Source organism: Aotus nancymaae, unplaced genomic scaffold (assembly GCF_030222135.1).
Source record: "Aotus nancymaae isolate 86718 unplaced genomic scaffold, 86718_ANA_hifiasm-v0.15.2.pri h1tg000011l, whole genome shotgun sequence".
In the NCBI taxonomy this organism is placed as follows: domain Eukaryota; kingdom Metazoa; phylum Chordata; class Mammalia; order Primates; family Aotidae; genus Aotus; species Aotus nancymaae.
The window spans coordinates 52,644,615-52,888,121 of NW_026988422.1; the positions used below are offsets into that span (position 1 = coordinate 52,644,615).

Below are 243,507 nucleotides of genomic sequence, written 5' to 3' on the forward strand. Positions count from 1 at the left end.
GAGAAGAGAGGAGGTGGATTTTGCTGGAAACTAAAAGGAGAAATCCAGGAAGGCTTCCTGGTGGAGCTGATCTTTAAGCTGAACCTTGAAGGGCTGACATGATGAACGGATGTTCTGGAACCTGAGAAATAACCAAGTGCCAGAGAGACAGCATCCATGTATGAACTGAGCTAGACAGAGGCAACAGTGGGGCCTGGGGCTCCTCAGAATGGCATCTCAAGTCCCCATGGTGGACAGGGACTGGAATGCTTCGGCCGCCTGGAGCCAGCTCCGTGGTGCCAGTCCCTGACCTCTGGCTTGGAGACTGGTGTGCCTCTTGAGCAAGCAAATACTATGCCTGGTCTTGAACCCTGTCACTTGCCTGCCCCACAAAAACCTGCTGACCGCTGTGACCTACTTTAACGGCCTCTGACTTTCCGCTCTTCGATATGGGGCAAAAAGGAGGGCGACTGAGGCCACTCAGTCCATTTGAGGCTCAGAGGCTCAGGCCTGCCTTCGCAGCGGCTACTGGAGTGGCGTTTCCCAGCACTCCGGGGTAGCTGCCAGGGTCCAGGGCGCTGCTGGGCTTCTGCGATGCCCCCGCACTCCCGCGGAAGAGCTTCGCGGTCGGGCTCTCACGTCGCCTCCCCGTCGCCCGCTCCGCCGCGAGCCAGCACCTAGCTCGGCCGGGCGCGGGGCCGGGGCGAGGCCGCCAAGATGGCCGACGCGCTCCGCAGCGCGCGGATCACGCGGGAGGGCTGCCCTTGGCCTCCCGGGAAGCAGCCAAGGTTCCACCGCCCTCCCTGGCGCTCTGCCCCGGCCGGCCTGCTGAGATCTCCTTCCCAGCGCGCCCTTCGGCTCCCGGGGCCTCGCGAACCTTCCAGGCCCGAGGCCATCCAGACGCGCGCACCAGGCCCGACCCGGGAGCGGAAGGCGCGACGCAGCCCGGAGGAGAGACAGGGGCCGGGGCTCCTCGGCGGCTCGGAACGCGCGGGGCCCGTGAACTGAGGCTGCTGCAGGAGGCTGCGGCGTGAGGCGAGATCCTCGCTACGGCTTAGGGGCTGGCCTCCCGTGGCCGCTCTCTCCCGGAAACCCTCGGAAGCCGCGCGATGGACGTGGCCACACTGCCCTCCAGTGGCCAGTCCGCCGAACGACACGCCTGGGCCCCGTTTGGGAGTCAGGGTGACGTGTCCACGCTCTGCCCTTCGCTACATTTGAAGGTGGGGTTTGCTCATCCGTGGTTCCTCTTACAGGCCGCCAAAGCTGCCCTCTGCCACAGTGCACACTGACCCAACAGCAGGTTTGCCGCCTTCGGTGGTTCTCAAACTTCAGTGTGCACGGAATCCCCTCCCCCGGCCCCCGTCCTCCCCTTGACAGTTCTTTCAGACCCGGATTGCTGGGTTCCCCAACTAAATCAGAGAATTTGCATTTCTAGCAAGTCCTCAGGTGATGCTGAGCTGCTGGCCCGCTGGAGCCACATTCCGAGAACCGCTGGCTCGGCTCACTCTTTCTGTCCTGGGGTTTCTGTCATCCACTCTTTCAATGCAGAACATGACCTGACGAGTGGGCGGAACAACTTTCCCGCCCTCTTGGAGCTTAGTCTAACTGAGGAGACAGACTTTTCAACAACTCACCTGTAAAGAAATATAGGATTCCATTTGAAAAGGCTTTCAAATTCCTGTGAAGGAAAAGAATAAGGTGCTCAGAGAACATATATAAATGGTGCACCAATTTAGATTTGGAATGGGAAGGTTCTCAGGGAAGACCTCCCTGAGGAAATCCTCAAGCTCAGGGAGGAGGGATGAGGTCCTGAGGGGAATGGGGAGGGGCTGGAGCTGGCAGGCTGGGCAGGTGAGGTGCAGACCCTGGCTGTTGAAGCAGAGACTGGCAGAGGCAGGCAGGGGGTCAGAGCCTCCTAGGCCCATGCCTCTGGTCCCCACAGAGCTGCCTCCACAGAAGGGCAGCATCCTGGGGAGAAGAGGGCCTGGCTGCTCAGACTGTAGCCGCCCCCTCAGCACCAAGAAGGGTGCTCCACCTTCAGGAACCCCAGCCAGGTGCCCACAGCCCACAAACTTCTCTTTGCCTGAACAGATTTACATAGGTCCCTTTCGTAAGGCCTGAAGGACAGTCCCATTTGATGGAACCAGGTCTGCTGAGTAATGATGAGTGGACATGATGTTACCATCTACCCATCAATGCCCTCAGTGTGCCATCTCCTCCCTCCTGCAGGTCCAGGATCCAGTGAGCATTTATAAGCACCTACCATGTGCTCTGCACCAGGATCACTGCAGTGCTGTGTGAGACATGGCACAACGGGGCCAGCCGGCCCTCAGAGGCTCCAAGCACCCTGGAGGGCAGGTAGGTGGAGTCCACCCTCCCGGCCCCAGTCTCAGCTCCAGCCTGCTGTGTGTGCTCCTACCCTGCCCAAATGTCTCGGGGGTCGCTCTTTGCAGGTGGGCCAGGCTGACAAATGGCAGCCGGGAACTCTAGTATGCAAATGCTTCTTACTTGGTATCAACATCAGCTTGATGGCAGGGGGTGGGATGAGCACCAACCACTGCTCTTTATCCCTCGTGCTCCAACAAGGAGGTATCATCCCATTAATCCTGTCCCCCTGCTCAGTCCCTCCTGTCCCCAGTTTTCACATCTGAGAAGTGTGGAGCGGGGATGAGTTGTGTTAGATGATCTCCAAGGGTTTTTGGTCCATGCCTAGCCCACCAGTGCTCTGTGGGAGAGATGGACGAGAACAGCCCTGCCCACTGACCCCATGACCCTAGCATTATGCAAAGCAAGGCCTTTGGCATTAACAGACTCCAGGTTGGTGGACGGGAGAGGGGAGCAGCTGAAAAACAATGTGCAACTTTAGAATTAAATCAGTTCAGCTCTGCTCCTGACTCTGTGATCACCGGCAAGTGGTTTTTAATCTTTCTGAGCCTCAGTTTCCTCATCTGAGAAACGGGAATTGCATGATACCTACCTCATGGGGCTGTTCTGAAGATTACTGATACAGCTACCACTTAACAAGTGCTTGATCTGTGCCAGGCACCACATTGAGGGCTTCCCGTCCACTCCATGAGGGCATGTGCAGAAGCGCTGGCCCTGTGCCAGGACGAAGTAGGGCTCCACATGGTTGTTATTCTGTGACAGCCCTACTGCTCTGAACAAATATATTTAACAGGCAAAGGCTTCGTAAGCCCTTGGCACATAATAAGCACTCAGTTAACAGTGGGCTTTATTACTAGCCAGAGAGAAGGGACTCTTGTAAGGAGGTCCTACAGAAGGAGAAATATGGAGGAGTGGCTGACCCAAGATGATGGCTCACACACCTCTCCCAGGAGGGTCAGCCCCAAGCCTAGCTAGGCAGTTCCCCAGCTAGGACTAGGACGGCAGCTCTTACTCACTCTTCCCAGAGTAGCTAATTAGCCTCCCAGCAGCCAGGAGCTCCCCAGATGAAAGGCGCTTAATACAAGCTCAAGGCGTAACCCCCATATTTATAACTAAGGTTCCCTGGGGTGAGGAAGGCCCCAGGGCAGAGAGACAGGCCAGATCAGGGCCTAGCCTTGTTTGCCTTGTTTATGACGGAGGTTCCCAGGGAAGAGAGCAGGCTAGGGTGGCTGTGAGCCTGAGAAAGGGCTCTGGGTGGTGGGTGTGGGGCTGCAGAGGGAGCCCCTCCCTAGGAGTGGGCGGCGCCCAGTGGCAGAGGAGGCAGAGTGAATGCTTCAGGGCCTAAGCTGTCTCCCAGAGTGGGAGCTCCAAGGTCAGGAGACAGCCTAGGATAGGGTAGATCAATGTGAGGCTCTGCTGCTAGGCTGCCAGGTCAGAATCCCAGTTTTGCTATGGCTATTCCATGTCCCAGAGCCTCAGTTTCCTCATCTGTAAAATGGGGATAATGATAACATTGACCTAACAGCTATTTACTGACAGCACTTAGTACAGACAGGACCTGGCATCCCCTATGGAAAGAATGAGGATTCATGCATTTGTTCATTCAACAGATATTTATTGAGCACCTGCTGTGTGCCAGGCACTGGGTGTTAGAAATACAGTCATGAGCGAAACAGATCCAGTATCCCCTTGATTCTATAGGAAAGAGAGACAACAGACACAAGAACCAAGAGCTAGGAGATACACTGCCTGGCAGTGACCTGCGCCTTGGGAATCGGGTATGAGGATGGGGTCAGGTGTCCGATACAGTGGCGGAAGAGCAGGTACCCAGGCAGCTATGGGGAGATTCAGAAACAGTGGGGTTGAAGGGCCAACCCAAAGTGTGCAGCAAACCAGAGGCAGGAGCCTGGGCCTGAAGCACAGGACTCTTCACCCACACCTGCCACAGCAGCCCCTGCAGCTCCCTCTGCCTCTCACTAAGGAGTGTGCCCAACAAAGCCACCTGCCCTCACCTCCCCCTTGGCTCCGGCACCTGACTCCTGCAGTCTGGAGTCCAGCAAGGCAAGTAACCGACACAGCTCACGCGTCCTGACGGCTTCCGTTCTTTGACATTCACCAGCGTCACTGGCTGACCTCTGGCTACACGGCCATCTTGTCTCTGAATCCTCCCAGCCAACTGGTGAGGTCCATAGCAACCCTGTGTTTTTGTTTGTTTTGTTTTGTTTTGTTTTGTTTTTGAGACGGAGTCTCACTCTTCTCGCCCAGGCTGGAGTACAGTGGTGTGATCTTGGCTCACTGCAACCTCTGCCTCTCAGGTTCAATTGATTCTCCTGCCTCAGCCTCCTGAATAGCTGGGACTACAGGCGCTTGCCACCACGCCCGGCTAATCTTTTGTATTTTTAGTAGAGATGGGGTTTCACTGTGTTAGCCAGGGTGGTCTCGATCTCCTGACTTTGTGATCCACTGTCTTGGCCTCCCAAAGTGCTGGGATTACAGGCATGTGCCACCGAGCCTGGCCAACCCTGGTTTTTTTTTTGTCAAGGTGAGGTTCACATAACATAAAATGAAGTATTGTAAAGTGGGCACTTCAGTGGAATTTAGTGCGTTTGCAGTGTTGTGGAACCTCCACCTCTGTCTAGTTCCAAAACATTTTTATCACCCCAAAAGGAAACCCATACCCACTAAGCGGTTGCTCTCCTTTCCCTCCTCCCTCAGCCCCTGGAAACCACCTTCTACTTCCTGTCGCTATGGGGTTGCCTGTTCTGGATACTTCACCTATCCAGAGCTTTGGGTCTGACCTCTGTCACTTAACATCATGTTTTCAAGGTTTATCCGCATTGTAACATGTGTTGGTATTGCATCTCCGTCTATGGCTAAATAATGTTCCATTGTCTGTAAGCACCCCCATCTTACAGATGAGGAGATAGGCCCGAGGTGCTGAGACTCCCAGCCCAAGTCCACACTGGAGAGACATGGTCTGTGCAAGCCTGCTGCCCGGATGGCCCCATCCTGGCACTGCCATCTGGGAGGAGGCTGCCACTGGGGGGTGATGCTGGTCCCGGAGTGGTGACCTGACTCCATCTGAGGTTCACTTCTCAGTGCAGGTTCATAGGTGTGGGTGCTCTGGCCTCCCAGTCACCCTGCTCCTGGCAAGACCACAGCATGGCCACAGGAGCCACCTCCTTGGGGGAATTCTAGCCCCTGGCCAACTACAGACCATAGCACTCCCAGGGGTTCTCACAGCTAGGTTGTGACAGCTGGGAGGTGTTCAGCTCCCTCAAAGGGCCAGATGCTCTAAGCCAGTTCCCACCCCCTGCTGCTGTCACAAAGAACTTCCTTGCAGAGAGGGGAGAGAGCAAGCTAGATCTTCCTCCAGGTGTCTTGGCTGACCTGAAAACCCCAGGGTGCCCTGAAAGAAAGAAGGCCAGGGAAGGGATGCGTGGGAAGGTGGGTGATTGTTGCCCTCCATTCCAGGGTTGGGTGTGGGGGCCACCTGCCCAGGGAGCATAGCCTAGCTGAGGGGCAGGAATGGGCCCCTGTCTGTCCCAGGGGCAGCCCAGGTCCAGATGGGACCAACTACAGTCCCTACGGCCAGGACATGGCTACTGAGAGGCCCAGTGACCACAGCTGTGTTCTCTGGGCTCTGGTTGAAGCACTTTGCATGCATTAATCCTAAAGCCAATCTTTACAACCTCCCTTAAAGGAAGGTGCACGAGGCCCCCGTTTTACACACGAAGAAACTAAGGCTCAGAGACTGGAGAAATGTGCCCATAGCCAGATGGCCAGGAAACAGTAGTCAGGATTCGCATCCTTCTGATTCCAAAGGCTTTGCCCTTGACAACTGCTTAGAGCTTTTCTGCTGGCTGTGCCCCGCACCAGGCTGGCACCTAAGATGTTCAGGTATTCACTGGGATGAGGAGGGAGTAGACAGGTAGGGGGATATGTGAGAGGAGGGCAAGTGAGTGCCTAAGTGAGTGGGCAAGTGAGTGTTTGGGCAGTGAACAAGTCAGTGGACAAGCAGACTAGTGAATGAATGGTGCGGTGATTAAAGGGCTGAGTGAGAGAGAGGAGCAATCGCTGCTCTGTCAAATGACCTCTGGCAGTGAAGAGGAAATGTGGCTTCTGAGAAACTGGGTGGCCCACTGGAATCTGGCTTACCATGAAGAATAGCTCCCAGGTGGTCTCCCTCCCTGGAAAGAAGCTCACCTACAAAGGGACTCTGGAGGCCGCAGGGCTTCTGCCTGCCAGACACACACACATTCCATGACCAAGTAATGGGCTGGCCAGGTCAATCATCTCTAGGGCTTTGGGAGCCCCATTGCTTAAGAGGAACCTGGGCCAGGTATCGATTGGTCCACCCCTGCTGGGAGGAAAAGAGGAAAAAGAGATCCATTGGTTCTGCCCAAGGTGGAGGTAGGGATGGGTGGCCAAGAGGCCCCAACTGCTGTCCTGAGAGGGCAGGTAGGCTTGGCCGGGACAGAGCTCCTTTGCTCTGGCTGTTGGGCCCTAGGGGTCAGTGCCCGGGCCCTGTTTGCCTAAGGGGGTGGATGCAAGGTGGTGCAGATGTGCCTCAGCAAGGGGTCACTGCCATGGACAGGGAAGGCCAGTGGGGTAAGGGCAGGCTGGACTGGACCCAGGAGTCAGGATAACATGGCATAAAGGGGCCGTGGATCTTAGGGCCGGAGGCAGGGAAACTTAGGGTCTATAGCCCACCGACACCTTTCATGAGGCTCAAGGGGAAGGTAACTGGACTGAGTCAAGGGCACCTCCATGAGTTAAAGGGCACACAGAGGAACTCTCCCATTCAGCCCTCAGCCAGCTCTCCAAGGAAGACTAGAGCAAGCCAGGGGCAGGTGCTGGCCAATGTGCTTCTGGAGAACAGGTCCCAGATGCTGCTCAACTTGGGGTCAGAGGAATCCAAGAGGGGACCCCAGAGCCATGCCTGGTCAGGCACAGCCCCTCCTCAGTCGTGAGTTTTTACCCACTGCTCACTTCAGGACTGGGGGCTTGTCGTGACATACAATGAGCTGACAGAGGGTATGAGGGCCTCTTGGAGTGGGTGGGGTGCACAGAAAACTGCTCAGCACCTTGGTGTCCTCCCCTGTGCACTCAGGCCTTGCATGAGCTGCCTGTCCTGGAGGAAACCCTGAAGAGGACAGACAGCACTGCAGCTCCCTCACCTTTCTGCGTAGGGTTCCAGGAACCTGAGCAGGGCAAATGCTTTCACCACCCTGTTTTGAGAAAGAACTGAGTAGGCCTGTTAGCCCATATCTCCACATGGGGTCCTGGGGACTATACTCCATCCTGGAAAATGCCATAGAGGTCACTTTGGGCACAGGCACAGCGGCCGTCTGAGGGGATGTGTTTAGGGCTGGATACCTTCCGGTCCAGCACAGGCTGTGAGGAGCAGGCAAGTGCCCTCTAGTGGCCTCTCCCAACACAAGTTGCATAGAGTCCCAAAAGACAACTTGCCTAGGAGCACAGGGGCAACCCCAGCCTCCTATAGGGTCTGGAAGTGCTGTGCAACTAACACTCAATTTTTCAAAAGAAAAAAAGAAAGTGATAGCTGTACATCAGAAGGTCATTGCAAGATGGCAGAACAACATATATAGCCCTTTAGCATGGCTTTCTGCAAATATTAGTGATAATCGTAAGGTTTGTTCTCGCCGAGTTTAAAGCGAAGAAACTGAGGCCAGCACAAGAAGATCCAATGCGAAGGAATTTATTCAGGCCCCCGGGTGAGGTTCTGTGGTCCGACAGGAGGGACCAGAGAAGTTGCACAGACTCCTCTCAGACATGGGGTTTTTATAGGGAATGGAGGTGTTCGATTGGTTGTGGGAGAGCAGGACTGCTATTGGGTAAGTTACAAGCCTTTATCTAGGACTTGGCTTGTTGTTGGTTGGAATTACTTGGCTGCTATTGGTTGTTAAGACTCGGCTGCTATTAGTTGCTCAGCTGCTATTGGTTGTTAAGACTCAACTGTTATTGGTCGTTAAGACTTGACTGCTATTGGTTGGCAAGAGGCTAGGGTTATTAGACCTTGTTTGCATACTGGGTTCTTTAAGGGAAGGCCAGGTTGTGCCAGCATGGGAGAAGGGAACATGCCTGAGCATGTCTGAGCTTGCCCAAGCTTGTCTGGGCTTGTCCGAGCTTTTGAAAAAGAAGGGGCGGGAGTGTGTGTTCGAGCTCCCAGCGAGGCAGCCGGCCTTACAATAATGACAACACCAACAAGAGTAAAAGTTATCTTAATCCTCACAATGACCCATGAGGTAGGCGTCATTATTTCTAGTTTACAAATGAAAAAGGGGCTGCCAGGCATGGTGGCTCATGCCAGTAATCCCCGCACTTTGGGAGGCCGAGGCGGAAGCATCACTTGATCACAGGAATTTGAAACCAGCCTGGTCAAAATGGTGAAACCTCGTTTCTACTAAAAATACAAAAATTAACCAGGCATGGTGGCGGGTACCTGTAATTCCAGCTACTCGGGAGGCTGAGGCATGAAAATAACTTGAACCCACAAGCCAGAGGTTGCAGTGAGCCGAGATCACGCCACTGCACTCCAGCCTGGGCAACAGAGCAAGACTCTGTCTCAAATAAAAACAAAACAAAAAACACAAATGAAAAAGATACAGAACTTGGGTTTCAACTCAGCTGTGATGGCAAAGTTGTGCTGGTGTTTAGGCACTCCACTTTAACTCTTCAGATTTTAACAAGAGGCTATTTCCAACCAAAAGCGTAGCCTTTTCTCTCCTGTCTCCTGCTCCCAAGAGAGACTGCCCTGTTGAGGAGAAAGCAGGGAAATGGCTCTTTCTCCTCTCTGTGGTAAAAAGGATCAATGATAAACTTTTCCTTCTCTTGTTATACTTTACAAAGGACTTTCACCTGTGTTATCTCATTTGCACGTCACACCAGCCCTGTGAGGGAGGAAATATTAACCCCATCCCACATGTAACTACAAAGATAGCTGTCCACTCAACTTCCAGCCCTGCATCTGTATAAGCCCCATGGGGCCAAACTCAGATGAAGTCTCAATAAATTTAAAAAGATAACTGTCATATAAAATATCTCCTCGGACCACAACAGGATGAAGTTAAAAATCAATAACAGAAATATAACTGGAGGCTAGTCATGGTGGCTCACACCTGTAATCCCAGCAACTTGGGAGGTTGAGGTGGGCAGATCACTTGAGCCCAGGGTTTGAGACCAGCCTGGGCAACATGCTGAAACCATGTCTCCACAAAAAAAAAAAAAAAAAGCCAGGCATAGTGGCACACACCTGTAGTCCAGCTACTCTTGGGGGCTGAGGTGGGAGGATCACCTGAGCCTGGGAAGGTCAGGGCTACAGTGAGCTGTGATCACACCGTGGTACTCCAGCCTGGGTGACAGAGTGAGACCCTGTCTACAAAAAAACAGAAAGAAAAGAAAAGAAAAAGAAATTTAACTGGATAATTCACAAATTTGTGAAAGTTAAACAATGCACTCTTAACCAATGGCTCAAAGAAGAAATCACAAAGGAAACTAGAAAATACCTAGAAATAAAAGGAAATTAAATCACAACATAGCAAAACTTATGAGATACAATAAAAGCCGTGCTAAGTTTGAAATTTATAGCTACAAGTGTTTACATTAAAAAACAAGAAAGATCAATAAATCAACAACCTAACTTTACAACTTAAGAAGGTATAAAGAGAAGAACAAAAAACCTAATGCTAGCAAGAAGTAAGGAAATAACTATTAGAGCAGCAGTAAATGAAACTGAGAAGAGAGAAACAATAGAGAAGCCTGGGCGCAGTGGTTCATGCCTATAATCCCAGCACTCTGGGAGGCCAAGGCAGGCAGATCACTTGAGCTCAGGAGTCCAAGACCAGCATGAGCAACATGGTGAAACCCACCTCTACCAAAAATACAAAAAATTCTCTGGGCAGGGTGGTGTGTGTAGCTGTAGTCCCAGCTACTCAGAGGCTAAGATGGGAGGATCCCTTGAGCATAGGAAGCAGAAGTTGCAGTGAGCCTAGATCATGCCACTGCACTCCAGCCTGGGTGACAGAGCAAGACCTTGTCTAAAAAAAAAACAAAAACAAACAAAGAGAACGAAAGAAAAAGAAAAATAGAGAAAAACCAGCAAAACCAAAAGTTGGTTTTTTGAAATGATCGATAAAATTGAAAAACCTTTAGCTAGAGGGACTAATAAAAGAGAGAGAAAGAAGCCTTAAATTACTGAAATCAGAAATGAAAGTGGGAACATTTATTTCCGATCTGATGGAAATAAAAAGGATTATAAGAGAGTACTGTGGACAACTGTACACCAACAAATTGGATAGCTTAGATGAAATAGACATATTCATAAAACCTACCAAGACTAAATCAAGAAGAAATTGAAAATCTGAATAAACCTATAACTAGTAAGGGGATTGACTCAGTAATCAAAAACCTTCCACCAAAAAAATGATCTAGACTTGATGGATTCACTGGTGAAACCTATCAAATATCTAAAGAACTAACACCCATCTTTTCAAACGTTTTTAAAAATTGAAAAGGAGGGGTTGAGAACAGTGGTTCATACCTGTAATCTCAGCACTTTGGGAGGCTGAGACAGGCAGATCGCTTGAGAGTTTGAGACCAGCCTGGGAAACATAGTGAGACCTTGTCTCTACAAGAAATACAAAAATTAGTTGGGCATCATGGTGCACACTTGTGATCTCAGCTACTCTGGAGGCTGAAGTGAGAGAATCACTTGAGCTCAGGAGGTTGAGGCTGCAGTTAGCCACGATCATGCTACTGCATTCCAGCCTGGGCAACAGAGCAAGATCCTATCTGAAAAAAAAAAGGAGAAAACACTTCCTAATTCATTCTATGAGGCCAGTATTACCCTGAAGGCAATGCCAGACAGATTCTATGAGGCCAGCATTACCCTGAAGGCAATGCCAGACAGACATGCCAAGAAAACAATAGACCAATATCCCTTAAGAACATTGATGCAAAAACCTCAACAAAATGTTGGCAAACCAAATTCAGCAGCATAGTAAAAGGATTACACACATGACCAAGTGAGATTTATTCCTGGAATACAAGGATGATTCAACATAGAAAAAATGATCACTATAATGTACCACATTAACAGGCAAAAAGGAAAAATGATAATCTCAATTGATGCAGCAAAAGCATTTGTCAAAAATTCAATACCATTGCATGATAAAAACACTCAACAAATTAGGAATACAATTCTAGATGTTCAACAACAGATGAGTGGATAAAGAAAATGTGGTATGCATACACAATGTCATACTCTTTAGCTATTTAAAAAAGAATGAAATTGCTCCGACCCAGGAAGCAGAGGTTGCAGTGAGCCAAGATTGCGCCGCTGCACTCCAGCCTGGGCAACAGAGTGAGACTCTGTCTCAAAAAAAAAAATTGATTCCTAGGTATTTTATATTATTTGTAGCTATTATAAATGGGGTTGCTTTCTTGATTTCTTTTTCAGATGGTTTGCTGTTGATGTATGTAAATGCTACTAATTTTTGTATGTTGATTTTGCAACTTTACTGAATTTGTTTATCAGTTCTAAGTTTTTTTTTGTGTGTGGAATCTATAGCTTTTTCTAAGTATAAAATTATGTGATCTGTGAACAAAGCTAATTTGATTTCTTTCATTCCAATTTGAATGCTCTTTATTTCTTTCTCTTGACTGCTTGCTCTGGCCAGTACTTCCAATATTATGTTGAATAAAAGGTTGAGAGTGGGCATTCTCATCATGTTCCACATCTTAGAGAAAAGGCTTTCCATTTTTCCTTATTCAGTATGATGTTAGCTGACAGTTTGTCAGATATGGCCTATATTATTTTGAGATATGTTCCTTCTCAACCCAATTTGTTGAGACTTTTTATCATAAAGGGATGTTGAATTTATTGAATGCTTTCTCAGCTTCTGTTCAAATGGTCATATGGTTCTATTAATGTGATGTATCACATTTATTGATTTGCAAATGTTGAAACATGCTTAAATCTCTAGGATGAATCCCACTTGGTCATGGCAAATGGTCTTTTTAATGTGTTACTGAATTCAGTTTGCTAGTATTTTGTTGAGGGGTTTTGCATCTACTTTTATCAGTAATAGTATCCTGTTGTTTCTTTTCTTGTCATATCCTTGTCTAGTTTTGGTATCAGGGTAATGACGGGCTTATGGAACAAGTTTGGAAGTATTCCCTCTTCTTCAGTTTTTTTGAAGAGTTTGCATGGAATTGGTATTAGTTCTTCTTTAAATGTTTGGTAGAATTCAGCAGTGAAGCTATCATGTCCTAGGCTTTTCTTGATGGGAGACTCTTTGTTACAGCTTCAGTTTCATTAGTCATTATTGACTTGTTCAGGTTTTCTGTTTTCTTCATGGTTCAGCCTTGATAGGTGTGTATGTTCAGGAATTTATCCATTTCTTCTAGGTTTTCTAATTTGTTGGCACATAGTTGTTTGTAATGGTCTCTAATGATTCTTTGAACTTCTGTAGTCTCACTTACGTCTCCTTTTCAGTTTCTGATCTTGTTTATTTGGGTTTTTTCTCTTTTTTCTTAGTCTAGTTAAATATTTGTTGATTTTATTTTTTTCAAAAGAACCAACTTTTTGTTTTATGGATCTTCTGCATTATTTTAAATCTCAATTTCATTTACTTCTGCTCTAATCTTTATTATTTATTTCCTTCTACTAATTTCGGGTTTGGTTTGTTCTTGCTTTTCTAGTTTCTTGAGGTACATCACTAGGTTATTTATTTGAGGTCTTTCTACTGTTTTGATATGGCTGTTTATTGCTATAAGCTTCTTTCTTACTATTGCCTTTGCTCCCTCCCACAAATTCTGGTATATTTCCTTTTCATTTGTTTTGAGAGACTTTTTACATGTCTTTCTTAATTTATTCATTGACCCATTCATCATTCAGGAGCATGTTGCTTAGTTTCTATGTATTTGTGTAGTTTCTGAGGTTCTTCTTGTTATTGATTTCTAGTTTTATTCCACTGTAGCCAGAAAAGATACTTGATATTATTTCTTCTTTTCTGAATTTGTTGAGACTTGTTTTGCAGCCTAAGACTTGGTCTACTCTGGAGAATATTTCATATGCTGATGAAAAGAACGAGTATTCCACAGCAGTTGGGTGAAATACTATGTAAATATTAGTTAGGTCTACTTGGTCTAGTGTGTGGTTTAACTTGAATGTTTCTTTGTTGATATTCTGTGTGGATGTTCTGTGCATTACTGAGAGTGGAGTACTGACATTCCTACTATTGTTATATTGTAGTCTATCTCTCCCTTTAGATCAATTGATGTTTGATTTATATATTTGGCAGCTCTGGTAGTTAGTGTATAGATATTTATAATTGTTGTATCATCTTGCTGAATTGACCCCTTTATCATCATATAGTGACCTTGTCTCTTTTTATAGTCTTTGACTTATAGTCTATTTTATCTGATATAAGCATATCTACTTCTCTTTTGGTTTCTAGTTGCACAGAATATCTTATTTTCACTCAACACACTTCCAGTCTATGTGTATCTTTAAAAAAAAAAAAGTATCATTTTGTCTTCTAAGCTGGAGTGCAGTGGTACGATCATAGCTCAGAGCAGCCTCAATATTCTGGGCTCTATGTGTGTCTTTATAGGTGAAATGGGTTTCTTTTTGTAGGTAGCATATAGTTGAGTATTGTTTCTTTATCCATTTAGCCATTCTATGCCTTTTAATTGGAGAATATAATCCATTTATATTCAGTGTTATTTTGATAAGTAAAATACTATGCCATTTTGTTTCTTGTTTTTTGGTTGTTTTGTAACTCCTCTTTTCCTTTCTCTCTCTCTCTTACTGTCTTCCTTTGTGGTTAAGTGATTTACTCTGGCAGTATGTTTTAATTCATTGCTTTTTATTTTCAGTAAATCTATTATAGGTTTTTGCATTGTGGTTACTATGAGGCTTACAGAAAACATCTTGTAAATATAACAAGTCATTTTACAGAGGTGGCAATTTATCACAGTTCTAGATCACAAAAAAAATAATAGAAACAAAAACTGAAAAAATCTCTACACTTGAAATCCATGCTCCCCCCACATTTGTTTTTTTTATTGTCTCAATTTACATACTTGTATACTGCCTATCTCTTAATAGACTGCTGTAGCTATTATTGTTTTTGATAGATTTGCTCTTTAGGTTTCATACTAGAGTTATGCATGGATTGCACACCACATTTACGATGTTAGAGTATTCTGGGTTTGTCCATGTATTTAATTTTACCAGTGGATTTTATACCTTCAAATGTTTTCTTTTTGCGTGTTAGTGGGGTGTTTTTTTTTCCTTCTGGTTGAAGATCTCTCTTTAGCATTTCTTGTAAGATGAGTCTGGTGGTGGTGAATTCTCTCTGTTTTTGTTTGAGAAAGATTCTATCTCTCCTTAATATTTGAAGGACAACTTTGCTGGATACAGTATTCTTGGATAGCAGGGTTGTTTTGTTTTGTTTTCCAGCACTTTGAAAATGTCATCCTACTCCCTCCTGGCCAGTGTGGTTTTCATTGAACAGTCTATTGCCAGACAAATTGGTGCTCCTTTTTATGTTATTTGCTTTTATCCTGCTGCTTTTAGGATCCTTTCTTTATCTTAGACTTTTGAGAGAAAATTATTATATGCCTTGGGGTGCTCTTATTTGGATAGAATCTATTCGGTGTTCTCTGACCTTCCTGCACTGGATATTTATATCTTTCTCAAATTTTGGAAAGTTTTCTGTTATTATTTCTTTGAATAGGGTTTCTGCCCCTTGCTCTTGCATATATCCCTCTTGAATACCAATAATTCTTAGATTAGGTGTTTAGAGGTAATTTTCTATATCTTGTAAACAATCTTCATTCCTTTTCATTCTTCTTTTTTCTCCTATGGCTATATTTTCGATTAGCCTGTCTTCAAGCTCATTAATTATTTCCTCTACTTAATCCATTCTCCTGTTAAGCACCTCTAATGCATTTTTCCATTTGGCAAATGTATTTGTCAGTTCCAAGATTTCTGTTTGTTTGATTTTTTAAAAAATTATTTCAATCTCTTTGTTAAATTTTCTCGGCTGGGCACAGTGGCTCATGCCTGTAATCTCAGCACTTTGGGAGGCCAAGACGGGTGGATTGTCTGAGGTCAGGAGTTCAAGACCAGCCTGACCAACATGGTGAAACCCTGTCTGTACTAAAAATACAGAAATTAGCTGCGCATGGTTGTGGGTGCATGTAATCCTATCTACTTGGGAGGCTGAGGCAGAAGAATCGCTTGAACCTGGGAGGTGGATTTTGCAGTGAGCCAAGATCGCACCATTGCACTCTAGCCTGGACAACAAGATCAAAACTCCATCTCAAAAAAAAAAAATTCTCACAAATTTCTGAATTGATTTTATGTATCTTGGAGATCAATGAGTTTTCTTAAAACTGCTATTTTAAGCTACTGGTCAAAGGGCTCATGTATCACTGTCCCATTAGAGACAGTCTCTGGTTCCTTGCTTTATCCATTACAGGAGGTCATGGTTCCCTGTTTGCTGTTGTTTCTTGTGGATGTCTCCTTTGTCTTTGCATTGAAGGATCAGTTATTTATTCTAGTCTTCTAAGTTGGAAGGGTTTGGAAAGCTCAGAAGAAGATAGGAAGATGAGGGAAAATTTGGAACTTTTTAGATACTGGTTAAATGGTTGTGACCAAAATACTGATAGAGATATATCCAATGAAGGCCAGGCTGATGAAGTCTCAGATGGAAATGAGTAAGTTATTGAGAACTGGATTAAAGTCACTTGTGTTATCCCCTAGCATAGAACTTGGCTGCATTGTTTTCACGTCCTCAGAATCTGTGGAAGTTTGAACATAAGAGTGATGACCTAGGGTATCATATGGAAGGAATTTTTAAGTAACAAAGCATTCAAGAAGTGACATGTAGCCAGGCATGGCAGCTCAAACCTGTAATCCCAGCATTTTGGGAGGCCAAAGCTGAAGGATTGCTTGAGCCCAGGAGTTCAGCCTGGGTAAATAGTGAGACCCCCATCTCTACAAAAGATTAAAAAACTAGCCAGACATGGCAGTGCATTCCTGTGGTCCCAGCCACTCAGGAGACTGAGACAGAAGAATCACTTGAGCCTGGGAGGTCAAGGCTGAATGAGCCCTGATCATTCTACTGCTCTCCAGACTGGGTGACAGAGAAAGACCCTGTCTCAAAAAAAAAATTTATTTTTAGGAAAAAATAAATATAGGAGTGATGTGGCTGCTTCTAACAGTCTACAATCAGATGCAGGAAAAAAGAAATGACTTAAAGTTGAAACTCATATTTAAAAGGGGAGCAAAGCATAGAAGCTTGGAAAATTTGCAGCCTGGCCCTGTGGCAGAGAAAGAAAAATCATTTTCAGGGAAAAAATACCAGCAGGCTGCAGAACAACCACTTGCTAGACAGAGTGGCACAACTAAAAGGGAGCCAAGTGCTAATATCGAAGACATCGGGGAAAAGGCCTTGAAGGTATTTCAGAAATCTTGGAGACAGCCCCTCCCATTTTAGACCCAGAGGCATTGGAGGGAAGAATGGTTTTAGGGGCCAGGCCCATAATGCAGCTGCCCTGCTCAGCCTCACGAGGCTGCCCCCTACATTCCAGCCACTTCAGCTCCAGCCTCAACTCAGAGGAGCCCAGGTACAGCTTGGGCTACCACTCCAGAGAGTGCAAGCTGCAAGCCTTGGTGGCTTCCATGTGGTGTTAAACCTGCAGGCTCACAGAGTGCAAAAGTAAAGGAAGCTGCCGGCTTCCTGCTTGATTTCAAAGGATGTATCAGAAAGCCTGAGTGTCCAGGCAAAAGCCTCTTGCAGGGGTAGAGCCCTTATGGAGAACCTCTACTAGGACAGCACCAAGGGGAAAGGTAGGGTTGGAGCCCCACATAGAGTCCCTACCAGGGAACTGGCTAGTGGAGCTGTGGGAAGGGGTCTACTGCCCTGCAGAACCCAGGATGGTAGAGCCATGGGCAGCTTGCATCCTGAGTCTGGGAAAGCCACAGGCACTCAACCTCAATCTGTGAGAGCAGACACAGAGGCTGCACCCTGCGAAGTCACAGAGGCAAGGCTGCTTGAGGCCTTGGGAGCCCACCCCTTGCACCAGTGTGTTCTGGATACAGGACATGGAGTTAAGGATTATTTGGGAGCTTTGAGGTTTAATGTCTGCCCTATTGAGTTTCAGACATGCATGGAGTCTTTAGTCTCTTTTGACCAATTTCTCCCTTTTGGAATGACAATATTTACCCAATGCCTGTACTGCCATTTTATCTTGGGAGTAAATAACTTGATTTGATTGTATGGGCAGAGAGATGGAAGGAGATGACACTCAATGAGAAAGGACTTTGGGCTTGAAGCTGGAATGAGTTAAGACTTTTGGAGACTACTGGCAGGGAATGATTGTATTTTGCAATGTGAGAAGGACATGATATTTAGGGGGCCGGGGGTGGAATAATATGGCTTAGATGTCTGTTTCCTCCAAATCTCATGTGGAAATTTAATCCCCAGTGTTGGAGGTGGGCCTGGTGGGAGGTCGCACCACTGGGTGGGGGCAGATCCCTCCTAAGTGGCTTAGTGCCATCTCCTTGGTGATGAGTGAGTTCTTGCTCTGAGTTCATGAGAGAGTTGGTTGTTTGAAAGTGTGTGACACCTCCACCCTCTCTCTCTTGCTCCACTTTCACCATGTAACATGCCTGCTGCCCCTTTACCTTCCACCATGGTTGAAAGCTTCCTGAGGCCTCACTAGAAGCTGAGCAGATGCCAGTTCCATGCTTCCTGTATGGCCTGCAGAACAGTGAGCCAATTAAACCTCTTTCCTTTACAAATTGCCCAGGCTCAGGGATTCCTTTATAGCAATGCAAGAACAGATGAACACACTAATTAGGGACATGCAAATCAAAACTATAATGAGATACCACTCACACACATTAGGATGGTCACTATTAAAAAAACAGAAAATAACAAATGTTGCTGAAAATGTGGAGAGATTGGAACCTTTGTGCAATGTTGGTGGGAATGCAAAATGATGTATCTACTGTTTCTCAAAAAATTAAAAGTAGAATTATTATATGATCCAGCAACTTCATTTCTGGGTATATACCCAAAAGAATTGAAAGAAGCATCATTATTCACAATAGCTAAAATGTGAAGGCACCCTGAGTGTCCATCAATGAATGAATGGAGAAGCATAATGTGGTATATACATGTAATAGAATATTATATAGCCTTTAAAAAACCCTCTGACATATGCCACAACATGAATGAGCCTTGAGGACATTTTGCTATGTGAAATAGGCCAGTCACAGAAGGACAAATGATGTATGAGTCCACTTACATGAAGTAGCTGCAGTAGTCAAAACCATGGAGACAGAAAGTAGAATGTTGGTTTCCAGGGCTAGGACAGGGAGGTATGGGGAATTACTGTTTAGGGAGTATAGCGTTTGTTTTATGAGATAAAAAGTGTTATAGAGACAGATGGTGGTGATTGGTTGCCCGACATTATGAATGCCCTTAATACCACTAATTGTACACTTAAAATGGTTAAGATGAAGCTGGGCATGATGGCCTCAACTTAACCTATGATCCCAACACTTTGAGAGCCTGAGGCATGAGGATCATTTGAGCTGGGAGTTCAAGACCAGCCTGGGCAACACAGGGAGACCCTGCATCTACAAAAATAAAAATAAAAATAATTAGCCACAATAAATTGTGTCTACCATAATAAATTGTGTTAGTGTGCAGCTGTGTCCCAGCTGCTCAGCTATTTGGGAGGCTGGGCAGGAGGACTGCTTGAGCCCTGGAGGTCGAGGCTGCAGTGAGTCATGATCATCCCACTGCACTCCAGCCTGGGCAACAGAGTGAGATCCTGTTTAAAAAAAAAATAGTTAAGTTGGTAAATTTTATGTTATGTGTATATTACCACAATTTTTAAAATGGAAAAAATAAGATCATCAGTATTATTAGTCATTAGGGAACTGTAAAATAAAACCACAATGAAATATCCTGTACACCCACAGGAATGGCTAAAATTAAAATACCTGACAAAACGGGAACTTTCACACGTTGTTGGTGTTACAGACTGATTGTGTCCCTCCAGATCTCAGATGTCGGAACCTGCAGTGTGACTGTATATGGTGATAGGACCATTAAGGTTAACATTAAGGTTACATAAAGTCACAAAGGCTGGGGGCCCTGATTCAACAGGATTAATGTCCGTATAAGAAAAGGCACTGAAGAGCACTCTCTCTCTCTCTCTGTCTCTCTGTCTCTCTCTCTCTCTCTCTGTCTCTCTCTCCCTCTCTCCCTCTCTCTCTCTCTCTCTCTCCCTCTCTCTCTTCTCCCTCCTCTCCCTCTCTCTCTCTGTCTCTCTCCCCACACTCACACACTAAAAAAAGGTCATGTAAGCACACAGCAAGATGGCAGCAACCTTCTTGGCTGGAAGAAAGCCCTCACCCTGGCACCCTACCTGGGGCTTCCTGCCTCCAGAACTGTGAGAAAGTAAACGTCTGTTGTTGGAGCCATCCTGCCTATGGTATTTTGTTATGGCAGCTTGAGCTCATTAATACAGTTGGTAAAAGCATGAAGTAGCACAGCCACTCTGTAATAGGGCTGGTGGTTTCTTATAAAACTAAACATAACCTACCCTATGACCTAGCAATCCCATTTCTAGGTATTTATCCAAGAGAAATGTAAATGTGTGTTCACAAAAAAACATACAGGAGTTTTCCTAGCAGCCTAATTTGCAATAACCAAAAATCAGAAACGGCGTAGTGGATGAACAAACTGCGACGCACCTATACAACGGAATACCACACAGCAATACAAAGGGCCAGATGACTGATACACACAGTGACACAGCTGTGTCTAAAAACATTATGCTGCATAAATGAAGGGTTGCACAAGAGTACCTATCATATGATTCCATGGATACAGAGTTCTAAAACTGGCAAAAGTAATTTATGTTGTGGAAAATAAGTCAAAACAACTGCTGCCTCTAGGGACTGGAGCAGGGATCGATTAGGAAGAGGTATGAGGAAACTTTCTGGGTGGCTGGTTAGGCTTTATATCTGAGACTGGAGTCCAAGTTTACATTGGTAGATGTGCACTTGTTAAAACTCGGACAGTTCATATACATATTTCATTGTATGTATTTTACCTCAAAGGGAAAAAAATTGTAATAAATATTGAATCCTGGGCAGTAACTTGCATATGGAACTATGTCAGGGACATGTACCGACTGGTTCCCATCCCTCTCTAGCCTTCTCTCTGCTCCTCCGTCTGTGGCACCAGCATGGTTTACTCCCATGAGTTACGGCTGAGATGGCTGCAAGCTGTGCTTCTTAAACTCCCCCATGCAAACAAATCACCTGAACAGCTTGAAAAGATGCAGATTCTGAGCGGGTAGACCTGGGCGGGGGCCTGAGGTTCTGCACTTGTAACAAGTGCCCAGGTGCTGCTGCTGCTGGTGGTAAGTCTTTGGACCACGCTCTGAGTAGCAAGGACTTAGAGTCTCACCCTTCTACTCTTCACCTTTGTTCCCACGAGTTCCTTCTTCTCCAGCTTGGATTGCTTTCCCCATCCGTGCACTTGCCTTGGCTGTGCCCATCCATATCCCACCTTTTCTTATCCCTCCTTTTCCAGTAGATGACAACTGATAGTAATGGTCATGATGAGTAACAACAATGACAGTCACTCATGAGGCCTTACTACTGCCAGGGACTACGCTGCATGCTTCACAAGCATTACGTGCTTCATCATCTTAACAGCCCTCTGAGGTCAATACTAGTATTGCTCCCAGTTTACAGATGAAGAAACCTTAGGGAGGTTAAGTATTTGCCCAAAGTCACATAGGCTTAGCCATCTGGATGCTTCCCTTTGCTCCAGTTGCTGACAACCTTATGGTAATTGTGTGTGTATGTGTGTGTGTGCACTTGTACACTGGCATGTTTTCACTTTCCACCGAGATGACACTGTTCCTGAGGGTAGAGACCAAATAATTCTCTTTATCTCTTCCCTTTCTATATCCCTTCTTCTTTCTCTCTCTCTCTTCCCAATTATAGCCTTTGCCAAAGCAAGGCTTCTTCTTCAAAATAGGACACACCCCTCCCAGCCTCATCTGTGACCGTGGCACAGGGAGCCACTCTCTTCTCCCACAGGTTCAGGGCATCCCCCATCTCGGAACTCCCTGCTCTTGCCCCGTGACCCCCAGCAGCCGCTCCCTCCCCCTGCCCTGGTTCAGCTTATCCCTACTCCGATGACTCCTTCCAGTCTAGTCTCCCCATCCCAGGGGATCTAGAGTCTGGGCAGTGGCCTGGCCCCTTTGACTTGGAGGAGACCCCTGAAAGCTGCCCAACCCCCACCCCAAACACACCTCAACAACCCCCTTAGATCCCGGTCGCTGCTATTCCCCGCTCACTGCAGGCTCTGCAGGTCAGGGACCAGGCCCGTCTTGTCACGGCTGTGTCACCAATGCCTGGCATATAGCCACAGTAGGTAGGCGGGGGAGGGGCTCTCCCAGCCTGGCCTGGGCTGGGCGGAGCATCTTCAGCACACCCAAGTAATCTTGCACCCATTCGGTCTCTCTGTTACCCTCCAGCCTAAGCCCGGAAGCCCACTGGCTCAGGCTGTCCTCAGACCTAGGATATTTCCCACCCCAAACCCCAAATCCTACGCTGCAGTTCCCAGCCCTTCCTTCTCCAGCACCCCTTCCTCTTCCCAGAGGCTGCTCCGCGGTTTCTCTCTGCCCTCCCCAAGACTGCTCTTGGGAGGGTATGTTACTTTCCCAGACAAGCTCAGAGATGCAATTTCTCCTTCTAAGAGGTTAGGCTAATTGCTCTTCCCAGAAGAAAATCCTCGGAGGTTTTCCTTGTGGTGGACTGGAAGGTTTGAAAATTATATGTTCAGAGCAACATCGGGTTACTATATTAAATCCAGTTTCACGGATCGCGGCCACGGGGAGCACAAGCGCCACCTGCTGGCCCACCGCGGAATTCCAAGAGAGGAGGAGACCTGAACACAACCGGCTCAGGATGCGCAATCCCCGGTCACTATCCAAGTGTACCGTCCTCCATTTCGCTTTGGTTTTTCTCATTGTTGGAGTATTTTTTTATTGATACATCATAGCTGTATATATATTGGGGGTACATGTGTTTTCTTTAATTCATTTTTTATTCTCTTTCTCCCGTCCCCACCCCCGCCCCTCCCCGACCGCTCTTCTTTTGGGACAGGATCTCCCTCTGTGGCCCAAGCTGGTGTCAAACTCCCAGCCTCAAGGTCTCCTTCCACTTCCGCCTCCCAGCGTGCTGGGATCACAGGCGTGAGCCCCACGCCCAGCCTCAGGTGATATTTTTATTGCATGTATACAACATGTAAAGAGAAAATCAGGGCCATTAGAATACACATCACCCCAACCATTTATCTTATAATGTTGGGAACATTATAAGTCTTGTAGCTATTTTGAAATATGCAATAAGTTATTGTTAATTATAATTCCCCTGCAGTATTATCAACTACTAGATATTCCCTCTGTGTAGCTGTATGTTTGTACCCATTAGCCAACCTCTCTCATCTTCCCCAGCCTCTGTTAACTATCATTTTACCCTCTAGCTCCATGAGATCCACTTTTGTTTTTAGCTTCCACATGACTGAAGTTATGTGGCATTTGTCTTTCTGTGCCTGGCTTATTTCACGTAACATGTTGATCTCCATTCCATCCATGTTGCTGCAAATGACAGAATTTTATCATTTTTTATAGCTGAATAATATTCCATTGCATGTATATGTCACATTTTCTTTCTTTATTCATCCATTGATGGCACTTAAATTGATTCTATATCTTGGCCATCATGAATAGTGCTGCAATAAATAGGAGTGCAAATATCTCTTCAATTTACTGATTTCCTTTCTTTTGGATAGGTATATCCATATAAACGATGGTCCTTCCATGTGATGGAAAAACCAGCAAACCACTGAAAACAGTGAGAGAGATCCATACCCACTTATGCAGAGCCATCTTCAAGAAGCAATGTTGGGTGAGAAAGCACCATGGTGAGCATCTGGACTGTGGTGATGGTTGTACAACTCTATAAATTTACCTTAAAAATCGCTGAGCTTAACTGGGCATGGTGGCTCACACCTATAATCCCAGCACTTTGGGAGGCCGAGGCAGGCAGATTGCTTGAGCCCAAGAGTTTGAGACCAGCCTGGGAAACATGGTGAAACTCATCTCTACAAAAAATACAAAAATTAGCCAGGCATGGTGGCGCATGGCTGTAGTCCCAGCTACTAGGGAGGCTGAGGTGGGAGGATTGCTTGAACTTGGGAGGTCGAGGCTGCAGTGAGCTGAGGTCATGCCACTACATTTGAGCCTGGGCAACAGAGTGAGACCTCTGTGACCATCTCACACACACATGAAAAGAAAAACAAAAGTCACTGAACTGTACTCTTTAAATGAGAAATCACTGAACTGTACTCTTTAAATGAGGGAATTGTATCGTATGTGAATTATACATTAATAAAATGTTTTTTACAGATTATAAAAGATATAACTTATTCTCTTCTATAAAACTAAATAAAAATACACATATAGGTTGGCGTATGCATGGTAACCTTCTGGAAGAATATGTAAGAAACTTAATAGTGATTATTTCTTGGGGAGGGGAGAGGTTTATTACATACACTGTACAATATATGTTTTTTTACCATAGCATGTACATTCAGTAATTTTTAATAGTTGCATTTATCCCTTTATAGATTATCCATTACAATAGTTTCCACAGCAGCAATTGACCCAGGAATTTAAATAGAATAAAAAATGCCTTTAATATTTTAACAGCTTGAAGAAACGAGGAATTTTTTTCTTCACCAAAGGGCATAGGTTTTATACACAAGGAATTTACCTCCTTATAAATAGAATTTAAAGAAAACATTTCTTCCATGATGATAAGACCTGGAATAAACACACACACAGTGGGTTTTTTTTACTGCTGATAAAAATAATAACTGTTTGTTATAGAAATTTTAAAATAGAGAAAAACATTAAAAAGAAGAAAACAACAATCACCTGTAACCTCACCCAATTACAGCAACTGCTAACATGTTGGTGTATTTTCAGCCAGTTCCTATGTGTACACAGTTTTCTGGTTTACAGTGTTATGAACCCACTATAAATAATTGCATATTCTCTTTTTTCCCCATCAATTCCCGTATCATGCAAACTTTCCCATGTCCTTAAAATATTATTCAAGAACATGGTAGTACATCCTATAGTCATTTTCTAATTTATTTAACCAATCTCTCTTGTTGGTTGCTTCCTGAGATTTACCTTATAAATAGTGCTACAGACACCCTGAAACATGTCTTTGTGCACATCTCTGACAGCTTTCCTGGAGTTGCTTCTTGAGCTGGACTATCTTTAATACCAAAGGACAGATATATCTCAACACTCTGGAAGCAGGTTGCCAATACTATCTCCATAAAGGTCGTACCAGTTAGACGGATTGTGGCCCAAGCTGGTCTCAAACTCCCATACCTCAGGTATAAGAGGTACGGCCAATACTCGTGCAAAGGAGGCGACATTCTTGGCGTCATAGAAGCAGCAGCCTCTGTAGTCATATTTATTTATTTTTATTTTTTGAGACATATTCGCACTCTGTCACCCAGGCTGGAGTGCAGTGGCACAATCTCAGCTCACTACAACCTCCGTCTCTTGGGCTCAAGCAATTCTCCTGCCTCAGCCTCCCAAGTAGCTGGGATTACAGACACCCGCCACCACAACCAGCTAATTTTTATATTTTTAGTAGAGACAGGGTTTCGTCATGTTGGCCAGGCTGGTCTCGAACTCCTGACCTCAGGTGATCTGCCTGCCTCGGCGTCCCAAAGTGCTGGGATTACAGGTGTGAGCCACCACACCTGGCCTGTGTCACGTTTATTGAATACGATACCTGCTAAGCACAAAGCATGCTGCTAGGCACTTTATACATATTATTTCACTTCATGCTCACAATGAGACAGATACTTTCTCCCTTTTACCTATAGGAAACTGAGGCTAGGACACTTGTTCATTGACTGTCTCCCAGAGAGTCAGTTCCGAAGCCAGAGCTGAAAATCAGGTCTGTTTCATTCCAAAACCCATACTCTTCCATTAACAGGGAGAAAAGAAGGGCTATGGTACATTTGCCAAAGAAAACCACTTTTCTAGTTGTCCAGGTGCCAAGGCCACAGTCAGGGTTTCAGAATAAACTGGGAGTCCTTGAATGGATCAATAGGTTTTGAAATGCAAATATAACTCTTTAAACTTTTTATTTTTTAGAGACAGGGCCTCACTCTGTCACTCAGGCTGGAGTGCAGTGTGCAGTTATGGCTTACTGTAGTCTTGACCTCCTGGGCTCCAGGGATCCTCTCACCTCAGCCTCCCAAGTAGCTGGGGCTACAGGTGCTGCCACCATACCAGGCTAATTTTTATTTTTGGTAGAGATAAGGTCTCACTATGTTGACCAGACTGGTCTCAAACTCCTGGCTTCAAGCTGTCCTCTTACTTCTGCCTCCCAAAGTGCTGAGATTGCAGGCATGAGCCACTGCACCCAATCTGAAGTGTAAATATAACTTTCATACAGAAAAAAAAAAAACCCACAACTATCAACCATTTAGCCAGGATATCTCAAAACAACAGCAACAACAAATTTTTGGAAACAAATTTCTGATTCATAGCCATCAGCCTTACTTTAAAAGTGTGGCAAAAAGTAAGTACATTCATGTGTTGTATATTAAAGGAAAATACAGCTAGGCATGGTGGCTCATGCCTAAAATCCCAGCACTTTGGGAAGCTGAGGTAGGAGGGCCACTTGAGGCCAGAAGTTTGAGACCAGCCTGGGAAACATACGAAGATCCCCATCTCTACAGAAATTTTTTTATAGTGATGACTTGCATCTGTAGTCCCAGCTATTGGAGAGGCTGAGGCAAGAGGCTCTTTTGAGCCCAAGAGGTCAAAGCTGCAGTGAGCTGTGATCATCACTGCATTCTAGCCTAGGCAACAGAGTGAGACCCTGTCTCAAAACAACACACAAACAAAATAAAATAAAGGAAAACATTGGATAGGACAAAACTGATGGGAAAGCCCAAGCACAGACTGTAGCTGGGTGGACAAAAAGCTCAGAGACCGCCCCCCGCCCCACCATTCCTTAACTAGTGCCTGGGGGCACACATGATCAGGACTGCAGCTCTACCACGGCGGAGGGAGCCCGATTCACTCTATCCTGATCTCTACAGGCAGTAGCCAGGGGAAGTCAAATAGGCCCACAGGCCTCTGGAGAGCTGGGAGACTCGGGGAGGCCAATAGCCATGGCCCAGAGCTCCCAGAAGCACTCGGGCACCCGAGTTACTGCAGATCCAGACTTTCCCAGGGCCCCACAGCCACAGTGGAAAGCAGCCAACAGGCTGTCACTCCACTGTTTAGGGACAGGGAGGTCTCAGAAAGACTGAGGCTGGAGAAAAGCAGGGGATGGGGTGGTGGGGGACATTGTGGGGGCAGAAATTTATATGCTGCAAGGTACATATATAGTTTGAAATTATCTAGTAACATCAAATGAGGAAAAAGAAACAAGTGAAAAAAAAATTTTTTTTTTGAGGCAGGGTCTCACTCTGTCTGGAGTGCAGACAGAGTGCTGAACTGCAGAGGTGCCGTTTTGGCTCACTACAACCTCCACCTCCTGGGTTCAAGTGATTCTCCTGCCTCAGCCTCCCTAGTAGCTGGGATTACAGGCACACACCACCATGCCTGGCTAATTTTTGTATTTTTAGTAGAGATGGGGGTTTTGCTGTGTTGGCTTGCCTGGTCTCAAACTCTTGACCTCAAACGATCCACCTGCCTTGGCCTCCCAAAGTGCTGAGATTGCAGGCGTGAGCTACCACACCTAGCCAGGTGAAATTGTTTGAAATATGTTATTCAACATAATATATCAAAGATTTAATTTATTTTACAAATTTATATATATATATATATTTAAATATATATACTAGTGCAGGTCTAGGCTTTGGCCCAACCTGTCAGCATCCCTGGAACATGCCCAGCACTGTGTTCCAGTCCCTGCCTCACCTGCACAGCATCACCATGTCTTTCTTACATCCATCAACTGCTCACTAAACAGGAAAAGCAGCTCCTAAGATACACCTGGGATCTCACCAGGCACTTACGAGGCAGGCGATGCTCTCAAATCACTTAGCCTCTGCTAACTCTGTTTCCTCATCTGCAGCAGAGGGAGCCCAAGGGTTGCCCTGCTTCCCTCCCAGTTCCTGGGGTGGAGAGAATTCACTTGGAAAGCTGCCAGCATGTAACAAACAGGCCTCATAGCAAGGTAAGGAATGGGCACATTTGTCCTCATGCATGGCCTGTTCACTTTCACTTCCTCCCTTCTAAGAGCAGAGGGCTAGTGGCAGACTCTGCACATCTATTGTTGCTCAGCTCTGCCTGCAGGAACTGCAGAGAAATCGAAAATGGCTTTCCTGGGCCGGGTGCAGTGGCTCAGGCCTATAATCCCAGCACTTTGGGAGGTTGAGGCAGGCAGATCACTTGAGGTCAGGAGTTTGAGACCAGCCTGGGCAACATGGCGAAATCACATCTCTACTAAAAATACAAAAATTAGCCAGGTATGGTGGTGTGTGCCTGTAGTCCCAGCTACTGGGGATGCTGAGGCAGGAGAATTGCTTGAACCCAGGAGGTGGAGGTTGCAGTGAGCTGAGATCACACCACTACACTCCAGCCTGGGCGACAAAGCAAGACTCCATCTCAAACAAAACAAAACAAAACAAAACACGAGAGAAAGAAAATGGCTTCCCTGGCCTCAGAAAGGCTTGTGGACTCAAACAGACCTTGAGAGAAGCTGGAAACCACAGGCAAAGCTGAGACCCTCAAGCACAAGCCACCCAGGGGCAGCAGCATGTGCCAAAGGACCAAGCGGCAGTGCCAGGGCAGAGGCGACTTCTGGAGTGGGGCTGCCTCAGCCAGTCATTGTACCCTGCTATCTTCCAGAGGCAGAAGCCCCAGAAGCATAAAAACCACGAATCAGAAAAAAAGAGAATTACTGCATTTCATCTATCCTAAGATGTACTTCTTTTGGCAATACATTTTGTTATCTCTGAAATCTGGGTGCATCTTACAACTGATGGCGGGTCCATTTATTTGGCAGCCGTTTTCCTTTCTTAGAGGAGCTAAAGTAAAGGTGCCTCTTCACTTGAGTGGCATGTCAGATTCAATGAAATATAGATGACTTATGGAGTCCTAATTATGCTGCAGGCATCATTTTGGCCAGTTAGCACACACCGTCACGCCCCTCCAAGAGGGAAGCAGCTCAGAGGGGTTCAGAGACCTTCCCAGAGTCACACAGCTAGTAAACAGCAGAGGCAGCCTTCAAACCCAAGTGTGCTGGGGCCCAGCGCGTCTGTCCTTCTCACTATATTGTCCGAGTCTCCTTTCCTTCTAGGTGAAGTGAGAGGGACGAGGCCAAAGTTAGTTTGTCGTTTGTCATTTCGGTCCTCAGGTCAGTGGGTCCTGGATAATTCTCCAGGGTAGGTCACTCCTCTGCCACCTCTATTTGGGCCCTTATTACAATAGACCAAATGTGTGTGTCCCCCCAAAACTCATATGTGGAAACCTAATCCCCAGTGTGATGGTATTGGAGATGGAGCCTTTAGGGGTGATTCGGTGACGGGATTTGTGTCCTTTATTTATTTGCTTGTTAATTGATACATATATATTTTTTGAGATAGGATTTCACTCCATCGCCCAGGCTGGAGTGCAGTGGCCTGATCTCGGCTCATTGCAGCCTCTGCCTCCTGGGCTCAAGTGATCCTCCCATCTCAGCCTTCTGAGTTGCTGGGGACTGCAGGTGCATGCCACCACATCTAGCTCCTTTTTGTATTTTTTGTAGAGATGGGGTTGGTCTCAAACTCCTGGGCTCAATCTTCCACCTGCCTTGGCCTCCCCAAATTCTGGGATTATAGGCGTGAGCTACTGCGCCCCACCCAAGTGTCCTTTTAAAAGAGAGCTTAGAGAACTCCCTTATCCCTTCCACCCTATGAGGGCACAGTGAGAAAGCAGCCCTCTATGGACCAGGAAGTGAGCCTTCATCACACCACATCTGCCAGTGCCCTGACCTTCAACTTTCCAGGCTCTGGCACTGGGAAAAATAAATGTGTGTTGTTTGAGCCACGTGGTCTACAGTATTCTGTTGCAGTTGCCTGAACAGTCTAAGGCACTTACTGTTCAGCTCCACACTCAGAAGCTTCCAGGGAGCCCTGGCTCTCTGCTCACATCTCACCTGTGTCTGGGCAGCCTGTAAACCTGGCCTCCCGCGCCTGCCTCCACCCCCGACACTGCCCGGCTCTAGCTGTGGGTTTCCTGTGGCCTTCCCAGGCCCACTGGGCTCCTTACTGGCCAAACTGGCTCCTCCATCCACACCCGGCCCTGGGTAAAGAGGCCGAAGTTTCTCCTCCAGGTGGCAGCTTTGGAAGGACACTAATTGCAAGCTCTCCAGTCAGGCTGGAACTGGCAGGCTCCGTGGCCAGCCCAGGGCTCCCACTTTCACTCCAGCACTGACATAAGGGACCACTGGGAAGGCCTGCCTGGGTTCTGGTCTCAGGAGCACCAGGGGACAGCAGGCCAAACCAGGGTCACTGTCCCCCACAGAGGCAGAGAGTCACCTTTCTCTTCCTCTATGCTGCAGCCCTCTCAACCCCGAGGACCCAATATTCTCCATGTGCACCCTCCCTGGCTCTGGTTTGCCCTTGCAGACCCCTGCATGTTCAGTTTCTCCCTGCCAGGGCTGGAAGACCCCCAAGTTGATGCTTCCAGTCTCAGCTGGAAGGTGGCCTCCGTGCAGCCCTCCGTGCCCCTAGGCCCTCCCCACCTCTCCCCCAGCCCGGGACACGCTTCGGACAGGGTCTTTCCAACCACCACTGTGGCTTTAGTTACTCCTGGCTCCATGAGTATTTGTACCCATGATGAGTGGACACTGGGACAGTGCTAAAGTCTCCTTATAGAGGGGACATAGGAGAGTACTAGACAGATAGTTACATTAGAGGGTGGCAGGCGTTATAGTAGTGCCCCGAGCTGGAGCCAGCCCACACCACTCTGTGAGACCAACAGTATGCACTGCTCCTCACCTCTGTGGTCAGTGACGTCAACTCCATAGATGGAAACCAGCCATGCGGGGAGCATTTACACCACGGAAATCAGCAAACTGCAAACTGGAGCTTCTTCCCCATTCGGCACGTTGTTCACCATTTCCTAGCACCCCACTGCAGAAGCAGCATTACCAGGGACTGTGAGCCCCGAGAAGGCTGCTGGCTTCATTTAGGTTCTCCCTAAAAACAGACCCTGAGACAAGGACTTAAGAGAAAGTAGTTTTTTTGGAAGGCGACATAGGGGAGAGAAAGCGATGTCTTTTCCTCACCCATTGCAAGGCTCATGGGTGGTCAGCCATGAACCCCACAACAAAAGACAGATTTACAAAAGAAAATCATACACATTGAATTAATATAAGTTTTACATGACACAGGAGGCTTTAGAAAATTAAGACCCAAAGAAACAGGAAATTTATACATTTTTTTTTTTTTTTTTTTTTTGAGATAGAGTCTTGCACTGTTGCCTGGGCTGGAGTGCAATGGTGCAATCTCAGCTCACTACAACCTCTGCCTTCCTGGTTCAAGCAATTCTCCTGCCTCAGCCTCCTGAGTAGCTGGAACTACAGGCATGTGGCGCCACACCCGGCTAATTTTTTGTATTATTAGTAGAGATGGGGTTTCACTATATTGGCCAGGCTGGTTCGAACTTCTGACCTCATGATCCACCCACGTTGGCCTCTCTGAGTGCTGGGATTACAGGCGTGAGCCACCTCGGCTGGCTGAAATTTGTACATTCTTAAGGACAGTCATGAAAAAGTATGCTTGGACCAAGGGTGTATGATCTAATGGTGAAAATCTGGGGGAACTTAGCAAACAGAACAACAAACTGAACAAACGAAAGTCCTGTTTGCTCAGGTTCTTCCTGGCCTCTCTGTACTTCAGAGATAAGGACGTTCATGACGATGACCTACTTCGGGGTAGAAGAGAATGAGGTCAGAAAGTGACCCTCTTGCTTCTGTGGTTTTCTCAGTTTCCTGCATCTTCAAATACTGTGCCAAGGTGCCTTATCTGGGGATATCTGAGCCCCATCAGTGACCACAGAGAGCAACAACAGTGAGGCAGGGGAGGGAAGGGGCTTATTTAGACAGGGATTATTAAGCCATTTGCCAGTGTGGCCAGTCGGAACTCCATCCTACCAGGCATGGCAGACGGTAGAGCAGACCTCAGCAGCCACACGGCGCCATGAGCAAATTTACTCACCAACCCCATCACCATTTGGTCTTCATTGACTTCCTGGCGCTTCCAGTGGGCTCTGTGCTTGGACCCAGCTTGCTCCTGCTTCCAGGAAAAATGCTGCACCTGAGGCGCTCAGTGCAGGCAGCCGCCCTCAGACAGAGGTGACCTGGGTGGGGCACCACCATGTCTGGTAAGGGAGCCCACTAGACTGGAGGCTCGGCACCCCTAGACTATACATTTCCTGCCTGCAGAGACTCTGCTGTTCTGCCCCTGGGCTTCCTTGAGACGGGTCAGGAAAGTCATAAGATTGTTGTGGCTTAGAAACGCTACCCAAGCCAGACGAGGTGGCTCACACCTGCAATCCCAGCACTTTGGGAGGCTGAAGCAGGTGGATCACTTGAGGTCAGGAGTTCGAGACCAGTCTGGCCAATGTGGCAAAACTGCATCTCTACTAAAAATACAAAAATAAAAAAACTAGCTGGGTGTGGTTGTGTGCCGTCGTAATCCCAGCTACTTGGGAGGCTGAGGCAGGAGGATCGCTTGAACCCGGGAGGCAGAGGTTGCAGTGAACTGAGATCATGCCATCACACTCCAGCCTGGGCCACAGAGCAAGACTCCATCTTGAAAAAAAGAAAGAAAGAAAGAAAAAGAAATGCTACCCCAAAATATGGCACTTGGGCATTTGAGAAAACAGCAAAACCTAGAAAGGGTCATTCTCTGACCTTCTCCCTCCCTTCTCCCTGAAGACTCTCATGTGAGAGGCATCCTGCGCCATACACAGAGAAAAGAAATGTCACATGGGAACGTCAAGAACAATCTGAGCAAACAGGCCTTGCTGAGTTCCCCGGTTTTTAAATTTTAGATCCTCTCTTCCTGTGCTCCGATCCTACTTCTGCACAACTGTCCATAAAAACACAGGTTACCTGAGGTCTGTGAATCTTCATTTTCCGAAGGCTCCCGAGTCACGTAAAACTGACATTGAATACATTTGTTACACTTTCCTCTTATTAATCTGTCTTTTGTTATAGGGGTGTCAGTGATGAACCTTGCGCCGGGTGAGGAAAAGATACTACTTTTTTCCCCCACGAGATCAAAACTATTTTTATAACAATACTAAGACATTAGTATTTTGCCCTCTCATTCTCTTGTAAGGGTACAGAATTTTCCAGAGGCTGCATGACATGTGATATTGCAGTAGATTGAATACAGAAGCAAATATGAATGTCCAGCTGGTTTCTGTTAAGCCAGACATTAAAAAGTTTTGAAAAAAATGTATTAAAAAGACTGGTTTGGGGCCAGGCGCAGCAGTGGCTCATGCCTGTAATCCCAGCACTTTGGGAGGTGGAGATAGGTGGATCGCCTGAGGTCAGGAGTTTGAGACTAGCCTGGCCAACATGGTGAAACCCCATGTCTACTGAAAATACAAAAATTAGCCAGGTGTGGTGGCACCAAAAAAAAAAAAAAAAAAAAAAAACCAACAACTGAGGCTGGGGAGGGTAGTAAGAGGGTGGGAGGAGGTGGGGGCCGCCAATGGGTACAAAAAATAAATAGAAATAATGGATAAGATGACCATCATCAATAATTTAATTGTACATTCTAAATTAATTATAAGAGTAGAATTAGATTCTTTGTAATACAAAGGGTAAATGCCTGAGGGGCTGCATGCCCCATTCTCCATGGTGTGATTCTTATGCATTGCATGCCTACACCAAAACATCTTACACCCACTGTGTACCCACAAAAATTAAAAATTATTTAAAAAATAATACTGATTTTCTCACTTATTTTTTGTTTTGGAAGATATAATTTAAAAAATTATTATAAATATAACAATATTTACATTCATTATTTTTAATTAATAAATACTACTTTAACTTTTTCTTAATTTTCATTTCTAACATGGTAAATTGACAGTGTCGGCTCAGAAAACGATACCCTGAAGTCTGGAGCTTGGGCAGGCTGAGTGCTTTGAACTAAACGAGATCAGAAGGCCTCAGAAGCAAAGTCTCTCTCTGACATTCTCCTACCCTCATTTCTCCTTTTCCCGTTTCTCCCCCAAGCAGGTCATAGCAGGTCATAGAAACAAGAATTTCTCTTCCCCAAGGCATGTCATTAAAACTAGAACTCCTCTCCTGCAAAGCAAGCCATAAAACCTAGAGAGATCCCTCTGACATGCCTCTCCCCTCAAGGCCGCCATAAGGCCCTCATTCCAGAAGGATCCCACCCCATACCTGGGGTGAGGACGTGCCTCACAGAGAGGCCAAGAAGAACCTGAACAAACAGGCCTTGCCAAGATCCCCCCAGTTCATTACCACTGGGTCATTCTCCCGGCTCTTTGCGTCTTCATTTCTGAGGCCTCCCGTGTCGTGTAAAACTTACACTGAATACCCTTGTTAAGCTTCTCTCTGGTTAATCTGTCTTTTGTAATAAGGGCATCAGGGTGGACCTTGCGATGGGTGAGGACAAGGTGTGTTACAGAAGGCTTGCTACAGGTGGAGGTGCCAGTATTCTAGAAAAATGCTTTGCCATTTTCCCCCTCATTCAACCCTCCAAAAGGCTTAAAACAGAGGTCGTTTTGAACTCCGTGAGGAAATCAAGGTTTAGAGAATTAAGTTGCTTAAGGACACAAAGTTGGCAAGGGACAGAGCTAGGATTTGAATACAAGCAATCAGACCCTGGGGCCTGAACCTTCAAGCCCACAATTTCCTTTATATCCTACTGTGGCCTTCATTTCTCAGCGCCCCTCCACACCATCACACACGCTTCAGCTGCGCCTGCGTGGTAGTACATGGGGGTCATGGGGGAGTCTTAGTGTCAACTTGACATCTGTATGTGTCGCACTTAAGTGTATCTCAAGTTAGAGCACTGAGACCCGCCTGTGTTCAGGAACTAAAATTCTATGAGCATTTTTTAAGTTTTGTGTTTATTTTAATAAATAATCAGGATTTTTTACAAGTTTTTTTTTCAGCAATCTGCACATTTTATTTTTTAATTTGAGACAGTGTCTCCCTCTGTCCTCAGGCTGGAGTGCAGTGGCACATTCTCTGCTCACTGTAGCCTCAACCTCCTGGGCTCAAGCAAGCCTCCTCTTCTCAGAGCAGCTAGGACCACAGGCACATGCCACCATGCCCCGTTCATTTTTTTTTTTTTTTTTTTTTTTTGAGACGGAGTTTCGCTCTTGTTACCCAGGCTGGAGTGCAATGGCGCGATCTCGGCTCACCGCAACCTCCGCTTCCTGGGTTCAGGCAATTCTCCTGCCTCAGCCTCCTGAGTAGCTGGGATCATTTTATTATTATTATTATTTGTAGAGATGGGGTCTCTGTATTTTGCCCAGGCTAGTCTTGAACTTCTGGGCTCAACTGATCCTCCTACATTGGCCTCCCAAGGTGATGAGCTTACAGTGGGATTACAGGTATGACCCACTGTGCCTGGCCAGTCTGCATTTGTTTTGTTTTGTTTTGTTTTTTGAGACAGGGTTTTGCTCTGTCACCCCGGTTAGAGTGCATGGTGCAATCTCAGTTCACTGCAACCTCCCAGGCTCAAGCGATCCATCCACCCCAGCCACCTGAGCAGGTGGGACTCCAGGCATGTAGAGACAGGTTTTGCCACGTTTCCCAGGCTGGTCTTGCACTCCTGAGCTCAAGTGATTCACCTGCCTCTGCTTAAAGTGCTGGGATTACAGGTGTGAGCCACCTCACCTGGCCTGCATTTTAAACAAGCAGCTCAGCTGCTGTGCAGATGAGGCAGAACCTCAGATCACAGTCAGAAAACCTGGCTCCTGGATAGTGGTTCTCAAAATACAGCCCCTAGACCAGCAATACCGCATCACCTGGAAACTTGTTAGAAATGTTAATATTCTTGGACTCCCCCAAGACCTATAGAACCAGAACCCCCGAGGCGAGATCTGGCAATCTGATTGGATGAGCCCTCCAGGTGATTCTGATTCACGTTAAAGTCTGAGAATCACGGGCCTGAGAAAAGGTTCAATTTAAAATCCGCACTAAAGGGCGAAAGTTCCTCCAGCTCCTACGGACTAGTCTCCAGTTCCCATCCATACAACGGCGCTGGATCCAGCTCTTGCTGAGGGCAGTGCATGTTGGCACTGCAGGGAGGAGAAGGCCCCAGAGACCGGGAAGGAAGGTAGGGACCATGGCTTCCTCTTTCTTTATTGGGCGCTTTGTAGAAGTCACACAGGTCTAAAAGTTACACTGCTAAATAAATATTTAAAAACTGACCAGGATAAAGGTCCTGGTCCAGAGCTCCAAACCAGAAGCAAAAGGGAATGGGGGTGGTGGGCTGGAGGATATTCCTCTAACATCACCAAAACCCAGAAAACGAAGATCCTAAGCTCCTCTGTGGGCCAAATCCAGGGCTTGGGCCCTCAGGCTAACCGGCAGGTGGGCCTGACGCCATCACAGAGTAAGGTAACCAGCGAGGGCTGGAGGGAATGGCCAGTGGAGTCCAGACGGGACGGACATAACTGGAAGGAGGACAGGAAATGGACAGGTACTGTCCTGTTAGACGTGTCACTCGAGTGAAGAGACCACCAGGCAGGCTTTGTGTGGTCAACGAGGCCGTTTTATTTCGCGCTTGGGTGCAAGTGGGCCAAGTCCGGGAAAAGAGTTAGGCGAGAGGCGTAGGAATGAGGACTGGTTATATAGGTTGGGGCAACTAGTCAGTTAAAGGTGGTAATTTACTTTAGGGAGGGAAGGGCGTCAAGGGATGCCTGGTCACAAGGGTAGGGGTTATCTATTACAAACAGGCATGGTCATAAGGGTGGGGGTTATCAGTTGCAAGCAGAGGGGAGGATGCAGTAAATTACGTAGTTACAGGGGTGGGGGTTCTTGAGACACCTAATGTCGAGAGGGGAAGCTTCGCACGGCTGAGCAGGAGCAATGGTTGAACGTTGTAGGGGGAGAGCAAGGGGCGGAGGCAGGAGCTAGTTGTTTCACTTCTGTTTGTGGCCTTCCGGTTACCTCAGACTTTCTGGCTCCTGGAAACCATTAGGAGGTGTATGGGCTTCACCAAGGCTATAATGGCCAGCCTTGGACTTGGAGGCCTGACGTTCCCATCTTATATATGTATAAAGAAAAAAGTTAGAGAAGGGAGTAGGTGATATTTCTAAGGTCTCTTCAAGCGTGATGGGGCTGCACGGACACCTACAAGAAAAGTCTGTGAAACAGGACTGGGGATAAGACAGACAAATGAACGGGAAGGGTTGGCAAGGCGTCTTGTCTTAAGCTGCTGAGAGGTCCTGGGACAGGGGTGATATTGTGAGGTTGTTAAAAGTAGCATTTGCCATATAGAGTGACTAGTGATGGCCTGGATACGGTTTTGTAGGAATTGAGAGACTAATCGTAAAATGCAAGGTCCGAATAAGAGAAGGAGGAAGACGGGTGTTAGGGGAGTAAGGATTGGAAAAAGCCATGTCATCCAGCTAGAAAACAGCCAGGTGGATTCGGCGTAGTTATTTGCCTGGTTAGCAGATTTCTGGGCCCTGTCTTTGAGCCTTTTGATATGATCATAAACTAGACTGGACTGATTTAAGTAAAAGCAGCATTCCTCATTTAGAAATATACAGAGTCCTCCCTTTTCTGCAGCTAGTAAGTCGAGGCCACGATGGTTCTGAAGGACAACTTCAGCTGAAGAGTCGATTTGAGCCTGAAGGACGGACAAGGTATCGTATATGTCTGTGATGCTAGCAGAGAAATCAGTAGACAGACTAAGGGAAAAGAAAAATACTGCCCGCTGATGGGAATATTGGTACGTTTGCTGCCTCCTTGGCCGTCTCATTGGCAGAAGCATTTCCTTGGGCAATGGGATTTAAAGTTTTTTGATGCCCTTTACAGTGGACGACTCCAGCCTTGGCTGGGAGAAGGGCAGCTTTAAGGAGATCTTTTATTAAAGAAGCATTGATAATGGAGGATCCTTGTGTAGTGAGAAAGCCCCTTTTTTCCAGATGACAGCGTGGTGATGGAGGATGTGGAAAGCATATTTGGAGTTGGTGTAGATGTTGACTTTTAGCCCTTTTGCCAGGTGAGAGCATGTGTGGTGCTATCAATCAGCTTGTTGAGAGTAGTAGATGCAGGGAGGGTGGCAGCTTCTATGATAGGAGTGTGGGAGACAACAGCATAGCCAGCCTTTCCTGGAGAGGACTGGTTAGGTTTTGAAGAGCTGCCATCAATAAACCACGTGTGATCAGAGTCTGGAAGACGGCAAAGAGAGGTGGGGAAAGGGGAGACACAGCCGTGCGGTGCGGGACTTGCATTTGTTTGGTATTAGGTGGGAGGCAGGATTAAAATCGGGGCCGTGTGCAATAGCCACAGTGGGAGTTTCAACAAAGAGCAAATAGAGGTGGATAAGACGTGGGGCAGATGACAGATGTGGAAGATGCAAAGAGGACACTGAAGCCTGAAGACTGTGAGAGCTGTGTAGAGTGAACGGGGCATAGCCTGTGGTTTTGAAAGCCTCGAGAAGGAGTAGAGCAGCGGCGGCTGCCACACATAGGCGTGAGGACCAACGTAGGACAGTGAGGTCAAGTTGTTTAGAGAGGAAGGCAACATGATGCGGACCTGGCTCTTCTGTCAGAACTCCAGCTGCACGACCCTGAATTTCAGCAGTGTATAAGGAAAAGGGTTGGGTTGAATTGGTATCGCAAAGAATGGGTTAAGGGTTTTGTACAGGTAGTTGGAAATAATAGATGCAATTATGTGGGGCGGCCAAGGGAGCAGGAGGAATAGGCAGAGAAGTTACACGGGGTACCTTGGAAAAGAAGGTTATTTATTTACTTTAGAAGACAGTTAAGGGTGACAGCTGGGGGTGGAACCAGCAACTCTCTTGTCACACGGAATGGAGGAAGAGGGTGAAGCGGCAAGATGGACAGGCACAGGGCATTTAAGTTTCCTTAGGAATTCGGGTGAGCTTTAGAGAAATCGGGGAGAGTACAGGGGTTTGGCACTACAGGATGGATGGGGAGGTGGTGTTCCACACCCTGGGGTTAAGGTAGCGGGACATAAGGGGAGCTATTGAGGGAGGTACGGGTTGGGGAGCAAGGCGGCAGTGAAGCGTGGCTGTAGCCCGGGAATAGCGAAGGAGGCAGATGATTTTGTTAGGATATCTTGGCCTAATGGGAACTGGACAAGTGGGGAAGATTAGGAAAGGAATGCTGGCCTAATTGACACTAGACTTGGGGAATTTTGAGAGGACTGGAGGCCTTGTGTTCAATTTCATCAACAGTTATGGAGGCCAAGGAGACAAGTTAGTGTGGAGTGATTAAGAAGGGGATGGACTTAGCTCCACCGTAAGAGTTACCTGAAGCTTGGTGTCTGTGATAGTCCAGGGGGCCTCCAAGATGTTTGGGCAGCATCAGGCTTTAGCCGCCAAATCGAGGGTCAGCGATGTGAGTCGGACAGCCGGACTTCCAGTGGGGTCCTGCACAGGCGGGGCAGGGCTTACGAGGAATCCTGGGCTGCAGGCATTCCTTGGCCCAGTGGCCAGGTTTCCCACACTTGAAGTAAGGTCTGGGAGGGGCGGCTGGATGCTGCAGTCTGGGCACTTTGAAGCCTTTGTGAGCCAGTAGTGTGGCTGGGGTTTGTCTTACGGCAGAGGCAAGCATTTGTAATTCTGAGATGCACTGCCGCCAGGCAGCTTCTTCCCTATTATTGAACACCTTTAAGGTGAGGTTGATTAATTCCTGTTGTGGGGTTTGAGGGCCAGATTTTTATTTCTGTAGCTTTTTTAATGTTAGGGGATGATTGGGTGATAAGTGTTTTACAGGGGTGAGAGTAGAAGTAAGGATGACATTTAAGTCACTCCAGGTGAGATTACAGGACTGGGTTAAGTATTGGAGGATCTGATGAAAAGGAGCCTAACCGTTGGCCAATTTGGGAAAGGTTGGATAAAGAGAAAGGAACGTGCACCCTAACTGTGCCTTAGGCTCTGGCCACCTCTTGAAGCGGGAATTGTTGGGCAAGGGCAGAGGAGGTAGCTGCGGGACTACACTGTAAGCTGGGCCGCGTATGAGGTGGGGAGGTGAAATGGTGGGGGACGGCATAAGGAGGTGGGTTGTGGGCAGGGGAAGAGGAGGAAGTCTCTGGGGCGTGGGATTAGGTCCTGGATTAGGGCCTGGTTCGGACAGGTGGGGAGAAGAAAGGGCGGAACAGTCAATGGACAGGAGGGTTCTGAATCACTGGTGGAGTAGGAGGAGCGGATGGAAGGGAGAGAAGGAAAATTTGGGATGGGTGGCATCAAAAGCAGAGATTAGGGAGGGATTGGAGTGTAAAACAAAATGTCTGGACATGTGACACCTCAGACCATTTGCCCATTTGTTGACAAAAATTGTCTAGGTCTCACAGAATAGAAGAATGCTTTCTCCTTGATCTCTGGTAGCACTTCATTAGGTACTCCAAAGGCGGGAGATCTAAGTCCAGCTGCTCTTGGAAATGCTGATGGTAACGGCCTGTCTTGACATGAGAGTGTTTTCGGATCACGCCATCTGTGGGTAGCAGCTCTCCAGTTAGCAGCTTCGGAATAGTGGACGTCTCTGCTCCATTGGGTCCTACCAGAGCCACTCGTGTGCCAAGGGCAATTCCAAATTCTAGATTACCGTAGGCGCAAGGCCCACCTTCTGTATACTTGAAGCTGGCCTGCTAGGCCAGGTTAGCAATCCATGACCAAGCCTCGCGAGGTAGTTCTTCATGTGTGCAATCTGATCTTGCTCCCAGTGACACCTTTTCATCTGGTTCTCCTCCAGCTCTAACCGTTCTCACAGTCTTCAGGCTTCAGTGTCCTCTGCACATCTTCCACATCTGTCATCTGCCCCACGTCTTATCCACCTCTATTCGCTCTTTGTTGAAACTCCCACTGTGGCTATTGCACACGGCCCCGATTTTAATCCTGCCTCCCACCTAATACCAAACAAATGCAAGTCCCGCACCGCACGGCTGTGTCTCCCTAACCCACACTGCTGTCTCCCCTTTCCCCACCTCTCTTTGCCCTCTTCCAGACTCTGATCACACGTGGTTTATTGATGGCAGCTCTTCAAAACCTAAACAGTCCTCTCCAGGAAAGGCTGGCTATGCTGTTGTCTCCCACACTCCTATCATAGAAGCTGCCACCCTCCCTGCATCTACTACTCTCAACAAGCTGAATTGCAAGTAGCTGGGATTATAGGCTCCTGCCACCACGCCCAGCTTATTTTTGTGTTTTAGTAGAGACAGGGTTTTACCATGTTGGTCACGCTGGTCTCACAGGTGATCTGCTTGCTTTGGGGTCCCAAAGTCCTGGGATTACAGGCATGAGCCATCTCGCCCTGCCCCAACCCTCTTTCCAGCAGGGAGAACAAGGTTAGCCACTTAAGACAGCTTTAGACCCTGTCAGCCTGGAGATGGTACCAGAGGAATCTACATTAACAAGCATTACTGACTAGCCTTTGACTGCCATTTTCTGCCTTCCCCACAAGCTGCTGCTCCTAGAGACTCAAAGCCCTTTTCCTTTGTCTTGTCACCACTCTAAAAATGGACTGTTCTTTCTTGAAGACGCTACATAAGCTAGAATTCAAAGCCACCTCTTTAAAAACTATTCATTCTCTGAGTGTTTCCCATGCGTACATAAAATATACATTTAACAAACTTCTGTTATTCTCTTGTTAATCTGGGGCTCTTTCTAACTACAAACCCATGGGGGCTATTATTTTCCCCTGCAATACCCCAAAGCATGGTGCCTTGGCATGCCAGGGATTTTTTTTTTTTTTTTTTTTTTTTGAGATAGGGCCTCACTCTGTTGCTTAGGCTGGGGTGCAGTGGTGCGATCCTAGCTCACAGCAGCCTTGAACTCCTGGGCTCAAGGGCAGCCTTGAACTCCTGGGCTCAAGCGATCCTCCTACCTTGGCCTCCTGAGTTTCTGAGATTACAGGCATGAGCCACCACCCCCACCAGCTGAGGATTTTGAGCTGTAGGGTATTGGGAGGGCCACAGAAACAAAGATGTCTCTGATGTTTTTTCCTCCAAAGCAGGTCATGGAAACTAGAATTTCTCTCCTCCAAAGCAAGCCATAAAACTTAGGAAGGTCACTCTTTGACCTCCTCCCTTTTCCTCTGAAGACCCTTATGTGACAGGTGTCCTGTCCCATATCTGGAGGCCAAGGAGAGTCTGAAGAAAAAGGTCTCTCTAAGCTTCCCCCAGTTTATTACCATTAGGTCATACCCTCTTTTTGTCCAACCGCAATTCTGCACAACTGTCCATTCTTCATCAGACCTAAGTACGCAAATGCTGTTTCCCTGGGTCTTTATTTCTAAAGGCTCCCATGTGACATAAAACTGGTTAAATATATTTGTTAAGCTTTCCTCTTGTCAATCTGTCTTTCGTTATACGGTGCCTGCCATGAACCTCTCAATGGGTGAGGGAAAGATCCTACTTTTTCTCCCCTACAGCCTGCTTTCCTAGAGATCATTCCATTTGTAGTTTTCTCCAAATTAAACTTTTTAATATATGATTATAAAAGTGATACTTGATTCATGGAAAAAAAAAAATCAGCCAATACAACATGGTATAGAGAGGAAAGCGTGAGGGGCAGAACGCGAGGAGAGGAGCACCTTCAGGGGTGGAAGCGAAGGCCACCCTACTGATCCTGGGGAGGAACTGGGAGCGACAGGGCCCAAACTGTGAAATCGCTGGCCTCACCCTGCTCCCAACCTTTCCCAGAGCTTTCGTGCTGCCCTGGTTCCTGGGACCCTGTGACAACCCTGGGCTTGTCTTCATGGGATCTTTTGCCTGTGGAGGACGTGTTCTGATTTAATAGCATTTGGCAGGTTCCCCTGAGAAGCAGCCCCAAGGTGACCAGGACTCAGCTCCCAAATGTCCAGTTAGAGCACTTTCTGTCCCCCACAGGACCTTTCCCTAGGGATTAACAGCTCCAGACACCAGGATTGACGTCACTTTAGTGACAGCTGGGGCAGCTGCTCCATAGGTCCCCTGGTTTCTCATCGCACAAGCCTGCTCCCAGCAGATAGGGCATTTCAGCTCGACAGATATGATCTGTGACCTTCGCCAGACGACACTCAAAGGCCCTCAACGACATCAAGGTGCACAATTTCCATGGGGAGACCCATGGTAAGCACATAATGGAATGCCAAATGAAGCAGGTGCAGGGCCGCAAATCAGAAAAAAGCAGCGAGAGGTTAGTTCTCTCTCGAAGGTGTCAGAGCCTGGTATCCTCATCTGCAAACTGGAGGTGCCTACTCAAAGAGCCACCAAGAGGAGATGAGATTGTGGATATGAAAGCATTGATCCAAATGCTGGCATGCAGCGTAAGTTGGATCATAATACAGATAGGACCGTTAGAAAGTTCTCTCTGTGCATACAAAATCTCCCTCTTGGTAATGATGAGGTTTTAATCTAGCACTTCTCAAATGTGCTTCATGAACTTGTTTCCATTACTGAACCCCACTCAGAATGTCCTAGGGACAAATTCCCAGTTGTCTTTGCTCTTCTTAGAAATAATCAGAATCGGGCCAGGTGTGGTGGCTCACACTTGCAATCCCAGCACTTTGGGAGGCCAAGGTGGGCAGATCACGAGGTCAGGAGATCAAGACCATCCTGGCCAACATGGTGAAATCTTCATCTCTACTAAAAATACAAAAATTGCTGGGTGTGGTGGTGTGTGCCTGTAATCCCAGCTGCTCAGGAGGCTGAGGCAGAAGAATCGCTTGAACCCAAGAGGTGGAGGTTGCAGTGAGCCAAGATCGCGCCACTGTACTCCAGCTTGGCAACAGAGCAAGTCTCCATCTTTAAAAAAAAAAAAAAAAATCAGAATATCTGGGGACAGAGTCCTACATGCTACCTCTTTACCAATCTCCCTAAACAATTCTTGGGTATTGCAAAGTTTGAGAACCGCTGGTGAAGTGGTTAAAACATTGCTTCTGGGGATGAGAGAAATAGTTTCAAGTCCTAGCTCTGTCTTTCACTGGTGATCTCAGGCCATGGCTTCCTGTTTTTGTTTTTTGAGACAGGGTCTCTCTCTGTGACCCAGGCAGGAATACAGTGGTGTGATCATAGCTCACTGCAGCCTCAACCTCCTGGGCTCAGGGGATCTCCCCTCTCAGCCTCCCAAGTAGCAACTGGGACTACAGACATGTGTCACCATGTCTGGCTAATTTTTTTTTTTTTTTTTTTGTAGAGATAGGGGTCTCACTATGTTGCCCAGGCTGGTCTTGAACTCCTAGACTCAAGCAATCTGCCCACCTCAGCCTCCCAAAGTGTTAGGATTACAGGCATGAGCCACGTAACCTGGACTTATTTTTTTAAGTTGGGATAATAATGGTATGTGTGATGATTAAAGGGATGTCAATTGCTTGAGATTTAGGCCAATCTAAATTAAGTGCTCGGTAAATGTTATTGTTTTTCTCCTGCTAAATGCACCTGGTTGCTTCTGCTGTCCCTTTGTGGCACAGATCCAAGCCCCTTCAGCCCCCCAGGAATACCCCAGCCGTATTCCCACTAGGAGCAGTCCCAGGAGCCCTGGGAGGAAGCCGGGAGAAGGGTTTGACTTTGCTTCCTGGTCCTCTTCTGACATGCTTTACTGGCACACTTGGCCACTGGAGGGCAGCATCCACTCACTCTTTTTTTAGGAAGGTCCTTCTAAACAAGCATTTTCCAGCTGTAGAGGCGCAGAAGATAGAAGGAAGCCTTCATGGGGGCTTACTGGACACTGGGGTTAGTTGCTTTATCCTAGTGGTTCATTTTATGCATCCTATTCCAGGCAGCCCTTAGTAAACAGATACAACCTATCACAGAATATAGGTTCTATAATTTATTTTTATTTTTATTTTTGAGACGGAGCATCACTCTGTTACCCAGGCTGGAGTGCAGTGGTGCAATCTCAGCTCACTGCAACCTCTGCCTCCTGGGTTCAAGCAGTTATCCTGTCTCAGCCTCCTGAGGACCTGGGACTTCAGGTGCCTGCCACCACTCCCGGCTAATTTTTATATTTTTAGTAGAGACAGGGTTTCACCATATTGATCAGGCTGGTCTCAAACTCCTGACCTCAGGTGATCCACCCGTCTCAGCCTCCCAAAGTGCTGGGATTACGGGCATGAGTCACTGCGCACCTGACCTAAGTTCTATAAAATATTAATGCAAACTATGAAATATAACCTATAGAGAGACGTTTTCCTTAAACTATTCTTTTCTCATTGTCTTGAATCATAAAATGAGAATTTTGTTTCTAAACCTGGGGTCTCCTACAGGCACCCAGGCCTCCACAGGTAACCCCTGCTGTGCCACATGCCTGCATGCCTGGACCCCCACTCCTCCTGCAGGCACACAGGACCTTCCTATTCTCCCACCCTGTCCATGAGGGCTGCCCATGAAGAACATGGGGGCAGCTGAAGGAGAGGTGGTGGCTCCTTCCCAAGTCTTTGGTGCCCCTCCTTTTCCAAAGCAGCAGGGATGGTTTCTCCACCTGTCTAAGTGTTCCACTGCTGTTTGAAGACCTGCTGTGGGGCTCCTTCCCAGCCCATCTGAAGGGCCTAGAGCGGGTCTTCCAGGTGAAGTTGCTGTCCCCAAGCAGGTCCCAGAGAGTAGCTGTGTCCTAGTTGGGTCACCCCCAAAGCATTCACTAGACGAGGGTTCTAGCACCAATGGTTTATGTGGGAGGTGCAGGAGATGGAAATGAGGAAGAGACTCAGGGAAGGGAGGCCGCCAGTGAGGCTGTGCTATGAGCTCAGAACCGCGTGGGCATCTGCACTGAATCCCGTGGGGGAAAAAAGCCCCGCGAAACAGTCTAAAACACGTGCCTCAGAATCATCCCATCCAAGCGGCGAGGAAGCTGCAGACACTCACCCTGAGGGCTGAGGGCTGCTCTTGGTGGCTGCTTCCTCAGTAGCCTGCTCCATCCACAGGCTGAGTGGCCTTCTGCAGTTCTGGTGGGGAAGCCCCAGGCACACAGGTGCAGGCACCCACAGGTCGAAGTTTGCTGGTGCATACTGAAAGGCGGGACAGGCACGGGCGGGGTGGTGACAGCAGCTGTGAGAGGCTGCCTTCCGCTCTGACTCGGGTGCTGGCTGCCCAGTGTCCCAACAGCGCTTCTCCTGGATCCAGGCTGGGAGCCCACTCCTCCCCATGCTCACGGGTGTCGGTCCTGCCTGTTGGCCGGCACCTGCGTCTAGAGAAGCCCTCGCCCTCTGTGAGTCTTGGGGGCAGGCAGAATGGGTTTCTGTTGCTGTGATAAGGAGCCCTGATGCCCATTCTGAATCCGGGTGGCCTGGGTGGGGCTGCACCCTCCACCCTAGGGTGAACAATAACCCGAGCTAGGCCTCAAACAATAAGAAAATCCCACTGTCCTGGCTGGGGCCACCATGTCGCCTACCTCCAGCTGAGGCCACTCTTTTTTCAAGAGTGTCTCTCTGCTAGACTCACAGTCACAAGGTGGGGAAGCTGGAGCTGCTGGAAGTCATTTTGCTACCTCAGAGAGAGACACTTTTGAGAAGGGGGTCCAGACAGAGAAGCCAGGGCCTGCTGGCATTTGAGCCTCTGCCTCAGACACCTGGAAAGCCAGCATTACCCCTGGAAACTTCAGTTATTTGAGCCAGTAACTTATCCTGTTGTTTTTTTTTTTTTTTTTGAGACAGTCTTACTCTGTTGCCCAGGCTGGAGTGCAGTGGTGGGATTTCAGCTCACTGCAACCTCTACCTCCCAGCTCAAGCAATTCTCCTGCCTCAGCCTCCCTGGGTAGCTGGGACTACAGGCATGCACCACCATGGCCAGCTAATGTTTTGTATTTTAGTAGAGATGAGGTTGCCCAGGCTGGTCTCGAACTCCTGAGCTCAGGCAAGCCGCCCACCTTGGCCTCTCAAAGTGCTGGGATTACAGACATGAGCCACGGAGCCTGGCTTATCCTTCTGCCTTTACCAGCTTAGATTGGGTTTTGTGTTTCCTGCACCCAGAAGTGTCCTAACCACTACACAATCTAATGATTACTGTCACCCACAAATGACACTGGGTTGGGTACATTGATGAGTTATTACATTTATTATCTCATGCTGACTGTACGTGAAACCAAATTATTCCCACCTCCTTTCTCTCTTTCCTCCCACCCATCACGGCCCCAAACTTTGCTGTCCTGTACAGGACAGTGGGTTACGAGGCAGGAGACAGAGACCTTAGCTCTGCCTCAGCACCTGTGACCTACAGCAAGGCAACCCATGCTCCCAGGCCTTGGTTTTCTCCTACAATGAATGGGAAGGTTGGACTCCATGACCTCAAAGGTGTTTCCAACACTAACATTCTATGCACGTTCTTCTCCTTCTTCAACCGTATTTAGCCAGTCACTGAGGACCACAGACATTCCCTTGGAGATCTCTAACCCATTCCTTCTGCATTCAGCACTTCCATTATCTATATAGTGAGAATGGGTTAATTTTTTTTTTTAGATGGAGTCTCACTCTGTTGCCCAGGCTGGAGTGCAGTGGCACAATCTTGGCTCATTGCAACCTCCACCTCCCGGGTTCAAGCAAGTCTCCTGCCTCAGCCTCCCGAGTAGCTGGGGGTACAGGTGCATGCCATCACGCCCAGCTAGTTTTTGTATCTTTAGTAGAGATGGGGTTTCACCATGTTGGCCAGGCTGGTCTCAATCTCTTGACCTTGTGATCTGCCTGCCTCGGCCTCCCAAAGTGCTGGGATTACAGGCATGAGCCACATGCCTGACCCTTTCTTTTTTAAATACTGCTTTCACCATGAGGTGAAAATTTAGAACTAAAAAGAATCTTGGAGTGAGTAGAGCCCCAGAGGTCCCCTCACTCCCCCGGCATCCCCTCCACCAGAAGATTCTGGAAGAGCAAGAGGAGATCTCCATTCATTCTGATCCTCAACCACTTGGCCTTACTAGACCACTCACTGTTAGCGGTCCTGTCCTGCCCATCTCTCACAGTCCTTACAACATGTGCTTTGAGTAGGACTTGGGTTATGAATCCAATCCCAAATCCACCTGAGCTAACTCGAATTAGAGAAGGGAAATAAAGGCACCTGTAGTCCCAGCTATTCAGGAGGCTGAGTCTGGAAGATCTCTTGAGCCCAGGAGGTCAAGGCTACAGTGAGCTATGATTGCACCACTGCACTCCAGCCTGGGTGACAAAGTGACACCCTATCTCTTAAAAAAAATTAAGTTTTGCTTAAAAAGAAAAGGAAAATGTGACATGAGGTACCAGGATACAATTCATGTCACTCACCCGCAGTCTCAGGCTGACACGTGGCAGGGTCCCTTCTCCACCGTGGGCATTGCTTCATTCTTCTCTCATCAGGGACCAGCTCTCTGTGCTTCACAGCCACATTGGGAGAAAACAGGCACCACCAGCTTCTGAGCTCCTAAGTTACCACTCCTGCCCGAGATTGAAGTAACTCTTTTCAACTGCTTAACCACACTGTCGACTCATATTTAAAGTCTTCTCGGCCTCTTTTCCATGTGATCCTGCCATATCTTCCCACCTTGGAGATAGGTTTTGTTTTTCTAGATTGAATTTCAGGGTTTTATGTTTATTACTATCAAACGTAGCCTTATAAGATTGCTCCCATCATTACTGCCTATTAAGGTCTTTTTGAACCCCAAATCTCCCGTTTATATTATTGGCTTCATAATGACTATAGGTTTGATGAGTCCAAGTTATTAGGAAAAATGACTGCCTGGGAATAACCACTGGTCCTTACGGCATGCAGAAATATCCCTGCAAGTTGTCAGCTGCAGAAGCCAGCACATTCTGCGCATATTCCTTTCCACAGCCACTTAGTCCTCTAGTGGGACTCTCCATCCACTCCCCTTTCCCCATCATTCCCAAGATTAGAGGAGATGCTGCTTCTCTGAATTTCAGCAAGGACAGAGATATCTTTTATTTTTTGCAATACTTTAAGTTCTGGGGTACATGTGCAGAGCGTGCAGGTTTGTTACAGTCATACACGTGCCATGGTGATTTGCTGCATCCATCACCCCATCATCTACATTAGGTATTTCTCCTAATGCTGTCCCTCCCCTAGCCTCCCACCCTGGTGGGTGATGTTCCCCTCCCTGTGTCCATGTATTCTCATTGTTCAACTCCCACTTATGAGTGAGAACATGCGGTGTTTGGTTTTCTGTTCTTGTGTCAGTTTGCTGAGAATGATGGTTTCCAGCTTCATCCATGTCCCTGCAAAGGACATGAACTCATCATTTTTTGAGGCTGCATAGTATTCCATGATGTATATGTGCCACATTTTCTTTATCCTGTCTATCATTGATGGGCATTTGGGTTGGTTCCAAGTCTTTGCTATTGTGAACAGTGCTGCAGTAAACATACATGTACATGTGTCTTTATAACAGAATGATTTATAATCCTTTGGGTATATAGCCAGTAATGGGATGATGGGTCAAATAGTATTTCTAGTTCTAGATCTTGAGGAATCACCACACTGTCTTCTACAATGATTAAACTAGTTTACACCCCCACCAACAGTGTAAAAGCATTCCTATTACTCCACATCCTCTCCAGCACCTTTTGTCTCCTGATTTTTTAATGATCACCATTCTAACTGATGTGAGATGGTATCTCAATGTGATTTTGATGGTCATTTCTCTAATGACCAGTGATGATGAGCTTTTTTTCATGTTTGTTGGCTGCATAAATGTCTTATTTTGAGAAGTGTTTGTTCATATCCTTCACCCACTTTTTGATAAGGTTGTTTGATTTTTTCTTGTAAATTTGTTTAAGTTCCTTGTAGATTCTGAATATTAGCCCTTTGTCAGATGGGTAGATTGCAAGAATTTTCTCCCATTCCTTAGGTTGCCAGTTCACTCTAATGATAGTTTCTTTTGCTGTGCAGAAGCTCTTTAGTTTAATTAGATCCCATTTGTCTATTTTGGCTTTTGTTGCCATTGTTTTTGGTGCTTTAGTCATGAAGTCCTTGCCCATGCCTATGTCCTGAACGGTATTGCCTAGGTTTTCTTCTAGGGTTTTTATGGTTTTAGATCTTACATGTAAATCTTTAACCCATCTTGAGTTAATTTTTGTATAAAGTGTAAGGAAGGGATCCAGTTTCAGCTTTCTGCATATGGCTAGCCAGTTTCCCAACACCATTTATTAAATAGGGAATCCTTTCCCCATTGCTTTTGTCAGGTTTGTCAAATATCAGATAGTTATAGATGTATGGCATTATTTCTGAGGCCTCTGTTCTGTTCCATTGGTCTATATCTCTGTTTTGGTGCCAGTACCATGCTGTTTTGATTACTGTAGACTTGTAGTATAGTTTGAAGTCAGGTAGCATGATGACTCCAGCTTTATTTATTTATTTATCTTTTCCTTAAGATCGTCTTGGTTATGTGGGCTCTTTTTTGGTTCCGTATGAAATTTAAGGTTTTTTTGTTTGTTTGTTTCGTTTTTTTGTTTTTTTTTTTTCCAATTCTGTGAAGAAAGTCAATGCTAACTTGATGGGATCGCACCGAATCTATAAATTACTTTGGGCAGTATGGCCATTTTCACGATATTGATTCTTCCTAACCATGAGCATGGCACGTTCTTCCATTTGTTTGTGTACTCTCTGATTTCCTTGAGCAGTGGTTTGTAGTTCTCCTTGAAGAGGTCCTTCATATCCCTTGTTAGTTGTATTCCTAGGTATTTTATCCTCTTTGTAGCAATTGTGAATGAGAGTTCACTCATGATTTGACTGTTTGTCTGTTATTGGTGTATAGGAATGCTTGTAATTTTTGCACATTGATTTTGTATGCTGAGACTTTGCTGAAGTTGCTTATCAGCTTAAGGAAATTTTGGGCTGAGACAATGGGGTCTTCTAAATATATAATTATGTCATCTGCAAATAGAGACAATTTGACTTCCTCTTTTCCTAATTGAATACTCTTTATTTCTTTTTCTTGCCTGATTGTCCTGGCCAGAACTTCCCATATTATGTTAAATAGGAGTGGTGAGAGAGGGCATCCTTGTCTTGTGCCGGTTTTCAAAGGGAATGTGTCCAGTTTTTGCCCATTCAGTATGATACTGGCTGTGGGTTTGTCATAAGTAGCTCTTATTATTTTGAGATACATTCCATCAATACCTGGTTTATTGAGAGTTTTTAGCATAAAGGGCTGTTGGATTTTGTCAATCAGGCTCACGCCTGCCTCCCAAAGCACTGGCATTACAGGTGTGAGCCACTGCACCTGGCCCCCCTGTATCCCTTTACAAGTGTTCACAAGCCATCTTTTAAATAGCTTGTTTCCAGAAGCCAGCTTGCACAGGTATTGGAGTTTGCAAAATCTCCCTTGCATTGTTGACTGGAAAAGTAGGACTCAAAGATATTTCTAGACAAGAAAGCATGATTAGAAATGGACACTAAAGAGTGTAATTGGGAAGTATATGTTAAGGTAATCTGCAATAAGAGGGGATGTTTTACATTGCCTTTGTTTTTTCTAAGTTGACATTAAAATATATTATTATTTGACCGGATTTGTCTTTTGAAGACTTCTGTCCTGATAGGCAGTTCAGCAACAAATTTGTATAATTTGACAGAAATATTTTGTGATTATTCTTAAAGGCCAATGAATGGGCATTTATGATGGCTCATCATAAATATACAATAGTATATTTATATATTAATAGATGGGTTGCATTTTTTTCTTTGAGCTTATACAATGTTTTAGAAACAGTCTACCTTTTATAAATATCAAGTCGGATATGATGTGTTGCATTTGCTAAAAAGAGTCAATAGTTAAGAATCTGTTTCTTTTATATACGACAGATTGTATCCATACAGGATACAGAATCCCTTGCATAAAACTAATATGTTTTGCTGAAGTACTTGTTAACTTGGCTCTAAAATATTTATTCTTTTCCTAATATATAGCATTTATTTTAAAAAGATTAATCCCTTCACCTATTTCTGCAAGGCTCTTTATGTAGCTCAAAAAATTACCATAAAGGGAAAGATAGCCCTCCGGCCCTCTACTACAATTACTTTAGAGTGGGGGTCAGAAAACTTTTTCTGTAATGGCTCAAACAGTAAATACTGTAGGCTTTGCAAGTCATACAAGCCCTGCTGCATCTACTCAGCTCTATAGCTACAGTGCAAAAACAACCTAGACAATAGTGAACGAATGGGTGTGGCCATATTTGACTCATGGTTGTAGTTTGCCTACCCTTGCTTTAGTGTACCTAAATTAACACTGTTCATATGAAATATCCAGTAAGATAAACAATACTTTAGTGCTTAAAAGAAAGTTATAGAATTTTTTCTTTCAGTCCTTTAGGAAAAGCATCATGTATTTCTTGGAAAGTATTCTCTATTTTAAATATATCTATGCAGTTTCATTGTTTTCTTACCCTGAGATATTTATTAAGAAGGTGTATTGCTGGGCGCGGTGGCTCACGCCTGTAATCCCAGCACTTTGGGATGCCGATGCAGGTGGATCACAAGGTCAGGAGATCGAGATCATCCTGGCCATGGTGAAACCCCATCTCTACTAAAATACAAAAAATTAGCTGGGTGTGATAGCACGCACTCAGAGTCTCAGCTACTCAGGAGGCTGAGGCAGGGGAACTGCTTGAACCCAGGAGACAGCAGTTGCAGTGAGCCGAGATCGCACCACTGTACTGCAGCCTGGTGACAGAGCAAGACTCTTCATTAAAAAAAAAAAAAAAAAAAAAAAAAAAAAAAAAAGTTGTATTCTGGAGTCTAGTACATAAAAGATCTTTGGGTATATACGTTATGTAAATAGGAAGTGATATTACTTCTAGCATTGTAAGAACCCCAGCTCCCAAATTATAATGACTCTTGGGTAATAAGCAAGTACCTGTAGCACGCCTCCAATATATTGACTGCTAAAGGGCAATGAGTTCTCCCTGGCAGTGACTGCAGCAATTGAAAGTTATATTTTCATATCTACCATAGGGATGAAATCATCCAAATTTTTTCTTTGTAGCAAGTAAGATGGGTGGTGAAAACTCAAAACATGGATTATCAGGGGAGCTCTCTGTACAGGTAATTGGATCTAAAACTCATAGAACAGTTTCAGCCATTTTCTCAGCTTCAGTGCTGCAGAATTCAACTGTGGATGGAATCTTTTTTTAATTGTTTATGCCAGCATAAACAGAAGATGAGAATTTACTGCTTTTGCCAACTTGTGATTTGTTAACGCCAGCTCTGCTGTGCCATGGGGTTGTCCACTAGGGGAGTAAGGTTGCCCTCTTCCCCACTGCAAGGAGACTAAGAGCTCCTCCAGTAATTTCTGGGTAGCTATTATTTCCTGATGAAACTGTTCCTGTTCACTTAGGGGATCTTGTATGGCTCTGCATGCATCATGTTTTTGATGCTGTAAAAGTGCTCTTGAGGCTGGGCACGGTGGCTCACGCCTGTCATCCCCGTACTTTGGGAGGCTGAAGCAGGATCACTTGAGGCCGGGAGTTTGAGACTAGCCTGGCCAATGTTGCAAAACCCCGACTCTACTAAAAATACAAAAATTAGCCAGGTGTGATGATGGGTGCCTGTAATCCCAGGTACTTGGGAGTCTGAGGCACAAGAATCACTTGAACCTGGGAGGTGGAGGTTGCAGTGAGCCAAGATCACACCACTGCATTCCAGCCTGGGCAACAGAGCGAGACTCTGCCTCAAAAAACAAACTAACTAAACTGCTACTAATGCTCTTGAGTTGGTTAACTCATCTGCCATTACCCTGCTTGCAAGGAATTTACTTGGCCATACATCACACCGTATTGACGTACATTCTATTCTGTTAGGAAAGCTGAGCTGTGTTTCAACCTAGGGCTTCATTTTCTAAAATAAGCCGATTTTTCTCACGGGATAGACATTCAGAGTGATACTGAAGATCACCTCCAACAGAAGCAACTTTTTAAACTCATGATTTACCTCTGTCTGTACACAGAGCTGGTTTGAAAGACCTTCTTTGTCCTGTAATAACCTTCTTTCACAATGCTTGAGCCTTTCCAATATAATTTTTTTTTTTTTTTTTTTTTTTTTTTTTTGAGGTAGAGTCTCACTCTGTCACCCAGGCTGGAGTGCAGTGGTGTGATCTTGGCTCACTGCAACCTCCACCTCCTGGGTTCAAGCGATTCTTCTGCCTCAGCCTCCGAGTAGCTGGGACTACAGGCATGCACTACCATGCCCAGCTCATTTTTTTGTTGTTGTTTTTTGGAGATAGCATCTTGCTCTGTCACCCAGGCTGGAGTGCAGTGGCGTGATCTCGGCTCACTGCAACCTCCACCTCCCAGGTTAGCGATTCTCCTGCCTCAGACTTCTGAGTAGTTGATATTACAGATGCGTGCCACCATGCCAGACTAATTTTTTATATTTTTAGTAGAGACGGGGTTTCACTGTGTTAGCCAGGTGACCTCGTAATCCTCCTGCCTTGGCCTCCCAACGTGCTGGGATTATAGGTGTGAGCCACCGTGTCCAGTTAATTTTTGTATTTTTAGTAGAGATGGGATTTCATCATATTGACCAGGCTAGTCTCGAACTCCTGACCTCAGGTGGTCCACCTGCTTCAGCCTCTCAAAGTGCTGAGATTCTAGGCGTGAACCACTGCGCGCAGCCTCCAGTATATTCTTTACCTCTGAGAGTTCCTTATGAGATTCTACAACTCGCTCTGACACCAAGGAATTCTCCTTTATGATGTCCCAGAGACTTAACCTTTGTATTTTTGTTGGAGCTACCATGAGTCATAGCAGCTTTGGGACCTAAGATGATGTTGATTATTTGAAATGAAAGGCCTCACATATTTATTACTGAAACCAGCCAACCAACGCGTTCATAACAGACCCAGACAGGAAACTGTTCAAAATTCTCCAGATAGTGGTGCCATATTCAGCTTGATTTGGTAACATGATTGTGACCTTCAGAGAGCAGGTCTGTGCCGTCTCATGTGCAATTCCTTATAGACCCAGTTTGGTTCTTCTCCAATGTCTCCTTCTGGAGTTGTACTTGATTTTATTACCAATTTTCATCCGAATCCACTGGGGAATGGGACGATTTTGCTTTTGTTTCTTGGCCGGGAATCACTTAATCCTGAAAGTCTTATAAGAAGACATGGCACAAAGTGGAGTAAAGCACACACCACGATGGCGGAGAAAGGAAGATGGGGGCAGGACCTAATATCCTTACAGTTTCGACTTCCATTGCTCTTCAGTGAGCATTTTCCCTGGGTGAACTCCTGGGCTCTCTGTGATGAAACTGCTTTCTTCCATGGACTCTGAAGGCTATGATGCCTTCTGGATTGGACCCTAGGGGGAACTTCAACAGATTTAGGTGACTCCCCAGTTTCCATTCCATCTCCTGCTCCTCAGATTGAGGATGAAGTAAGGGTGACTTTGGTTTCTAAACTTTTAAGAGTGGTCATTTTTTCCCTTACTTACCACTGAAAATGCACTCCAAGACTTCTACTGAACAACCGCTAACATTCCTATTCTCCCCATTTCACGGGGCTTCACTTGACAGGCTCTTGGAATCAGTATCACCAGATTAACTTCTCGCAGACCTCTTCCATTCTAAAGCCGACCTGCCATGGCCCTCCAGACATCCCTTACATTGCCTTTGGATTAAGTTTAGGATGTAGCTTTCTTTTCTTCTTCCATCAAAAATAGAATTCAGATTTGGGGAATCTGACAGGCAATAGGGCCATAAGTCATATTTCACTCAGTCTAAGATAGGATCAGATTTATACATGCTCCATTATTTTATGAGCTATCAAGAAAAAGTATAACCAATTACACCATAACACGCTTTCCTTATAATTTTATTATGTGCTTTATGTACTCAGGTATGTACATTATTATATACTTACTGAAAGAGCTCAGACATTTTTAGACACATATCACGTAAAATATGAAGAAAACAAATTTGCTAAAACTTTACCAACTCTTCTGAATCCTCGTCAGAGTCTTTAAGTGCCTGTTTCTCACACACCATTTTCTGCTGTGCCATCAGTAGAACTGAAAATGCAGCATTTTCCCTTCCTCCCTCCCTCCCGCCCCTTCTTCTGCACAATCTCACCTCACTGCAACCTCCATCTCCCAGGTTCAAGTGATTCTTCTGCCTCAGCCACCCAAGTAGCTGGGATTACAGGCGTGTACCACCATACCCGGCTAGTTTTTGTGTTTTTAGTAAAGGTAGAGTTTCACCATGTTGCTCAGACTGGTCTTGAACTTCTGGGCTTGAGCGATCCAAACACCTCAGCCTGCCAAAGTGCTAGGATTAGAGGTGTGAGCCACTGCGCCCTGCCTAGCATTTCCTAAGCCACTACTACACCATAATTATCAGCATTTTCTTTCTGGGTGCCCATTCTCTAAGTTTTGATACTGGAGTTGATCTTACCAGGTGTTAATGGAAGTTTCTGAGGCAATAGACAGGACTCACATTCCTGTCTCAAATAGGCAGGAAATGACACTAAGTCATGACTGCTACCTGGCCAACAGCAATTCTAAGACACCATTCATCCCAAAGTGAGATTGATTGTATGTTCTATCTCAATATCAGAGATGCTAGAATGTGAAAATTGATGAATTAAGGCAGTCCTTACGAGGCTACCTTTTGGGTTATCCTGAAGGTAATACCCAATTTAGCCCATAAGCAATGGCCCCACCTCATCCACCAGGCATTGCTGTATCAGACCAGGCCAGACTGGGCCAAGTGGATCCTGGACATTTGGAACTGGGACTAGTCTCTTGTGTCAAGAAAATGTCAACACCAGGCACTGTGGAATTGGCCTCTGCCACCGCAGGGAGGTTAGCACCCAAAGATGGGCTGCAGGGAGAGGAGGGAGGCTGACACATAGACAGGGGCCAAGAGAAGCTGGAGAAGGCAGGACCTCAGCCTCCCAAGGGCTTTCCAGTTCTGTGGCTGGTGCCTACCTGGAGCTGGGCTGCTCTCTGGCTCCTGCATCTGAGGCAACTGGAAGCCTTACAATCATTTCCCCTGTGTCTTTAAGCTGGCTAGTTGACCCATGGTGCTGCCAAAGGGCCCCGCCGCATCACCTCCACTGTGCTTGCTCAGGTCTCACCTGCACTTCAGACAGCAGCTTCTCCACCCTTCTAGGGGCTGTGAAAGCTGCGACAGTCACAGAACAACTCACAAAGCAATTTCTAGAGCTACTGCTCAACTGAGGATCCTATCAGGCAGTGTTTGAGTGTCCTGTAAAGCCGAGGCCCAGCTACTGCCCAGTTACCTATGTTCTGTCCCCCTAAACTTGGCTTCATTTGTAGAGGGGTGAGGGAGGGGCAGCCTATAACCTTGGACACCTCCAAATGAGGTCACTTGCCCCATTCAGGGATTAAGCCCACAGCTGTCCATCTCAGCCCTTTGCCACTAACCAGTTGAGCTAAGCAGCTCACCCATCTCCTGCTGGACCCAGCTATTCTGGCTTTTTTGGGGTCTCAGAGCTTGGAAGCTTCCTTCTCCCCTCTCTGTGAATGGCGCTTTTAAGGCTAGGAGCTCAGGTCCAGCAGCTAAGGCAGCCTCCCAAGGGCCAATATTGCACACTCAGGCCTTTGAAGCTAGGGCAGTTTCTCCAGCAAGTCATGCCTATGCCACAGGTCAGTGACGTCAGGGAGGCAGCCAGCTTCCCAGGGCATGAACAGTGGAGCACACATTAGCTTCCTATGGCTGCTGTAACAAATTATCACAAATGAAGTGGCTTAAAATAACACAAACTTGTATCTCACAGTTCTGGAGAAGAGAGACCCAAAATGAGTCTATAGGCTTGCATTCTATCTGGAGGCTCTCAGGAAGAATCTGTTTCCTTATCTTTTCTGGCTTCTAGAAGCTGCCCACATTTGTTGGCTTGTGGCCTCACATCATTCCAACTTCTGCTTCTTCTTGTCACATGCTGACATGCCTGCTCCCTAAGAACCCACCCAGATAATCCAGAACAATTTCCTCATCTCAAGATTCTTAATCACATCTGCAAAGTCTTATCTGTCATAGAAATTAACAATCATGGGTTCCAGGGATTAGGACATGGACATCTTGGGGGACCATTACTCAGCCTACTACAGAGCACAGAGATTGAAAGAGGGTTCCCCTTTTTTTTTCTGTAATCAGGCCTTTTTCTTTAAGAATATTTTAAACAGTATTACAAAGCACAACTGATATTCCCACCTTGCCCCCTCTTTTACAGACAGGGTCTTGCTACTTTGTTCAGGCTGAACTTAAAAACTCCTGGGCTCAAGTGATCCTCATCTCAGCCTCCCAAGTAGCTGGCACTACAGACATGTACCACCATGTTCTGCTATAGCTGTTTTTTTATACAACTCTAGGGATGATACCCATTGCCACTTATCAAATGTCTACTGTGTGCCAAGGAGATAAGGAAACAGCATTATCGACCCCATTTAAGGAGGTCACTTGCCCAGAGTAACCCAACTGGCCTGTGGCAGGCAGGCTTGAGCTCACATCTGCCTCCCTTGCCAGGCACTGATGTTGAGGTTGTATTTCTTACCTTGGCGTCTATAATGCAGACCCTGGTCTAAAGTCTTGTTTGCGCTGGAGAGCTTTGGAGCCTTACATTCAGGGGTGCTATGGCTCATGCCACCTGCAGAAGTATGAGAGGCCCTGGCATAGGCCAAAGAATTAGCAAAGCCTTCAGTCTCTCCTCACCACCTCAGAAAATCAAATCTGTTCTCCATCCTAGTAACTCACTCAGCCCAATGACCACACTTGTTGGGCACTGACCCCATGTCCAAGGGACAGCTATGGGCTGGTCCAGTGATGGAGGAGGTAGGTGGCAGCTAGGTTACACTCTTGCCACAGGCTTGGTGCCCAGAACAGTCATTAGGGTTTTGTTAAGGGATGGCCAGGCCAGAGAGAGGAGAGACTGGCCTTCATGAGGCTATCAGCAAAGTCCCTACAAAAGTCAGAGGTAGATAAAAAGGTAAGAGCTGCACATCCACATAGGCAGGAAAGGGATGCGATGGATTCATCCCACTGACACACGAAGAATCAGCTGCCACCTGTCAGCTGTCAATGGGGAGAATACCATCCACCCATTTAAAGCAAGCTGGAACAGGTTACAATGAAAACTGGCCAGGGATGAAATTCAAAGGATGCACTGGGGGCAAGTGATGTGGTGGGTTGCAAAACAAATGTCAAATAAAAGGCATGGGCTCAGGGGCCCTGGTGCCAGAGCAGATGACGTCCTATAGAGACTATCTATCTTTTACTCTGGAGAAGCTAGAGTGGTACACACAGTATTCAGAATTCAGGGATGGGGCCTAAGATGCTGTATTTCCAATGAGCTCCCAGGTGATGCGGAACAGCTGCTATCTGTGGGGCATCTTGAATAACAAGGGATGAGATGACTCTTAGAGACAACTCAAGCTGTTCCCTGCAGTAAAAATAAAATGAGAGGAGGCATGCAGATGTCACAGAGCTGTTTGATGCTGTGGAAAAATGAAGGTAGGGTTTATCACCAAGAAGTCCTTTACACATCCATGACTTTTCTGTCCAACTCGTAGGAGACTATGAAGAAATAACCTTTTCCTTTTTAAAATGAAGAAACCAAAGTGTAAGAAGATTGATCACAGCAGGGTCAAAAACATTATTGGGGTAGATACAGGCGCCCCACACCATCCTTGACCCCACACACGTTTCCAGAAAACATCAAGCAAGGAGCAGGCAAAGAGCTGTCATGGGAGTGTGGTTTTAATACCGTCTGTGTCAAGCAATATCAAAGTTGTCCATACTCTCCCAAGTTTGTCCTAGTTTGAATAGACAATATTAAAATTTTTTAAGTGTGTGCTGATAAAGAGACTAGTCAAACCTCAGAGGATTTAAAAATGAGAAGCCACATAAATTCTGTTCTTTCTTTAAAAACAGCCATTTCAAAAGATTTTTTTTTAATATCATAAAATATTTTCATGGACAAGTGAGCTAGCAAACACACATGCACCAATGTGCCTTTTGACAAGAGAACCCCCTACCCCGACTCCCACACCAAAGTGGACATGAGATTGGAGAAATGAATACAGCAGATGGAACAGATAGAAGAAAAAAAAATCAGTAAAAAGGATGGAATATAACTTTGTGCTTGGTTATTTTCCTATGCCACAACAAAAGAAGACATTTCGGTGCAAACAGTTAATCTTTCCTCTTTTTTTCCTTGTCTGGTGGAGAAAAAAATACTTTTTCTATAATAAAATATGTAGTTTTTTTTTGGTTTTTAACATAACTTTTTTTTTTCTTTTTTGCAGAAAATAATTTTGTAAACTGTCACTTCGCGGGCAGGGAGGCTCGATGCCACGTGGACCCCAGCTCGCCATGGTGGAGGCTGAGAGCTGAAACCGAACACGGGCAGGAGATGGGCGACGGCAGAGGTGCAAGGTAGGGCATGGCGCACAGGACGAGGGCGGCCGGGCGGGGCGGATTAGAGGTCACTCTCGCCATACAGTGCCGTGGAGAAGGACATGTAGTCCAGGGCACCTGGCACGGAGTCGGGGCCAGTGTAGGGGGCCATCCGTGCGATGCAGTACTCGGCCTGGTCGGGTGGCAGCTCGCGGCGCAGCTCCTCTACGGTAATATAGTTCTGCAGGGAGAGAATGGTCAGGGTGACTGCAAAGTCTGGCGGCCATAAAGCGGCACGGCTGGGCACAGCCGCAAAGCCTGGTGGCGTGAAGGCAGCGTGTGCCGGCTGCATTTTGCCTCCCTCCTGAAACTACAGGAGGTATGCATACAAATATACATGTACATAGCACATACACAGCATGTATTTTTAAAATTGTTTCAGGTTTTCCACTTCAGCACCTACTTTTTAAGCCTCTTTCCAATCTAATTCCATGTGCCAGTTACATCTATAATCATCTCCTGAATCACACTAGTCTGCAATAATTGCGTGCTGGAGCAGTATCTGCAGATACTCTGGTGGAGCGTATAGGTTCCTGGGGGGGACCCCACACGCACTCAGCTGAGCTTTCTGGAGGCCTCAGACAGAGAGTCTAATTTTAATGAGCCCTCTGGCAGATTAAGAACACCATGTTTGGGCATTACTGCTTCTTAAATATAGCCAGGCTATCTTAAGCTCCTTTGCAGAAATGTGGGCCTTGCCCCATGCAAGCAGCTCCAGCCTGGGTCTATGCCTTCTCCCAGGTTTGCCCATGATAGGTCTACTTGGAAGCTGCTGCTTTTAGGAGCTTGAAGATTGAGGAGATCTCATTTGGGGGCAGTGACCCACAAGGTAGTCTCCCTGCACCATGCCCTACCTCTGCCCCTGGGAACCAGTTTAAGGGAGGGTGGAGCTGCCCCTGTCAATCCAAAAGTTGGGAGACCAGGCCCCTATCTGGGCCCCAGTTTTCCTCCTCTACAAAATTAGTCACTACAACTAGATGGTTTGACGATCCTTCTTCTATAATATTCAAGGGACCTGTGGCTTCTACGGTCCCTTGGAGATGGCTGTGGTTCTGAGTGACATCCAGGTCCACCAATGACCATCTCAGAACAGCAGAGACTTGGACTGGGCCTCTGGCATCCATGGAGGCAGCTCCTCCACTGCCAAGTGGAGTGCTGTAGGGTATTTGGGAGATTTGGAAACCTAGAGTGGATCACTGCTCAGGGTAGAAAACACCAGAGACATGCTTCCTTCCTGCGTCCTGCAGTCCCTCTTCCTGCTCCCACTACAGTTCATGCCGATGCTCAGGATGATACCAAGGGTGAAGTCCCAGGGGTTGTCGGATGGACTCCAAGAGTCCAATCACACATCCATACCACTCTACTCCCCTCTGCCACCTGTCATTTCTTCACAGCTATGGAGTCCCACACTGGCATGCAGTGATCTTGGGAGGGTCACTTATGCTAATCCTGTGTCCTGACACCTTAGCTGAGCCCAAGGCATTACAACAAACAAGAAGGGATGGTTGAGGAGTTCACGTTCCAGCTCTCGCCCCTCTAGATCACAGTCCAGCCCGTGCCTGCCACCCCAGCACAGTGCCCGTGCCACAGGACACCCACCTTGTCCCCAGCCAGGATCTTGAAGGAAGCCATGACTTGGTCTGCTGTATCTGTATCAGCTGTCTCACGGGACATGAAGTCGATGAAGGCCTGGAACGTCACTACCCCCAGGCGGTTGGGGTCCACAATGCTCATGATGCGGGCAAATTCTGCTTCTCCCTAGAGGGAACAGCCAGCCCCAGGCCTGTCAGCCCATGGTCTGCTGGGAATATCTCACATGGACTGAAGACCCTGGGGGCTCAGAGCAGCCTGTGGCTGGAAGAGGAGGGCACAGCAGCCCCCTGACCTAACCTGGGTTGTCCTGAAGGCATGATGGGGACATAACACTCAAGAGTAGAGACCCAGCTCAGGGTTTCCCATGCCCTGCAGATGCCTGGGTTCCCCTTAGAGCAAATAATCACGCTGATAATAACTACAATGACAACAATGATTAATAATGGCTGACACCTTCGTAGCATATATTATATGCCCAATATTAACCTAAAAGCTTTATTTCAATTCATTTAATCATCACTACAGCCATAAAGGTAGGTATTGTATTATCTTCATTGTACAGATGAGAAATCTGAAGCCCAGACAAGCTAAGTGACTTGCCCAGGGTCACACAGCCAGGAGGCAGCAGAACTGGGATTTGAACTCATGTAGTCTGGTTCTAAAATCTGTTCTTTCCTTACCACACTGTATTTTTACATGCCAGATACATGTACAGACTTAAATTCCTTCATTTAACCCTTACAATAGTCCTGTAGGGTTCCCCACTTCACCTGAGGCTACACGCTAATGATGGCAGGGCTGGGATTTACCCCCAGGTTCACTGCTCCTAGCCCCATGCCCATACCCTGTGCTGGGCAGCCTGTGGGTTCTGTATTTGGCACCAGGGCCCAGAAGTCACCTGACTGCCTTGCTCAGAATATCTGCATGATGGAGGACAGACTAAGAAGGCTGGGGGCATCCTAAGAAGGACGGCTTGGGACAATCCAAAGGGGTGGCAGGACTGACGGGAGCCACCGCCAGGATGGAGGTGGAAGTCTGTCTGTATGCTCTGTGTGAGGCAACGCTGAGCCAACCCCAAACCTGGGATGTCCCACACCCCCAGTCCTTCCTGCCAGCCTCAGGGTCAGCCCAGCCATCCACAGTGGGAGTGAGGAAGTACCAGAAGATAAAGTAGCACAGAGACGGAGGCAAGGAGGCCAGACCTCTTGGATACACAAGGCCCAGGGCCGGGCGGGCTTTCAGGGAGCCATCTTCCCCAAGGACATGGACAGCCCCTAGCCTGAGGGCCTCCAGCCTGCCATGGCTGGGACCTGGCTGCCGCCTCACCAGGGCAGACAGGGTGGGGTTTACGTTACCATGTTGTAACCCATGGAGATCAGGCAGGCGCGGAAATCATCCGTGTCCATCATGCCTGTCTTCTTCTGTGGGGGGTAGTAGTACCGAGACACAAGGAGGGTCAGGAAGGCAGGAAGAGGAAGGGCCGGCCGGAGCCAGGAGGACAGATGGCCAGAGCGGGGATGAGGTTTATGGTTTCGAGAGTCAGGACAGGGAAAGGAACATAGGAGGAGAAGATGCAAACACATACAGGTGGAAATGTCCACAGACAGGAGGAAGGCAACAGGGAGATGCCAAAATCCACCCATGGGATGAAGAGTGGCGAGGATGAAAGACAGCGGGCACCCGCAGGTTGCCACGAAAGACAGAGGGGACAATGGAGCAGTGACAGGGCAGGCAGAGACGGGAGGAGAGAACGAGCCCCACGGCCCACAGGAGGGGACAGGAGATCCAGACAGAGAGAAGAGAAAAAGGAAAAACGCATTATTTCTCGCCCCAGATGCCACCCCTGAGCGTGCTCCATGCAGGAGGCGAGTACCTGGGGGTCGTTGCCAATATCATAACCCAAGCTGATGAGGCAGGCTTTGAACTCCTCGGGACCCAGTGTGCCGGAGTGATCCTGGGGCCGCGGTGCGCCAGGCAGCGAGCCATGCGGTGTCAGGGAGGTGGAGCCGTGAGGGGGGCATGCCCCGGGGGAGGGTGGCGTGTGTGGGGAGACACAGGGACAGGCATGCGGAGGGAGGGTGGGGGAGGAGGGGAAATAAAAGTGCACACGGTTAGACACACGAACGAGGTTCCAGGGGGTGCCCTCCCCCAACACACGCAGCCCTGCTCCAGGGAGCAGGACCAGAGTGGGGTGTGATGAGCCACAAGGGTGAGAAGCTCCCCCAGAAGTGACCTGGCCCTCTGGCTTCCCCAGGGGCTTCCCCTCAGGTGCCTAGAGAGCCATGAAGCAGGCAGGGGTGGTGGGCAGCACCCAAGCCCCTCCCACCCCTTTAAATCGCCCTCAAGCCCCAGGGCACTGGGAAAGGGCAGCCCACTAAAACCCGGACTGACCCAGAGCTGGGATAGGAACTCTGGACCAAGGCCTCTGACATCCCCGGCAGAGTCCCAGAGGCTGTGCTAGGGGCGGGGGCCAGCGAGGGCAGGAGCAGTCTCTCTTCTGCTCCTCTGTCTCCAAAGCCCAAGAGCAGCAAACCTTCTCTGAGGGTGACTCCTCAAGGTAGGAGAGCAAGGGTTAGGGGTTAAAGGTCCTCTTTCTACACACAGTGTGAACACTCTCCCGAAAGCAGGGAAGCTTATAGGGCACCAAGACAAGCTTTCTAAGGCTGGTTTGGTGGGATGCACTGAGTGAGGGCAGGCTGACAGTTTCCCCTTTCTCTCCCTCCTTACTTGCATGGCAGCCCCTACCTCGGGCAGCACCCTCCAGGGCCCTGGGGCAGGGGCTGCACTAACAAAGCACAAGGGTGGGGCTCTCACCCGGTCAAAGTGGTTGAAGGAGGCCCGGAACTCATTCATCTGCTCCTGGCTGATGCCTTTGGCATCCCGGGTCAGGATCTGATTCTCCACCTCGTTGATGGTCCTGGCAATGGTGGTGAGCAGCTGCTCCCAGCCCACACGGATGTGCTAGAGGCAGGTGAGGGGCCTGTCAGCAAAGGAGTCCCAGGCCTGGGCTCCTGGCAGTCCCTGCCCACCCTACTCCCCGACCATGAAAATAGCCAAAGCCATCAAACTTGGCCTTCCATGTGGCTGAGTGTCACCAGAGGGAGGAGAACCAGGATAAGGACAACCTACCAGGACAGGGATACTAGATGACCAAGGGGGCAGAGTGGTGGCCTCTGCCTGGGAGAGCAAAGAAACCAGGACTTGCCAAGGGGGGTCAGGTCAGGAAGGAGGGCAGATTTGGGGGTAGGAGAGATTGACACAAAAAAATACTTGATTCCCTGAACCCTCCGTGCCCCGCCCCCCGCCACAGTCTTTCACAGTTAAAACAAGTAATTTTAAAAGCAGGTGCCTGAGCTGGTTTAGAGCCCAGCAGCACCCAGAACCACCGGAAGTGCTTATTCTGAACTCCACCCCAGCACTAGTGAAGCAAACTTCAGAGATGAGGCCTAGAAATGTGCATTCTCAACACATTCCTTGGGAAAGCAGAAGGTACTAAAAATTGAAGATGTGAAGCTTCAGGGGTAAAGTGAGCTCATCCTCCAACTATGACCTGTTTCCTTGGAAACTTCCCCACCCAGGAGGAAGAGCAAAAGGGGAAACAGGCTCCCCAAGAAGAACAAGGCCAGCCCCACCCACCTCCATGGTGTAGTTGGTGTGCTTGTTGTCAAAGATGAGCGCCTCCTGGATGAGCTGGTGGTCGCCCTCCAGCTGATCAATCTTTGGCTTGTAGTTGACGATGCTCTTCTCATACTGCCGCAGGTGGCTGAGCTGGTCCTCCAGAGTCCCGTGCATCTCAATGGAGATTCTCCCGATCTCCTGCTCACCGGGAAGGAGGAACCTTGTCAGACCACCTCACTCTGCTCCCATAGGGTGGGGACTGGAGCCTCCAAAATCCCTTGTTAAGCCCTCAGATGATGCTCAGTTCCCATCCCAGCCCGAAGGAGGCCATCATTGGCAATTAGTAAGAGACTTTTAGCATGGGTGCTCCTAGGTATGGAAGCAGCACCACAGAGGTGTATAACAAGTGCTGTTAGCATTGGATGAAATAGCGACCAGCTCTCAGGTACCTGTCAGCCTCAGGAGAGGGATACAGGGTCAGTTCTAACCTAAACGTTCACTCCTCTGCTTGCCATTCAAATCCCCCTTCCCAAGTCTTGTCCATCTCAGGGACCCACTGAGCCAGGATCCTCGTAGCCTTGGTACAGCTCACTCACCTCAGTGCCCATGCTCATGCTGTTCTACTTCCACCTTGCTGCCCTGGCCCACCTGAATCCCATCCATCCCTGCAGGCCAGGTCTAATGCCCATTTCTGTTATTCATCCATGTAAACAACTCTTGTTTGTGAAAACACTTTCTCTCCACTCAATTCAATCCAGTAGATATTTCCTGCCTGTCTACTAAGAACAATGTGCTGGCTGGCAGGGGTGCGGGGGGGCGACACACACAAATGTTAACTCGACATGGTCTCTGCCCTTAAACTTGGAGGCCATACTCAAGCCCAGTGGGGCCCTTTCCTGATCTGCTAAAAGCACCCACTATCTACCCCACACAATTCAGCAAAAAAAATTCTGTCCTCCACTGGGGTTCAGTTCTCTTCCTGGGACAACCTTCCAGGACAGATCATCTTTGGCCAAGCCCATTGCTCAGGAGGAGGAGGAAAGGAAGGGGAGGCCTGGTCAATAAGAGACACCAAAGGGATTAAGCTGGATCGGGCACTCTGGAGCTGACCTTCCTATGGGACTTCCATAGGCAGCAGCCTTTTTTTTTTTTAGATGAAGTCTAGCTCTGTCACCCAGGCTGGAGTGCAGTGGTACAATCTTGGCTCACTGTAACTTCCACCTCCTGGGTTCAAACGATTCTCCTGCCTCAGCCTCCCAAATAGCTTGGATTACAGGCACACGCCACCACACCCAGCTGATTTTTGTATTTTTAATAGAGACGAGGTTTCGCCATATTGGCCAGGCTGGTCTTGAACTCCTGACCTCAGGTGATCCACCCTCCTCAGCCTCCCACAGTACTGGGATTACAGGCATGGGCCTTATATATACATGGTGTCCTCATATACCTTTGCTCTCAAATTGGATATTGCCATCAGGGTTTCCTCACACAGGTCCCCACAGCCTTCCACAGGACAGCAGACCCCTGGTGGGCTCAGGGCCTCAGTCCTCCATGGGTCCCACCCAGGAAGACAGGCAGCCTGGCTGGCTGGGATAGTGTGGGGAGGGGTGGGAGCCCCAGCACTGCTTCCCAGCACGGGACCCACCTCCATCTTGGTCTGGATCCAGGGCCCGATGACATTGGCCTGGGCCCCAAACTGCTTGCGTAGCCTCTCATTGTGCTGCTGGCGGGCGTGCTCCTCCGTCAGAGCCTGGTCCCTCCGAGGCACCAGCTGCCGCACCTGGGGCAGGAACAACAAGGCGACTCTGGGGATGGGTCAGCCATCTGGCCATGTGCCAGATGAGGAAATGGAGGACCCAGGAGGGGAAGGGCCGGTCAGTAACAACAGGAGTGAAGGTGTTAACCTGTTCTGGAAATCCAGTCATTGGCCAAACAATGAGTATTTACTATATGAGGATTTTAAATGAAATTGATGAAAATCAATTAAAATGGACAAAACTCCCTGCCTTTATGAAACTTACAATGGCTCGGCCCATGCCCTTCAACTCACGTGGTCCCATTTGCCATTGATCTCCTGAGGCGTGATGGTTGTGTAGGGGTTGGTGCCCGCCATATTGACATGGTAGGTCTGGACAATCTTGGACACCTCGTTGTGGATGCCCAGGATGGCCAGGCGTTCCTTGTCGGCATCGGGGAGGGTAGCCTTGAATTGCTCATGGGCTGTGGTCAGTCCCTGGATAGAGATGGGGATATATGAGCAAGAAGAACAAAGGAGGAAGCCCTAGAAGTGGGTGGAAGGGCCTCGGAGATTGGGTTCCACACCAGCTGGGAGACCAGGAGGCATCAATTCAAAGAGTCTTGTGGCTGAGAACTGGGATGGCAGGTATGGCCACAGGAAGCTGAAGCCACAGTCATCAAAAGCAACAGCTTCATCCATGGAGGTGGTGAAATTGGCAGCAACCCCTCTGGCCTGTTCACCACCTCACAGATCAGGGAGAAGGGCTGCTCCAGAGGCTCACTTTCCAGATGATCCCCCGAAACATGGGCTTCCTTAGCTTCTGGAAAAATCTTTTAAATCCAGTACTCTGCAACTGCATGAAAGGTTGAGGAAGCTGCTAACTGATATGAAATGAGCTCCAAATAGACATTACATTAAAAATCAAAGTTCACGGCTGAGCACCGTGACTCATGCCTATAATCCCAGCATGTTGGGAGGCTGAAGGAGGAGGATCTCTTGAAGCCAGGAGTTTGAGACCAGTCTGGGCAACAAGGGAAAACCCCCATTTCCACGAAAATAAAAATTAAAAAACTAGCCAGGTATGATGATGTGAGCCTCTAGTCCCAGCTACTAGGGAGGCTGCAGCAGGAGGATCCCTTGAGCCCAGGAGCTGGAGGCTGTAGTGAGCCATGAGCCCACCACTGCACTCCAGCCTTGGTGACAAAGCGAGACCCTGTCTCTAAATAAAATAAATAAGAATCAAAGTTCAGAATAGGGTATACAGTAAAAGCTACTTTTCGTTTTATACAAAAAGGGTACAAAGCATGGAAACAATCATATTTGCTTGTGTGCAGAGACTGTAATCAAATTCTTACCTTTGGGGAGGGAACTAGGGGCTGGAGGATAAGGAGTCAGAGGGAGACCCTATTGTACAACCTTTTTAAATTTTTTGATTTTAGACCATGCACATATATTATCTTGTCTAAATAAGTCAAATGCAAAGGTTTTGGGTCTATAAAATCCTTGGGATGCTCTTCCTAAGTCCCCTACCTTACAGGGGCAGTCCTGCAAATGTGACCTGTAGAGCGTGGGCCAGATGCCCTGGGGTAGCCAGCCTCTGGGGAGTCGGGTGGGGCTTACCTGGATCTCCTCGATGGTGTGCACAATGAAGGTGTCCTGCAGGTCCTCCATGGCCCCCTCCATCCAGTTGTTGAAGGGTGCAGCCCGCTTGGCATACTCCAAGTACAGCTGGTCAATGGTCTCCAGCAGCTTCTCGGTTCGCTGGGAGTGCCAATAGAGTGGGGTTTAGTAGAGTGATGTCCAGAATCATCCCCCACTCCTATCAAGATCCTCCTGGTGAGCCCCAGGTCTAGAAGCACTGACTGAATCAGGCAGAAAGAATAGGCTCTTCCTGCCAAGTGTATGGACCATCTCACACTGCAGCCTCCGGGCCTGGCTCCCAGAGTGTCTGGTGTATAGTATAGGAGGATTCTCAAATGGCTGGGGTTGGGCTGTGAAGCACAGTGAACTGGGAGGATGAGACATGTGAGGGCAAGAGAGGAGGCATCGCCATCACGGCAAAGTCCAAGGCCTGTGCCAAGGTGCGTCTTCCACATTTGGGCCAGGACTGGGGGAGGTCTGGGGAACCCATACAGTCTTTTAGCCCAAAGCAAAGAGAGTCAAGAAGCAGGAAGGGGCACCACAGGGCTGCTGGATGTGGGCCTAGATCTCCCTCCAGGACCCCTCACCTCCAGAGCTTCCCTTCGCTTCTGAGTTAGGGCCCCCAGATTGTCCCACTGGTCACAGATCTTTTGGCAACGGGCGTTGACACTGGGTGAGTCATAATAGTCCAGCTCACTGGGGAGGGAAGAGACAAGGAAGTCGGGGACCCAGGTTAATTTCATGGCCCATCTCCCTCTCCCTGGGGCTGCCAGTGGGTGACATTATACGGTGGTGCTGGGAAGAGCCAGGGGCACTCCCTTCAGGAGACCTTCCAGGCACTCCTTCCACCCCTCCCCTCTTTCAGGATACTGGCAGGGAAGAGATTAAAGAAGTCCCCTTCCCCAGTCATGGCTGAAGTGACCAGCCTTCACCCCAATGGCCAATGGCAGGGAGCCCTCGAAGCCCAGTGAGAAAGCTCAGAACCAAGGCTTGCTCACCCTCTGCTCCTGTACTGGCTACAGGCGAGAACTGGTGGCCTTTAACAGGACAGCAGTGTCCTGGGCTCGTTCCTCACCAGAAGAGATGTTCTTTGTTTCTGCATTGACTCCCTTCCCACCTGGGCACCCACCTGTGCCCACCCTCCCCATCCTTCAGGCCACACCCCGAGGTCCCCCAGCATTTGAGAAAGCCCAGCCTTGGCCCCTCACCAGGGCGCCACCGGGTGGGGGTGTCTGGGGCCACCTACTTGAGCTCCTGTGCGATGGCGGCGATCTGCTCCACGCGGTCCTGGTGGGCAGCCAGGTCACTCTCGAAGGCCTCGTGCTTCTTGAGCAGGGCCTTGATCTCCGAGAGCGTGGCCGTCTCATAGTCCTTCTGTCGCAGCATGGCCTCTTTGCCTGGGTTGAGAGAGGGCCACACGGCTGAGTAACAGTGAGAAGCATCTCCTTGGTCCCAACTGCCTACCCCTCAGGGCCCCAGGAGATGCCCACTGTGCAGGGGTCTGCAGTGTGCAAAAGCAGATGTGCCGCTGGAACATCCAATTACGGCATGATGGGGAGAAGCGCTGCTCCCCTCAGAGCACCTCCAAGGCCATGAAAGTGGCAACACAGGATGGTTATGCAGGATCTGTGGGAACGCTCAGGGCATGGTGCTACATACACAGCGGGAAACACAGCCATCCACACCCTCTGGTACAATCAGGAAAAAAGCAACCCAAGCACCTCAGGGGTTCCCAGCCTTTCGAATGTCCCCAGTTATTGTCGCTGGCTGCCAGCAGCCCTGCAGGGGCCCCTTCCCCCAGTCAGTGTGTCCAGTGCACTCTGCATCGAATCTGATGGTGGCTAGAGCCTTCTCTGACCCTCAGACACACTGCCCTCTCTCTGCAGGGCATGAGCGGGTCCTGCTTTTCTTAAATTTGTTTCCACAGGAGGAAAGCAGGAACAAGAAATGACCTCCCAGGGCCGTTGTTAGATGACGCTCACCAGCTGCCTTGTGAAGTTAACAGGCACAGGACCGGGGCTGGCCCGGCCTCCCTCACTCACACACCCAACCCTCTGCTGCTGGGATGCTCAGCCCATCTCAGTAAATAAGGCTGGGCTGGGAGCCAAGGCTGTGTCCCCATGATTTCTTTCCTTCCCCCTACTCTATCAAGTTTAGAAAAAAGTTACAGCTAAGCCTACTTATCCACTCCTATTCAGTCTTTCCTTATGTGGTTGTTCTGTGAAAGCTTTAGACATATATAAATTATGTTTCCTACTTTTAAAATATTTAGCAGCACATTATTGGAATTTCTACCTTGGTTCCATAGTCTTCTCATGTAGATGTCTGCTGAGAGGCTGCATACCCACTGCCCTAACCCTTCACTGGCCTACTGTGGGGTGCTGGCTCCTCGGCTTGCCCTCCTGTGCATGTCTCCATGTTCAGAGTGGATTCTTTTTCTTTCTTTTTGGGAGGGAGCCTCACCCTGTTGCCCAGGTTGAAGTACAATGGCATGATCTCGGCTCACTGCAACCTCTGCCTTCTGAGTTCAAGTGATTCTCCTGCCTCAGCCTCCCAAGTAGTTGGGATTACAGGTGCGTGCCACCACACCCGACTAAATTTTTGTATCTTTAGTAGAGACGAGGTTTCACCATGTTGGCCAGGCTGGTCTCAAACTCCTGACCTTGTGATCTGCCTGCCTTGGCCTCCCAAAGTGCTGGGATTATAGACGTGAGCCACCGCACCCAGCCCACGGTGGATTCTTTAGATAGTCTCAAGAAATGGTTAGAGTATGGTAAAATTGTTAGGTGTGAATACATGTGGCCAAACTGCTTTCCCCAGAGGCTGTGCCGGCATGCCAGCACTTCTCATGCCCCAGCTGGTGACTGGCAAGCTGATGAGGTCAATCTTCTCTGTACTTTGGCTGTGAGCTGGACCCAATAGAAGCATGTGATGAATCAGTGCAATCCCCATGCTCCCTCTTCCACTCCATCCCATCCACACCTGGATAAATAACTCCACATACTCACTGTGAAAGCGGGGGCAGCAACCTCGTACCATCGTGTGCAAAGCCCAGCATTTGTACTTACAAAGGGGAACTAGACCTAACCCCCCTTAGCCAGGCTAGCACACTCCCATCCCCTACACCAGAGGTCCCCAACCCTGGGCCATAGACTGGGCCAAACAGCAGGAGGTGAGCCAGCAGGTGAGTGGGCATTACCACCTGAGCTCCGCCTCCTGTTGGGTCAGTGGCGGTGTTAGATTCTCACAGGAGCTCAAACCCTGTTGTGAACTGCACATGAGAGGGATCTAGATGGTGTGCTTCTTATGAGAATCTAACTAATGCCTGATGATCTGAGGTGGAACAGTCATCCTGAAACCATCTGCCTCCTCCCCTCTCCACGGAAAAATTATCTTCCACAAAACTGGTCCCTGGTGCCAAAGAGGCTGGGGACTGCTGTCCTACACCAAGCCACTCCCAAGTTGCCTTGGGGTACGGCTCTTCCTTCTCATCTCCAGCCTAAGGTCTGAGGAGTACAAAATGGCTGAATGGGGGTATTTTAGGGCACTGAGCCCTGCTGGCCAATAGGTCTGCCCCAGACTCCAGCTGAAACGGCCAGAAGGGCCCCAGCAGATGGGCAGCCTATTCCCCACCTCCAGCCCTGGCCGAGGTTCTGGGGAAAGTACTATCCTAGGTATGATCCTCTCTCTTCAGAGTTAAACTTAGCTGCCAATAAGACCACACCAGATGTGGCCCCAAGAGCCTCAAGGTGGGAGTAACAGGGACACACATATGCCAAGGCAAAGGCTCTGGTTCACTGTAATTGGAGAATAGGAAATAGAGGAAAGAGAACTGAACAGATAAAAAACATAAGCATGCAATCTACTAGAATATAAGCCTCACAACAACCCTATGAGGAGGGTGAATTATGTTGAATGGGGACCCCATAAAACTCATGTCAACCCAGAACCTCAAAATGGGACCTTATTTGGAAATAGGGTCTTTGCAGACTTAATTCCTAAAGATGACATTATACGGCTGGGCGCAATGACTCACACCTGGAATCCCAGCACTTTGGGAGGCCAAGGCGGGTAGATCACCTGAGGTTAGGAATTCGAGACCAGCCTGACCAACACGGTGAAACTAAAAATACAAAAATTAGCTAGGCATGGTGGTGGGCGCCTGTAATTCCAGCTACTCGGGAGGCTGAGGTAGGAGAATCACTTGAACATGGGAGATGGAGGTTGCAATGAGCTGAGATCGTGCCACTGCACTCCAGCCTGGGGGACAGAGTGAGACTGTGAGACTCTGCCTCAAAAAACAAAAATCTGACATTATACTGGATAGGGGGCACCCTAAATTCAATGATCAAGAAAAGGAGATTCAGTTACAGAGACACAGAGAGAAGCAGCCATGTGAGGAAGAGGAAGAGACTGGAGAGGTGCAGCTACCAGTCACCGAACACCAGGGGCTGCTAGGAGGCTGCACGGAACCGTCCCTCCCTCAGTGCCAGGGGAGCCAATCCTGCCAACACCTCAGTTCAGCACTTCTGGCCTCCTGAACTGTGAAGAATACACTTCCGTTGTTTTAAGCCACCATGTTTGTGGTAACTTGTTTCAGAAGCCCTGGAAACACAGGAGGGCATAGCATCCTCCGCACTTCACAGATGAGGAGACCAAGGCCTGGGGTGAGGTCATCCGTCCACGTCACACTGCTCCTAAGGGGCACAGTCAGGACTCCAACCCAACCTAACTCACTCCAGGAGGAAGACTCAATTATGGTGAAAAGAACAATTAACGTGAACACCCAGGGCCACAGTGGCTCATGTCTGTAATCCTAGCACTTTGGGAGGCCGAGGTGGGCGGATCACCTAAGGTCAGGAGTTTGAGACCAGCCTGACCAACGTGGTGAAACCCTGTCTCTAAAGGCATAATGGCATGTATCTGTAGTCCCAGCTACTAGGGAGGCTGGGGCAGAAGAATCTCTTGAACCCAGGAAGCGGAGGTTGCAGTGAGCTGAGATCCCACCATTGCACTCTAGCCTGGGCAGTAAGAGCAAAACTCTGTCTCAAAACCACCCCCGCAAAAAAACAAAGTGACAGTCTGGGGGTATAGCTCGGGGGTAGAGCATTTGACTGCAATGTGAACACTCACAGCACTGCGCTGTGCAGGAACTCTCCTCAGAACTTCGTATGTGTTCACTGATTCAATTCTTATAAGCCTGTGAGGTTGGTACTATTGTTATCCCCACTTTACAGATGAGGAAGCTGAGGCGACCAGAAGGCTAATTAATTTGTCTAATGCCACAGAACTAGTAAGAGACCAAATGAAACAAACAAAAAGCAAAGAAGAATGGTGTAGCAGCTGCTGGCTGGGCTGGGGAGTAGGAAAGTGAAGCCCTGGGGAGGCAGGAGGCTGGGCTGGCCTCACCGTCCGTCCAGGCCTCGTGGATGGAGGCCTTCTGCCTGAACTTCTCTGCCAGGTGGTCCAGTCGCTCCAGCCTCCGGATCTCATTCAGCAGCCACTCCTCGTAGCCCTTCTCCACCTGCTCCAGGCAGCCCCAGGCATTGTTGATATCCTGTGGGGACGGGAGGTACAGGGTCAGGGGCTGGCTCGGGCCTAGCTTCAGCTCCCCTGACCCCCTAGACCCCTGAAGGTGCTCCATACCTTCCAGGAAGAGCCTCTTCCCTATCTCTGCCCCATGTCCACCCCAGCCAGGCTGCCCCACTCTCCCTCCCATCTCCCACTGGTATTTTCTGGGCTCCCAGGAGGCAGGCCTCTTGGCAATGCATGGGACTTGCATCTACACTGGTCACCTAGCTATGGGACTTTGAGAATTGAGCCCTGTGGGGAAAGAGCCCCAGGCTCTCCCTGACTAGGACTGGCTTCCGACAGGACTCTTAACCGATCACAGGGGTCACACATGTGCCAAGGCAATGGCCCCCCAGGTAAACAGAGCAACAATGAATGAGGCAAGCAGGCACTGGAGCTGCCCAGCCTTCCCGGGGTCCTGTATCCATTCATGGACTCAGGCCTCTGGGCAGTAGCCTGGAGCCTGCAGGGACCCTGGCCTGGGCGAGCCGGCCAGAATTCTGGGAGGACAAATGCTGAGTGCAAACCCACACACCCCTTCAGACAGGGCCACGCCTCCAGTTTGTGCAAGGGTGCTCGGCTGGGCAGTCGCTGGGGCTGCACCCTGCAAGCCACCGTCTCCACCACATGCCCCCAGGCCAAGCCACATCTCCAGGAAGGGCACTTTGTTCGATTCTCATAGCGCACCGTTAGGCTAGCAGTGGCTCTGGCCACCTAAAAGCTACTTATTCAGCCTTTGAGTCCAAAAGTGACTGCAATTTTCCAAACTGTATACACACTTGCAATGTTTTCTCCCTCGACCCCCTGGGCTGCTCTCTCCCCGCAGTGCTGTCTGGCTTTCGCCCTCCCTTCTAGACCTGCCGTGTGCCCAGGACAATCATATTACTCTTCACTTAAGGTCAAATGCTCTGTCATGGCAAATGCGTTACATTTTCTTCTGTGTGTTTCTCTGGCTTATGCAATTTTTTCCTAAGTTGTGGGGACAGGGTAAAGGGGGATAACATTTTTAAAATAACCTAAAAGAAGAGTATTGGCTGGGTGCAGTGGCTCACGTCTGTAATCCCAGCACTTTGGGAGGCTGAGGTGGGCGGATCACAAGGTCAGGAGATCGAGACCATCCTGACCAATATGGTGAAACCCCGTCTCTACTAAAAATACAAAAATTAGCTGGGCGTGGTGGTGTGCACCTGTAGTCCCAGCTACTTGGGAGGCTGAGGCAGGAGAATCACTTGAACCCAAGAGGTGGAGGTTGCAGTGAGCGGAGATTGCACCACTGTGCTCCAGCCTGGCATCAGAGTGAGACTCCATCTTAAAAAAAGAAAAAAAAAAAAAGGAAGGGTATTTTATGACATGGAAAGCTGGTCATAATATAATATTAGGTTGGGTTTTTTTTTAAGTAGCTTATTATACATAAAACATGAGTTAGTTATATTTAACAGATGAGTACAAAAAGGGGAAAAAATGTTTAATTTCAAATATATATGCTTTAGGATTCCTTCAAATATTTACACACGAAAACCAAAAAGATTAAAATCGTTTTTTTAAAGTTGATACTGGGTAAGATTTTCAGTAATTTCCATGTTTTGTATTTTACTTATTTGTATCTTTGAAATACACTACCCCCCAAAACCCACAAAACTATTACTTCAGTAATAATTTTTTTAACTACTTAAGATTCCATGAAAGTAGAAATCACCTTTTCTGTGATTCAATTATGCCCTGTTTGGTTCAGGATGTCAAAAAGCATTGTGTTTACAGGGATGATTTTTTGTGAGAGGGGGTCTGGTGGTGCTGGGGTGGTCTAGGGTAGATGCTCAGGGGTCTGGAAGGGCCAGCCTGGCCCAGAGCAATCTGGTCAGAGGGGGCTGCCCCATATGGCCAAGTTTGGGCTTGAGCCTGAGTGGTAACTGGAAGGGGGAAGTGACTTCTGGAGCAGTGTTATGTAGGTGGAAGCAAACACGCCCATCCCCGCCCCCATGATGCTGAATTTGACCACGACTAGGAGCAGCTCAGAGGTGGAGGCCGTCCAGTCTGGGGGCCCAGGATCACCCCCAGTGCTCACCGAGACCATCCTGCCCTCGGAGGGCATGAAGGCCGGCCGGTTGCTGAGCCGCAACTTGGTCTGCAGTGTGTTGAAGTTGATCTCCAGCTGGCACTTCTCTTGCACCTTGGGAGGCTTGTGCAGGCGCCGGTAGTCCCGGAAGTCCTCCAGCTTTTGCTGCATGGCGTGCATGGTGTTCTCGGGCACCCGGTTCTCCAGCCACGGGATGGTGCGGCGGATCCACTCCAACAGCTAGGGCAGGAAGGCGGTGGGGGCCGGGGGTGAGGATGCAGGGAGGGAGTGTGCTCAGGCCAGCTTCCCTCTCCTCCCAGCAGCCCTTCCCATATGGAGAAGGGGTCTCTCCTGATGGCACACTCCTTCCCAACTACCGTTCTACAGCATTCCCAGGCCATGAAGCCAGGCTGCAGGGTGTTCCCTCTGAGAATCACAGGCTTTGTGAAGCCTGGCTACTAGGGTACATCAACTCGCAGTCACGTCCCTCAACCTCCCTGCTTTGCTAAGGGAAGACCCATAGACCTGCAGGGAAGACAGTGCATCTGAAAGCTGGGAAGGAGACCTGGATTTTGGTACCAGGTCCTAAATGGCTGGGCCTCAGTTTCTTCATCTATACCAGGGAGGGGGTTAACAGCTGTTTCCGGAGGTCCTTGCCATCTGAATTCCTAGGAATCTAGAACGTGGGTCTCTGACTTAAAAGGGAAGAGGCTGGCTTCTGGGCAGAGAGCTAGCCTGAAGCACGAGCAGGCATGGCCTGGACTGTTTTCCTTGAGCCAAGATGATGGTGGTGGAGAAGGTGGAGGAGTACACATGGCAATAGGAAATACACTGAACACCTGTGGGGGCCAGCACACCGCACACATGGACTCCTCTGAATAATCACAGAAACGCTATGGGGCTAAGGGCTGTGATCACCCGCATGTTCAGAGGAGGCAACCAAGGCACTACCAGGTCCTGTAACTTACCAAGGCGACCCAGCTGTAATGGCAAAGCAGAAATTTAAACCCAGGCACTTGGGCTCCAGAACCTGGGTTCTTACTATGCTGGGAAGCAGATCCACCAACAGGCTGGGCAGAGCAGCTCAAAGGGCTGAATTCTTTCAAGAGGAGGAGGCTTCGCCCAAATGTAGCCAATGGCAGAACAGGAAACCCAGAACTGTGCGATCCTGTCCCCTGAGAAGCAGGGGACAGCCACTACCTTTTGGTAGCTGCTATGCTAGCCTGAGCTGACACTAATTTACCACAAACCCTTCCGTCTCAGAACCAGATGTGCTCCTTTTCTTACTGAAGCAAAACTCACAGACTAAGAGTACACCAGGCTGGAGAGAGTTTTAACATCCCCTGGCTCAACTCTCACTTGACAAGTGAAAAAAAAAAAAAAAGAAGACCCTGAGAGGCAAAGGGATATCCTAGGCTCACTGTAGCCCAGGGACTGGCTTCTGCCCCCACCTCACTACTTTCTGAGAGCACCACAACAGAGCTCAGGCTGCCCTGGACGAGCTATATTGGGATCACAGACTGTGCCAGCCTGGGACTATGCTCCAAGGAAAGAATTGGAGGTACACGTTCTGGAGGACTGACTCTTGCTAGAGTCAGGCCAGGTGAACCCAGGGGTACCCACATCACTGGCCAGCTTCTCGTAGTCTTCCATAAGCTGCTCGTTCTCCTGGTTGACGGCCAACACCTTGCAGATGCGATTGGCTGCTGTCTCCGCCTGGCAATGAGACAGACAGAGTTACGACCAGCCAGTGCCAGCAGCAGGGGATCTGGTGCACACCTATGCTGACAAAGCCCCTCCCGCCCCTGCAGCTCCTGGTGTTTGGGAGTTCCGGAGGCTGTGAGGTCACATTCCTCCTCTCTCCTTACCATTTTCCTTGCCAGCCCATGGCCAGGTCCCACATGTCAGGTGAGCCTGGTCAGAGGTCTTGGTGGCTGAACTGGGCCCCTGGAGAACAGCCTGAGTTTAAGGCCCATCGTGCATGTTGAGAAGAAACTAATCCAATGATTGATATGATCAAAACACTCAGGTCAGGTGGAAAGGTGAGGAAATTCATGCCCATCCTGGAATTCCAAGTGGAGGCACTGGAATTGCAAGGCTTAGGACCTCAGTCTGGATTTTCCAGAATCTTAGAGATGTGGGAATTCAAATCTAGGAGTCCTGGGATAAAGTGCCGACTCAGAAGTCGTGGGGCCTCTCAGGATCCCTGCAGAATATCCCAAGGGTCTTGGCCCAAAGCCTGAAGCACTTTAGAGAAAACTGACAGACCCTCTACTGCACCAAAGTCCAGACTTCAGGATCAACCAAGTATGGGCACAATGCCCAGCGCCCAGCACAGGCCCCTCCGGGACAGCTAAGCACACATCATGCACTGTGTTCTGGGCTAGCAGGAACCCACGATGGGCCTCAGCAGCAAAGGAACAAATGAGGACTGAATGGCAATCCAAGGCCAAGACCAAGAAACCCTAGGGGAGAGCGCCTTCTGCAGCTGTGGGGGCCACTGTACCCCTAACACCAGCAGGGACCCAGCACTCCTAAGTCCACTTCAAACGGGCGGTTTTCGAATCCAGCTGTGTTCTTGCACACATTCCAACCCTACACCAAGGGAAGTGAACTCAAAGCCTTTTGGGGCTGTGGGGTAGAACGGAAGAAAGCCTGGGGGTTGGAGAAGATGGTATCTGTGAGAAGACAGACTGGCATCCTGGGACCCTGGAGAAGAAAAATGATCCCTGGATTAAGGGGTCGAAAGACCCCTTAACAACTGGTTGATGAACAAGACAAACCAGGTTTCAGCTGCAGCACAGTGAACTGAGGCTGGTCATAAGGAAGAGCTTCCTGAGAATGAACGTGCTTAGAATTGGAAGGAATGACTAAGATGGGAGATGTAAATGTTTTTTCCTTGAAGAACTTCTCAAATAAGACATACGCCCACCAAATCATGCGCTTTGTGGATGACTGTGCTGGGTGTGTGGGGGCAGGGGGCAAGGGGCAGAATGAGATCATCCCAAGGGCCCTGTCATAAACATAGTCAAGGTCAAGGGAGGCATGCCCTGCGGAGCGAGGTGTCAGAGTGGGTGGAGAGAACCAATAAGGAGAAGGTGGGAATGGCTAGAGGGTGGTCTAAGAGTCCCCTGACGTGGGGACTTTGAGTCCCCAGTCAAGAAACTGAGACATCCTGGCAGGGCACAGTGGCTCACGCTTGTAATCCCAGCACTTTGGGAGGCCGAGGTGAGCGAATTACAAGGTCAGGAGTTCAAGACCAACCTGACCAACATGGTGAAACCCCATCTCTACTAAAAATACAAAAATTAGCCAGCATGGTAGCGCGCGCGCCTATAATCCCAGCTACTCAGGAGGCGGAGGCAGGAAAATTGCTTGATCCTGGGAGGCAGAGATTGCAGTGAGCCAAGATCATGCCACTGCATTCCAGACTGGTAGATAGACCGAGACTCTGTCTCAAAAAAAAAGAAAAAAGAAACTGAGACATCTTTAGGCCCTCATCCCCTGCCCCCAACTCAACTCTGTCCTAGAGATCTCATGGCTGCTTCTCACCCACAAGTCCTGACTGATTGCCATTTCTCTCGAGAACCAACAGGCACCCACGGGGAATCCCAAGAAGCAATGACAAGGGAAATGCTTTTCCTGGAGCCTGTCCAGGAGACGTGGAGCCCCAGAAAGCCAGGAGGGCCATGGGAACCGCGGGGCCATGGGAACCGGGCCAGCAGCCTCATGGGGCTGGCTGGGGAGCAACTTGCCGGAAGCCCCAGCCTACTTCCCTTGAGGGCTGGGGCAGGGGGCTGCAGAGAGACCACGTGTCCTCTTCCAGGCTGATGTTTTTGTGAGGATGTGCCATCTCTGCAGACTATGCCAGAGATGTGCCACTCAAACAGCTGAAACTCCTTGGCAGCTACTCATCATGGCACGAAGCAGCTGCAGCTGTGATTTCCATGGATGAATCCCCCTTCACCTTGTTACCCTCTGGATCCATCAGCTCGGTGATCATAAACTCTGATGTTGCCAATTTATCAAACTGGCAGACTGAGGTCTGCGTTGGTGGGATTTTACATGTGTCCTGTGGGACCTCGAGAGCCTCGCCCATCCCCAAAAGCCTGCTGACTACTTCAGGGTCAAAAAGGCTCCTTTCTGGATGAAGTCTGGGGGAGATTCCGGGTGGTTTTCCTGGGGACTTTCCGTAAAGATCCAACTGCCTTCCCAAGCTTGAGTCTCAACCACCTGCTCCCAGGCTGGCCTCCCCAAAAGGAGAATGACTGAGAATACCATCTATATACAGTCGACCAGCCTTCAGAAATCACACACAAGTACCATGGGAGGCCCTAGAGCACTTTCTGTATGGCAGGCCAACCTGCAGATGCCACTGGGGCTCCCTTGAGGGACAGCCCAGCTCCCACAGTACCTCTAGCAAGCAGGTTCCTGGAGTCCAGATTTGAGTTTTCTAAAACAAACCACAGCAGAATCCTCAGAACCTCGTCTCCCCTCTTTCTCTCGCAGCCTGACTTCCCCCAACAGGCAGGCTGCGCACTGGAAGAAGCCCATTGGGTGGTGGGGTTGGACCTGCTTCCACAGCGGTCCCTTGATGAAGGTGGCTTCATCACCCATCAGCCTCAGCCTGAGAAGTAAGATGAGGTCAGGTGGGAAGGCCAGGCTTAGTCAGGCCCACGGGACGTAATCCCAGGAGCAGAAGGAAAGACTGTTGGGGGTGACAGACAGGCCTTCCCCATCACCCCAAATTCCTGTTTTTCTAGCCTTTTCCTCTCATGGCTACAAGAACCCCATGAATTCTGAGGCATCTAGGAGAGAGGCACCCAGAACCGCCGAGTACATAAAGAATCTCAAAGACACCGCTTTAGTCCAGAAGTTTAAAGGAGAGATTTGTTCTAGAGGAGGAGATATTCCTTCCCTGAGAACCTCAGGAACTGAAGCAGCTTCAGAAGCCACTTCAGAAGAGAACCCTGGGAGAGCCCTGGCTTCAGGCTATTCCTGAAGAGGAGATGGGCCGCTCTGGACCCCAGCAAGAAGAATCAGATGCCCTGACATGAGATAATGTGACAGGTGCAACAGATAATTGATGGGTGGAGAAAATATTCTCTGGAAATGAGCAAAATGTTGCTTCCAAGGACAAAGGAGAAGACTACTAGAAATCTGTGTTTCCTGTCCCTTTGTATTTTCATGGTTTTTGTTTCTTTCTTTTTTGAGACGGAGTCTTGTTCTGTCATCCAGGCTGGAATGCGATGGTGCGATCTCGGCTCACTGCAACCTCCACCTCCCAGGTTCAAGCGATTCTCCTGCCTCAGCCTCCCAAGTAGCTGGGATTACAGGTGCACACCACAGCTGGCTAATTTCTGTATTTTTAGTAGCGACGATGTTTCACTGTGTTGGCCAGCTGGTCTCCTGACCTCAGGTGATCCACCAGCCTCGGCCTCCCAAAGTGCTGGGATTATAGGCATAGCCACTGCACCCAGCGCAAATTTTCATGTTTTTTATGACCTACTTTAAGCTGCGCTATGATACAACATACAATACACTTTGTTGTATATTCAAGAGTTATTTTAAGATATGAACTATTATTATCCCTGGAGTTCTTAGCTATCCCAAGTCAAACTGTTACCCTGATAATCAGCATCCAATTACCTGGTACAGGCACCATCTAGAGAGGAACTGTCCCCAAGGTAACATCAAAACACTCAAATGTGGCCAGATGACATGCTGTGGCTCCACCACCCACAACCCACAGATTCACGTGAATGCCACAAGGACCTCCTCTAGGTCCTCTTTAGCCAAAAACGTTCCCAAATCTAGCTGGACCTGCTCGTTTTCTTCTTCCCACAGCTGTCCACTGCCCAGTCTTCCCCTTTGTCCTGAGTCAGCCACCAAGCCCAGCGTTCCTGCTAAGAGAGCCTCAAATCAGCAGGGATCTCAGACCAGGCATCCGAGCTTTCTCATGGTGGGTGGGCAGGGGTGGGTGACCAGGCAGAGGGAAACTGGTCCCTCTCCTCGGACAGCTCACACCTCGCCAACTTCCTCTCCTACCGCAGGCTCCACCTGCACACCCCGAAGCTTCTGCACAAGCTGCGGCCGCCTCCCTCCGCAGCACTGTCTGCCCCTTCCCAAGCCCTTGCTAAGCCTTCCGCCCATGGAGCCTCTTGTCAGGTTTCCGCTGCTCGAGAAAACCTTGGTGGCCTGTAGTCCTGTGGCTGCACCCGCCCTGCTCAGGTCTAGGGCAGGGCAGAGCAGCGCACAGGTCAGACCGCAGCCACTGCCGGCTCCTTGATTTAGGGTTTGCCCAGATGGCTCATGAATTTCTCTCAGATCGAGTCCATGCCTTCAAGCATTATTTCTCAGAAACAGCAGACCATGAACTGTAAAACACAAGCTACATACACAAAGTCTTCACGCTCTCCACCCATTCTAAGTCCCTGTAAGAGAAGAGGAAGGGAGAGGAAAGCAGAGGAAGAATTAGGACCAAAACCCACCTGTCAAACGTGGTTGGTCCTCATCCAATGAGGGAAATCAGTACACAGACTCACACAGCGTGTGCCTGCACAGGCCCACGAGCTGTGCACCACGTGCTCACACGCATTAGGCGCTGTGGCCTTTCCGTTCCACTGTACGAGGTTGGGTGACAGTGGAGAGGATGGAGGGCACTGTGCATGGGTTTTGGAAGATTTCCCCCATCAGTGCCAGCCCGGAGACAGACAAGACAGGAGTGTGTGAGTCAGGAGGAGTCCTCCTCCTCCATCAGTCCCACCACACAAGGCGAGGTGGGGGCTCCCCCCGTCCTGCTCAGCTCCAAGCAGTTGCCTTAGACATGGTGGGGGCAACTCTGGGTCAGACCCCTGACCAGGACATGAGAGGATGACCACCACCACCACCAACCCAGCTGTGACCTTGCCCTCAGGTGTGGACAAAAGCGGCGTGAAATGGTTGCAACAGGGATGAGTGAAAGGGAGGAGGGCATGGGAAGGAGGGGCATGAGATTTGGGAGGGGAGCAGGCTGTCACCCACACGCCACATACAACCCTCATACATGCCACACACACACCACTCCCCTTCACACCACACACACACCACACCTCACACCACACACACCTCACTCTACACCTCACACCCATAGCACACCGCACACACACCGCACACTCTACACCTCACACCCACAGCACACCACACCCCTCATACTCCACATACCCCTCACACATGCCACACCCACAGCACTCCCCCTCACACCACACACACACCTCACTCTACACCTCACACCCACAGCACACCACACACACATTCCACACTCTACACCTCACACCCACAGCACACACCCACCCCACTCTACAGCTCACACCCACAGCACTCCACACCACACACACGTGCCACACCTCATACCACACCACTCCATCTCACACCCAGAGCACACCCCTCCACACCACATACACAACTCACCACACTCATGACACACCAGTCCCCAGACCCCACATACCTCATATACACATACCTCACACACAATACCCTTCCACACCATTCCCAAACCTCATGCATGCACACCTCCTACACAACAACACAACAGAGTCCCCACACCCATGCACTCCTCACACACACACACCTCACACACAACATCCAACCATACACACACCACACCTCACACATCCACCCCATACGCACACCCCCCATACCAGGCATCTCACCCACCACACCCCCCACTTACCTCAAACCACACATGCCTCAGAACCCCATACCCATACACACCACACACACCCTCACACCCACTTCACCCACACGCATCTCACACTCCCTTCCAAGCTTTGTCACCAGCCAGGACACAGAGAAGGCTTCAGAGACAAGGAAGACCAGCGTGGGTGGGCATGAAGCCCAGGACAGATCCCTGAAGGAGAAGGAGAGAGGGTGGAAGAGGAGGAAGGGGCTTTGGGAAGAGGGAAAGCCCACAGCAGAGCTCAGCCTCGCCGTGGACACGGGCAGGTGCTTGCCCGAGGCTATCAGGCTGGGAGGCCAATCAAGGCAAGGGAGAGAAGCTGCTCACGCTCAGCTGCGAGGGGCCAGGGAGGCCACAGGAAGAGCAGCCGGAGAGGTAGGAAGGACAAAGAGGACTGGAAGGAAGGCCAGAGGAAGGGCTGAGAGGGGCTGGCAGGCTGCGGGACACCTATGAGAAGGAGCCTCCAGACGGGGCTGCTCTCCTGTCTCTGGTCCGCACCAGTGAGCCCTGGAAGGAAGGTCAGGAGGGTTCTTGGGCGCCCAACCAGGCAGGGAACAGAGCTGCTGCCAGCCCATATGGTGTCTCTGGATCATTTTTAACCTCTTCCCCAGGGCACTTCTACTGGGAAAATGTCCTACTGATTTTGTTAGAAGACATTTTCACTGCCATCTACAGGATCAATTAGTAATCAATATTCAAATCTCCATCGACCACCACACACACATGGCACTCGTGTGCAGTCTGCAACCTGCACAACTATCCATGGCAGCCTGGTTGGGAAGCATCAGGCAGGGCTCTGGCTTGGACACCCTGGAGAAGGCAGGAAGACTTCTCCCTGCTCTGGCTGCTGGCTAAATTTGCGAGGATGGCCTTGCTCAAGCAGGAAGGAGGGAGAGGGCGGGAAGAGATCCTGGATTTTTAAGGAAATAGCACCGCCAAGATCTGTGCTGCCTGGAATAAGGACTCTGGATGCGGGGTGCAGGGAAGAAGCTGAGACCACAAGCTTCCTTCCCGCTTGTGGTATCTGCTATGCCCAGGGCATAGGGACAGAGACATGGGAGGTCATTCAGAGGCTGGGGTTCTCTGGCATCTTCAAGTGTCCTGTCCAAGGTTCAGAGTCCTGTCCCCCTGCAAGAGGAGGAGGGGCTTCTCTAGTCCCTCCTTCCATCCCAGGGCCTGCTGCTGGGGTGTTCAGGGAGGACGGAAGAGGTGGGCAAGAGGGGAGAGTGGAGGAGGCCGAGGGAGAGCTCACCTTCTGCGCACCCGAGAAGGCGTGGCCGTGACATGAAACATTAGGTCACACGGCCTTCCCATCCGGCCTTAGCGTGCCTACACATCTGCACAGAGAAGGAGAAGAGGTTGAGAGGAGAAAGTAGGCAGCGGCAGCAGCACAGAATAAACCCAAACAGCCATGGTAGACGGACAGGACATAGACAGACAGAAAAGGAGGGAATGAGTGGAAAGAGAAAAAATGAGACAGACGGGGAGGAAGGGAAGGGGTGGGAGGTGAGCAGAGTCTGAGGCAGGGATGGCACAGGGGAGGTAGGAGAGGGCGGGGCTCCCATCATGCATTTGTTTTGTTTTGTTTTGTTTTTGAGACAGAGTCTCATTCTGTCACCCAGGCTGGAGTGCAGTGATACAATTTCAGCTCACTGCAACCTCCACCTCCTGGGTTCAAGTGATTCTCCAGCCTCAGCCTCCCGAGTAGCTGGGATTACAGGCGTGTACCACCATGCCCAGCTAATTTTTGTATTTTTAGTAGAGACAGGTTTTCACCATGTTGGCCAGGCTGGTCTCAAACTCCTGGCCTCAAGTGATCTGCCCGCCTCAGCCTCCCAAAGTGCTGAGATTATAGACGTGAGGCACCGCGCTCGGCCCCATCATGTATCTTAAGACAGTCACTCAGACGCTATGCGGAGGGCAGGAGACCTGCATGAGACGTGAAGGTTCTGTGTTCATGGCGATGTTGTGCTGCTTATGGGGTCCTGCCTGCCAGGGAGGTCTCGGGAAGGGGTATCTGCTGCCTAAGGCTGGTGATGAAAATGTTCAAATCTTCAATGTCCACAGCATCAACAGTGCCCTCTAGTCGTGGTACCCTTGTGTGGTGCAGAACCTGCACGACCGGACTTTAACCTCAGGCCTCCCAGAGCAAAACTGGGCCAGGACACTTGAAGGGGCTCCCAGCTGCCCACCCCCTCTCCCTTCCAGAGGTGCTGCTTATGTCTGAGAAGAGAGCGCAGCATGACTGCAGGTGAGTCCCAGGCAGGATACAGGAGAAGGCACTGGAGCCCAAAGGGGCTGAGGACAGATCTAAGTCATGTCCATGAGCAGGAGAAAGGTGGGGCTTTGTGATGCCTTTGCCAAGTGGGTAAGTGAAGACAGGAGGTGGCCCCCAGCATTGGCTCTCTAAGGGAACCCCAGCTGCTCTGTCGAGCCAGGGGCTTCAACAGAGGTGGGCACAGAAAGGCTCCTCCCGCTCACCTTCCAGTAGCCCAGAACCACCCGGGCTGCTACATGCACACAGCCCTTCCTGCTTAAGCCAGTCATCTGGATCCTAGAAGGGGAGCTGCTGCCCAATTTTCTTGATCACAGTAGAAGATGAGAGAGGCAGACGGGTGGGAGAGGAGCCGGGTAAGAACAACACGCCACTTTAGAACCAGGGGCTGCCTCTGTCCAAGAGACCAGACCATCCAGGTACCTGTCACCAGGAGAGGCGGGGCGGGCAGGAGGGCATGGTTTGGGGTCCAGCAGGAAGTGTGCTGGGCATGGAAGGGGCAGGGGGCCCCAGGTACCTTCTGGGCTCCAGAGAAGGCGTGGTAGAAGCTAGACACGTAAGTCATGATGGCTTTCTCATCCGGTCGGGCAGTTCCAACGATGTCTGTCAAGAAAAATGTGGAGTTAATGCCAGCTGGTTCCAAGAACACCACACACCCCCGATGTGATGCAGAAAGCAGCTCACAGCACCACCAAGTCTTCTTGCCAAAATGCTCAGCCCAAATCTAACCAGCCTTTGGTGTCAACTTCCGCTTATGGAAATGTAAGTAAAGGAACACGTGCGTGAAATGAAGCCCCAGTGAGGCAGACAAACCGAGGATAAGGCATTTTCTACAGGACAGCAGGAATAAAAGGGGTCGAAGGGAGGAGAGAAGTGCCACGGACGGTAAAAGATGTCGGAACACAGCTGAACGGACGGGAAAAGACGTCGGAACACAGCTGAACGGACGGGAAAAGACGTCGGAACACAGCTGAACGGACGGGAAAAGACGTGGGAACACAGCTGAACGGACGGGAAAAGACGTGGGAACACAGCTGAACGGACGGGAAAAGACGTGGGAACACAGCTGAACGGACGGGAAAAGACGTGGGAACACAGCTGAACGGACGGGAAAAGACGTGGGAACACAGCTGAACGGACGGGAAAAGACGTCGGAACACAGCTGAACGGACGGGAAAAGACGTCGGAACACAGCTGAACGGACGGGAAAAGATGTCGGAACACAGCTGAATGCCAGTACGGAGCTGGTTTGGATTCTGATGAAAACAAACCAACCCTCCAAGAAATGTCTTAGGGAATTAGGGAAATTTGATTATGAACTGAGTATCAAAAGGAATTACCAATTTGCTAAAAGTGAAAACTTTGTCGTTGCCTAAGAAAACAACTCTATTTTTAAGGTATGTATTCAGAAGTATGCAGTGGTAAAATGACGTGAGATCTCAGAATTGCTTTAAGATACTTCAACATGGGAGGCCGAGGCAGGTGGATCACGAGGTCAAGAGATCAAGACAATCCTGGTCAACATGGTGAAACTCCGTCTCTACTAAAAATACAAAAAAATTAGCTGGGCATGGTGGCGCGTGCCTGTAATCCCAGCTACTCAGGAGGCTGAGGCAGGAGAATTGCCTGAACCCAGGAGGCGGAGGTTGCGGTGAGCCGAGATCGCGCCATTGCACTCCAGCCTGGGTAACAAGAGCGAAAACTCCGTCTTAAAAAAAAAAAAAAAAGATACTTCAACATAGAAAACAAAATAAAGGGTGACAAGACTTCCATACCATTTTATCTGGGTGATGGAAATAGGAAAGCTCGTTATGCTATTCTTTTTTGCTTTTGCCTGGATTTTTAGTGTGTGAAAATTTTCCTAATGACATTTTGAAATTTTAAAAGCCACTGGTGGCTTTGGGAGGCCCAGGCAGATCACCTGAGATCAGGAGTTCGATACCAGCCTGGCCAACATGGCATAACCCTATCTCTACTAAAAATACAAAAATTAGCCAGGCGTGGTGGTGGGCACCTGTAATCCCAGCTACTCAGGAGGCTGAGGCAGGAGAATCGCTTGAACCAAGGAGGCGGAGGTTGCGGTGAGCCGAGATCACATCACTGAACTTTAGCCTGGGTGACAGAGTGAGACCCCGTCTCAAAAAAAAAAAAAAAAAAAAAAAACCACTGGTAGGGCAGAGGGACAGGGAGCAATTCTGGACCCCACCATTGTCTTTTCCTGTCCCCAAACCTCTTTCTAGGCCCTCAACACTGAGCAGCTGGGACCAAGGAGAACACACGGGGGAGCCACTGTGGAGAGTCAGGCTCCTCCCAAGGGGCAAGCGCAGAGGTAGGACAAGAAGACCCAGCCTGACCCCAGCCTGGAGCTGCCAGCCCTGGCTTCATGAGCCCACAGGCCCCTATGTGCTCAGATGCTTCCCTTCCCGCTACAGCCCCTCTCACCCCATCAGAACTCCTCTGCACGGCCATGGCGGGGTTAGTAGCCAGGAAGAGCTGGGTTTCCAGCCCCAGGCCCAGTCTTTGGTGAGGATGTTCTAGCATCAAACCCCGAACCTGTACCCATCCAGGTGTCCTGGCTAGCAGCATCTGGGACATCAAGGCCTCAGTGAGGAACAGAAAAGTCAATACTCAACTTGGGCCCCCTCCTTCCCTACATGGAAGCCACTTCCTCTGGCTAGGATCTGCCCAACAAGGTCAGAACTGGACACTTCCACCACTGAGAAAGTCCAGGCCATGGCTCTTTAGCACCCTCCTCAGAAGGCGCTAGAAGGTTACAGACATGAGCAAGCACCATGCCCAGCCAGCCCTAGTCAGAGCTGGGGCAAAGAGGAGATGCTAAGCTCAGCGTCCGGAGACTACCCAGGGCTCAGAGGGTTAGGACAGTGTACCTCTCAGCTAGAGGAACTTCTCATCCCAAACTGTGCTGGACAACAAGGACACACTCTCCCGCATCCCAACACCCACTACCCCGACTCCAAGGCACAGATGAGAACCATCCTCAGGCAATCGATGCAAGAACAGCCCCTAAGCCCTTTGTAGGATCAGCTGACACCTCTCCCTCCGATGGAAGAATCCCCAAGAGGCTGTGATCCTCATGCTCCTCAAATGTGGTCCCAGAAGACTAGGCCTCCTCCCGTCCAGCCCTGGACTGCTCGGGTCCACCCCTTCTTAGCCACTAGGCATAGGCAAGAGACACAGAAGAAGAGTGCCTTTCACCTTCGGCATCCAGCATCTTGGGGATGTCCAGGTATTTCTCTGCCACATCAAAAGCCGTGTTCAGATTTGTGAGTGGATCATCCTAGAGGGAGAAAGGAGGGAGGGATGTTAAAGTGAGAGCCATGACAAGTCACTGGCTACTCTCAATTGTGTGGTCACCCAAACTGGAGAGCAGAGAGGACTTTCTCCCAGCCCCAGCTCAGTCCTCAGGGGGCAGCTCCAGATGTAGAAGGCTGGTCTCACTAATGGGGCTCACTAGTTGGGGGTTTAAAGCATTCTCTTTCCCCCTTCAAGCTTCAGATTGTCAGGAAAATGGGGCAAAGGATATTAGTCTGCAGCCTGAGTCAAGGGTAGGAAAAAGCTGCTAAGAAAGGCGTGCTAGGGGCCGGGCGTGGTGGCTCTCAATTGTAATCCCAGCAATTTGGGAAGATAAGGCGGGCAAATCACCAGAGGTCGGGAGTTCAAGACCAGCCTGACCAACATGGAGAAACCCCGTCTCTACTAAAAATACAAAATTAGCTGGGCATGGTGGTGCATGCCTCTAATCCCAGCTACTTGGGAGGCTGAGACAGGAGAATCGCTTGAAGCTGGGAGGCAGAGGTTGCAGTGAGCTGAGATGGTGCCACTGCACTCCAGCCTGGGCAACAAGAGTGAAACTCCATTTCAAAAGCATGCTAGGAGCAGGGCACTGGCCTAGTCACCAAACATCCTGGCTTCTGGTTTCAGCTCTGCCTCCAGCCAGTGGGACTCATAGGCAGGTAACCTGACCTCAGCTTCTATATCCATAACTCAAGAGTTGGACTAGGGAGCTCTAAACTCTGAACTAGTCAAGGTTTGGAGCAGGAGCCCCTTTGGTGCTCACATTCCATGAAATTTGGGGGCTCCTTTAAATAGCCACAGCGTTGGACTGTTCTGGCTTCTGCTACCTTCTCAAGAACACTTAGCGGGGATTGGCAAGGATGTGGAGAAGCTGCAATCGTTGTGCAATGAACGCAACATAAACGTAGGTGGAATGTCAAATGGTACAGCTGCTGTGAGAACAGGATAGCGGTTCCTCAAAAAATTAAACATGGGATTACGTGGTCCCACAATTCCACTTGTGAGGGGATACTCAAAATAATTGAAAGCAAGTTCTCAAAGAGACAGTCATACGTCCATTGTTCACGGCAGCCAAGAGGTGAAAGCAACGCAAATGGCCATCAGTGGATGGACAGGCAGGAGATGCAGTGACACGTACAATGGAATTTTTTCAGCCTTAACAAGGTGGGAAATTCTGACACATGCTGCAACGTGGATGAACTTTGAAAATGTTATGTTAAGTGAAATAAGCTTGACACAAGGGGATACAGGCCGGGCACGGTGGCTGACGCCTGTAATCCCAGTACTTTGGGAGGCCGAGGCAGGTGGATTACCTGAGGTCAGGAGTTCGAGACCAGCCTGGCCAACACGATGACACCCCGTCTCTACTAAAAATACAAAAATTAGCTGGGTGTGGTGGCGTGTCCCAGCTACTCAGGAGGCTGAGTGGGAGAACTGCCTGAACCTGGGAGGCGGAGGTTGCAGTGAGCTGAGATTGTGCCATTGCACTACAGCCTGGGTGACAGAGCAAGACCCCATCTCAAAAAAAAAAAAAAAAAAAAACAAACAATTATATATCCTATTCTGTGATAGTTATACCTGTTTACGAAGGGCTGCTGGAAGCAATATTAAAAGTCTCCTGGCCACCGAGAAGCAAGAAGCCCTTCCTGGAGGCCAAGGCAAGGCAGGAGCTGCACTGGACACTGTGCTCTCCAGTGTCAAGGTCAAGTACACACACACAAGGCCAGCCGCTCCTTGAAGTCCCCGTGCCAAGAGGTTTGAGCAAAGACAAGCAACATTCCAACCCCAACTCCAGGTCACCAACTGGGGACATGGGAAGGGCCTTTCCCTGGATGGCCATGCCACATGGCCTCTTGGCACCAAGATGGACCAAGAGGAAACCTGGAGAGTGTGGTCAGAGGGTCCAGGAGGGAACCTGGAGAGTGTGGTCAGAGAGTCCAGGAGGGAACCTGGAGAGTGTGGTCAGAGGGAACCTGGAGAGGATGGTCAGAAGGTCCAGGACAGGCTTCTCCAAGGTCCAGGGCAGTGTGTTCCAACCACCTCAGACACCGAGAACCACCATGAGGCTAGAAACACAGCTCCCACCTCCTCATCTGTCCCCGCTCCACACACCCGCTCAAGAAAATCACTAGCTTCACGCTGAAGGCGGGAGTGAAACCAAAAGAAAATCTCCAGCCAAACTTGAGCAATAAAGGAAAGCAACCCACGGCGGGGACAAGCTGCCCAGGACTTGTCCAGGACTGCACAGCAGCTCAAGGACAAGGCGAGGATGAAACGTCTCTTAGAATATGCGATGCTTTAAATTATGAAAATAGTGTCTCCCCCTTACAAATCCCAGAAAAACAGAAGGGAGAAACACCACATATCATTCCATCCCTCTGACAAAGCTGCTGCCACAGCTGTGCTATTTTTCCTGGTGGGCTGTGTATGTGTTCAAGTACACACACACCACGCACAAGGGTACGGTAGCTGCCCTAATGGGGAAGGTGCTTTTCTCGTCACTTTGAGTTGGGGCTCTGTAGTAGTCTGAGAGGCCAACGCCGCTCAGGTTGGACCATGGACTGTCACAAAAGGATCCTAGTCCTGCTCTTTTCCCACCCTACCCACCAAGGACCAGAAGCAGGAGGTCAGGTTGGCACACATACCTTCCGCAGCTTCCCGTAGTCAATCAGCTCAGGCCGGTGTCGGTGGATCAAGGCACAGAAGCCAAGGCCATCCTTCCAGCTGCCCGGGGAGAGAAAAGGGGCAGGCTGGTTAATGGGGCGAACAAATGGGCAGCCAAGCACTAACCAGGGCAAAGCAGGAGTCTCCTGGACTCCAGAGAGATGGACACACAGAGCTCTTTGGGGCAGGAGTTAGAAGACAGGACGGGAAGGGCCATTTCTTCCTGCCGCAATCCCAGGCACTGGGCTCAGGACTTTGTGGGGAGGTTGCCAAGTTGAGATAAACCTGCCACATCCAACCCTCCCCCACCACCAAGGCCTATGGCTGTTCCAGAGCCCTGGGCTGGGACTTCCTGGAATTTTCCTTGGGGACGCTCCCAGGAGCAAAAGCGTCAACCAAAGGTGTATCAGGCAACAGCTCTGTCTTAGACACTGCAGGGAGAGAGACGGGGGATTCAGAGGAACAGCCACATCCCCTTCCCAAAGAAAGCTGCTTCTTCCCCCAACGCGCTCCACTTTGTTCTAAGCTGAGACTGACCCAGCCAAGGGGGTTTGGGAGCTGCTGGGGGAGGCGGCCAGGTTCTGCGAGAGCCCCTCGGCCCCCAGCACTCACCTTATGTGGAAGTTCTGGATGTTGACGTTTTTGTAAGGAGCTGTCTTTCTCTGACACCACAAGAGCAGCCCTTCCTTGGCTGAAGTCTCTGTGGGGAAGGGGATGGGCAGTGAGGTCAGAGGGCTGACTCAGTGGGGGGAGGGAAGGGCGCCAGCTCATGGGAGGCCCCACGGTGACCCCTAGATGCCAACCCCGAAGCCACTGAAGGAGGACCCCTGGCCATCAAGTCTTTCCTTTGACAAAGTTTGAGAAGTTCTTTGAGAAACAGAAAAAGCAAGCTGAGAAGCTTTTCAGAGCTAGTCTTGTGACACATGTAAATTTTGAGGTAACAGCTTTTCAAACTTCGAGAATTATCTCCCCCTACTTTCTACTTTCTTTTATTCGAAGAAATGGTAATGATACAAAATAAGTCGGCAACCTCTATCAGGTTGAGGAGGAAGGTTTGAGTGGTCCGGAAAAGCTACACATCCGGGGTCTCCAGACAGGGGATCCCACAGCCTAAGGGATGCACACAGCTGAGTGAGAAGAAAGCACTGGGACTCCTATATAGATTCTGTTTTGATCTAAAAAATGAGGTTTCCTTATATTTCCTACATGGATCAATACTGCTGCCGTCTGTGTGTGAAGCAGCCATGTGTCTGTGAGGTTAGGCAGGCAACTGAGGGGGCTCACGGAGCTCCCAACACAGAAGAGAGATTGTAGACCACACTACCCACTGATATGCTTTGGCTGTGTCCCCATCCAAATCTTGAACTGTAGCTCCCATAATTCCCACATGTTGTGGGAGGGAGTTGGTGGGAGATGATTGAATCATGGGGGCTGTTTCCCCCACACTGTTCTCATGGCAGTGGATAAGTCTCACAAGATCTGATGGCTTTATAAGGGGTTTCCTTGTGCTCTTGGCTCTCATTTTCTCTTTGCCTGCCATCATGTAAGAGATCGCTTCGCTCTCTCTTGCTCTTTCACCATGACTGTGAGGCCTCTCCAGCCACGTGGAACTGTGAGTCCATTAAACCTCCTTTTCTTTATAAATTACCCAGGCTTGGGTATGTCTTTACCAGCAGCATGAAAATGGACTAACACACCCCTGCATTCATGCCTGTGAACTGGAGGTTAAGGTACCCAGTGGACTGGATTCATGAATGATCTCAATTATTTTCAATGCACAAAACGGACTTAAAAATGACATTCAAGGGTTCCTACAAAGACCGTAACTACCTAAGCAAAAGCAGACAATGTAAAAATTGCCAAAGCTAATGCTTCTACTTAGCTTAAGCTCTCCGTCAGCTAAATCACAAGATTAACACAATGATGACTTCAGAGCTGACAAGAAGTCCACCCAAAAGAATCAAAATCATCAAGAAGACTATTTGAGAAATGGATTTACATCCATTATCATTAACAAGAACCACACTCCAGTTGACTACTATGGCCCTCTTTCAACCCTAAATACCAAGTACCTATAACCCAAACTTGGACCTCCGCATTGCTGTATCACAGTGTCAAACCAAGATCTCCATCACAAAGCAGCTGAATTGAATCCAGGTGGTTTTCATTAAGAAATTCATTTGATTAAAAACGTTTATAATTTCTATGACATTGAAACATAATATTTTAAAAATATCTCCATCTCATCTTGTAAAAGTTTGTTTCAGTATGTGTATTTTATCACATGCACAGAAATACACAAATATTATTATGCAAGATAAATACATGCATAGCAGACGTAAAGCTCAAAAACTACCCTAAGTGTGGGATCAAGTTTAGAGATCACTTCTCCAGACCATGACAGACCTTGCAGATCTGGGAAGTGACCACTAGAGGGTGCTATGGAAGCAAAGTAGAGGATGGGGTTAGCACCCCTCCTGGCACTTCCTCCCAGCAGCTGGCAGCTACCCAAGAGCCAGGTGGGTTTTCCAATATACTTCCCCATGGCAGCCTTGGGCTTTCCCAAAGTGGGGAGTTTCCCTGGGGCCAACATGCCTATGACAATCAGAATGGCAAATACTTCTTTTTTCTACATTGACTGGAAGAGAGGGCTGATGCCCAATACATGAGCAAGAAGCCCAGGACATGGCCCCTGATCAACATCCATTGCGCTGGGTGCGGGAGTTCTCCGGGCTAACCCCAGGGAGGAAGATGAGATGGTGATGGCAGAATGGAACAAAGCAGAAACCTACCTTCCACAGAGATGTCCTGGATGGCAAAGCGCAGGATGATGGTCCAGATCATGCCCAGGGTCATCTTCACATTCCCATCCACGATTTCTACAGAAACAGCAGCAGCATGCATCAGGAATGGCCTCGGCGGGGACGGAATTGACACTCCCTCAGCACCCACAGCACCCCATGCCCCATGCTAGGAATCCAAGACTCCAGAGCTCTACTTCTAGAGGGTACACCAGGGTTTTGGCTTGTTTTTGAGACAGGGTTTCGCTCTGTCACCCAAGCTAGAGTAGAGTGGTAAAATCGTGTCTTGCCACAGCCTCCAAATCCTGGGTTCAAGAGATCCTCCTGTCTCACCTTCTTGGGTAGCTGGGACTACAGATAGGCCATCACACCCAGCTAATTTTTTTAAATTTTTTGTAGAGACAGGGTCTTACTATATTGCCCAGGCTGGTCTCAAACTCCTGGGTTCAAATGATCCTCCTACCTTGGCCTCCCAAAGGGCTGGAATGACAGGCATGAGCTACCATGCCTGGCCTGGATGTTTCTTAAAGTTAATGCAAGAACTGTGACAGGTGCCAGAAGAGAAGTCTATTTGGGGCACAAAAAAGGTGTGATCAATCCTACTTGGAGACAGTGGGCAGATCAGGAAAGGCCACAGAGAAGCAGGTATTTGAAATCTTGATCAGTGTCCCCAGCCTGATAAAGAAAAGGGGGGGGATTTTTTTTTTTTTTTTTTTTTTTTTTTTTTGAGACAGTCTTGCTCTGTCGCCAGGTGCCAGGCTGGAGTGCAGTGGTGCGATCTTGGCTCACTGCAACCTCCAACTCCCAGGTTCAAGAAATCCCCCTGCCTCAGTCTCCCGAAGTAGCTGGGACTACAGGCACATGCTACCACGCCCAGCTAATTTTTGTATTTTAGTAGAGATGGGGTTTCACCATGTTGGCCAGGATGGTCTCGATCTCTTGACCTTTTGATCCGCCTGCCTTGGCCTCCCAAAGTGCTAGGATTACAGGCGTGAGCCGTTGTGCCCAGCCAGAAAAGGGGGAGAATTTTGTAGGGCTGAAGGCCCCACAGAGTTGTGAGGTGTCCCTTATGCTGTGCTGAGGCGCAGGATCCGAGAAATAAAGAGATAGGACACAGAAGTGCAAGGAAAATGCAGCTGGGCTTGAGGGGATTTCTAAGCAATCACAAATGTTCTGGCAATTCCGTGAGCTGGGGCTCTCTGGGCAATCACAGCTCTCAAAATAGCCACCCACACGTGAACAAACAGTGGAAGCAAGAGAAAGTCACAAACTTCAAGTTTTGTAAATTGCCATCTTGAACCATCCACTGACTCAACCTCACAATGCCATTAGTTTGGGTATTAAAACAGATTATTTTTTAAAAAATCAAACAACAGCTTCAAGATCAAACTAAGAGATAACTCACTATATTTAGTCTAAGCAGTACTTTTTAGACTTTCAGGTGCTACAAGTTCTATGAAGTAGATTTTTCTCTTTTTTTCCTTTTTTTCTGTACGAGGCCTAAAAACAGGGAATGAAACATAAATAAGCCCTATTTTAAGGAGCCCAATACATGGAGCAATTTATGGTCTTGTGGTTGAACAAGTGATACTCAAATGTAGATTCTTATCCCTTCATCACCTGCCTCCAGACCAGGAGATGGTAATCTGGTCCATGGTAAGACACATTTAGTTAACAGTAAGGTACCCAAAGAACATCTTATTTTTTCCTACCTGCAACATTAATTTTAGGGGAGACCCAACAGAACCATGAGAAGGATCAATTTCTAGGGAGTCCTGACTCTAGTAGGATTTGCATCCCACAAACCCTGAAACTAGAGTGGATTTCCATTAAGGACATTATACTAACATCTTAGCCCCTTTCCCAAAATTGAGGGCAACACTGTATGCTGTTCCACAACCAGCAGGGTGTAGTCCGTGGAGCAGTGTTTGGCCATAGCCACCTTCCATGGGGGCAGGTAACCCACTGAGTCTGCATGGGATGCTGAGCAAAGGAAGAAGTGTCCACTTTGGACATGGAATAGGATGTAACTCTTCTTGCAAACAGGGAAGTAAAAATGCCCCTCTCAGAGCCCCAGACACCAGGGGGCACAGTCCTACATCCAAGGGCTTGGATGGGAGAGAAACAGAGAGCTGTAGCAGCATGCAACCCCTTTTGCAACCAAGCAACACAGCCAGCCAGCATTTTGCAGTGCACACTGTGGGGAGGTAGAGCTACTTGTTAAGAATCAACTCATAGACCTGGCACAGTGGCTCAAGCCTGTATTCCCAACACTTTGAGAGGCCAAGACAGGTGTACTGCTTGAACCCAGGCATTCAAGACCAGCCTGGGCAACATGACAAAACCCCATCTCTACAAAAATACAAAAAGTAAACGACTGTGGTAGTGTGTGCCTATAGTCCCAGCTACTCAGGAGGCTGAAGTGGGAGGACTGCTTGAGACAAGGCAAAGGCTGCAGTGAGCTGTGATTGTGGCACTGTACTCCACCCTGGGCAACAAAGTGAGACCCTCTCTCTCAAAAAAAAAAAAAAAAGTAATCAGCTCATAAAGCTTTAATATTTTTAAAAATGTATTTTCATTTGTGACTTCCAGTGGTTTACAGAGTTCACCTAAATTGAAAAGACAAAAAGACTAAACTCTCAATAAATAGGCAAAAGAGTAAAATAAAACATGAAATACAAATCACCAATTCATAAGAATGTTCAATCTCACTTGTAGTCAAAGAAATAAGATCATCTTCCCAGCTATTAGTAAAGTTAAAAAGCAAAGTTAAGCTGGGTGCAGCAGCTCATGCCTATAACCCTAGCACTTTGGTGGGCCAAGGTTGGAGGATCGCTTGAGCCCTGGAGTTCAAGACCAGCCTGGAGACCTTGTCTCTACAAAAAAAAATGAAAAATTAGCCAGGTGCAGTGGTGCACACCTGTAGTCCTAGCTTCTCGGGAGGCTGAGGCAGGAGAGCTGGGGACTGAGCTCAGGAGTTCAAGGTTGCAGTGAGCTGTGAAAGCACCGCTGCACTCCAACCTACGAAAAAGAGCGAGACCCTATCTCTTAAAAACAACAACAAAAAAAACCCAGAGTTGAACAACCGCACACCTTGATGCCAGCAAGCCTACCACACTAGAAGTATAAATTGGTTTAAAAAACAATAATAATAATTTCTGGGAAATTAATCAATTAATCTTCTGGGAAAGAATTTGGCCACAAGGAGCACACATTTTAAAGTTGCTCAACTTTTTGGCAGCAGAATTCTACCTCTAGGAATCTATCCCTAGCCAATGAAAGGAAATGCAGAGTAACGTTCCTGTATGAATGCACTTGCTGCGAGGCTATTTATCACAGCCCGCACTGGAAACCAAGCAAATGTACCCAGTACACAGAATGATCGAGTAAATCCCCAGACCCATCGCCCTCTGAGGAGACTTCCCCGGCTTCCCACCTCACTGAGAGTCAAAGCTGGGGGCCAGCAAGGCCCTCATGGTCTGGGGCCTGAACCTCTGATCCTCTCCTTCTCCTTCTCCACCTCCTCCCGCCTGCTCGGGCCTCCCTGAAGCTGCCCCTCCCTAGATACCGACGTGGCTTGTCCTTGCTTCCCGCCAGTTTCACTCACACACCCCCTTCTCATGGACTCCTCCCTTGACCACCCAAGTTCCTCCCTGCTTTGGTTTTATCCATCTGACAGGTGTACACATGTATTTTCTCTCTTTCCCCTCTAGAATGTAAGCCCGTTGAGAGTAAGAATATTTCCTGTTTTGCATCACTGCTTCAGAGTCCAGTATAAAGCCTGGCACAGGGAATGCCCTCCATCAGCAGCTGCTGAGTGAATGAATGAGTGAACGAACACTAACCACAAGCAGGGAAATGGGCAGAGCTAACACAGGCCTGCCATTGGGCCCCTGAGAACATGATCGCCCTCAGTTTCTTCCAGGCCAGGGCCCAGACGAAGTACGACAAGCAGATGATGAGGCCAGACGCGGTGGCTCAAGCCTGTAATCCCGGCACTTTGGGAAGCCAAAAGTACAGCGGATCACTTAAGGTCAGGAGTTGAAGACCAGCCTGGCCAACATGGCGAAACCCTGTCTCTACTAAAAATACGAAAATCAGGCAGATGTGGTAGTATGTGCCTGTAATCCCAACTACTCAGGAGGCTGAGGCAGGAGAATCGCTTGAATCTGGGAGGCAGAGGTTTCAGTGAGCTGAGATTGTGCCACTGCACTCCAGCCTGGGCAACAGAGTGAGACTTGTCTCAAAAACAAAACAAAAAAGACAATGAATGTGGCCATTAACAATTACATCATGAGTGTTTAATGACTTAGAAAAATGTTTTAACATGGAAAGTGGGAAAAGCAGGTAAAAAAATTCATAAACAGTGTTTCAAATATAAGGGAAAATTTTATTAAGCCTAGAAAAATGCTCCAAGTAGTAATCCCATGGCTTGGCCTTCCTAGGGGTGGGGCTGCAATGCTAGCCCTCCCCTGGTCCCCACATGCTGCCCCACTCTGTGACTGCCAAACTCCAGGGCCTCCCACTAGCTCTGAGCTCAGTGCCTGCAGACCTGCCCTCCTGGAGCCCTTCCAGGACTGGGAGAGGCAGGTGGCTTCTTTTTGGGGTCTTGCCTACTTATTCCTCTTCTCCTTCCCCAGAAACCCCCCAGAGAATTTTGCTTATTGTATTCTCATTCACACCAAAGGCATAGTTTCACTCTAGAAAACAGAGGCACCAAGCAGGAGCAGAGAGAGTAGGGTGTGCTTAACTAGCAGCTCAGGCATGCCCAGCCCCAGTTCCCACCTGACTCCCATCCCATCCACTCTCCTTCCCATTCCCTGGCATGGCAGGTCTTGTATTCAGGGCCTCCGGCTTCTCACTGTTTGCAGCAGGGACGCCCTGTCTCACAGGCAGTTTTATGTCAGGGGCTGCTTGGAAGACTGGGCCCAAAGGGAGGGTTCCAAGGCCTCAACTGGGCTTCATGGGAAAAATCTTGATGACGGATTAACACTGTCTGCCCTTCCTGATCGACAGCAAGCTATGAAGCTGCTCGCATCCCATTTACTGAGAACCTGTTTCTCCCTCCTCCTCCCTCCAGGGACACCGTCATCTGCTCAGTGTTCAGATGGCAGAATGAATACTGCAGAAATTCCATGCGACAGAAACTAGAACCCCAGGCGCCACCACCTCCCAGACCAATGCTGTGGTACAGCACCCACTGCCTCCCATCCTAAGGATACATGCTATCTCACTGAGACCACCTCCACGCGCACAGCACCCAAACCCTCGGGCTCTACCTGCCCAAAGATCTTAAATACAAAATCTTTTCGAGTTCTCTCCCCTAGTTAACTAAATTGCAACCACTCAACCAGGCCACGTCCCAATTCCATGGAGTCCAGGCATTCTAGAACCGAATATTGTAGGGGAGGCCCTCAGGAGCTGCTCTAACCTCCCCCTGATGTGTGGAAGTTCCTTGCCTCCAGCGCCCATGTGCACACCTTCAGGGAAAGGGAACTCATGACCTTCCCAGAGCCCTGTTTCCATTTCCCAAGGCTCTGCATGTTACCCAGAGCCAACCTACCCATGGGGTATCTCTTCTGGGCCTGGTTCTGCCCTTCAGAGTCAGCCAGAGGTCTTAGTCTTTGCACTGCATGATAATCCTTCAAAGACCTTGGCAGGGGGTGAGGGGGTGTGCCCTGCTGGGCCTGGTCTCCATGGCCACAGCCCTCAGCAGCCCAGGAGAGACCACCTGCAATGTGCCCCGGCTCGCTTCCAGGAGAGCTCATTTCAGGCGATCCGCCCATTGCCTTTTATTTTATAACCTACATCAAGAAACTCCATTTCAATTTTAAAAGCTGGCAAAACACCATTTTCAGCCTCATCTAGTTTCTTGGCTCAACAGAGCAGCCATCGTGGCATGATCTAGGTGCTCAGCCTGATGGGGGTGGATGATTTCAGACCTGAAAGCCGCAGCTGAAAACACTGGCTCCTCAGGGCAGGGAGAAGGTAAAGAATATCTCATTTTAAAGGAGGCTTTTCGGCCAGGCACAGTGGCTAATGCCTGTAATCCCAGCACTTTGGAAGGCCGAAGTAGGCGGATCACTTGAGGTCAGGAGTTCAAGACCAGCCTGGCCAACATGAGGAAAACCCATCTCTACTAAAAATATAAAAATAAGCCAGGCGTGGTGGTGCACACCTATAATCCCAGCTACTTGGGAGGCTGAAGCAGAAGAATCGCTTGAGCCTGGGAGGTGGAGGTTACAGTGAGCCGAGATCACGCCACTGTACTCTAGTCTGGGCGACAAAGTGAAACCCTGTCTCAAAAAATAAAAAATCAAGGAGTCTTTGCAAATCTTTAGAGAAGCTAGGCCTGTGTCAAAGGAAACAGGAAAACTGAGGCTGCCAGGTGAACGGCCTTCCCAGCACAGCAGCGGCAGTGAGATGAGCGTTCCCGCTCCTCACTCCGGAGGCCAGCACAGCAGGGGCAGGCTTGATCTGCCATCTCATTACTGAAGACAATTTGACGTGAAAGGTCTATCCTGGGTCCCCACCCGGGAGGCAGCGCTGCCGACAGTGACAGGAAGAGGGAGACCTCAGCCCTGGAGCCTGAACACCTGGGTTTAACCCTGGCTTTGCCCCATAGAAGCAATCTGGTTCAGAGCCTGGGCTCTGCTGACGACACTCTTCCACTCTAGCAACTTTCCCAAGCCTGAGTTTCGTTAAGTGTAAAATGTGGCTAGTGATACCCATCCTATGAGCCCATCGTGAGGGTAGAAGGAGACGGCCCGTGTAAAGCATCCTGTCTAGCCAACATAGAGCTGGTACTGGGTGAGTGCTACTCTCTCCCGCCTTCCCCTTCCCTGCCCTCCTTCCCTTTGGTAGAGGCTTAAAAAAAAAAAAGAAAGTTGTTTTAATTTAGTTGCCAAATATTTCTTTTCAAAAAATCTGGATTTTCTGGCTTCTTTAGAAAAACTGGTAGATCTAGCAGCAGTGGACCCACACAGCAACTTGTGACGTCCACAAGGACCCATCCCGCCAAGGACACGATTCTCCAGTTCACCACAGTCCCTACCCACCCCTGCCACTCATCCCTGAGCCACTTCACAAATTCTCTACACTTCCCTGCCCTAGTGGGCATCTGAGCCTGCACCAACCACCTGGGTGACTCTCTTTGGCTTCCCACACCTGCTTAGTTATAATTTTTTCTGCCAAGTCTTGATTGCTCCCTAATAAAACAAATTGTTCTTTTCTTATTATAAGGCAGAGAACATCCTCCTAATCACAAAGCAGAGTATACTGCTATAGGTAAGTCCTCTGAACATTTATTGAGCACCTAGTGTGTGCATCACACTGCTGGGAGCTGGGGCCACAGGATGTAGAAACCATGGTTTCTGCCTTTGAGAAGCTCACAGCCAGTGGGGGAGATGCTAGAATCCACAAGGTGCCTCCCATGACCACCTTGGGCACTGGCCTGAGTTCCAGATTAGGCAGAGGTGAGTGAAGTTTTTTGTAGAGAGCCTGGTAAGAAATGTTTCTGGCTCTGTGGGCCATATAAGCTCTGTAGCAACTACTCAACTCTGCCATTGCAGCACAAAAGCCACTGATGATACGTTGACACAGTGTGCTGTGTTCTAGTATTTCCAAAAATCCGAGTCAGCTGGACTTAACACCCAGGCACTGCAGTTTGCCGAGCCTGTGTTAAAGTCCTCAATTTGCTGTATCAACATAATACCCCTCCATTTCTAGAAGAGAGGGGACTGTGAGCTTCAACCAGAGAGGAGACCTGCTCCCGTGGACTTACCAGGAGCAAGACCCCTGCCCCTCCAAGGAAAGGCCACTCTCTGGGGGCATTTCTCTGGTGTCACGAAGACCTCCATTTGAGTTTTGGCTTTGCCACTTACGGCGGAACTTTGCGCAAGTAATGTAATCTCTTTAAGCATCTTTTTTCTTATTACAAAATGGGGAAAATTAATTATTAGAGCTACCTCACAGGGTTATCGTGAGGATTAAGCATACGCCATGGCGTGAGCAATCCATTCTCACAGCCGCCATGTGTCTTGAATGAATGAAAGACATTTGTTCATCTTTAGGTCTGTGGCATCATGCAGCAGGTGCCCCATAAATACTTGCTAAATCCATGGTCACAGGACTGAAGGGGCCCAGATACAAGATTTTCTGCCCACTCTAAATGACCCACTCTCAATTTCTCAGAGCCGCCACCATGCACACAAGAAATTGCACTACCTTCTTTTAATCATTAAGAACATGCTAATATAGCTTTCTTTGGGAGTGTTTCTAAGTAAAAGTTAAAGAGTTAGGAAGCCACACTGCAGGGAAATGCTACTAAAAATGCGCCTAGAGACTTCTGGACTTGAGTCTTGGCAGGGCCCCAGGGAGCCTCGGGGTGGCCTCCAGCCTCCACCAGCCTGCATCTGCACACCCTTTCCAGCCCACACACAAATCCTCCGCTCCAGGCAGCACCGTGCGGTCAGCTCTCCGGATGGGAGAGGTGGCACGCCACACACACAGGACTCCACAGAGCAAGGACGTGGCTAAGCGGGTGCAGGCACAGGAACAGGGGTCTGAGTCCTTGGTGTTGGGCAGGGCTGAGACTAGAAGAAAAGTGCTGTTGCAATATGAGGCATCCACAGGTGACCAGATGGAGGTGTTGGGGGCCCCACTGCCCAATGCCCCCAAGCGATGCATGGGCCCAGGAGGCGGTGCAAAAAAAGGCCAAGAGAACCAGGAGGGCAGAGAAAATCAGACTCCTGGGGCCACCAGAGGCAGGCTTCACTCACCTTCAGCTCCAATGGACACCAGTTTGACGCCTTTGCTTGCTATGAAATCCAGGGCCTTGTTGACGTTGGAGATCTTGTGCACCCTCATCTTGCCTCGCTCTGGCTTGGCCAAGCGTTCGCCTGTTCAGATCAAGAGGGAGGAAAAGGAAAGTGAGAGGCTGCGACCCAGGGGCCAGGTCTCCTCTCACTACACCCTCATCCAAGGCACAGCTTAGCTAGGCAGGAGTGTGTGCACGTGTGCACGTGTGTGTGCGCCCACATGCCGCTCAGGTGCTGGAGAATGCCACCCTGGCAGGGGATGAGAGGGAGACTCTATGCTGCCTCTTCTTTCTTCCACTTCTCAGATCCAAATCTGCTTGCATCCACTCCACATTTATTTACCAAGCCCCTAGTGCATGCCAGGGATTTGGCTGGGTGCTAGGAATAGGGGGGTGAACAAAACAGTTTCTTGCCTTTATGTAATTATAGTCCAGTAGGAGAGACAGACCTTAAATAGAGAAACACAAATAAATATAGACAATGAACAAACACAAACAAAGATCCATGCTCTTCAACAGAGGAGGAAGAGGAAGGAGGAACTGAGGTGTGGTCAGGAGAGGTCTGAGTCTCTGAGGCCAGGCAAAGACTGCAGGGAATGGTGATCAAGGCAGAAGGAAAAGTAAATGCAAAGGCCCTGAACTCTTTCCAGTCTTCCCTTTGCCCTGGGAGGAGGGTATCGGTCACTCAAGTATTGAGGATGTCCCTGGTGTTTAAATGGAGTCGCCTATAGCAGCCTGTCCTCAGTTGAGAACCACAGTTCTTGTCCTGTTAGGCCACCTCCTGTGGGCACCCAGGGCTCAGCTCCGGGTCAACCCTCCACCCCTACCTCCAGATTCCACATGAGAGCTTCCGCTGCTCAGGTTTCAAGCTCAGAACCTTCGAGAAAATAGAAGTAGAGGGCCAGGCATGGCTCACGCCTGTAATCCCAGCATTTTGGGAGGCTGAGGCAGGGGGATCACGAGGTCAGGAGTTCGAGATCAGTCTGGCCAATATGGTGAAACCCAGTCTCTACTAAAAATACAAAAATTATCCAGGCATGGTGGTGTGTACCTGTAATCCCAGCTACTAGGGAGGCTGAGGCAGGAGAATCGTTTGAACCCAAGGGGTGGAGTTTGCAGTGAGCCAAGATTGTGCCACTGCACTCCAGTCTGGGCAACAGAGAAAGACTGTTTCAAAAAAAATAAATAAATAAATAAATAAATAGAAAATAGAGGTAGAGGAGCTGGCTCTCCAAATACCCCATTTTATCCCAGAACAAAGAGCATCCAGGGACCTCCTGAAATGATCTAGAATTTTCTAAGTGCAACATGTGGCCATACCTAGGGAAGGGGTACATAGCTTTCAGGGTCTCTAAGGAGCCAAGGACCACAAAAGGCTGAGAACCACCATCGCAGAGACTGGAACTCAGGCCCCTTGTGCCTGCCCTGATCTCCCAACCAGTCCCTCTGTCTCTACAGCAGGCTAACAGTCTGACTGTGAGGGCTCCAGGGACCAGCCACTGGGATTCTGGGCCAGGCCCACCCTGTCAGAGCAGCACCTCTCCAGGTGGCCTCCCAGCAGCCCGCTAGCTTCTGGAAGACAGCAGACTTCCTGCCACAGATGGGATCTGGCTGTCAGCTCCTAGGGAAGCACAGCTGTTTTTTAAATTAAATCAAGACTTTCCCCTCGGGGCCCACCCAAGGCTCTGGCTGCAGTCTAGCAAGGTACACCAGCATTTCCTGTCCAGGGGAGATGGCACAGGGGCTCCCTCCCCACAGAATGGATGCAGGCAGCACCACGCCCCTCCCTGGAAGGCTGCTCCTGCTACAGCCCCAGCCCTTGGGGCCTGACTGGCTAAGCGGAGCTCCCCAGCCATTCAGCTGCTGTGCACACTGGCTGGAACGGGACTTCTGCAAAAGACAGTGGAGGAGGCAAGGGTTAAACATGGGAAAATGGGAAAAGCTTCCCAGGCCTGGGCCAGTGGCTCTTAAACATCGGTCAGCACAAAATCACCTGGAGAACTTGCTAAACTGTGGCCGTCCAGTTCCTTTCCCCTCTAAGTTTGTGACTAGGAGGTCTGGGGTACAGTTTGGAAATCTGCATTTTGAAAAGCAATCCTGCTGATTCTGGTGTGGGTGGTCCAGGGACCACACTTCAAGAACCTCTGTAGGCAGCGTCCCCTCCTTCTCCTCATCCTGGGGCACACTACGCATCTCCAAAGATGATCAGGAGAAAAAGGTAACATTTCACAGAACAGATCTTCCAGCCCTGGGAAAGAGACATATGACTTACAGAAGTGCACAGGCTCCCCTAGGCATAGGTCAGACCCATGCAGCAGGAACACACTGAGTATCGTGTGGACAAGCCCAGCTCTGGGCACTCAGTCGTTCTAATGTTCCCGGAGCACCACCTATGGGCCTGGTGCCGTTCTAAGCACCTGGCACACAGAGAAGATGGCCTGCCCCAAGAGCTCAGTGTGGAGCGGAGAGGAAAACAAGCGAACCAAAAATGATTACGCTTTGTGGTAAAAGACACAGCGAGGAATTAATGGGGTATTACAGGTGCTGGGGAGCGGGGCGGGGAGAGGAGGCAGGGCACAGTCCACTCAGATTAGGCGAGAGGGGAGGGGTGAAGCCTTCTTGAAGGACACCCTCAAGCTGAGTTTTGAAGAATGATAAACAGTAAGGCCAGACTTGTTTACAATTGGGGAAGGCTGGCGGGGGAGGTAGGAAGCAGGGACATTCTAAAAGGCAGTTAGAGGCCAGGTGCAGTGGTTCACGCCTGTAATCCCAGCACTTTGGGGGACTGAGGCCTGACCTGAGGCCAGGAGTTCAAAATCAGTCTGGACAACATGGTGGAACCTCATCTCAAAGAAAAAAAGGAAAAAGAAAAGAAATAAAAATAAATAGAGGCCGTTAGAGGAAAATAGTATGGTGGCTCCTCAAAAAATTAAACAGGGAATATACAAAAAAAAAGAACTGAAAGAGGGATTTTAAAAATATTTATTTGTACACCCATGTCCCAGCATTATTCACAGGAGCCAAAAGGTAGAAACAACCCAAGTGTCCACCCTCAGATGAATGAACAAAATGTGGGGAGCCATTAAATATTTGTAACTCATACGTACAATGGAATATGATTCAGCCCTACAAATGAAAGGGATAACAGGCCGGGTGAGGTGGGTCACGCCTATAATCCCAATATTTTGGGAGGCCGAGGTGGGCAGATCACCTGAGGTCAGGAGTTTGAGACCAGCCTGACCAACATGGTGAAACCCCATCTCTACTAAAAATAGAAAAAAAAAAATTATCTGGGAGTGGTGGCACATTAACATGCCTGTAATCCCAGCTATTTGGGAGGCTGAGGCAGGGAGGCAGAGGCTGCAGTGAGCTGAGATCGCGCCATTGCACTCCAGCCTGGGCAACAAGAGCGAAACTTCATCTCAAAAAAATAAAATAATTAAAAAACAAAAATAAGGGCAGTTAGAGTTTGTGCAAAGGCACAGGGAACTAAAACAGCATGTCATCTGGGGAGAACCGCACGTCTCCCCTGGCAGAGGATCTGAGGTCTGATACCTTTTTGGGAATAGTTAGTTAAAAACAAAGCAGGTGCCAGCTCATGCAGGATCCCTCAAGCTATGCTAAGGAATGTGGACTGCAGGCTCAAAGCCCTGGAGAGGCGCCGGGGGCTGAGGGCTGTGAGCAGGGAACAGCATGACCATATTTGGACTGACTGTCGGGTGAGCCCTCTGGCTACAGCGATGGGGGTGGACTGCCAGGAGGAGCTGGGTCGAAGGCTTTGTGGCATCATCTAGGTGAGAGTTCACACAGGCCACACTGACACCACAGCAGCAGGGGTTGAAAGAAGGATCGGGAAGAAGGAATCAGAATGAACAGAACATCAGTAACAAGTTACAAAGAAGAGCTGTCTATGATCCCAGCTTGGGTGCAGAAGAACAAGACTCTGGGAGGGAAAAGAGGTTTGCTAGGGCAGGAGTGACAGAAGCACAGAGTTTTGGACATGCTGAGAGGATCGTGTGGGACATCGGGGTGGAGACGCCCAGCAAGGTTCGGTATTTGAGAGGCAGCTCGATAGGTCTAGGGCTCACTGGCATCAAGGCGAAGAGAAAGTGAAGAGAGTAGCTACGATGGCCCAGTATATCAACCAAGGCTAGACTCACGGGACTCCCACCCTTTAAGGGCTGGTGGCAGAAAGGCACTCATAAGCAGGCTGAGATGTGCGTGCCTGGAGAGCTGTACCTCTAGACATCTGGACAACCCAGGGGCTAAGGAACGGCCTGGGTCACCTGGATACAGGTAGATAAGTAGTAATGGAGCCAAGGTTTGGAGACAGTCACCCACAGTTAACATTATTGGCCACAGAATCCTGGTACTGGGGAGAAGGAACCTCAGTTCCTTCAAACCACCCCTGACCTTTTTTTTTTTTTTTTTTTTTTTTTAGCAAATGAGGATGCTGAAACAGAAAAGGCAAAGCAACTTGTCCAGAGCAACTGGATGGCTGGCAGCAGAACCAGGACTCAGACCAGATCCAGGCTCCTAGTATGAATTCAAACATATCATCTCCAACTTGTTTCAAACAGACCCAGAACCAGCTGTGCCCATGGGCAGAGCAGACGTCAAGGTGTCAGGTAGAGCCCACAGGCAGCACCTCGTCCTGGGCCAGGGTCTGCCTCACCTGAGATGACCTCCAGCAGCAGCATGAGCTTCAGGCCATCCCGGAAGTCCTCTTCGATGTTCTCGATTTGTGTCCCTGCCTTCCGGAGGTGGGAGTTACACCATGCCGTGAATGTCTGGGCAGAGAGAAGAAAGGCAAGTCATCAGGGGGCTGGTGTTGTCATCCTCATTGGACAAGCCATTTAACGGGGTCGGAGGGTTGGCAGTGGACAGCCACTCAGCAGAGCCTCTCGACACAGTTGTCCCACCATGGTCTCACTCACTGCATCAACCAAGTGCTGAGCTCTCCACAGGGCAGCAGCCTAGGGGCTCTATACAGAGCCCACTGCATGGGTGGGAGCCGGCAGGAGAGATGAAGCAGTAAATTCCCTTAACATCCACCTCCCAGCCCTCCCTCAAAGACATTATGCCCACCCGTATTTGAAAATGCCACAATTCCATTCTTACAAGTTACCTCTTAGATTATAACATTTGGTTTCAATCTTCACAGTTTTAAGACAGAGTACCCAGAAGTAACATATTAAGCCCTGTTGATACCTTAGGGTAAATTAGTATATTAAATCCTTTCTCACTTGGCAGCCAACTAAGAGAAAGGAGTAATAAGTTTCACTAGGGCAGAATTCAGACACAGGGTGTCAGGATAAGGGGGAAGAAGAGTAAGCACCCCAATGTCAATCTGTGTGTATTTTAGGTGGGGATAGGGGCACCTTAAGCTGCAAAAGCATGAGGAGTTCCAGAAAGGGAATGTAAGAAGGTTAAATCAAAGACGATCAGCTTCATAGTTACTTCTCTATTAAGCAGATCATGATCAGGTGAGGCGGCAACCAAGCCATCCTGTGCCAACAGCACCACCTGGTGGCTCAAACAGGAACAGGGTGTCTCAGCAGACATGAGAAACAAAAGCATGCATCTCAATTTCACACGTCCATCTAAAACAGTGTCTCTCCCCAGCTGTCACAGTCTGTGGCAATCAGAGAGAAGGGCTCCCTTGCTTTAGATCTAAACCATTCATTGGCAACTCCAGACTTCTCTGCACCAAATGGCACTACCAATTACATGGAGCTCACCCAACACCAGAGCCATTCAGCTCTCTTCCCACCTGCCCTGAAAAGTTCAAAGGGTGGGCGGTGTGTCATTCATGTGATAGTAGGAGCCACACTAGAAATACTCTTCCTCCTAGGGAAGGTCACAGCCTCATGATCCACACCACCCCTTCCTCCTGCCTTGGGGAACTCCAAAGTGAAGTGGCAATGAGTGGTCAGGAAGAGGGAAGAACATTACACCATTGAGTATGGGGGAAAAGAAATGCCTGCTTAGATTTAGAAGCAAAGGTTGTAGAGCCTGGGAGCAAGAAAGGGAGCAGGGGGATGGAAGCTATCACTCCACACAGGTGGGGAGAAAGGGACAGCATTATGACAGCCCCTGACTTTGGGCTTAATCTTTCAATCATGTCTCATTAGTAACTTACCAATACAGAATATCTCTCTCCCTGCAAACATATCTCCACTCTGCAGGCCAGCCTACTCCCATGATGAAGAGAAAAGTGATATTGTGCTACCTCGGAGCTTTGGGAAGACTGGCACACAGATCGGGGGTGGACGGGGGAATACAATGACTTCCAACATCCTCTCTATCTTGTTTGGCTAACTCGCTCATCTTTCAAGATTGGGTAGAGATACCACCTCCTCCAGGGAGCCTTCCTGATGAACACACCCACAGCACCCTGCATTCACCCATTATTGCCTAGCCACTTGTCAGCTCCACACCTGGGAGCTCCAGGAGGTAGAAACTCAATGTTCACCTTTATATCCCAGAGACCCAGGGCACAGAGTCAGGGACATAGCAGTGAGCTACAGAGCAAAAGTCCCTGCCTCTGAGCAGCAGACATTCTAGTGGGTGTTAAGAATTGGGCAGCCGGGTGAAGGCAAAGGGGGAGACCGGATGCAAAGCTGAGAGAGTCCTGGGATTTCCAACTGCACCTTGCGGGTGGGGCTGAATGCTCTCCAGGCAGGGGGTGATGGGACAAACAGTGCTCTTAGGGACCCTCTGGACCCAGAAGACAGCTCAGAGGAAAGCGGACGCAGCAGGGGAGGGAAGCATATGTACGGGGCATCCTTCCTCCGGCACTGGCACTGCAGGAGGTGAGAGGGCCTTTAGCCTTTACCCTTATTTTCTTTTAACTTCTTTTTTATTGGTAGAAAAAATATTAAAGGATTTTTAACTCTTTAAAACAAATATAATTCATTTTGGTTTTGCACATTCTCTCCTAGCTATCATCTGTCCACACTGTGGGTCTGCCTGGCATCTTCACGTCGCGCATTCACCCTGGGGTGGGCGGTCTTTTCTCATTCATCACCATCTTGGCCCTCCCCAGCACCCACTCCCGGGCCCACAGCGCTGAACCTTCAGCCTAAGGTTTTCTACTCCCTTGAGGGGAACCACGTCAGCCCCAGCAACTCGAAGGGATGCTTTCAGGTCCCCATGTGGCCTGAAACACCCAGGGTCCTGGCAGCCACTGCCCTGTGCCCGCCCAGCTGAGGGCTGTAAATTCTCACTATTTACTACCCAGTTGTGGAGGGGGTTGGGGTGAGATAAAGGAGGAAGAGGCTGCTGTTGTAAAAAGACACTGCTTTTGAAAGAGGAAAAGCGCTGTTGAAAGCAGCCAGCCCCCTTTCCTGGGGAAGCCAGGCTTAGCCCTGGGAAACAAAACACACCTGTGTTTGCTGGGAACTCCTGGACAAAGCCCCGGAACACAGCTTTACTAAAACCGCCAGTTCCCAGAGGCCCCATGAGATTACTGCCTTGAAGGGGGCTCTGAGCACCTCTCAAACTGGGAAGTTTCCCCAACAAGCAGCACCCACCGGAAAGTTTAGGCAAGAGGAGGAAATGGTGGCAGTAAGTCAGTGATTAACAACACGCACTTCGGGACGTCTCAGAGCTGGGTTCGGTTCTCTGCTCCACCATTTACTGCCTGTGTGACCTTCAGATTAACCTTCCTAAACTTCAGCTCCCTTCTCAGTAAAACAGGGAGAGTAACAGCACTTCATCAAAGTTAAAAAGATTAACTCAAAAATATCATAAAGAACTTGCCATTTAGTGAATGCTCAGTGAACAGTGGGGAGGAGGAAGAGGACTAGCTCCCCGAATTGTTCCCAGGGCCAGGTATCAGAGGACTCACTCCTCTGCGCTCCCACCCCACGTCCTCTCCCTGCCCCCAGCCACCAAACTCTCCGGTCGTGGGTCCCACCCCTCCACGCGATGTACTGTTTCCAAGATGACAACATGCAAGCTCTTTTTTTATTTTTTTGAGACAGAGTCTCTGTCACCCAGGATGGAGTGCAGTGGCATAATCTCAGCTCACTGCAACCTCCACCTCCTGGATTCAGGCTATTCTCCTGCCTCAGCCTCCAGAGTAGCTGGGATTACAGATGCATGCCACCACACTCAGCTATTTTTTTTGTACCTTTAGTAGAGATGAGGTTTCATCATGTTAGCCAGGATGGTCTTGATCTTCTGACCTCGTGATCTGCCCACCTGGGCCTCCCAAAGTGCTGGGATTACAGGCATGAGCCACTGCACCTAGCCCCAAGCTCTTTTTTGAACCAGTGCTAGTACATTCATGGGAGAGGGCTAAAACTGTGGCATGGGTACAGAAAACCAGGGATTTCCACAGTGACCTCATGCACCCCTGCAGAGGAGGTCTGATGGCTGAACGCACACCATACAACTATATCCTCTCCTCCAGCCCCGGGCTGCCTTGGTCTTGAGGCTCAAGCTCCAGTATGAGAGGGCGGCATCTGCTCCTTAGCAGTGCTCCACAGGTCCAGCAAGGAAGAAAAGGCCAAAGCCACAGGAGAGGCCCACACTAGAGACCCACAGCCCCAAGACCTCCAGCCTGGACGCCTAGTGAGGTGGACAGTGCTTCCCCAGCAAGTTTATGGCCCAGCCCACATTTAAACAAAGGGTACAGGCCATTTTCCTGCCTCAGCCCCACCAGGCCCTGCCCTACCTGACCTTCCCTCACCCCAAGAGCCATCTTCAAGTCACCTCCTTGGGCCATGCCCAGGCTCACAGCCTGCAAAGGAGAGCTGGGACGGCAATCTTCAGTGGAGCCGCTCCATTCCAGAAATGGCTTCAGGGATGCCGAGAGGTCCCAGGAAAAGTCTTGGGACCAAGGACCACATTGGGACGTTCCTGCAGAGCAGCAGCAACAGCCTGCTCCCCTCTCTCGGCAGCCCTGTCTGCATTCCACCTGCCCCCGCCCTGCACAGCCTCGCAGAGCCCGGAACAGAGGGAGGGGCCACAAAACAGCCTGGACCCCTGCTCAGCCTCTCATGGACCTTGAAGCCACTACCCATGTCTAACGCAGTTTAAAGGTGGTTTCAGGAGGTGGAGAGTGTCCAGCCCTGTAGTTCAGGGTTGTAAAGAGGGCCCTGGCCAGGCTCCAACACAGGGGCCCCAGGCCAGGCCAGCGGCCATGGAGCTGGCCGTGGAAACCTGCAGCACAGGACTCACAGCCCTGCTCTCACAGATTCCACTAACATTTTTCCAGCATATCTTTCCCAAATATCAAGTTGATATGCTTCCTTTAAAATGTGTTGGAAAGGAATATGGCTTTTGAGAATGTGCCTTCCCTGCCCCCCAGCTCAGACACACTGCAATGTGACGTTAGCCACACAGGCCTCTTTGAGCCTCAGTTTTCACATCTGTAAAACGGGGGAAAATAGCATCTCCCAGGCATGACTGAGAGGAAGTTCCCTTATTCAGTAAATGATATTAACATAGGAATGTTGGTAATTTACTTGGATAACAATACAGTATCAAGGTGTCTGAAATATGGTAAGTGTGCACAAAGTGGTGGTGCCTACCATCATCATCACTGCCTAAATTTTAGATTCTAAAAAGATGTCTAGATTATCACACTCGGCAGGGATCTGCAGTACAGAAGATTACCCCAGAAGCATGAATTAGGGGATGAGCTTTTACAGTCAAGAATTCTTCATCCCCTTGGTCATGGTGGGAGGGAGGCATAAAACACGAGACCCTGAAGCAGGAGGGTCATGGGATTTGCTGGGATCACTCCACAGACAAGTATCCACGGGAATGCAAGGATTTAGTCCCTCTAAAGAAGACATTGCAAATCCAGGCCTATCAACTTCTAGCAAGTGGTCAACCCTGGACAAGTGACCTGACGTGCCTCTGCCTTAAGGCACCATCTGTGAAACGGGGGTAGTAACAGCACTTATCCAGGGGATTATTGGAGGAGTCAATGAGACAGTCCACTTAAAACACTGAAAATATTATAGCACCTGCAATAATTATCCATTGCTACTACTGCCGCCACAATTAAGGGTATAATTATTATAAGTTTATGCTGTTAACACACCTCATAAAGGACTGTTAGAACTACAAGAGGTGTTAGGCACCACCCAACTCAAACCTTGACTTTACAACTAAGGACACACACCAGAGAGGGTGAGTGGCTTTCCCCAGGCCACACAGCTGGGTATATTCACAACCCAACCTCCCAACTCCTCCACCCCCTCAGGCTTTCTGCTCCACCCGAATGACATGGATTTCAGGTGCAGGTGTCGGTGGGTGCTGGAAGGGAGCAGCAGAACCAAGGCTGAGATTCTCAACAGCCAAACAGGTGAGCTGAATCTCATGAGGTGTCACTGAAAATGGGTCACTGTGAAGTGAAAATACCAACCAGATGAAATCCAGGGTACTGCAGCCAGCATAGGCACAGAGAGTCCGAGTTGATGGAACATCAGCAGAGTTGGCAGAAGATGGGCAGCCTCTCTGGGGCAGCCTGACAGAGGGAGGCTGAGAGAGGCAGAGCCCAGCAACAGGCAGGTGGCTGTCAAGAGGCAAGAATTATCATTCTAGATGGTAAGCAGACCAGACAGCCCTGTGAGGGAAACTTCAGGAACTGGGGCTCTTTGACCAGCAGGAGAGACGAGATGGCTGAGGGATTCACTTCAAATATCTAAAGACTCCCATGAATGAGTGAAGAAACTTGCTGGATACAGACCGGGCAGAACAGGCCAGCGGTGCAGAATGGTGAGGAATGTGGATCCTAGGGCAAGACGGACCTAGATCCAGTGAGTGACCTTGTGCAGGTGACTTGGCTTCTCCAAGCCTCCATCTCCACGTCTGTAGAATGGGGATAATAATAGAACCTACCTCAGAGTGGGGAAGATCTTTGCAGCAATGCGTGGAAAATGCTAAACACCATCACCCACACATAAGGCTCCATAAATGGGAGCTACTATTATTAGAATGAAGGACAGAAAGTTTCAGGGAACATTAGAGTTCAACGTAATAAAGAACAGACCACAAGCTGGCTGTACAGCGTGCTACCTGCGGCTGCAGGCAGGGCTCGGCAAGGGCACTGGGAAGGGATTCCAGCAGCTCCTCTGGCTGAGCTAAGGAAGGTCCCTTATCATTCTGACTCTATCAGAGCTCGAGGCAGCCCTTGAAAGGCAGCCCTTGAAAATGTTGGTTTAGAGGACATTTGTTTTTCAGCCTCCCGAGTAGCCGGGACTAAAGGTGCACACAACCATGCCCAGTGTGACGGTTAACACTGAGTGTCAACTTGATTGGATTGGAGGATGCAAAGTATTGTTCCTGGATGTGTCTATGAGAGTGATGCCAAAGGAGATTAACATTTGAGTCAGTGGGCTGGGAAAGGCAGGCCCACACTCAATCTGGGTGGGCACCATCTAATCAGCTGCCAGCGAGGCCAGAGTAAGGGCAAGCAGAAGAACGTGGAAGGACTAGACTGGCTGAGCCTCCCAGCCTCCATCTTTCTCCCATGCTAGATGCCTCCTGCCCTCAAACATCAGACTCCAAGTTCCTCAGCTCTGGGACTCAGACTGGCTTCCTTGCTCCTCAGCTTGCAGACAGCTGAGTGTGGGACCACACCTTGGGATCCTGTGAGTCAACGCTCCTTAACAAACTCCCCTTTATATATACGTATATCCTATTCGTTCTGTCCCTCTAGTGAGCCCTAATACACCCGGCTATTTTATTATTTTTAATTTTTCATAGAGACTGGGTCTCCCTATGTTGCCCAGGTTGATCTCAATCTTCTGGCTTCAAGCGATCCTCTCACCTCATCCTCGCAAAGTGCTGGTTACCAGTGTGAGCCACTGCCCCCAGCCTATACATGTTTAGAGAGTTCAGTCAGACCAAGGCTCACACATGCCAAGGTCTAAGCAAGGTTTCTCAACCTCAGTACTACTGATATTTGGAGTCTGAAAATGTTTTGGTGGGGACAGGAAGCTGCTGGATGTATCATAGGATGCTCAGCAGCACCCCTGAACCCCACCTTAGCTGCTGGAAACATCCCCCAACCCCAAGCTATAACAACCAATATTCACCCCTCAGCTCCTCATCTGGAGGAGACAAACACATATGCCACAGATCACAACAGCAGCAGCAGCTAATACGTATTGAGCATGTGCTACATGCTAGACCCTGTCCTGAGTGCTCTACCTCCTTTAACTCATTTCATCATCACAATGACACTATGAGACAAGCGCTATTCTCCCCACTTTAGAGATGAGGAAACTAAGGCACCAGGAGGGCCAAGTGTAGGAAAAGCAGGGCAAGTTAGTCCCCACCTCTCTGTATTTTTTTTTTTTTTTTGTGAGACAAATCTTGCTCTATCGCCCAGACTGGAGTACAGTGGCGCAATCTCAGCTCACTGCAACCTCTGCCTCCCGAGTTCAAATGATTCTCCTGCCTAAGCCTCCTAAGTAGCTGGCATTCCAGGTGCACGTCACCACACCCAGCTAATTTTTGTATTTTTAGTAGAGATAGGGTTTCATCATGTTGGCCAGGCTGGTCTCAAACTCCTGACCTCAAGTGATCTGCCTGCCTCAGCCTCCCAAAGTGCTGGGATTACAGGCATGAGCCACCGTGCCCGGCCATCTCCCTGTATTCTTATGCATTTTTGTTGAAACGGTGGCCCTCTTGGGCTATCCTTTGTTTTTCTACCCAGAAGAAAACATCATTATCCTGAAATACAAGTGTACCAGGATGCATGTGCGCTGCTCCATGGCAACTAAAATGCGGCCTCTGTATTATCACGGCAGGAGTGGCCCAGGGTAGAAGCAGCTCCTCTGTGCTCATATGGGAACATGGGCCCTTGGTTGCCACACTTCCAATGAAGAGGAGACAGAAATCCGAACTTTTGCTGGGTGTAGTGGCTTATGCCTGTAATCCCAACACTTTGGGAAGCCAAGGTGGAAGGATCACTTGTGTCCAGGAGTTCAACACAGTGAGACCTCATCTCTACAAAAAAATCAAACAAAATATAGTCAAGTGTTGGGGTGTGCACCTGTAGTCCCAGCTCCTCAGGAGGCTGAGGCAGGAAGATTGCTTGAGGCTGGGAGGTGGTGGCTACAGACAGCCACGATTGTGCCACTACAGTCCAAACTGGGTGACAGAGTGAGACCCTGTCTCAAAAAAAAAAAAAAAAAAGTCTGGATTTTTATGTGACCTCCCCCAGTTTTGAAATTTTACCACAATGTGAAAATAAGATATATTACAGCCCCCCGCCAAAAATGTCAGCAGGCTAAATCTGAATGAAGACCCATTGGGTCTTTGGTTTCACAATGGGAAAACATGAAAGCTTTCTAAGTCTCCTAACAAAGTTACACACGTAATAATGTATGACACGTTCAAACAAGCACGCAGCAGACAGCTGTGCCTACCACAGTTAACACTCCTGACAGAGCCTGGGGACATCAGCCATCTGGGGAGTCAGCAAAAGCCGGCAAGAATTCCTGTGAAGGGCAGTGGGCGCGCCTCTCCTAGGGCTGGATCAATGAGCAATACGTGTCAATACCTGTCACAAGGGCCTGCGGTTAGACACGCCATGCACATGCCGCCGTGCCTTGTAAATATAAAAAAGGTACACTTGTCATTTACTACATGTGCAGAGTATGTTTCTGATCATTGCCACTGTTGGTGGGTACAATGACAAAGGCACGTCACTGTGGGCAGGCGATTGGTACAACTCTGATGGAAAGCAACTCACCAAGGTGAACTAAAATGGGCACCAGCCCTTAGCCCAATTCTGGACCACCATCCGGAATCAAGATTAATAATTCTAAATAAAGCAAAGGCCGTAAGCATACAAATGTTCTTGCCAGCATTCCTGGAGAGAGAAAAATGAGAAAGAGCCAGAAATTATATTAATAAGGTATTAGGTTAAGTATACCATGCTTCATCATCCACTTAATGAAATATTACGTAGCCAAAATGATGGGTTCTGAAATTATGTTACTATGAAAAAAACAACTGCTTATAGAAAATTAACCGAAAAAAGCAGGATGCAAGCTTGTATGTACTGCAAGTTTAAAACTATGTGAGCAATCACACAAACGTGAAAAAAAATGACTAAAAACAAAACACATCAAAATGCTAACATGGCTGGCGCTCCAGTAAGGATTTTTTGCCGTTTTACAGCTGTTTGTAAATGCAGTTGGTTTTTTATGATGATCTGCTCCTTCTCCCGTCTCCTGTCAGAGAGCTCTCTGTTTTTTGTTCTATGTTTTTTTGAGATGGAGTCTCCTTCTGTCGCCCAGGCTGGAGTGCCGTGGTGCAATCTCGACTCACTGCAACCTCCACCTCTCGGGTTCCAGCAATTCTCCTGCCTTAGCGTCCCAAGTAGCTGAGACTACAGGTGTGTGCCACCAGACCCAGTTAATTTTTGTATTTCTAGTAGAGACTGGGTGGTTTCACCATGTTGGCCAGGCTGCTCTCAAACTCCTGACCTCAAGTGATCTGCCCATCTCGGCCTCCCAAAGTGCTGAGATTACAGGTATGAGCCACTGCGTCCGGCCAGAGCCCTCTGTTCTGATGTTTCAGCCTCAACACACACCCAGGCCATCCACTCTGGCTGACCTCTCCAGAGAAGCGTCCACTGACAAAGGTGCTTTTTCCATTTGTTGCACAGTGCGATAAACAAGATAACCCACCTGCAGCCAAACAAGACCGGCTGGGCAACCTCACGTGCTGGCCCCACCTCTTCCAAGCACATCCTCCCACTCTCCCGGAATCGAAAATACCAGCCACCATTCGGGCCAGGGAAGGTCAGCGTTCAGAGGATGGGGTCAGGAAGCCTGGGTCCTGCCCTGGTTCGGCCAGGCGTGTGACCTCAGAGAAGTCACTTCAGTCCCTTCCAGCTCTGTAACCCCAAACAAGTCCCTCCTACCTTGCAGGCTAGAGCCCAGCAACTTTTCCCATCATAACATGCCCAATGAAAAGACACAACCGAAAAGCACCCAGCAACAATCTTTCGTTCCTGTGTAAGGGTTTATTCCGATTAGTGGGCTCTCCCCTTTGCCAAAGAAAGCCAAAAAATTCCCCAGGGACGATTTCATCTCAATGAACCCAAAGCATGTTCAGCATTTGTCTCAGGACTGCCAGCTTCTAACCCTCCTCACCAAGCAGACCCCTGATATTAGTTTCCTGGACAGCATCTAAAAGCTTCAAGCTAGAATGTCGCTAGCAGGACACAGAAGGACCGGGATCATTACTGCCTCCAGGGAGGGAAATGGGAAGGCAGGGGGTGGGGGATACTTGCTTTTCACAGAATATGCTTTTGTTTCTTTTGAGTTTTCTACCAAAATGTGGTGTCATTTCCTATCTTTAAAAAAAAAAAAAAACTATGCAAATATAAGGAAAGTCTGTCTGGGGGGTGGCGGGGTGAACCGTTATGGGAACTTAAGCCTGATCAAGATGTCAACCTCCCAAAAGCACCAAGACTCCGTGGCAGAGCCCATGGTGGAAAAGCCAGTGGGGAGACTGGCCAGGATTGGTGAAGTGCTGGGCAAGAAGCTGGAGGAAAGGGGCTTTGACAAGGCTTATGTCGTCCTTGGCCAGTTTCTGGTGCTAAAGAAAAATGAAGATGGCCAGGCACGGTGGCTCACAGTGCCTCCCGGCACTTTGGGAGGCCAAGGCAGGAGGATCAAGATCGAGGCCATCCTGGCCAACATGGTGAAACTCCATCTCCACTAAAAATACAAAAATTAGCTGGGTGTGGTGGCGTGTGCCTGTAATCCCAGCTACTCAGGAGGCTGAAGCAGGAAAATTGCTGGAACCAGGGAGTCAGGAGGTTACAGTGAGCAGAGATTGTGCCACTGCACTCCAGCCTGGCAACAAAGCAAGACTCCGTCTCACAAAAAGAAAAAAAAAAAAAAAAAAAAAGATGAAGACCTCTTCCAGGAACGGCTGAAGGACACTTGTGTCACCAACGCCAAGCAGTCCCAGGTCTGCGAGAGTGGTACGATGCCTTCCCGTGCTGCTCTCTGGAAGTCCCCAATCCTAGCCTTCATTCAGAGTTTGCAGCCAAGCAGGGAGTCCTCCCCTGTCTTCTACAAAAGAAAAGACTGCCATTGTGGTACTCACCTCGGATGTACGCCAGGGTCTTTTGGGAGTTTTCTACCCTGACCATTGCAACTTTTTTGGCTTCTGTGCTCTGACATGCCTCTCCCTTCCTTTTTCCCTTGCCAATTCCCTGGGGACAGTTACCAGCTTTCCTGAATGGATTTCTGGCCCCGTCCCTCACCCCCACTCTCACTTTCAGTCCATTTGACACCATTTGGCTTTTTGGCAGAACAGTCACTGTCTTTGTAAAGTTTTTTAGATCAACAGTCAGTGGCTTTCCAAAAAAAAAAAAAAAAGTCTATCTGGGAACATATACATTTAATTGTGACGTCAGACGTCTAGGATAGGGTAGAAGGGACTTCCCATTTCTCTGGGATTATTTGGCAAGGGTGAGACAACTCAGATATTATCGAGGAGGAAAAAGGATGTTTCCAAAATAAAGATAACAAATGAAAACATTATCCCATCTGTTTCAAAGAATGAGTTTGAGAATCAAATAAGATACAATATAGGGAAAAGGCTCTGAAGAACTTTAAAGTGTCCTATCAGTGGAAAATCTTAAAGTCATAATTCGGGAGCAAGTCATGAGGATAAACCAGCCATCGCACACACACATCTCTCCAAGAGTGAAGATGGCGAACTGTTAACTGTGGGTAAGATGAGGGGCTGTGCTCTGGCCAAGTGACCCCAGGAAATCACCCAAATGAGCTTCTGCGCCTCCTGAAAATGGGGCACAGCTTCCTATACCAGCCAGCTTCTCCTCCGATAGTCCTTCTTCTCCCTGACTAGAGCAGCCAGGACCCTGCTCTAGGCTCATCAAGTCAAAAACCAACTCACCAGCCTCCCACAGCCCCTAGGCCTCCGGAGGGAAGCACCCTGCCAGCCTAAGCCAGCCCCCTGCTGTGTGGGGTGGGGTGGGGGGTGTATGAACTGCCCAGGGTCCTTTGAGAGGGCCAGGCCAGCACCTGTGCTCAGGGTTACTCTCCTGCAGCATCCACTGATGCTGAGAGGTCACTGAGGTGCAGCCAGGGGGCGTGCTGGAATCCCTCTGACCCCCATACAAGCGCAGCCAGTCTGGCCAGGGCGTAGGCCCTGGGTGTTTTGTCTAAGCAAAGAGCTGCCCAGAAGTGATCTCAGATGCCCAGTGTTCTCACAAAGTAAATAGGAGTATCTGGCTAACTTATCAGGGGCTGACTGCCAGCCCTTCAAAGCCAGCCATCAGCTGGTTCACGTGCTGAGGAAAGCAGAGTGTTCGGGAACATCTCCACCCAGATCTGTCTACTTTCCACCCACCTGGGAGTGGCTGCTGAAAAAGCTGACAATCTCCAGGCCTCTGCTGGGACGGGGCACTGCTCTAACAGCCTGTCCCCAAGACATGTGAGCGCTGGGGTCCTAGAGACTCAGAGTACAGGGGACTGGGGGTGCACTAGGACCTGGACTCTGGAACGAGACAGACCTAGGCTCCAGTCCCAGCCCTCACCTCTCACTAGATCTGCCTGCTTGGACAGGACTCTTAATCTCAGCCTCAAGATCCCCACCTGTAAAATGGGGATAACAAGGTCTACAATGGCACAGAATGAAAGAGGACTAAATTACATCCTATGTCCTGAAAGACTTAGCCTGGTGCTGTGTTCACAACAGACACTTAACATTAACCCAGCAGGTCCTTGCCACTCACTGGCTGTGTGGCTTTAGTTCAACTGTCTAGGCCTCAATTGCCTCACCTTATGAATGGGGACAAAGGACATCATCACTCTGTGAAGATTATGACAATGGAAGCAAAACAGCCAGCAAGATACCCTAGACACAGTCAAAGTCTGCGGCCAGCATGCTCTCTTCCCTCTTCCCATCTGCTGTCTATTTAATCAAAGTTAATCATTCACAGAGCAAGAAAGAAGTCCTGTTGTTTTTCCCCCATTGATGAGAGAATTCTGAAACTGGCCTCTAGCCAGACCGGGATGGGGAGTGGAGGCTGCATTTCCTGGTTTACACCCATCTACAGCCCATTTCAAAAGACATAGCACCAGACATCCAGAGGGTCACCAGGGTCAAGAAGCAGGGGGCCCGCAGCTTTTTCTGAGAGGCTGTTTGACCTAACAAAGGCACCCTGCTTGATAGGGCTCCCAGGCCACCATGAGACACCACTGTGGCCTTCCTGCCATCCAAGGCCCCCCAGAAGGCAGAATGCCCAGCTCCTTTTTGCCTGGTACAGGTGGAACCTATGGGCCCCCATGAGAAATCAGAGCCACTTTAAAACAGGTGGACGCATGATCCTAGTAAAGAAACAGGTCTGTCCTCTTAGCTCCTAGCCAATGAGAGTCAACTGCCTCTGCCAATCTGTCACCATCCACATCCTCACCTCTCCCAGGGACCCAAGAGCCTGCCACAACTGCCAGCCATCAGCAAGCTCTGTCCAGTATGGGCTTTATCATCCTGGATTTGAGACTAGGCCTCCCACAGCCTTGGTTCTCACATCAATAAAGACTTCTGTAGGCCAGAATGATGATGGTAAGATAGTAATAATAAAATAAGGAAGAAAATGAGCCTGTAGTCCATAAGGTAGCCATGAGGGAGGGTTATGTGAGCTAGTGCAAAGGGCTTAGTCCACTGCTAGATGCAGACCAAGCGCCCACTAGATGCTAAGACACAAAAGCATCCATGAAGACAGAAAGCGGCTTGATTAGTTTCTCAGGGCTGGGAACGGAGGAGCTGGGGGGAGGTGATAGCTAAGGGGTACAGAATACCTTTCTAAGGTGACAAAAACATTCAAAACTGATGGCAAAAATAGCCACTCAGTTATGCGACTGTCCTAAAAACCATGAAAGTTGTATAAATGGGTGAATTGTATGGGTATGTGAATTACATCTCAATAAAGCTGTTATTTCTCTTTTAAACTAAAATGTTCCAGGACTCCACTAAGTCTTTTACATCAAGATGTGGTTTTGTTTTTAACCCATTTAGCCCACTGGCAAGAAACCAGGCTCAAAGGCAGGCCCTGGACCAGAGCCCTCTCCGGGGACTGATGTAATTGAGCTGGTTCAGCTACTGAACAGTGGCTGGTAAGCCTGCTGAGATGAGGATTACTAAGTGGGAGGAGCTGGTCTTCTCGAAGCAGAGTGGCACCCACTCTGGGAGGCCGGTGTGAGAACAGCCTCCTCCCCTGCTCGCTCAGGGGTTACAGTGTGGTCCTGCCTGTAACCTCTCCCCCACATCTGGAGTCTGATTCTGGCCCTTGCAGGTCTGACAGCACACAGGCCTCAGCAGGCCAGCACATTCCTTCCCCAAAGAAGGAAAAGCCACCAAAAGTGAGGTCATTTGGTTTTTCTGACACAAATGCCGAGAGCTATGGGTCACTCAATTCCATAGAGAATTCCCCCAGCTGACAAAGATTCGGCCCAGCCTGCTATTCATACAATACGGGAACCTGGGGTCTGGCAGACTCTGGCCCCTAATTTGACCCCTCCATGTAGTTGAGGTGTGACTCTCAACTTTACAGTCGAAACGTCCATGGTCTTATCTGTGAAATGGGATGACTGAATCCACCCCTCCTGAGGTTGGGCTAAGAATTAAACCACAAAACTAGACTTATGTGGGAGCTCAAAAATAAAATAAGGCTGGCTCTGGTATCTCACGCCTGCAATCCCAGCACTTTGGGAGGCCGAGGCAGGAGATCAAGACCAGTCTGGGCAATATAGCAAGACCCTGTCTCCACTAAAAATAAAATAAATAAATAAATTAGCTTCTGTCCTCTCTCCAGGGTCATTTCTCCTGAGTGTGCCTTGCTGTCCAGAAACAAGGAGCCTGCTGAGCACCTGTGTGGGAAGCTCCTCTCCAAAGATCAAACCACTTACTATTACAAATTTGCAAGAAAGAAAGAGATCCTACTTGGACAAGGAAGTTTTCCAAGTCTCCTTTCTGTGCCCCTAAAATAACCTCCAAACTGGAGCCTCTGTCCTGGTCTGTCCCACAGTCCACCCCTGGTCGCCTGGACCCCTCAAGGTGCCTCCTTTGGCACAGTGCCTGGGAACTGACCCCCATGGTGGTCCCTGTCACCAGGCTGCCGGATGGAGGCAGCTGGGGCATCAGCTCTGTCAACTGCTTTTGGGAACTTGGGAGGGGTTCCTGGAGGTCCCAGAGGACAGATTACTGCACCTTTTTAAACGGGGCATGAAGCCCCTGAAGAGCAGCCAGGGCCCGAAGTCTGGGCTCACAGTGATGGGCCCAATGACAAGGGGAGAAGCGAGGCAGAAAAAATATAAAAAAGAACAGCAGAATAATTCAATGCAATGCTTCTCCAACTTGAACATGTACACTTGAACATGTACCAGCATCACCTGGAGGGCTTCTTAAAAGGCAGATAGCTGGGTCCCACCACCAGAGTTTGATTCCAAAGTTCTGGGCAGGCAGAGAAACTGCATTTCTAACAAGTATCCAGGTGATGCTGATGCTGCCAGTCCAGAGACCACACTCTGGGGAACAAGGTTGAGTGGCTAAGAATGGGTTTGGGCATGGAATTGCTGGGTTCAGTATGGGTCTGCCACTTACTAACCTTGGAACCTGAGCAAGTTCTTGACCTTTCTGGTCCTCAGTTTCCTCATCTGTAAAACAGGGATAATACCTTTCTCAACTGGGTTGGTAAGGAGTTTCAATGAGATAATCTATGCAAAAAGCCCAGCATACAATAAGTAGTTTTAATAGTGTCTAGAGTTCATTACTAAAGTACAAGACAGATAAGAGAAAGGGTGCTCATGCAAAGGTGTAAGACAAAAAGAACGCCTCCAGGACACATAGAATTGCCCTTGTCTACTAAATGGTCCCAGGTAGCATCAAGGGACCATGGGGGACGCCTTGATGCCCAGTGAGTTCCTGCATCTGGACCAGCAGGATCCAGCAGGCACTGTGCCCCAACCTCCCTGACTCAGTCAAGATGTGATCAGTAGGACCTCAGTTGAGAGACTGAGGTCTCCAAGCCAATGCCACAGTGCCACCCATCTCCTCCCTGAGGGACAACCACGCAGCAGCAGCCACATGATTTCGCAAAGGAATTCTCAAGGCTCCAGGGCACCTGAGCCCTCAGGATGCCGGAGATACCAGTGGATGAGGGAACAAGTTCAGCAACTGTGGAAGCATCACAAGCCACCACAAGTCACACCAGTGATTTGCACCCTGGGGGTGGGACTGGAGCAGGTAGCCCCAGGGAGCAGAACTTCCTGCAGGAACCTACGCAACAGGCAAAACTGTCTCTACAAACAATTAAGAAACGTTAGCCAGGCATAATGGTACACCCTATAGTCCCAGCTTCCCAGGAGGCTGAGGTGGGAGGATCACCCAAGCCCAGGGAAGTCGAAGCTGCAGTGAGCTGTCATCACACCACTAGGATGACCTCACACCTGGGAGACAAAAAAAAAAAAAAAAAAAAGAACTTTCCTTTTAAAAAAAGAACTTTTTCAAAAAAAAAAAAGGTCAGGTTTCCTGACCCCATCCTCTGAACGCTGAACTTCCCTGGCCCGAATGGTGGCTGGTATTTTCGATTCCGGGAGAGTGGGAGGATGTGCTTGGAAGAGGTGGGGCCAGCACGTGAGGTTGCCCAGCCGGTCTTGTTTGGCTGCAGGTGGGTTATCTTGTTTATCGCACTGTGCAACAAATGGAAAAAGCACCTTTGTCAGTGGACGCTTCTCTGGAGAGGTCAGCCAGAGTGGATGGCCTGGGTGTGTGTTGAGGCTGAAACATCAGAACAGAGGGCTCTGGCCAGGCTCTGTGGCTCACGCCTGTAATCCCAGCACTTTGGGAGGCCGAGGCAGGCGGATCACTTGAAGTCAGGAGTTTGAGACCAGCCTGACCAACATGGCGAAACCCCATCTCTACTAAAAATACAAAAATTAGCTGGGTGTGGTGGTGGGCGCCTGTAGTCCCAGCTATTCGGGAGGCTGAGGCAGGAGAATCACTTGAACCCCTTTTTTTAAAATAATAATAATAACTTTCTGCAGGGACTGAGGCATTAGCGGGTTGTATCTATAAACTGCCACTCCCTACAGAGGAGAGGCTTTCTGTATCACCATGCTTCTCAACACCACCAGGAGGAAGTTTCTGGTTTTAAGAGAGCTGACTGGAGGAGGGGAACAGTCTTGGCACTTGAAGAGTTCCTCTTCAGCTGCAGCTCAAAAACCAAAATGCGTCTCTTTACACTAATAGACTGGCAACCAATTAGAAAGGTGATCATGCCAAATGTTAGTGGGGTTGAGGGATCCGGAAGATCCTCCTGCCTGGTTGGTGGAGAGTAGACTGCACAGCCATTCTAGAGAGCAACCCAGCCCCGTATCAGGACATTCCCTACAACCCGGCAATTCCCTGCTCAATGCAATCCTCAGGCAGCTGCACTGGGAAGTATGGGAGAATGTTCACTGTGGCCTCATTTGTGTCAGCAGGAGAGCAGCTGGGGACAATCTGCACGTCCATCATGGGAGATTGTAGGATAAGATGTGACGGGTGCACAGTGGCCTTGCATGGACCAAGATGACACTGGGTCGTGACTGAGGAGCCTAACTACCTCAATTCTTTTCACCTGAGGGTCAGCAACGTTAAATTTCTTCTCCCAAAACAACGCACAGATCAGCACATGACAAAGCAGCACAGAGGCTGGCCGAGGTGGCTCACACCTGTAGTCCCAACACTTTGGGAGGCTGAGATGGGTGGATCACAAGGTCAAGACATCGAGACTAGCCTGGTCAACACAGTAAAACCTCGTCTCTACTAAAAATACAAAAATTAGCTGGGCATGGTAGCATGCGCCTGTAGTCCCAGCTACTCGGGAGGCTGAGGCAGGAGAATCACTTGAACCTGGAAGGTGGAGGTTTCAGTGAGCCAAGATCCCGCAACTGCACTCCAGCCCGGGGACAGATTGAGACTCCGTCTCAAAAAAAAAAAAAAAAGCAGCCCAGAAACCCTCTCCCAGGCCCACGACAATATGGTCCAATGCCATCCCTGCCCTCCTGGCTTGTTCACTAGGCCGGTGGTGGTCTGGGGTGTCAGCAGCCCAGCAGGCCGAGCAGCTCGCCAACACCTTAGCATGGCCAGCCCAGCTCGAGGGACAGAGTGGCAAGGTATCAGCAGCAGGGAGCAGCAGGCTGAGGAACAGGAATGTGTCTGTGGAAACTTCCCCATTTCCAGAAGGGTGGGAAGAAGCACAGCTGCAGGCAGCTGTCCACCTCTGCTGAGAAGCCCAGGGAACTGTGGATGGGGCAGGATGGGACGAGGGGCTTCCGCCTGTTTTCAGTGTATTCGCAGTCCTCCTCACAGATCAAAGAGATCTACCCCTGCTGTTCCCCACCAGCACTAGGGCTCCTGGGCTTCACCTCGGACACTGCAGCAAGGGCAGCCCCAGGCATGCTTCCCACTCCCCAGCCTCCCCCAGACATTGAGAGGAAAGTTCAGTGTTACACCCTCAATTTCAAGATGGGGATGCTGATGGCAATGTGGACTTCTGGGAGTCCCAAGGGGAGGTGAGGGAAGGAGATGGAATCCTATCTTAGGGTTGCTCAAAGATGTTGGCTGTCATATCATAACCACTCGGTGAGTGCCCACTCACAGTTGTCATTACCCATGAGGCATGTGCCATCTCAGCAAATCCACTCAACAATCTGAGGTTAAAGGAACAAACGAACAGGACGCCAAGGACCAGTTCCCCACAGTCACACAGCTAGTAAGAGGCAGAACTGAGGTGTGAACTGGGTCTCTAGGACGTCAAAGCCTGCATCTGCTCCACTCTGCTGGGAGGCTAAGCTCTTCCAGGCCAGCCTTCGGCCTCTGCTCAGGCTGGGGAATGATGGGGACTCATCCAGCTCTGCCCACCAGCCTGCACCAGTCCCGGCTCAGTCTCGAGCCACATGGGCACCTGCTCAGCTGTGCACAGGCAGTCCCTGGGCCTGGACTGGGAAGGAGAGCCACAGGGCAGCCCAGGACGCTTTAACGCTCAAATCCAGCCATGAGAGGAGGCCGTGGACCTGCTGGTCTTTTGGGGATGCAGAATGGGCCAGGCAGGTTTTTCTTCTAGGTCTGTTTTAGGGAGATGGAAAGGGGGTCTGAATTCTTCTCTCTGAACACAAAGGCCATTGAGAGAGACCAGGAATAATTAAAGGGGCAGCCAAGCCAGCGGTGTGCGCCAGAGTGTGGGCAACTGGCCTGCTAGGGCTTGAACTGGGCTGATGTTGGCAGCCTCCCTCCCACAGGCCACTGCAGATTCTACAGACTCGCCCAGGCTCCAGGCTTCCCCTGCCAGACAGCTGCAGCCAGATTCATTACTTCCTTCCATAAATTCTCACTGAGCACTGATTCTGCATCAGGCACTCGGGTTACATCATGGGCAAATACAGGCACTGTCCTAAGTCATGGAGCCTGCAGTCTAATGGAGGAGGCAAACAGTAAGCAAAGATTATATCAATGAGTGTATTTTTGTACACTAAGTTCCAGTGCCTGTAGGAAAAGTCCTGGAAGACATGAGGCTAAAACAGGACCCTGAACTGGTTACTGGGGGGCTGTAGCGGGGGGCAGTGTGTCTGATCACTGCCCCAAGGAAGTCAGTGGATTTATAAGGCTAGGAAGTATTAGATGAAAAGTTTGTAAATGTGAAGCGGGCCCACATAACCTGTCATCTAAACCAGGGCACCAGGGGATCTACTAATAATTACACCAGCACAACAGGTATAGGCAAAGCTGTAGGTCACCCTATGCATATGTGGGGCAGGCAGCAGCGTGTTCAGGAGGGTGATGCCGCCCAAGCCAAGGAAACAAAATAACAAAGGCCCAGGCCAGGCACAGTGGCTCACGCCAGTAATCCCAGCACTTAGGGAGGCCGAGGCGGGTAGATCACCTGAGGTCAGGGGTTCAAGACCAGCCTGGGCAACATGGTGAAACCCCATCTCTACTAAAAATACAAAATTAGCTGGGCATGGTGGCACATGCCTGTAATCCCAGCTACTCAGAAGACTAAGGCAGGAGAATCGCTTGAACCCAGGAGGCGGAGGTTGCAGTGAGCTGACTGCACCATTGCCCTCCTGCCTGGGCAACACAGCAAGACTCCAGCTCAAAATAATACAATACAATACAATATAAACAGCAAAGGCTCCAGAGAAAAGAGTAAGGTCTGTTCAAAAAAACTGGAAAAAAAAAAAAATGGTCACAGGAGCTACTGCAGGAGGGAAGGAGTGGGTGCCAGAGACTGGAGATCAGCCAGTCACAGAGGTGTTCAGGTGCCTGCAGCTGTTATTTCTCCTGAGAGCAGTGGAAGTGACCAAAGACATGTTATTTTAGCTAAAATGAATGAGGCTGGGGCGGACTGAGCTGGGGGTGCAAATCAGACAGTGGTTACATAATTCCACCTGCATCTTGGAAAGAGACCTCTAAATGCCATGGGAAGAGGAGATCAGAGATAGACAACAGTGGCTGAAAAGAGACCAACCATGGGATCACGAAAATGTCCCAGCCAGAGACAAAGGTAGCCAGACCAGGGTGGCAGTGGAGGAGACGGAGAAGCAGGCGGATGCAAGATACCCAGGAGAGACGGGGCAGAGGCCACACCAGATTTTCAGACCTGAGCCAACAGAAGAAGGAATAGGCAGAGGCCACAGCTTTCCACCCATAGCCCCTGCCTGCCCAGACACCTAGAGCAGCTCGCTCAGGGCAGTCCCCAAAGGTCCAAAGTCCTCAGGCCGCAGATCTGATTGAAAGGTCAGAGCGGAAGAGCTTTGGAGATGAAATCCTTCCCAACTCACTGCCCCGTGAACTCTACCAGCATCAACTCTGAATCCTCCTAAGCACCCCAGAAGCCATCTCATTTTACAGATGAGAAAACCAAGACAGCACACAGTAGATGAGGAGCCACAGTTCCACCCGCGGTGGCAGTCGCACACTTTCAGCCACAGGCTCAGTCAGCCTGACTCTCCCCAGGGCCTGGCAGCAGGTCACCAAGCTCCGGCCACACTCCCACAACCTGTATGTAGCAGGGCCCCTCCCCTCCACAGCCCACCAGCCCACCTCACCCCCATCAGTCACCCTCTGGGGGTGGGGCCCAGCAGAGGCTGAAATCCTCCTTAAGGGTCTTTTAAGGGTAAAATGGAAAGGAGAATGGCACAGTGAGGACCCGAAAGGGGTTTTTCTTGACGGGACCAGGCCAACCTCAAGAAGCAGGAAGCAGACAAGGTAGTGGGACCCCAGTGCTGGCATCATCAACTGACCCTGGAAATACCTATTCCTCAATTCCCCTTTCTCAACAAGGGAGCCAGCCCTGCCTGTGCTTCTAGAAAACTTCCCGGCCCAACAAAAAAGGCAGAGGGGGAAGGGAGAGAGATCCAAGATGGCTGATGATTAGCAGCTCGGGCACATACCTCCCAGTGAAAGCGCAAAGAACGAGAGGACGCCACACTTTCAGACGAATATTTGTTGCTCACGGACCAGGAGATTCCCAGTGGAGGAGCCCCACGGGTCGCCAGGGCGACTCTTGTGGCCGGCGTGGTGGTTTTGCTGGTGCCTTAGCACGCCAGTTCTTGGTGCAGAGTCCGGAGATTCCCGGGCAGAAAAGCACCATCAATCTTAACACCACTGTTTTGGCCGGCTCAGTGGATTGCTCAGATCTCGGCGCAGGGAATCAACAAGTTGGACGTCAGAGACCCAGTTAGAAAGCCGGTAATTATAAAGACGACAGACGGACAAATATATAATGAAGGGAAGAAACCAGCGTAAAAAGGTAGAGAATACTCAAAATCAGAATGCCTCTCCCTCTACAGGGGATTGCAATTCCTCATCAGTAACGGAACAAGGCTTAATAGATTACACGTGTGTTCCAATAACAGAAGCAGGTTTCAAAACGTGGGTGATAAGAAACTTCTGTGAATTAAAAGAACTTGTTCTAACCCAATGCAAAGAAACTAAGAACCTTGAAAAAAGGTTTGACGAACTGTTAACGAGAATGGACAATTTAGAGAAGAATATAAGTGAATTGATGGAGCTGAAAAACACAACACGAGAACTTCGCGAAGCATGCACAAGTTTAAACAGTCGAATTGATCAAGCAGAAGGAAGGATATCAGAAGTCGAGGATCAGCTCAGTGAAATGAAACGAGACGACAAGAATGCAGAAAAAAGGATGAAAAGGAATGAGCAAAGTCTCCAGGAAATATGGGACTATGTGAAAAGACCTAATTTACGTTTGATAGGTGTACCTGAATGTGATGAAGAGAATGAATCCAAGTTGGAAAATACTCTTCAGGATATCATTCAGGAAAATTTTCCCAACCTGGCAAGGCAGGGTAATATTCAACTCCAGGTAATACAGAGAACACCACAAAGATATTCTTCAAGAAGACCAACCCCAAGGCACATAATCGCCAGATTTATTAGGGTTGAAATGAAGGAGAAAATACTAAGGGCAGCCAGAGAGAAAGGTCAGGTTACCCATAAAGGGAAACCTATCAGACTTACAGCAGATCTCTCAGCAGAAACCCTACAAGCCAGAAAAGAGTGGGGACCAATATTTAACATCCTTAAAGAAAAGAACTTTCAACCCAGAATTTCCTATCCAGCCAAACTAAACTTTATGAGCGAAGGAAAAATTAAATCTTTTGCGAACAAACAAGTACTTAGAGAGTTCACCACCACCAGGCCTGCTTTACAAGAGCTTCTGAAAGAAGCACTATACATATAAAGGAACAACCAATATCAGCCTTTCCAAAAATATATCAAAAAGCAAAGAACTTTAACACAATAAAAAATTTACATCAACTAATGGGCAAAACAGCCAGCTAGCATCAAACGCCGGTATTAAACCTATATATATTTTAATTGGATAAAAAGCCAAAACCCATCGGTATGCTGCATCCGGGCCCATCTTACATGCAACAATACACAAAGACTCAGAGAGAAGGAGGAAGATTTACCAATCAAACAGAGAGTAAAAATAAACTAATAAACAAAAAGCAGGAGATGCAATTCTCACCTCTGATAAAGTAGACTTTAAAGCAACAAAGATCAAAAGAGGCGAGGAATGACATTACATAATGGCAAAAGGATCAATGTAACAAGAAGAGCTAACGATTCTATAGATCAACGAGATAGAAAATTAACAAGGATATTCAGAACTTGAACTCAGACCCGGAACAAGTAAACTTAATAAACATTTATAGAACTCTCCACTTCAAATACACAAAACATACATTACCACCTCACACCTATTCCAAAGGTGACTATATAATTGGAAGTAAATCACTCCTCAGTAATCGCATAGCATTTCATAGGTTTAAATTAAATATTGGTTGGCTGTTTGTTTGTTATCTTCTTCCCTTATTCCTTCCTGACTACATCATTAAGTATAATTATCAGTATAAAAGAGGTTTTCAATACCCATTACTAAATTGCATTCTAGCCTGGGCAAGAAAGCAATACTCCCATTCTCTCTCCCTCTTTCTTTTCCTTCTCCCTCCTCCCCATTCTCTCTCTCTCTTTCTCTTCCTTTTTCCTCCTTCCTATTCTCTCTCTCTTTCAAAAAAAAAAAAAAAAAAAAAGGCAGAGGGAAAGGGGAAAAGTGGGAAAAGTCCTACCCACAGGATCTGAGGGCTGCACTAGCAGCCCTGCCCGCCGGGTCCGCGCTGCCCGAGACCGCGCCTTCCTAACTTCCTTATACTCTGACACCTGTGGATTCCCAGCGGCTCTGAGAAGCCCAAGGCCCCACACGCTCACTGGGGCCCTAGTTTTCAGAAGGCACACCTGGGAAAGAGTCCAGCGGGGTTCAGGGCTCCGTCTCACCATCCAACCCCCACTTAGTCTCTGCAGGTCCCCAAGGCCGTCATGGAGGCCCTCAGTCCTTGCCTCCTTCCTGTCGCTCCATCTCTGTCCATCCCCATCTTCACCTTTTCCATGCTTTAGTGGAACGTTTGCAGGTACGAGGGACACACAGCTCTGGGAGATCTCAATTCTAAATCTGCTTCCACCACAATGAGCTCGTGGCCTCGAGCCGGCCTTCAAGCTTCAGTCTCACCTGCAAAGTCTCTCACTTTCCAAGGGGCCATACCTGCCTCATTCCAATGGGACCCCGTGAAGATGGAAGGACACAGCCGCTGGCAGAGCAATCTGAGGGAAGCAGCATTTCCCAAACAGGCCCGATTATAAAAAAGGTTAAAAGCTGAGACCCCACCCCCATCCCAACAACCAGCATTCTGGTTCAGGAGTTCTGGGATGGGACTCACAATTGGTATTTTAACAAGTAACAAGTACTCCAGGTGAATCCTATAATCAGGCAAGTTTGGGCAACTGTGGGCTAGAGAAAGGTACAGGAGGTCTGTATCTCCTGACCTCTGTGTGGAAGAGAATGGTTCGCTCAAAGCACTCCTTGGTCCATCCACACACAAAATCAGACACCTGCCCACACTTAGGTACCAGGTACCAGATGCCAACCTGGATGGTTTACATCCATCATCTCATTTAGTCTCAGCAACAACTGTGCAAGACAGATTGTCTTTTTACAGAGGAAGAAAATGAGGCTCAGAATAAGGACCAGCTCCAGGATACAGCAAGTGAGATAGCAGGACTCGCCTCCACGCCAGTGCTGCTGGTTCCAAAGCTGGGTTCTCCCCAACACCCTGCAGCCTCTGCAAGGTGAACTGTTCTGCAGGGAGGGGCTGAAAACACAATGCAGCTCCAAGCAGGGGTCCCATTCCGATTCCCTCCCCCAAGCCTGGACAAGGTGGTCCCAATCATCCCACAGGAGAGAGGGGCACCCTACTGTATGGAAAGAGAAGTCCCTATTTTCTGTCCCCAAGTATGAGGAATACAGGGGTCCTGGTGCCTGTAATCTAGAAAGGGAAGTAGGACCCACCTATAAAACAGTCAAATAGCAATCCAGAGCAGTGGGAGTTCTGAGCCAAAATGCCTGGTGCTGGAGTAAGGGGCTCCGAGAGGGTCTGGCAAGGAGGGAGGCCGAGGTTAGAGAACGCGGTGCATCTGGAATGAAACCCAAGGCACCGCCCTCCCCACACAAGTACATAATCCCTGCTTAGAGCACACGGCCAGCCCAAGCCAGAGTTTAGCAACTTCCATCTCCCTGGGGAGGAAGCAGTTTCCTTCTGCAGGGGAAGCTGCTGCCACCCAACCAGACAACCCCACACGCAGCCTCTCCTGGGGGAGCAGGGCGTGGACGGAGAGAAAGCACACGGAAGTCCTAGGAAGCTGGCCTTGTGCAGGGAGTCCTCCCAGGCCCTTCCACTCAGGAGAGGCACAACGGTGACAAAAGCCGACATTCACTGACACTTATTTACCATGCACTTCATAACAACGACCCCATTTACTCTTCACAACAAGCTTATTAAGAAGTAGGGTTTTCTGGCTGGGTGCAGTGGCTCATGCCTATAATGCCAGCACTTTGGGAGACTAAGGTGGGTGGATCACCTGAGGTCAGGAGTTCAAGACCAGCCTGGCCAACATGGTGGAACCCCTGTCTCTACTAAAAATACAAAAACTAGCCGGACATGGTGGCATGCACCTGTAATCCCAGCTACTTGGGAGGCTGAGGCACAAGAATGGCTTGAACCCAGGGGGCAGAGGTTGCAGTGAGCCGAGATTGTACCACTGAACTCCAGCCACTTACAGAGTAAGACTCTTACCACTTACACTTACAAAGTAAGATTCCGTCTAAAAAAAAAAAAAAAAAAAAAAGTAGGATTTTCTGATCACCATTTTAGAGATGGAAAAACAGGCTCGAGAGGGTTAAGTAAGCCGGCTAGCAAAGAGCAGGCCCTAAACCAAAAGCCAGGAGTTCTCCAACACCGAATGCCAAATTTTTTTCATGGCCTCTCTTTCTAATAGAGCATCCAGGAAGTACAGGCTACCAAATCAGCCACTACCAGGCCACAGAGAAAAATAACCAGCACACACTGCCTCCTGAGGAGCACAGGCACCAAGAGACTGCCGTGTACAGATCTCTGCTAGGGGTCGGGGCAGCTCATAACGAAGCTCACACCAGTGAGCACACAGAGACCAGTTGGCTGTGCACAGGGCTCTGGAGAGGGCCGCTCTGGGGGCTCAAAGCAGCAATCAGAGCAGCAGATCCTGCTCTGTTAACAAGAAATAGAATTTTCCTCCAAAGGAAGCTAGGAAGTTTTGCATTAATCTCTGTAACTCACTGGCCAAAAATCTTTTACACATTAACCCTCTGGGAGAGCCTCGGAGAGGAAAAACAGCCTAGGACAGCAAGAACTGGGGGCAGGGGGAGGGGAAGATCATAGGGAGAATGGGGCTCTGGGTCCCACAGTAAGCTCGGGGTCCCCGTGCCTCCCCAGGGCTCCCAGAAGGCTGCATCCTCCTTCCCTGAATCCAAAGCAGGAGGAGGTCGAGAGGAAGGAAGGGTGGGGACCTGGCCCAAAAAGGCCCTTCTGCACCACAAGATTCCAGAACTTTTCATTAGCTCTGCACTCCACAGCGTGCTCTAGAGAACCCAAATGGCCAGGCCAGCCCAGCCTCTGCAGACAGCTAGTGTGGCAGGCCTGGCGCTGGCAGGGAGGAGAGGTGGTGGCCAAAGCCTTCTGCTGACCTGCTGACACGGCCCCAGGGGCCCAAGGTGCCTGAGAGGCACAACCAGTCAGTGCATAAAACATAGCGATACTACTTCTGAGCCTATACACAAAAAATCAAATGCGGGGACTAGAACAGGTATTTGTACACCCACATTCACACAGCACTGTTCACAATGGCCAAAAGGTGGAAACAACCCAAATGTCCATCAACAGATGAACAGATCAACAAAATGTGGTCGTACATACCATGGAATATGATTCAGCCTTAAAAAGGGAGGAAATTCTGCCACATGCTACAACATGGACCAGCCTTCAAGACATTCTGCTAAGCAAAATAAGCCAGACACAGAAGAGCAAATACTGTATGATTCTGCTTCCATGGGGCCCCGACGGTAGTCACATTCAGAGAGACAGAAAGGAGAATGTGGTTGTCAGGGCTGGGGGTCGGGGGGACTGTTGATGGACACAGAGTTTCAGTTTTACAAGATGAAAAGCGTTCAGGAGATGGACGATGGTGATGGGGGCACAACAGCGTACACGTACTTAATGTGCTGAACTGTGTGTATGCTTATAAGTGGTAAAAATGGTAAATTTCATATTACGTATCTTTTACCATTATATGTATGGAATGTATATGTATATTATATGTAATAAATATATAAATTTCATATTATGTATCTTTTACCATAATATATATGTAATATTTGTTTGATTATATATATATAATATATATAATATAATATATATGATATTTTATATATATATATATATAATCAAACATAAAATCTTATCTGTGGCATAGAAAAATAACAGTGTCACCTGGTTTTTTATTTTACCATAGCATGTCAAACTTTATCATCAAACAAAACAGATACTGAAGACTTGTAAATCAAAAACATTTCAAATCGTGATTCAGGAGGGTGTTTAAGACCTCCAGGTAGAGTGGGGCAATGTTATCACCTGCCTGCTCTCCTTGCCACCAGCACCAGCCTGCCTGCAGAAGGCCAAGAAACCCTCCCAGCGGGGCAGCTGTATGGCACAGGCCTTCCCTGCCCACCCCACCAACCGGCCTTTGAGAAACAGTGGGAGGGAAGTGTCCCCCATGGCCACAGACAACAGTGTGATGTGCAGGCTCCTCCTCCCTGCGCCCTGACTTCAGGGTGACTCAGGCGCTGGTTTCCCCGGAAGGAAGTGAGCCAGCCGACTCTCTTTTTCCCTTTCTAGGAAGACACAAGGGAATGACTTGGCCCAATCCCAGGGGCCCAGCCTTTTTACTCAGACTGTTACGGAGAAACCACCCCACCACTCTCCACTGCAGGAGAGGAAGCCAGAGTGAAGAGGGAGAAAAAGAGGAAAGCCAACGGAGGAAGATACAGAAAGGGGGAGACACAGTGGACAAGACGGGACCTCCCTCTTTCTAACCTCAACTCCCAACATGAACGCCCAGGGAGGGAGGCATGGAACTCTGCAACCCCGCAGACTTGAGCTGTGGTCCTGATGCTCCCGCTGACTGGCTGTGTGCCCTTGACTCAGTTTCCCCATCTCTAACATGAAGGGGATGGAACATTGGATATTCAAGGCCCCTTTCAACTCTGAAATGCCAGGCTTCTGTAACAGCTGGGTGATGGGCTGGGGTTGAGGAAGGTCTGAAGAAGAACTGGGCACAGTCTTGGAACAGGGAGAGCTTTGGGTATGGAGACTCATGCCCGGTAGCCCTCCCAGAAGTAATGGCTCTAAGTGGAGCACCAGCGTCCCCACCCTCAGGCCAAGCAACCCCATCGTTCATTCATTCATTCATTCATTCACTAAAGATTTTCTAAACTCTTACCCTGGCCAGGTACTATACTAATGCTGGCAAACAGCAGTGAACAAGCGCAGCCTTGTGAACTTCCCATTGGGTTTGAAGATCTTTGACCCTACTCCCTGTCCCCAGGGCAGGCGCTTTGAGGGAGCAGAGCATAGAAGAGCAACACAAATAGTGGCCAAAAGTGAGCCACGTGGAGTCGGGAAAAGAGCGGTGAACTAGGCTGAGAGCTGGGGAGGTCTGGTTCAGTCTCCAGCTCTGTGGGCCTCAGTTTATCTGACAGAGGGGGAGGCTGGATCTGGTTTCTGAGGGAGCTTCCAGCGCTAGCAGTCTAGACATCCTAGGGACTGACTCAACTTCTCAATCCTGGGATCACCAGAGGGAGGCCTGCTGGAGCTGAGCCCGGGGCAGCTTCTGACAGGCCCCAGCTTGGACTCAGCAGCAGCACTGACCCACCCAGGACCCTGCGAGCTGCAGACAGACCGAGGTGACAGGCGGCCAACAGCGGACAGTGCTGGGGCAGAAAGGATACACCTTCAGTCTGGCCAAGTCCAGCTGCTGAAGGCTGCTTGAAAGCAAACATCTGGCTTTAACTGCAGAGATAAAATGGATCTTACACGCAGTTTAATCCAAGTTGTAACTGTCAGGCTTGGAATGGGGTCAAAGAAGGAGAGGGAAGGTAGGTGTGTGCCCTGTCCCTGTGCCGCAATGCCTAGTAGGGGAAAGCGGCATCCCGCCCACCCCCCATCCCTGCTGGGTTTTAACTATAAACACAGCCCTTTTCTGAAGGCACGGGCTTAACACAAACCAGATGCAGTTGGGACTTTCCCCCACCCCCTACCTTGGCCCTAAAATTAAACGTTCAGTATCTCCTCTGCCAAACCTCACTTGAAGGCCGAGCCTTAAAGAGCCAGAGCCTCCGGTTCTCACCCTCACACACTCTCAATCACATCCCTGCTTAAACAAAATGTCAAAGTCCCCCAAATGGAAAGTGTTGATGAGGCGGCCCCCAGGAGGGCCTGACACCCAAGCAACAGGTCACGGGCAGATTTGAAAGGAGAGGTCTGGAGAAGGAATGCTGATGCTCCAGTACCAGTGATGCCTCCAGAAGGGACCGAAAGGGTTTCCTGAGGGGGTAGGGGGGATGATTTCCCATCCCTAGGGGGATTTGCCACTGGAACGAAGCCAACCCACAGGAAGCCAGCCTGTGTACCCACCCCTGTCCCCAGGGGCTTCTGGAGATTCCTGGAAGAGCTTATTTCCTGGACTTCAGTTTCCAATCTCTAGAAAACAGGGTGAGTAACAGACATCTTATTTAACTCTGATCTCACTCACAGCTGTGACGATCTAAAAATCCCTCTTAGGCAAACTCAACTCTGCTTGTCTTCCTAGGTTTCCCCAATGCTGGGTTGGTTGCCTCTCTGTCCTGAAAGTTTTCCTGGTCCTCCTTCCAACCCCAGCTAAAGGCCCAAACCACTCCAACCACTCCCCACCCTCAGCCTCCATGTCCCCGAGGCGGTGCCTGAGCGATGCCTCAGTCTCAGCACTGATCAGCGTGGCCAGCATAGGGACATCTTATCTCCCCGGCAGACACACATCCTCTGCCCTTAAGCTCAGAGGACCACATCTTACGCTGTGTGTACTCCACAGAGCCCAGCAGTGCACATCACACACTAAGGGTGCTCAAAGTGGGTGACTAAATCTCACCCAGTTGCCATGACTCCTTAAGGGACAAGTGATAGTAGAAAAATATTTGAAGAGGAATGATGCTTCAGATAGAAATTCCCTGACTTGTCCTAAATTTTACATACTAATTCTTTAAAATAATGAATCCTCTAGCCTTCATATAGCATTTGTATTTTTGCATATTATCTTCCTTGTTTACACTACTTACTACACTATCTTCCTTATTTACAGTGCAATGAATTATAATGTATTACTCTTTAGTGTTCTCCGACTTTCAACAGTCTGTTGAATATTTTGTTCCTGTATAATCTTCCTAATTATCTTTTTAAAGGCTGCAAAAATATTACACCATCATGATGTATCAGGATGGATAGTTTGTTAAATTCCTTCCCCAGGGTTAGTTAGATGTGGAAGCACTTTTTTCCCCAGTTTTGCTCTTACACACAAGTATTTTTTTTTTTGAAGGCAGAGTTTTTGCTCTGTCGCCCAAGCTGGAGTACAGTGGCGAGATCTCGGTTCCTTGCAACCTCCGTGTCCTGGGTTCAAGTGACTCTCCTGCATCAGCCTCACGAGTAGCTGGGATTACAGATGTGCACCAACACGCCCGGCTAATTTTTGTATTTTTAGTAGACACAGGGTTTCACCATGTTGGGCAGGCTGGTCTTGAACTCCTGACCTCGTGATCTGCCCGCCTCAGCCTCCCAAAGTGTTGGGATTACAGGCGTGAGCCACTGCACCTGGCCCATACAAAGAATATTTGTAAGCATGTCTTTCTTTCAGTTGGACAGTTTCCTTAGGACACATCCTGGGGGGTGAAATTACAGGGCTAAAGGGTCTGATCATTTTCATAGCTTTTGCTGCATCAAGAGCCATGATGCTAACCCGAAGGCTGTGCCAACGTGCAACACTTTAGAAATGAACATATCACTCGCTCTATTAGAACCTTGCCCTGGTCACACTCTTTCTTTTTAAAAATTGTTGCTCAGCTAAGTCGCTTTGACCAAAAGATTTCACCTTCTCTGGGCCTCCAGATGAAGTGTCCCAGAGATCCCTTTTCTTAAATGTTAGCTTCAAGTCCCAGCTTTACTAATCCTTCTTGTACTCCTAGTCCACTCTGATGCCAGCAGACCTGTAACCGCTCCCCTGGTGCCCTCCATGTCGCACTCAATTCCGCTCCCCCATCGTCAGCCTCCCTCTGTTTCTGAGCTTCCTGGTCCCCGTATGTACTGTGGCCTCCACATCTCCCCTGTGACGCCCCCACAGGGAAAAGGAGGGAAGCAGAGAAGCAGCCAGAGAGCTTCTTGACCTAGAGCCTCCAAAATGAACCCCAGGGTATGGAGTCATTAGGGGGTCACCTGGAAACTGAGTCCTGCTGGCCTCCCAGGCTTCCCATTGCCCGGGAATGTCTCAAGGGAGCTGTCTGAGTCTATCCCAGCAAAACACAACTGCTGGCAGACCCCCAGGCTGAAATGCTCCAGTCTCATGACAATGACGAGGCACTCACGGTGTCTAGGGCCAACCCAAACCCCTACAGTCATGTGGTTTGGAAGAAAGCTAGAACCCAGACAACAGTCCACAGTCAGAATTTGGCTCAACTGAAATTAGAGAATCAGAGGTCACTCCGGTGGGCAACCAGGGAAGCAGGGCGAGGCAGGAAGCAGAAAGTTAAAAAGCCTCTCTCCACAGGAAACCAAACAACAGAGCTGGGCAGGTCACTGAAGGACGCAGATGTTTGCGCTTGGTGGCAGGGGAGGACCTGCTGAGCAGGGTGAGAGGGATCAGTGGGCAGGGTGGGCCACCTGCCTGATATGGACGGCCCCTCAGAATCCCTGGGATGCATTACTCATCAGCAGCGCCTCCACTGCTAGCACTGAAGTGTTGCTTTAAAGCAGCGTTACAGAGAGCCAACTGGACCATGTGCTCCAAATCCAAAAGCCATTTACAACAGGAAAGCAGTAACAGATTTCCTCTCCTTTCTCCACTTTTGCTCTAAGTCATGGGGGTTTGGTATCCAGAAGAAATACTCGATTCACATTTGGGGGTGGCAAGTGAATGTATGGTCTAAGTCACAAGGAGACAAAGCTTCATTAAGAACATTCTGGAGGAAGAGTAAATCAGAGTGAAGGAGTTGAAGCCAGGCACCGTGGCACCCACTGTAGTCCCAGCTACTCGAGAGTCTGAAGCAGGAAAACTGCTTGAGACGAGGGGTCCAAGGCTGTAGTGAGCTGTGATCATGCCACTGCACTCCAGCATGGGTGACAGAACAACGAAGACCCCGTCTCAAAAAAAAAAACAAAAAGGGGGGGGGGGCGCCTGCACAGTGGGTTACTTCTGTATTCCTGGCACTCTGGGAAGCAGAGGTAGGGGGATTGCTTGAGCCCAGGAGTTTGAGACCTGCCTGGGCAACATGGTGACACCCTGTCCCCATTTTCATAAAAGCTGAAAAACATTAAAGAGAAAAAAAAAGTAAAGGAATTGAGTTTGTTTCGCTAAACTCTTTCCCTTCAGTCTGAAGCAATAATATTCCTCCACATAATCCTTCATAGAGTTCTCTAGCTTTATCTAAAAATTAAGTAGGGCGCCTGCTGGAAATGCAGATTTCTGGGCTCTAACTAGAGTATTTGGTTCAGGAGGCCTAGACAAGGCCCATGAAGCCACGAAGCCACAGTTTGTTTTTTTTTTTTTTTGAGATGGAGTCTTACTCTGTAGCCAGGCTGGAGTGCAGTGGCGCAATCTCGGCTCACTGCAACCTCTGCCTCTTGGGTTCAAGCAATTCTTCCACTTCAGCCTCCCAAGTAGCTGGGATCACAGGCACATGCCAACAGGCCTGGCTAACTTTTGTATTTTCAGTAGAGACTGGGTTTCACCATGTTGGCCAGGATGGTCTCGATCTCTTGACTTCATGATCCGCCTGCCTCGGCCTCCCAAAGTGCTGGGATCACAAGAGTGAGCCACTGAGCCTGACCAAAGCTACAGTTCTTACACAAACCCAAGTGGTCCACACACCACCCTATAAGGAATACAGCCTTGGAGTGAACCTCTCCATTTGGGTAGCAGAGGGTGGACATACCCATGGGAGCTAGAATACCTACGAGGAAGTTGTGGCCGCCTGCAGTGGGTGATTACTGAATACAGCTTAGGCAGGAGGCCCCTCATTTCATGACCCGCCTCCAATCCTCATCAATTTGTGAAGGAACCTCTCCTTCACAGACCAAAGAATAAGTCAGTCTTATCTCCTCAAGGCCCTCTCTCTCTCCCCCAATTACCATGAATCTTAATTGGACCAGCCTTTAGAGTTCATTGTGCTTTTCTGGGTGGAGGGGAGACAAAGCGGGTAGAATGTCTAACAAACCAGACAGAACAAATCAATCCCAGCCCATCCACATGGCCACAAGCTGGAGTCATCATGAGATCCCAACAGGGAGCTCTTTACCCAAACAACATAAACAGCAGCTAAGACATTCCAGTGGCTTCCCCCTTTTCTGCCCCGAAGGAAACGTCCCAAAACCAAGATTCTCTCTGGTGAATCCCATGGTTCCAACATTCTAATCATCCACAGCCCCTGGAAATTGGAAAACTGAAAACTGTTTGCCACTGTGTATCAGATGGGCTGGTTGGAGGATACACAGCTCTAGAAACATCAAGCATCTTCAAGGCACATCTGCAACAGAGTCTGCCTGAGAGTTCCATGAGGGTAAGAGGGGTTCGGATAAGATGCCATCATTTAAGCATTCATCCCCTCTTCCCCCAAGAGACACCTGTGACCTCCACCTGTGGTCCCTGCCCAGAAACCACCCAACTCAATGAAACCGCCAGAGTGGCAGGAGAGGGGGCCTTCTGTGCATCAGCTCCTACATACTAACGGTGACTCCAGAGTGGCAGGAGAGGGGGCCTTCTGTGCATCAGCTCCTACATACTAACGGTGACTCCAGAGTGGCAGGAGAGGGGGCCTTCTGTGCATCAGCTCCTACATACTAACGGTGACTCCAGAGAGGCAGGAGAGGGGGCCTTCTGTGCATCAGCTCCTACATACTAACGGTGACTCCAGAGTGGCAGGAGAGGGGGCCTTCTGTGCATCAGTTCCTATATACTAATGGTGACTCGGCCATCCAGGTGTGCCACTGCTGTGTGCACCATGCCCAGCACACCCACCATGCCCATTCTGGCATTTAAGGCCACCCAGGAACTCTTTGGTCAGTTCTTACAGTTCCTAAGGACTGAAGCCTTACTCTCTGTTTGAGGTCAAGTAATTCCATGAATGGACCATCTTCTTCCTGCCCCACATTCTGGGAAATTCAGTCTGACACGTAACTGCTTGGGTGATGGTGGAGTTACCCAGTAACAGAAGCAACTCTGTGGGTTGCAGGGGATCAGGAACCCTCAACCCACAACCAGCACCCTGGTCAAGAGTTCAGCAAGGCATCTGGCCAGCATGGGAAGGGGTCTTCCTGCCCTGGAAGCTTCCTCCTAATGACTGGAGAGTAGAGGGGCGTGTCTACCTGGCCCAGAGAATGTCTGGTTCAGAGAAGTGAAGAGAGGGAAGTGAGAGACGGCAGGTTTAGGTTCTCATTTATGACGCTCCCACTTCCCTTCTGCTTTACCAAACACCCTGGCTCTCTAGACAAGCCTCAGTCAGACAGGAACTTGAGGAACGTGGTCAGAAGTCAGGTCTGGGCAACATTTTTCTAGGCGATCCCACCACTTCTCACACCAAGGCCCATCAGCCCGGAGCCCCGACCTCTTAGGTGTCATGCCTGGCAGGTGGTAGCTGCTGAGGAATCCACTAAGAAGCTAGTCCCTGAACACTTAACATTTCCTCCCAAACATTCAAATATTTAAGAGGTTTCTAAACCACTTTCTATGATTGATAGATTAATAGGTTAACAGGGCCTTCAAAACCTCAGAAATGTAGGCTCAGAGCCAGACAGATTAGTGACTGAGAAGATCGTTTGGGGCAGACGAAAATCAGGTGCCCCACGCACCGAGGCAGACTACTAGCAGGGCACTGTCCAAGCTCAAACCCCTGCCTGCCAAGAGATGAGCTGACTGCAGCAGTGAGCCAGGCCACGCACCTCCGTGCTCTTGGGGTGGTAGAATTTCTGCTCATTCTTATTTTCTTCTTTGTACTTTGTGTAGTTTCCAAATTTTCCACAATAAATACCACTTTTTTTTTTAATTAAGAGAAACACAGGTGGCACATTAAGCTGGTCAGTCTTTTCAAAGCAACTGATTCACATGGAAAAGGACTCATAGAAATGATCCTCTCCGAGTATGGTCAAAACCCCAGCTCTGGATATTATCCTAAAATACAGGAAAAGGTCCATATGAAAGGAATATTTATAGAGGCATTATCTATGATAGGCCAAAACTGGAAACCACGAACGTGTTCAATAATGGGAGAATGATTAGGAGACGACATGTCAGCAGCTGAGACGGGAGGCAGCTGGGAAGGGGGACGGCCCAGGCCCAGCCCCAAGTGACCACATTGTTTCCTTCCTGAAGGGAAGTGGGCAGATCCCAAACTGCTTCTAGAAGGCAGTTTTGGCCTCAACAGCCACCCTTCTGGAAAGGGACAGTGGGCCAGGCTCTCATTTGCCTAATAAAGTAGGAACTTTGCCCTTCACATGCTGAGCACCCAAAGCAAATATTCAGGTCGGTACAAAATTGCCATTACTTTTGCACCAACCTCACAGTTCCCTTTGCTGTGAAGACCTGAGAAAACCTCTGAACCCGGAGCCAGGAGTCCACACAGCCTGCTCTCCAGCCCCTGTCAAACTACTGCCACGAGAGAGTCTCCAAGACGAGCTCAAGGGCATCTCAAAGGACCTGTGCCTCTCTGAGGTTAAACCTCTGGGAACAGTGGAGCACGAGTTCATTACCTCAGCTCCCCACAGAAATGACTTCCTACAAGTGTGATTTAACACCATATCTGTGGCATTCACTGGGAGTTGACTTAAGAGACAAGTATACAAAAAGTGTCTGTGTGTTCCATGAAACTAACACAGCACTGTCTACTGAACCACTCTCCTATTAGTGCTTACCAAAAGTGCCCCTTTCTCGTGAACTGGCATACTTTCTTTTACTAAGAAATAAACACTCTGGTACTTCCAAGTTATCTTTTTGCTTTGGCTGCCAGGAAGCTCATAACCAGAGTCAGTGCTGCCTTACAAAAAGTAACCCTCTTTTAATATTAGGCTATGCGAAATAAGCCAGACATAGCAAATGCTGCATAATCTGACTTGTACGTGGAATCTAAAAAAATATCAAACTCAGAAGCAGAGAGTAGAATGGTGGTTACTAGAGCTGGGGGGTTGGGGAGAAATGGGAAGATGTTGGTCAAAGGGTACAAACTTTCAGTCAGGATGGTTACTATTGCCAATAATACTACAGTTGAGCCACCAGAATAACACGTGGGTAAGAGGCAACGACCCCCACACTCCCACCATGCAGTAGAAAATCCACGTATAATCGACTCTCTAAAAACTTAACTGTTGTAGCCTACTGTTGACCAGAAGCCTTACCTATAACATAAACAGCTGATTATAAATACATCGACATCCATGTTGTATGTTATATACTGTATTCTTACAATAAAGTGACCTAAAGAAAAAAAGTGTTAAGAAAATCATAAGAAAGAGAAACTATATTTGCTATTCATTAAGTAGAAGTGGATCATCAGGAAGGTCTTCATCCTGGTTGTCTTCACATTGAGTAGGCTGAAGAGGAGGAGGAAGAGGAGGAGGAGGAAGAGGAGGAGGAAGAGGAGGAGGAAGAGGAAGAGGAGGAGGAAGAGGAAGAGGAGGAGGAGGAAGAGGAGGAGGAGGAGGAAGAGAAGGAGGAGGAGGTGTTGGTCTCGCTGTCTCAGGGGTGGTAGAGGCAGAAGAGGTGGAGGAGGTGGAAGGGGAGGCAGGAGAGGCAGGCATACTCAGTATAACTTTTACGAAAAATAAATCTGCTTCTAAGTGAACCTGCACAGTTCAAACCTGGGATGTTCAAGGGTCAGTTGTATATTGTTTATTTGAAATTTGCTAAGACAGCAGATCTTAATGTCCTTATCTCTCTCTCTCTCTCTCTCTCTCTCTCTCTCACACACACACACACAATGACAACTATGTGAGGTGATGGATGTGTTCATTAACTTAATTGTGATAATCATCTCACAGTGTACATGTCTATCAAATCATCACATTGTATAACTGAAATACGTATAATTTTAAATTTTCAATTATAACTCAATAAAGCTGGGGGATTACATTAAATTTTTTTAAAAACTAACCTCTTTTAACATTGTTTCCTTAACAATTGTCTTCTTAACAATTGTCTCATCCCCACTATGACATAGCTCTGGATCTTATAACTTTAATTTTAAACTCTGGCCCAGGCACAGTGGCTCACGCCTGTAATCCCAGCATTCTGGGAAGCCAAGGTGAAAGGATCACTTAAGGCCAGGAGTTTGAAAGCAGCTTTAGCGACTTGACAAGACCCCACCTCTATTAAAAAAATAAATAAATAAACAACAAAAAACTTCTGAAGGCTGGGTGTCGTGGCTCACACTGGTAATCACGGTACTTTAGAAGGCCGAGGCAGGATGATCTCTTGAGACCAGGAGTTTGAGACCAGCCTGGTAAACATAGCCAGACCTTGTCTCTACAAAAAAATATAAAAATTAGCCAGGCATGGTGGCATGCACCTGTAGTCCCAGCTACTCAGAGGAGGCTTCGGTGCGAGGATCCCTTGAGGCCAGGAGTTTGAGGCTGCAAAGAGCTCTGATGACACCACTGCACACCAGCCTGAGTGACAGAGTGAGACCCTGTCTCTCAAACAAAATAACAAAAAAACTCTCTGTTATACACAAGCCTTTTAATATATCCACCTCAAATGCTTTTTGGAAAGAGGCAGGAAAGTACAAATAAACAGCTATTTATGAAACAATCTCTGTACTTGGATCTCACTTTCTCCAGGGAAGGAACATAAAGGCTGTGTAGCTACATAAGAAAAAGTGTTTTTGATAAAATGCCAAGTGGGGAAATAAAAAAGCAGAGCTAAATATTATATACACTATGATTACTGCTATCAGAATAACGCAGGCATGAAGATTAAAAATAAAAATAGGTTTCTGAAAATATAAATGGTTGTGTTTAAGAGAAAGGGTCTAAGATGGTCATTTTTCTCCCCTAACTTATTTATCTTCTCAAATGGAAACAGAGGCTCATATGAGTGAAGCAAGTAAGGCAGGCAGAGGCTAGAAACACAGCGTTCCCCTGGGTGTTCTGATGCATCTCACAGGCTGCCGCACGGGACAAGGGGGTGGGCTACAGGCCCTATGTGAATCCTGAGGGACCAGCCCCCAGTGGGTGGTGCCATGGATTTCAGGGTCTTGGATAAAAATGGCTTGTTCACTCAAGTCACAGCTGTTTGAGATCCTTGCAATACCCCTGACATGTTCTGATCCCTCCCTCACAACTGGGCATCTGGGGAGGGGCACAGAAGGAGGAGCCAGGAGCCATGACCCCAGACCCAGATGCCTAGGACTTGGTGGGCAAACTACTGCTCCTCATCCCTCCAGTGCCAGATCAGAAGCCACTCCCTGCAGGAAGCATTCCTCATCCACCTCCAGAAAATACCCCCACGCCCAACCGACAGGCATTCGCACCCACTCAGACTGTACTTCTCCTTCACAAAGCACCCCGAAAGCTTACCCTTGACACCCTTCTACCCCCTGGACCACAAGCTCTGGCCCAGTACGGCTCTGGCTAGTGTGCAGCCCACATCAGCGGAGTGGCCGCCAGAGAGAATGGTTCACCCTCTGCACATGGCCAAGGTTTGGCCAACTGGGCTAGCAGCTTCCCCGAGTCGGGATCCCGTGATGCCAGAATGGCTGGCAGCTGCCTTTATTGCCCTACATCTCTTACGATAACAGCCCACATCCAGGGCAGGGGCACCCAGGTGGTCTGAGGAGAGGGCAGAGGCAGGGTCTGCTGCTCAAATTCCCACCTAGAGTGAGCTGGAGAGGCAGGGCTGACTCACCAGCTCGCAGGTGGAGTGAGCTCATTCCCTTCCAGGGCACCCTTGGAATTGAAAACGCACAGCAGTGATGGTTCCCATGGCAACGGGCCAGCACCTCCTCCACAGCCGCCTTCCCTGGAGCACCATTTGCCTGTGCCCACGGGTCACTTACCCTCCCTCCACAGCCTAAATCTCAGAATGCAGAGTAAGGCAAGGCCCTGAAGGCTGGGCAATGCACAGCCCCTTCCCTCCACACCCCAGCCCTGCCTGCTTCCAACCTGAGACCACTTCAATGCATTCAAGACCATGAAACCCTCGCCCAGCCGTGCATCCCTTCTTTGGAAGGCTGTTAGGAATTCTATTCTGAGCTAGATTCCAACTCCACACAATGCTCACCAAGTCCTACTTCTCCCCATTGGCTCTACCCAACACATCCCCTCTTCCAAATGACAGCCTGGAGCCTGCTCTAAGCAGCCCAGGTCAATCAAATAGTCCCAACACGGTTTCCTCCCTTCTGCACCCGCTGTGTGGGTTTCTCTGCCTGGGATTACATTGGTCTATAATCCTCTCAATGTGTGGAGTCTAATTCAGACAGCCACGCACTGAACAAGTCTCAGGACATGCCTGGTACCTGCTACTACCCCCAAGATGCCCGGAGCCTGTCCCTCACTGACTCACCAGGCCTCACTGCTGCCCACGCCCAAGTATCTTTCACTCCAGATGCACCCAGCCCACTCCTCACTCGCCTCCTCCCCCTTCCTCTACAGAACTTTGCACTCCCTTTTTCTTGCCTTTGGTCACACTCTTTGCAGGCCCACCTTCCCTTGACCCGGCCCCGCCACCAGCTTGGCCTGACTCACATAGCCCAGATTTGATTTTTAGTTCACATGATCACCTCTCCTCCAGGAAGTCCTATCTGTCTCCTCCAGGATGGGCTGGAGTCTTCCTTGAAACTCCATTCGCTATACCAGATGTGGTATCTTTGTATATGATGAGGAAATTGCCCATCCCTCGGTCTCTCACCCATGGGCCCCCTTAGAGAAAAGAGACCATGTCTCTGCTGCTTATCTGGAAAGAATGTCTGCTTTATGTTTGTTAAGTCTGGGTGGCAAGCAGATAGATACTCATTTTATTATTCTCAATGCTTTTTCTTATGTTTGAAATGACAACTTTAAACAAAGATGATCCACAAAAACTTGAGTCGAGTAGATGAGCTGGGGCTGGCTGCAGTGCCCTCTGCCCCAGTGTGTGTTTGAGAATCTCATGTATCCAGCTGAACTCACCCTTCAGAAACTTTCCTCCCACCTGGGGCTGGAACCCAACACCACCTGGCCAGTTATCCAGAGCAATTAGTTCACACCCTCAGGTGAGCACCTGCGGCTTGCCTAGCATGGCAGCACCATAAAGATGAGTTTTTATTCACACTATATCATTTCTTCTCCGCTTGTTCTTCCTCACTGAGAAGTTCCCAGTAGTTCACACTAGCACACTAATCTCAGTGCCAATAAAATAGCCCAGATAGTTAAATATTACAGGCAATTCTGTTACTAATTGCTGAAGCTGAGTAATGGGTACACAGGAGATCACTATACTATTCTCTCTACTCCTGTGTGTGAATTCTCCATAATAAATTTTTAACAATTCATTCATTTATTCATACAACTAACATGCATCGTGGATAAAGAGAGAAATAAGAATCACCTCCCGATGGACTGGTAATTTATTAAATTCTAAATTGCGTGCTACCTTATCCCACCCCAGGAATTAAATATCGATCAGCATTTGTAACATAAAGGTTATGCTGACCTACCTAAGGATGAACAGCAAATAAGGAGCTCCAGCACTGCCTCTCCTGGACTGTAGGGAGCAAGGAACCTTTCCAGCCCTGCCTACTCCACCTACACTTGAAGGCTCCCATGCACACGGGTGTCATCGAAAGGCAGTAAGGGGCTGCAGGAAGCCAACAGCATCCCTCCAACTTAAAGGCAACTTTCCCTCAAAGGACAGGATTCAAGCACCCTCCATTCTACCATTACGACTTTTCCACAAAACCCCTGCCCAACCCTGAGCCACCCCCACCTCTACCGTTCAACACAGCACTGGGCCTTCAGTCTCCATGACCAGAGAGGGGCCACTTCCTTGGTGCACAGGAATGCTCGGGTCAGGATAGAAGCGTATGGGGCCCGGGGAGGGTGGAGACTCAGCTCCATCTATCATGAGGTGCGTCCCTTCTCCAGTCAGGGCTGACGGCTGGTGCTCGCCACCAGAAGGAATGTCCTGGCAGAGAGGAAGCAACCAGGACAGTGATTAGCAGTGTGAGCTCTGGCCAGGCAGCCCTGAAATCAAAGCCCAGCTGCCCCACTAAACGCTGTGAGTTGGGGGAAATCATTTAAACTCTCTAAGCCTCAGTTCCTTCTGTAAAGTGGGACTAAAAATGTTAAAGTACCTTTTCTTCATAGGGCGGCTATGATGATTCCTTGGCATAAAGCACGTAATGGACTTAGCTCAGGGCTGGACATGTGGTATTAAGTGCTGGCTGTTAATACCAAGATTGCCACCGCCACCAGGCTGCCTCTGTCCTGCAGGTTCATTTCTCCATTCTCCTCAACTGCAAACTCAGGAGCCAGTCCCAGGAACATCGGAGTATAAGGGCCTGTATGTGGATCACTACCTCCAACTTGGCAGGGTACAGCTGCCTGCATGTGTGAAATTCATCTGAAATTGACCACCCACACACTAGCCAGAACCCCAGCAGCTTCATCTGCCTTCAGAATACAGAGTCCTGCCCCATGTGCATTTATCCGCAGGTGTTCTGGAGCCCACCTGCAAGGATGACTTCAGAAGATGGCGTACGTGTACCCAGAATAAAGAATCCTTACAAAATCTAGCCCCACAAGGAATGAACTCATGGCAGAGTGTCCTTGAACAAATCAGATCACCACTATGGACCTCGTTCCTTTATCTGAGGGAGGAGAGGGGTAGGTAACAGTGCAGGTCCCTTCTGGCTTAGGCATGCTATTGATTTCTTCAAACTGCTGCAAACGAGAGAAGGGCAATAGCTAGGCTCTGGAAATAAACAAGTGAAAGACAAGGCCACCTATTGACACCAGTCCCTTGGGCAGATTCCAGGCTGAAAGCCTTGCTCTCTGGCTCCAGTCAGTGTTTCAGACCCACTGAGCCCACAGGCAAGCAGCCTCCTCTCACCAGGCCTGTGGGTCAGCCACGCCTACAAAAAGGACCAATTATCATCAGTCCACCTTGCAGTCCTTCTGAGCCACCTCCAGCATCCCCACCCCCAGACACACCTGGAGCACCCAGGCTAGAAGGCAGAGCTAAGGTACCCTTTACCAATCCCAAACAAGGGAGAATGCCTCCCCAACTCTCACCTCCCCAGGCACCTGGCCTCCCACTCAGGACCACACCCTAAGCAGGTATTTCCAGAGCCAGAACCCAGGACACACAGAGCACTGGCTTCTGGGTCTGTCTCTAAAGGAAATACATTCACCTGGCCCCACTTGTGCCCTCCCTAGAGGGTGAGAACAAATTCCTCAAAGCTGAGGACACAGAGGGCTCCTAAAGAAGCTGTGTTCGCAGAATAGTTAATTTCAGGGCCAGGTTAAGAAGTCCAGGAGTCAACTGCAAGGTCACCTTTAGAAGTGCCTGACTTGGATGAGAATGGTGGCTCATGTCTGTAATCCCAGCACTTTGGGAGGCTGAGGCAGGAGATGGGTTAAGCCCAGAAGTTTGAGACCAGCCTGGGTAACACAGCAAGACCTGTCCCTACAAAAAATAAACAAAATTATCGGGGCATGATGACACACTCCTGTGGTCCCTTGCTACTTGGGAGACTGAGGTGGGAGACTCACTTGAGCCCGGGAGGTAGAGGCTGCAGTGAGCTGAGATTATGCCATAGTACTCCAGCCTAGGCAACAGAGTGAGACCCTGTCTCATAAAATAAAAACATAATAATTTTGTTTTAAAAAGAAAAAAGAAGTGCTTGACTCTGCTGAGTGTCCCCCAAGAGGGCAGAAACACAGAATGTTGGCATCACCCCAGACCCTAAAGATCATCTGCCATGAGATAATCCAAGCACAGCCTTTACAACAGTGTCCCACCACCATCCTACCATCCAATTTCTTTATTTATAGGTGGGTTCCAGGTGTGACTTACCAGCATCACAAAGTAACCACAGGCAACACTAAGACGACCTCGGGTCTCCTGAGGCCCTGGTACTTAATACACAACCATTCTTCCTGTTCCTGAGGGACAAGGTAGGTTTCTGCCAAGCAGCTCTCTGGCCTAATAAGTCAAAAAAGACAGTCTTTTCACAACTATCCCCTCTCCCAAAGTCCCAACAGAAAGGGAGCAGGAGGCAGGTGAAAGCTTTGCTGAACCCCACATCCTGTCCAGCTGGAGGCCCCACAGTTATCTCGATCCACATCCCTTGGGATACTTGGCTAAAGACAGCAGGCTGGTGACATCCAACACTCAAGAGAGAACCCTCAGTGGAAGGGCTGAAAGGAGAAGGAAAACCAAGGCCTAGGTTTTACTTCCTTTAAGGTCCTCAAACTCACACAAAAGGACCAGAAATTCCCTGTGATTTTCTGAAGCACGGCCCAGCCAAATGCAATAACCCCACCCTCCAGAGAGGAAGGGGCAGGGTGCAGAGGGACGTGTCAGCATGGCCAGTACCTTGGGAGAGGAATCTGATGGGTAGCTGGCCAAAGGAAAAATGCAGCTGGGCTGGCTGGTAGGGAGCTGGGAGGTCTGTGCCAGCTCCAACCAGCCCACCATTGGAGGCACCAGCTCAGAGAGGGGTGCTGAGCAGCATGGCAGGGGCTGAGGTCATCCTAGGCTATGACCCCATCCCAATGACAAGACCAGCTTCTCTGGCTTCCTTTGATTCCAGGACATACCTCTGAGTATCGAGGAGCCAAGTGGGCCTCTGCCCTGGTCCCAGGAATCAACCTCATCTCTGGGGTGCTCCTTGGTGACTCGGAGCACCGCCACCCAGACCCTCAGCATCTGTCAGTTGTCTCCTGCTGGACTACAGCTGCCACACTCCAGTCCAGAGGCCCTCACCATCACCGTTCATCAACACTGGATACTCGGTGCATACCTAATATGTGCAAGCGTGGCTCTTGCTTACCTGCTCTTTCGGGAGCTGGAATGACTGATCAGGGAGCTCCTGAGAATCAGTTCCTAGGGGACCCCAGGAGACTCACAAACCCACCTTTGATCATACAAGGTGCCTCAGATCAGTCACAGATCAGTGACATCCCCTGGGGATCCTCTAAATGTCTTTAGAGAGGAGAGTTTCACAACAGTGCCCAAAGAAAGTGTAATGAAGAAAAGCAGGCTGCCACACATCTGTCCTTTCTGACTTTCTCTAGCCCAGGTACTAACTGGGCAAGGCAATGGCTGAGTGGTTGAGAGCAAGGAGATAAGGAGAAGGCAAGAGCAGGGAAGTCAGGCAGGGACAAGGGCCTCTCAACTGGGACCCCACTCACCGTGCTTGGAGCCTAGGAATGAGCCTGACGGACTGGGGCTCCCCACATCTAGCCTCTTCCAAAACTCTACATGCAGCCCAAGGCTCATGTCCACAGCACAGTCTCTTGTCTTGCAGAGAACAACCAGCTTCCAAATGGTGCAAGATGCTGCTGTGAGCCATAAAACATAAACTCATTTAGAAGCATTCCCAAATTCACTATAGCTTTTCTTTAGGACACATTTGCTTCATCAAGAAGTAATAAAAGCACAACTGCTACCCTGGGAGGAGGAAAAAAAAGGTAATGTGGTGCAGGTCCCTAAGAGCCTGAATCTCAAGCCCAGGAAAAGAGGGCAGCAGGCAAGGGACCAGGGACCCATAGGGACGGGTACCAGATGCCACACACAGACACATGGGTGGAAAGAGAGTAAGACACTGAGAATGACATGTCATGCCATCCCTCATCAAACATCAGCAAGTCTTTGAACTCTGGCAGGGTGCAGGGCGGCAGGTGTAACATAAGAAAGCCACCACAGAGGCAGGAAGCCGGGTTCCAGTCCCACCTGCTGCCTACAAGGAGCTATGCGACCTGGGTAAGTGCTTTGGAACTCAGCAGTCTCAGCCACAAAACAGGGATGGTAGAGCTCCCCCCAAGTCTACCTTTACAGCTCCAGGGCACAGGAGAGGTGGGAGCGAAAGGAGCAATGAACAGAGTGATGCTTTGGGTATGACCCCATCTACACAAAGTTTTAAAACAGGCACAAAGATACAGACAGCAACATAGGCAAGAAATGTATAGGAACTAAAATACCAAACTTGGAACAGTGGTTAACTCCGGTGAGGGAAGGTTAGGAGATCAGGGAGAAGAACACTGGGGCTGCAACTCTACAAGGTACCCTTTCCTGAAAACAAAAATCTGAAGCCAACATGGTCTTTGTGAGCTGGCCTCAAGAGCAGAAAATCTAGAAATACTTGCTGTAACCACCTGAGCCTTTCAGGTCTTTCCAAATACCCTCAAATCTCTTTTACCTCCCTCTAAGTCATCTCATATAGGTATTGTAAGGATTACATTAATATTTGTAAAACACTTAGAAATGTGCCTGACCCAAAGCACAGTACCAGGGCTAGCTGATGCTGGGGGCGGGGCAGGGGGATGCACGGATGCTCAGCTCCATATTCCCAGAACAGTCCCTGGGCTAGCAAGGGGTCCTACGCTGAGCTTGCTTCTGAACCAGTTCTGGGGAAAAGGCATCAGGTACAGATCCCCCAGCCAGGCACCTCTGGGTGCTACTGTGGCCTCCTTGCCTGTACCAAGCAGGCTCACAGAGAGGGTGGCCCACAGGCCCACCGGATACATGAACTTCTATAAGAAAAGAGAGCAAAAAGGAGAGAGAAAATAAAAAGAGAAAAAGGAAACTACAAAGCAAAGCTTCATTTGGAGCTAAAGTTTGGAAAAATATTCAGATTTCTAATAAGAGGCCTCAGGGCTTCGTGCATGCAAAGACACCTCCACGCAGCCCCAGCCACCAGTATCTAAGATGAAGAGCAGGAAACCAGGGGTCTGGCCCCATTTCCCTGCCTCCAGGAAAACACAGTTCATAAGCCACCTCCTGCGTCTCTCAGCTCCCAGGGGCGAGTCTGGAAAAGCACTTTGGGTTCCTGGAAAGAAAGGCCCTTCCAAAATGTCGGGAACTCAACTGGAGAGTGCCATTATCTATCATCTGGAGGATGTCTGCGGTGTTTAAAAGGGAGCCACTCCTCTGCCAAGGTCAAGGAGGTGGCCAAAAACAACAGAGGGGCTTCTTGGAGCCAGAGAGACACACACTCCATGCTCACAGACCCGACAGACACAAGCGTCAAGACAGAGGACCTTGGTGGAGGCTGCCCTCCTTTTCCTGGACCAAGCCCTCGTATTGGGGGTGTCGAGACTTGACTCAGAAGAATTAAAAGCTCCACTTCTCTCTCTAGCCCCAAACCACAGACTGTTATGCATGAACACCTCCATATCAGACATAAGGAGGAAAGATAGAGTCTGATTTCAACAACCCCCTGCCGCCCACATGCAAGGCTTGGTGCCTTCTCCAGCCTGGAAAGCCAGGTTCCATTAGGGGACGGGCCTGAAGGAGCCCACCCACCTTGAAGTTGCCTCTCCTCCTGTCATTTCACCTACAGATGATTTGAAAATAGCGCTCAGATGCCATCTCACTCCCATCAATTATAATCAGCTTTGCAGAGGGCTTTTAAAAAATAAATCTTCAGGCCCATAAGAATGCTCCCCTACAAGCCCTGGCCTGGCCTCAAATCACAGGCCTTGTGACCACACTCGCAACAGCCCACGATCACCCACCACCGAGAAACAGGAAGAACAAGGTAATGGAGAGGCAGCTCACTTCCCACAGCCGACTGCTCTTCTGCCTCGAGTTGAACATTTAGGGCCTCTGATTTAGGCCTGGAAGGTTCAAAGCTGGGGGTCAGGAAACGGCGCTGCCCCCCTCAACCGACTGGGTGCTGTCCTCTGGACTGGCTCAAACACTCCCCAACCCTGCAGTGCCAAAAGCTAACCCAAGCCCCCAACTCCACTCCCTCATCAACTTTCTAAATCATCTCAAGGCTTAAACAAGAACCTCAAACGTTATGGGTTTCACGTGCACAGGCTTTTCGTATCAAAATAAACCTGAGCCTCAGCTGCCTGGTTCAAAGCCTGTTTGGTTCCTGTGGTGACCACAAAGGAAGACTCTCTCAACAAAGAGGACAGACAGAACAGGTGAAACTGAAGGAACCAAAACAAGAGAGAAGGGCAGGGTGCTGCTGAATGTGAAAGCAGGGAGGCTTCCCTGCTGGGGTCGGCACCAGAACTGGGGAGGCCTCCAGGTTCAGGGGACTTAAATCTATTCCTGACAGTTACTGCTTCAACTGAAAAACGCAGAGAAATACAACTTGCATCCTTCACTACCTTTAAAACCAAGAAAAGTACCCACTGAGACCTATGTCCATCCTCTTAACCTCACAGACCCTTCTGTCAAAGACCTGGATTGAAAACCAGCTCTACTTCCAGGCTTCAGAAGGCCTGGTAAAGTCGCTTCACCTCTCTGAGCCTTACTTTCCCTGTATGTAAAATGGGGACAAGACCTCATAAATTTGCTCACAACAATTACTGGAGAGAAAGCCACACATGAAAGCACAAATGTTAAAAAATACGCCATGTTGTGTTGTTCTCTTATTTCAATTCTATATAAGCCTTGCCTCCCAATTAAAACATAAACTTCTTAATAGCAAAGAGTGTGTCTGTACTTCTGGTTAAGAACTGAGTTCTGAGGTCAATCTGCCTAATCTCGGGCAAGTTACTTAACCTCCCTTAGCTTCAATTTCTCTGTCTGTACCAAGAAAATTAACAGTCCCTTCCCCAAAGAGTTGTTTGACATATGGAGGTAATCCAAACCATTCAACCTTCAATCAGTGTGAACTATTAGTCTGTGTGCTTATCTGGAAAACCAAGACCTAGTTAACAAATCCTGGTAGGTTGGTTGGTTGGCTGATATAAAACAGATAACACACCTTTCCAGCCTTCCTTCTCTCATCTTCTCTTCTTTCCTTCCCAGGAGGTGGACAATGTTTACATTTACCTCCCAGTACCCTGGGCTTGTGAAATGCTTTGAACCAAAACGAATGGTTCCCTTTAAAGGCCAAGGGTACCAGCACCTTCATTTACAGGCCTCTCTCGCTGTCTGGCTGTGAGCATGTCATTCTCTATCTTTAACCTCAGGATCTTCATCTATGAAGTGTGATCATCCCACATACCTTACAAGGCTGTTGTCAACGTTAAATGAAGCCACCAACAGAATGCGTCTGACATACACTCCATGTGCAAGAAGGGTTTCCCTAGACCCCCCAGCCCCGACCTGCGGGTGACAGGCCTAGGGAAAACCCCACTCTCTTTCAGTGGAGAACAGATCCCCACCCCAGAAGTAGCCTGCTATAGCCAAGGACCAAGGAGGCAGTCTCCAGGGGAACAGCATCCTCTGCATCTACGCCCGATTTCCATCCTTGGCTGCCTTTTATTCTCCTCCCGCCTCTATAGTGGGCTAAGTCACCTTTCCCCACCATTGCTAGGCAACCTCCAAGAGTGGTGCAGATGCCTTGGGGGCACCCTGGCCCTGCCCTCCCCTTCCCCTGCCTAGGACCCTAAGGAAAGCTTCCCCACTTGGACTCCCACCCTGCCAACCCTGGGGAGAGCAGACAGAGAGAAGCAATCCCAGGCCAACAGAGTTTATAGACAGAGGTCGGGGAGGAATTTTCCCCAAAGACTGAGACTTGGAATAATGAAGGCCACCCTCTCCCCACCCCACCAGTCTTCTGTTTGCCTGTGCTTATGTGTGATGTATTCCTGGTCAGTTTCCAAGGAAAGAGCCACATCCTTCATCCCGCTTTCTACAAAAGCTCCCGCCCTTATCTTTCTCTTCTAGACTCCTCTCATTAGTCATGAACCTGGACCCCAATTCCAAACAGTGGGCATGACAGAGAAGGGGACACAGAAACGAGGGAGGAGGGACAAGGATGGCAGGAGCCATCAGAAATCCTGTGAGTGTTTGTTTACCTCTGGGAGGTAGGACGACAGCAAATTGTCATTTTCTTCTTTATATTAGTTAATTTCTTAGGTTTTTGAAAATTGAGATAAAATTCCAAGCCATAAAAGTCACCATTTTAAAACATACAATCCAGTGGTTTGGGGTATATTCGTGAGGCTGTGAAACCACCACTAACGATCCAGTTCCAGAGCATTTCCATCACCGGGGTTTTGTTTGTATACGTTTATCTTGGGTTAAGTGTTCTACCCACGCAAGCATTTGTTGTATAAGCAGCAGAGCAAAGTTGAGAAGGAGTGCAAATGCTGGAGCCTGACTGCCCGGCTTCAGATCCCAGCTCCACCACTTGCTGGCAGCATGAGCCTAGAAGAGTTCTGTAGCTGCTCAGAGCCAGTTCTCTCATCTGTAAAATGGGATAATAGGAGGACCTGGCTCACAGGGTTAGATGTGCTCATGCATGTAGAGTCCTTAGGACTGTTGCTGATAATTAGCATGTGCTCAGAAACAGAGAGCCGCTATAATTATTATAAGAAGATAAACTTTGTTAACTTTTATGGCAGAATGGTGCATGCAGAAAGGGCAAGTTGGGGTCATGAATGTTGCCCCACACAGCTTTGAGGCCTGCCCATCACTAGACCAGACTCACCGTGCCCAGATAACCAGACTCACCCATCATATAACCCCCCAGGATGACATGACACAGGGGAAAGCAGGCGAGGCAGGGATCGGGGAGCCTGAGTGACCCTCTCCATGCATTCCCCCCACCTGCTGAGAAGGAAGGATTCCAGGGAGCTTGGACTTGATAAACAGCCTGGGGATAGGTGAGAAACTGATATGGTTTGGCTGTGTCCCCATCCAAATCTCATCTTTGAATTGTAGTTCCCATAATCTCCATGTGTTGTAGGAGGGCCCGGTGGGAGGTGATTTAATCACGGGGGTGGTTACCCCTTTACTGTTCTTGCGATAGTGAGTTCTCACAAGAGATGATGGTTTTCACATGGGGCTCTTCCCCATCTTCACTCTTCTACACTCCTTCCTGCAGCCATGTGAAGAAGGACAGGGTTTGCTTCCCCTTCCACCATGATTGTAAGTTTCCTGAGGCCTCCCCAGCCAGCTGAACTGAGTCAATTAAACATCTTTGCTTTATAAATTACCCAGTCTTGGGTATGTCTTTATTAGAAGTGTGAGAATGGACAAATACAGACACCTTGCTCATGTTTGAAGAGAGAGGAAGGAGGGGTCCCAGGGTGGCTCTAAGCCCTGGTTTGCTGTGTCTCCTGCCCCCACCACTCCTAAGACTCCTTGCCTCAGTCAGATCCAAGTTTGAGCAAACAGTACTTAGGAGACCACTAGCACTGGCACTTCAGGAGATGGAGCCAGAACCCTGGGCTGAATTGAGTCCTGAGTCCAGTGAGGGCTGACCCGTCTGCCAGAACTAAGGAAGCAGACTCAGGGGATTTCCTCTGCCCGTGGCCTCTCCGCCATGACCTCTGTGGGGAGGTGCAGACTAGAACTGCCCAAACCATCTCAGCTGGTGGGCTCCAGGACCCCACCAGTGTCCGTGGTGAGTAACTCAGCCCAACCCATGGGCACCCCTTGCAGAGACATGGGCCTCTATGCACTCTAAAGAGGGCATGAAAGCAGGGCTGGTGAGAAAGGTGCCCTTTGGCTCCATACCAGGTCCAGGAAAACCACAGGTGAGTTACACATAGGGGCAGCTCAGGCAGGGTTAACTGTCTGGGATGATCCCAACAATATCTATACAGAGGTGTGGCCTTAAGAGTCCGGTCTGTGACCTGTCCAGACGGTCTGGCCAACTCTCACAGAAAGGTAAGAGGTCAGCTCTGGGAGGGGCAAAACAGATGGAAAAGAACAATGAAGCTGGGCATAGTGGCTCACGCCTGTAATCACAGCACTTTGGAAGGCTGAGGCAGGAGGATCACTTGAGGCCAAGAACTCAAGATCAGCCTGGGCAATATAGTGAGCCCCCCCCCATCTCCATAAAACATAAATTTAAACATTTAAAACTATAATAGAAGAATGATAAAGGAGAATAATGGGAGGGGGTGTTCCCCAGCATGGATACTCACTGTGCTCTGCTCTGCCCTTTCAGCATCTCCCCTCTCCCCACCTCTGTCCTACAACATCACACACACACACACACACACACACACACACACACACACACAGCCTAAGGCTCCCTAGAAGAACAGCCTTCCTTTAAGATGCAGCTCCAATTCCACCAGCTCCTGCCAATGGCCATTATTGGCAGAGCCTGTTGTGATTCTGCCTCTTTCTGGTTCCCTCTCTACCTAAACCACCATTTCTACATGTCACACAGCAAGCAGAGCATCTGACACCTAGCAGGGGTTTAATGAACATGTACTGACTCCCTCCATGAGGAGGAAACATCTACATTCTCACCCTATTAAGGGCTGGGCTTTTTCCTAGAGACCCACCATGCATATCTGTGATGAGGCCACATCTCAGGCTCCAGCTGCCCCACCCTAGCTCCAGGCCCCCAGGTCTTGTGTGACAAGTCTTCCAGCCAGATTGATGGTTTGTGGCCCCCAGCCAGGCGCCCAGCCCCAGGCCTCCCTCAAGAAGATGAAAAGGGGGGTCCAAGTCCAACACAGCCTGCACAGCCTTGCAGTACCTCCCCAGAAAGTCGGACTAGAGGAAAGGGGGATCCTCCTCTTCCTCTCGAGAAGGTGGTAGACACGCATCCTGCAGGAGCCTACTGGCCTCATTCTCCTGCAAACCAAACTCCAGTGTCCAGTGACTCCAATGGCCCTTGAGGTCCTACCATTTCTCAAAACTGGAAAATCTGGTTCTCAAGCCTGACCAAGCTGCAGCTGCTCAGAGCCAGTTCTCTCCTCACACCTGCCTGTCTTAAGGCAGCCTGAATGGCAGCCAGAAGCAGCCCCCACCTGCTTGGTCTGAGGCCAACTGGCCTCTGCAACCCTCCTCCCCAGTCCACCTCTCCTCAGGCTTTGTCAATCACTTCGCCAACCAGTGGGGCAAGGTTTGGAGAAGAAGGAGCCACATCAGATGCTCGGATAAAGCAGGGCTGGATTTGCTGCTTGGAGGGATGGGTGGACCCAAAGAATGCCTCAGCCTGGGCCAGGAGCAGTGGCTCACACCTGTAATCCCAGCACTTTGGGAGGCTGAGGCGGGCGGATCACCTGAGCTCAGGAGTTTGAGACCATCCTGGCCAACATGGTGAAACCCTGTCTCTACTAAAAATACAAAATTTAGCTGGATGGGGCAGTGCACGCCTGCAATCCCAGCTACTAGGGAGGTTGAGGCCGGAGAATTGCTTGAACCTGGGAGGCAGAGGTTGCAGTGATCCAAGATCACACCACTGCATCCAGCCTGGGTGACAGCGAGACTCCATCTCAAAAAAAAAAGAATGCCTCAGCCTGAAGACATCCAGGGTTAAATTGCTTACAGAGAATTCCTACTGTGTGGCCATTTTCCCTGTAGAAGCTGACATGGTGTTTTTGTTTTGTTTTAAGTAATTTAACATCCACCCTTCATTGCCATACCCAGGGAGTATGGTAGGCGAGGAAGGCTACCTCATTCCACAGGTGAAGAGACTGAGCAATCAGAGACGTTAAGGTCAGACATCAAGGATAACACAACTCCCCCACACCCATAGACAACCTTGGCTCTTCCTGCAAAGATGGGTTTATATACTATGTCTTATCTCAAAGCCTATCGGGTAAAGACCATGGAAATTCTGGTTCTTCCAAATAGTTAACATTTACTGAGCACTCACTATATGCTAGGTGCTAAGCTAGATCCTTACATGGATCGCTTCATTTAAACCTCCACACAACTCTATCAGGCAAGAACCATTATTATCATCATTTCCCCATTGATACCATCAGGCACACAGCAGGTAAGCTGACTCATCAAGATCTCAACAGTAAACAGAGGGACCAAGATTTGGACTCATGGTGCACCCAGCACACATTTATCTGCAGAGGCTGGACCAGGTACAACCCCAGGATAAGTGGTAATCTGAACATAAAGCATTTCATCACCTTCCCCACCCCCAAGCCTGAAGTTGGGAGCCATGCATGATGCCATTTAGCCCATTTTTCAGACAGTTCTAGATCAGGCCACCTACAACAGGCCTGTCCCTGTGCTCTGCACTGGAATTCAGCAGAGAACAGGACAGGCCGGGTCCCTGCCTCCACGGACACTGGCATGGGGCAAAGCTGGAAGGAGTGCAGAACAGCGAGGAGTCTGAGAATGAGGAGGAGAGCCAATCCTCTCCCCTTTCCAGTTTTATTTCTACCAGGCATCACCCTGGCTTTGGATGTCCCATCCCTCCCCAGGTAAACTCTTCTACAGCAGGGCCTTCCCTCTCTATAGTCCTCCACGCTGAGTGGTGGCCTTGGCTAGCTCCTGCAATGGCCTCGCTGTCCAGAAGCAAGTGCAAACCACGTAGCCCCTCTTCCTGTGACCTAGCCTCACCTGCCTGCAGAATCGGGATGTGGGCCTTATTCACAACCACCTCTATTCACCTGCCAACGCTGCCGCTCTGTTTCAACATCCATTCGCTCAACAAATATTAAGTTCCTACATGTAAAAGGCCCCAGGCTGGCACCTGTGGACACACACACTAAACCAGAATCTCCAGGACTTCAGAGGGAAGAGAGAAAATAAAATTTAACAGCAGATGCTATGATTTTACATATCCGCTCACATCAAGCCAGCAAGGTGGGTATTAGCTCTTTTTTATAAGTCAGGAATTGGAGACTCAGAGAGGAACTTGCCCAAGGTCACAAGCCTGAAAATGCAGAGCCAGGATCCCGCTCCAAGTTGATGCTCTCTCTGGCTTGACCTATACTAGGCACACACATACACCTAAGAACATGAGTGAAATCACATAAAGGAGAAAACTGGGGGCCATGGTCACCCTGAAAATAACAGCAACCCCTAGGAAAAGTGACTTCAGAGCCCAGCGTTGAAGATCAGGAAGATTACGAAGGCTGGAAAAGTATAGGAAATACCTCTAACCCACAAGCTCCATCTGGAAGATAACTGCATTTTGTGTCTGGAGGCATGGCGACCAGCCCATGAACTCCGTACCGAAGCATTCTTTGAAAGAGGGACAAGACTTGGCCAAGCCAGAGCAGCTTCTTGAGTCATGCCTCCTGCCTGCACAGACTTCTCCCTACATCCACATCAGGCCATACCTTCACCAAGGAAGCATTTCTCAATGCGTCATTTAATCCGATTCCCTGGAAGAGTCCTGAGGGCTCTGAGGGGCAGAAATGTGTCCCATTTACAGAGGAGGAAACCTAATGGAAGCCGCACGAGAACGGGAACTTGGTCTGTCTTGCTCAGTGCCTGACCCCTAATACCTGGAATCGTGTCTGGCCCAGAATGAGCGCTCACAAAGTATTTGCTGAATGATCTAATAAAAGTTCGATGAAATGGAAAGACCTGCCCAAAGTCTCACAAATAGCCATGGCTGCACCAAAACTAAAAAGGGGGTCTTCTCCCTCCTACCTAGTGACCTTTGTATCCCTCTGCACTGTGTCCTCCTCTTCCCCTCCTCACTCACTCCCCTGCCTCCCTTTGGAACCATCAGCCTCTGTCCACTTGTGGGCTCTGGTCCCACACAAACTCCACCTCCCACTGTCAGTAGAGAGCGTGTCAAAAGCAACACGTTTACCTTAAGTCTTATCCCTCATCTGTGATACCACCTCCTTAATACCACCCTGTTGAGAACTAGACAAAACAGAAATTCTGCAGACTGAGGCCCACAAAAGATAATCTAGAGAATTAACAGGAAAAAAAATGTGGATCTGAATCTTCAAAGTCAGGCCCAGAGCTCCTTCTGCCGTGGTCCCTCCATCATTCCTCACCCAAAGCACGTGTTGGCTCTCCTGGTTCTGACATTCTCTGGCTCTGGATGCCAGGCTCGGCTTTCCTGCCTCCCTCGCCAAGGAGGGACAACTGAGAGGAAGCTGCCAGTCCCAAACATGGCTGCACCTCAGCCCCACCAAACACCAGCCTGGACTTGGAGCTGGTTACTTCCATTCTCTGGCCCTGATTTCCTCGTCCTCGTGCGTGCCTGGCACACATCGGCAAATGCCAGCTCTTGGCACTGTTGAGTTTGCCTCCAGGATAACCCAGTTTCCCAGATCACCTCTTCCTACCTGGCTACCCAAAGGCCTGGGGCACACCCACTGCCACCCAGGTCAGAGTCCCGGGAATCTATATTCTTCTCCCCAACTGTGTAACATATTCATTCATTCAGAAATAGTAAGTACTACGTGCAGGCTGGTGCTCAGTGCCTGTCCCCAGGAACTTGGTCTCACAGTCCTATCAGGTGTCCAGTTAGTTCCCGGGCAGCTCTGTTACTCCTGCCCCTCCCAGGCACAAAGCAGGTGCTCCCCAAACAGGGATTTCTTTTTTGCTTCTAACCTTCATGGAAGACCTCAAGGCATCTATCGCCTTAATCTCACTTCTGTCTAATTTAAAATCCATTCTCAAGAAGGCTTCACCCTGAAATTATTAAAGCGCCTTCTGCCTGGTGCCCCATAGGGATCTCCAAATTACCCACTCACTTTTCAGCTCCACCCACAGCACCCATGGTCCCAGGAAATAAGCCAAGTGAGTAGGGGTCTGTCTGCAGCCCCCCCCCAGTCCTCAGTTCTTACTAGGAAGATGACAGGAAGAGGGGGAGTTTAAGCAACTAGCACATTACAAAGAAGTCAGTTCCAAGTCAGGGGACCTTCCCATGTCCGATGTAGATGACCAATGTCGCCGTATAGGGCCCGGCCCTCCACAGACCTTGGTCAGCGGGACCCAGGTCGTCCCGCTTTGAGGAAGCCCATTGTGTGTGTTTTAGATTACTTCTGCCTGTCTCATGAAGTGAGTAAAAGGGCTCCGTTTCAGGGCCTAGGATTCCTGAGTGAGCTAATACAGGATGCCTTTGGCTGAAAAAAAACTTCAGTCGGCTCTATAAACTACCCCCCTTTTAAGTTTAAAAAAGGGAATGAATGTTACCATTTTTGGACATGAGCGTTCTCCCTCAAGCCCAGCCCTAACCGCACTATCCAGAGGGACGCGCCATCCTGTCCCCCCCACCAACCCCACTCCCAGATCAGCCTGGGGGTGGGGAGGGTATGAAACGGGGAGGGACCGGATGGAAACGGGCAGCCGAGAGAAGGGGGAGGGAAGGGGTATTCAGGGTACGTGGCCGCCTGGGGGCAAGGGCTCACCGCGCAGGCAGGAAGCAGCGGTAGGGTAGAGGCGCCCTCCCCCCACCACAACGAGTGGTTTCTGACCTCTTCCTGCCACTGGCCACGGTGCCCGGGTCCCATCGCCAGCTCCGAGCCCAGCTCCCGCGGCGGGGCGCGCACCCGCACAACGCGCCTGCCTGGGATGCAGCTCCGTGGCTAAGTAGGGATCCCCAGTGACTGGCCCCAAATATCCCCTAAGACAGACCCTCGTTCTAGAGCCCCTCAACTCGAACCGAGCTGCCCACCTTTGCTGGGGGTCGGAGGGGCAAGACGTAGACGCAAGCCCATGTGGGACTTACAGCTACCAACCCACTGAGTTAAGCAATAAAACGGTCTGCCGTCCTGACCCCGCCCCCACTGGGCCCGCGGGGGAGCCCGCGTACGGCCCCCGTTTTCTCGGCCACAGCCGCACTCCAGCTGGTCCTTCTCTAGGCAGATCCGGAGGCGGCCGCCAATCTCCCCGGCGATCTCCCCTCGGCCTGGGGGACCGCAGGGTCCCGGGCGGCCCACCGCTCAGGTACTGAACCCAGGGCGGCCCAGGAAGCGGCGCTGCCACCGCACGCCATATGGAGAGGTGGCCAGGGGCGGAAGGAAAGGGAAAATCGATCCGGAGCAAGCAGCCCGGAGCCGGGGTCTCAGCCCCAGCCTGCTGAGCACCGCCCCCGCGCACAGCCCACGCGGGGATGGCTGCGGCTGCCGCAGGGTGGCCTGGACCACCGACCCCAAGGAGACCTGCCCGCCGACGGCACCACCTCCCCGCGCTCCGGCCCGGCGTTCGCGGGCTCCGGGGCAGGGGCGCTCCCGCTTCCGCCAGGCGCCTGTAACCCAACACCCCACCTCGCAGCGGCCGCGCCGCCCCCGCCCCCTCCTGTTCGCGTCCGGAACCGGTTCAGAGCCCGGGGCCGAAAGCCCGGTGGACAGAAGGGGTCGCGGTTGGGGGCGGCGGCGGGCGGGGGCGGCTGCTACCTTTCTCTGCTGCTTCTCCCAGGCCGGGTCCAGGAGCAGGTCCCGGTCCCAGTCCTCTTCGGGCTGCATGTAGTCGTTGGTTTGCTGAGAATCATAATGGTCCATGATGGTGCGCGCGTGCTAGGGGCTGGATTTCTTCCTCCACCTTCTCTCCGAGCTACGGCGGCTGCCCTGGCGTGGGAAGGGAGTAGGGCTGGGCTGGGCTGGGCTGGCGGGGCCGGGCTCACTCCTCTGCGCCCGGTTCCGCCGCGGCGCTGCTGGCGAAGGCTGCTAGTGGCGGCGACAGCAGCGGCTGGGCTCGCGGACTGCCTACCTCTGGGCGGGCGCTCGGACCTAATCTCCACGCACACTAAGCGAGGCGGACACACTCGCGCTGCGGGAACCGAGGCGGGCGGGGGCGGGGGGAAGGGGCAGAGCCCTCCCGAGGCTCTCCATTGGCCAGGCCGAGTTGCCCAAACTTCCCCCCATCGCCTCTCATTGGGAATTCCTGGCATCCGTCAGCCTGGCTGCGGCGCATATAGGTGGACTGGGCGGCCCCCTCCCAGCATGCACACCCCCGCCCACTCCCGCGGTGCCCACTCCCCCGCGGCTCATGTGACGCCAGCTTAAGCTGAACGGGACCGAAGCCGGGAGACGCCTCCCGAGCTCGGGGACCGAGTGGCAGCGCGCTCGGGAGCCCCAGGAGCCACCGGGATTGGACCCGTTCCCCGCCACCGTTATTGCGCTCCCACGCGCGCTCCAAACCCTGGGGTGGGCGGAGGCTGGAGAAAGGACGCGAGGAAACCCAAAGAACATTCGTTTTCTCTTTCCCAGGAAACCTGGGTCTAGGCAGGTCAGCACCCTAGGAAAGGGGGCGGGGTGGGGCAATGGAAAGGAATTTCTTGGGAATTTCATGACTTCACCGTCTCCCCCAACCCCGGCCAGCCCCACCCCACCCCACCCCACCCCACCCTACCCTACAAAGCAAGACCTGGCTGATCCCTGCCCTGCAGAAGCCCGATTTCTCGCCAGCAAACTGCTCTCCGAGGCTACCGAGCGTTCCCGCCACGCCACAGGAACCCTTCCAGCTCGCCCTCGAGCTCTGGGGACCCCTCCACAGCGGGACCTCCTGGAATTCCCTGCCGGTCCCCGCGAGCACACTCGGCGGGCTGGTGCAGCCAAAACTACCTTCACCTGGCGGTGTCCTCCCTCTCCCTCAGAGACATCCCGACATCACTCTCAAAACTGGAAGGGAGGACCCTGAGTGATCTAGGTAAATCGACTCCGTGCCCCCCTCCCACATGCACACACCTGACAGATGAGGAAACTGAGGCTCAAAGAGCCGAGCGCGGAAAAGAGCTTGACTCCGCAGGCCAATCCTGTAACCTTATGCCTGACAAACAAAACCTTATTGTCTTTGGAGGAGGACGGAGGGCGGGAGTGACTAAACAGCTCTAACTTCTGCCTGCCACCTGCCAGGACTCCCCTCCCCGGGCTTGGTAAGAGGAGAGTCAAACGCGCTGATGCCCGGGAAGGAGCAGGCCTCGCGTTCTGGTGGGCTCCTCTATGGGACCCCGGGGTCCGAAGAACAATGGCAAATAACCCTCTCCTAGGTTATGCACTCTATTGTGAACAACAGATGAGCCAGTCTTGCACGCCAGCACCCAGCACATAGTAGAGCTTAATTTATGCATTTGAGGCTGGCTGCAGTGGCGGTGGCTCAGGCCTGTAATCCCAGCACTTTGAGAGGCTGAGCGGGGTGGCTCGCTTGAGCCCAGGAGTTGGAGACCACCCTGGCCAACTTGGCAAAACCCCGTCTTTACTAAACATACAAAAATTAGCTGGGTGTGGTGGCACACACCTGTAGTCCCAGCTACTTGGGAGGCTGAGGTGGGAGAATCCCTTAAACCTGGGAGCTGGAGGTTGCAGTGAGGCTATTTTCATCAGTGCACTCCAGCCTGGACAACAGAACAAGACTCTCAAAATATATACATACATATATGCCTTTGGCCCTTTATAGCCACAGGTTTCAGAACCTGCAGATACCTGGGCTGACTCTGAGGGGCTTGAGCATCCTCAGATTTTGGTATCCGTGGGGATACTGAAACCAATACCCTGCCAATATCAAGGGAGGACTGTATTTGTAGAAGGAATGGCTGCATCAACTGCAAAAATTAAAATTAAAAATTAAAAATGCAAATATGTCAATTCAGAGGTGAGTGAAGGATTTGAAGGAAGATCACTGACAGGAAGGGCCCTGAATTAGGGACTGGACTTTGTCCTCTACCTTCTCTCCAGGCGATGAGGGATACCTGAAAGGCCACCCATGGAAAAGGGGAAGAAAGTGTCTCCTGATTCTCAGAAGAGCCACCGCTGCTGTTGTAAGCAGATATCAGGTGGTGTCGCTGGCCGCATCATTCATCAACCACACACATTTGTGTGAGGGTTACCCTTCAGTACTGTGCCTTCCAGAAGCCCCTGGCTGAGGAAGCACTGCTTCTGAGCCACAGAGACAGCTGATTTATGGACTATTTTATCACTGCTTCTAAACTGTAGTACTAAACCTAACACAGAGGGTAATGGTAGTGCTGTATCCATTCATTCACTCAATAAATATTTGCTGAGCACCATCTGTGTGTCAGGGAATGTACTAGATGTTATGTATATAGAGATGAAAAAGCCATAGTCCCTGTCCCACACAGCCCATCAGACAGGCACAGAAACAAAAATATGATGTCATGAGTTAGATGGAAGGAGAGAGATCTGACAAGGGTATTGTTGGAACACAGAGGAGAAGCACTGAACCCCGTGAGAAAGGAGGCTCCAGGCTTAACTTTTTGGAGGAGGTGAAACTTAAGTGAACCTTAAAGAATGAGAGTCAGCCAGATAGAGTGTGGGAAGTTATTCCAGGCAGAAGGACCAGCCTGAGCTAACGCACAGGGACAGGAAACTGCATGGTATACAAAGGAATGTCTAGCATCTCAATGTGGCTGGACTAGAAATCCAAGGCTGGGAGGGGCAAGAGACGGGGCTAGAGAGGTGCACAGCAGCCAGACCATGAAGGCCTCATGTGGATCTAAGGGGAGCAAGGCTGGCTGGAAGCTTTGACACCAGTTGCAAAGCTGTTGCAATAATCCAGGTCAAAATGGAGAAGCATGGATAGACCAGAAATACTTAGATGATAAAACTGAGAGACCTAGGAGTTTGACTGAGGAGACAGAAGTGTTTTTGTTGAGAGATCCCATGTACTTTACCTGTATTAAGTTCCTCCTGTGAGGTGAGAGTTGTGTCTGTCTTACAGAGAAAACAAACTGAAGCTCGGAGAGGTAGTAACTAGTCCAAAATGGACCAGTATATGTGACTTCCAGACCCATGCCTTTAACTCCAGTGGTTCTCAACCCTAGGATATTTTAACAGCTCCCCCTCACAAGGGATATTTGTTGATGTCTGGAGTCATTTTGGGTTATGACAACTGGTGGGTTCCTACTGGCATCCAGTGGATCCAGGCTGGGGATGCTGCTAAACATTCTACAATGGATAGGACAGCAACTCCACAACAAAGAATTATCCAGGCCAGGCACGGTGGCTCACGCCTGTAATCCCAGCATTTTGAGAAGCTGAGGGTGATGGATCATTTGAGGTCAGGAGTTCGAGACCAGCCTGGGCAATGTGGCAAAAACCCATCTTTACCAGAAATACAAAAATTAGCCGGCCATGGTGGTGTGAATCTGTAGTCTCAGCTACCTGCGGGGCTGAGGAAGGAGGATTGCTTGAGCCTGGGAGGTCAGGACTGCAGTGAGCCATGATTGCACCATTGCACTACAGCCTGGGTTACAGAGCAATGCCCTGTCCAGAAAAGAAAGAAAGAAAAGGAAAGAGAGAAAGGAAAGAAGAAAGAAAGAAAGAAGAAAAACGAAAGAAAGTAGAAAAAGAAAGAAAGAAAGAGAACCAGCTCAAAATATCAAGAGTGCTGAGGTTGAAATCCTGCTTTAGTCATCAGTTTATAGTTTAGATAATCTGGTGAATGGTGGCACTATGACCAGTTGAGATAGAACCGAAGAGGAAAACATTTGGGAACAGAATCATGGATTGAGTTTGAATACACTGAATCTGGAGTGCTCTTAGAATGTCCAGATTCCATTGTCCAGCAAGCAGTTTGACTGCATAGCCCTGACCTCGGGCAAAACAAGAGCTGAGAGTCATCTGCATATGGATGATATTAACACCATGAGACCACCCATGAAGAATGCCCAGATGGAGATGAGAAGAGGGCAGAACACTGAAGAGCAACACTTAGGGACAGCAAAGAACAAGAACCCCTGAAGAAAACAAAGAAAATGGTCATCCAGGAACAAGGAGAGCCTGGAGTATATGGTGTTGTGGAGGTCAAAGGAGTAAGGTTTCAAAGTACGAGGAATTGGCAATGTCAGATATACTCAAAAAGTCTGGAAAGTAAGGCCTAAACAGTGTTCTTGGATATGACAGTTGAAAATTCACTGGTGACCTTGGCCAATGGAATTTCGGCAGAGTAGCAAAAGCTGTAAGTTTTAAAGAGACATTAGGAGTGAATAAATAGAAACAGTGAATATAGAAGGGAAAAGAAGTAGCTAGAGGGGCAATAGCTAGAGGGAGGTACTGAGATCAAAGGAGGATTTCTCTTAAAACTGGAAAATGTGAGCTGTTTGTTGTTTGAGAAGAAGAATTCAGTTAAGTAAGAGGAAAAAGCTGAAAATGTAAGCAAAAGGAAGTTGAGGGAGCCAGGTGCAGTGGCTCATGCCTGTAATCCCAGAACTTTGGAAGGCCAACGCAGGTGGATCACTTGAGCTCAGGAGTTCGAGACCAGACTGGACAACATAGTAAAAACCCATCTTTACCAAAAATACAAAAAATTAGTCAGGCGTGGTGGAGTGCACCTGTGGTCCCAGCTACTTGGGAGGCTGAGGTGGGAGGATCGCGAGAGCCTGGGAAGTTGAGGCTGCACTGAGCCATGACTGGGCCACTGCACTCCAGCCTGGGTGACAGAGCCAGACTCTATCTAGAAAAAAAAAAAGGAAAGTAGTTGAGGAACAGCACAAAGTTCTTGAGGAGATAGGACCATATGGGTTCAAGGACACAGGCTAAGGGATGAGCCACTGAATAAGAAGAAAGCCCCTCATCTGGCTGGGTATGGTGGCTCATGCCTATAATCCTAACACTTTGGAAGGCCGAAGCAAGTGGATTGCTTGAGCCGAGAAGTTCAAAACTAGCCTGACCAACATGGTGAAACCCTGTCTCTACTAAAAATACAAATATTAGCTGGATATGGTGGTTTATACCTGTAGTCTCAGCTACTTGGGAGGCTGAGGTGGGAGGATCACTTGAGCCCGGGAGGCAGAGGTTGCAATAAGTGGAGATCGCACCACTGCACCCCAACCTGGGTGACAAGAGTGAGACCCGGTCTCAAAAAAAAGAAAAGAAAAGAAAAAGACCCTCATCTGAGAAGAGAGGAGGGGGAGTTATAATGGATGAGGATGCCCACAGTGTGTGGGAAGATGGTCAGGAAGTGCATTGAAACAATAACTGATGAACTTATCTTCTCAATAAGGGAGGCCTTGAGGATGGACCAAGGTAATGGACTGACCCATCTTCTCATTCATGGCCATCACACTGTGAGATGATACTGGGGACTTTAGTCTCAGTATAACACAAGCCTTTTTAGAGAGAACAAAGCTGCTAAAAGTGTTGAATCTTTAGGGATGCTAAAGTATATGCATATTTATAACATCCATTCTTTTTTTAAAATTGGACATAACAGAGTCAAAAATGTACTAATCAAGTACACTAATCTTACACATCGCTCAGTAAAATTTTAGATGTCTACACCCGTATAACCTCTTTTCCGGTCAAGATATAAAACGTTTTTGGCACCTCAGTTTTTCTCATGCCTCTTCCACTCTATACTTCCAATTCATGGCGGTGCCCACTCTTCCGACTTCCTATCACCAACGATCACTTTTGTTTATGAGCTTTTTATAAACACAGTATGTATACTTTGGTTTCTGGATTTTTTTTTTTTCTCAGTTTAATGTCTATAACATTCATTTATATTGTGGCTTGTATCAGTAGTTAATTTGCTTTTGTTGTTTAGCATTCTATTTTATGAGTAGATCCTAAGAAATATATCTGTTCTCCCATTGATGGGTATTGTTTCCAATTTAGAACGCTTATGAATAAAACTACTATGAACATTTTTATGTGCGCTTTCTGCGAACATACACATGCATTTCTCCTGGGTATATACCTAAGAATGGAATTGTTGGTCAGGTGTGATGGCTCACACCTGTAATCACAACACTTTGGGAGGCCAAGGCAGGAGGATCACTTGAGTCCAGGAGTTCAAGACAAGCCTGGGCAACATAATGAGACCCTATCTCTATTAAAAATACAAATTAAAAAAATAATAATAAAGTAGAGGCTGGGTGTGGTGGCTTATGCCTGTAATCCCAGCACTTTGGAAGGCCAAGGTGGATGGATCAAAAGGTCAGGAGTTCAACACCAGCCTGGCCAACATGGTGAAAACCTGTCTTTACTAAAAATACAAAAAATTAACCAGGAGTGGTGGCAGGTGCCTGTAATCTCAGCTACTCAGGAGGCTGAGGCAGGAGAATTGCAGTGAGCTGAGATCGTGCCATTGCACTCCAGCCCAAGCAACAATGTGAGACTCTGTCTCAAAAAAAAAAAAAAAAAAAAAAAAGAATAGGATTGCTGGGTCATAGGGTAGACATATGTTTCACTTTAGTAAATATTGGCAAACACTTTTTCAAACTGGATGTAAGAATTTACTCTCCAAGAAGCAGGATGGGAGAATTTCAGTTGCTCCACATCCTCCTAATACCTGGTATTGTCCTTTTTTTTTTTTCTTCAAAGTTTACCATTTGGTGGATGAGTAGTGATCTCTTTTTATGGATTCAATCTTTTCATATGCTTATTGATAATCTGAATTAAAAATGCTCATTCCTGATACCATTGATTCTAATAGCAATTAATTCTCAATTTATTAGCTGCTTAAGGTAAGGGACAATGGCACACATATTTTGTTAATTCCCCAAATTTCATTCATTCATTCAACAAATACTCATCATGCAGGTGTTCTGTGCCTAGCACTGTCCTGGAAATAAAAGTACAAGAGTGGACAAGACAGAGGTAGCCCCGTCTGTCTTAGAATAGACAGTTAATGCTCTATAGTCAGTGAATGATTGTTTAGGGAGGAGGCTATTAGGTCCTGTGTAGAAGCTGTTTTGTTTTGGTTTGCTTTGGTGAGAAGCTGAAAAAGGTCTACTTTATATGACTTTTCAATTAAAAGTTTAATAGAAACAGCTCTTACAAAAGGCCAGGTGTGGTGGCTCATGCCTGTAATCCCAGCAGTTTGGGAGGACCAGGCAAGCAGATCACTTAAGATCAGGAGTTCAAGACCAGCCTGGCCAACATGGTGAAACCCCTTCTCTACTAAAAATACAAAAATTAGCTGGGTATGGGGGTGCACACCTATAATCCCAGCTACTTGGGAGGCTGAGGCAGGAGAATTGCTTGAACCTGGGAGGCGGAAGTTGCAGTGAGCCAAGATAGCGCCACTGCACTCCAGCCTGGGTGACGGAGCAAGACTCTGTCTAAAAAAAAAAAAAAAAAAAAAAAATCCCTGGGATTACGTGTCCAGCCAGAGTGGAGTGAGGTTAGACTGTGAAGGAAGATGGGCAAAGTGGAGAGATTCATCTGGGAAACAATACAACTCTTTTCTCCTCAGAGGCTCAGCCTGTATTGTCCTTTTTTCATCCATCCTTGGCATCTCTCTGCATGCAATGACAAAGGAACGAAGATTGTGGGCAGTTCTTGCCAGAGTTCTTGTTACACCAGTGGGCGTGAACTGAGACTCAAGAAGTTTGCTGAAGTCAGTGGCAAGGAGAATTGAAATTCCTTCTACCAGTCAGAGTCTTTCTGCAGAACTGCTCAAGGAACAGGAAACTCCCAACTAAGCAGCAGCAGCTGAGACCACAGCCTAATTCATCACCAGCCCTCCAGGCAGCTGTGCCACTACAGGCCAGCTGGCAATGAGTCACTCAGAGAGCCATAGGTGCTTTGTTGTTGAAAGAACCTACTCTGGAGTAGATGACCCAGCTTCCCTTGGAAAGGAGGAATGATTATGTCTATGGGTTCTGGGAAGACTCATCGAACACCCACTTTGGGCCAGGCAGAATGCCAGGAGATTCAAAGGAGTCTCTCAAACCTCATGGTTTCCCTGGTACAAAGCCATAGGCTTCCTCCCCCAGAAGTCATCCATCCAACAGATAGTCACCAACAGGCATAGTCTGAGAGGATAAAAATGAACTGGATTAGGCTGGGTGCAGAGGCTCATGCCTGTAGTCCCAGCATTTTGGGAGGCCCAGGCAGGTGGATCACCTGAGGTCAGGAGTTTGAGACCAACCTGACCAACATGGAGAAATCCAGCTACTCAGGAGGCTGAGGCAGGAGAATCACTTGAACCCAGAAGGCGGAGGTTGCAGTGAACCAAGATCACGCCATTGCATTCCAGCCTGGGCAACAAGAGCGAAACTCCACCTCAAAAAAAAAAAAAAAAAACTGGATTGACAAATGAAGGGACATAAAGAAAGAAGGGAGAGTGCCAGCCCCATGCCTGGCATGCAGCAGGCCACCTCAATGCTCATGAGTTTCGTTTCCACCCTGCTGTGGGTGACTGACCATGCAAGGCCCTGTGCAGAAACATAGACAAGCAGGAGCTGCGAGATTCTGGAAACTAAAAGCACTATGGACCGCCCGCCCAGAGATCTAGCCATTGCCTTCCTTGTGTCCTGAGTTCTTCTCTAACCTTACGGCCTAAGGGTAATAGGCTCCTATGAGCTCTTCCTAAGAGCTCAGGGCATGGTAGTCATTAGAGTGTTTGTAGAATGTTAGAAGGAGGTACGAAATAAATCACTATGGTTTTTTTGGTTTTGGGCTTGGGAAACCAGAAACCTCAGTTTTGTCCCCAGTCCCAGTAGAAATATAATTAATGGACTTGCCTTCCCTGAACGCCCACAGCATACCATTTGTAACTAAGAGAGTATACGTTGCTTTTAGTCCTTTGTCCATATTTTCTCTCACACTGTCTCTATGAAGCTTCACCGCTCTTCTTTCTCCCACTCAGTCTAACACGGGTCCTAGGACACCATAGGTGCTCCAGTTCAATATTCCCTGAATGAAAAATGGCATTGGCCAAATTCCATCTCACTGCCCGTTTCCCCATCAATCCATGGAAGGCTTGGGTAGGCCAGTCCTTCGCCATAGTCCACGCAAGCACTTCCTAAGTTCTTGGGCCTCCTGAGAAGTTAGTGGTAGTGAAATTGAGTTGGCTGTTCCCCTTCCCATGCCCCAGCCAGCAGCACTCAGCCATCAGCCACAAGGATGAATTCCTCTGCACCAGCTTCTGCTTCATTGGAACCGTCAGCTGTAGGGCCAATTCCTCTCCCTCCCACCAGAAATCAGTGAGACAGGGAGGGAAACACTCAGCAGTTTCCCTCAGGTGGGATCTCTAATAAGAGTCTGGCAGAAAAGTTCCTGTTCTTCCCATACTCTGCCTAGCCCTCAGGTCTCAAGTGAGAGAATATCTGGCCTATCTGGTACACTCTTTTCCCTGGTGATCAGGCATATATATCTCCCCCAGATGCCAGGGATAAATCAACCTGGACCCTCAGTAATCTCTACCTTAGATGGCTACCTTGAGGTCAGCTCTGGGAGCAGAGCTAGTCCGGCTTGAGAGCTGCTCAGCCTGGGACCTCCAAGGAGGGCTTGGAGCTCTTCCCCAACTACCTCTTGTTCCCAGCAAAAATCAGAGCAACACACCCAAATCACAGTTGAGAAAATAAAGACCTAAATAAATGGAAAGATGATTCATTATGTTCATAGACTGGAAGAATCAATAACCCCCACTTTAGTGCCTAACCTGCAACACAGCATTGGCCTTACAAGCTAGGGTTCAGAAAAGTCACTCTGTCCAAATCACTTCCATGGAAATGATGGGGTAGCTTTTAGGGGCAGATATTGTTATGTGGGAAGCAGGATAAGGTTAGGAGACCTGAGCTCACGGGGTTTCAGATTACTCATCTGCAGAATGACAGGGCTGGATTCCCCAGACAGTCTTTAAGCTCCTGGTGATAAAGTCCTGAACCCTGTTCTAAGAACATCTTTCTCCAACTCCTCCTTTATATCACCAGTGACAAGAGGATTTGAATCTTCTGAAACAGTGTTTCTCTACCTTGAATACTAAGCAAGATCCTTTAGAAAGGATACAAACCCTCACAAAGTTACTTAGTTTTCATTTTAATGTTCCTTAAATGTGGATGAACATAAAACTAGGCACGAAACTTCTTAAGGTTTGGGGCTTACAATCAACTATAAAATGAAAACAAGCTTACAAATTCTATTTAAAAGAAACTATAAAACCAGTAAGATTCAAATTAGCCACATTAATTTAAATGTAACTGTTGCTATTTGCTGAAACAAAATTGCTACTCCCAGCATGATTTAGTTCTGACTGTGATCAAGCAGGTGGTTCTTTCTGCCTTGGGCATGCCGGTATCACCACGTGCCAGGCAATGACTCAATTCTCCTACCACTTTCTCTATTTGAACTACTGCATCAGGGCATCATTTAACCTTCACTTAATGAGAACACACTGTAATGCATCAAGTTCCCTCTGCTGTTTTCTCATTAGCACTGAACAATTAAAGTTAAAAAAATTTTTTTAATCTTTGTACCAACAGGATCCTTCTCTCACATTTCAATGTCCTTATCTATAACACAGAGAGAATCACTTCCATCCCACCTACCTCACAGGATGGCTGCACCATGCATTCATTCATTCAACTATTTTTTATTGAGTACCTACTATGTGCCAAACACTGTTTTGGCACAGTGGATGTAGCAGTGACCAGAATGGACACAAGTCCCTACCCCATGGAGCTTACATTTCAATTGGGAGAGCCTGGTAAGAAAATAAAGAAGTAAAATAATGTGATAGTGTTAGGCTCTAAGGAAAAAAAAAAATATATATATATATATATATATGGCAGAGAAGGGGAATTGAGAGTTTGGGGAGACGTAGAGGGAGGTTACATATTTTAAATGGGGTGTTCAGGGAAGGTTTGTTGAGTAGTAGCATTTAAGACCTAAATGAGGTGAGAAAATACCTCATTTAGGTCTTAAATGAGGCGCAGCCAAGAGATTACAGTAGCTAGCAAGAAATAATGCACATGAGACACACACGGAAAAGCACAATGCAGATGTGGGTATAATAGATACCTGTTGTTTTGCTGCCCGGCAACCATTTCCCCCTCCTGGCAACCATAACTTGATATTCCTCTGGGAGTGCAACTCCCCTGCTCCAATACCTGGGCTTCAAGTAGAGTTGACCCCACACCTAGTCGACAGGGCTGGGCAAATGAAAGGTCTAGCCAATCAGAGCACAACGATTGGGTTAGGGCATGGGACCCAATTAGAATGAAGGACACATAATGAAACCTTCTTTTTTTTCTTCGAGGCAGGGTCTTGCTCTGTCACCCAAGCGGTAGTGCAGTGGTGCTATCACAGCTCACTGCAGCCTTGACTTCCTGGGCTCAAACAATCCTACCACCTTAGCCTCCCAAGTAGCTGGGATCACAGGCATGCACACCATGCCCAGATTATTTATTTATTTATTTACTTACTTATTTATTTAGAGACAGATTCTCATTCTGACACCCAGGCTGGAGTGTAGTGGCATGATCTCGGCTCACTGCAACCTCCACCTCCCAGGTTCAAGTGATTCTTGTGCTTCAACTTCCCAGGTAGCTGGGATTATAGGCATGTGCCACGATGCCCAGCTAATTTCTGTATTTTTAATAGAGACAGGGTTTCACCATGTTGGCCAAGCTGGTCTCAAACTCCTGACCTCAAGTGATCCACCCACCTCGGCCTCCCAAAGTGCTGGGATTACAAGTGTGAGCCATCGTTCCCAGCCCCACTTAATTTATTTTTATATTTTGTAGAGATCAGGTCCCTATGTTGCCCAGGCTGGTCTCGAGCAATCCTCTTGCCTCAGCTTCCCAAAGGACTTGCTGGGATTACAGGTATGAGCCACTGCACCCGGCTTCCCCCTCCCCCACCCCCACAATGAGACTCTTGCTGGCACTCCTGGGAGAGAGGCACAAAGTCTTCCCTAGCAGTAAGGATGACGTGAGCCTGGGCCTTTCAGAAGTCACCACATGGAAACTGAGAAAAAAGCCAATGCAAGAGAAGACCCATCTAAGAGGTGAAGAGAAACCAAGTCTCAGTGACATTTTTTTTTTTTTTTTTTTTTTTGAGATGGAGTCTCACTCTGTTGCCCAGGCTGGAATGCAGTGGTACGATCTCAGCTCACTGCAACCTCCACCTCCTGAGTTCAAGCGATTCTCCTGCCTCAGCCTCCTGAGTAGCTGGGATTACAGATGTGTACCACCACATCCAGGTAATTTTTTTTGGATTTTTAGTACAGACAGGGTTTCACCATGTTGGCCAGGCTGGTCTCAAACTCCTGACCTCAAATGATCCACCTGCCTTCACCTCCAAAATTGCTGGGATTACAGGCATGAGCTACCTCATCCAGCCCCCACTGACATCTTTTGATGATTCGTATCTAGTTATCTCTACCTCTAATCTCCACAGTTATGTACACAAGTTAGTTCCCTTTTTTGCTTAAGCTGGTGTATTAGCTATCTATTGCTACATAATAGACTACTGCAAAACTTAGGGGCTTCAAAGAACAAACATTTCTTATTGCACAATGTGTGTAGGTCAAGGATTTCGGAGCAGCTTAGTGGGGTGGTGCTGGCTCAAGGTCTCATATAATTTCAGACTGAATGTTAGCTAGGACTCCGGAGGCTTGACAAGGCCTGAAGGATGTGAAATCACATGCTGGTCCACCTATGTGTCTTTTGACAGAGCCTTCAGTTCCTTGCCATTCAGGCTGTCCTTCGGCTGATGGAGTGCTCAGAACATGGCAGCTGGCTTCCTCCAGAAGAGCCACCCAGGAGAGGGCCAGTGAGGGGTAAGCCTCTGTGCCTTTTATGACCTAGTCTCTGGAATCACACATTGTCACTTCCCACTTATTCTATTTGTCAGAAATGAGTTATCAAGTCTAGTCTGCACTCAAAGGGAGGGGAATCAGCCTTTACCACTTGAAGGGAGGAGCACCAAAGAATTTACGGACATCTTTTCCCTCCCTCTCTCCCTCCCTTCCTCTCTCTCTTCCTTTTTTCCTTCCTTCTTTCCTTCTTTCTTCCTTCCTTTTTTTTAACTGTGTCTCACTATGTCACCCAGGCTGGAGTGCAGTGGTGCAATGACCACTCACTGCAGCCTCAAACTCCTGGGCTCAAGCAATCCTCAGCTTCCTGAGTAGCTAGGACTACAGGAATGCACCACTACACCTGGCTAACTTTTTTATTTTCTGTAGAGATGGAGTTTCACTATGCAGGCTGGTTTCGGACTCCTGGCCTCAAGTGATCCTTCCACCTCAGCCTTCCAAAGTACTGGGATTACAGGCATAAGCCACTGCCCCTGGCCCTGCAGACATACTTTCAAACAATCACACCTAACTTGAGTTTGGTTTCCTGTCACTTGCAACTAAGAGATTTCTGATAGATATTCAGGAGTTTATCAAGTTGTGTTATTGTTGTTAGAATGAGACTCGGTGAAACAAACAAAAACCAACAACCGAGGAAGTGCTAACAAAGCACATCTTATAAATGCTCATTTGACTCTGTCCTGCCTAAGCTCAAAAACTCCCAAAGGTCCTCATTGTCCATAGATCCAAATATCCTTACTTTGGGCACAAGGCCCATTGTAGCCTGGTCCCAGTCTCTCTCTACCACTCTCCTACACATGCCTTGCTCCAGAATCCGCAAGCCCCTTGCCCTTCTCTGAAGATGCCATGTTTTCATGTCTTCATGCCTCTGTCCATGCTGTCCTGTCCATCTTACCTTGCATGTATTCAAGCTAAATTTCAGCTGCCATCCTTGCCTGGGGCCCAGAGGAGATCAGTTTCATCTGGGGTTTCTCATAGCCCCGCCCCCACCACACACACACACACACACACACACACACACACACACACACACACGCTGTGGCCAGCTGAAAAGTGTTTAGCTCAACAGCAAGCTTCATCAACTCTTTTCCACCTCCAACCCTTACTAAAAGTGTCAGGCAACAGGAGCCCCAGGGCTGACCTTTGCAGCATCCAATGTCATGGCTGTTATTACAGACACAAATAATAGACAGAATAATCATCTGTGGTTAAATAATGTCCTTTAACCAGAGGGCTCAGAGCACTTGGGAATGTTATCACCTCATGGCCCACCTGACACACTTGCCCACATGCCTTTTCTTCAAGACCCTCAAGTCCCTCTTCCAGGCTGCTGCCTTCTGGAAAGCCCTCCTTCACATTCCCTCTAACTCTATCTCAGCACAGCTTAAGAGCACGGTTCCCAGGTTTTAGCCAGGAGTTGCCCTGAGTGACAGCCTTATGGAGGAGGTTGTTCAAGTGTCAAAGGTCTTCTTATCTCCCACAGTGGCCTATAATCCTGAGCACATCCCATCACTGACTTATTTCCTATATGCTCAGAAGCAAGAATTATTAACAGGGAATGTGTTGAAGTGTTTTCAATGACTAGAAATGGGGGAAATTAGATAAATATAATTTTGAAGCTCTTAAGTGCCTTGCTACAGTTGTTGGTCCTCCCCGTTCCTGGCTGGCCACAGGCACCACTTGTAGAAATTATCTGCAAATACAAGCTTTCTTACAAAATTATTTCCCTTAAGGTACATGTGAACTTTGTTGCTAGATGCTGCTATTGGTTACTTGCTTTCCTCTGATTCTTTCTTCCTTTCTTTCCTTCCTTTCTTCCCATCATCTAAAAATCAGAATTCCTTTGAGCTGGAGCTGAAAACAGAGAGAGAGAGAGAGAGAGTGAGAGAGAATGAATGAGAAAAAAGAAAGAAAAATCAGATTACATTTGCTGTCATACCAGAAGTACCCAGTTTATGGCCAAGAAAAAACTAACCTACCCCTGGAAACTCCAAAACATTTAGGGAGCCTCAGAAAATCACAATGTATGGACCAAATACCTTTTTTTGAATCGCTTTGGAAATAAACCTGCAGGCAGGAGGAGATTATCTGGAGTGAGAGAGAAATGTACAAGGAGGTGGGGAGATAAATGGAGATTAAAAAGACCTAGTCTTTTTCGTACCTAGAGGCACATGATTAAAAAAAAAAAAGACCTAGTCTCTTTAATATACAGCCTTCTCTCCGAAACAATGGTTGTGGCTTCACAACAACATGTAAATAATGTGTGTTCTGAAATATTTTCAACTTTGAAAAGGAAAGGACTGACAGGGCTTGGTGGCTCACACCTGTAATCCCAGTACTTTGGGAGGCCAAGGCAGGCAGATCATCTGAGGTCAGGAATTTGAGATCAGCCTGGCCAACATGGCAAAACCTCATCTCTACTAAAAATACAAAAATTAGCTGGGTGCAGTGGCACGCACCTGTAATCCTACCAACTCAGGAGGCTGAGGTAGAAGAATCGCTTGAACCTGGGAGGCAGAGGTTGCAGTGAGCCGAGATCGCACCATTGCACTCCAACCTGGGCAACAGAGCCACATTGTCTCAAAAAAAAAAAAGGAAAGGACTGTAGAACAGGAGGGAAGGCCAGTGCCTGTGTTTAACACATCTGTGAATATCCATTTGCCTAGCTCCCTGTGAAAGAATCAGGGAAGAATCAGAGATTGCAGATCCAGGTGTACGCTGGACAAGATGGGGAGGGGGCTGGGGTGGGAGCTTCTACCTGGACAAGGTGAGCTGCAGAATGCACAAAACATGAGGAGAAAGGAGGGGGCAAGAAGAGCAGAGCGAGAGTGAGCAAAATCCACATGCTGCTGTTAGAGAGGTAAGGGCAGGGCACACCTGAGTGGGTGTCAATGGCCCATCCTCAGGAGAGTGCACTTTAATCCAGAGCTAAATTGGGAAGAACCTGGAGCCCAGAAAAGAAACTCAGTTTTCTCAGGCCTCTCAGGGGCTGGAGACAGCTAACTAACCCTAAGTTTAGGAGTAGCCCCTCAAGGGTTGGGTTCTCAAGGAGGGTCTTGTCCTTGAGAAAGGGAGTTCCCAGAAGAGGCTATATAATTTAATAAATTAAACCCACCTTCAAATCTTGCTCTACCAATGACACTGAACTTTTTTCAAGGCTGGCCACATATGGGGTGGCTCTGATTCGAACATTTTCTCATCTGTAAAATGGGAAAATTAGCAATATCTATGAGGCAAGGTGTATTAGTCAGGGTTCTCCTGAGAAACAGAACCAATGAGATGTATGTGGAAGAGATTTCTTTTCTTCTTTTTTTGAGATGGAGTCTCACTCTGCCTCCCAAGTTCCAGCGATTCTCCCGTCTCAGCCTCCCAAGTAGCTGGGATTACAGGTACCCACCACCATGCCCGGCTAATTTTTTGTATTTTTAGTAGAGATGGGGTTTCACCCTGTTGGCCAGGCTGGTCTTGAACTCCTGACCTCAAGTGATCTGCCCGCCTCAGCCTCCCAAAGCACTGGGATTACAGGCGTGAGCCATCACACCCGGCCGGGAGAGATTTCTTATAGGGAACTGGCTCCTGTGATTATACAGGCAGGAGAGTCCCAAGATCTGCAGCATGAGTTGGCAAGCTGAGACCCAGGAGAAACAATGGCTTCATTCTAGTCCACGTCCAAAGGCCCAAGAGCCAGGAGAGCTGATGTCCCACCAGAGGAAAGGGTCCAAAAGCAGGGAAAAAGCCAATGTCCCAGCTCAGAGGTCATCAGGCAGGAAGAATCCTGTCTTTCTTAGGGGAGGGTCAGCCTTTGTTCAATTCAGGCCTTCAACTGATTGGACGAGGCCCACCCACAAACTAGGGAGGAAAGCTGCAGTCCATCAATTTCGACGTTCCTCTCAGCCCTCCAGCACTCTCACAGAAACACCCAGACTAATGTTTGACCAAATAGCTGGGCATCCTGTGGCTCAGTCAGGTTGACACATAAAATTATCCCTCACACAAGGTTATTTTGAGGATGGACTAAATGAAATTGCATCTGTGGAAGAGCTTGGTAAACTGTGTAGATGGTAGGAAGTTGAGTTGATCACTGCACACCTGTGCCTCGTTCTTGGCCTGAAATTCTGGTCTGCTCTCTCAAAGGTAAAGTATGTCCTTGTGCTGAGGGACAAGGGATGTGGCAGCCATGGAAGGGAAAGGTAAGGGGTGGAGCAACTGACAAATGTATCTGTGTGTGGAGCCAGGATGCCAGCACCTGGGGGAACTTTGCACTCATGAAAAAAGACAACTAGAGGGGCCGAAGCAGAGAGCTGCCCAGGGAGAGTGACCAGGCAGGGTCTGGCTCCTTGGTGGCCTTTCCCCTGAGGAGCCACACTGGAGACATTCCCAGCCTATCCTTGTCATGGTCTTTGTGGCCTGCTATTCTTACCAGTCTCATGCAGGAAAGTGCCAGGGCCGGGGGGTCATCCATCTCCTCATGTCCCCTCAAGCTAAAGGTTATGGGTATAATGGGTACACACACACACACACACACACAGACACACACACACATACACACACACACGCACTCCCTATAAAGCTAGATTAAATTACACAAGGATTCAAAATCTTATCAGAAGCAAGGCAAGGCTGGCTGGGTGTGGTGGCTCATGCCTGTAATCCAGAACTTTGGGAGGCCGAGGCGGGCAGATTGCCTGAGCTCAGGAGTTCAAGACCAACCTGGCCAACATGGTGAAACCCTGTCTCTACTAAAAATACAAAAATTAGCCAGGTGTGGTGGTGTGCACCTGTAATCCCAGCTACTTGGGAGGCTGAGGCAGGAGAATTGCTTGAGTCTGGAAGGTGGAGGTTGCAATGAGCTGAGATTGTGCCACTGCACTCCAGCCTGGGTGACAGAGGGAGACTGTCTCAAATAAAACAAGGGAGAATCAGCAGCAAGGCAGGAACACAGGCTGTACTTCCTTTGGCTCTCAGGATTATGGAGGAGGCAGGAGCAGTCACCTGCCTCAATCCCTGGCAAACAGGATCTCACTGGAAAGCTGGATTTACTCTTGTGGCACCACCCCATTACAGTAGGGTTTACATCATGGTTCCAGAAGGATTTACTCTTAGCAATCTACCTGCAAGTCAAGAGAATGTTCATAAACATGGCCTCTCCTGGTTCTGGATCTGTCTTGACACATCCCCAGGGTCACATCCTGATGATGTAGCTAAGCAGAATCAGTGCTCCGGAGTCCCTGAACGGTATGTGCGCCCAGCCTTCCAGCAAGCACATGCCCCGCAGATGCCCTGAAAACGGAGTCATGTGTTGTTCGAGGGAGGAGCAGCACCTTCAGGGCCGGGCAGGCTGCAGGGACTCCATGCTCAGGACCACACCCAGATCAAGGAGGGTGGGGTGTCAGAGGAAGTGAGGGGTGTTCCCACCTGCCAGTCAGCAAGCATTTACTGAGCACTCGCTTAGTCCGAAGGGTCAGGTGGACTGTGGCTTAGAACCCAGTTCTGGTGTTTGTTTTCTGTGACACCCTGGGCTAGTCTAAATTCTCTCTTCTTAACACTGCACTTCTCAACTCTGGCTAAAATTACTTGATGAACTTCAAAAATAACAACTATACCTGGGCCCCAAAGCTGACCAACAAAAACAGACTCTCTGGGAGGGACCCAGACATTAGTAGGTTAGAAACTTCCCAGGTGATTCGACTCGAATATGCATCTCTGTATTCTCTTTTCTTTTTCTTTTTCTTTTTTTTTTTTTTTTGAGACAGAGTCTGGCTCTGTCGCCCAGGTTGGAGTGTAGTGGCATGATCTCAGCTCACTGCAACCTCTGCCTCCTGGGTTCAAGCAATTCGCATGCCTCAGCCTTCTGAGTAACTGAGATTACAGGTGCACACCACCACGCCTGGCTAATGTTTTGTATTTTTAGTAGAGACAGGGTTTTGCCATGTTGCCCAGGCTGGTCTTGAACTCCTGAGCTCAGGCAATCCACCCGCCTTGGCCTCCCAAAGTGCTAGGATTACAGGCGTGAGTCACCGCACCCAGCTGCATCTCTGCATTTTCTAATTTGCTGCTTCTAGTCTGCCCAGTTTGGTAACCAGATAACCAGGCTTGTTAGGGAAGCGTGGAAGGTGGGGAGGGGTATTAAATCGACCAATTTAATGTACCTCCAAATTCACATTGGAGCCCTGGAGGCAAATACAAGGAGGCAGATTTTGGTTCAGGCTAAACACCAAGGCCGTGTCTTCATGACCAGCCTACGTACCACACACGATGAGCAGTTTGTGTAAATTTTTATTAAGTATGCCTAATTTTGCCCACCTCGAGGACTTACCTAGTTTAGTTGACTTTGCTTCAGACAGTTTTTGGCTGTTTCCAGAAGTCAAATCGATTCCCAAGAGTTATCTCAGTGCTACTTCCTGTAATAGCAAGTTCCCAGACCTCTCTGAGTTACCAGCTTCCTGTCTGCGAAGGTCATGGTGATCACCGACATGCCATGCTGTGGAGAGATTTCAATGAAATAATGACAGAGTGTAACGGCTCTGGATTGCGCTGGCTGAACCTGATCAAAGGCAGACCCTCACGCCAGCAGTGAGATCTTAAAGGACTGCGTCCATTCCCGGCTCTGAAAGTCATTCTAACCCTGGTTTTGAAGTCAGATGACCTGAGTTCAGCCTTATCACCCAGTAGTGATGTGACTCTCTAAACCTCAGTTTCCTCATCTCTTATTGAGGCTGTGAGGGTCAAATGGGCTAATACCCAGAGGCCTCTTAGCACAGAGCCTAACATTTGGCAGATGCTCCATAAATGTTGATACCTTTAATTACCCTTGAAGCCTAGAACTTGCCTAGGTGATTTTGCAGGGAATGCTTATTTAGATATATAAGTCCAGAGCATTTGTTATGAAATCAGCCCACCAGTCTGTGGTCATAGCTCACCCATAGGTTCTTTAACTTCCATTCAAGTCCAGGTCCAAGTCTCTGGAAGTTCCGCTCCTGCAGAGCTTGTTTGGACATGAGAACAGAAGCCAAGGGAAGTATTTGCTTTGGAACAAAAAATAAAAAGGGGACAAGGATGGATTTCTGGAGGCGCTCACCATTTTACAGAAAGGAGTCATCTGTTTCTCATAAGATGGGGTGTGGGAAGTGAAATCTATTTTCCCGGTCTGTCTGGAGTAGCTTCTTACTAGTCTGGCCACAGCTCCTGCAGTTCAGGACTAGGCCCTACTGCAGCCAGGGCTACACTTTGAAAATGGACTTGAAGGGCTGGGCACGGTGGCTCTTGCCTGTAATCCCAGCACTTTGGGAGGCCAAGGCGGGTGGATCACAAGATCAAGAGATCGAGATCATCCTGATCAACATGGTGAAACCCCGTCTCTACTAAAGATACAAAAAATTAGCTGGGCATGGTGGCGCGTGCCTGTAATCCCAGCTACTCAGGAGGCTGAAGCAGGAGAATTGCCTGAACCCAGGAGGTGGAGGTTGCAGTGAGCCGAGATCGAGTGAAACTCCGTCTCAAAAAAAAAAAAAAAAGAAAATGGACTTGAATTTATTTTGAGTCTTCAAAGGTTAGGCTGGAAGTCTCTCCAGTTGCTCCCATCCTCTCCTCCATAACTGAATGGGTGTGCATGCACCTGGATGTGTCAGAGCACAGAAGAGTGGGAGGACATTGTCGGGGAAGGTGTCCAGGTGAACCGGCCTCAGTTCCTGGCTCTGGAAGAGACTGCAGTCACCCTGAGCTGACTTTCTAAAGGCTTAAGTTCTCCAGTTCCTCTCTAGGATTCAAGAAATCACTTTCCTGATTCAGCTAAAAGAATCAGCCTGGTTGCAAAAGCCCCCATACATAACCACATCTTGGACCATTATTAAAAAGGAAACGGTGGCGGGACACAGTGGCTCACAACTGTAACCTCAGCACTCTGGGGGGCTGAGGCAGGCAGACTGCCTGAGCCCAGGAGTTTGTGATCAGTCTCGGCGACATAGCAAAACCCCGTCTCTAAAAAAATTAGCTGGGCATGGTGGTGCACACCTGTAGTCCCAGCTACTCAGGAGGCTGAGGCTGAGGTAGGAGGATCACTTGAGCCCAGGAGGCAGAGGTTGCAGTGAGCTGAAATCACATCATTGCACCCCAGCCTGGGTGACAGAACAAGACCCTGCCTCAAAAAAAGAAAAAGGTAGGGAAAGGTGCTTTTCCATAGAAGTTTTGTTCCTGCCTTTTGAGGCTTTGAGATCATGATTGTTTCTAGCACACCACCATTTCATCCAACTTTGCTTCAAAAAACAAAAAAGGCACCCACAGCTTAGAGTATTTATTTTGTTTATTTTTTATTATTTTGCATTTATTTTGTTTTTATTGAGTCAAGGCATGGCCTAAACGAGGTTCAGAAGCCCTACTGAATGCTGATATTCCCAAATGTTTCCCTTGGGCTTCTTGACACTGAGGGGGTCAGATCATGTGAGGCAAGAAGGCCCCCTCCCGATGCACACCCACTCCCCAGCCATTCAGTCCCCACCTCTACCCCCAGCAGAAGGGAGGCCAGTTGGTGGAGGTGGGGTGGAGAAAGTGGAGTTGCCACAGCTTGTTGCAAATGGAAGATGGATGTCAGTACCACATCTCTCAGCAGCCTCAAATTACTGCCCCAGGATTTATATGAAAAGAGATGGGAAGTGTGGAGAGACAGAACTCATAATACTTGCAGCTTAATAAGTATTGTGCGTCTGCTTCCATGAGGAACTCTTGACGTCACTGTTATGCCTCAGAGGGCCACGGGAAGGTCTGGTCAGGTGGGCTTCTTTGCCTTTGCCAAGAATGCACTACCTTGCCAGAAGAGGACAGGAATCTCACATTTCATGAGCTCATCTCATGAGCCAACACTGAGCTAAGAGCTTAGCACATTCCCTCGTTAAATCTTCACCACAAATATGTGCAATACGTGTTATTATCCCAGAGGAGGGGCACCTGAGACTCAGGCTGTACGCTGGACAGGACAAGTTAGGTTGTGCCACAGTAACAAATAGTTCTAGGCCAGGCGCGATAGATCACACCTGTAATCCCAGCACTTTGGGAGGCCGAGGTGGGCGGATCATGAGGTCAAGAGTTCAAGACCAGTCTGACCAACATGGTGAAACCCCATCTCTACTAAAAAAAATACAAAAATTAGCCAGGTGTGGTGTCACACACCTGTAATCCCAGCTACTGGGGAGGGTGAGGCAGGAAAATCGCTTGAAACCGGGAGGTAGAGGTTGCAGTGTGCAGTGAGCCATGAACATGCCACTGTACTCTAGCCTGGGCAACAGAGAAAGACCCCATCTGAAAAAAAAAAAAACAGTTCTAAGAATCTCAGCAGTTTCACACAACTGGTGTGTATTTCCCCTTCACACAGCCACCTTCCAAGCAGGGACTCAGTGATCCTGGCTGCTGTGATCTTTGGGTCCAATATCAACATAAGGCCTCCTCTACAATTGCCATGAGAGGGGAAGAGAGAGACTGGAGAATCATGCATGAGTATTTCACTAGCCTGGAAGCGAACTTCCTCCATCATTTCACTGGTCAGAACTAGTCCCCATGGCTCTACCCAACAGCAAGGGAGCTGAGATGTCCAATCTCCCATGTGCTGGGAAGGGGAGGAGGTCTATTGGTGAACCAAGTTCTATCTAAAGCCAAAGTCCCAGCTCTGTCCATGACACTCAGGGCCAGTGAGAGGAATCCCTTCCCTCCAGCCTCAGCTGCAAGCATTGTGTGAGTGTGTCCCTTGTGTGGCTTTGCTGGGCACACTTGAAATCATTACTTTACAGCACTAGGCCCTTGTTCCACAAAACCCCACCATCTTCAAGGCTTTTAAATGTGCACTGGTTTACCAAATCCACAAAACACCATGAGGAAGTGGCCAGAGCAGTTATTCATAGCCCCCCTTTTCTAGCTCAAGAACTGGAATCAGGAAGGTTACAAGACTTGACACGCTCAGGGTGAGTAACTGAAGCACCTAGACAACAACCTATGCTTTGAAAAGCTTAATCTGAAGCTCCTCTCAATACACCAAATTTCTGTAATTTTAGAATCTGAAAAGGCCACTCTTTCCCCCCAAAATATCTCTTTGACCTGCTCACTAATGCCTAAAATTGCACTGCTAAAATGCCATACCTGCAGTGGGCCCTCCTCTAGAGGAAATGAAAGTAAGAGGGAAGTCATCATCAATGCACATTAAACAACCAAAGTATCAAGTCATGCAACCTTAAGTTAAAAAACATTTGAGATTGAATTTAGAGAATGTGCTGTATCATGATAATCTCAAAAAGAAAAAAAAAAAGAATTTAGAGGCTGGGCGCAGTGGGCTCCCAGCACTTTGGGAGGCCAAGGTGGGCAGATCATGAGGTCAAGAGATCGAGACCATCCTGGCCAATATGGTGAAACCCTGTCTCTACTAAAAATACAAAAATTAGCTGGGCATGGTGGTGGCACCTGTAGTCCCAGCTACTTGGGAGGCTGAGACAGGAGAATCACTTGAACCTGGGAGGCAGAGGTTGCAGTGAGCTGAGATCACGCCATGCACTCCAGGCTAGCAACAGAGAGAGACTCTATCTCAAAAAAAAAAAAAAGAAAGAAAGAAAAGAGAGAGACGTCAGTGAATGGTAGAGTCAAGGAAGTCTCCATAAGAAGCTGCTGGCCGTGATAAGATGTGGAAGGAAGAGGGAAATGTTAAAGTCCCTTTTCTCATCCTATTGACCCTTGCAACCCACTCCCCAGGGATAATGACTGCTAACGGTTGGTCACATGATATATATTCATTTTGGAAAGTGAAACTCCATTCCAGATGACAATTCCCTTCCAATTCTCTTTCCTCTATTTAAAAATCTACAGAGTGCCTTTACATTTACCATATTATTTAATTCTGTGAGCAATTCTGTTAGGAAATTGAGAGGTTGGATGGATCTTTCTTCCTGTTTGACAAAAAACTGAAACCTACTGAGGCTAAAGTGACTTCTCTAATATCAGAGCAAACCAGTGACTAAACTTGAATAAAGAAGTAAAAATGTTAAAGAGTAATAATTATCAATCCTTCAGAGCATGTGGTAAAGCTGCCACATTTATAGCTACCTAATAGTGTATAAACTAGTACATTTTGCAAAACCCGAAGCTGGCCAAGTGGGGTGGCTCATGCCTGTAATCCTAGCATTTTGGGAGGCTGAATCGAGAGGATCGCTTGAGCCCACGAGTTCCAGGCCAGCCTGGACAATATGACAAGATGTTGTCTCTACAAAAAATACAAAAATTAGCCACGTGAGGTGGTGCACATCTGTGGTCCCAGCTACTCAGGAGGCTGCGGTGGGAGAATCACCTGAACCTGGGAGGTTGAGGCTGCAGGGAGAGTGTACCACTGCACTCCAGCTCAGGTGACAGAGGGAGACCCTATCTCTCTCTGTCTCTGTCTCTGTCTCTGTCTCTCTCTCTCTCTCTCTCTCACACACACACACACACACACACAAAAAAAAAAAACCCAAGGCTTTATTATAAAATATTTAATATAGGTAACAGAATTTATGTAATGTATATATGTTTAGAATAATAAAACAACATATTTACCACCTTGCTTATTACCAATGTCCTAAAACACTATGATTCTTTAAGTTATAAAAATAATATGTGGCCAGACACCATGGCTCACGCCTGTAATTCCAGCATTTTTGGAGGCCGGGGGTAGTGGGGTTGGTGGGGTGGATCACTTGAGGTCAGGAGTTTAAGACCAGCCTGGCCAACATGGCAAAACCCCATCTCTACTAAAAATACAAATATTACCTGGACATGGTGGTGCACATCTGTAATCCCAGCTACTTGGGAAGTTGAGGTGGGAGAATCACTTGAACACAGGAGGTGGAGGTTGCAGTAAGCCAAGATCGCACCACCACACTCCAGCCTGAGCAACAGAGCAAGACTTCATCTCAAAAAAAAAAAAAAAAAAATCCAGTACTTTTTAAAAATTATTTATATATTTGTTTTAGAAACCGGTTCTCTGTCATCCAGGCTGGCGTGCAGTGGTGCAATCATAGCTCACTGCAGCCTCGACCTCCTGGGCTCAAGCAATGTTCCCTCCCACCTCAGCCTCCCAAGTAGCTGGGATTGCAGGTGTGAGCCACCCTACCTGGCTCAGAAAATGGAAACTTTAAAATCACTTTTCTCATGCTGTTGACTCCTGCATCCCACTCCCCAGGGAAAATGACTACTAACAATTTGCTACATCATACATATTCATTTTGGAAAGCAATCCACCAACATATATTGAAAGTCATAAATATGTTTGTAACTTCTGGTCCTATTACCCACTCTGGGAATTTATTCCTAGAAAAGACCTCCCTGTCTTCCTTCCTTTCCTATAAAAATGACCAAGTTCATTCCTACACATCTTTCCCTTCGCTGTTTTCTGTCTGGAAACCTGTTCCTCTGGATTTGCTCATGATCTGATGTTCAGGGAGGTCTCAGCTCAAATGCCACCACCTCTGAGAGGCCACCCATGGTCACCTGTCTATACTTGTTCCCTCCCCACTACATCACTGCCTTTTATTGTACCCTGCACTATTTTCTCCCTTGCACCTACCATTCTCTGAGGTCACCTTGCTTAATTGCCAGCTCACTAATTTATTCTATCTCCTCTCCTACCCCCTCATAAGTCCCTTGAGAAAGGGCCTCTGTAGGCTCCCTTGCTGTCTGCTGCACCCCCAGTACGTGGCATACAGTAAGAATGTAGGTCTTAGTTGAAAGGATATGTCTGTTCGTGAAGCTACTCAGGTAAGAGATGTTATTTCACTCACCTTGAAACCCAGGCAGCTACTTCGGCAGAGAAATAGTTCTTGCCGACTTCCAAGACTCTGAGGAATCACTGTGTGGGATGTCAGGCAGGCCTAATGGCCATGCCGTCATTTCTCCCAGCAGAATGGGTGCCTTTCAGATATAGACACAGCAAAGCCAACAGTCTGTCCTCTCTCTAAACCCTTTTCATTCTTGGCTTCTAAAACAAAGAAGAGGTAAAGAAAATCCACTGGGCCAAGGGCTCTGTCAAAGAACACCCAGGCTGCACTTAATTAAGATGAATAATTTAAAGACTCTCAAGTCAGACAATGGAAACATTAAGAGTTTCCACCAAAACATAAACTTGGCCAAGTGGGCCAGGTCTCCAGAAGCCTCCAAGGACATTCTCAGAAATAGAGGGATGGTGTCTGCTTAGCCTGGGGGTGGGGAGGGGAGTTTCGGGTGGAGAGAAGGTCGGAGAAAGGGAAACCTGAGTTCTCATCTGAGCTGCACAGACACATGCTAGGCTGTTGAGGCTGTGTGACTCTCCATAACTGGTTTCTTTATAATGAAGTAAAACATGTTACTTAATCAAAAGAAAACGCAAAACCTCATGTAATCCTACCATCCAGAAAGGCAGTCTTTTTGTCGTGTCTCCTTGTAGTGTTTTTTTCCTAGCATAAATATATTTTATCACAATAAAAATGTGATTTACTATATATTGCCTTACATATTGCTTTTTGTTTTTGTTTTTGAGACAAAGTCTCACTGTGTTGCCCAGGCTGGAGTGCAGTGGCATGATGTTGGCTCACTCCAACTTTTGCCTCCCGGATTCAAACTATTCTCCTGCCTCAGCCTCCCAAGTAGCTGAGATTATAGGCGCCTGCCACCATCCTGGCTAATTTTTGTATTTTCAGTAGAGACAGGGTTTTACCATATTGGTCAGGCTGGTCTCGAACTCCTGACCTCAGGTGATCTGCCCAACTCAGCCTCCCAAAGTGCTGGGATTATAGGCACGAGCCACTGCTCCCAGTCACTTTTTTCACCTAATAATATATTATGAACATGTTCTCATGCCATTAAATATTATTTGACATGTTTTTTTGTTTGTTTTTGTTTTTTGTTTTGTTTTGTTTTCAGACAGAGTCTTGCTCTGTCACCCAGGCTGGAGTGCACTGGCGTGATTCCGGCTCACTGCAACCTCCGCCTCCCGGGTAGCAATTCTTATGCCTCAGCCACCCAAGTAGCTGAGACAACAAGCGCATACCACTATGCCCGGCTAATTTTGCATTTTTGTCTTACTCTATTCTGGCTTCTCTCTACTCAATGCGGTCTCCTTGGGGGACTGCGAGGAACCTTCCACCCCAGTTACTCCCTCTCCGAGACTTGCTTCATGCTTCTTCCCCACACTCACTGCCCGACTTGGTCACATCAGAGATGGAATTGTTTCTTGTCCTGTCTGCTGCCTGCTCCTATGTAAGCTCTGTGAGAGCAGGGCCTTGTCTGCTTCATGCACAGCTGACCTGCAGAGCCCAGCACAGTGCCTGGCACATAGCAAGTGTTAAATGAAGAAATGAATGAACGAATGAATGAACACATGTTGCCTGGGACACTCTGGACACATGCTGTGGGGAAGGTAGCTGGGCTCAGGCTGATCTGCCTAAGAGGCTGCAGTGCCCCTCGGAGCTGCTTCCGGGGAAGCTCCTAGTCACCTGGGTCATGGCTGCTGTCCTTGTGTCTGGCTCCCAGAGATCCCCAGGCCAGCCCTGTGTGCTATTTGGAGCTTCATCTCCTTCATTCCTATACCTGGGTCTCCAGAGGCCTAGTCACAGGCAAGGCTTCCTCCACCCCCAACCCCGAGGAGGACTGAACCATCACCCACACCCTTTCCCACTTGGTCCAGTCTCCTTGGAGGATGGTGTGAGTTCCAGCACCGTCCTTTGAGCAAGCTGAGAAGTTAGAGAAGTCACTGCCAGAGACTGAATTGTGTTCCCAAAGTTCCTACCTTGAAGCCTTAACCCTCCATGTGACTGTATTTGGAGACAGGTCCTTCAGGGAGGTGATTATGGCTAAATGAAGTTATAAGGGTGGGGCTCTGGGCCAACAGGATTAGTAAGAGATACGAGAGAGTGAGCACACCCTGTCTCTGACTCTGTCTCCTTCTCTTCCTTTCCCTTCTTTTCCCTTCCTCTTCCCTCTTCCTCCAGCTCTCCCTGCCCTCTCCCCATCTTCTCCTCCCGAACCACCCTCTCCCTCACAGAAGAGCTCATGTGAGCACACAGGAAGATGGCAGCCACTACGAGCCAAGAGGAGAGGCTTCAGAATGAAACCTGCCTTCCTGGTGTCTTAAACTTCCAGCCTTCAGAACTATGAGAAATAGATTTCTGGTGCTCAAGTCATCCAGCCTGTAGTATCTTGTATGGAAACCCAAGCAGTCTAACACACCTAGCTCTAGAGGCTCCTGCTGCTGCAGGGAGAGCTGGCTAACCTGGGAGAGGACTGGGGGAAGACGATAGATAGATAGATAGATAGATAGATAGATAGATAGATAGATAGATGATAGATAGATAGATAGATAGATGATACATAGATAACAGACAATACATAGATGATAGATAATAGATAGATGGTAGATAGATAGATGATACATAGATAGATAGACAGATAGATGATACATAGATAATAGACGATACATAGATGATAGATAATAGATGATAGATAGATAGACAGATAGATGATACATAGATAATAGACGATACATAGATGATAGATAATAGATGATAGATAGACAGATAGATGATACATAGATAATAGATGATACATAGATGATAGATAATAGATAGATGGAAGATAGATAGATAGATGATAGATACATACTGCTCATGCCCTTTCCATTTGCCCCCTTGAAATTCTACCCTTAGAAATTCACCCTTAAGGAATGAGAGGAATGTAGCTGCCTCCTCCAAGAGGCCTCCCAGCCCTCACCTTCCCTAGCCCAGATGGGTCTCTCCCTCAGCTGGGGTTCCTCTTCGTCCTCCAGGCCCTCAGCCCTTGCCTCCTCCAGCTCCTGGCCATCCTTTCATCTCAAGTGTACATCCTTGGGCAGCTGGGCTTGTTCATTCCTCACACTGGCTTCCTCTAACTAGAGAAGTTTCTAAACCTTCCTATGAAAAAAGAAAGAAATCCTGCAGGGAACGGTGTTCAGGGCGTAAGTTGTGCCACCCATCCCCAGAATCTGATTCATCTGGTGTGGGTCTGTGCCTGAACTCTGTATTTTAAGCAAACACCCGGGTCTTCTTAAGACCCTCTGCTGAGCTTATGAAAGAGACTGTGTAAGAAAAGCGGATGCCTGGGCCTCACCCCAGAGATCCTGATTCCACTGCCTCTTCCTTGCCTTGTTGCTTCACCCACTTCCGAACCCCGATTCTGGTGCGCAGCCAGGGATGAGAGCCACGGACTTATGAGGTGCTCGGGGAACAAGCGTTGACCTGAATGAAGCTGCCGGGTTGACATGGGCATCTTTCCGGGAGGGGTGAGTCATTCTGCCATGCTGCCAGCTGTGAACAATTCAGTCTGGGGAAACACAAAGAGACATGGCCCCTCTCAGAGTTTCCATTCCGCATGGAAAGCTGGTGCTGGGAAGTGGCTGGGCAGCCAGGCCAGGCGCTGGGAGGAGGGCAGGGTGAGGATGAGGGAAGGGCTGCACCCACACTATGCCAGGCCGGCTCTAGGCACTGGCTGTGTCCAGCTGGTTCCATCTTTCCAGAAAATCTGCGAGGAAGGAATGTCATAGTGAGGACACTAGGTCTCCAGAGTTGAGATGTCTGGCCAGGCGTGTCCTATGATATGGTCCTTCTCCAGGAACTGTGTGGAGGCAGAAAGAGGGCTAGGTGATCCAGCCTCAGGCACTGGCCTCTTGAGGGATGCAGCAGCAGGGATGTCTTAGAAGCCTGCTGACCAGGGGTTAGGATCCCTCCATCAACTGAAGGCTGAGGGTGAGTCCTGCCACCTCCGCACCCCCGCACATCCTCTGTGTCTCAATGCACCCGCTCTGGCCTGATCACCCCTGCCAGACTGTAAGATCCAGTGGAGGAGGACAGGGCAGGCCCCTCATCTGTATTTACTGCTCACTCCCACTTCCTCAGTTCAGGGCAGGCCCACAGCAAATCAAGCACTCGGGCTGTGAGTAGCGGGAGAGTTCTGAGAGGACCCAGGGGCTGCAAAGTTGGAGGCAGCCCGGGATTGGAAAGGCGGCATAGAAAAGCCAGTGGTCTGGCCGGGCACGGTGGCTCATGCCTGTAATCCTAGCACTTTGGGAGGCCGAGGTGAGCAGATCACCTGAGGTCAGGAGTTCGAGACCAGCCTGGCCAACATGGTGAAACCCCATCTCTACTAAAAATACAAAAAAAAAATTAGCCAGATGCTGTGGTGCATGCCTGTAGTCCTAGCTACTTGGGAGGCTGAAGCTGGAGAATCGCTTGAACCCGGGAGACAGAGGTTGCAGTGAACTGAGATCGCACCACTGCACTCCAGCCTGGGCGACAGAGCAAGACTCTGTCTTAAGAAAAAAGAAAAGAAAAGCCAGTGGTCCATAACACAGCCCAACGAGCCTCACTGAGTGGCCCTGGACTGGCCACTTCACCTGCCTGTGCCTCAGTGTTCCCATCTTTAAAATAGAGATTTATTGCACCTACCTCATAGCATTGCTGTGAGAAACAAATGAGGTAAAGGATGCAAGGCACCTGCTACATCACAATAAGTAAATTATTGAAATACTGTCTGAACCCTTGTTTTCATTATTGTCACCACTAAGTTGTTACTATTATTGGTGCCTATTTCCTGGTTTGGCTCTGGGCAAGCAGTTACAGGCACCAGCTATGGTCCTTGGACTTTGAGGTGGGCTCCTGCCCTGGGCTTCTTTGGTTTTCTTTCCAGTCCTGGGGGTGGTTGGGCCAGGTGACATTTACAGTCAAGGACCTTGGTGGATGTGGGATTTGGAGCCCAGTAAGCCAGTAGCGCCCAGCCTTGGCTGCCTGTTAAAATTGCCTAGGGAACGTTAAAAAATCCTGATTTCCCATTAAATAAAAATCTCTGGGGGTAGGACTCAAGCATCAGGATTTTGTAAAGCTTCCCAGGAGAGTCCAACAAACAGTCAAAGTTGGCAACCAGTGCTCCAAGCTAATTTCTCATTCACAGGAAAGAAAATCCTTTGGCAGAAGGAGACTGGGCTTGAGAGTCAGAGGAGTTTAGCTCTTGACCTGTCAGCTACAAAACCTTGGGTAAGTTACTTTACGATCACTCAGACTGTTTCCTCATTTGTAAAGTGGGGGATGGTACCCACCTGGCAGTTAATGAATAGCATTAAACTAAAAAGAGTGTCTGACACAATAGGCATTTAATATAAATTAGTATTTTAGTCCTTGATGCGGTATCCTTCCAACATGTCCAAGGAGATATTACAGCACGCACACATGCACACACACACACACAATGTTCAAATTCTGTTTCCAGGCTGGGTGCGGTTGCTCACGCCTATAATTCTAGCACTTTGGGAGGCAGTCAAAGCGGATGGATCACCTGAGGTCAGGAGTTCCACACCCGCCTGGCCAACATGGCGAAACCCCTTCTCTACTAGAAATACAAAAATTAGCTGGGCGTGGTGGCAGGTGCCTGTAGTCCCAGCTACTTGGGAGGCTGAGGGAGGAGAATTGCTTGAACCCGGGAGGCGGAGGTGGCAGTAAGCTGAGATCGCGCCACTGCACTCCAGCCGGGGCGATAGAGTCAGACTCCATGTCAAAAAAACAACCAACAAACCAAACATTAATTCTGTTTCCTGAGGCACCTAAATCCTACTGTGAGCCTTGTCAGTTCACCTCTTGCCTCCCATCATTGCCAACTAGTTTCTTGGGCTGGTAATGTTTATAAGGTGGTCCCTGGGTACCATCTTAGAACCCCTTTTGTGTCATCCTTGGATCCAATTTGTACGGCTCTGCTGCCACTGGAGGGTTCTGTGGGGCAGACCTTTCTCATACAGAGTCTTTAAATCACTGGATTAGGAATGGGCGAGGGTCCCTAGTGCATTCACCCAGCCAAAGTTGCACAGCCTGATTAAAATGTTATGTTTCCTTGCTTTGGGCTAAAATCATCTCGCCTCATGCTGATTGGAAGTTATGGCAGCTGAATTCCATTGGTTAATTCAAATGCAAAAATCAGTTATTATTTACCAAGTACATTTTTTCCCCTCAACAAAATTCTCAAATTTCTAGAAAAAAAATCCTGGCAATACAAGGGATCACTGGAAATGACATGGTTGGGGACACCAGACTGGACAGGATCAGTCAGGAAGTGGTGGTGGAGCCGCTTCAGCCAGATCATGGTCAGAGCTTGGGGCTCAGGTTAAAACCATGATGCTGGCCGGGCGCCGTGGCTCACGCCTGTAATCCCTGAACTTTGGGAGGCAAAGGTGGGTGGATCACCTGAGGTCAGGAATTCGAAATCAGCCTGGCCAACACGGCGAAACCCTGTCTCTACTAAAAATATAAAAATTAGCCAGGCATGGTGATGGGTGCCTGTAATCCCAGCTACTCTGGAGGCTGGAGCAGGAGAATCATTTGAACCCAGGAGTTGAAGGTTGCAGTGAGCCAAGAACGAGCCACTGCACTCCAGCCTAGGTGACAGAGAAAGACTCCATCTCAAAGAATAAATAAATAAATAAAACCACCATGCTGTGGCTGTTCTGGTGGAAGGGCTGACCTTGTACTCTGGGAAGTAGCAAGAGGCCACACCCATAAAACCTGCCTGCCAGCCTGGGCCAGGACTACTGTCTGAGGTGAGGGTGGGAGCTGAATTGCAGGGAAACCATCATTCAAGTTTTGCCTTAATAGACAAGATTATGATGATGGATACCTTTCCTGAGTTGCCACCATATACAAAGCATATTACATATTCTTTTGCTAAATTCTCCCAACAGCCCTAAGATTTAGGTATTAATGTCCCTAGAGAGAGTATCTTTGTTCATTCATTCAGAAATATTTATTGAGGGGCTAGGTGCAATGGCTCACAACCGCAATCCCAGCACTTTGGAAGGCCAAGGCAAGAGGATCACTTGAGCCCAGCCAGCAGTTGGAGACAAGCTTGGGCTACATAGCGAGACACTGTCTTTAGATATATATATATTTATTGAGCCCTTGCCATGTGCTCGGTCCTTTTTGGAAGCTGGGCATCTGGCAAAGTCAACATAGTCCCTGCCTCATGGAGTTTACGGTCTAGTGGAGAGGGCTATATTCCTTGAATAACCACAGGTCAATGCAGCAGAACACTTTTGGCAACATGCCAGATTGCACAGTTTCAAACAGCCCCTCTCTCATTACTACAAAACTGCTCCATAAAATACAAGAAAAACACGTGAAAATATACAGCTAAGCTCAAGAGAAAGGAAAACCCCAGATTCCAGAAATAGTTCCAAGAACTCAAAGCCAGAAAGTGGAGTGAGGACTAAGCCTATGGTTTGTGAGGTTTTGACTAGATACAGGCCCTAAGGCCTACAGCTCAGAGTTCTAAGGCCCCTTCAAAAACAGGAGGCGGCCCCACGCTGTTTGAGGCAGGAGAGTTGGAACTGATCCATCTGAATATAGCTTGGAGCCTTGAGGAGTATCCCAAGAAAAGAAAGGTTGGAAAAACTACCAACTGGGCCTGCAGAAGGAGCAAGTTTTCTCACTATAGAAGTCTTGGGTGGGAGAAAAGTTCATGTGAAAGATGGAAAGGCAGGCCTGCCCCACTTGAAGAAGAGAAATGGACTGCTCCCACCTCATCCCCTGCTTTGGCATGCCACCGGTCCCAGGATTCCTATGTCAAAAAGTTAATCAAAAAGCTAGTCCACAGGCCAGGTGCAGTGGTTCACACCCTTAATCCCAGCACTTTGGGAAGCTGAGGCAGGCAGATCACTTGAGGCCAGAAGTTTGAGATCAGTCTGGCCAACATGGTGAAACCCCTTTACCTGTAGCCTCTGCACCTGTAGTCTCAGTTACGTGGGAGGCTGAGGCAAGGAGAATCACTTGAACCCACGAGGCAGAGGCTGCAGTGAGCTAAGATCATGCCACTGCACTCCAGCCTGGGTGACTGGAGACTGTCTCAAAAAAATGTCCAGAGCCTAGGGCCCTGACAGAAGCAAAACCCAAAGTACTCTGGACATTTTCACAACCCAGGCTCACAGGCATCCAACAGCAAAAACAACCCTCCATTGGAGATACGCTCCCAACCAAAAATCACAAACCACAGGGAAACAAACCACCGTTAGAGATAATCAGCAAATACAAACCCAAACCGAACCAAAACAATCAGAATCCATGCCCCAAGAAGCAGAAGTAGTAGAGAAACCTGAAGATATAAAACTGTTTAAATAATTATAGAGAACTTTTATTTTATTTTGAGATGGAGTCTTGCTCTGTCACCCAGGCTGGAGTGCAGTGGTGCGATCTCAGCTCACGGCAACCTCCGCCTCCCAGGTTCAACCAATTCTTCTGCCTCAGCCTCCTGAGTAACTGGGATTACAGGTGTGTGCCAGCACACTCAGCTAATTTTTTGTATTTTCAGTAGAGACAGGTTTTTACCATGTTAGCCAGGATGGTCTCGATCTCCTGACCTCGTGATCTGCCTGCCTCGGCCTCCCAAAGTGCTGGGTTACAGGTGTGAGCCACCGTGCCTGGTCAAGGAGGGAACACAGCCCCAGAATAGCATGTTTAAGTGAGGACAGGGTTAATGAGGTGCCCATCTTCCCCAGAAGCCAGGGAAGGTGTGATAGTTAATTTTACGTGTCACCTTGGCTAGACTGTGGTATCTAGTGGTTTGGTCAAATACTAGTCTAGATGCTGCTATGAAGGTATTCTTTACATGCAGTTAACTTTTTTTTTTTTTGAGAATGAGTCTAGCTCTGTCACCCAGGCTGGAGTGCAGCGGCAGAAGTTTTGCTCACTGCAACTTCTGCCTCCCAGGTTCAGGTGATCCTCCTGCCTCAGCCTTCCAAGTAGCTGGGATTACAGGTGCGCACCACCACGCCCAGCTAATTTTTAGTAGAGACAGGGTTTCACCATGTTGGCCAGGCTGGTCTTGATCTCCTGACCTCAAGTGATCTGCCTGCCTTGGTCTTCAAAGTGCTCGGATTACAGGCATGAGTCACCTCGCCCGGCCTTCATTATATATAAAAATAAATCTCTAACCACGAGCCCCCTAGAGCGGTTCTGTGTTCACTAACGTTTAGATCGACTAAGTGAGAGGAAGGCAGGTCCTTATGCAGAAGTCTGGGGCCTCTCAAACAACACTCTGGTCGGAGCTGGTGATGGTCGCATGTGCTGCAGCCTGTATTCTGCTTTCTTTAACGTGAAGCCCCTTTAGCCCTATTAGTTTCTATGTATCTTTTCTGCTATGAGGCCTGAAACAAGACTGTGGGGGGCCTGCAAGCAGGACTAGGTCTGGGTTCTCTGTGTGTCCCTCGACCAGCACTGACCAACCTGGCCCCTCGACAGCCTAGCACTGGGGCCAGATTCTCGAGAGGGCATCTCCTGGGAAAACAGGCCCGAGCTCCTTAGGGGCAGGCAGGGCTCTGTGTTTTAGTACCTTCTTACCTTCAGTGTTGTGCCTGGCACTAAGGGGCCCAGTTCACATAATGCAAAAGAGGGAGGGACAGAGGAAGGGACAGAGAGAGGAACTTCCTCATCTTCTGCCTCTGAGAAGAGTGAACATACAGGAGCCCTCTTGGGCAAGGCTGGCATGCAGCCATGGTGTGCTGGTGTGCCAATATGGATTATTTACATATGCAAATGCTTCCTTCCTGGTTGGTCAGTAGCCACAGTCCTGAGCCCCCACAAGTGTCCCCAATGCACTGGCTGCTGTGGTGCCTCCCCAGGGACCACCCCCCCACACACCTCCAGGACCCTGCCCTCATCCCTCAAGCTGAAGTTAGTTCCGTTCAGTCAGTGCCCTTGCAAGCCAGGTCCTATGTGGAATACCACCCCTGCTCATGGGTCTCCTGTGCCCAGGAGGCCAGCCGTTCCTGGCTGAGGGGCTTGTCATGGGGATGGGCGCAAGAACCACTTAGCTGAGATCACCAAGGTAGACCCATACAAGAAGAACCTATGAAATTAGGTGGCACTTGGAGCGCCTTCCTGGGTTCTCACACCCAGGCAGCAGGTGGCACAGTGCTTTTGGGAGGTGCCATACTATTTTGCTATATTAGAAAAGCCCTTGACCTTAGAACCAGAAGGTCTGAGTTCTCCTCTAACTCCGAATGTCCAGCTGTGTGACCTTGAACAACTTTCCTAGCTTCTCTGAGCTCCTATAAAAATATTCCTTGCACAAGGTTGCCAGGGGGAAGAACATATTGGAAACTTTGGATCTCAGTCCCTCGCCTCAAGGTCCTGTGCTAAATCCAGACCTGTAAATATAGCAATGAAGGATCTGCCCCCGCCTGCTGTTCCCAGAAGTACTCCCAGTCCCTGGTGATGGTTACCAGGCTGCCGGGCCGTAACCAGGCGCTCCCTTGGCCACTGATGGAGCCTTCTCTCCTCTGAGGGACTGTGGACAATGAGCAGAAAAGCGGGTGGGGGCCTCTGCCCCACACGCCTTTCCTCTGCCCTTCTGGTTCCTGGTGAGCGTGGCTCATTGCCAGGAAGTGTGGTCACCCCCACTAGGACTCATCATTATGTTGTCAGCCTAGACTTCCTCCAGCCCCATCCCACGCTACACTCACACACCACACACTCAGGCACACATACTTGCACATTCACAGACACACATACATGCTCACTACTCACACCCCAACACCCACACCACACCCACACATACATGCTCACACACATTCATACACAAGAACATGGGAAAACCCAAAGTGCAGTACACGAAAGCATTTCAGGTTGTTCACACATATCAAAAATTTACCAGTTACAATTTATTCTAAAATATAATGGAGAAAAATGACAAACTTATCAAACTAGGAATTTCATAGTGATTATTTAGGACAAATAGATAGGACAAGATGTAAGTGAAAAGGAGATGCTTTACACTTTGGGAGGCTGAGGCAGGTAGATCACCTGAGGTCAGGAGTTCAAGACCAGCCCGACCAGCATGGTGAAACCCCATCTCTACTAAAGATACAAAAATTAGCTGGGTGGGGTGGTGGGCACCTGTAATCTCAGCTATTTGGGAGGCTGAGGCAGAAGCATTGCTTGAACCTGGGAGGCAGAGGTTGCAGTGAGCTGAGATCACGCCATTGCACTCCAGCCTGGGCAACAAGAGCAAAACTGCGTCTCAAAAATAAATAAATAGGAGATGATTTAAAGAGAAATGTTGTGTAAATGCTACCCAAAGACCCTCAGCTTTCAGAAGCCTATGGTGATGGGACTGCAGGGCTGGCGGCTCTGCATGGAGCATTGGGGGCGAGTGTTAGCACCCAGAGGTGCAGGAGGGGCTGCCAGCCCAGAGGGAGACTCTGGGAGGAGAGGGAAGTTTCCTTTCGTGCTTATTTAGCTTTCTGTGCCTACCTTAACAATCTTTGCTACTCCAAGTTTGTGAAGATAGTCTCTAATGTTTTCTTTTAGAGGCTTTAGAGTTTTCGCTTTCATGTGTAGGTGTATAAAAAAGTTGAATTAATTTTTGTGTAGGGTATGAGATGAAAGTCAAGGTTCATTGCTTCTATATGAATAACTAGTTGTTCCAGCACAATTTATTGATGTAACTGCCCTTTATCCATTCAATTGCCTTGATGTCTTCATCAAAATCAGTGGATTGTATTTTGTGTGGCTGTTTTTAAACTCTCCTGTCCCATTGATGTTATTGTTTATCCTTTGCCAATACCACACTGTCTTGATTATCATAGTTTTATTGTCTTGAAATTAGGTAGTATAAGTCCTAACATGTTTTCTTCTTTTCCAAGATTATTTTGGCTACCCAGATCCTTTTTTTTTTTTTTTTTTTTTGAGACAGGGTCTAACTCTGTTGTGCAGGCTGGAGCAGAGTGGAGTGTGATCATGGCTCACTGCAGCCTCAACCTCCCAGCCTCAAACTATCCTCCCTTCTCAGCCTACCAAGTAGCTAAGTAGCTCAGACCACAGGCACATGCCATCATGCTTGGCTAATTTTTTTTTTTTTGTATTTTTTATAGAGACAGGGTTTTGCCATGTTGCCCAGGCTGATCTTGAACTCCTGGGCTTACATGATCTACTCACCTTGGGCTCCCAAAGTGTTGTGATTACAGATGTTGAGCCGCCATACACAGCCCCTTCGCATTTCTATACACATTTTAGAATTAGCTTGTTTTGACGGGATTTTGATTAGGGACTGCATTGAATTTAAGAAACATTGACTTTTTTTTTTGAGATGGAGTTTTACTCTTGTCACCCAGGCTGTGGGCAACAGTGCTCAGCTCACCGCAGCCTCGGCCTCCTGGGTTCAAGCGATTCTCCTGCCTCAGCCTCCCGAGTAGCTGGGATTACAGGCATGCACCACCACACCTGTCTAATTTTGTATTTTTAGTAGAGACAGGGTTTCTCCATGTTGGTCAGGCTGGTTTCAAACTCCTGACCTCAGGTGATCCACCCGCCTTGGCCTCCCAAAGTGCTGGGATGACAGGTGTGAGCCACCGCACCTGGCCTACATTGACGTATTTATGATACTGATTTTTTCAATCTATTGAAAATAACATAAAGTGCCTAGGAATTATTTATTTGAAAGATGAGCAAGACCTGTATGCACATTGCCAAGAGAAATTAAAGACCTAAGTAAATGGACAGATGATACAGTATGTTCACAGAATGAAAGAATCAATAATCCCCACTCTGGTGCCTAACCCTCCCCTGCTTCTTCACATCACCACCTTACCCCCGCCCCCCACCTACAGCATTGACCTTACAACTGAAAAGTCAGGCAGTCTCAAACATTCAGCATCTTTTGTCTATAAAATGGAATTTGGCACATTTGCCTTGACTAGCTCATATATTCATTTAAATACACTGGATTCTAGGCAGGTCTCTGATTATGAATACATGCCCTTCTTTTGAGAAGCTCAGAGAAAAGTATAATCCAGTCAGGTTCATTCTACAAAGGCAGTTTGGGCTAGATGTGGTGAGCACATAGAAGTCCTTGGGAAATAAAATATGTGAAATCACTTTGAAGAATAAATAGAGTTGCTAGAACTTATTAAGCACTTAGAATGTTCCGGGCACCATGCCAACTGCTTTACATACATTATTTTATCTAATTCTCACAGTAAAAATCTATAGGCAGTGATTCTTGAAGTATAGATTACTGACCCCTGATGGTCCCCAAGATCCTTTCAGGGGATCCGCAAGGCTGAAACTAGTTTCATTACAATACTACGATTCATTTACCTTTTTCACTGCACTGACGTTTGCACTGATGGTGCAAGAGCAATGGTGGGTGCTATGGTTTGAACGTGTCCTCCAAAACTCACGTTGAAATTGAATTGCTGTTGTGACAGTATTAAGAGTTGGGAGCCAGGCTGGGCACAGTTGGTCACACCTGTAATCCCAGCACTTTAGGAGGCCGAGGTGGGCAAATCACCTGAGGTCAGGAGTTCGAGACCAGCCTGGTCAACATGGCGAAAACCATATCTACTGAAAATACAAAAATTAGCCAGGTGTAGTGGCATGTGCCTGTAATCCCAGCTACTCGGGAGGCTGAGGCCGGAGAATCGCTGGAATCCAGGAGGCAGATGCTGCAGTGAGCCAAGATTGTGCCACTGCATTCCACCCTGGGTGACACAGCAAGACTCCGTCTCGAAAATAAATAAATAAATAAATAAATAAATGAGTTGGGATCCTTAAGAGGTCATGGCGAGGGTGGGTTGTTACGGTGGGAGTGGCTCCTCACAAAGGGATGAGTCCAGCACTCTTCCTGTGTCTCATGCGCTTTGCTGCCTTTCCACCTTCTGCCATGGGATGACACAGCAAGAAAGTCCTTAGCAGACTCGGGTTTCTCAACCTTGAGTTCCCAGCCTTCAGAATTGTAAGAAATGAATTTCTTTTCTTTATACATTACTCAGTCTCAAGTATTCTTTTATGGCAACAAAAAATGGACTGAGCCAGCGGGTAGGACTGCTGGTGACTGAGCACAGATCAAGGCAGTGGCATTTAACTGTACTAACAGCCACTGCGTTCTTCACCACATTTGCAGGAAGAATATTCATTTCACTAAGAATGTCATTGAGAAAGCAGTAAACATTATTAATCTAATTAACTCTCCACCTGAGTCCATGTCTTTTTACCATTCTGTGTGAAAAAGTGAGAAATAGAAAGCACTTCTAGCAAATTCCAAAGTGCAATAGTTGTCACAAGAAAAAGTACTTGTGAGCTGGGTGCGGTAGCTCATGCCTGAAACCCCAGCACTTTGGGAGGCCAAGGTGGGCAGATCACTTTAGTCCAGGAGTTGGAGAATGGCCTGGGCAACATGGTGAAACCCCATCTCTACAAAAAAATATAAAAGTAACCAGGCATAGTGGCACATGACTGTTGTCCCAGCTACTCTGGAGACTGAGGTGGGAGGATCACTTGAGCCTGAGAGGCAGAAGTTGCAATGAACCAAGATCCCACCATTGCACCCCATTTGAGTGGTGACAGAGTGTGACCCAGTCTGAAAAAAAGAAAGGGAAAGAAAGAAAGAGAGAGACAGAAAGGGAAGGGAAGGGAAGGAGAAGGGGGATGGATGGAAGGAAGGAAGGAAGGGAGGGAGGGAGGGAGGGAGGGAGGGGGGAAGGAAGGGGGACGGGCAGAAGGAAGGCAAGGAAAGCAAAGAAAAGAGAAAAAGTACTCGTAGTTTTGTATGATGGATGATTGTTTGAGTTGTAAGCTCAATCAGCCACTTTTCTCATGGAAGATCATTTTTACTTGAAAGAATGCCTGCAGACAAACTATAGTTAATCAGATTTGAATACTGGATAGACATTTTCTCAAAAATAAACAAATGAGCCTGCCACTTCAGGGAAAACAACTGACAGTATTTATTGCCAATAATAAAATTTGAGTTTTCTTTTTTTCTGTTTTTGTATCCAGCTGAGTAATTTGAGTTTTCAAGTGAAAATTAGAATTCGGGGAAACTTATGTCTACCATGGTGAGCCTGACAGCTTCCTGGTACTTACAGACTTTTCTGATGACACTGGCAATAATATTAGCCATATTATTTTTCTATGTTAATAAAATGTATCCACTTTTAGAAGATTGGCATATTCAGTAAATCAGTACTTCCCAAATGCCTAATGTAAAAAGTTACAAAATCATGCACAGGTAAAAGATTCACTTAAAGTGTTAGACCCATGGATTTTATTTTTATTTTTTATTTGTTTTTAAGATGGAGTGTTGCTCTTGTTGCCCAGGCTGGAGTACAGTGGTGCAATCTCGGCTCACTGCAATCTCCACCTCCTGGGTTCAAGTAATTCTCCTGCCTTAGCCTCCCAAGAAGCTGGGATTACAGGTGTGTGCCACCATATTCAACTATTTTTTTTTTTAATTTTTAGTAGAGATGGGGTTTTACCATGTTGTTCAGGTTGGTCTCAAATCCCTGACCTCAAGTGATCCACCCACCTCAGCTTCCCAAAGTGCTGGGATTACAAGTGTAAGCTACAGTGCCTGGCCAGACCCATGGAATTTAACAGAGTATGGAAAATTTATTGACATAAGTGCAGATTTCACATGTCAACTGACCCTAAAAAACTGCCATTTACTGACTTTTGGTTTAGGACCAAAGAATATCTATAACAATTTGAGAAGGCTATTAAAATACTCTTCCCTTTTCCAACTATAAACTTGCATGGGGTTGGATTTTCTTCAGGTACTTCAATTAAAACTACGTATCTCAACAAACAAGGTAGAACAAATGTGAGAATCCAGCTATCTTCTACTTTAAAAATTTGCAAAAATGTAAAAGAATATTCTTCTTTGTAAATATTTTTGTTAGGGAAAATATAAATAACACTTTAAAAGTTAAAAATTGGCCAGGTATGGTGGCTCATACCTGTAATCCTAGCACTTTGGGAGGCTGAGGTAGGATAGCTTGAGGCCAGGAGTTCAAGACCAGCCTGGACAACATAGTGAGACCCCATCTCTAAAAAAAAGAAATTAAAAGAAGTTAAAAATAACTATGCTGCTGGGCATGATGGCTCATGCCTGTAATCCAGCACTTTGGGAGGATGAAATGGGTGGATCACTTGAATTCAGGAGTTCAAGTCCAGCCTGGGCAACATGGTGAAACATCATCTCTACAAAAAATACAAAAAGTAGCCAGGTATGGTGGCATGTGCCTGTAGTCCCAGCTGCTTGGGAGGCTGAGGTGGGAGGATCACTTACTGCCCGTTGCAGTAAGCTGAGATCATGCCACTGCATCCCAGCCTGGGCAATAGAGTGAGACCCTGTCTCTAACAAACAAACAACTATGTTAACATGTAATGGGTTTTCTATTGTTATTTTTTAAAAAATAAAGAAACATGTTTTAATTTCTCAGTTTTTGTTTCTAATGTAGTAAATGTATGGATAATATATGGATATAACCTGCATAAACAAAAACTCTTTGCGGTCTTTAATTATTCAGAGTATAACGGGTTCCTAAGAGGTGAAAGCTTAAGAACTGTTGCCTGAGGGATAGATGTTATTAACCAAAATCTGTGGATGGGAAAACTGAGGTCTAGAGAGGTTTAATGACTTGTGAAAGTCACATAGCCAGTGGGTGGGGAAGTCACAGTTCAAGCCTTGATCACTCTACCACAGGAGGCCACCTTACAACAGGTCAGCAAGCAGGGAAAGCCCTCTTGAAGCATAGGGAGGTCTAAACAGGACATACTGGAGGCCCTGAAGAGGCCCAAAGCACATCTGGTGTGGGACGGGGGGTCTGCACAGGGAAAGGAACCAGGGAGAGCCTCTCTGAATAGGTGACACCCACGCTGGGGTTGGAAAGGCAGGTAGGATTTTGACTGTTCAGAAATCATGAGAGACTCCACAAATCACTATGCTTTATCTCAACCACATCCAGACCTGGGACCAATGAGGACACTCTGATTGACTCTGTTTTGTTTTGTTTTGTTTTGAGACAGAATTTCACACTTGTCACCCAGGCTGGAGTACAGTGGCATGATCTCAGCTCACCGCAACCTCTGCCTCCTGGGTTAAGTGATTCTCCTGCCTCAGCCTCCCAAGTAGCTGGGATTACAGGCACGTGCCACCACGCCTGGCTAATTTTTTGTATTTTTAGTGGAGACAAGGTTTCACCATGTTGGCCAGGCTGGTCTTGAACTCCTGACCTTGTGATCCGATCGCCTCAGGCTCCCAAAGTGCTGGGATTACAGGCGTGAGCCACTGCGCCTGGCCCACCCTGATTGACTCTAGTTACTTAAAGGTATAATGTGCTTCAGCCAGTGCGAAAGTTCCAGAGTCCTGTCCCTTGCTTGCATAGACTATCCTTCCATTAGCATGGGCTCTACAACTCACTAGTTTAATTTGAACTTTATAAAAGCCTTGGATGGGAGGCTGAGCAAGTGTCATTTTTCGTATTCCACAGAAGAGAACTTTGGCGGAGGGAGTTGGGTTTTGTTTTTGTTTTTTTAATGTACAAAGAGCTAGTATGGTTTCTTTCATTGGGTGGATGTCTTGGATAATCTATTCAAGCAACATCACGTGGTCTGGCTTAAAGAAACACTGGCGGCCCACATGGAGGCTGTATTTCCAAAACAGGCTGGTCCAGTCTGAGCCAACTCAAGAGAACCCTGACCCAATTTTTGAGGCCGGCCTCAGTAGAGCCACTGGTGCCCCATCTTGAGGTACGCTTTCAGGAGTGCAACGAGGCAAAAGAGTTCCAGAGGAGAAAATGGAGACGCCAAAAGGTTAAGTAAGAAACTGATCATTGCAGGCTGGGTGCAGTGGCTCACGCCTGTAATCTCAGCACTTTGGGAAGCTGAGGTTGGAGGATCACCTGAGGTCAGGAGTTCAAGACCAGCCTGGCCAACATGGCAAAACCCCGTCTCTACTAAAAATACAAAAATTAGCCAGCTGTGGTGGTGGGCGCCTGTAATCTCAGCTGCTCGGGAGGCTGAGGGAGGAGAATTGCTTGAACCCAGGAGGCAGAGGTTGCAGTGAGCAGAGATTGCACCATTGCACTCTACCCTGGGCAATGAGAGCAAAACTCTGTCTCAAAAAAAAAAAAATTAATTGTTTCAGTTAATTCTGGTGTGGGGAGTGACGACTTAGGAGACAGGGATGGGAAGATAATTATTTTTGCTGTGTATCCCTTTGTACCTTTTGGATTTTATATGTGCTTATGGATTAACTATTTACACAAACATATTAAATGATGTTTGTAATGAGGTCAAGGTACTTTCCCATGTGGTAGAACTGGGGTTCCAGCTCCAATTGTTGGGTTCCAGAAGCACATCCTAACTGTAATGCTTTCCAGCCTCCTAGAATATGCCATTTTCCAGCTTTAAAAGCTGTGAAGCCTGGATATCAATGTAAAACATTTTCTTCATTGTTCATAATGCCACTAGATAGAGGGCCTTTCAAGAGGCCATGATTTGGGCCTGCTAGGAGCTGCTTTTATCTAATTAATGGTGGTGCATCAGGCCAGATCAAAGCAGAGGGGACAGCATCCTAGGACACTGGAGAGGACAGCTCCTTTCTATCCCAGCTCCTTTTCAGCCTGGGGTGGGATGAGGGGTCTGCACAGAGAAAGGAACCAGGGAGAGCCTCTCAGACCAGGTGACACCCACGCTGGGACTGGAAAGACAGGCAGGACTTTGGCTGTTCAGAAATATGGAAGACTCCACAAATCAGTATCCTTCATCTCAACCACATCCAGACCTGGGACCAATAAGGACACCCTGATTGACTCTGGTTACTTAAAGGTGTGATGTGTTTGATTTAGGCAAATACAGCCAGCCCACAGAGACAGCAGGTGAGAAATGATTGACAGATGAATCCTATGGAAGCGGAGTTTTACCCAAATCCAATCCAAATTCCCTTCTGTTCTATTAACCACCACCTAGACCAGACTTTTTTTTTTTTTTTTTTTTTTTCCCTGAGACAGAGTCTTGGTCTGTTGCCCAGTCTGGAATGCAGTGGTGCGATCTCAGGGCTCACTGCAACCTCTGCCTCCTGGGTTCAAGCAATTCTGTCTCAGCCTCCCAAGTAACTGGGATTACCACCATACCTGGCTAATTTTTGTATTTTCAGTAGAGACAGAGTTTCACCGTATTGACTAGGCTGGTCTCGAACTCCTGACCTCAGATAATCCACTTGCCTCGGCCTCCCAAAGTGCCGGGATTACAGGTGTGAGCCACCACACTTTGCCAGGTTCATGCTTTCTGTTCCTGGAAATGCAGCCAGCCCGGACCAAGTCCACGCATTAGGCATCTGCTGGGCAGTGCACTCGCTCTCGTGCTGGATAAGCTTGTACGGCTGGGGTGATTGCAGCAGCCCCAGCTGGTCTCCCTCTGCTAGGCCTTTGCCCCTCCTTGTTTACTCTCCACATAACAGCCAGGGGATTCTGCTAAAATGTCAGGCAGAGCATGTCATTCCTTTGCACAAAATGCTCCAGTGGCCCCATTTCACTCAGAGCAAAACCTCAAGTCCTTCCCACAGCCTACAAGACCCCAAACAATCCAGGTCTTGACTCCTCTTATCTCACCTCATCTCCCACCACTTTTTTCCCACAACTACAGCTCCGTGGGCCTCTTTGTTCCTTGCAAAACATCAGTTCTTTCTTGCTTCAAGGCATTTGCATTTGCTGTTCTCTCCGGCTGGAACCCTGTCATCCCAGAGACCTGTGGGCCTCGCTCCCTCACCTCCCTCCATCTTGCCTAAAGAATCGCCTTCTCACCGAGGCCTTCTATTCATACTGTTTGAAAATTGAACCCTGTTTTAGTCTGTTCAGGCTGCTACAACAAAATGCCATAGACTGGGTGGCTTATTAACAACAGACACTCATTTCTTACCATTCTAGGGCCTGGGAAGGCCGAGATCAAGCTGCTGGCAGATCTGGTGCCTGGGGAGGACCCACTTCCTGGCTCCTCGGTGGCCATCTCCTTACTATGTCCTCACATGGTAGGAGGGGCAAGGGAGCTTTCTGGGGCCTCTTTTGAGGATGCTAATCCTGTTCATGATGCTGTGTCCTCATGACCTAATCACGTCTTGAAGGCTCCACCTCCTAATACGATCACCTTGGTGGGCAGGATTTCAACAGAGGAATTTTATGGGAACACAAACATTCAGTATACAGCATCCCCCAACATTCTCGGTCTCCTTATTTGCTTTATTTTTAATTTAATTTTATTTTTAAACAGAGTCTTATCTCACTCTGTTGCCCAGGCTGGAACGTAGTGGTGTGATCTCAGCTCACTGCAACCTCCACCTCCTAGGCTTAAGTGATGCCTCCACCTCAGCCTCCCAAGAAGCTGGGACTACAGGCCTGCACCACCACACCCTGCTAATTTTTGTATTTTTCGTAGAGACGGGGTTGCGCCATCTTGCTGTTCTCAAACTCCTGGGTTTAAACTCTGGGGCTCAAATGATTTGCCTGCCTTGGCCTTCCAAAGTGCTGGGATACAAGTGTGAGCCACTGTGCCTGGCCTGCCTTGTTTATTTTTTTAATGTAGCATGTAACACCATGTAATATACTATACATTTCACTTATGCATCATGTATTCTTTGCCTTCCTCTACTAGCATATAATCTCTATGAAGTTGGAAACTTTTGTCTGTTTCATTCTTTGTTGTGCCCTAGGTACCTAGAACAATGGCTGGTACATAGTGTATGATCAGTAAATACATGTTGAATTAATGCACTAACTCATTCATCTTTATGACAACCTAGAGAGATAGGTCCTGACACTTCCAACAACCAACCCATGGTTAAGGTTGTGACGTTATTGAATTTGCCCAAACAATTTGATTTGCCAGTTTTACCCCTTCCCTACTGATCACCTCAGAAAGGGGTGAAAATATGTCTCAAATGCAAATATGTTTCTTGGACAGGTCATCATCAACATATCATCAGTCATCCACACCTTGGCAAGTATTTGCTTATGAAATGTAATCCACCTATTGGAACTTTTTTATACTTCTCCCATATGGATGAGCTAAGAGCTGTGGGAAGCCACAAAAAATGAGCAGGACGTGGGTCCTGCCTGCAAGCATCTTACAGTCTTTGCAAATTAGAAAAGTCCAGCTTGCCCCAGCTGGGATACACACCTAGCCTCTCCAAGCTCAAAGCCTATGCACTTTACCGGTACCCTGCTGTCTCCATCACAGTGTGGAGAATGGGGTATTGCCAAAGATCAAGGATGGTAGCACAGCTCCTTAAGTATTTTGATCCTGTGTCTTAAAGGGTAAGAATACCCATCTTTTTTTTTTTAGATGAGTTTTGGTCTTTTTTTTTTTTTTTTTTTTTTTTTTGAGACGGAGTCTCGCTCTTGTTACCCAGCCTGGAGTGCAATGGCACGATCTCGGCTCACCGCAACCTCCGCCTCCTGGGTTCAGGCAATTCTCCTGCCTCAGCCTCCTGAGTAGCTGGGATTACAGGCACGCGCCACCATGCCCAGCTAATTTTTTTGTATTTTTAGTAGAGACGGGGTTTCACCATGTTGACCAGGATGGTCTCCATCTCTTGACCTCGTGATCCACCCGCCTCGGCCTCCCAAAGTGCTGGGATTACAGGCGTGAGCCACCGCGCCCGGCCCGAGTTTTGGTCTTGTTGACCAAGCTGGAGTGCAATGGCACGATCTCGACTCACTGCAAACTCCGCTTCCCAGGTTCAAGCGATTCTCCTGCCTCTGTCTCCCAAGTAGCTGAGATTACAGGCATGTGCCACCAAGCCCGGCTAATTTTGTATTTTTAGTAGAGATGGGGTTTCTCCATGTTGGTCAGGCTAGTCTTGAACTCCCAACCTCAGGTGATCTGCCTGCCTCAGCCTCCCAAAGTGCTAGGATTACAGGCGTGAGCCACCACACCAGGCTAATAGAACACCCATCTTGAACTTTCTTGTTCCCTGGGTTTGGGCTAGGTAGTCCCTCCAGATATGTTCAATCCGCCCCGGCTCCAAATTCCCAGAGTTTCATTTCTATTAATTTTTAGAGTTAATGAAGGTGGTTTTTTGTTTTTTTTGAGACTGAATCTCACTCCGTTGGCCAGGCTGGAGTGCAGTGGCGGGATCTTGGCTCACTGCAACCGACGCCTTCTGGGTTCAAGAGATTCTCCTGCCTCAGTGCCCTGAGTAGCTGGGACTACAGGCACACACCACCATGCCTGGCTAATTTTTCTATTTTTAGTAGAGACATGGTTTCACCATGTTAGTCAGGCTGGTCTCAAACTCCTGACCTCGTGATCTGCCTGCCTCAGCCTCCCAAAGTGCTGGGATCACAGGCATGAGCCACTGTGCCCAGCCTGAAGGTGTGTTTTATTGTATTATATAGCTTATGTTGTATGAAGTTAACATATATGGAAAAATAGAATAAATGCATATCTACATGGCAAAAATAGTTTGGTGAGTATAGAACATTATTAAATATAATAAAGTTGGGGTTTTTTTCTGTGGTAAAATTAATAGGAAGTTTTGCTTCTGTCCATGAAGGATTAACAGTTATGGGAATTGCCCTTAAACCATAAACTGGACAAAACATATGAAAATGCTTATTTTCAGACATTGGCTAAGAGGCTGCCTGTGATCCCTGGGAGCAGGGAAGCAGAGGAGGTAAGCCTGTGACTGCCTCTGCCGGCTTCCTGGAGGCAGTTTCCAGGCTGCCGCATAGATGGGGGAGTCTAGGGAAAGCTTAGTCCTACTCAGTTAAGGAGAGTGTCAGGCAGCTAAAATTGCAGGGCAGTGTTCAAGAGACAGGGAGTTACACAGAGGAAGAGTGCCATAAATCCACACAGGGTCCCCTAGAGTCTTTGAGTAAACACCAATCTGCACACACTTAGGACAAAACCTATGAGGTAGAGCAAAAGCAATTTCTGGGGGAAAAAGCTATTATTGGGTAGCTGTAAATAGAACGATTCCTAGAGCCTATACAAAGCCTGGAATGGCTAAATAGCTCTCTAACCAGAGTGGAGAAGCTGTGTCAAACACATAGCGGTTCAATGGAGACTCCAGAAAAGCTGAGTCTTTGAAGTGGAGCTAAATTAGCCCTGGAATAAAGAAAGGCTATCCTAGTCCATCTCTAAAAGAGCTCTATTTATTTATTATTTATTTATTTGAGACAGCTTATTGTTCTGTTACCCAGGTTAGAGTGCAGTGGTATAAGCTTAGCTCACTGCAGCCTTGAACTCCTGGGCTCAAGAGATTCTCCCATCTCAGCCTCTGGAGTAGCTGGGACTATAGGCATGGGCCATCACACCTAGCTAATTAAACTTTTTTTCTTTCTTTTTTTTTGTTTTTTTTTTTTGTAGAAATGGGCTGTTGAACAGGCTGGTCTAAGACTCCAGGCCTCAAGCGATCCTCCCACCTTCGTCTCCCAAGTGCTGGGATTTAAAGCAAGCTTTGACACTTCCATGGTGATTGCAGCACTATTAACAATAGCTAAAACATGGAATCAACCCCAGTGCCCATCAACAATGAATGGATAAAGAAAATATGGTGCATATATGTAATGGAGTATTATTCAGAAAAGAATGGAATTAAAAAGAATGGAATAAAAAGAATGGAATCCTGTCATTTGCAGCAACATGAACTGGAGGTCATTATGTTAAGTGAAATAAGCCAAGCGCAGAAAGACAAATATCACTTGTTCTTACTTATATGTGGGAGTTAAAAAAGGAGTTTCATGAAGATGGAAAATAGATTGATTTTTCAATCTATTGAAGGATAGGGGGAGAGAGGGATGAAGAGAAGTTGATTAATGGGTACAAATATATGGTTTAACAGATCAGTATCGTGTTTAGTACATCAGTAGGGTGACTAAAGTTTTCATAATCTGTTGTACATTTCGAAATAACTAGAAGAGAATAACGTGAATGTTTCTTGCATAAAGAAAAGACACATACTTAAGGTGATGGATATCCTAAGTACACTGATTTAATCTTTTTTAAAAAAAAAAAAAAACAAGATCTTGCTCTGTCACCCAGGCTGGTGTGCACTGGCTCAATCATAGCTCACTGCAACCTCGAACTTTTGGGCTCAACTGATCTTCCCACCTCAGCCTCCTGAGTAGCTAGGACTACAGGCGTACACCACCACATGCAGCTAATTATTCTATTTTTTGTGGAGATAGGGTTTCACTATGTTGCTCAGGCTGTTCTCAAGCAGTCTGCCTGCCCTAGCCTTCTGAAGTGCTGGGATTACAAACATGAGCCACTATGTCTGGCCTCTGATTTGGTCTTTACAAATTATTTAAATGTTATTAAATTATCACATGTGCTCCAGATGTATGTACATCTATTATGCATCAATTTAACAGTTTTGGTTTTTTTCTTTTTTTTTTTTTTTGAGACAGACTCTCACTCTGTCATCCAAGCTGGAGTATAGTGGTGTCATCTTGGCTCACTGCCACCTCCAACACCTGGGTTCAAGCAATTCTCCTGTCTCAGCCTCCTGAGTAGCTGGGATTACAAGTGTCCACCAGCACGCCCAGCTAATGTTTGTATTTTCAGTAGAGATAGGGTTTCACCCTTTTGGCCAGGTTGGTCTCGAACTACTGACCTCAAGTGATACTCCCACCTCAGCCTTCCAAAATGCTGGGATTACAGGCATGAGCCACCATGCCCAGCTTGAATCAACCATGGAAAAGACTGAACTAATCTGCATATAACTTAACTGTTTGCCAGAAAGAGTTCATCATTCTTTAGAGGAATTAAATGAAATCCAGCACTCAACAATGTAAAATTCACAATATGTGGAATCTAATTTAAATATTGACATATAGGGGTCAGGCATGGTGGCTCACACATGTAATCCCAACCCTTTGGGAGGCCAAGGGTGGAGGATCGCTTGAGGCTGTAAGTTCAAGTCCAGTCTGGGCAACATAATGAAACCCCATATCCACAAAAAATTTAAAACTCAGCTGAGCATAGTGGTGTGCACCTGTAGTGCCAGCTACTCCAGAGGCTGAGGTAAGATGATCACTTGAGTTCATGAGTTCAAGGTTACAGCAAGCTAAGATCACACCACTGCACTCCAGACTGGGTGACAGTGCAAGATTCTGTCTCAATAAGTAAGCAAACAAACAAACAAACGTACATACATATATACTTAGAAGCAAGAAAAAGTGACCCATAATGAGGAGAAGCCATAAAAACATACCCAGAAATGACAGAAATGATAGAATTAGCAGGCAAAGACATTCAAACAGCTTTTATAAATATGCTCAACATGCTCAAGAACATAAAGGAAAATGTGAACTCCAGGAAGTGAGGAATGAAAAGTGCATATTTCAAAATACACAAATCAGGCTTCAGGAGACAAAAATACAATGTTAAAAATAAACATTACATTGGATGGGATTAACAGCCATTTAGACTCTGCAGAAAAGATTGCAACAATAAACTATGAAGTACAGTAAGAAAAAAAAAGACTAAAAATTGATGGAAGCTCAGTAACCTATGGGGCCATATCAAGAGGACTAGCACACATGTAATTGGAGCCCCAGATGGAGGAGGGGGAGCCAAAAAGAATCTGAAAATCTAAAAACTAGTGACAATAAAAAAATCTTTTTTTATTTTTAGTGACAGGGTCTCACTCCATTAGCCAGGCTGGAGGGCAGTAGTGCAATCATAGCTCACTGCAGCCTTGAACTCCTGCACTCAGGTGATCCTCCCACCTCAGTCTCCCAAGTAGCTAAAACTACACGTGCATACCACCATGTCTAGCTAATTAAAAATTTTATTTTGTAGACACAGGGTTTTGCTCTGTTGCTCAGACTGCTCTCAAACTACTGGCTTCAAATGATACTCCCACTTCGGCCTCCAAAACAGTGGGATTACAGACATGAGCCACCACTCCTGATTTAAAAAAAAAAAAAAAATCTTAAAATTCGCTGTTAAGGCCGGGCACGGTAGCACACATGCCTGTAATCCCAGCACTTTGGGAGGCCAAGGTGGGTGGATCACCTGAGGTCAGGAGTTTGAGACCAGCCTGACTAACATGGTGAAACACCGCCTCTACTAAATACAAAAAACTAGCCAGGCATGATGGCGCGTATCTGTAATCCCAGCTACTTGGGACGCCGAGCCAGTAGAATCGCTTAAACCCAGGAGGCAGAGGTTGCAGTGAGCTGAGATCGTGCCATTGCACTCCAGCCTGGGCAACAAGAGCAAAACTCATCTCAAAAAAAAAAAAAAAAAAAGTCACTGTTAGAAGATAGCCAGAAAAAAAATTTTTAATAGCAAAAATGTATGAATTAGAGCAGTTTATTACTCTGTTCTCACATTGCTATGAGGAAACACCAGAGACTGGGTAATTTATAAAGAAAAGGAGTTGACTCACAGTTTCACACGGCTGGGGAGGCCTCAGGAAACTTACAATCATGGCCGAAGACGTCTCTCCACAGAGCCACAAACGAGGGAATGAGTGCAAGCAGGGCAAATGCCAGACGCTTATGAAGCCATCAGATCTCGTGAGAACTCACTCACTATCACGAGAACAGTATGGGGAAACCACTCCCATGATCCAATCACTTCCCACCAGGTGCCTCCCACGGCATGTGGGGATTATCGGAACTACAATTCAGGATGAGATTTAGATGGGGACACAGCCAAACCACATCAAGCAGATTTCTTATGCAAATTAGGCAAGCCAGAAGACAACGGAATGCTATTTTTCAGAGTGCTGAAGGAAAAGCAATGACAACCGAAAAGTCTATGCTCAGTGAAAATACTTTTTGAAAATGAAGGTGAAATAAAGACTTTTTGGACAAACAAAAACTGAAGGTGGATTCATTGCCAGTAAACCATTACTGTAAAAACTGTTAAGGGAAATTCTTCAGGCAGAAGGAAAATGATACCAGACGGATATCTGGATAAAGGAATAAAAAGCATGTAAAATGTTTCAAATGCGGGTAAATACAACCTACATTTTTCTTTTTTTCCATCTCTTTAAAAGAAAATTGATCATTAAAAGAAAAATTGTGGGGTATATGTCCTTTGTAGACTGGGGATCAGAAGAAAATGAAAGTATACTATCTTAAAGTTCTTATATTATATGTGAAGTGATACAGAATTACTTGAAGGTAGCTGGTGGTAAATCAAAGACATATATTCTGAAATCTAGAGCAACTGTTTAAAAATTATACATGCTAGAAAACAATGGAATAATATTTTTCAGAGTGCTGAGGGAAAAACAATCTAAAGAGTCTATGCTCAGTGAAAATACCTTTTAAAAATGGAACTGAAGGCTGGGCGCAGTGGCTCACACCTGTAATCTCAGCACTTTGGGAGGCTGAGGTGGGCCAATCACTTGAGTTCAGGAGTTCAAGACCAGCCTCGCCAACATGGTGAAACCCTGTCTCTACCAAAAAATACAAAAATTATCCAGGCATGGTGGGTGCACGCCTGTAGCCCCAGCTACTCAGAGGCTGAAAAGTGGGAGAATCACTTGAACCTGGGAGACAGACGTTGCAGTGAGCCGAGATGGCAGCACCGTACTCCAATCTGGGCAACAGAGTGAGACCCTGTCTCAAAAATAAATAAAATAAAATAAAATAAAGAAAATGGAAAATCCAAGTGTTGGCAAGCATGTGGAGAAATTGGAACCTTCATTCATTGCTGATGGGAATATAAAATAGTGCAGCCACTTTGGAAAACAGTTTGGCAGTTTCTCAAATGTTAAACAGAAATACCATATGACCCAGCTATTCCACTCCTAGTTACGTACCCAAGAGACTTGAAAATATACATTTACATGGAAACTTGTACATGAACGTTCATAGCAACATTATTTATAATAGCCAAAAAATGGAAACAACTTAAGTTTTCATCAACTGGTGACGGAATAAACAACGTGGTATATCCATATAATGAAAGGTTAGTCAGCAACAAAGGGAATGAAGTACTGACACATGGTACACATAGACGAACCTTGAAAATATTATGCCAAGTGAAAGAAACCAGACACAAAAGGCCATGTCTTGTGTTATTTCATTTGTTTGAAAATGTCCAGAATAGGCTAATCTATACAGACAGAGGTAGATCAGTGGTTAACAGGGAATGGGAGAAAAGGGAAATTGAGGGTTATGGAATTTCCTTCTGTGTTGATAAAAATGTTCTGGAGCTAGGCACCATGGCTCATGCCTGTAATCCCAGCACTTTGGGAGGCCAAGGTGGTGAATCACCTGAGGTCAGGTTCAAGGCCAACCTGTCCAACATGGTGAAACCCTGTCTCTACTAAAAATACAAAAATTAGCCAGGCATGGTGGTGCATACCTGTAGTCTCAGCTACTCAGGAGGCTGAGGCAGGAGAACTGCTTGAACCCGGGAGGCGAAGGTTGCAGTGAGCAGAGATCACACCACTGCACTCCAGCCTGGGTGACAGAGCAAGACTCCACCTCAAAAAAAAAAAAGTTCTGGAATAAGTGATGACGACTGCACAATATTGTGAGTATAGTAAAAAAAAAACACTGAATTGTACATGTTAAAATGGTGAATTTTGTATTATGTGGAATTTATCTTAATAAAAATGATATTTTTAGTTAATCGGATTTGAAGAATCTTCCCATGGAGAAAACACCAGGTCCCGATGGCTTCAGTGGCAAATTCTACCTGACGTTTAAGAAGAAAGATCAATTCTACACAAACTTCTTTAGAAGATGAGAGAAAAAGGGACACTTTTCAGCTCATTTTTTTAGGCCAGCCCTACCCTGACACCCAAATCTGAAAAAAGATTTGATTATAAGATTACAGGAAAAGAAATGAATCCTTAATGAGCATAGGCATATAGATGCTTAACCAAATTTTTGCAAATCAAATCTAGCAATAGCTAGAAGGGGAAATGAGGCATGACCAAATCAGGTTTATCCTAGGAATAAAAGGTTTGTTTACCACTAGAAAATCAGTCAATGTAATTCACCATACTAATGCAATTTTTAAAAAATTATATGATTATCTCATTAGAGATATAAAAAAATTTGGCAAAATTTAGAAGCCTTTCAGCAAACTAGAAATAGAAGGAAACTTTCTTGGTGAAGAATGCCCATGAAAAGTCTTCAGTTAAGATTTTTGAATACTTTGCCCCAAAGATGGGGAAAGGGGCAGAAATATCTGTCAGTTCTTTTCAGGATTTTATCGAAGGCCCTCGACAGTGCAGTAAGGCAAGTAATAGAAATAAAAGGCATCCAGATTGGAAAGAAAACTATCCTCATTAAAGACGATTTGGGATGGGTGCGGCGGCTCACGGCTGTAGTCCCAGCACTTTGGGAGTCCAAGGAGGACAGATCACTTGAGGTCAGGAGTTCAAGACCAGCCTGGCCAACATGGTGAAACCCTGTCTCTACTAAAAATACAAAAATTAGCCAGGCATGGTAGCGGGTGCCTGTAATCCCAGCTACTTGGGGACGCTGAGGCAGGAGAATTGCTTGAACCTGGGAGGGGGAGGTTGCAGTGAGCAGAGATCACACCACTGCACTCTAGCCTGGGTGACAAAATGAGACTTCACTCTCAATTTATAACCCAAAAACAAACAAAAACCAAAAACATTGCTATGAAAATTTCAGGCCAGGTGTGGTGGCTCACTCCTATAATCCCAGCACTCTGGGAGGCTGAAGGAGGTGGATCCCTTGAGCCCAGGAGTTTGAGACCAGCCTGGGCAAAATGGTGAAACCTCATCTCTACCAAAAATACAAAAAGAAAAAAAATTAGCCAGGTGTGGTTGTGTGCACCTGTAGTCCCAGCTACTTAGGAGGCTGAAGTGGGAGGATTGCTTGAGCCGGGGATATCAAGGCCACTGTGAGCCATGATTGCATCACTGCACTCCAACCTGGGCAACAGAGTGAGACCCTGCCTCCAAAAAAAATTTTTTTTTCAAGAAGATCCAACTAAATGTACAGATATACCATGTTTATGGATTAAAAGACTCAATATTATTAAGATGACAACTCTTCTCAAATTAAGCTCTTCATTCAAAGCAATTCCAATAAAAATGCCAGTTGGCTTTTGTGTTTGTTTTCTATTTAGAAATGACAAGTTGACTGTAAAATGTATGTGGAACTAGAAAGAACCTAGAGTAGCCAAAACAATTTTGTAAAGGAAAAATAAAGTTGGAGAACTTACATTTTCTGATTTCAAGATTTATTACAAAGCTACGTAAGCAAGACAATTTAGTGACAGTGTAAAGATAGACATATGGATCAATGAACCATTATAGACAGCCCAGAAATAAATTCATATATACATATCATCAGTCAAGGCTTTTATAAAGGTGCCAAGGTCTTTTAATAGAGATACATGGTGCTGGAACAACTTGGTGTCCATGTGAAAAAAAGAAACTTCAACTCTTGGTCAGGTGTGGTGGCTCACATCTGTAATCCCAGCACTTTGGGAGGCCGAGGTGGGCTGTTCACTTGGGGCCAGGAATTCAAAACCAGCCTGGCTAACATGGTGAAACCCCGCTTCTACTAAAAATATAAAAATTAGCTGGACGTGGTGGTGGGTGCCTATAATCCCAGCTACTTGGGAGACTGAGGCAGGAGGATCAGTTGAACCTGGGAGGTGGAGGTTGCAGTAAGCCGAGATAATGCCACTGCACTCCAGCTTGTGTGACACAATGAGACTCTGTCTGAAAAAAAAAAAAAAAGAGACCAAAAAGTAAGATCTTAAATTCTAAAACTACTGGCATAAAAACACAGAAGAAAAATCTTTATCATCTTGGGTTTAGCAGAGATTTCACAGATGAAACATGAAAGGCACAGATCAAAAATGGAAAGAAAAAAAAAAAGGCCAGGCACATTGGCTCACTCCTGTAATCTCAGCACTTTGGGAGGCCAAGGCAGGCGGATTGCAAGTTCAAGAGATCAAGACCATCCTGGCCAACATGGTGAAACCCTATCTCTACTAAAAATACAAAAATTAGCTGGGCGTGGTGGCACACACCTGTAGTTCCAGCTACTCAGGAGGCTGAGGCAGGAGAACCTGGGAGGCAGAGGTTGCAGGGAGCCAAGATTGCACCACTGCACTCCCGCCTGGTGACAGAGTGAGACTCCATCTCAAAAAAGAAAAAAAAAACACACAAAACCTAAACTTAATCAAAACTTAAAGTTTTTGTTTGTCTATTTGTTTGTTTGTTTGTTTTTGAGACAGAGTCTTGCTGTGTCACCCAGGCTGAAGTTCAGTGGTGCGATCTCGGCTCACTGCAATCTCTGTCTCCTGGGCTTAAGTGATTCTCCTGCCTCAGCCTCCTGAGTAGCTGGATTATAGGCAGGCGCCACCACGCCAGCTAATTTTTTATTTTTAGTTGAGACAGGGTTTTGCCATGTTGGCCAGGCTGGTTTCGAACCCCTGAACTCAGGTGATTTGCCCACCTTAGTCTCCCAAAGTGCTAGGATTACCAGAGTGAGCCACTGTGCCCAACCAAAACACAAAATTTTATTATTTGAAAGAGACTTAAGAAAATGAAAAGACAAGCTATAGACTGGGAGAAAATATTTGGAATTCATATATCTGAAAAAGGACTTATATCCAGAATATGTAAAGAAATTTTATATCACAAAAACAAGAAGGCAAACTACTTGATTGTTTTAAATAGGTAAAGGCTTAAGCAGGCATCACCATGAAGATGCACAGCAAAGAAGCATATGACAAGATGTTCAGCATCACTGGTCATCAGGGAGGCAGAGGTTATCCACAACAAGGTACCACTGCCCACCCACTAGAATGGCTATAATTAAAAATACTGACAATTACACAGATTGTCCTGGGTTTGGAAAGAAAAAATAATAATATAATATAATAAAAATACGGACAACACTCAAGTGTTGTCAAGGTTACAAAGCTGGTAGGCATGTTGAGTGGCACAACCCCTTTGGAAAACAACTTGGCAGTTTCTTATGAAGTCAAACAAACACTTATATGATTCAGCGATTCCACTCAGGTATTTGCCTAAGAGAAATGAAAACATATATCCACACAAAAACTTGTACACAGATTTTTAGCTTTGTTCATAGTAGTCCATTAACCCAACTGCCCATCAACAGATGAATTAATAAATACATCTGGCATATCCATAAAAAGGAGTACTATTCAGCAATAAAAAGGAATGAACACAACGGCATGGATGAATCTGAAAAATAATACACTGAGAGAAAGAACACAGGCACAAGAGCATACATACTACGTGATTCAAAGATTTGAAGCCATAGAAAAGACAAATCTGATCTAGAGGGAAGGAAGGCTGTCGGTGGCTGCTTGGACAGGAGATGAACTGAGATGGGGCACAAGGGAACATTTTGCAGGTGATGGAAATGTTCTATATTTAGATTCCAGTGGTGATCACACAGGTGTATAAATGTGTAAAAGCTCATTAGACATTTAAAATTGGTATAATAAATTTGATCAAAATTCTATTGATTCCCCCAAATGTAGTACATTATTATTATACAGAATGTGACATTATAAAAAGTTAGAAGAAAGAAAAAAGAGTATTTTATGGTACCTCCCAAATGCATTGGATTTTATAAATTATTCTGTAGAAATTGTAATTACAATCACTATTTACTGATGGTTTTTATAGCTAAGCCCAGTAAAGTGCTAAGCATTTTACACACATGCTTTCATTTACTTCCCTTGGCAATTGTTTTGTTTGTTTGAGACAGGGTCTTGCTCCATCACCCAGGCTGGAGTGCAGTGGCAGGAACATGGCTCACTGCAGCCTCAACCTCCTGGGCTCAAGCAATCCTCCTGCCTCAGCCTCCCGACCAGCTAAGACTACAGGTGCATACCACCACACTCAGCTAATTTTTAAATATAAATTTTTTTTTTATATAGAGACAGGGGCCTCACTTTGTTGCCCAGGCTGGTCTTGAACTCCTGGGCTCAAGTGATTCTTCTGCCTCAGCCTCTCAAAATGATAGGATTACAGGTATGAGCCACCATGCCAAGCCTGGCAAATCTTTGATAATGCTATATGGTTCATTATCATCAGAAGTACATGAAAGACATTGTAGATATTAGTAAATATGTACCCCCTGCGAATGTATCCAATGCACACATGATGTGAAGGGAAACTAACATTTATTATGTACTACAGTATATGCCAAGCCCTTCTCATGTATAATTTGTCTTTCATGATAAGATATTTAAGTATTGGCCGGGCACGGTGGCTCACGCCTTTAATCCCAGCACTTTGGGAGGCTGAGGAGGACGGATCACGAGGTCAGGAATTCAAAACCAGCCTGGCCAATATGGTGAAACCCCGTCTCTACAGAAAAAAAAAGAAAAAATACAAAAATTAGCCAGGTGTGGTGGCATGTGCCTGTAGTCCCAGCTACTCGGGAGGCTGAGGCAGGAGAATCACTTGAACCCAGGAGGCAGAGGTTACAGTGAATCGAGATTGTACCACTGCACTCCAGCCTGAGCAACAGTGAGACTCCATTTCAAAAAAAAAGAAACGTAAGTATTGCAGAGGTTGAGGTGCTCTGAGAAAGGCAGGTAAGACAGCAGTTTCTAGAATCATAATTTCTGTTTCAAATTTCACCTCTCTCATTGGCTACATGACTTTGGGCATGTCACTTAAACTCCTGGAGTCTGTTTCTTTGTCTGTATAATTGAACAAAGCCAGTATCTGCACAAAGATTTGCTGAGAGAAATGAATGAGAGCATGTGTATAAAATTCCTAGCACTGAACTAAGTGCACAATAAACAAAAAAATAATAGTTGTAATTAAACTGCTGGAGAGGCGAGGCCAAAGCCTTCCAGAGATTCCCATCTGCCTGCAAGGTCCTGTCTCGAAGAGGGGCCTGGGATGCCATAGGGTCTGTGCCCAGAAAGGACATCGGTAACCTGCACAGGGTAGCCTTTGGGATCATGCCCATTACAGGTTTCGAGGATCTGCCATCATAACAGCAAGGATTCCTTATGCTTTTTATGGCACTTGATAGTTTATATCCATTATCTTGTGACGAAAGTATCATGACAATATCCATTTTACAGACAAAGAAACTGGGGAGGTTACACAGCTAGAGAAGAAGGACTAAAACCCAGGGTGTTGGACTCGTGTTCCACATGACTTTGAGCCTTCCTGGCAGAGGTAAGTTTGTCCTGCCCCATCACACTTGCTCTTCTCCTGAGTGCCTGGTGGTCAGCCACCATCTGACCAAGAGCAGGATGGGTGGGGACAGGCCCTGGTCTCACTGGGTTGTGTCTTCATCAAGCCAGCTGTCTGCTCAACTGGTCTATCTGGGGTCATCCAGTGTAGAGACCAGGGAAAGTCAGAGCTATGTCCCGCAGCAGGTTACATCCATATTGAAAATTTAAAGAATAGGCAAAAGAAACCTGTGATGATAGGAGTTAGAGGAGTGGTTTCCTAGCAGGCTGGGGGTGAAGGGGATGGATGGTGGTTAGGACAGGAAAGGGTATAGGGAGGGGGGTGGTAGGAGTGCCCCACATCTTGATTTGGGTTACACAGGTATATGAATATGTAAAAATTCATTGACATTTTCACTGGAATTCATCACTGAAGTTAGTGCATTTTGTATATAACTCAATTTCTTTCATTATGCAATATCCATGTAATGTAACTCAATTTATTTTGTTGTTTTTTTTTTTTGAGACAGAGTCTCACTCTGTCATCCAGGCTGGAGTGCAGTGGCATGATCTCAGCTCACTGCAACCTCCGCATCCCAGATTCAAGCAATTCTCCTGCTTCAGCCTCCCAAGTAGCTGGGACTACAAGTGCATGCCACCACACTCGACTAACTTTTGTATTTTTAGTAGAGACAGGGTTTCACCGTGTTAGCCAAGATGGTCTCGACCTCCTGACCTCATGATCCACCCTCCTTGGCCTCCTAAAGTGTTGGGATTACAGGCATGAGCCACGGCACCAGGCTGTGTAACTCAATTTTTAAAGTTTTCAAAATGAAAAAAAAAAAAAAAAAAAAAATTAGCATTGTTACCAAAAAAAGAAAAAAAGACCAGCCCTTCTAAAAAAAAAAAAAAAAAAAAAAAGCATTCCCTTATCCCTTAACCCTGAAGTAAGAAATTTAACTAACACTGAAGGTAGGAATTTAAATTTGAAAGGAGGGTAACAGCCCCCTGGGTCTGGAAGCCTCCAGGACACATGCGTCTCTAACCCTCTCTCCTGGCCCATGGGGCTCACAAAGCCTCAAGAACCATGCCTTTCGAGGGAGTTCTGTAGATCCTGAAAGCTTCAGGGAACCTTTCCTGGTGACGTTAGCTTCCTCTGACATAGTTTAATTGTTGTCAGTCCTGGAATCCGGACGGAGGGTTTTGGCATTTAATTCTTTTCCGTTAGGGCTGAAATAGTATTTCCATTCCCCACTCTCATTTTCAAGGTCTGGTAATTTTCTGAGACCATCACCATTTGGGCTGAGATGTTCTCATTCTAGATGCAAATAGGATGAGGAACTTTTCATCAGCAGGCCTGAGAGCAGAATGGGTCTCTAGACCCATTTTTAACCTAAGTGCTCAATAAATACCAGCCTGTGAATAGCCATAAACCTGTGTGCACCAAACAAATAGCTGCTAATTATAGATAGCAAAAACTATTAGAAATGCAAGGAGAAGTTTATAAAAATTGAAGTCGGGTGTTTTCGTATACCTCTTCCATAATTAGCCAGGACTAGTCATTAAAAAGAATTAGGCCGGGTGCAGTGGCTCACACTTATAATCCCAGCACTTCAGGAGGCTGAGGTAGGAGCAAGGTCAGGAGTTTGAGATCACCCTGGGCAACATGGTGAGATCCAGACTCTTCAAAAATAAATTTGAATTACCTGGGAGTGGTGGCGTGCATCTCTATTCCCAGATCCTTACGAGGCTGAAGTGGGAGGATCACTTGAGCCCAGGAGTTTGAGGCTCCAGTGAGCTATGATCATGCCACTGCACTCCAGCCTGGGTGACAGAGTGAGATCTCATTTTTTTTTTTCAAGATGGAGTTTCACTCTTGTTGCTCAGGTTGGAGTGCAATGGTGCGATCTTGACTCACTGCAACCTCTGCCTCCCGGGTTCAAGCAATTCTCCAGCCTCAGCCTCCCGAGTAGCTGGGATTACAGGCGTGCACCACCACACCTGGCTAATTTTGTATTTTTAGTGGAGACAGGGGTTTTTCCATGTTGGTCAGGCTGGTCTCGAACTCCCGACCTCAGGTGATCCACCCTTCTTGGCCTCCCAAAGTGCTGGGATTACCGGCATGAGCCACCGTGCCCGGCCCCATCTTCTTTTTTTTTTTTTTGAGACGGAGTCTCGCTCTGTAGCCCAGGCTGGAGTGCAGTGGCGCAACCTCAGCTCGCTGTAATCTCCGCCTCCCAGAGACTCCATCTTTTAAAAAAAAATTAATTATAATAGGTTTAAATAATGCAGTTAAAACACTCAATTGAACACATACACGTATATCATTTTTAATCTATTCAATAGAATGTATTTTTTCCCCTGTGACCATGAGACATTTTTAACAAAATCGATCCTGTTGGAGATTTGTTTCAAAACAATAGAAAGGGTATTAATGAAGGCCATGAGTTGACAATCATGGGAGCTGGGTGACAGGGACATTAAACTTCATCTAATATTCTCTCTTTCTTTCCCCTTAGGGCTAAATTTCTAGAGAATTCTCTCTACTTTTGTGCATATTTGAATGTTTTCAATATAAAATGCTTTAAAATGATCAATCATATACGTAGGTACAAATAAAACTTTTGTAAAACCTTAAAAATAGAAGTTTTTTTAATTTTTAATTTTTGTTTTTGTTTTTTAAAGAGATGGGTCATGCCATGTTGCCTAGGCTGGTCTCAAACTCCTGGGCTCAAGTAATACTTCTGCCTTGGCCTCCCAAAGTCCTGGGATTATAGGTGAGAGCCACCACATCTGGCCTCAAAAACAGAGATTTAAGTGGGCCATGTTCTCTGATCCTAATTCAATAAAATTAGGCACAAAAATGATTCCCAAATTTTAATTGTATAAAAGTTAAGAAACACATGTAAATAACTCTTGGAAAGGAGAGAAAATCAAAACTAAAATTAAGTTATCTATAAACGATAACAAATAATCTTTTCATTTATTCATGTATTAAGTATGTACCAAGTGCCCCCTGTGTGCTTGGGACTGCTCCAGACACAGGGACAGAGCAGTGAACAAGAGATCCAAGGCCCTGCCCCCTGGAGCGCACATTCTCATGACACGGATGGACAAATGAATGAGTGAACGCCCCATGCAGTGGTGCGTGCTCCGCAGACAAGCAGTCTGGAGGAGGAAAGTGGAGTGGGCCGTGTGTGGGGCTGGCTAACCTAGATCAGGTGGTTAGGGAAGCGCTGCTGGGAAAGGTGACATTTGGGCGGGTTTGAATGAGGTGGGGCAGCGAGTCCAGGAGAGAGAGGCCTGGCGTGCTCTCGGAGTGGGGGACAGTACCTTGTTTCCAAACCAGTCCCCAGGGCTGGCCAGCTCCTGTGCTCACAAGAGAGCTGGCAGCAGCAACCAGAGGCTACGGAAACAGCCTGAGAGAAGGGGCTTCCCAGGGCAGAGGGTCATGCAGGCTGCAGCTGTGGGAGCCCAGACTGATTCTGGCAGTAGGCTGGCCAGCCGCCTAAGAGAAGGTGTGGGCTGTCTGGGTGAGTAGGGCATGGGAGTAGCAGCCTCCCTCACAGCTACTGGGACAGAGCATGTGTCACTGCATGGCACTTTACACATTTACTCCTTTCTTTGTTTGTTACCTGTTTGAATCTGTGTCGTGAGAACACAGGAGCTCCATGTTCTATAAGGTAGATTATACTATTCCAGATGGGGAAGCCCCAGCTCAGAGTTTAGGTCACAGAGCCAATGAGGGTAGAGTTTTCTCACTGCCCTGCTGCATACCCTCCAGGACGCCTGGCAGGCTGGGCTTTAGAATGGGGTCTACAGAGGCAGTTGTCATGGTAATGGGGCGGGACAGCGGAGGTGAGCTCCAGCGGTTGGAGTGGCTACTGGCCCCTGTTAGACACCATGAGTCCTGGGGTCAGAGAGGAGATTTGGGTCAGATCCTACTTCACACTCACGCTTCACACTCCACACAGGGTGGTCATCCAGCCCTGGAAACAAGGCTGCTCTTGAGGATCACACGAGAATGGGCCGAAGTCCTCCTTTGCAAGGGCAAATCCATTCCAGTAGAGGGAGGACTGCATGACAAACAGGATGAGTAGCCAAGGGTTGACAGTCCCAGACCTCGCCGGCAGCACCTGTGGACTCCCAAGGGTGACATCATACCTAATGAGTCATTAGATCCACAGCACCCAGCACTGACTGACACATAGTAGGTGCTTAATCGTTGGTTGCTGTTATGATAATGAAGCCTTAACTTCCCTATGCAGAAATTGAATTGGAAGCTGAATTTCCTTTTGCGCTGAGACCAGGAGAGCTCTCCAGGGCCAGGGCTTGGTAACCAGATGAAATTGGTTCCTAATAGGGGCTCTGTGGAAGCTCAGCAAGTGGCTCTATCAAATTAACAGGCTCGGTGAACACGAGGGAGCAGAACTCTTCCTGAGCCTGGACCCTGCCATCCCTCGTCCCTCTGAAATCAGATTATGGAGAGGGTAGGGCCACAGAGGAAACTGAGCTAACACAATTACCAGCCCTGACTGGTCCATCTCAGCCTGGGAATAGGGCAGGGAGGAGGAGAGGGCAGAAGGGAAGCCAGAGCTTCCCTCAGGAAATTACAAATCCAAGAAACTGGACGGATAAGCCCATCCCCGCCTTGCTGTGGGGCCCCATCCTGGGATTAGTGACGTAATCTCCCTGCTGTTCTTACAAAGCATCAATTCCTCTTCCCTTGGAGATCAGGGTGGTCATTCCTTTTATAGCTCTGATGCCATCAGCCCTAGCTTGAACCTCCCTAGTGAGGGGTGTTTGTTACCCATCCAGACCTTCTGTTCCATGACTGATTCAAAAGCAACTGACTGGACTGTAGCCAAAACTGCTGCTATCTGGTCTCGGATCTGTCATCAACTAGATGTTGAACCTTGGGAGGTCTTCGGCCCATTTCCCCATCTGTAAATGAGATTTATGACCCCACAGTAGGCATTGTGCTCCTGTTCTCAGCATCCATCCACCCCTTTCCCACTGTGGGGCAAGCTGCAATCTTCCAGCTGTGTTCTGATTTTAAAGCCCATCAGCCTAACACCACACCTCTTGCCCTCTTGGCCTCAGGAGTTGTGGGCATTGCCCTGGCCATGGTGGTCCAGGCAGAGTCACCCTTCAGACTTCCCTTTCTGCAGGAAGTTGTCCTTGCCCTGTCCCCAGATGAGAGTGAGGCAGTGTGCTGTCCTAGCTGAGGATGATAGCTGCCTTAACTCCTCAGAGGAAGCCAAAAAGGCAGATACACATGGAGGGTAGAGCCAAGAGAACAGGAGAGGAAGAGATAGAACCCTGATACATTTTCAGGTCACTCTATCATGGAATGTTCCAGTTATGATTCCAGCTAAAAAAATAATCCTTCTTCCATGTATTTTGAGCTGCATTTTCTGATACTTGCCATCACCCATCTTCTAATAGGCAGAGACTTCTTTTAGGGTTCAAAGTGCTAGGATTCCTGGTCAGAGATTGATTTCCTTGTCATTTCTGCCCAATGACTACAGTCCCACCCTGTGTGGCTCACGACTGGATACACCCACTGTGTTTCCACAAGAAGGGAGACTAGGAGTCTGTTTGAAGAGTCCCCTCATTTCCCACCCATGTCTGTAAGCTAAGAGGAGTGGGAATTTTTCTAGGCTGTACCGCAGAAGCCAATCCACAGAAAATGGTGCAAAAGAAGACAAGAGCAAGTTCCAACCACTCAGCTCAGTGAACTATACACTCCCTTTCTAGCTGCTGCCAGTTTACGTTGGGTTTCTGTCACTTGTACCCAAGACAGCTGACTCAGAAAATCATTTTATTCATCTTTGTTTCCGCAGCACCCAACACTGACTGGCACATAACAGAATTCCATTTAAGATGAAGAATTTACTTCCCATTATCTGGACCCTTCTACCAATTTTCCCAAACTCAAGATTACATTGATATTTTTTAGTTGTCTGTTAGGAGGAGCAGCTTAGGTTTTGAACAGGTAGATTCAGCAAACACCTACCAGGTACCATCTATGAGTTAGATACACTGCTAGGTGTGTTCATGTATATTACTTCATTTACTATCCTGAACTGCTCTAGTTAATTTTGTGCCTACTTTCCAGAGAGAGAAATTGAGGCTCAGAGAAGTTAGGTAGAATTTTAAAGTCACTGAAGCTAGCCAGGTTCAGTGGTATATGCCTATAGTCCCAGCAACTTGGGAGGCTGGGGTAGGAGGATCACTTTAGCCCAGGAGTTCAAGACTGTAATGAGCCATGATCACATCTGTTAATAGCCATTGCACTCCAGGCTGGGCAACATAGCAAACTCTGTCTCAAAAATAAAGTCACAGCTAGTGTACTGGCCAAGTCAGAAAGGAAACAATTATCTTCTTATACTCACACTATTGATAACAAACTTATGTTCAGTTAGCAGAATACCGAAGGCCCTGAATGTCCCTTCCAACTCCCATTGTGAGAAAAGCCTCCACCACAGTCTAGCTGTGAGTGTCTTTAGGCAGAGGAGGAAGTGGTCTGGTAGCTGGTAGCTAGCAGAAGCCGTCAGTCAGTCCTCCCCTGGAGTCAGCTTTGAGTCAGTTTCAGGAAGCCCTTGGCCAGTGCTGGGTGTTCAAGCCTGAAGGGCCAGAGGCAAGTGTGAACCATTTGAGGGCAATGGCCATGGGCAGGGTTAAGGTAGGTGAAACTCACCCAGTTCCCATATGAAACCAGAAGCACAAAGAAAAATTACCCAAGGGCAACTCATGTGAGCATCCTATCTCATTCTTCTCGATTTTTCTTTTTAGACATCTTAATTTTTTTTTTTTTAATAGAGAAGGAATCTCACTATGTTGCTCAGGCTGGTCGCAAACTAAAGCCCAGGAGGCACAATTCTTCTGCCTTAACCTCCTGAGTAACTGGGACAACAGGCACACACCACTGCAGCCAGCTTTAAGTATCCTTATTGAAATATAATTTATAGCTTATACACCATAAAATTTACTCATCTAAAGTGTACAATTCAATGGTTTTTAGTTTATTTACTAAGTAGTTGTTATAATAATGCTACAATCTGAGTTGAAAACATTTTCATCACCCCAAAAAGAGAACCCCATATATTAGCAGTCACTTCCAAATTCCCCCTAAATTCCTCCTCTTACCCTTGGCAAAGCTAATCTACTTCCTGTCTCTATAGATTTGCCTATTCTGGACATTTCATATGAATGCAATCATACAATATGTGCCCTTTTGTGACTGGCTTTTTGCTGGTCATGATGTTTTCTTTTTCTTTTCTTTTCTTTTCTTTTCTTTTTTTTCTTTTTTTTTAGATGGAGTCTTGCTCTGTGGCTTGGCTAGAGTACAGTGGTGTGATCTCTACTCACTGCAACCTCTGCCTCCTGGGTTCAAGCAATTCTCCTGCCTCAGCCTCCCAAGTAGTTGGGATTACAGGCACCCAACACCATACCTGGCTAACTTTTTTATATATTTTTTTAGTAGAGACAGGGTTTCACCATGTTGGCCAGGCTGGTTTCGAACTCCTGACCTCAAGTGATTCTCGTGCCTTGGCCTCCCAAAGTGCTGGGATTACAGACGTGAGCCACCACGCCCGCCTGCCCAGCGTAATGTTTTCAAATGCTCATGTGAGCATTCTTCCATGTTGTAGCATCCATCAGTACTTCATTCCTTTTTATGGCAAAATATAATATCCCCTTGTATAGATAAGCCACCTTTTGCTTATCCATTCATCAGCTGATGGACAGTTGGGTTGTTTCCACGTTCTGGTATTATGAATAATGCTGCTATGAACAGAGTGTACAAGGTTGTGTGTGGTAGCCTCTTCTCTTATTTATGTATAATAAATAACTCCCTATTCCCAACTCTCATTTTCCTCCCCACATAGGTCACAGCTCTAGTGTGTGTAGAGTATATCTTCATTTTATGGCATTTATGAAAAATGCCATAAAATTTTTCTGCCTGAAGCCTGGCCCTTTAGGCTTGAACATCCAGCACTGGCCAAGGGCTTCCTGAAACTGACTCAAAGCTGACTCCAGGGGAGGACTGACTGGCTGCCTCCGCTAGCTACCAGCTACCAGACCACTTCCTCCTCTGCCTAAAGACACTCACAGCTAGACTGTGGTGGAGGCTTTTCTCACAATGGGAGTTGGAAGGGACATTCAGGGCCTTTGGTATTCTGCTAATTGAACATAAGTTTGTTATCAACAGCGTGAGTATAAGAATATAATTGCTTCCTTTCTGACTTTTGCCTGTGTGCATCTTACATTTCACATACATGCTATTGTGTTTTCTCTATTATTCTTACTCTCTCGACTCAACACGGTGTTTTTAGGATCCACCCATGTTGTCGTGAGTACTCCTGATCCATCACTTCTAGCCCCATGGCCCCAGTGGGTGGGCTGCTAGCACGTGAGCACATCCACTCCCACAGGGGTGAATGCCTCATTTCCCCCAGCTCCCTGCCACCACACACCAACCCTCAATGGCCATCCCGGCATATGTCCCCTTCAAGACCTGGGGGAGCATGTCTAGAACTTATGTTCAGGAGTGGATACTTACTTTGAGTTGTGCTGGATTATGGATAGTCGTTCCCCTGCCAGCTGGCAACAAGATTAGGGACACGTGGAGGAGATGGAATTGTTGTTTTCTTGTGTTTTATCACGCAGAAATAATAGCTGAAATGCATTCACCATCCAGGTTGGCAAAGCTTCAGGACATCAGTGCCGAGGTGCACGGTGCCTACTGAAAGATAGAGGTGACTCCTCTTTTTATTTGCCTCACATCGCTTTGCTGTTTCTAGAGCACTGATTCCCTTTAAACATTCTGGTCTCGTGAAGTGAGGCTGTTCTTTATCCCTTATGGATAAAGATTTTAAAGGGAAACTACTTTCCAAGAACTTTCCTTTGTTCTTAGGGTGCAAAGCCCTTTGACCTGTAATGACCATTTCTGTGTCTTATGACCGGGGAGGAGATGCTGGGAAATAATTGGTTCCTAAAACCCTTCCCGGCACCCAGGATCACCAAGGAGAGGAAAGGAGAGGGAGAATTCAAATGATTAGCTAGGAATTTTTACCTCGGACTTCTGGTTGTTTCCTAGAGAAAATAAAATCCTCATAAACAGAAGAGCCTGAGACATTTCTTCCCTGTGGAAAGTTCCTATATTTGGGGACAATCAATCACTCCAGCAAACCTTCGGATTATCACATCACTGTGAGTCTATTGAAGAGAAGTGGTTTCTTTTTAAAGGACTCACTCAGAGTTTACCCTAGATCCCTACACCCAAGGGTGCCTCTTTTTACATGACAGATGGGCATCATCAGAAGTCTTTTGCAAAGAACTCGTTTGTATGTCATGTGAATCCCTTTGTCCTCATTTTGGTTTCCTAAGTTTGGATTTCTCATAATTGGCTTTTCTTAAAGTGAAACCCATACTCCTGCTCGACAGGCTAGAGGTGAGAGTGAATTGGGCAGTGTTGGGACAGTCTCAGCAGGTCACTGTGAGGGCCTGGCTGGCAGCTGGAAAGGGAAACAGGGCTGGGAGTGCCTTGGGCTCCCTCCAGCTGCTGCCGCTCCGTTCCCCTCACCATCTTCTGGTTTTCGAATCCCAGCACTGTGGAGTGGCTCCTGTGGCTAGCTTTATTCGGAAGTATTGAGGGCAAAAAGGAACCCTGAATTTCACAGTACTGAGCTTCATTTCCATTTATGTTCTCATAAATGCAGAGAGGGAGGAAGAGCTGACATTTTTGGAGAAGTCACCAGGACTTTCTACCTCTATTTGTCCCCAACATTTTGCTTAAGAGCAGTATCATGGCAGTGGGGCAAAGTCAACAAGTCATTGGACCTGAAAAAAGACTATGATGACAATAGCAGCAGCTCTTTCTACTCAGTTCCTACTGGGCATTGTGCTAGGTGCTTTGTGCATGTTTTCACTTATCCACAGGAGAGCATTGCAAGGTAGGCATTGTCGCAACTTTGTGTATGAAGAAATTCAGGTTCAGAAGAGGTAAGTGACTGGGCCCGTGTCACAAAGCAGAGAGTTTACCCGAAGTCTCTCTGCCTTTAAACATCACATTCTTCCTACTACCACATGCTATCCGGGACCCCTGCTTCCCACCCCAGTGAGGCCCTCGTCTTTCCCCGACTTCCTACTTCTGCTCTTTTAAGACGACTGAGCTGTGACTCAGAGCATAAGGGGAGGAGATTTCTTGGCACCAGGAAGGGACTCAGGGCTCAGGGAGTCAGTTTAGAGACGGAATAAGCTCATTAGGTCACGAGAAAGCAGGGATGATGGGAAGACACTGCTCATTCCTGCCCTTTGATCCTACTGCCCCTGGCAGAGTGTGGCACCCGCACCCCCACAATGCTTTATCAGGGGAGTATGTTTGCAGCAGTCTGGGAAACTGGGCAGCTGAACCCTTCCTGACCCTGAAAGTCATAATGGGGACTGAGAAGGAAGACCCTCTAACTGTGGGCTCAGCAAGGGTCCAGGGATGTGTGCTGGGCTCAGGTTTTCCCTCCATCCCAGCTTTGCAACAACCTGGGCTCTTGCTCCTGCTGTTTGGGGCTAGTTGGCCTGAGGGGAAGAGGTGAAAGAGGGCGGCCGGGCAGGGGAGCATGCAAGCCTTCCAGGAGGGCCCAGTGTCCTCAGCATGGGCAGCAGGGAGTGAATGAAGGGAAGGAGAGATGCAGGGCTCAAGGACCTCCCTTTCCTGGACTGGCTGCTCCACTGGATGGAGCTTTGCAGGATGGTGGCACACAGGTGAGAAGGCCCCATTCCTGTGGGCCACAGTGTGTTAGCAACAGGCCTCTACAGACTGCAGAAGCACAGAGCAGCCTTGTCCTTGGTGCCTATAGATCATGTTAGAGCTTCCTGTTATTCTAAACATTGAAGGTGGGAACCCTGGAGCTTGAGGAAAGTTGGGACCTGCCACTAGGAATTCCAGGAATCGAAGAGGCTGTCACCTGCCACGAGGTCAGGTGCTTGTGGTAAGTGCCTGGCCAAGAGATCTTCCTTCTGCCTATCAAGGACTTGTCCCTGGCCCTGTAGGCACCCACAGTTGAAGTGCAGAGTCCTTGATCTATTACTGGATTAGCAATCACAAGAGTCAATTCCAATTAGAACAGAGAGTCTACATTATCTGATTTGACACAAATGAGTTAATCCTCTTGAATGAAGACCTAGCTTGGCCTCTTAGACCTGCTGCCCTGGCAATTCCAGTTTATCCAATAAATTTGGCTTCTTTTCCAAGGAGACCCTAAAGGCACCTTGGGTCTCGCCGTTGGTCCTCCACCTTTTCAGGGCCCCCAGCCTTCCTCCTGGCTCCCCTTCTCCCTAGTGCACCAGCGTTAGAATCAGTCCAGCCAACTCTTTCCTTCAGAGTGAAATCCAAGAACTCACCTTTTCCTGAATTCTTCAAGCCATCCATATTAACGCAAGGGATGAAGGGGCAGAAACAGTGTAGCCTGTAGCAGACAGAGGGTCCATACTCCTACACCTCAGGGATCCCTCAGGTATGCCTGCTGGTCTCAGCAGGGAAGTGAGGTTGCCTACTGGACCCCAAGTCAGGAGAGGGAAGGGAGAGTCCGTAGACCAAATGTAACTGCTGACTCAGCCAGCCTCATGAGAAATACGCCACACACCCTGGTTCAGCAAGGCCCCAAGCCTGGGACGTCTCCTTGGGTCTCTTCAAAGAAGGACAAGCTGGGGGAGTTGGAGGATTTGGACACCAGCCTGAGCAGAAGGACAAATTCATCTTTGTGCCAACTCTCGCCCCCACAGTCAGCCAGACCTGGAATGAGACAGTCTGGGCCAGCTGTTCCACCTATTGGCGCTGACCAGCTTTCCCCACTGAGGCTAAACTTGGCAGCTCCAGCCCATAGAATTCCAACCTAGGCAGCTGCTTGAGAAACGAAGTGCTTGAGTTTGCTTTGAGCAGGGATGTTTAAAACTAGGATAAAGATAACAGGATATGAGCTATAAGCTGCTTATCACAGCTAGTTTAGGAAAAAGACCTTACCAGGCCCAACAAGCAAAAAGAGAACAGCAATTTGAGCCAGTCTTCTTGGGCCTGCAACTGGGCATATTCCATTTAAAATTGGTCCTTTCCTCTTCTGGCCCTTGGGCGCTTACAACTTGAAAGGTCTTCTCCCATTCTAAAGCCTCTGCATACCTAAAACCTAATGATTCAGCTCCCACCTTGGGTCCCTTTTCTTTTCTTCCAGTACCCCAACATGTTTATTGCTCTTCCGTAAAAGTCATCCAAGGGATTCATTTACATCTCCAGGGGGTTGAAACACCAGGACAGCATTCAACAACCCGGGAGTGGTTGGAGTTGCTAAGTGAGGGGCACAAGTCACATGTTAGTCTGAGTGATGATTTTCTAGGGGTGAGGGTGATCCAAGCGCAGCTGACCCTGTTTTTTCCTTTGCCAAAGGCTCCACCCTCACCCTACCTCCTCACAGGTCATATTCAATTCCTTGCTACTGCTGCATGTTGTCTTCAGAGTCCCTACTGGAGTCATGCTGAGTGAGGATGGGGAGGTCAAGGTAAGCACTTCCCCAGACAAGAACCACATCTTGGTGAAGGAAGCAGCAAGACGCGCGGAGAGCATAGCCTCAAAGGCCAAGCCCAGCCTCTAACTGGCCTTGCCTCTCAACCTCTACAATGAGGGAGCCGAACTGGATGAGGCCACTAACTACGCCCTCTCCTTCAGGACAAGCTCAGAAATGCTTATTTCAGCCTGGACTCTTCTCTGCCCTCCCCATCTCCCACCTTTGCTCTGGCTTCTCTTCTGGCAGATGTGTCTTATTTGAAAAGCGTTTTTCCCTAAGTATAATTCCATTGCCTCTTTTCCAACAGCAATTCAAACGTTCCTCTCTCATAGCTCTGCCTCTCCAAGTGCCGTGCATGCGCTCGTGGGGTCCCTGCTCTATCTAGATCCGTCCTGAGGGTTCAGTGAGCCAGGATTGCACTCTGACCCTCCTTTTCCTTGGCCTAGTTAGACTTCTCTGTTTTTGTTTTAGGGTTTGTCTTCTTCTTGAATCAGATGTTACCAAATGCATGGGTGTGCATGCACACCCACACACCAATCCTGCATGGAAAACTCTGGTCAAAACTTTTCTTTGGCACAGACGCAGAGCATTTCCATGGCTTGCCTCTTTCCTGATTCTCTTAGGGCTGGCCCAACGCCAGATAGGAAACTTTTAGCTCTGAAGGCCGGAGAGAAGTTTGCTGTCCCAGCTCCCAAGGCCTGTCATCTTCAGCACCACCATATTCAGACTGTAGTTTAATATAATCTGCCAATACTCACCCCAACCCCTGCAGACTTGCAGAAAGTGGAGAGCTGGCACCAAATTCTAGGAATCAGTGAGGCTGTCATTTGTCACGAGGTCAGGCACTCATGGTTAAGGGTCATGATAAGCAAAGAGCTGTGAGGCCTCTGTCAGCCAGGCCTGGCTTTGTTTTAAGCTCCCAGCTTTCAGATGGAGCCTCTAGACAGTTGGCTCCCCACGTCAGAGGCAGTGTCCAAGGCCCCAAACTCTGCTTTAGTCAGGTCCACTATAATGGGAATAATTTACTCTTTTCTTGTGTTTTCAGATTCAGACTTACTGAGGTACAGTATATTCTTTCTCGGAAGGAGAACTTACTTTATCAGCAAACCCCATCCAAAAAAGTCGTCTACATGGTGTGCACACTGGTATCAACAAGCAATGAAGGCAAAAAAGAGAGAATGCACTGATAGCAAACATTTCAGTGCTTTCTAAACAACAGGCATTGTTCCAAGCTATGAATATATAGCTTATATATACTATATAATTATTACACAATCATTACATATTATTCTATATGTCATAGTGTGTATGTTATTATGTAACATATATATAGCATATATATACATATATGCTCATTTGATCTCTTGACAATGTGTTGAACCCATTTTACAGAGGTAAGGCTTGAGGCTCTGAGCAGCTGTACACTTGCCAAAGATCTTGGTTCACTGGTTCTGGTGGGCACTACAGAGATGTCTTAAGAATGAGAGCTCATCAGAGTGAGATCCAGAGAGCCCTCTGATCCCTGGGAGGGACACATAGAGGAGCTGGACTAGAAGGAGTTAGATTGAGTTGAGAAGGATTTGTTTCACAGTTCCCAAGAGGCTGAGTGACTTGCCCAAGTCTCATGCATCAACTCCATGGGAGAACCTGTATAGAATCCATTTCTCTTGCTAATTAAATGCTATTTCCACCTCATTCACAGGTCTCTCTTAGGGAGGAAGAGAAAGGAACAGGTCTCTCTTAGGGAGGAAGAGAAAGGAACAGAAGTTAGCCTTAACTATTCAAGGTGAGGTCTTGGAGAGATAAGAGAAAAAACTGACCTGAGAAACGGAAATAAGGTAAGTTACAAAAAGAAAAAAAAAGAAAGTGGTAGTGACAATATTCAAAAAAAAGAATATTGTCACTAATGAGTCTAGGAATAGGCAAGCAGGTAGGATGTATGTTACCCTATGAAAGCCTATGCCAGTCACCAACAACTACACATTCTACTGTTTTAGGAGCATGTTTAAGCACATAATGCTGGTGTTAGGGTTATAATACAACCCTTTTTTTAATGGTATTTATGCATTCTAGCAAAGAGGTCTGCAAAGAGAATTTCTCCCAAACCAATCCTGCATTTTTTTTCCCTCTTTTTGAGACGGAGTCTCACTCTGTCACCCAGGTAGAGTGCAGTGGCACGATCTTGGCTCACTGCAACTTCCACCTCCCGGGTTCAAGCGATTCTTGTGCTTCAGCCTCTTGAGTAGTTGGGATTACAGGCATGTGCCACCACATCCAGCTAATTTTTGTAGAGACAGGGTTTCACCATGTTACCCAGACTGCTTCAGGTGATCCGCCCACCTCGGCCTCCTAAAGTGCTTGGATTACAGGCACGATCACCTGGCCTCAATCCTGCATTTTTTGACTTCTATCGTTATTATATAGTCCATGATTCATGACCCAATTTTTTGACTTTATCATGGTGTGAAAGTGATATGCATTCAGTAGAAACAGTATTTCAAATTTTGATCTTTTCCCAGGCTAGCCACATGTGCATTAAGATACTTGCTCCTGATGCTGGGCTGTGGCAGCAAGTTTCAGCTCCCAGCCAGCCACATGATCACAAGGGTAAACCACCAATACTCTGTAGTGTACTGTGTTGCCAGGTGATTTTGCCCAGCTGTAGGCTAGGTGTTCTTAGCATGTTTCATGTAGGCTAGGCTAAGCTATGACGTTCAGTAGGTTAGGTGCTTTTTTTTTTTTGAGACAGTCTCACTCTATTGCCCAGGCTAGAGTGCAGTGGCACTATATCGGCTCACTGCAACCTCTGCCACCCAGGTTCAAGTGATTCTTGTGCCTTAGCCTCCCAAGTAGCTGGGATTACAGGCATGCATCAACATGCCCAGCTAATATTTGTGTTTTCAGCAGAGACCAGTTTTGCCATGTTGGCCAGTCTGGTTTTGAACTCCTTGCCTCAAGGGATCCATCTGCTTTGGCCTCCCAAAGTGCTGGAATTATAGGCATGAGCCACCAGTAGGGTTAGGTGTTTTAAAGGCATCAAAAATAATTTTTTTTGAGACAGGGTCTTACTCTGTTACCCAGGTTGGAGTGCCTTGGCGCAATCGCAGCTCACAGCAGTCTTCACCTCCCCAGGCTCAGGTGATTCTCCCACCTTAGCCTCCCAAGCAGCTGGCACTACAGGTGTGTACCACCACTTCTGGCTATTCTTTTTATTTTTTGAAGAGATGGAATTTTGCCATATTGCCCAGGTTGGTCTCGAACTCCTGAGCTCAAGCAATCCGCCCGCCCTGGCCTTCCAAAGTGCCAGGATTACAGGTGTGAACTACTATGCCTGGCCTAAGTGCATTTTTGACTTACAACATTTTCAATTTATGATGGGTTTATCAGACATAACCCCATCATAAGTCAAGAAGTACATGTACTGGAGGATTTTGGTTAGAGAATCTTGATGACCAAGTGTTTTAGAGGCCAGTCCCATGGCACATTAAATGATAGTTCTGTGGATCCAGGAAGTTATTGGACCCATCTAGCACTTTATTTCTTCCCCTGTAGTCTTCTTAATCCCCTTTCCCCATTGTTTTCACTCCCAGGTTCCCTAGACAACAAACACTTCTCTTATGCCTAAAGAGTCTGGGTGAGCCCTTGGATATCTTAGTGTTTTACTGTCTTTCCTATCTTTAGTATGGGAACTAACAAAGGCAGGTTAGCTTCTAAGCTAGCATTCTGTCCTTGGGATGGAATATTCCACAAGCTTATGGCTTTGGGCCATTAGACCAAAGGAGTCAGTTCCCAACTTCAGTATTTGAAACTTTAGATATCCCATTTCCTTACAACGTGACTGTCTTGCAGATAAGCACTGCTGGATCCTCTGCACATTCGAGTAAATCCTGTTGTGAACTGAAGACAGTAACTCCTCTTGCTTATCTGGGCCATGTTAGTCCAGGGGCCAGGGAAGTTTAGCTTTGCCTCTAAGCCTCCATTCTGAGAAGCATCTTACCACCATTGTTCTAACAATGAAATGCAATTAGGATGGAGACAGGTTTTCAATGCACTATTGCATGTGAGAAGCATCATTATTTGAGAAATTTTTGAATTCATGTAATTGCATTCCAGTATGAGTGCTCAAGGACAAATGAGCACTCAAACCGGAATATCCCACCTGAGAACCACACGGTTTGTTCAAAACCACCATCCTGCTGCTGCTGTAGGCAAGGCTGGGACTCACTGAGCCTTACTTCACCTTGGTGTTTCGATTGTGGCATGTTGCCTTGCTTAGGTCATGGGGGAAGGACAGTCTTCCTTTGGACATGTCTGTTTTCCTGACACCAAGAATTTTTCAGTTAACTGTAGCAGGCAGCTTTACAGGCAAGAGATATGAGTTTTGCTTTTTTTTTTTTTAGAAAAAAGTTTGCAGTGCATGCCTGGGGCAAGGCAGGAAATGCAATTTGGTATTTGGCAACATCAGAATATATTTCTTTGGGAGCTGTTTGTAATGTCGTTTCACTGCATTGTTCCCTCAGTTCAAACTCATAAAAGTGTCAGTTCCAGCGT

The 243,507-nt window shown here is 48.2% G+C and overlaps 1 protein-coding gene, 2 long non-coding RNA genes and 1 pseudogene across 6 annotated transcripts; 2 read left to right on the top strand and 2 right to left on the bottom strand.

Moving 5' to 3' along the window:
- The first annotated feature begins 1,027 nt into the window (after positions 1-1,027).
- LOC105707232 (uncharacterized) lies at positions 1,028-60,095 on the top strand. The gene is made up of 5 exons (XR_010342070.1): positions 1,028-1,199; positions 2,209-2,337; positions 22,607-22,718; positions 23,295-23,426; positions 59,941-60,095. It is a non-coding gene; the product is annotated as an uncharacterized LOC105707232 (long non-coding RNA).
- Positions 52,529-58,278, bottom strand: LOC105719688 (golgin-45-like; annotated as a pseudogene).
- On the bottom strand, positions 59,375-166,678 carry ACTN1 (actinin alpha 1). Of its 4 annotated transcripts, none has more exons than XM_012438123.2 (22): positions 166,328-166,678; positions 108,571-108,685; positions 103,858-103,977; positions 95,069-95,155; positions 92,889-92,976; positions 92,258-92,336; positions 89,514-89,595; positions 86,815-86,900; positions 77,929-78,021; positions 76,315-76,545; positions 74,091-74,238; positions 69,928-70,078; positions 69,269-69,377; positions 68,661-68,801; positions 67,353-67,535; positions 66,948-67,082; positions 65,321-65,500; positions 64,499-64,645; positions 63,558-63,638; positions 63,040-63,105; positions 61,691-61,849; positions 59,375-60,272 (listed from the first exon to the last, which is right to left on the bottom strand). In XM_012438123.2, exons 1-22 carry the CDS (start codon positions 166,430-166,432, stop codon positions 60,114-60,116), a joined length of 2,745 nt encoding a protein of 914 aa, XP_012293546.1. In that variant the 5' UTR covers positions 166,433-166,678; the 3' UTR covers positions 59,375-60,113. The 4 variants fall into 4 exon arrangements, with proteins under 4 accessions (XP_012293546.1, XP_064231053.1, XP_012293548.1 ...); XM_064374983.1 differs by lacking the exon at positions 63,040-63,105 and adding an exon at positions 108,056-108,181 and having other exon boundaries at positions 166,328-166,554; XM_012438125.2 differs by lacking the exon at positions 63,558-63,638.
- Positions 166,679-167,056: 378 nt separating this feature from the next.
- LOC135274177 (uncharacterized) lies at positions 167,057-177,258 on the top strand. Its single transcript, XR_010341960.1, has 4 exons — positions 167,057-167,159; positions 167,320-167,579; positions 175,816-175,932; positions 177,141-177,258. It is a non-coding gene; the product is annotated as an uncharacterized LOC135274177 (long non-coding RNA).
- The last annotated feature ends 66,249 nt before the right edge of the window (positions 177,259-243,507 follow it).

Coding starts and splice junctions, on each gene's coding strand:
- ACTN1 (XM_064374983.1), bottom strand. CDS start 166,432: ATGGACCATTATGATTCTCAGCAAACCAACGACTACATGCAGCCCGAA. Junction 86,901..89,513: donor CAAGATGCTGGATGCCGAAG/GTGAAAGGCACT, acceptor TTTTCTTGACAG/ACATCGTTGGAACTGCCCGA. Junction 63,639..64,498: donor CCTTCAACCACTTTGACCGG/GTGAGAGCCCCA, acceptor CCGCGGCCCCAG/GATCACTCCGGCACACTGGG.